At 46.0% G+C, this 288,358-nt stretch overlaps 1 protein-coding gene and 1 non-coding gene across 2 annotated transcripts; one reads left to right on the top strand and one right to left on the bottom strand.

Annotated features, from left to right (window-relative positions):
• Positions 1 to 11,948: 11,948 nt before the first annotated feature.
• Tspan5 (tetraspanin 5) lies at positions 11,949 to 175,558 on the bottom strand. Its single transcript, XM_041641979.1, has 8 exons — positions 175,081 to 175,558; positions 47,908 to 47,958; positions 26,025 to 26,171; positions 22,502 to 22,672; positions 19,956 to 20,081; positions 17,932 to 17,979; positions 17,709 to 17,825; positions 11,949 to 13,944 (listed from the first exon to the last, which is right to left on the bottom strand). Exons 1-8 carry the CDS (start codon positions 175,159 to 175,161, stop codon positions 13,879 to 13,881), a joined length of 807 nt encoding a protein of 268 aa, XP_041497913.1. The 5' UTR covers positions 175,162 to 175,558; the 3' UTR covers positions 11,949 to 13,878.
• Positions 91,206 to 91,310, top strand: LOC121454553. Its single transcript, XR_005975268.1, has one exon. It is a non-coding gene; the product is annotated as a U6 spliceosomal RNA (small nuclear RNA).
• Positions 175,559 to 288,358: the final 112,800 nt, after the last annotated feature.

Below are 288,358 nucleotides of genomic sequence, written 5' to 3' on the forward strand. Positions count from 1 at the left end.
TTCTGGTTGTTGTTTTATCAATACATACACAGTCACTAAAACCAGCACGAGCCAACAAGGCATGCTGACTGTCCTCACACTGTCTTCTGAACCCAAAGAGCTGAGCATGAAGCTCACATCGAAGTGAAAATTTGAGAATCAATTTAGGAGAAATGCATTCTGAGAGTATAAAGCAGAAGGAACTATAGAAAGATTGGCATTCCGCTCATTCGTCCGTGCCCTCCGCTTTTTTGTTTAGTCCTCCGCTCACCACTCAGCTACATACGCACTGCACTGCTAGACGTTCTCAGCGGGTAAACAAATGGCCCTTATTCTGTCTCTACCAGGAACATTGCCTGTAATTTCAATTTATGTGACATATAGCCGCATATTCTTCAAGTACTTGGATGTACCAGAGTTACCTAACCTTTTCCTTACATTTGGATGTTTAAGTTATGTTGAGTTTTAAAAACCAACCCCCAAATGTTAGGTTTTATTTTGAGATATTACTGGTTTCTCATTTAAAAACCACCTGGCCTGACTAAGGTATGGTGGCACACACCTTTAATCCCACCACTTGGGAGGCAGAGGCACACAGAGCTCTGTGAGTTTGAGGCCAGCCTGGTCTACATAGTAAATTCGAAGATAGCCAGAGCTACACCATGAGACCCTGCCTCAATATAAATAAATAAATTAGTTAATTAAAAATAAATAAATAAATAAAAATCTGACATGTTAAGGTTCTCTACTTTTGGCCACTAATCTTAACAGTCCCGTTGTTCTGAACCCTCCTAGACTCAACAAGTCCCACATTCTCTACTCCATATAAAGCCAGACCTCCAGGAGCCCCACATCAGCGCCTCCTCTAGGTATCTGCTCTCACCTTCTCCCTCCCCATTTATCACCATCCTGCATAGCAGTGTGAGGGCCAAGAGCACAGTTGTCACCACCCATGAGACTGGCACTCAGCTCACTGGCACAGAACTCCCTCTTAGCGCTGTCATCGACTCTCGTGGCGGTACCGTCACCCTCTTCCCATGCCTCTCAACCACCATTCTGATCCTCTCCACCCAATCAGCACTCTGCAGGCACAGCTCACATGGAAAAGGGACAGAGATGGCAAGTCCCTTCCTTTACAAGAATCATCCAGTTAGTACCCTACCTTCCATGATCTGACCAAGACATCCCTTCCCCTTCCCCAAGCCAGAAATGGCATGGAGGCCTTCAGGCTTGCTTGCTTGGTCCACATAGAATTTTCTTAAGAGGAAAACAAATGAATATAGCCATTGAAATTTTGAATGACATAACAGAGATCCAGTTCTCTGGCTTCTTTAAAATTAAATCTAGGGGGTAGGGGGATTGCTCAGTTGGTAACATACTTGCACGTGGGTCTGAGTTCAGATCCCTAGCACCCACATAAAGACAAACTTTATGGCACACGTCTGTGGTCCCAGCACTGGTCAGACAGACAGACAGACAGGCTCCCCAACGCTCATCAGCCATCCAGCCTAGCAGAACTGATGAACTCTGGGTTCTGTGAGGGATCCAATTTCAAAACTAAAGTGGACAGTAACTGAGAAAGGCAACTCGTGTTAGCATGTGACCTCCATGCGCCCACACATACATACAAACACACACATGTGCGCCACATACACAAACGAGGGAGAACTGGAGGCTGAGCATGCACCTCAGTGGTTAAACATACATTCGGTACCTGTACAGCTCTGGGTTCAATCCCCAAACCCAGGGGGACCTGAGGGGAGCTCTGGTAACCAGGAGCCTGCATTTCAAGGGCAGCGTGATGCTCTGGGACTGCTGGGGCCGGGCGTGCCTGTCCCACCCATGAGAGTCCTTGCTCAACTCACATCACCTTAACCCTGAAGGCTCACGTGAGGGTGACCTGTGAAGATCTCACATGTATGCCATTTCCAGAAGGAAGGAAGGAAGTGGGATTTAGGGACAAAAGAGCAGTACAATGGGACGTGTCACACGCACAGGAAGTTGGAGCAACTGACTCAAGGACATTTCTATGGCTGTACAGAGTGTCACTGCTTTCTCTCCTTCAAATAGTCTGAAGGCCAGCGACAGCTGCAAACTGAATGAGAAATGACAGGACCATCTCAAGCTTGGGCCCCACCCATCTCGCTGACAGGAGGGAGCTGATGCTGGCACCAGGGTCCCCCCAGAACACTGGCGGCATCCCGTAGTGGCTGCAGGGATTTACAATGTCCCTTCTGATGAGGTTAAGAATGCAGCCAGTTCTTGCTTGATTTCTCTGTGCCGTGACAGGCATCAGGACTCTAAACACATGGCGGAGAAGGGGCTTATTTCATCTTACATGTCCAAGTCACAGTCCGTCACTGGGGCAAAACAAGGCAGGAACTCAATCAAGAATCTGGAGGCAGAAACTGAAGCGCAGACACAGAGGAATGTTGCCTCCTGGCTTGCTCCTCATGCTTCTTCAGCCTGCTTTCTTACCCAATCAGGGACCACAGCGAGCTGGACCCTCCCACATCAAACATTAATCAAGAAGATACCCCATAGACATGCCTACAGGCCTGACAGACTAAATTCCTTCGTTAAATTTCTATTTTCTCAAGTGGCTTTAGTTTGTGTCGAGTTCAGAAAAACTGACTGACTCACAACCCTTACCTCTGCCAAAAACTGTGACTGAGAGGTCCTGATGGAGGCAGCACCCCGCAAAGCCAACCTCACTGCTCCCCACTTCTAGAGGCTTCCCTTGGGAGACTTCATCCCACAGCCAAAACGCCAGGATGATGACCCAAGCACCTACAATTCCGCTGTATAGGCAGCCCCAGAAAAATAAGCCTGCTTGCATTAAACAGCTAACAAATTAGAAGTTTTGTCTAGCCAAGGCCCCCGTGAAGAGGACACCCTGCTGATGAACTGTGCGGTGGCATCAGGCACATAGGAGGGTGTGCATCTGAGGAAGAAAGGCCTAACGGGCTCCAAAATGACCTCACGTTTTAAGTCTCAAGCTACCAAAGGGTGCACAGGCTGCACCCTGGAAGGTGTGAATCCCACAGGCAGTTGTCAAAGGTGGTTGGTTTCCTCTGGACTTGACCAACCCAGGTCCGGAAAAGTGCCCAAGCTCCTCATCCCACTGCTTTATTTGAGAAGACACTTGGCATCAGTGAGTGGCCTGAAAGTGCTTTGGTAGCGATCATTACCATCATCACCAGCTATGCCCCGGCCATACTGAAGCATGCATGGACAGCCTGTGTGTGGTGGTTCTCCAGTTCTCCTGGGCTCAGTAGTAGTAGTGCAAGTATTTACTCAGCATCCAGCTCTGTCCTCCTTGTCTACAGAATCCCAGCTGTGTTCAGGAGACAATATAACAAGCTTGGAAAACTCCTATCTTCCAAGTTTGCCAATCCATGCTATGGCTCCCAGAAAGGGAAATAGAAAGGACAAACTCCTGCTAGAGACAGCCCAGCCCCTTTTGGCCTCACCTTTCCTTTCTCACCATTTTTAAGGGTGGTGACCTGAGCCCCATAAGTACACTAACCCTTCCTTCTTGCCACATTAAGAACCATGAAGGTGAAGGGGTAAACAGTAAGAACCAGGGAAAGGAAGAACCCAGATGTTAGGAGCATTCATGAACCTGATAGGACCCTGCCCTCGGAGGAGGATGCCGCAAGCCTGGTCATTAGCGCATCAAGATCACTTTAGGTCATCTTGATGATAGTCACAGCCATAGAACCAAGAACTCCCAGATTCCACTCCCAAGGGCAGAAAACCACAAACCCACCTTTCTGATCTGACATTGGAGAGTCATGGAGTGTTTACTATAGGAGGAGAAGGGAACCTTTAAGTCCGACTGTTGGTAGAGGCAGAGACAGTAACATGTTATGACAGAAGATAACCCTGGACTCTTAGCACCTACAAGAGAGGGGGGAAATGGAAGCAAAAGGCTGGACTTGGAAAACATAGACGGGACCTTAGATGTCTTAATGCTTTGTTTAGTAGGAGGGGCAAAGCCAAGGGTTCTGAATAGAAGATTGCTTTGTTTCTTTTGTGTTTTGTTCCAGAACCAGAATTATTCCTAATGGGGAGGCAGGTGGGAGGGATGTGTCTCATCCCGGGAGACGATTCTTTTTGACTGCCTTGTGTTTCTGGATTTCTGTGAAAAGACAGAAATGCTTTTGTTTGAAGTTCTTTTCAAGGCCAATTAGACAGCAAGCAGCCTTGTATAAGAGATCCAGCCTCTCCCTGGGACCAAGAGCCGTTCTTTTTGTTGTTGTTTTGCCTTTTTTTTTTTTTTAAATGTAGAGGCAAATAACAGTCTCCCCTGGGCAAAACTGGGCCTGATTGTTTGTAGACTCTTTCATAGTACTGGGCTTCCTAGGCTCATGGTGCTCAGCTGTGTGTCTATAACACCCACCTGGACCACTGTTCCCAGTGGGCCTCAGGGGAAAGGATTCCAAAAACACCAAACACATCTCCCGTGGCGCCAGGGCATTCTAGCCCAGGAATCGCGTGCTTTCTCTCACCATCTGAGAGTGCGGTCTGCTGACTTCTGACTTGCAGGCTGGCAGCAGGGTAGGATCCCAGCTGCTTCTCAATCCTCAGTGCTTAACACAGACAGGGCCTGGCAGGGGCACACTGCAGAGAAGACTGGTGTGGAATGCCGGGGAAGGAGATGGTAGGGACAATCCCGAGAGAACTAGGGATGTCACGGGCAGCCCACCAGAGCTGCGCAGAGGATCTGTAGGGGTGTAACCCACGGGGCAGGGCGTTGTTTCACCCTTGGATAGGCAAGCTCTGGAAACACCAAGCTCTTGGGTGTCTTCTCACTGAGTCAGTTCACACACGTTCTAGTGCTGTAGACGGAAAGCTGCACCCCCCCCCCGTCCCTACTCCCCCCAATTCATGCATGGAAGTCGTACCATTGATGGGTAATTAGGTCTGGGTCATGAGTGTTGACCCCCACAATGGCCTGAGTGTTCTTATAAAAACCAGAGGAGGCAACAATCTCCTCCCATTCTCCAAGAGTCTGTCTAGGAACGGAGGCCTCAAAAAGAATCCACCTTTGCTGGCGCCCTGACCTGAACTTCCTGGCTTCCAAAGCCATGAGAAATCTGTGTGGTGATCAGGTCACTGAGTCTATGATACTCTGTGAGAGCAGCTGGGTTGACTGAAGAGCAAGACAGAATCAGGGTAATTTGGTTTTGTGTAGCGAGCCTGTGTTCTCCTAAAGCATGGGCTTTTATTCTGAAGCAGGAAACTGTCCCCAGTTGCCTCTAAATGGGTTTTTAGAATGCTAATACAATCCCAGTAACTTTAAGTTGTCCCTAGAGTAACCCAAGCCTGATTTCTTAACACAGACACAATCTAAGCAACCTGGGCAGTGGAACATCTCTGGCTCCCGCCACGCCTCTAGCCCCATTTAAACACCAAATTGGGAGAGGTATCTATGAGTGAAAACTCCATCTTTAAAGGATCACCCGAGACTAGACCTGACCATGTTACACCCTCCCTAAAGGCCTCCATGTTCACAGAATGAGAAACAGCAAAGAGGGGACATAACAGTTTCGGATTAGAAGATAGATTCAAACCCAGGGACTCTTGCACATTAAGAATTGCAAAAAGTCCATTCATGGACCGAATTTTGAGAACACAATCTATTTGAATACCATGCAGCCCAAAATACTATTACTATTTAAACTACTCATTGACAATGAAGGGTGAAATCCCGGTTTAGTGAAAAACACAACATTTAAAGATGTGTTTGCACCTCCTCTCGTTTTGTGACACAGAGTCTCACAGGTAACCTTGAGTTTGCATTGATCTTGCTTTTGAAGTGCTGAAACTACAGGCAGGCACAGCCACACACTGTCTCTTACTGTATCATTTAAGACAGAATTCTTATTACAAACATATAGTATTATAAGCATTTAGCTCTAGATGCTAAACACTTACTATTTTGGTTTTCTGCATCGGGATTGTTTTACTTTTGCAATCCAATTTCAGCATAGTAATTAGAAGACATGGGCAGAAATGACCAACAATAAGGTGCTCTCATCTTCGTTCACTGCTGTAGATCAAGCCAAGCCCTGTGCATGTGAGGGACATGTTCTGCCACTCAACTACTCCCTCAATGCCAGGACCTGCGCCAGTCCATCCCAGCTCCCAGTGAGAACAAACCGGGGTTGTCTATATCCCACAGCAACAGATTCGCTTGGAGCTTGCTAGAACCGTGACTCTCCAGCCCCATTCAAGAACTACAGCCCCTTTGGATGTCAGTGTGGCCATTTCTCAGAAAATTAGGAAACAACCTTCCTTAAGACCCGGTAAAACCACTTATGGGTCTATATCCAAAGGATGCTCAATTGTGTTCACAGCAGCATTGTCATAGCCAGAACCTGGAAACAACCTAAATGCCCTTAGACTGATGAATGAATAAGGAAATTTGGTACATTTACACAATGGAGTACTACACAGTAGAAAAAAATAATGACATTTTGAATTTTGCAGGCAAATGGGTGGAGCTAGAAAACAGACCCCAAAAAACAATTATCATATGTACTCACTCATAAGTGGTTTTTAAACATAAAGCAAAGAAAACCAGCCTACAAATCACAACCCCAGAGAACCTAGACAACAATGAGGACCCTAAGAGAGACATACATGAATCTAATCTTCATGGGAAGTAGAAAAAGACAAGATCTCCGGAGAAAATTGGGAGCATTGGGATCTTGGGAGAGGGTTGAAGGGAAGGGGAGAGACAGGGAGGGGAGCAGAGAAAAATGTAGAGCTCAATAAAAATCAATAATAATAAAAAAAGAACTGCTGAGTCAGAACCTGCGCTCAGAACCTGCAGATCTCTCCGCAGAGCAGGTGGGAAAGCCCTGGTAGCGTTAATGCCTCCACCTGGGAGCTCAGAAAGATGCCTGGGAGGGCGGTCAGGGCTTTAGTGTTCCCAGATGGCTCTACCACACACCCAGAAAATGGCGCCTTAACATCTTGGTTACAACCTTGAAAAAGATAAAATTGAAGCCTCCAATCACCACTGCTTTGAAGCTTGTGTTCCCCAGCCGTCCCCAGCACCCTCAACTTGGTAACTTCCCTGCCAGTTTCTGGGCCCCAGGAATTTTAGCGGGACAGAGAAAGTAGGGGAGAGCGGTGGCTCAGTCCACTGTGGTACTAAAGTAAGTACTGTAGTCCAGGTATTTTATAGACAACAAAAGAGTGGGTGCTGGAGAGATGGCTCAGCGGTTAAGAGCATTGCCTGCTCTTCCAAAGGTCCTGAGTTCAATTCCCGGCAACCACATGGTGACAACAAGAGTATTATTTACCGTTCTGGAGGCAGCTGGAGGCAGCGGAAGTGAAGTTTTGAAGTTCCCGTGTCTGGTAAAGACTCAGTTCTCACAGCATATCCTAGTCCTCTGCACTTGCTGGAAGGCAGGACCAAATACCTCCAGGCTTCCTTTATGTGGGCGCTCAGCCCCGTCAAGACCACGGAGTCCTTGTGCACCAATCACCCGAAGCCCCTCCCCCTACTATTGTTTCTCTAGAGACGCCTTTCTTCTTTACGTTGTTTTCTGAGCCTTCTACCTGCCTGTGCATCGTGCATCTATGTGACTTGGGTACATGTCTGACGTCTGCAGAGGTCAGAACGGGTCAGATTCCCAGGAACTGGAGTTAGAGTTACGGATGGCTGTGACGCACCCGCCATGCTTGGAATCGAACTCCAGTCCTCCGCCAGAGCAGCAAGCGCTCCTCAACACTGAGCCATCGCTCAAACCTGGAATCACTTTTATCCAATCCAGGAAAATTTCAAGGATATAGTCATCCAAGCCGCAGCAGCTGGCTTCCCTCATGCCTTCCAAGACTAGAGAGAGCTTGCCCCGACCCTGCAGAGCCAGGAGCCCACTTGGCTCACAGCTATGTTAAGTAAGCCTGGTGACAACCTGATTAGAATGGGGCTTGAGTCTGATACTATTTTTGCCTTTAACCACACGCTGTGATAGGCAATCCTATCAAATTTTCCCAATTGTTTTTAAAACATTCCCGTAACGTAGTTGGTTCCCTCGCTGCCACGCTGGACCGGAAGCTCGACTTCTCAAGCTATCTTTACTGCAGATGGAATCGCTGCCACCAGCCCATTGGTTCTACAGCTTTCCCTTCCTTCGCTGAGTGCCCACGAGCCCTCCGTGCGCCACACCTGACCTTACTGCCTGGCATCTGCAAACCATAGCCACATAGTGAAGACTCCAGTCTTCCCTGGAAAAATGGCAGTTTAGCTCTGAACAAGTGGAGATCCTCAGTCTGTGGGGATTCCACTGTGGTTTACACCTGAGACACTTACTGAGAGTTTGTGGTGGTGCCTGGAACAGAGTATACTTGCCCTACTGTGCGCTGTTGGTTCAAGGGGCAGATGAGCCGTTCAGCCCCGCAGCTGCTTGCAAGTGACAATTAGTGAACCACCGTGGCGTTTTAGTAACACGAGGGACTACAAAAGGCGCAGATCATTTTATTTCTATTTTATTTATGTGATTTCAAACATTGTAGCAGATGGTATTTAAGAGAATTTGCTTCAAATAAATACAGAATGCACCACCATAATCTTAAATATAATAACCCTTTATTTAAAGTACACGAAAGGCGGCAAGATTAGCCGGGCATAGTGGTGAATACCGGGAATTACAGTGCTTGGGAGGCTGAAGCAGGAAGAATGAGTTTATAACAGTCTAAATTAACACAAGCCTAAGGCTAGCCCCATGTATATACTGAGGCCCTATCTTAACAAAACCAGAAAGCAGCAAGATTTTTACAAGAGCATAGGCCAGAGATCATGCGCATACAGGGTTCAGCTGCCTCCAATCAACAGATGAGAACCTTGTGGGGACGTGGGCCTGCCAGGGAGAACACTTAGCTTGCAGCAGGCCCCTTCAAGGCAAAAAGCAACAGGCACTGAGCTCTGCCTGACCCCATCGGAAAAAAACACACCAACAGGACAGCTTCAACCAACCATGTGTTCCCTCAGAGTTCGAGAGGCTAGAACTGTATGTGCCTCCCAGTTTCTGGTAGCTGCTGTCAAGCTCGGTATTCCTCGGATTAGGGACATACTACCTGAATTTGCCCTTTTTCGTGGAGAATTCTTTACACTCTGCAGGCCAGTGTCTGAGGTTTTGTTAGACTATCAGGGTATGAAATACTGGAAGACACCATTTAGCTTGCGACAAACTCCTAGCACGTGAGCATGGTTTCCACGTTCTCTCAAATCAAGGTTGTAGTCAGGTGGTACAAAGTTTGTCATCACACCTCTTGGAAGACTGATGCAGGGGGATTGCTGCAAGTTTGAAGGGAGACAGATACAGAACGGAAGCACCAGGCTGACTGGGGCTACTTAACAAGATCTTGTTAAAATAAGAAACCAAAACCAAAACAACAAAAAAGTAAGAAATCCTCAAATCAAAGCCAACTCCACCAGGCCCTCAAGTGATGTTTTTAGAGGAAAGTTCAGCAAAGTCTGCTTCTTTGTTCTGGATAGTTTATGTTGAAGAACTGAGGTGCAGCTTGGGACCTGGGATCTCAGCCCCCACAAAACCCTTAAGTGGAGGTTTGTGCCCTGGGAGAGAGGGCGCAGCCTGTGCCACCTTCCACCAGGATAGCACGTGTCTGGAAGACATAGCACCTCCAGAGTGGGAGGTAAATGCGTGGTGACAGCGAGCACTGGCTTCTAGAAGCAGCATCTGCCTGTACAGGTGGCACAGCCAGCTTCCACCAGGCCTGCACAAGCCTGCTGCAGTAAGGTGGTAAGATCAGTGCATAAGTACTGATGGGAACAAAAATACTCCCTTCCCTAGGCTCCCAGGATGAGCCCCAGGTTTCAGGAGCATGAAGGAACGGCCCTGTCTTCCCTAAGCACCTGCCATCAGCCCCACACCGTTTTTTTGTTTCCCAATCCTGGAATGGAGCTTGCATAGGAGCCTCCCTCGCCAACTCCAGGCGGCTGCAGTTCTCCATGGCGGACACTAGAGGGCAGGCCACTAAAACTTTTCTGTTCTAATCAGTGTGCAGGTTCAGGGGGGTGACAACCACGTGGGCAGCTTGTCTTGCTGGGCACTGGTTCTTTCTGGAATCCGTACCCACCGTGTAAAACCAGGCTTTTGCCTGCTCTTCTTGACAATGGCTTTATCTCTCGTTCCTCGAAGTGGGTGGTGTAAGACCAGGAGGTCTAGCTCAGGCTAACCGGGAGGGGACAGGACAACTTTCTGGCAAGTTTACAAGGGAGCGATGAGCCTCCAGAGGAAAGCCATAGTTAATTTCTCAAACCAAAAATGTCCTAAAAACCACAGTACGATAGACTTTATAGCAAGTCTCTCAAACAAATAAACGGGGAGGTGGCTTTGGTAGCTTTAGCGTTTAGTTTCTCTTCCCCACTTCCTGGGCCCCTAGTCAAATGATTCCCCCAAAAGTTATAACTCAACCCTGCTTGTTCTTGCTGTACATTTGGTTTCCACTTGTTGAGTGTGGGCAGTACCTCATTGTCATTGTCCCCGGCCCTGTGGCACTGGCCACAGCGGCCAGCGTTTATGGACAGGCGCCCAGTCCTTCCTTGGAGGTCTGCACAGATTTCCCAAGGGAAGGAGCAAGCACCAATGTGTAAATGGCAAGGCTTTCTGGCGCAGGCCTGCCAGGTCACTGGGCTCTGACCCTCATTGTTCATCCCACCCACTTCCCAGGGCTCTTCTCCAAGAGAGCCGGAAACAAGCGCTTGGGAGAGCCACACACTGCAAAACGATTCCATTCCTGCCCACACAAACACCGGCCCCTAGTGATCAAATGCTGTTCCAAAGAAGCAAAAGCTTGGACCGAGTCCCTTCTAAGAGTCTCCTGGAGGGGAGAAGCCTGGGACCTGGGGCAGCAAGGGAGCCCAAAGACATGCCAAGGGGCTAGACCCTGGCGAAAGAAACGGGAGTTGGAGAACTCGCTGATGCATTCTAGTTTTTACTGTTCTTTTCATGAATCGTACATTTTTTACATCACAGAGGTGATCTTTGTGAGACCCAGTAAACAAGAGAAGTAAAAGAAGCGGTAATAGTCCCCTAAAGTCTAGTGTCTACTTAGATCGAGGAAGACACTTCTGCTAGTTTCGAGCGCTTTTTCCTCTGCTGCCAAAGCATGGAGGGAATGACCAGGCCCCATAACATCAGCTAGTAAGGGACATCAACAGAGCTGTCCATCCTAGGTCACGAACAGATTTTTCAAAATCAAAATGTTTTTGCTTCCTATATCCAGGGAGGCAAGGCACTGTGTTTCTCACATCTGGGGACACACCGTTCTGTCCAGTCTTAGAGCAGTACGTGAAATGGAAGGTTTTGTTTCCATCTGTTCACAAGACTATTTTCCAGTAATAATTCACAATCGAAATACACGCAAGGTGGTGTTTTCCAACGGGGTAAGATGATAGTTTCAAGGGACTACTAGCAAGTTCTTTCTTATTAAAAACTGTAACTTTTACCTAGGCCCACGGTGTATTGAATATACAGCCCAGAATGACAGGGTCAAGGTTTGAGATCTGCGTTTTACAAGGTCCCCAAGGCGTCTGTAACAAGCAGGAGACAACTCCGGGACAGAGAACACCTACTTACAGGGTGCTCTGTCTGTCTACGTTTAGCAACCCAGACAGACTCAGCCCCCACAACCACAACTTTCCCCTCCCACTCAGGACTGATGGGTGTTTCTCAAAATCAACCTGTGATTTCATCAGCATCACAGGAACTCAGCAGTGGGAGTCCTCGATCCCTGTTCCGACCTACCTTCTGAGGGACTCTGGGGGTGGTGGCAGCTGTTGGGACATGGGCTTGAACCCAAAGTTGCAGGCACATGAGGAATGAGCTACACCCCTGGCACAAGCCTTTTGTGTTTTAACCAGTCATTCCAGAATGCTTCACGGTAGCATCTGGGAAGTATTCAGAAAGAAACAACATAATCCCATGTCAGGTAGAACCAAATTTATTAATGACAGCTTTTATTACAATCACTCTCGAGTGTAAAAAATAAAGGCGATTAAAATTTAAAACTCACTTGGGCTTGTGACTTGGCTTTCACTGGTGGGTATGCCACAGGGTGGGGGAAATCTTGCCTGATTCGGAATCAACTGGCCAGATGCAGTTCACTGGAGAATGAGGTAATAAAGGAGACAGAAGTGCCGATCCGAGAAAGACATCACAAATGACGGCATGGACAAGGGCGGAGTCATGTAACCTCACGTCCACGTATGGAATGACTATCTCTACCTACAACGGACACAGATACACACATGCAGGGCCACACACACACCCAAACTGCGGAGATGGGACTGGAAAGGGGTGCCCGTCCTCCCGTGGAGCAGACTGTCCGCCAGCCACGGCGGTGCAGTGCCATGGGAAAACCGTGCTAACCTGCTAACTCAGAAAGGTGGCTAGCGAAAGCGGAGCTGCTCTCACAGGCTGTAGCCTTCCCGGCAACCCACAATCTCAAACCTGCTCCCCACAACAGCAACACCCAGGGAATACCACAAGCTGGGTAAAAATCTGAAGCCTAAATCCACCCTCCCAGCGGGCACGAGGCAGAAGCAGGACCTGAAGGTGGTTTTCTGCCCAGCATCACAGAACCCTGGCTGGGCCTCAGTGTGGCCCCTCAAGTGTTTGTGCTTTGTTACTACCCTGAGGTCACCTCATGGGGACAGAGATCTGGCCATGCACTAGACTAGGTTTGATTTTGTTTCTGTTTTCTTAAATATATGGCAAAACTAAAATTGCAAAAAGACCCTCGTCAGAGGCGTTTTAACTGTGTCAGCCCTGCTTTGGAACGGAGCCTTAGTGAGGAAGACAGGGAGTGTACAAACGCTGAGCTGGAAGCTGGAAGAGACGGGGAGCCCATGAGGCATAGAATGCATGGCTTGGACAACATGCCACAACCACCCAAGGCTGGGGACCTCTGACATAAATGCTGACGAGTGCTCTCAGGTGTCTCCTGGAAAAGGACATGATGGGTTCAGGGTCACAGCACATGCGGGTGAGGATTATACAAAAACTTACTCTTGAAGCTGAATAGGAAAACATTACACAGGACTGTATCATAGCCTTTGCCTTGGGAGACAGAAAGAACCAAAATAATAACCGATTAAAAAAAAAGAAAAGAAAAGAAAAGAAAAAAGAAACAAAACACAAAAAACGAGCCCAGAGTATTCCGGAATATCCGAAGAACCCGAACACTAGTTGGTTAAGGTGGGGGACAGGAGCGCTCAATTAGTGCCTCTCAGTAGCCTCGTTTTCTCCTCGGAGGTCACGGATAAAGCTCAGGCTGGCCGCTCAGAGGAAAGATCAGTCCTGCGGAAACGTGAACAGCAATCTCTGCTACCCTAACTGGCTACTCCAAACACCAGGCTTTCTTAAGGTGCACCCTGGACGGGACCCGTTCCACCCATCTCAAAAATCCCATCACAGAGGACAGTCGCAACAGGTTCTGAGAACATGGAGAGATTTCAAAACACTTAGCCCTGGGGGGTAAGGGCTTAAGTTTTAGCCAAGATGTGGACAGCACTGTATTCTCCACAAATTCAAGTACATGCAGTGCCCGACCTCCCCCCTTTCCCTTCCGGGTAGCATCCATCCATCCATCCATCCATCCATCAGTTCACGGCTACAGTAGAGGTTCACGGCACAGCCCCTCAGCGGCTTTCCCGCTGTTCTGGTTTTCTTTTGAAAAGGCCCGTCTTTGAACGGCATTCCCCAGCTTTACCCCCGACAGGAGGTAAGTTCTTGGCAGCTCCATGAGGTGGGACTGTGGACCTGCAATCAGGTCCCTGCAGTCCGCCATCGGTCAGCGCAGGAGGGTCAGCGAGGGGGTCAGTCCAGTGTCTTGCAGCAGTGGTCACAGGGTTTTTTACCAGCTAGCCCTGACAGCTTCAATGTCACTCACTAAATTCTGTGCCAGGCATATCCCAAAAATCTAGAAGAGGGAAGAAAACTGAGTTAGACGGCAGAATTAAAACACTTTCGGCTTTTCCTTGGCCAATGAGTCTGCCGCCCCCCCCCCCCGTTTGATAATCTGATTCTTAAAAATGATAAACAGGGGATGGAGATGTAGCTCAATCAGTCTATAGAGAGCTTGCCTAGCATACATAAAACCTGGATTCTATCTCCAGCACCACAGAAAAACAGGTTGTATGTATCTATAATCCTGGATCTTGAGAAGGCAGAGGCAGACACATCGGAAGTCATCCTCAGCTATGTAGCAAGTTTGAGGCCAGCCTGGGATGCATGAGACCATCGGCTGAAAAAGAGGGTGGAGAGAGAGACAAGAAAAACTGAGATGCAATTAATGTTCTATAAAATCCATAATTTTAGCATGACTTTAGCTCTTTAATACTAAATGCAGAAGATGTTCATTGCCCTCACGCTGACCCTGTACAGAGAGAAGCCGTTTCTAACCCTCCCCGTGGCCTAGACAGTGCTCATCTCCTTTCTCTCTCTATGGCTTTGCCTGTTCTGGACTTCTCATGAAAATGGCGTCAGATAGTAAGGACATGGTGCCTGTGACCTTTTCCATGGAACAAAATGTTCTCCACGCTCATCCACTGGTACTGTCCGAATGTTAAGTCCGCACAATCTCATGGGTTTGAATACTCAGTTCCCAGCTAGTGGCACTGTTTTGGGAGGTTCTAGGACATAGAGACTGTAGCTTAGCAACCAGAAGTGGGATGCTAAGGACAGTGACGAAGGTGTTCTCTGTCTCTAAGATGCTTTGGCCGCTATGCCTTCCTCACCATGCTAGGCACTAGCCTCTCAACCCTGAGACCAAACAAACCTCTCTTTCTTTCCTCTACAAGGTATTGATTACAGTGCTGTAAAACCTCATGACCCAACTAATTTTCTTTATAGGACACAAGTTAAAGAACTTAAGTGAACGTCTCGATACAACATACAGAAAGTTGAGGTGGCCTCAACATGTACGCCCTGCCTTTGTGACCAGAGAAATCGTACGTGTATATGGGAAAGTCTGAAGCTCGACTGGGTCACGAGGCCTCCCAATCCTTCTATGGATTTCACCTGCCTTTCGGGTAATGAACCTCAATGAAGCCACACACGAAGGCAACAGTTTTGTTGGTGACCAGACTGTCTGATCCATGCACTGCCTGCTGCACCTGCCCAGCTCTCCCTGCTGAGGTCAGGTGTGTGACCTTCTGAAGGAAGGCCCCACCACTTCACTGTGTCTGCGATGTGATAATTGCCTCAGTCTCGTCCTCCCTCTCCTCCTGAGAGGGTCAAACCCCATCAACAAGGCCACAGGGGGAGGCAGGAAACACAGGAGGCAGAACTCCAGGCTGACTGGGTGGGTGATCGTTCTGAAAGTCTGACGCTCGACTGGGTCACGAGGCCTCCCAATCCTCCTATGGATTTCGTTCTGATACAGGGGCACAGGTGGGGATGGTGAGATCCTGGGATGCTCCCAGGGCACTGTGAAGATGTGGTGGGTGGGTGGCTCAGATGGGGAGTGTGGGGTGGGGTGGGGTGGGGGACCAAAAGCCGCTGAAGGACACTGGTGACTCTTGCAAAGACATGTTCAGCCAGTTGTTCTCTTTGGGGTCACACAGTAAGTCTGTATTTATTTTCCAGAGAGCTGAGCCATTTGTTTCCTCCCTCCAGAAGTGTGTGAACGCTCCATCTTCCATCCTCATGAACACCCATTATCTTTCCTATTACGGTCACCCCGGTGGGTGGGCAATGGTTTTCTCACTATTTGCAGTTCTCTCATGACAAATGCTGTTGGCGTCTTTTCTCATGTAATAGGCCAATTCTATCTCTGCTGGAGAAATGTCTACTGAAATACTCCGTTCGCTTTTAAACCAGGTCTTGCAAGGTAGCTCAGGCTGGCCTTTCTTCCAGATGTTTGGCATAAGCCCCTGTTATATATTCTAGGCACCGAGATCCCTTTCAGGTAACCACTCGCAAATATTTTCTGCTTCATTACGTGAGTAATCTTAAATGACATCATTTTCCGTGTACAAGTCTCATATTTTGGTGAAGTCCCATTATCTATTTTACTTGGTGGTTATATTTTTGCCATCATGCCCTTTTAAGGAAACTGTCCAAGACAAAAATCACCAACTTATACCATATTTTCTTCTAGAGTCTCATCACTTTGGCTTTTATATGGAGAGTTTTGTTCATTTGCTTTTCACACCAAGGTCTATGAAGGCTGCGCTGACTGTGCACTCTGAAGTGACCGGCCTGCTTTAATCTTTTTTAATAGCGTGCATTACGGGCATATAGTATATTACTCTTACATTTGAGTCTTTGATCTATTTTAAGTTAATGTTTAAATATGATATGAGACAGGCATCTAACAGTCAGTCTTTTCCAGAGAGAAAAATCAGTATTTCTGCACCATTTGTTGAAAAAGATTTTTTTAAAGTTTTTTTTTTAAAATATTTTTAGGTGTTTTGCTTCCATGAATGCCTGCACACCACATTCTCACAGTTGTGTATGGAGGCCAGAAAAGGCCATCAGATCCCATAGGCCTGTACTGAAAGACAATTGTTAGTTATCATGTGGGAGATGGGAATTGAATCCTGGTCCTCTGGAAGAGCAGCCAGTGCTCTTAACCACTGAGCCGTTTTTCCATCCCTGGAAACCCTTTTTCGGTTCCCCACTGAATAGTTAAGAGTCCCTTATCAAAGCAAAGCTCACAGAAGTTCTGTCTGAAACCCTGCTACTTTGTAGTGAGTTTTAATTAGGAAACATGAATTCTTCATCTTCTGATCTTTTCCAGTTTTATTTAGCTATTCTGGTTCTTATTTTCCCATGTCATTTCAGGCCCAGCTTGGCCATGACAGCGAAAGAGGAGGTGGGACCTGAGGTGGGGACTGCACAGAACCTCTAGGCCGTCGAGTAGTGACGCCATTTGAGTGATACTGAGTCTTATACTCCGTGAACACAGGATGCCTTTCTATTCACTGCAGACTTCTTTCATTCCCTTCCAGTGTGTGCCCGTTTGCTACCCTCTGCAGAAACTATCACATCAGCAGGAAGCTCCTGAGACAGCCCTCTGAAAAGCTGGCCCAGAGAGACAAGAGACACAACACATACTTCTGAAACTCCAGAGCCTTAGCCTTCCTGCTGAGATCCACTCTGAGCCAGCCATGTCTACAGCTGTCACGAGGTAGCCCTCTAAACCGATGGGATGCCAGTGAGTGACCTCATCAACCTCTTACTGGGGAGAAGGAGGCAAGGTTTCTTGACGTTGTTTCCAGATCTAGAACCAGACCTTCACAAACCTAATAGTTCCAGTCTGTTCCCAGGACCACCTGCATGTCACGGAAGTTATGACGCTGAGGAGCTTGAGCAAGCGTCCTGTCCTGAGGAGGTGTCTCTGGGTACCACTGTCGCACTGAGGAGCTTGAGCAAGCGTCCTGTCCTGAGGAGGTGTCTCTGAGTACCACTGTCGCGCTGAGGAGCTTGAGCAAGCGTCCTGTCCTGAGGAGGTGTCTCTGGGGACCACTGTCGCGCTGAGGAGCTTGAGCAAGCGTCCTGTCCTGAGGAGGTGTCTCTGGGTACCACTGTCACGCTGAGGAGCTTGAGCAAGCGTCCTGTCCTGAGGAGGTGTCTCTGGGGACCACTGTTGCGCTGAGGAGCTTGAGCAAGCGTCCTGTCCTGAGGAGGTGTCTCTGGGGGCCACTGTCTGAGTTCTACCACCAAGGACCCACGTCTTACCTGCAGCAATGCGATGCCGATGAAAATACCAGCCACGATGGTTAAATTGTCCTGTAGCCACTTCTCAAACTGCGGCACGCAGCCTTTCGTGTAGATTACAATCTGTTGGTCAACTTCCTTTAACAAGGGAAGAGAGCAGAGTGTCACAGATACAGCCTCGCGCATGTGCAAATGCTCCTCCAGACACGCTGGGCGCTAGGACACAGGGGCAGGTTCCACTTACTGGTTTTTGCCTGGCATCATAGCCACACTGAGTGTTGATGACATCTTCCTGGGGAAGAAAGGAAGAGAAAACTGAAATTCCCTCATCTTCAACAGAAAGCCTATCTACTAATAAACAGGAGCCCTGCAGAGTCAGTGGTGAAACCCATCAAGGGCACACAGACCACAGCACCATGTTCAACGTGCCATGTGCATCAAATGCCACAAGCTTACAAGAGCAACTTCAGAAGTATGGAGTAAGACATTCTCCGCCTTAGAGATGAGGAAAACTGAGACTATAGCAGGCCCATTATGCTGGGGGTAGGGGGAGGATCAAGATTAAAAATACTGCCAAACCTCAGAAAGCTCCAAGGTTTGGGGAAAATGGAGACACAGACCAAAATCAAACTTAAAGGACAAAATGACCATCTTTATGCTCTTTGACGATTTCTACTAAAAAAAAAAAAAATAGTCTCATGCACGCCAAATATGTCCTTGTCCCTTATAATCAATAAAATTCTGTCAAAGATTTTTGATTGTTTGTTTTAATGAAAAAGGATTATGTTACTAATTACAAAGCAAAACACTGTCTGGCCATGTGTCAAACAGGCAGCCTGACATCTCCAGGATCTGGTTGGAAATACTGGGGACTAGCTGCTTCTTCCCCTCTGGGGGTCAGACATGAACCTCATCAGCTCTGAGTTCACTGCACAGGACAGACCTACTGAGGATCTGCGGATGCCCGGTGACTCCTGGAGACGCTTTCGATTTTTCTCACAGACAGCGATAGAAAACCAGAGCACGCTGGCCAGTGTGGGCCTAGGCTGCCTGAATGAATCCACAGACTTCAAGCTGGACATCCTGCTGCCAATTGACCCGCCTCAGGGGAGGAAGACAGGCAGGCAGGAAGGGAACCACAGGCAGGGTGGCAGAGTTCTTAGACTGATGCTCAGCCCTCCAGATGCTCAGCCTGCAAGAAGGCCAACAGCTCAACCCTCTAAAAACGCTGGCCGCTGTGCTCTGTGAAGGAATCCCCCAGCTTCCAAACTTGCACAAGGGGGAGCCTGTGGGATCTGTCTGCACCCACTGCACTCCTGTGGCAAGGGCAGGCTTGTCCAAGAAAGGCAATAGCTACTCCTCAAGTAAGTATCACTAACCCACTGACCCTCAGTTCTGGCTTTTTACTTACAATACAGACGGTCCTTTTGTTTTGTTTTGTTTTCTCTGTAGCTTTGGAGCCTGTCCTGGCACTAGCTCTTGTAGACCAGGCTGGTCTTGAACTCACAGAGATCCACCTGCCTCTGCCTCCCAAGTGCTAGGATTAAAGGCGTGCGTCTGGCTTAGAAGGTTCATTTTTTTAGTTGTTGTTGTTTGTTTGTTTTTATTCTACAAACCATGCACACAGTGTGACATGTAGTAAAATGGAGTGACTTCCGAGTGGGCTCTATGTTTCCTTTTTAAAGTAACAACAGTGGCAACCGCTACTGCCATCTTATGCCACACTCTGGGCCACTGTGACTCCCTAAGCAGCACTCCCAACGTCTCAATCCTGTCAGGTCGCAATCTCTCCTCTTACTCCTAATTCCTTTCCAAGAAGTCATATGAGAAGAAAAGCTTAATAAACTCAAGCTATTGCACACAGCTCACCTGGGAGCCCCATATTCTCATGAAGGGGGGACAACTGACAGAGGCAGCCTGCCTGGGAGGCACCCATCTCTGTCACCTGTCAGCACTGTGATTTGGGAGAAGTCACTTGTACTCCACATGCCGTGTTTTTTTTTTCCACCCAAGAAAGGGACCCCCTTTTTTGACCTCCCATGAGCCGACACCCACCAAGGGCTCAGAATAGGAACAAATGCACACACACTGGCTAAATGAATACCAGCCACCCTGTCTTGACTGGGAGGCCTGGGGCACAGCACCCCCATGGAGGAGCTACAATCAGGCATGAGCCTGTGAGAAGAGATACGGGGATGAAATCCCTTTGCCGTCACACCCGTAGTGAGCGCAGGTGCAGAGCAGCCACCGTGGGCTCGGCGCTCTTACCGCGGGGTCTTTAGTGCAGCAGGAGAAGGGCACACCGCATCGCTCTCGGCTTGCATTGGAATCTGTGCAATTGAAGTAAATATTTAGGTTCCAATCATCAGCTCCAAAAGCCCCACAGCACTGCCACTAGAGCAAACAGGAGAGAGTTAGAAGATCGTCTAGGCTCCGAGGTGACCAGCCACCTGCGCTCCACCCCCTTGACACCCAGCCCCGGGGCCTCAAGATCTATTTGGCTTGGCCACATTCTAGAGGGATACACAAGAACGTTCTAGAAGGAAAAATAAAACACTAGCAACACCGCGACATCTAATGAGGCAACTTGGTTGGGCTTGAGGATCTGATCTTATTTTAATGGTTCTTAAACAGTGCCACCGAGTGTAAGTGACATCAGGTGAGCGTCAGACACTTCGGTTCTGACAGTGCACACACTAGGACTGTCGCCACTTCACGACACAATGAACATCATGGCTGAGGCTCAGTGGCACAGTGAACAAACGTGGCGAGGCCTCGGGTCCAACCCCCACAACGACAAAAACAAAAACAAGCCAAACAAACAAAAAAACAGAGCAAATAAACTCCATCTCTGTACAACCTTGGAGGGTTAATTTTTCATTATCTTGGTCTCTATGCTGAATCTATTTCATTTTTTAATAATTTATTTTTTATTATTTTATATTCATTGGTGTTTTGCCTGCATGCGTGTCTGTGTGAGGGAGTCAGAAGCCCTGGAACTGGAGCTACAGAGAGTTGTGAGCTGCCATATGGATACTGGGAATGGAATCTGAGTCCTCTGGAAGAGCAGTCAGAGATTTAACTGCCGAACCATCTCCCCAGACTCTATTTTTAAAGAATATTTTTTCTTTTTTAAAAAAAATATTTATTTATTATATATACAGTGTTCTGTCTGTATGTATGTATGCTTGCTGGCCAGAAGAGGGCACCAGATCTCATTACAGATGGCTGTGAGCCACCATGTGGTGGCTGGGAATTGAACTCAGGACCTCTGGAAGAACAGTCAGTGCTCTTAACCTCTGAGCCATCTCTCCAGCCCTAAAGAACATATTTTTATATATTCATCTTTACAAAGTCAATCAGCTAATTAAAATATAAAATAACCAAGATGTTCATTCCATTCGGTGACTGATTATGGCTGGCCATAACCCACCGACCACCTCCCTGTTCTGGACTACCCTGGCTTCTTAAACTAAAACAACGCTTGGCCATGTTAGGGCGTTGGTGACCAATAGCTATGTCGAAACATTTAACTCCAGAACAGACGACCAGAGTCACATTTTCATGTGTTGCTGAGCAGAGCAGGCAGGCTGCATGCGCGGAACATGTGTGAACACACGCTCTGCAGGCCCCGCTGCTTCTCTGGGCTTGGGCACCACAGGTTTCCCTGTGAACGAAGCCCTGTCAGCTCTGTCCTGCAAACTTCTCAGGGACACTGGCTGGGAAGCTGTGAGCTTGCATTCTGCAAGACCTAACACCAGCGGTGGTCTGCTGGGGTGAATGGGGGCTGCATCTCATACCCGAGGACAGCCTGCTGTAGACCTCAGCGAGTGCTGAGCACCCTGAGAAGGGTCGCCTTCCTAAACCCCCACTGGATCCTGATGCAAATGGCCTTCTCCAAGGTAAATGCCACCCAGTTCAACCTTTCCAACTCAAAGCAAGACCTTGGTCCACTGCGCCTCTGTGTGGCCCCTGATCTTGCCCTAAATCCTAATGCCACTGACACCACTGAGTTTGCTTGGCTTCTTCCTGTTGCTCCACTGGAGGTGCGGGAGGGCCTGCTGATCTGCGGGACAATGACATCTTGGGGCTACGATGAGACCATGGGCATCAAGTTCAAATAGATGGGGAAGTAGACAATAGCTCACGTTTTCTTCTCTTATTTGACTATCAGGGAACGAATTCAAGCTTTTGCTAGTACAAAGTCATTGAGACTGTGTGTCCCTTGGCTCCTTGTCCGTCACACTCTGCATTCAGAGTGACAAGACATCTGCCTGGTCTGTGGGCAGGAGAGGAGCAGCCAGTCACACGGTCATGTTCAGACACCTGTGTGGCAGGAGAGGGGGGGTCCTCTTATTTCATTTGTTAGAAGCCAGCAGGCTTACAGATGTTAGGACTGCCCACATGGGATAGCTGGATAGGTTCATTTGAGGAGCTTTATGAACAAATATCATGTTAGTTATTGTGAGCTGTAGGGGAAGGAACACGGAAAATTCTTATTTAGCCCAACAGAACTTTGAAAGCTATTTTCTCCCGTGGCTGACAAGGGTACAGCCATGGTGATCACCTTTTCGTTTGGGAGTTATGTCTTTCTTCTGCTACCTTAACCCAAGTTGAGACAAGTGGAATCAGAAGGCTTCTGTGTGGGATACAAACATGAACTGTGGAGCAAGAGGAACAAGCTCGCAAACAACCGGAAGCTAGGCAGCAAAGTCCGCCGGACATCTCCGGCTGGCAAAGACACGCAAGGCGTTATGGGCGTCCCCCTTGCGGGAAGCCGTTTCCACGGGAGGGGAAGGGGCGCTTGCACTTACATACTCCTGGGTGAAGTCTATGAGGTTCTGCAAGTCAATGTCGTCTCGGTAAGCCCTGATGTTGTTGTTAATAAAGAAATACAGCTGGTCTTTGATCCAGTCTTTGAAAACAAACGCCAGCACCCCAGCAGTGAGCTCCAGGAAGAAAATGATCCCCAGGAACACAGAAAACTACGAGGAAAGAAACACAACAGGCAATGGTGACAGGGGTCAGTCCACGCGGAGTTAGGGGCTCCGCTCCAGGAAGGAGTGTACTTGCCCTCAACTGGGGCACATCTCCAAACGGGAGCCTTCTGTTTCTTAAGGTCTGTTAATGAACTATTACACTTCAAGAAACGACTTTCAAAAATTAAAGACCAGCTCCTAATCACATTTTGGTCTCTGGTGTTCCATCTGATAATTAACCAACAAAGCCCAAATCAAACATGAGTCATAGGAATTTCTCATTAGACCCACATTAAGGCCTAATGAACTGCTTGTGATTAATGTACTGCCAGACGTATGAACAACGTTCTGCCTGACCTCTAGGAAGCCCTTTGCCTAACTTGAAAGGTAGATTAGCCCATGTTTTACAGCCGCCTGTCATCCGCTACCGTGGCTGGATTCCACGTGCACTCCATTATCCCGTGCCGGATCCACTGATCTAATTCCTCCTCGTGCCTCCGATACGGTGTGAAACAGGTCTGTTGGTGTGAAAGAGGTCAGGGAGGAAGTGGGAGGGGGTGGGACTGACACGCTAACAATTTCCAGCCGTGAAAATGAAACCGTGGGTTAAGGGCGTTCTCAGGAACACTAGCTGCTCTTGCCTCCTGTCTGGGAAGCAGCGGCCTCAGGAAACACTTTAAATAACGCCACGATGCAATCAAAAGGAGACTTCTGGCTAAGGCTGATAACACGGCATAAGGTTAGGGAGCATGAGGCCCTGGGGAAATTTCCCTTCCACATAGGTATGTATTTCAGCGTCTCATTTTAGTCATCCGACCGTTGCTCCACCCACCAGCCTTTCCACACCTCCCTCCTCCTGCATCTGTACCCTCCTCTGACTGTTCTGTGATCTTGAGGTGAATCACGAGGGCATGCCAGGTGGACGGTGGGGTGTGGCCATTCTCTTCACGCCCACAAGTGTGTCTTTATGGGGGCCGGGACAAAACTAGTATCTGACCAATGCTAGGATGCCAAGGCACAGGCTCCACTGTCAGGCTCCCACTGAGCAGCTCCTTATCTATCTGTCCTCAGCGAGTTCAATGGAAATAAAACCTAAAGGTCTCAATTATCAGTGGTACCAACAATTTCCAATTGTTTTCCTTAGAAAAGAAAAAAATAGCAAGTATGTTCCGGGCCTTCTTCTTCAAATAAAACCCTCTTCCCTGTACATGGTACCACCCCAAACATGGGCACATAAAGGCCCCACACCACAGAAGGAATAAAACCCAAACTGGCATGCGTGTGAAACAGCTGACAGTTGCACAAAGACTTGAGATTTCTGTTCTCACCTCCGCAAAAGTTAGGCGGGCTCACTTCCCAGCTGCCCTGGTAAAGTCTCTCAAGTTATATAATATACACATCAAATATTGAGTCCAAACCCAATTCATTTCAATATTTGGCAGAGACCTTCGTGCCTGGCTCTGTGAGCTCCCCCCACCCCATTTCAAAGATGCAGAAAGAGACCTGAAGCTTCATGTGAGCGCATCAGCCAGCCAAAAAAGACCACTTCTATTTCACAGTCTTACCCCTTGGGTTTCCCCCAGCAATTTTCCTATTCTTAGGACAATATGATCTTTGAGGTTGTTACTTCTCTTATAGCTCCTGCTCCGAATTCTAGGCCAGTTTCTACTGTTAATACTAAATAGAAGCCATTTAAATAGTCTCCAAGAGATACAGTTAAGAACATGACTCTTTCCATATGTACTATGAGACTTTAGGAAGGCACTTGCTATAGTAAATAAGGCCTTGTTCAAGGAAACCATATTTGAGAGCACGGGGGTTTCAATGGTTAAGTCGTGGGAAAGGTCATGGGTTCCAGGAAAGCAGAGTGAAAGCCAGGTTGGCACATAGAGATGCCTCATACCAACAACACCGGCAGGTCATGATTACAGACAAACATTCCTTGGAGGGACTCCATAGGTCCTTGACTCAAAGAAGAAAGTGGCGGAGGAAGGGGGGAGAGGCAGGATCACACAGCCTCTTTGTGTGCCTGTGTAGAAAAGGGTCAATCTGGGAGATAAGGCAGCTAGAACCATGGGGAACTAGCCACTCCCACCAGGCATGGGGTGGTGGTGGGAGTTTGCTCCTTATTAAACTATGTCTGAGACCAAGGACCCCCAGGTCTTCCCTCTTGGAGTGAGCCACATAAAAAGATTCCGGGAAACATCCACCAGGACTCTAAGGGAGCAGGAAGTGCCCCAATTAGAAATGGGCTACCCTAGGATTGGAACGGCAAGTCTCCTCTTAGAGACGCTCAGGAAAAGATGCTGGGGGACAATACAGCTGACGACATGTGGCTGTCCAGACCAGTTCTAGGACGGGCTTTGGACTGAAGTGAAAATGATGCTAGATGTGTCTGCAGGGGTGCGAACGGCTGTAACGGCAGGCAGCATCACACAAAGCTGCTCTCTGGAAACTTCCTTGTCCTCCCTCATCGCAGGAAGGCAGGTCCTTCTGATCTTCCCTCCTCTACCTTTGGAGAGGAGAGTGAGTGTTTTTTCCTACAGAAAACACTAGACTGCCAGTCCCCACACACAACAGGGCCAAATTCAATCCATACCAAATATCTGGCAGAAACAGACATGCTTTGGGCCCTGTAGGCTAACTCCTCATTCTCCAAAGTGCAGAAAGCAGTGTAAAGTTACATTTGAGGGCATCGCTCGACAAGGAAGCTGTATTTCTGTTACACAGAAGTAGCCATATTTACCATTCTTATTTAAGATACAAATATGTTCTATATGTCAATGTTCTGCTTGGAAAGGAGCTCCAAAGGGAAGGCCTACATATTGATTCTCTACTTTGCCCCTCTGGCTACAGTTCCTACTCTACAAATACAGCAGTCACACGCTGTAAAGTAGCCAAAAGGTGCCACTCTGCTCACAGAGGATTTTCACCTTGACCCTATCTCCACATTTATCCAAACTATGCAATCTGGACAGGCTAGAGAAGCTGGGCCAGGGCCTCGTTTTCCTAGACCATTTCCTGCACAGCTTTCTGTGTACAACACTCACCACCTACATGTGTGCGCTCTCACACATACAACACACACCCCTACACACCTCATTCCTTCCTAAGGCTACTTAGGGATTGGAGACAATTCTGCCGCACATACGTACAAAGCATGGCAAGGCTGGCTAGTACCTACACTGCCGAAGAGGCACGCCTAGGGCAGGGGCGGAAGGCAGCCCTCTTGAAATAAAAATGGGCCATATTTTTTGCCTAAGCCTGTGGTACGCTTACCATCTTGCCTGTAGTTAAGAGCGTCCTCTCAGTGTAAGAGCTTGGAACGCAAACCAAGAGCGGAATTGGCAATACTTACGAATTTGAGAAGAAAGGTGTTTTCCCGAAGTGCTCCGATGCACCCTGCAAACCCCAGAATGAACATCACGCCTCCCACCACGAGGAACAGCCAGACGGGGTCAAAGCCGCCGAGGTCAGTGATGGATGAGATGTTGGAGAGGACACCCTGGGAGAGGAAGAGAAGACACCAGGAGTCAGAAGCCTGGGCCGAACTGCCAACAAGTGAGGGTTAGTTCACTTGCCTGTCCCCTCTCAAAGAAAATGTTTGGCAGGCATCTGTATTTGGAATGATCGGTAAGAGACCATGCAGGGGAAGAGAATACAAGGGGAGGAGGGAAGGGACAGGAAAGTAAGAAGGAAAAAACTGAAGGAAAGGGAGGGAGGGAGAGAGAAAAACAGATTTCTCTGCAAGATCAACTGTTTATGTTTTTGGTAAAACAATAAAGAACTGCACAATAATTAAAGTACCGTCGTCAGGCCCCGGATGCCGGAAGTATAGATGATAACCTTGCTTTAGCGCCCTTAAATGCATACGGTTTTGAGTAAAAAGTGGATGTAACAACAAATATACCCCCGGAACAGAAAGAGCAACCATTATAAGCCTCCCAGAGCCAATCGGAGCCCTAGGCATGTCTCCAGAAATACGGGGGCGAGGTGGAGCTAGCAGCTTGAAAATGAACTTTGCAGGCTTGGCCCTAAGTGCCCAAGGTTTCCCGGGGAAAAGAGATCCCCCAGAATCCACCCTTGAGTCTTGTGGGCGGCAGTCCCATCAGGTCAGGTCCCAGAGGTTCAGGTATGTGCTCTGCACTCAGGTGCTCTATGTTAGCTTTGGGAGGTGTTCGCTTCAGAGGTGGAGACTAAAAAAGAAAGACAAGTCGCCCCCTTTCTCTTTTCCTCTTCTACCGTTAGATTACATAATAAAGAATCCAAAGTAATGATGTTTCCTCACAAACAATACCCATCGAAAAGAACTCCATTCTGGAGTCTGAGAACACATCGAAACCGGCCAGAAATTATGACACCATTTCTCTAGCATGTAATGGGCATACTTAGATTGGGTCTTATGGAGACTAGTGATAGCGTTTTTGGAACCAACCCAAAGTCTGAAATACCCAGAACCACCAATATCTTATTTTTCCCATTATATTTTTTTTCAACTCTCAAACCAAAATACCTATAGACAGCTGCAGTATTGTTTGCGATACGACCGAAAACAGGTATTGAATATCTGTCCACACAACACTGCCACCAACCTGGAACAGGCTGATGCATCCGATTCTGGATGAGGAAAATGTAAGTCGGAGCAGTTTGGTGACGGGCTGAAGGTCACGGGTTATTTTAGAACAGGAGCAGATGTCTGTCTCAGCACTTTCCGGCAGAACGGGCCAGGCGTTTGCCTGCAAGTGCTTCCCAGGCTGTGCCGTTCAAACCTGAGTGCAGGAGTTTTAACTTTCAATCCACCTGAAAATCATTCAAACACTCTAGGAACAGCATTTTAGGGGTTTTGGGTTGTTTCTTTTTAGGAGTATCAAAGTGAGGACAACAGAGTGTGTTTGAAGAGAAATTACGACACTCAACTATGAAGCTTGACCTTAGCAGAAATGTCGAGGGCTTTAAATAAAGTCACTAAGGAAAGGTGGGCCGTTTCAGAGCAGGGGCGATGAGGGTGTGTGCACAAGGATGTGGTGTAGCAGCTGCATCCTTCTGGTGACTGCGCAGATCCGTGGATACATCTAGTCATGTGTTTAAGCTGAGAATTTGGACATTCACCCTAGGAGGGAAAACCCAGACAAAAAACACAGAAACACCACAACAAATCTGTACTTACACAAATGATATTGAAAAACAAACTGTCACTAGAGACGTCAAACAGAAAGCAGACAATGGAGTTAAGGCCCCAGTGTTGGGAGTTAATGCCTCTGGACCGGCCATGGCAGTTAGAGTCTTCACATTTGGCCTCATTCATCAGTGGCCAAGCACGCTTGGAGTGCACACGATACACTTTGAAAAGTTCATTATGGGAGAAGTAGACCTGATATCAAGACCTGATATCAAGTAATGATATCAAAGACAAAGCAGCAGAAGTGCAAGGGAAAGAGGAACATGTTTCCTTTTCCTTACAGTTTTTAATTTTTTTTTAAATTGATACAAAGTAATTGTACGCGTTACTTTGGAGGACAATGTAACATTGCCATAGGTGGTTACAGTGCCTGAGAATCAGAGGGAAGTAACTAGCATATCCCCTTGGGTATTTATCATTCCTTTTCAGAAACTTTACATTTATTAAGCATTTTCAGTGGGTGTGCACATGTGCATATGTGCAGTGTGTGTGTGCATGCATGTGTGCAGTGTGTGTGTGTGTACACCAGAGGGCAACCTTGGGTGTCATTCTTCAGGAGCCATTCTGTGGTTTATTTTTTTAATTTTATTTCTCTTTTTGAGTCAGAATTTCTCACTGGAGTTTGAGGCTCTCTAGTTATCCTAGCTTGCCTGGGTAAAAGTCTGTCTGCCTCTCCAGTCATGGATGACATGCGCGAGCCATCACAATCAGCTTTTTACACAGATGCTGAGGATGGAAATCAGGTCTTTGTGCTTGTACACCAAGTGTCCTACAAACTAAGGCATCTTCCCAGCCTCATTAGTTTTGCTGTTTTGTTTTTTAATTTAGTTATATAAGGCAAGTATGGACTTGTAACTATACAGTGTACTTTGAACAGAATACCGCCACACTCCCAATCTTGCTAACCTCCCCTTCCTGGCTCTCCCCACTTCCTTTAGCCCTCTGAATTCCCCTAGACATCTACACACATTATTTTATGTATCTCTATCGCCTAGTGCCCATAAGTGAGAGAGAAACAGGATCTGTCATCCTGAGAACAACTTCATTTGCGTAACACGATGGTCTCCACCACTCATTTCCCTCAAACGACAACTTCATTCTTCTTCATGCCTGAACACAATTCCTGGTGTGTACACATTGCATTTCCTTTATCCACTCCCACACTGATGGACACTTAGGTACCACAGCTTAGCTATGGAGAACAGAACTGTAACAAACACTGATGTGTCAGTGTCTCTGTCCTATATAGACTGAAGTCTTCTGAGTAAATATCCAGGAGCGGTATATAATCAGGCCATACGGTGGGCCTATCTTGTGTCTTTTGAGGAAACTCCACACTGCTTTCCATATAGTGACCTGACTAGCTCCCATCCCCCCAACAGAACCTATGGGTTCTCTTTCGTTCACATCTAAACTACTGTTCAATGTTGTTGTTTTAATAACTGTTATTCCAACTGGGGTGAGATGGGATCTGAATGGTGTTTTTATCTGCATTTCTCTGATAGCTAACTGAACAATTTTTCATGTTTATTGGCCATTTGTATTTCCTCTTCTGGTAACTGTCTGTTCAAAAGCCCATTTACTGTTTGGTTCCTTTGGTATTTTTTATTTCTTTGTATATTAGATATCAATTCTCTGTCAGATAGCAAAGATTTTCCTCCATTTTGTTGTCTCACTGGGCTGTTTCCTTTGCTGGGCAGAAGCTTTTCATTTCCTGAAATCACATTTATCAACTGCCTTATGAGTCCTAGTCACGAAGTTCCTGCCAATGCCAGCAGAGTTTTAAGATTTTTTATTTATGTGTATTCTCACACCTGTGCACAGGTACCGGAGGAAGCCAGAGGAGGTGTCAGAGCCCTTGGAGGGGGAGCCACACAGGCAGCTATGAGCAGCCAAACGGGGGTACTGGGAACCAAACTTCAGTCCTCTGGGAGAGGACGGCAAGCACTCTTCACCACCAAGCACCTCTCCAGCCCCCATGCTAATACCTGGAAACATCCTCCCTACTGGCTTCAGAGTTTTCGCAGCTTATGCTAAGGTCATGGGTCCATCTGGAGTTGAGCTTGGTGTACAGCAAGAGATAAGGCTCTCGTTTCATTCCTCTACCTGTGGATATTGTTTTCTACCACTGTGTGTTAAAAAGACTCTTTTCTCCATTGTACATTCTTTTTTTAAAAGATTTATTTATATATTTATTATGTATACAACATTCTGCCTCCATGTATGCCTGCAGGCCAGAAGAGGGCACCAGATCTCATTACAGATGGCTGTGAGCCACCATGTGGTCGCTGGGAATTGAACTCAGGACCTGCGGAAGAGCAGCCAGTGCTCTGAACCACTGAGCCATCTCTCCAGCCCCTGCAATGTATATTCTTCAGGCAGCTGTAACTGTACGTGTTGACATCTAGATCCTCCACCCCGTGCGACTGATCTCGATGGCTGCTTCTGGACCAGTCCCATGCTGCTTTGTTACTTCAGCTCTGCCGTCCCCGAGACACACTATCAATCAACTTGCCATTGTCCTTTTGTCTCAGGATGGCTTTGTCTACCAGGGGGCCTTTGTACTTTCCTATGAATTGAAGATTTTTCTATTTCCGTGAAAAATGACATTGCAATTTTGATGGGGAATGAACGGAATTTGTAGTTTGCTTCTGGGAACGTAGTCATTTTCACAGTCTGAAAGTTCCCAGTCCCTGAGCGTGGGACGTTTTCCTGTCCTCCTTCACTGTTTTCCAGTTTTCATTGTAGAGGTCTTTCACTTCCTTGGTTAGGTGTGTTCCAAGGTCTTTCTTCAGGCAAGTGTGATCGGGGCTGTTTACTTCCTGAGTACATTTGTCACTGGTATATAGGAAGGCTACCTTTTGTATGTGAATTCTGCACCCTGTTATTCTGATGGAGGTGTTGAACTGCTTTGAGTTTTCTGGTGGAGTTCTCTGGTCTTAGAGTATCTATGTATCAATGATAACAGCTGCAAATAAGAGAACTGATTGCTCTTCCCATCTGTACCTCTTTTATTTTTCTATCTTAACTTACTGCTCTGGCTAAGACTTCAAGTGCCATATTTCATCAGAGTGAGAAAAGCGTTGGGGGCGGAGTCTGAGGAGATGGCTCGGGGAGAAGGGGTTGCCAGGCAAGCACAAGGACTGGAGCTCTCTACCATGCACACAAAAGCCAGGCGTGGTGATATATGACTCTGATTCCAAGATGAGGGTGGGCATGAGAGCAACTGGTTCCTGGGGCTCACTAACCAGACTAGCTGCAAGGATAAGCTGCAGGTTTAGTGGGGCACCCTAGCTTGTGGACTAAGGTGGAAAACAGAGAGGCAACTTCAACCTCTGGTATCTGCATATGTACACTACACACAGTATGCGCATACCCACCAAACCCCAGAGTGCAAAAGGTAGATGCCCCTATCTTGTTCCTGATGTCACGGGAACTGCACTGAGCTTTTCTCCATTTAGTATAACACTGGGTAAATGTTTACTACATATAGTCTTCATTATGTCGAGCTATGTTCAATTTATTGAGCTCCTTAAGGACTTGATTTGAATTTATTTTTATTAAATTATGTATAGTGCCTGTGCAAGTGAGTGCAGGTGCCCAGTGGCCAGTCCAGGCATTTCAGATTCCCCTGAAACTGGAGTTAGGGCAGCAAGCCTGATGTGGGTGCTGGGAACTGAACTGTCTTCTGAAAGCAGTATTTGCTCTAACCTGATGAGAACCATCTTTCCAGTCCCCTCAAGTGCACATTTTTTTAAATCATGAAGAGATAGTGGGTTCTGTCCATTTGAATCTATTGTGATGACAGTGTGATTTCTGTCCTTGAGGTCATATATGTGATGATTACATTTATTGATTTGTTCATGGTGAACCACCCTTGCATCTCTGAAATGAAGCCAACTTGATCATGGGGAGAAGCCAATTTGATCACGGTGGATGATCTTTTTGATGTGTTCTTAAATCTGGTTGGCAAGTACATCATTGAGAATGTTCATTGTTCATCAGGGAAATTAGTCTACAATTTCCCTTTCTGTTGGCACTGTGTCTTTATCAGGTTTCGGTACACAGTAATGTGACCTCATAGGATGACAGTGTTTCCTCCTCCTCTGTGTTATGGGATAGTTTGGGAAGCACTAGTGTTCTTATCTAAAGGTCTGATGGAGTCAGTATGAACCCATCTGGCCTTGGTCTTTATTTTAGTTCATATTTATTGTTATTATTATTGCTTGAATATTTTTTAAAATATATCTAAGCTATTACCTAATCTTGGTTTAACTCTGGTAGGCCGCGTAAGTCTAGAAATTCATTCATTTCTAACAGTTTTGGTGATGAGTCCTAATGATGTTTCACTGGTGTCTGTTACAGAGCCTCCCTTTTACATCTGTAATTTCATTAATTTATTAATTAATTATAACCAGCTTTCTTTTTGTTAGTTTGGCTAAGAGTCTGCCGATCTTGTTTATTTTTCTAAAGAGCTGCTTCATTCATTCTTTGTATTTTAGGGTTTTGTTAACTCATTTTGCCCTGACCTGATTACTTTCCATCTGCTGGTTTTTGTTTGGCTTAGTCTTGTTTTTTCAAGGCCCTAACAGTCATCATTAAGTTACTTATTTGAGATCTGATTTCTTCTGCTTTTTAATTCTTTTTAATTAATGTGTATGGGTGTCTTGCTTGAATGTATGTTTGTGCTCCATATTCATGCCTGGTGCCTATGGAGGACCAGAAGAGGGTATCAGGTTCCCTGGAAATGGAATCACAGCTGTGAGCTGCCATGAGGGTCCTGGGAATTGAACCCAGGTCCTCTGGAAGAGCAGCCAGTGTTCTTAACCACGGAGCCACCTCTCCAGCCCCTATGATCTAATTTCCAAAGGTGCATACTTGTAGCTATAACCTCATCTCTCTGGACCGTTTTCATTGTAACATGTAAGTTTATATGGACTGTGTTTTCATTTTCATTCAATTTTAGGAACGTTAAAGTTTCCTCTTAATTTTTCAGGGACCTATTCATCATCCAAGAGTGTGTTGTTCTGTCTCCGTGTCCTTGTGCACATTCTGGAGGTTTTCTTGCTGTTGGTTTCCAGCTTTATTCCATTGTGCTCAGACAGTATGTAAGAGATGACCCAATCTTCTTATAATTGTTAAGACTCACTTAATAGTTGGTATAACACTGATCTATTTTAGAGAAAGTTCCTTGAGATTCTGAGAAGAATTTGTATTCTACAATATTTATATGAAACTTCTACAGATGTCTCTTAGATCCCTTTGATCTGTGTCATTTAACTTAACTTTAGCTGTTTCAGGCTTTTTTTTTTTGACTGTCTATTGGTAAGAGTAGGGTCTTGACATCATTCACTATCATCATGTTGGGGGCAACTTGTGTCTGCATAAAACAGTGTTAATTTTATGAAATTGGGCGCACATATGTCTAGTCCATACATGTTTCAAGTCGTGATTTCCTTTTAACCAGCATTAAGTGACTTTATCTCTTCTGGCTAATTGGTTTAAAGTTTATTTTGTCAGATACTGGAATGACATTTCCTGATTGCTTTCTAGTTCCACAGACTAGAAAAATATTTTAACATTAGGTTTTGTCTTTGATGGTAAGGCATGTTTCTTGGGGCAAGAAATGTGTGTGGGGGGCATATGTGTGTACTTACATACATACATGTGTGTGTTCATGTATTTGTCCTGGTCTGTCTGTGGATGAGTGTGCACCTGTGTTTGCAGACCAAAGAGTTGAGTTCAACCATGCTTCACCTTAGTTTTGAGAACTGCCTCTGTTATTGTGTTCTAGGAGGATTCCCAAATGGGTGGGCAGTTAGTACTTAATGAGCTACTTAGGATTCTTTTAGGATCTCATCAATATTTTTAAACAGTCTTTTTATTTGTGACTCATGTTCGAGTGTGGGCAAAGCTCAGACTGTTCCCAAACACTTCCGCGATCCATGGTTGAACGTAAAAGAGTTAGTAAATAACAGGACAATTATCAAGGTGGCTCTGCCAAAGCCAACAAACTTAGAGTAACTGAAATATCAAGATAAAATTCTTCCCTGGATGGCAAAAAAAAAAAAGAGAGAGAGAGAAATCCCAACTAGTAGACAGAGGATCCCTCACTACACTGTAGACAGCGGATCCCACACCCGTCTGTGGACAGAGGATCCCACACCCATCTGTAGACAGAGGATCCCGCACTCATTTGTAGACAGCGGATGGTACACCCATCTGTAGACAGCGGATCCCGCACTCATCTGTAGACAGAGGATCCCGCACTCATTTGTAGACAGCGGATGGTGCACCCATCTGTAGACAGCGGATCCCGCACTCATCTGTCCTCTCTGGCTTTACTGTGAGAATAACTTGGTTTCTCAGAGAAACTCTCTTTAATACTCTCTTTAGCCTGCAGGGACACTTTTAATTGAGAGGCTTTCGACTGTTTCCATGGAAACAACGATAATTTGGGGGCCCAGATTCCTTATCTAGTTCTAAATTCCAGCAAAAGACAGCGCTGGAAACAGGTACAGCTGAGTGCTGGGGGCTGGAGCTCTGCTCAGCACAGGTAGGACCCCTGAGGACTTTACTTTTGATGGCTTCAGAACATACCCAGGCTGTTACCAGTTGTAAATTAATTCACGTTTCTTTTTCCCAGAGTAGAAAGAAAAAAACTTAAAACATAATTAACAGAATTAACAGATGACCTTACATATACTTCCACTGTGGTAGTAGATACCTATAATCCTAGCACTCAGAGCAACAGCAGGGAGTCTCGAGTTGGAGTCCAGCCTGGGTTAGAGACTCTGAAAGCTAGCATGGGCTACATTTACATACATACATACATACACACACACACACACACACGTGTGCACATACTCATGGGGAGGGGGTTGTAACAACCCAGTGCTCCCAAAACAGCAAGTATGTATTTACACTGTACTATTATATATTACCTAATAAGCTGAATGTGTTTGAACTAAGTGTGTGTGCATGCATGTGTGCATGAGTGTTGGAGTGACTAAATTCAGATAGTATTATTACCTCACATGGTTATAATTTTTTGTGGTAGTAATACAGTACATCTACCCGCAGTACTCTTCAAGAACGCAGCATATCAAGTATGCTCACTTAGCCACCTGGAATGAGGTGAGCTTCCTAGATGTGGAGGGAAAGCAGGCTGAGGCTGCCATGTGTGCCGTGTGCAACACTCACGTCAGAGAACCAGTCTATCTCTCATGACACAGAACTTCAAAACAGACTGCACGTATTCTTGGGAACAATAGCTTTGGGTAACAAAAATGACGTGGAGCCAAGGCATCATTTTCCTCGTGTCACAACCATGAGGTCTCTCCCTGAACTTTTAATTCCTTGAAGCTCAACATGACAAATTAGGAAGAAGGGCTCGTACGCGCCTGCTGAGAGGTAATTATAATTCATGCTGGAAGAACACAACTCTAAGGTCACAGTTAAGTCAGCCAAGTATAAAGTCGGTGCTTAGGTTTGTAGCAAATCCTTAGGAACCTGTGAGAAGAACACGGCAGACACCTGGTTACCAGAAACCTGTGGCATCACCCTCTTCTGTGAGGACTTCTCTTCTTCATCCTCTTCATGTGCCTCAGGGATCCTCAGCTCCACAAGAGCCCCTGCCCAGAGCACAGAGAAGCCTCAAGTCCCCTGCATTTAGGACGGGTACCTCTCTCTACTGCGCATCCCAGAGTCATGAAGCCATGCACAACCATATGTCAGGCTTTCTAGCATGTGGAAAACTGTAAGGTGGTGCTGAAGACGCACAAGAGCAGGGAGGGGAATCCTGTTGGCATCCCAGATGCCTTGGTCCAGAGAGTCCCGAATCCTCCTGTCATTCAAGATCTTTGATGACAGGCTGTTGGAGGCATAGCCAGCTCCATTTAGTGGGCATGATTGTGCAAGCCTGCAATCCCAGCATTTTGGGGATGGAGGAACAGGGGTAAAAGTTCAAGATCATCCTTAGCTACATAGTGAGTTCAAGGCCAGGCTATTCAAGACCCTTATCTCAAAACACAAAACAAAACATTAAGAAGAAACAAACCCAAGGATTAAAGAAGGAAGTTCTATTTTGGTTTTCATTTGGACCCCAGGAGCCCTGCTTTGGTGATCCTTAAAACTTTGGGGGAACATATGCATGTCTAACTAATATTAAAGCTCACACATATTCTGGGAGGAGGGAAATATTGTTTAGGGGGCTCAGAGAAGGGATAGAGGAAAGTGCTAGATTTTAACTGCTCACTTTAGCTGGGTAGCTGATATTTTACGTTAAAATCAATTAATGCTGGTCCAGCCTCATTCAGGAGACCCCGTTTTCAACTTAGCATTATCAATGAGGTGAGCAGCTCTGGATGGAAGCTGGAGGCTTTTATCTATATTGCTGACCAATGATACCTAATTAATTAGGTCCTAATTCTGTATGTCAAGTTGAATGTTTAGCTCTTGAGTTTAAACACTAACAACTTAGTTTTGAAAATGAGCCCAAATCATCTTCAGGCAGCCGTCCTCCGTGACCAGAGCTGATATTACAAGCACACACACAGCCTAGCGTTGGACTGTCACAAGTTCTTATACCTCTGCCTGCACTGTGCAGGCAAAGCCCTCGGGGTGAGTGATGCCAAAAGTGTTGCTCCTGGCAGACTATCAGAAAGCCCACCCAGAGTCGCTGAGTCTAAGTGGAGTGAGAAGGGGGCCAACGGGCCACATGGGCTGATTTCTACTAAGTATTTCCACTTACATGGAAGGGAAAGAGTCTGAACACTGGGAGCAGAGACAGGCGGTATTCCTAAACATATATTTTAGTAAGCATTAAGATTATATTAATAAGAGCTGATAAAAATAAGCACACATGCATGAGCATGTCTCATATTCATGACGCAGTCTGGCCTTGACTGCTTTTAGCATGGCTGCTAGAGCAGGCAGGAGAGAAAACAAATCACTCATAACATAAAGTAATACTATAAACACGAGGCACACACCAGTCAATTACAAAACTGGCTCCTCTTCCAGAGGACTCAGGTTTCATTCCCAGCATCTGCATGGCAGCTCACAACTGTCTGTAACTCTAGTTCCAGGGAATCTGACACCCTCACACAGACATATACATGCAGGCAAAACACTAATGCACATAAAAATCAGTCAATTTTTTTAAAACAAAATCAGCAAATCAACATCTCACAAACTGGACAACTCGCTTCTGGTGTATCAATTTGAAGCTGCAAAGAAGGAATCCTCCTGTACAACAGACTTCCATTATCCACAAAGTACTGGACCCGAGCTCAGCAGAAAGCAATGTGTGTTGAAAGGAAGACATGCTAACGGAAAGTGCCAGTATCTATAGTAACAGAGGCAGCTGACAAACAGGCATCCTTCTGTGTCCATCGTGGTACTAAACAGAATGGTACAGCAGCAGCTCAAAGTTTACGCCACAGTGTGGCAGAGAGCATTCCAGAGCCACCTTCCCACATATGGCATCCTATCTGCAATTTCCCTGTGCTCCTCAACACATGTAGGCTAGCCCAGACAATGGCTGGATTACGGACTTTCTTTTCAGAACTGGAATAAAGCTCAGCTGATAGCGGCCTTGCCCAGCACGTGTGAAGTTCTGGGTTCATCTGCAGCCCTTAAAAACTGGGCACGGTGGTACGCACTTAGGAGATGGAGCCAGGAGGTTCAGAAGTTCAAAGTCATCCTCAAGGCATAGTGAATTCAAGGCCATCCTGGGCTAAGCTAAGACACTGAAAACATAAAATTTGTGTGCACTTCTGGGATACCCATGGAATGTGTCAACAAATTCACACACTATAGAGCTTAATGCAAAGCAAACCCCTAATCTCAAGCATTTCCTCATCATGGTGGAACGAGCTGAATGTTTCACATAGCTCTCTGGATTATACAGTGCTTTATCCTGACTGTGCTGACGCACCAGAACTTTTTACAGACACCTAGAACTCACGGCCAGTTTTTCCTCATCACAGCCTTCCCTACTCCTCCAGTTAGCAACCGCCATTCCCCTCTCGGCTTCTACAAATCCACTTTCTATGTCTCAAATATGACTGAAGTCAGACAGTTTGGATTTCTGTGTCTGGTTATTTCTCTTACAAAGTAATCCCCCAGTTCCATTGACGCTATCACAAATCATAGGACTCGGTTCTGTTTATGGCTGCACAGTATTGAACTTTGCATATATACATATTCTTTACCCACGCGCTGGCTGATGGACACATAGGCCATTCACGTTCTTGCCTATTCTGGGTGTGCTGAAATATATGTGGGAGTGTGGGCTTCTCTTCAACATGTAAATTTCACTTCTTTGGGATTTATATCCAGGACTAACTGTGATTGCTGGATAAATAGGTGTGTGTGTGAGAGAGAGAGAGAGAGAGAGAGAGAGAGAGAGAGAGAGAGAGAGAGATACATGTATGTGTGTGATGTATATATGCATGAATGCCATGCCTGCCTGGTATGTGGGAGTGTGTAGAAGTCAGACATACACTAAAATTTTTTCTTCTACTGTTTCTCCATCATTTTATTTTATTTTTGAGACAGAATCCTTCACTGAACCTCAAGTTTGGCTATACTGTCCAGCAAGACCATGGAATCTTAGTATATATGTACCCCCACCTTCACTACGCCCTCCCCAGTGCTTGAGTCACAAATACGTACCACCTTGTCCTGATTTTACACAGATGCGGGGGGTCTGAGTTCAGGTCCCTGTGCACGAGCCACCTCCGAGCCATGATAGTTCTATTGTTAATTTTTCATTTGAAACAGTCTCAGTATGTGGCTCTGGTTGGTCTCAAATACTCTGTGAAACTGAGGCTGGCCTTGATCCTCTTGCCTGAGCCTCCCACCTCACCTGGCTCCTACCTTTAATGTTTTGCGGAACCCCTACGGCTCTCTCCATAACGGCTGCTCTAATTTACATTCCCACCAACACGGTGCAAGGGTTCCCTTTGCTACATCCTTGTTAGCACCTGTTATTATCTTCCATCTGACAAAATTGTTTTGCATCTCAGTTTCTCTACTTCCTACCTATGTGATCATAGGTAAGGTACCTCACCTGTGCCTAAGCCTCAATTTACACATCTGTGAAATTATACCTTACGACATAAGGTTATTATGAAAATGAAATGAATCAAGCAGATGCAAACACTGTGCTAAGTACCTGGCAAAAGAAGAAAATGCAGTGGAAGCTTACCTCTGTCATGGACATCACTATGATGTTAGAACAGGAGGGAGCCACTGCGTCCATAGGGGCACCAGAGATGCTAACCCTGCCACACTGGAGAAAACTCTCCTGATTCAAGTACTTGTCCTACTTGATGCCCATCTAAGGAAATCTGGGGCCACATCTGCTCATGACACCTAGTGGGGCGGCAGTATATGGAGCATGCTGATTGGATCTTAAGGTGTGTGTGAAAATAATCTAAGATGTGCACAGAAAGGCCGAGTGGGAAGCCATGAGGGAACAGAAGCCTCTGCAGGTGCACAGAGGTCCAGCAGGATGGAGTGCACAGAGCGGTCATGTGACACTGCACGCCCAGCAGCTGCACATGGCTACAGCCAGGGAGATGACCAGACGTATCGGCTGCTGGGACTCTGCAATGACCTTCTTAGCCGCTCAACCGCACTCTGCCCCTGTGAGCGCTGGCCATTCCACGGTTTGATGAACATAGAATGTCTCAGGAAGAATGTGGAGGCATCTGCCGACCTTCCTGCCCGCCTTCCCCGCCTCATCAGCACCTCGTCCTGCCTGCTGTCTATGTGATTCAAGCAGCTTCTCCCTCGTGGTTCTGCAATAAAGGAGTCTGTTCTAGGTGCCGAGCCCTTCTCCAGAGAAGTTGCTATGCAAGCGCCAGAAACAAAAAAGGCAAACAAAGCATCGGAGTGTTGCGAGCCAATGCACTTCAGGAGTGTCTGTGGTTTCCTTCAGAGCCGGCAGAGCAGCCTCTGTGTGCCACCTGGCAGCCTGCAGCCTCTTCTCTGTCAACCCACACAGAGAAGCGGTGCAAAAATAGCACACACGCACCCCAGGGCCTGGGGCTCTCCTGCCTTTGCATACACAAGCACATTCCTTTCCCGCTGCTGGACGAGAAACAGAGGGACAGGCACAGGAAATGTGTACGCAAACCCAGACCAGATGGACCTCTCTGTGGTATTTACGACACTGGATCCCGATTCACCTACCTCTCCGCACACCAGGCCCGACTGCGGTGGGCCTGAAAACTTCCCCAGAACATGAGCGAAGGAAACATTTCCACGCCGACCGATAGTGACAGGTGCAACATTTCAAAGAAAACGCAGCTACTCAGAGAGTGGGTGGTCTTGGATAATCGGAAATGTGGTTTTGAACAATGCCCACAGAAGGACCAGGCAGGGGCCTATAGTATCAAAGACCCTCCGAGAATGTTCCATTGGCAAAGCCACTTTGTAGAAACCCAAGTTTCCATCTACCCGATGAACTGCTGCAGAGGCTGGAGAGGGGGAGGGGATGAGGGGCAGCAGGAGAGCTTGCCAGACCTGAGGAGTCTCAGGAAGCGTGGGGGGGTGAGAGCAGATTAGACCATGCCTAGTAGAAAAAGCTCACCGGCAAGAAAGCGAGCTGTTTCAAAGGCATATGATCCTCTCTATGTCCCTTGTCAAGAAAGGCCATCAGAGGGACTCAAGTAATCCCCTCCTGCACATTAAAAAAAGAAATGTTCATGGGGTATCTTTGAGAAGATGAGGAGGATCATCTTTTAGGCCTATACAAAATCTTGTAGCCATGCAGCTGTTGGGAGAGTGGCTAGGCCAACTTCTAAGGTAGAGAACACAGAGTACCCACCCCACCCCTCCGCCACATACACACACTAGTGAGCAGCTGCCCTGCAGATACAGAAATAGCCCTACACAGAAGTGTCCCACGTTCCAAGGCCTCCATGTTGCATGTTCCATGTTCTGCCACTTGACAGATACTTTCACGTACCTACTCAGAATACAGAATACACTTAGGGACATTCTAGTCTTAAGCGGCATATTTGAACTGAAATCATAATAGCGGTTCAGTTTACGACTGAATGCCTCTCTCCCGCATTAATATGCTGAAATACAATCACCACCAGCGTGAGAGCAGTTGAAGGAAATTAGGCTCAGAGACGTTCATGAGGCTGGACGCCCGTGACCTGACGGGTGTCACTGTGAGAAGAGGAAGACAGCAGGTCCTGTCCTTTCTCACCCTGCCACAGGTAGATGCAGTGAAGGGGGTCACCCTCTGCAAACCAGAATGGCAGCCTTCTCCTGGAACTGAATAGCTGGCTGGCACCTTGATCTACACTTCCAGCCTTCAGACTAGAGGAAATGAAGGAGCATCATTCAAGTCATTTAACTCAACGGTATTTATTTTGTCTTAGTGTGAAGCTCAAAGGTGAGATGCCAAGTACTTTGTCAGCCATGGGCATTTAGAGTAAGATTCAGTGATGCTCCATAGCATGTCTACAGGGCAAGCCCATGGGGCAGAGATCCACAGTGGTGCCATGTGCACAGAGAGGAGACACAGGAGGTCTTGTTGGCATGAGTGGAGAGAAAGAAACAGAACTTGGTCAACAGTGTGTGTGTGTGTGTGTGTGTGTGTGTGTGTGTCTGTGTATGTGTGTATGTGTGTGTGTATGTGTGTGTGTCTGTGTATGTGTGTATGTGTGTGTGTGTATGTGTGTGTGTCTCTGTGTGTGTGTATGTATGTGTTTGTGTATATGTATGTGTGTGTGTGTGTCTCTGTGTATGTGTGTATGTATGTGTGTGTGTCTCTGTGTGTGTATGTATGTGTGTGTATGTGTGTGTGTCTCTGTGTATGTGTGTATGTGTGTGTGTCTCTGTGTGTGTGTATGTATGTGTGTGTGTCTCTGTGTGTGTATGTGTGTGTATGTGTGTGTGTATGTGTGTGTGTGTGTGTGTATGTGTGTGTGTGTGTGTGTGTGTGTAGCGATGAAAGCAGACGAGGGTGTCATAGAGAGACTGGATCTGTCCTTCAGGCACTCAGGTGGGGCAAGCCCATGCCTCTCTGTGCTGGGAAGCCCTGTGCAAGTGGTGGCTGGGCACTATGGAAGCCTCCGGTGGAGCCTCTGTGGAGAGCTCAACAAATCCCTATCTGGAGAGTTGCCTTGCTAAGCACCGACTATGGTAGGCCCTGGGATGCCTCATTTCTTCATCCTCATGCCAAACCAACTAGCTGGGTGCTCCGGTGGGGAGACACCACAAAGTGAGAGAGAGCAAGGCCCAAATCACTGAAGGAAGGAAGGGGCCAAGTAGGTGTTGGCAGCTAGGTCACCTGCCCACTGAGCTGTCGTACTATCCTCTTGGAATGCCCTGCTGAATGGCACCTGCGGACAGCAGTGGCAGAGGGGCTTCTCATCTCTAATGCAGCACAGCGAAATCAAGAAACATACAATAGGTTCGAACATTCTTGTCTCGGATTTCACCAGAACAGAAAACCCAAGGGAGGCAGAGCCTAACCAGAGGCTGCCGCTGGCACCACTCCAGCTGAGCCAGGCAGGCATATGGTGGTGAAAGAGAGCCTGGTGAGGGGACTTCAACTGCCCTAGAGGTGACTGCCGGGGGCACTGGGGAGATGGCGCGGTCAGTGGGGTTTCAGCTGTATGTGCTGATCTGAGGTCAGATCCCCAGAACCCAGATCCAAAATAAGTGATTCACGAATGACACGGCTCCCGGGGACGTGTGTGGGAGGTGAGACTTCTCTTTTCACTCACCACTTATGTAAAGTGTCAAGGGGACAACCAGGGAGCCTGCGGGTGGTGGTCTGTGGTAGAGACACAGGAGCCTGCTCACTAGGCAAAGGGGAGGACTCTGGGGACTCACTCCTGCCTTGGGAACCTGGAGACGGGTGGGGGAGGGCTGCTGACTACCCTGGTGTCGGAGGCAGGCAAGGGCTTTCCTGGTTGGACTGGCCTCGTCTTCATTTGGCTGTGACCAAGAGAAACCACGAGGACAGCATGAAAGAGGTAGCTTGGGCCACGGTGCTCCCCACCAAACAGAGCTGCCTACCGTGGTGAGCTGGGCAGCGGCAGAATTTGGAGGGACAGGCATAAGACAGAGGAGCTGGCAGGGGATAAGGTGGCCACTAAGATATAGCCCAGCTCAAAGCAACCAAGAGGCAGAGGGACTAAGCAGGGAAACCCCAGTAAGACCTGAAACCATTCCCCTCAGCAGCCACCAGGTCCCGGAGCAAAGCCTCATCCCTACTCTGAGGGAAGCAGTAGTCTGACAGAAAGGAGACTAGGATCTGTGTCCTCTCCTCAGATCCCAAAGCAGTACGGCATGGGTAAAAGATACTATCTTAGTGCCAGGCAGGCAACTGTCTCAGAAGAGGCCAGGAATGGAGATCTGACCGTTAGTAACCAAGCCACTGACCCTTGAACTGGTCTGAATTTTTCTGCCTAAGAAACTTGTGTGAATAACATTTCAAGGGTTATGCACAAAAACAGAGATTTTGATTTTTTTTTTTTATCACGTCCTGTACTTGCTTCAGGGCTGAGAGATCACAGGGCCATCGTCCAGGCCCTGACCAAAAGCAGCCTTGTGTGCAGCACCTCAGATGTAACAGAAAACTTCAGGGTGTGACAAGGACAGCTGAGGAGGGAGGCAGACAAACCTGCTACACTTCAGTCAGTAGAGGGAAATCTCTGAAGGACCTTGCAGCATCTTACAGCTATCCCTTCAAAGGGGCCCCACAGCTGGGGCAGCCAAGTCCCCCCACCCATTGCCTTCTTCAGGGATGGGAACTGGTCCTCTGCAATGATCTGCCTGGCTGTCCAGGTCCCGGCGTTCCCAATGCTCCTTCCTGGGAACACAGGGGACGTTATTCCAAGATGAGTCTACTACGAGATGGTGATGAAGAGATTTCTAGATACAGACACCAAAGGGGAAAGAAGGTTCTGAAGAGACAGAATTGTCCCTAAATATGGGAAAGGTGGGGAAAACACAATACAGGATTCACTTCCCACCGTCCCTCCTGGGATCAGGGCTGTGTAGCTGCTCTTTTCTCGCCACCTAGGGAACTGGTGGAGAATGTGAGGGAGAATGACGGAGGACCAGAAGGGACAGGAAGAGAGAGAGAGAGAGAGAGAGAGAGAGAGAGAGAGAGAGAGCAGGAATTCTGGCCTCACGTCTCAGGGCCTTGGTTTCTCTATTTCTGAAACAGAACGCCACCTTCCTCTTAAAGTTTAACCCAAGGTAACGCACAGATCACAGGGCTGAAAACGAAACCTCCTTAGGAGGAGCTTTTCATCCTAATCAGCACTGTGCAAGCACAGACTTCTTTGTGCACCTCATTTGTGTGGTTGTGAACGTCTGGATGTCCGCTACACAGGAGGGGACTGTGAGGCGGAGGCCATGAACTACTGCCCTCAAGGAGTTCAGCTTGCCAAGTGGAAGGGCTGCTAGATAGAGAAGGCAGTGGGGGACACCGGAAACCCCAAAGTCACACGTAAGATTGAGGAAAAGCTTTTCCTATTCTGGGAAGCAAAGCCCCTCCTCCCCTGGCAACAACTGTAAAACTCTCCCTTGCAGTCATCAGTGATGCAACCCCTCCTCTCTGGAACTAAGTAATGAGCAGGGAAGCTGGGCAGCGCAGGAGAGGGAAACCACCTTCATCCTCCCACGAAACAAGACGATCATAGAGATTCCCATTCTGAACAATAGAAAGGAAAGGCCATTTCTCAGAAGCCACAGATGTGCTATTCTGAAGGCCGTGCCACTCAGAGCAGACACCGGAAACAAACCGGATGTAATCTTACCTCCTTTCATGCAGTAAGAGGTGTGAATATATAGTCAGTTCCCTAGGGATCTTGGACAATGATGGCTTCTGGAGCTCAATGACAGAGGTCACGGAACGGCCAGGATTTAACAGAAGGAAGCCCCTGTTCATTATTCATCCACTCTTTCATTGTTTCAAAGATCATATTTCTTACCACTGTTTTCAATACACGGTCTTATCAAGTAACCCAAGCTGACCTCAAGTTTGTAGCCATCCTGCCTACAGTGTCCCCAAGCACTGGAACTAGAGACCTGGCTTGGTGAAGGCTCAAAGGTCTTGCTTGGACAAGGGGCTTCTGCAGTTACCAAGGTGGAGTCAGCAAGGCCATTGTCAGCTCTTCCTGGAATGTCCTCAGCCTGTTCCTATGTAGATCTCTCTTACTTCATAAAGATCCCAATGCCACCTCCTCTCAGGAAGCTCTAAAAGGAACATCTCAGGACTGGGGTAAGGGCTTGGTAGCAGAGTATTGCCTAGCATACCCAAAGCCCTGGGTCCAATCCTCACTACTGTCACAATCAAATTGTAGAATGGTAGACACCAGGCTCCTGTCACTCTATGTAGCCTACACTTAGTGTTTCTTGCCAGCATTTGGATACGGTTCCTGGTCGGTGACCTCCTTCCAGTCGGTGTCTCTCTTAGAATGTAAGCGCGCGAGGCAGGGACTCCGCGTCAACCTTGCTACAGCTTTGTGTCTGAGGCCCAGACGCGTGAGCAGTGCCACAGCCCTGACAAAGGACCGCGATGTCACCCTCTTCTGAACACAGTGGTGCCCCACCTATTTGGGAGACACTGCCAATTTTGGAAGCTTTTTTATTTCACCAGAAAAAAGATACATGAGGCCACCAACAAAATAAAAACATAATTATATTTCATAAAGAGAAAAAAGAAAACCCTTCAAAATGACTCACTGCCTGTTTACTGCTAGGATAGACAACTGGTTCATTTCACGCTGTCCAGTGTCTTTTTCAAAGCAGCCAGAAATGGGCTCTTATTAAAGGGGCTGTAGGAAGCTGGGTTATCTGGCATTTAACCAAACAGAGGGTTCTAAAGGGAGAATTTCTCGGATTCCACACGGACAAATCCCGAGGCTTAACTGGGATGAAGAAGCAGCTAACCACAAGCCAGGAGAAGATTGGTATTCTACAGAGAAGGTGACAGATGAACTTATCTGTTCAGGGCACTTAATTTGTCTTACTTTGTATAAGGATGGCTTTGACTCAAAAGGTTACTGTTTGCTGGGCAGTAGGGTATTTTCAGAATGTCTTTTATATATTATAGACACACTCTGTAAATATAAAGGGGTGGTACCTTTTTCTCCTTAGCCTTTCCTTACAATTTATTACATTTATGGATTTATTGTGTGTCTCCGCATGGATGTGTCTGTGTATGTGAGAGCCTGTGTGTGCACGTGTGTGTGTGTGTGTGTGTGTGCGTGAGACACACATGCCACAGAGGCCAGATAACAACCCTCAGTAGTCAGTTCCCCCCATCCACTAGAAGAGACCTGCGGATGGAACTCAGGTTATCAGGCATGGCAATAAATGCCTTTACCCTCCGGGCCAGTGGTTCTCAACCTGTGGGTCGTGACCCCCTTGGGAGCTGCATATCAGATATTTACAATACTATTCATAACAGTAGCAAAATTACAGTTAGGCAGTAGCAAGGAAGAGATTTTAGTGTTGGGGGTCAGCACAGCATGAGGAACTGCGTTGAAGAGCTGCAGCAGGAAGGTTGAGAACCACTGCTCTAGGCCGTTTCACGAGGTCTATTTTCGTTCTTTGTTTTTTTTTTTTAAAAAAAGTGTGTGTATACATTCACATATGCATAGTGCATGTGTGTTTAAGTGTGCATTCACACATGTGCACACACATGTGGAGGTCAGAGGTTAACCTCTGGCAGCATCCGTCTCATGTTTTTGAGGCTGGGTCTCTCACTGGGACCTGATTCAGTCTGGCTCCAGGGATCCTACTGTCTCTACCACCCCAGGACAGACTTAGAAATAATCTGTGACAACACCTGTTTTTTTTTGTTTGTTTGTTTGTTTGTTTTTTGGTTTTGGTTTTTTTTTTTTTTTTGCATCAGCGTATGGATGAACTGAGGTCCTCTCGTTTGTGTGGCAAGCATTTTGCCAACAGAGCTTATGCCTCCTCTCCTTTTGCGCAGTGTGGGGGACTGACTGCAGACAATGCCCTATCACTGAGGACCACCCCACAATTAGCAGTTAAACTCAGGTCTCCCTCTGACTTGACCGCATGTGGTCCGTCTGCAAGAGGCTCTACTTGTAGAAATCTCACGGGCATCTCAGTCTTTGTTTGACAGGAGCTTTGATCTAGGTCTTCTTTCTATTTACCCATAATGCTTCTTAAGGCATCTAACTCTTCAGAAGAACCCTGGACTTGAGCACAGCCAGACTCAAGAGGACAAACAGCCAGGAGAGAAGAGGAGAATAAGCCAAGCCCCAAGTTTGCCAGAGCGCTGACCAATCCCAACGCTGCTCACTCTCACAAGGTGGAGGACGTGGCAGGGGAGCCAAATCACGCTGTGGCTACTGTGGCCTTGCAAGAGGGGGTGGGGCTCATTTCTGCATTTCCGTGGTGCCCAGGGAGGATCAGAGAAAACCAAAAAGACTCATTGAGAAACTCAGTGGAAACAAGAATGCACTCATCAATTAGGACAGAAACTGCCTAGAACTCCCATCTTCACTGCAGTTTGGCGTCTATCCTTTGGTATTTCTAGAGTTTCCTTTTTCTCTACTATAGGAGACCATCGACTTCGAGCATCTCTCAATATTTATGACCAGCTGCCGCCTGTTCACATTCTTGAGCGGCAGTGACGAGTCCATCTGATATTCAAACAGAAACTTATATTTGGTTTCCATCCTGCCACACGGCACACTGAAAACCCATTTTTTAACATTTAAGTCATCTTCCAAATGGGTTCAAAAGACAAGCAAGGCGGGGTGAAAGGTTACAAGTCACAGAGTGACATTTAGAAGCACAATGAGGTTATCGTAGCTGGATGAGGCTACGCCTTGGTCAAATCCCAGTCGCTCCCCCTCTGCCCACACTGCGACTGTAGCGATTGCTTTGATGTAGTGATCACTGCCGACACCCGAATGGTCTTGAAGATGCTTCCCCTCAGCAGACAACTGCGTTTTCACCCCACGGTGGTCAAAGACAAAACATTCAAGATACGGCCTCGGACCAAACCTGTTTGTCTTCGTGATGGTCAACTTACTTTTTCATTCCATGCCCACAGTCCAATTCCAAGAAACGTTATTCCCAAAAACTGCAAGAGAAAAGGAGGAGATCAGGGTAAGTGTTAGGGAAAACACCACGGTTTTACTCACGAAAATAAGGTTTCTTTTCTTTTTTTGTTTTTCGTGACAGGGTTTCTTTGTGTGGCTTTGGCTGTCCTGGAACTAGCTCTGTAGACCAGACTGGCCTCAACTCACAAAGATCTATCTGCCTTTTGCCTTCTGATTGCTAGGATTAAAGGCATGTGACATCACTGTCTGGCAAAAATTAAGTTTTTAATTAATTGCTTTACTACATTGTTTGATCAGGGGGAAAAAAAGCTTTCTTTTAAAAGCTGAGTTAACTAGGAAAAGAAATACCATTGACTCTTTGCTTAAAATTATTATAACAGTGAAAAGGGGTAGGGACCCACAGGTGCCTAAAGGTCATTCACATCATGAATTATAATCTTCAGGTAGCATTTTGAAAGAAATGAACATTTGTGTGGGTCTGTTCAAGCATCTGAGCCACCTGTCAGACACAGACATAAAGGGCACATATTTAGACAGGCCGAGATCTCTGTCCCACTGGGGACACAGCACAGGAGCCCCCCCCCCCATGTACTCCAACAAATTCTTTTACTGCTCCTTCAAAGGTAATAAAAATCCTATCAAGTTCAATGTGATCCAGAGAAATCCCCAGATCTTGGGGGTTTTGTTTGTTTTGTTTTTCAGAAACTAAAACTGTAGTTCCAAGGGCTCCAATCCTCTTCCTGGTCTAAGCTGATCCCGGACCTCCATGGATAACTTGGCACACACACACCATGCACAGTGAACTGAGGCCGGCTACCCTGCCGCTCTGTCAGTTGGCCACACTGGGGGATGCGAGGGCCATGGCGTACAAGCGCTGACGGCGGAAAGGGCTGACCACGTTAATTGACTCTCACTATATCCTGCCTGCTCAGAGATACACGTCTTCCCCTTTACAGTTTAACATCCCTGAAACTGAAATGTGGTTTAAAACTCACAGTATCACCCCCCCCACACACACACACACACATACACCAGAGAGTATTTAAAATAACAGCCTGTCTTATGATCGGGGCACCAAAGATTGCGTGTAGGACTGCCCACCTGCTAGGAAGCCATAGCCAGGACCGAACGTGACTGGCTACCTCCCCCAACTCCTTGTCTTCAGTCTCAACAGAGACTAGCACTTTCCAAACACTGAAGTAAGTGGTGGGGGCGGGGTGGCGACCGGTTTTGGTCCGGCGGCGGTGTAAGAACACTGTTTATTTTACTAACATCTTGATTAAGTTAAATGTCAGAAACGCTGTCTACTGAGAGCGTGGGCAAAGAGCACAACAGTAGGGGGGATGGTTATTCTTCAGTTTCAGGGAAGCCTGAGAACTGTCCACCCAAGAAGACCTTGCCGTTCACAGCAGGGAGTTTGGACTGACATTGAGGCGGGAGACAGTAAAGCCAAGTGGAGGAAGAGCGTGGGAAAAAAGGGCAATCAGTCACTCGGACACGTAGAGCTTCCCAGAGCTCAGAAAACAATGCTACATTTAAATAAGCTAGGGTGCAATATATCCTAAACGCCCACAGAAGAACTTTAGCGTGTCTTCGGCAATAAACAAATAAATAAATAAATAAAAATGAAAATAATTAGGTCTCCACTCCTCCTCCCCTTGCTCCAAGGGAGCTACTTTAATAAGTGCTGTCACGGTTAGCTTTCTATTCCTATAATAAAACACCATGACCAAAAACAACTTGGGGAGCGAAGGATTTATTTAGCTTATACTTCCACATCACAGCCCACCACTGAAGATAGGGCGGGAACTCAAGGCAGGAGCTTGGAGGCCATGGAGCAACACTGCTTACTAGATTGTTTCTTAAGGCCTGCATACATACACATATACATACAAACACACACACACACACACACACAATCTAGGACCACCTGCCCAGGACTGGCACCACCCACAATGATCTGGGCCCTCCCACATTAATCATTGAGAAAACGCCTCCACAGACTAGCCTGCAGACCAAACATACGGAGGGAGGTTTTCTCCACTGAGAGTCCCCATTCCCAAAGGACTCTAGCTTGTGTCAAGCTGACATAAAACGAGCCAGCACAGGTGCTTGTCGTCAACACCCTAGGAGAGAACTATGGTCAGCCTTCCACTACCCTGGCCAATGGTGCTATTTCATTTTATGTTTCCGACCTAAGACCTGAAAAAGGTACAGGAACAAAATGACTTGGCATGTTAGTGCCGTATTTATAGGGGCCAGAGAAAAGATAGTCACAACTGACAAGGGGATAGGAGGACACAGGATTCTGTGGGACCAGGAACACTCCAGGGGGCAGGGTTCGGGTTTTGTTTTATGCAAACAAAATCCAATGCACCCTAGTGGGAAAGTCTGAGTTTCGAAGGTTAGAGTTCTCTGTGACAGCAGTCATGGCCCAGATGCAGTAACAGCAACAATATCACACCAGCAGTGGGTGTTATAGGAGCAGTAGGTATCATGGCCAACTGCCTGTCTCCCTGCCCGGCAAGGTGGGTGCACACCACCTGTGCCAGCCACTCATTCTTTCCACGCTCACTGTGATGGAGGCAGTTTTGGTTTTGGTTTTGAGCGTCAGGACAGTTTTACTCTGAAATTGGCACTATATATACTGGCCCCTTTTAAGGAAAAGAGAAAACAAGTTTCGGTAAGGTTTGTAGATCACAGAGCTCCTAAGTGGAGAAACAGAGATCTGGCCAAGGGCACGTGTTCTCACCAGTCCTGATGAATTCCCATTCTCACCGGGGACAGAAGCGGATCACATTCAGGCCAGAATTTTATGAGACATGATCAGGATGTCACCTATCATGACGCCAGCAAAGCAGAGGAGGTGCTGAAGTAAGAGACAGGCGCCCACCTACAATCTCAACACGTGGAGGTGGAGCCAGGAGTACCAAGCGTTCCAGCCCAGCCTTAGCTCCAAGAGACACCATCTCAAGCAAGAAGAGACCAACTTCACAGAAGGACCAACTGTTTTTTTTTTTGTTTTTTTTTTTTTGGTTTTTCAAAACAGGGTTTCTCTGTGGTTTTGGAGCCTGTCCTGGAACTAGCTCTTGTAGACCAGGCTGGTCTTGAACTCACAGAGATACGCCTGCCTCTGCCTCCCAAGTGCTGGGATTAAAGGCATGCGCCACCACCGCCCAGCTTAAATAGTATTTTGTTTGTTTGATTGATTGGTTTTTGGTTTTTTGTTTGTTTGTTTGTTTGTTTTCAGAAGGACCAACTGTCAAAGGGGCGATCTCCATGCTGGTGTTGAACATGGAGAAAAGGGGAAGTTCAGCTGGGGGTGGGGTACGGACTTTCTACTCTTTACAGGTCTCCTTTCTCCTTTGGCACTTGTGGGAAATTTTTTTCTTTTCTTTCAAGAATCAGAATAAAAAACTTGGAAAGAGATGGTTTTCCACAGAGGAGAAAGAGAGAGACTCATAATTTCCTTTACAATTTTGCATCAGTGTTTCCTGTTTGACTTGTGTCTTTCCAAAGAAAGGGTTCAGGAATTTGGAAAGGGGGCAAGGTTTGAAATTAATGGGAAGTGTTCCATACCTAAATGAGCAAACGGCATGGGGCGGGGCCTCGGCTTGCTGCATACCTCCAGGTCTACATCAGCACCCAATGGCCTCCCAACTGCTCTCAGCCCATATGTTTTGTTTTAAAATCAAGTTGTTCCAGCTCCAAATAATTAAGAGAGCAGAGCCAAACCCCAGAGACAGGCACGCAGCACTTGGAGCGCTTTTCCCCTTCCCGCTTCCCAAAGGAAAGACGCCCAGAAACCCGATGCTGACCTTTCTCTGCAGCCCAGAGAGACCGCTGCAGAGGAGCGCTGGGAACTAATGGTAACCTGCTACTCCTCTGAGATGCAATCAAACCAAAGCCGGCACGCGTCCTGCCCGGCAGTGTCTGCAAGTGCGTGGCATAAACGCCTGTCCATCACACTCTCGGACTTGTAAAATGAGTAGTGACACTTTTGTCTAAATTTGATGAATGCAAAATATGAGCGAAGATACTGTTTTCCTTTCTGTTTGCCGTGCTGGGGCCAACTCTGGCCTTTTACATAGCCATGCTGGTGTCCGTTACTAAGCTATACTCTCAGCCCCGTGATTCTAGATTTTTTTTAAAATTTTCATACACACATACAATGAATCTGTATCGTAGTCATCTCCAACTCCCCCCTTTACTCTCCCAAGGCACCCCCATGTGTCTCTCCCATCTCCATGTTCTCTTTCATTGATAACTCATGGAGTTATCTAAATGTCTAAATGAATGCGGGTCACACTCCCAAATTAAAAATGACTCCTCTGGCCCCAGCAGGCTTCAGTTGCCAACTGCTCCTCAGGGAGGAGTGGAGCTTCATGAGCCCCTCCCTCAGCCGTGCAGCAATGATTGGATTTGCACGTTCTTGTGCAAGTCTTATGCACGTGGCCACAGCTGCTGGGAGTTCTTAGCTGCAATGGTGGTGTCCAGGGGGCAGCATTTCACAGCACCCCGCCCATCTTCCAGCTCTTGCACCCTTCCTATTCCTTCTTCCGTGATGCTCCCTGAGCCTCAGGGTGATTGACAGGGATGTCCTACTTAAAGCTGAGCGCTTATTCTCAGCAGCCACTTATTCTTAGCATCTGATGAGTTTTATAAGACTCCGCACTACTGCCTACTACAGAAAGAAGCTTCCCTGACCAAGGCTGAGAGTAACACTAACAGAGGAGGCCTCAAATCTAATTAGAGAGCACTTGGTGATGGCCATGCCACTACTGTACCTGCGGACATATTGTCCCAGTAAGCTTTGTATTGTAGCATGCAGGATTTGCCACTGGGAAGTCCACTGATGACGTTTCTCCCCCAACAGCCTGCCTAGAACCTTTTGTTGTATGAAAGCCATGCAGTAGGAAAGAAGATTCCAAGTCATTTCCAGCCTGATGTCTCTGTCCTGCAACCAAAGGCATCTTGTATCTTCGGCAAGAGGGTCTTGCCACTAAGAAAATGTTTTGCCTTGTTTTATCAAGTTTACTTTTGTTTTCGTTTTTTGGAGACAGATCTCACCGTGGAATTGGGCTGGCCTAGAATGTCCTTTGTAGACCAGGCTGGCTTTGTACTCACCAAGATCTGACTGCCTCTGCCTCCCAAATACTGAGATTCAGGGCATGTGCTACCGTGTCTGGCCCTTGCAAAAGCAGTGCTACTAGCAATGGTCGGTACTCACCAGTGATCATCTGAATAGCAACTAGTTTGAAGTGAGGGACGGAGGCAAGTGTTAAATGCACACCAGGTAGGTTCAAAGATGGGGTACAAATAAAAAGAATATAAAATCCCACTAATGGCTGTTTTGTTATTTACTCTATGTTGAAACAGTAATATTTTAGATCTATTTGGCAAATATAAACTTACAATTAATTTTATCTTTTCTTTTGTCAGTATGACTCCTAGAAAATGTGTTTTATTTGTAGCTTGCGTTAAATTACATTTGTGCGGAATAATGTTGGCCTAAAGTATCCCGCACCAATTCAATGCAGCAGATACCTGAGATTACTCATACTTAACTAATAACTAAATAAGGTTAGAAACATCAAGTGTTTTCCCCAGCATTGCACAGGTAGGTGCTTGAGCTGGATCACTCAGGGAATAGGTATCACTGAATATTCCTTTAACTTTTAAAAATATATCATCTATTTTTGTGTGTATGGGTGTTTTGCTTGCAGTGCCCACAGAAGGCAGAAGCCAGCATCAGATCCTCCGGAACAGGAGTTGTTACAGATAATTACAAACTGCCATGTGGGTGCTGGGAACCGAACCCAAGCTTCCAGATTAGGGCTGTCCACCCTGTGCTTTCTGGCTACGTCTAACACACTGTCTGCAGCCCCAGCTCTAACACACTGTCTGCAGCCCCAGCTCTAACACACTGTCTGCAGCCCAGCTCTAACACACTGGCTACAGCCCCAGCTCTAACACACGATCTGCAGACCCAGCTCTAACACACTGTCTGCAGACCCAGCTCTAACACACTGTCTGCAGACCCAGCTCTAACACACTGTCTGCAGACCCAGCTCAGGGACGGGGGTCTTGGGAAATGCTCACACTGATCCTCTCAGTCGCTCCTCCGATGTCTAGGCATCAAAGGCACATTCTTTCAACAGAACTGGGAATGGCCTCCCCGTGGAAACAGCGAGCGGAACAGTGATGGAAGCCTGCTAGACTTGGCTTCCAGGACCAGCGCAACTGATCCCTTGGCAAAGCCGGAGAGGAAAATAAGTCTAATGGGGTGATTCCAGAAGGATGCATCTGCCGCCTTGTCAAGTGGAAAAACCTCTTCCATATCCAGTTATTTTCATCCTGGCAGACTCTCCATTATCTCGGGACGGAACAGTGTCTTGGCCTAACTGGCACTAAATGGATACTTCAAAAAGCCACTAATCCACCCCTTTATAGTCTTCACGTGTCTCTGCGCTGCAACTTTGTACTTGACCTTACACATCTCAAGATACACAGAGGTAAGCAAGCAGACACGGCGCTTGTTTGCAACCGGGTACGGTTTGGTTAGAGGCAATAATCAAATAATGAAAGAATAAAATTGCCCCGTGGTAGGAAGAGTGTTACAAGTCGCCCGCCGCGTCTGCCGGGAGGTTGGTGTGGCAGGAACACAGCGAGTGGGAGGGACATGGCAGGCAATCAGCAGAGCAAGTGGGGCACAGCACATTTGCTCCTTGTAAGGCGCCCATTCATCACCCTAGTGACAGGAAGTTTCTCGGGGACCATCTGTGTGGTGGGTGGCCGTGGGTGGGGCAGGCTGGTACTGATGAAAAGAACCACCATGTGGGTTGCAGATGCCTGGAGTGGATCCACAGGGACCCAGAGGAGGAGGCTTGGACATGCAGACAGGAACTGGTCGTGTCCAGCATATGGAGGAGAAGCGGGGACAACCAAGAGTGACTGGGAAGCTAAGGTGACATTTTCAGTAACCACGGGACAGAGGTGTGAAGGCAACTGACCTTATACCTAGAGACTGTGGCCATTCAACATTCAGTGGGGGCCCCATCTTCAGCTTCTAGGACAGGGGAAATACAACACACTGCTCTGTAGACAGAACCACTTTCCGGGTCCTGTTTTCAGGGCTGGCGGGACCTAGTTGCAATTTTGAAGGATGTTGATCTTGAAGAATACTTGGCTGCTATCAGAATTCTCTGTGAAGAAAATCTCACGTTTTGTATTTCTGAAAACTAAATTATTTTAAAATCACCAAATATTTCTATCACTTCTGCTAGTTTTAGTCAAAAAGAAAGGGGGGCGGGGGCAACTACATGAGAGGAAGCAGCTCACTGACGTTCTCAGGCAGCTTCTAAACGGATACTCTTTACTCCTGTCTGCTTAAAGAGCAGCAGATTCATCCCTGGCATCTGCCCAGACGGAACTATGTTTAAGCGCAGCACCAGGAAGGCAAAAGGTTGCAGAGACCCAGTACCTGCCTAAGAAACAATGGTAGGAAGAATTACCATTCTGCTGAATGTCTAAAGGAATCACCAACATCTCTGAATAAACAGGACAGGTGCACCTAAGGCTGCCTCTGGAGGGTGCAGTAGGAGCCAGCAGAGAAGGTGTTGTCTGAAGCTGTGGCACACGCTTTTTGTCGTTCTTCGTCCTGAGCCAACGCTACAGTTCCAGCACACGGGTAGCCAGCTTACACAGGTGTGCTACACGCATACACCAAGACAATGCCTGTCTTCATAGAGTAGAAGCTTATTTCAAGAGTAAGGGGGTTCCCGGGGACAATTCCTGCCATGGCAAAGAAGGACGTCTGGGCTGGTGGAAAATTCAATACACAAGAAGTCAATCCAACTCTTGCCGCTGGGTTCTGGTGTCCCAGTTTACACAAACTGTCCAGGACTGCCTTGATAAGACGGCATGGCGGATAAAACTCAAATCTGTAAACAGGACATTCCCCACCAAGGCCAGGGTCAGTGTCTCTCACTTGACGTGGTCACAGGGCCGTCCTTGGCGTGCTCTGAGTATGTCCTGCCTTCAGAGCTCGGGCCCCAGCACTGAACAGTTGCATCATGGGAAAGGCAGGATCTGCTGGGCAAAGATGTCACTGGAGGGCTTCAGACAAGTCAGGGAAGGCAAGGGACAACTGGTTACTTTGTAACACCAACATGCTAGCTGGGGTGTGCAGGGAGAGACTAGCAATGAAAGTCACGATTGAGTGGGATGCACGGGGTGGCAGAGGGTGGGGGCAGTGTGAGCAGATGGAAGTGTCATGGGAGGCAGTATGAATGCAGACAGACAAGGGGTCTCCGCCAAGGAGCCCATGTGAGGGGCAGGAATTAATACATGATGACTCAGACATGGGGTCTGCTGCTGTTGCAGAAGATTGGCGTGGTCCCAGCACCCAGGCTGGGTAGCTCACGACCACCAGTAACTTCAGCTGCAGGGATTAAATATCCTCTTCTGGCCCTTGTGGGCGCGCACACACAGACACATAAATAAAAACAAAATAAATCTCAAAGAAAAACCACCCATGAGTATTGTGGCACCATGAAGGGATGAAGGAGCTGACTGGCGGGTGTCGGAACAGCAGCCTAGCTGAAGCCAGACATCTGGGCTGTGGCCCTGAACAGAGGGGAACAATGTGTGACACAAAGTGCCAGGGCCCGGGAAACACAGCACAGTAGCCAGGCTATGTCAGGCTTCCTGGGCCACAGTGAAGGCTGTAGTGTGTCCCTTGGGGTAACAAGAATCCCTGAAGAGTCTCTGGTGTCCCAGAGCTCTGCAGTCCTTGTCTGAGGAATAGAAATCTAACGTGTAATATACCAAACTGCTAAAGACTATGGGGGTCCACGAGACCAAGGGAGAGTCAATAGGCGGATCTCGCTGTTCAGGGAAGCAAGTATTCCATACAGATTACTCCCTGGCCCGACCTCTTTTCAGACGTCCGATGTGAGCAGTAGCTCCTGCCATCCACAGTGGTCAACCTAACTCCTGGCTCACCTCAGCATCAGCAAACACCTGGTGCAAGACATACACAGGCTCTGGCTCCTTAGTGCTCCCCTGCCACCAACAGATGGCCTTGCCATGTCTGCAGGTGCACACAGGACTGGAAACAAATGACAGTACCTTCCGTCAGATAATAGGCGATGGGGACCTGTTCTAATCATAGAGCACATGGACAAACAAAGAGCCTGGGTTCTGTTCAGTTCTTTCTTCTGTCACCAGCTGAGAATCCTTCCAGGACAGCTCATCAAGTGTCTGCACATTTAAGAGACACAAACAAACTAGAGTTTGGAATGTTTTCTATTTCTTTTCATGGCACTCTGGCTGAATGGCTCCAAAATACTTAACCCCACAAAATTTGGGGATCCACACTGAAAGACATTTTTCAGAGTGGCGATGCTAGCTCAGAAGGCTTAGCTCTCATACACAGGCCCTAGGTTTGATCCCCGAAAGTACAAAATAAGTATGGATGTGGACAGGTACATGAATGAATAAATGAAAGAAGAAATTTCTCCCAGATCTCCCATCTCCCTCTCTCTGTGTGTGTGTGTGTGGGGGGGGGGGCGTTCATGTATTCATGCATGTTTTCAAATATGTAGGCAGTTGTGTGCGCACACAAGGGCAGAAGCCAGAGGCGGCCATCGGATGTCTTCCATGATTCCTCTCCACCTTACACAGTGGGACAAAGAGTCTTACTTGAACCCAGAGCTGGCCACCCAGCTTGCTCGGGGAACCCTTTCCTCATCCCTGCCTCCTGAATGCTGGCATTATGGGCAGGCTGCCACAGCCACCATGCATCTATGTGGTGCTTGGGCTGAGCACACTCCCACCCTCCAGCTCACACGCCTCATCTATTAGGGGTTTTCTCACACCTTCTGGTCTTGCCCACCACTCCTTGTTTTGGTCTGATGTCCTACATGCATGGGCTGAACTTCACTTCCTTCCTCTGGACATGTGAGTCCCCCAAGGATGGTCACATGTCTGACGAAACCATTCTCCATGTTCTGGATAGGGTTTTTGTTTTTGTTTTTCTCAACTTGACGTAAGCTAGAGTTATCTGAGAAGAAGAAACCTAAATTGAGAAAATGCTTCTACCAAATTGGCCCATGGGGGCATTTTCTTAATCAGTGATTGATGATGGGAGGGCCCAGAAGATTACAGAAGATTACGGGTGGTGCCATCCCTAGGCAGGTGGACCTGGATGGTAGAAGAAAGCTGGCTGAGCGAGCCATGAGGAGCAAGCCAGTAAGCAAACAACAGCCTCTGCATCAGCTCAGACCTCAGGTTTCTGCCCTGAATTCCGGAGTTGAAAGATGAAACAAACCCTTTCCTCCCCAAGCTGATGGTCATTGGTGCTCTACCACAGTAAGAGAAACCGAAGACACACAGCCCTTGGCAAAGCCACACCGTGGCCTTTCCCAGGAGTCTGGGGCTATATGCAGTGACTTTTGGTGGCATCAGTCTCCCTACACAAGGAAGAACTTAGAGAGGTGGTCTGGGCTGAGGAGAATGGAGACCAGACATGACTGCTTCACGTGGGGAACCTGGGTGTCCATTCTGAGGCTGGCTTCCATGTGACAACCCTGGGTTTCTAGTACAATGAGCTCCCCAGCTCTAGCTGCTTTAGGGGACTTGTTACATGCATTCAGCCACAGAGTCCTAAGGCACAGATAATTCTCACGCTATGAGCGAAACATTTAGAGTAGCCTAGAACCGTGCTTCTCAGGGGCTCCCCTTGTCCTGTAGGAGGGTGCTAGGCTTTCCCCGGTGTTCTAAGCTGCTGGGCCCGCTGTCGGGACCTGGCACGAGAGGGAATATATAACGTAGTCCACACATCCACCTGAAGGCTACCCTTGGACACGGACGGCCAGGGCTTGGATCCAAGGACTGGATCTGGAAGCAGGAAGCAGTACATCACACAGAGCCTGGGAAAGGAATAAGTTGCCAGGAAGGGGGCCTCTTTGGAACTGCCCAGCACGATGGGCCGGCAGTATCGTCCCAGGGTGGATGAAAGGGCTTTTGCCTTTGAACATGCACTGTTCCCGGGGAAGATGGCCTTAAGGAAATGCCTACAGTCTGGGCCAGCCCAGCTTAGAAAGCTCTTGGTGAGAGTCTGGACCTTGGCATTTTAGCAAGAGCTAGTGATATGAGATGCGGAGAGGAGGGCTATGTAAGCAATAAAAGCCATATTCTTGGAAACGACCCAGGCAATGCAAGCACGTAAAAAGGAACGTGAGGGATTAGTTATCCACTCTTGGATATAAAACGTGGAAGGTTCGGGCTTACAGCTCACCAGTCTCCGCTTACCCTGACAGAGCTGTTCCATTTGTTACCCTTCCCCCAGCCATTAGATAAAGCCAAGGCTGAGAACACAGCAGAGGGATGGTCTGGAGGCTGAGATGGACCGGGAGTATGGCAGACTCCAGGCACGAGAAGGGGGTCTGCAGCCGAGCATGAACCCCAGTGACCAAGCTCCCACACTGTCTGAGTCAAACAGCCAGAGGTCCGGAACGCATGGACTCTGTCGGGAAGCTCCGTGTTCTTAGGTACACGGCCTCTGTGTGGAAATCCTTGTGAACTTAAAAGCAAATCATAATAGACATGTTTTAAGAGAACCCAAAAATATTTAAAGACAGGATTCCTCATTTTAAGGGTGCAAGATATTACTCAAGATTTCATATATTCAGTGCTGAGCTGGCATCACACTAGGTGCCAGAGGTAGAAAGGTGAATGACAAAGTCAGGCTGTGGTGGCACACACCTTTAATCCCAGTATTGGGAGACAGAGATGGGGCAATATCTGAGTTCGAGACCAGCCTGGTCTATAGAGCGAGTTCCAGGGCAGCTAGGACTACACAGAGAATCCTGTCTTGAAAAAAAAAAAGGAAAAAAGGAAGGAGAGGAAAGAAGGAGGGAGGGAGGGAAGGAAGGAAGAACGAGATAATAGATGTTGCCTTTTATTAAATAACAAATGGGGGCACATAAATAAAACCACAACTTAGGCTCAGGGAATGGAGCCTTCCCAGAGGCATAGACAAGTTGCCATGGAAACAGAGGCATTGGGGTTGGGGGGTGCTGTCAGAGGAAGCTTCCTAGGAAGGAACACTTGCTCTGTGTTTGAAAGGAAAGGCAAGGGAGCCCTCCCCTGCAGAGTCAAAGGTTTATGCAGAAGATCAAAGTCTGACACAGTGAGCCCCTTCAGGAGTCTGCAAGTGGACCCCAGGGCTCCCGACTGACAGTGGTCCTCGCGGGATGGCTCTGCACCAGTAACAGCACTGGGACACTTATTAGAAATGTAAGGTCTCAGGAATCTCCTGTCCTACTCCATGGACACGGGCAAAAGCCAGCGAGCTCTTGCAAGGTCGCTATGACGCATGGCTTTTTAAAAAGGTTTTATTTTATGTGCATGAGTGTTTTGCCTGCATATATAGATGTGTACCATGTGTGTGCTTAGTGCCCTCAGAGGCCAGAATGAGGTGCTGGGAGCCCTGGGGCTGAGTGGCAGAGAGCTGTAAGGTACCATATAGGTACTAGAAAGCAAACCCGAGTCCTCTGCAAGATCAAGGGGTGCTGGGAAGAGCTGAGCCATCTCTCTGATTGCTGGTGGATGGTTTTGTAAATTGGAGAACCTTGAGGCCAGAGGGCTAATCTAGAGCATGATGAGCACATGTGGTCTGAACACTCAGGGGCCACCAAGCCATGGGAAATCAAGTGAACACTCCAAGCAGAATAGGGGCAGGGACCCGGTTTGCATCTTGTAAGCTTATTCTCTACTGCACAGAGAATGCAGAGAAGGGGGCCAGGCTGCTAGCAATAAGACAAACTGGGGGACCACTGTAGCCTTCCTGGAGAGAAAGATGCCAGCTGAAGGAAGCCAAGACTACAAGGAGCCTCAGAGCACTTAATGCCAAGAGTCCCTTTTTGGTGACTCTCAAGTTACATCCAAAAGATTGCTAAGATATCTTTTTCCCGTCATTCTTTTTTATGTGTGAGATTATGAGGTGACTCCAGAGACGCCTTGGGTGGATTATATGTCATAAACCAGAAGCCACTGGGGTTATACGAGGGTAGTAGAGTAGTCTGTGTCCTTCCCCTGCAAATGGGGTTTCTGGGGGAAATTCCTGGAAAATTGTGGATTTATAGCTGGGAAGGGAGACAAGACCTTAAGCAGTTATTAATAGCGTAGACATTCTCATTTTGATGCAACCGAGTAGCTGGTGTCAACTAAATTCCTGGTTGAGGGGCTCCCTTTCCCTTCTCTTTGCCTCCAAACATTTTCCTGCCTTTCCATCTTATGTTTGGGTCTGAATCCCAAATATGTGAGCCTGGCCAAGCCATCCAAACTCCCGCTCTTCAGTTTCCAAATACACAAAATGGGGGTATTTATAGAAACACAAGCTCCAGAGAAGTAGAGATTTTTGTCTGTTTAGCTCAGTCCATGACACACAAATATAAGGTCACATATGTGTCTCGAACACATACACAATCACACAGACACACATCCACATTCAGCCAAGAAGCCATGTTGAACACAGTCTAATTTCTCAATGGAGTTAGGGTACGTCAGAAGTAAGCACACATAGATAGCATTAGTAACAAAGGTGCCACCTTGGGTCCCTCTTCAGACAGGAAGTGAGTTACCCCACAGTGGGTCTTCTGAGACAGTAAGTCCTAAGAGGAACGCGTCCCTTCCTAGAAACACTAAGGGGCCTTATTAACAGATTACAAGTTATAATTCTGATCAAACTGTTCACAAGGAATGTGGTGGCAGGTGCCTTTACTCCCAGCTCTTCCTGACATTTCCAGGCCTGAGTTATAAATCCCCTTAATGCTTTCACTGGGTTGACGTCATCTCTCTGATTCTTTACATTCAATCAAAACCTAGAGAGGAAAAAAACCTAACTTGCCGAGATGAATGTAAGATACAGAGAACACCCCGAGGAGATCCAAATTCATTGATTATCATGTGAAAGGCGGCCCAGGAGCAATTAGTCCTTTGTTGTGGGTGACAAATAGCCTCCATATAAAAAAGCTCTATACACTGATGAATCTTTGATCAGCCTCACTGGCTCAGGGACTCACAAAGGAGGCGGGAGGGGGACGCCTGAAAACAGGAGGGCAGCCTGCCGGCAGCGTTTAGTTATTTATTCTGTATGTTCAACTCAGTTTTCCCTCTTTCCAACTTTTCATGACACTATAAAAAGAAACGGGGATGGATCCCTTTCAGCCAAGAACACCCGCTCTGCATACTAAGGAGTAGGCTCCTCACAGGAAACCCATGGACGCCACCAAGTATCAATCAACCTGCTCTCTGCAGCTAGGGTCGGGGAATGGGTTTTGACACGTGAACCATATATATGTCCTTTTATGTAAGAGTTTATTTCCCAGACTCTTGGGGATGCATTTGCATATGAGACAAGCTGTAGCCATACCATGCGCAGCTTGAAGGCTGAGCTCGCAACAGACGCCACGTTGGAACGTATCCATGTGAATGCGTGCTGGAATTTTCTATTAGGATTTTGTTTTGAAGAGTGATGAAGAACAGCATGGGGGGATATGAATAAGCTATATTTATTTCCCCTGGCTCTCTGAATAAAGCACCATGATGGCGAAGTGAACTAAAGGGATGAAAAAATGTACTCGAAGTCAACCTGCTTCTAAAACGGCTGTTTACGACGAATGCAAAGAGTCTATGAAAACAGAAACTTTATTACTTAAAGATTAAGGCCACTGACGCTTTCCAAGGTAAAAGAAAAGTCTAGAAGAACTGATGGATTAGAAACAGTAATATGCCCCAATAAACAAGGCCTTGAATGACAAAGTCTGGCTTAAAACAGGCCCCAGCATTTACCAAATGTGACCCTGGCCAAGCAGACAGACTTGGCTTCACAAGGACATGTACAGGCCGTAACTCTGTTCACAGAGGCAGACGGAAGATCTGGTGGTTAAGACGTTTTGTGTGCAGTAGGCACTTAATAAACACACTGCTGGTGCAATTAAAACGTAATGGAGAAAGTTCCCTAAGCTTAATAGAAGGTCACTTCTCAGATAACGGAAAGAAACAGACATGGCCATCTGTGCCTTATACAATTAATCTAGCAGATTCCTATCAGAATGGAAAGAGTATATTCTGTGGGGGGAGAGGGGAGATTACAGAGAGGGTGTTTTAATCCCCTCTTCCTCATTTGAAAAAAGTTCTTTTCATACTTAATATAAAATTTCATTTAAAGCTGTTTAACCGGAGAAGATCGCCATGGGAGAAGGAACCACCGACAGAATATATTAGGCTTGCATTAATTCATTGCAGCGGCATAAATGCCTATGAAAATAAGCTGGCGGGAAGCCCACGGTTTGCCCTTGAGCCTCAGCCAGCAGGGAAGTTTCCTGCAATATGATTAGTGAATGGGGAGACCCTGGGTGATTAATTAGTGCCCCATGTCAATCCTATCAGGCCAGCTTTCCGCCAGTCATGTAAATAAGCCGCCGGCTTTAACTTCCTGGTCTCAGCACCGGCGTCCACATGAACACGACTTTGTCGCGCACTTTAAATATTGAAGGGAGATTTCCTCCAAATCTCCTTGAAGACGAACCCAGATTCCTCTGACATACATTTTAGCTGGGGTAAGTGGCAGGCGGGATGGGAAGGAATCCAAATAAGGCAACTTGTCTGCAAATTCACTGAGTGCGGAATTCAACGAAACCCATCTCAAAGTCTCCCTAAGTGTTGGTGCCCAAAAGAGAAATTTGCCTATGGATGAAGAGACTTGCTAAATATGCCGAGAAGTCCATTAAGCCTCGAAAAGCAAGTCATTATAGGAAGAGTGTACCAGTTTATTCCTAGTTAATGGCTGCCAGGGGAGGGAGAGACATCAAAGTTCCTGGGGGCCCAGTTGGGAAGAATAAGGGGAAATAGCTGGGGCAGGAGGCACAAGAGAACGTAACTGGGTGCACATGGTAAAAACACATTATGTTCATGTATGAAAATGTCATAATAAAATACATTGTATTCATGTATGAAAATGTCAAAACAAAATCCACCGTGAATAATTTAAATAAAAAGGCTGCCCAAAAGGGTGCAGCAGTGACCAACCCTTCCCAGATTTGACAGTGCACTCATTGGGGGTTCCCATTTTCATCCTTTAACTGTTGGCTTAGCTCGCTGTTTATCTTCTTAAGCTATGAGTTCCTGGATGCTTCTGGCAGGTGGCATTAAAGAAATTTATAAACGGCATACATTTATTTCTCAAATTATAAAGTCTGGGAAGTACAAGAATGGCGTGTATTCTAATCAAGGTACTGCCCCAAGACTGATAGGACCAACGCGACATCTGTTAGCGGAGAAGGCACAGGGCAGGTCCTATTACATCAGAGTCAAGCTTCTGAAATTAGATCAAATGCGGACTGAAACAACCTCCCGAAATTGAATCACTTACTTTAAATAAGGTCAGCCTTTGGGTAGATAATTTGTGTAAACATCAAATGGGCCCTGCTCTTTCTGAATGCCATCATTAGAAGCGCAAAACGGAGCTCCGAACGCGAGAGCTGGTGTGCAATTAAGGTATCCGTCTTCTTCCTCCTCCCCGTGATGTTTTCACACGGTAGGTAAAAGGCTCCACTTTACAGATCAACACAGAAACACACGGAGAGTTGAAGTAATTACCTGTTCCACGCTACAAACTTTCAAGGTTTAAAAATCTGCAACGCCAACTTAATGCCATTCCTTTGCAGATATGCATGAAATCAAGTCAGTCCAGTAGATATGCAAGGCACTGGAGCAATAGCAATGGCGGTCTAATTTGGTGGCTTTCAAATGTCAGCACAAAGGTAGGGGAGCATCCGGGGCACTGTGCAGCTTCCAGGGGCTTCAGCGGTCAGGACGCTCTGCAGCACGCGTGGCGTGATGGATGAGGTTTGCACAGGGCCCGTGCCCTGACCGCCTTGATGCACCCACCATCAAGTCACAGAGATAAGCTGTAAATCAGTAATTAGCATAAGAGCCAATTTGCAGTAAATGCCGTAAATGAGATGGAGAAAAGTGATAAGGTCATAGAAGGCACCAGATGCCAAGATGAGGAAGGATTTCATGAGGGGCGCGGGACTCCAGGGAGGGCCAAGGATGCTATGAAATGAGGACGGAGAGCCTTCCAGACCACTGTTTTTCAAATGGCGGGTCGCAGCCTCCCCGTTGCCAGTTTGAGAGGTCGGGGCCAGCATTTCCTTCCTTAATGAAACAGAGTACAATGTTATTGAGTCTGGCAAGAGGAAGGACTACTTCAAGAAGCTTCTGATTCACCATTAAAATGAAACACAGAGGGTCCTGGTTTAAAAGGCACGCCCTGCCTTATGGAAAAGGAAGAGCGGGATTGTCTACCTGGCTAGGAGAGAGGCCGTTAGGAGGTCATTCCAGGCCATTATCTACAAACTGGCACCAGAACATTCAGACTGGATAATGGGCAGACAGCGAGGTTCTCGGAGCTTTTAGCATTTTGCCTCTTCTGCCTTATGTTTTATTGACACCTGAAGCTCACACTGCTTCACCCACCGGCGTCTGCTTAATTGCAAGAGCCATCCTTTGAGGTTGGGCCGACTATGGCCATTACAGGGAGACTTGACAACCAGCCCACAAAATGAGGCCACGGCTCCAAATCCAAAGCTCAGAATAGCCCAGAGAGATAGAGAACTATGGAGCAATCAGAACGGGGGGGGGGGGGGGGAAGGCTTGAGGAACTTTAATCTTGCGCCTTCAAAGGACTAATATGCATAGGCATCATGTGACCATATGGCTTGAGGAGTTTCTTTTGATCGCTCAATTCCAGAATATGAGATCAATTTAATACTCTCCAAATCTCAGGCCAAAAAAAAAAAAAAAAAGACATAAAAACTCGGGAGTTCAACTGTTCTTTCTGAACAACTCCGCCAAAAAAGGTCTGAGCGGAGGTTCTCATTTCTTACCAGCCGTGTTAAATCCCTCTTACTTCATTTGGCAACAAAGAAGTTAATGACCGTCATCACTTGAGAAAATGCTTTGAAGAAAATATAAAAATAGGCATGAATGCAAAAGGCAGCCTGCAGCAGAAATCCTCACATGAAAGGGGGAGCCCACCGCCTTCCCCAGAATCACTCCGTGCAGCCTCTGCTCTCCCCCGCAGGTATCCTCTCTGATCCTGCCCACCCCAGGAACACCGAGGATTCAGAGTGTGAGTCATGCAAACCTGGAAGAGCCAGGGCTACAGACAACACAGATGCCAGCCCTCAGGCTGGCTGAGAACATGCCAGCAGTTCCAACGGGGAAAAAATGTAAAAGAAATATTGATAGACAGAACAACGGAGAAAAGAAAGGAACTGGAAGCCATTAGTTCCAATGACTAGGAAACAGAAGGAGAGGGCACTGAGCAACGAAAAGGAATCAGTTTTCCCCTTTCTACTAAAACCATCACTTGAAAGAATCCAAGCCGTATTCCACATGCCCAGAATGGCCCACCTCCCCAGCGGGCGGAGGAACCGGGATATGAGCTGGTGGCACTTCTGCCACCAATCATAGAAGCAGCTGTTTCTGCTCTTCTCCCGCACTCTCGGTGATCTGGTTCAGGGTACCTCTTTATGTAGAAGAAAGAGACCCATGATGTGGACACTTCAATAACATAACCCTTAAACGTTCGGATGCAGAGGGTGGTACAAAATCCAAGATGAGCTGATCAATCAGCTGCAGGAACACTATCAAGCCAACAGAACTCACACTAGCCCCAAGAACGAAAAGTAACAGACGATGTTTTCTCGCTGTCGCGAAAACACTGATGTAGCATCCAGTCTGCTTCTATATTTAATCTGTTTTGGTAATTTTGACTTCCACAAATGTTTACATAGAGAACACCTGTTTACATAAGTATATTGAACAAAACAGCCAAACCCAGAGGCCAGAGCGGAGTGATTAGCCCTCGTACTTAACCCAGGCCAGGCAATTACGACAAGGAGTCACAGGGTAAGTCTCAGATTCATTGGAGGACTTAACATGGCGCATTAGTGAAATCCGGGCTGATGTGGATGCAAGCCAATCTCTGCTAAATGAGAGAGAGGCTTCCCCCTCATCTCTTTACCAGACACATAACGAGTTTTGTGAGGCGCCCACCACTCTGCCGGAAATGGAAACACGCTACCAACTGAGAATGAGCACACACTGCAAATCAATTTTCATTTCTGCCATTCAGTCTTCACGGTCATCCCGGGGCAGAGGCACTGTGAGTACCACATTTAACAGATCATGGGACAGGCTAAGGAACTCACGTGGGTCGCACAGCGGTAAAACCTAGTGCAGGACCCAGGAGCTTGACTCCGTAACCTAAGCTCCAAATCACAGAAGCCTCTGGACCACTTGAACAGAATTGAAGTGGTCCAGCTAGCTAGTGAGCAGGGAAACTAGACTAAAGCCAGGCCCGAACCATAGAATTCTTCAGTCTTGTGCCCTCTACAGAAGGCCTGGAGAAGACTCGGGACACGGAGCTGAAGGGATGGCTCAGCAGTTAAAAGCACTTGTTGGTCTTTCAGAGGACCAGAGTCCATTTCCAAGTCCCTACTATAGGCGGCTCACAACTAGCTTGAAGTCTGGCTCAAGGAACTCCAGCATCCTCTTCTGGCCTTGATGGGCATCCACACGCACGGGTGCGCGCGCGCACACACACACACACACACACACACACACACACACACACACTCCTGTGCCCTGCGCTGGCTGGGTTGTTTGGATTCCTGCTAACTATGAGTCAGAGGAGCTTGGGTGGCCCTTCTGTGGGCACTGTCTGGTGCTCTGAGCTATGGGGACCAGCACCCCAGATGCTAGCTTTTGTCACAACCTGGCACCCTCTTGTGCATCCCTAGTAAGAGGATTCTTCAATTCTTCATGCACATGCAGAGAAGCATCTAGATCCAGCATTGGAAACAAGCTGTGGGGACAGTGGGGAACCTCAGGGACCCAGTCCTCAAAGGCAAGTGTTTAACGGATGGCTAGGAAGTGATTGCACTCTGAAAACAAGTCACTTGGAACACTGTGCCAGGGGCAAGGACCAGTCTCTCTGTGGTCACCCTGCCTGCTCTTCACCCTTGGCCCTCAGTGGATCTTTTCAGAGCTGGAGAAATCTTTGGGTCTCTCTGCCTGAGAGAGGCAGGGCCAGAAACTAGTGGCCACCAGTCTGTCACACTGCCTCCTTAGTGTGAAAGAGAGTTCATGGTCCAGGCAGGAGGGGAAGGCAGGGTTGGAGGGTCTAGGGTTCATGTCCTTGTAGTGACTATGGCCGTGGTTCAACAGCAGAGACAAGATCATCAATATTAGGGTGGAGTCATCTGGTAAAAACTGTTTTTTAATTCCCCCTATTGCCTGATATGTGTGTGCTATTGGGGGAAATATTAGGTATTTGGTGAAATATCAAATGCAAAGCATAGAAATTCCTCCAAAGTTAATATTTTATGACATACTTTGTATCAGTTTAGGTTGAAATATTTATCACCGTGTTCTATGACTGCCTGTTCAGTAATTTATTCAAATTTATTCCGTTTTGCTATTTGTTTCATACTGATTGTTACGGGTAAATTTCCTGAGTGTATTACTAAGAAAGCAGTCATTCAAATTTATTTCATATTACAATTTGCTTTTTATTACCATTATTCACCAAAGTATATGTTGATTTTTAAAATCTGAGTGTGTATGACAAGACACCCTCTACCTGTAAATTACATCAGCCACTGTTTACCTGTAAGTTCCCTCTACTGTCTGTGACTTAAGAGCTGAGGGAGGGGCCCGGAGAATAGTTACCTACCCAGATGCTGTGACATCCTACCGTCTCAGGATAGTGCATCTACAAGAGCAAATGCTTCTCTCTCCACAAAGCGGGAGGGAGGGATCTCGCTTTCAAAACTTTCACGTTTAAAGTACTTAAAATTTCCCCCTTGGGGGTCTTGGAGAGAGCCACAAGAATGCTTGCTGCTCTTACAGAGAACCAGAATTTGGTACCCAGCACCCACACCAGGTGACTCACAGCCACCTGTGACTACAGCTCCAGGGGATCAGATGCCCTTTTCTGGCCTATACAAGCACTGCGCATATATGTGACGATATAAAAATACTAAAATCTGGAATGTACTTCATAAATCTACATCGTGTGTGTGGTGTGTGTGTGTGTGTGTGTATGTGTGTGTGTGTGTAGGTAGGTAGGTGTTTAATCAGGTCACATTCATGCTAAGCCAACACTACAAAGTGATTCAAACTTCTAACTTACTCTCTTTTTTAAAATTTGAAATTTTGAAATATGAGTAAATAATGTGTTTCAATCAAATCTACCTTCACTCTCTCACCTATAATTTTTCCCCTATCCCTCTACTTCTCCTTCCAAATGTCACATACACTTTGCTTTCCATTCACCCAGTCCTGTGCCCCTTTGTGCCCATGTGTCGGACCATCTACTGGAGCACAGGGCCAGATCCCTGAAGAGACCTGACTCTCCTCCCCACCTGCAGCCCCCGACTGCCAATAGCGCTCAGCTAGGGATGGGGTTTCATGAGCCCATCTCTGATCTCTGCTGGGATGTGGGCTGGCTTCCTCTTGTGCAAGTCTTGTGCATGCAATCATAACTGCTGTGTGGTCATGTGTGCAGAGACACTGTCCTGTCTAGCAAACATCATCATACTGTAGTGACCCACTACTTGGTACTCTTTCAAGATGACGTATGATGTAAATTTCCCACTGGAAGGTAATACTCCATAGTGTGTTTTCCCCTGCACACGGACTAATTACAGGTCTCTGTATTAATCCCTATACAGTGTAAAGAGACGCGTCTGTGATAAAGGCTGAGAGAGGCACTAAAGATAAGAACTTGGGTGAAAGTTTAAGATTCTGTCCATTTAGCAATCCCCCAACCTTAGACTGTGACCTGGCGAGCCACAGGGTTTGGCCAAATTAATGGTACAAGGCATGGGCTCCATCTTGTGTAGCCGGCCTTAAATCAAATCAGAAAGTGGTTGATTACAACCACAACAATGGTATCACTAGTGTACTAGTGAGATGATCCGCCCGCCCACATACACAATTTTGGACATTCTGGCTGGAATAAGATGAAATCTAAAAACAGTTTTAATGGGCATTTCTTTAAAGCCTAAGGACGTTGAAAGCTTTAAAAATATTTTTCAGCCATTTGTATTTCTTCTTTTGAAAACTCTCAGTTTAGTTTCATGCCCCAATTTGTAACTGGGTTCTTTTCATGGCCAAAAAAATATAATTTGGAAGAAACACAGCGTCTTCACCAAATGGTGCTGATCCAACTGGATAGTTACATGTAGAAGAATGAGGCTAGTTCCTAATATGCACAAAATTCAGCTTTGAATGGATCAAGGACCTCAAAGTAGGACTGAGTATTCTCAGTCTGTTAGACGAGAAAGGAGAGAATATACTTTGGCTTAGAGGCAACCTTCTGAACAGGAGCATCGGCATGAAGATCAACAAGTGACAAATGGGACGCCACAAAACTAAAAAGTTTCTAGATAGCAAAGGACACCATCATTAGAGCGAAGAGGCAGCCTGCTAAAAGGGGAAAATAAGTATCTACCAGCTCTGTCTCTAGCAGAGAGCTGGTGTGCACGACACAGAAAGAACTCACCAAACACTAAGAGAGGCCTCCGTATCTTGAACTGCATCCAAGAAATGGAGAGGTGGAGTCATGAGCCTTTTACAAGTTTCAACAGGACTGAATCCTAAATACGTCATCCCATCTCAGAGACAGCAGAGCTTCGGGTCCCCAGAGGACAGACGAGGGTAACACCAAGGTGCATCCAGATCCATTCATTCACTCTGCTGCCATTACCCTCCTTTCCCCAAGCCCCATACTTGGTGCACTACTGACCCGGAAGGCAATCAGAAGGCTACTCAGGCACAGGAGAGCAGTCAGCAGCTTGCTGGGGGCACCTGCCACTTATCCTTGCATTCCCATCACACCGGCATACTGGTGATCTTTTCTAGCTTGCAATACTTCGGGAGGAAGAGGGGAAGCATAGGTCTGAACCTAAGTTACAATAACAGAACAGTAACTTTTGTGGTTGACAACCATCACAAGAGGCACTGATGGTCCCCGATCTGTGGTACTAACACCCCTCCTAAGTTATCATACTAAGAGCAGGTGTGGGCAACAAAACACCACATGTGTGATGGACCATCAATTTGAAATGAGCTTGGGAAGGATGCTGGCTTTGGTTTGGTCACTCTCTGGCACAGAGCACTAATGGAAGTCATGTGAGCAGCCCTTGGGAGAGGTCTACACATAAGAACAAAGTGTACAGCCAGTGTCTCTCGGAGCAAGCCTATGACTCCACGCCCTATGACTAGAGAGCCTCAGCCCACACCCTGGATGCAGCTTCATGAGATCAGCAGCGAGGCCGTTCCCAGACTTCTTATCCTCAGAGCCATGTGAGAATTTAAGCTTGCTGTATGCTACAAGGTTTTGGGTAACCTGGAAGATAGTGATAGGTAACTGATAAGCATCAATCTTCACATTCTCCTCAGAGCTTTCCTCAGTAACGACAACAAGAGTTACTTTTACAAACAAGAAGATAAATCGGGTGGTTTTATGAGCTTCATTCTGTGCAGGCTCTGTTTGTGACTTCCCAGTTGTTCTGCAGTTTTCAACACCGTAGCAAACACCTAAAAGGACCAGCATGAGGGTGAGGGACTTATCCTGGCTCCTTGTTTGAGGGAATGCTCTCCACCGCAGAAGGGAGGACACTGTTGGCAGCGGAGGCAGCTCATATCCAGGCAGACAAAGAGGCAGAGGAGTCCGTTTTAAAGACAGGCACAACACTCAACAGTGTCCTTCCTCCCGCAAGGCCCCACAGCCTCCAAACCAGCACTACCAGCTGAGGACCAAGGTTCGAACACAATCAAACCATAATGCAGGGCAAGAAAGGGCTGGACCGTGAAGAGCGGTAACTTCCCCTTACGGCTGCACAATTCCTGGGCTGAAAACCATGTCGCTTAGTCCTGAGATGCTATACAGTAGATGTGGACATAGATAATGGCAAGGTGAACGCCATTCTTTCACAGGAAGTCTTGATCATTACTGAAGCCCAACCCAGCTATCCCATGCCTACTTTTCCCACTCAAATAAGTAAGCTTGATCCACTGCTGCTTTTGCTTGACCGTAAAATATCTCACGAAAACACTCAGCTACTGAGTCAGGTGGGAGAGGCAACCATAAAAACCTAGAGGAAAGTCTTCAACTGAGGACGAATGTCACTACGGTCTAGCTCCACTTCGTAGACATGTAAATGGAAACTGTGCTTGGTACGTTATAGCTAAAGTGTATGCAAGAAGCATCAGCTGACTCAGAAGTCACACTCTCAAGGGAAAGGTCTCAGACCTACCTCTAAACAACCCTGGTGCTTATAATTTTAGAGCAAGAGACAGGACACTGGGGAGAAGGGACACCCAGGTCTCCATTTACAGAGCAGTAATGGAGAAAACAGAATGTTAAGCAAAGTGGTACTTTTAAGATAAGCATTTATCATACGGTTTGGTTTTAAACGTGGCCTCTTCGCTTTAGCTCACCAATACTGAACCGTAGTGCAACAACCGCGCTTCAACTCTCGCAGTAGAAAATAACTACTGTTAGGGTCTCAAGCTCCCATAAGAAAACAAAACATGATTGACACATATATCTCACCTGGCCCTTTCTTTCTTTTCTTTGGGTGGGGGAGGCGTTTTGAGACAGGGTTTCTCTGTATAGACATGGTTGTCCTAGAACTTACTCTGTAGAACAGGCTGGCCTTGAACTCAGAGATCCTCCCACCTCTGCCACCCAAGTGCTGGGATTAAAGGTGTGTGCCACCACTGCCCAACTCTCCTGGCATATCTTATGTGACATATGTATATGCACATATGGACATGAACACATAATAGGATTTTAATGTCTTCAGAGAAGTTCCAATTTCTCCCCAAAATATCATAACCTTTAAAATGATCTGAATTCACAGCCTTATTTATGTGTGACTTTGCAATATTTAACTTATCAATTTTATACAGATTTAAATGATGCAACATAATATTGTCTTAGGAATAAAGGTATGCTTGCCTTGTTCCTAGTTCCTACTTAATTAGATATTTAACACACAGCAGGTAAAAGGCTCTAGGGTGTGTCAGGACTTTTCTGGCTCTAGACCCATAATTTTCTTAAATTCCCTAGAAACCACAAGGCACCATCTGGAGTCCACACTAAACCCAAAGCACTCACCATCATGTGAGTGTGTGTGTGTGTGTGTGTGTGTGTGTGTGTGTGTGAGAGAGAGAGAGAGAGAGAGAGAGAGAGAGAGAGAGAGAGAGAGAACACAAGGGAAAGTAAGGGGTATCTAACAACTGAGCTACCAGACTCATGCTCAGCTAGGGGAATGAAAGGAAGCAGCAAAATGCAGGGCTGACCCTGGAGCTGGCTGGACCACAGGATGAAAAGGCACGACCACTGAGGAGGTGGGGCATCCCACATCTGAGTTTTGTGGTTCATAATGAAAGCAACAAAGTATGGAGAGCTTGGGGAAGCAGAGGAGAGGGAGAGACAGGTGTATAGTGGGATCAGAGGAAGGATAACTTCTAAGTCACACCACACAGATGAGCTCGCTGTTAAGGAACCTTATCTGGACTGATCCTGAAAGAGGGGGTGGCACCTCCTTGGACACTGTCGGGGTGTGCATTAAGAATTGAAATGAGCATGGCTTGCAAGAAGTCTTAGATGGCTATTGCCCCTTTGGAGTTATTCGAAGCAGACATCTTAGGTAGAAAGTCCAGAATAAAGGAAAGTGATGTCTGTGTGCAGTGGGTATCTGCCGGGACGTCCCCGGAGAGTAGTCTGAGTAGGGAGGAGCCCACACGGTGGGTATGTGCTACGTGGCATCCAACAACTACTGCCTCTCTTAGCCAAGGGTCTAAAGTGGTCAACAGCGGTGCCCTGCACTAGCGGATGCCTCTGGTTCCATCAGACAAACAACTGAGCTAAAACTACTAATGGGGGGGGGGGGGTGTTCAGTTTTCTGCTTAGATGACGTAAAACTAGAGCAGCTGGTAGCTGTTTCTAACACTGCCTGGGGACAAGCTTGCCTGGAAATGAAGCCAACACAGAAAGGCAGAGGAAGAGATGAGGAGAAAGAGATGTCTAACATCACTGGGGCAGGTGGATAGAGCCAATTCCAAGTGAAATGCTCACCGACTCTTCCATTATGGGACCCAACAAATTCCTGTTTGGGCATAAGCCAGTTGGTCTGCGGAATGTAACAGAGAGAGTTTCAACAAATCCAGACCACAAATATCTTGCTGCAGAGTATTGTTTTCCCTTAATCCCATTCATTGGAGTTGACACTTTGGGACACAGGACTCACCCCTAGTCTTAAACCACCTTCTCTTAATAGGCTTCAGATGTCACTCAACTGGAGATGTGTATAAACTTAAGACACTGTATCAATAATTCTAACGGCAAATGTCTGCTAACCTAGAATACTTATATGTGATGTGAGATAAAAGTTTGCTGTTAGTACTCTAAATGTTGTTAATATTTGTGTGTTAATATAGGCTTTATATAGCCACCCTCACAACATTTTATGATAAAAAGTTTTATTGCCTTCGTTGTAAATGAGGGAAAAGTGACTCAGGAGGTTAAGGAACTTCCCCAGTACGACAGCAGCAGACGGTGGGGTCAGAGTGTAGATGGAGCAGAACACAGTAACCAGAACATTTGCTCTTAGACACTGTATTCCACTCCTCTAGAACATTCTGCTGCTACTCAAAGGCCACCAGCTTGGCTCTGCTATGCCCAGCCACTTAGGATGTTCTAAGCCACCCCTCCCCACAGTGACCTAAAAGATCACAGTGCAGGGCTGGAGAGATGGCTCAGAGGTTAAGAGCACTGGCTGCTCTTCCAGAGGTCCTGAGTTCAATTCCCAGCAACCACATGGTGGCTCACACCCATCTGTACTGAGATCTGGCGCCCTCCTCTGGCGTGCGGGCATACATGGAGGCAGAAAGTTGTATACATAATAAATAAATAAATCTTAAAAAAAAAAAAAAAGATCACAGTGCACGCGTCTGGGGAGGGGGAGCAGTTTTCCCACTGTAGGCTGCAAACCATGCGCCAGTCACAGCACCGATTTAATGAGGAGAAACCAGAAGAGCACTCCCCAAACAGGAAAGATAATCCCAGAATATATTATGTTTATTTCCTACAAGAGAGCTTTGTGAGATATACATCTATCTATGTTTAAACGCGGTGTCGTGCTGTAAGACGTATTTCGTTATGTATCGTGGTCAGAAGCCATTTGGAGGCTACAAAGGCAGGAGGGGAAGCTGTGTGAGTGCTGGCTGTAAAATTGCCTAAACCAAGATTCACAGGCTCAGGCAGCAGAGGCGAATGTCAAAGCCAAACAGGCTCCCGGGTGAGAGGAACAGAGCTGACCCACACTGCCATCCATTTGCCAGAAGAGATTCCTAAACTCACGCACCTGAGAATTCCCTGGGGACCCCCTTTTCCTTAACTAAGCACGAGGGCCCAAGAGTCCTTTCAGGTCCTCCGTGTCCAGTGCTCAGGCATGACACCGCATGATCCTGCTCCACTCAAAACCTAGGAGGACCATGATGGTGACAGCGAGACCGAATGGGTTAAACACTAGCTAAGGAGGGTTGCACGTCAGGGGGCACAAAAGTGGGGCTCTCAGTAGCCCCCCCACGTACCCCCATGAGGCTGAAGTCAAATCTCAGCAGCGAAGGTTGAGTTCAGAGGTGGGGGTTCAAAATGGAGACGCATAGCAGGAGCCTTGACTGAGTTGGAAGAATAGGGCCCACGGCCCATGTTCCTTCTTTCTTGGGATGGAGAGGCTAGGAGACACAGAGGACCTTCGCACCTGACCTTAAACTCGGGTTCCCCCCACGCTCCCCGACTTTCCTCGGAGAGAAAGGACGCTCCTGAAATTTTTATTAAGCGGCAGGTCATAAATTGCTTATGAGAGTAAAGCCACATTTTATCACTTTCCTTTTCCCTTCCAAATGGCAAGAGGTGGCCCTGAGCCTGCTTCAGAGCTCCGAGCCAAGATCAGCTGGCAGCGAATCTCCAGCCATTAACTGTGAAACTGGAAGGGCCGAGGGAGCCCATTTTATTACAGGTTCATCCATAATACATTGTGTTCTGATCCTGTATGGACCAAATTCATTAACACAGCCAACAGCATATCCTCTGGCTCACATTCTTCTGTGCGCTTCCTGACTGGCATCACACCGCTTGACCCACCCGAAGAGTTACTTAACTTCCGGAAGCCAGAAACCACTTCCTCTCTGTCCACAATAGGCACTTTTCCATCGGCGGTTGGACACTGTCTGTGGGTCGAGGATCCCTCTTTGTCTTTGACCCATAATAGTTAAGGGTCCTCGTTCAAGAAAAGTACTCACAGGTGTGGACGTGAGGTAGATTCTTGCTAGGATTTCTATGGGACACATGGCCAGAAATGATTGCTAGAGCCTGAGAACAGCACATGAACCTTGGCTCTAATCCACATCACATTTCAGCTTTAGTTGTGTATCGTTAGACGGTGTGGAGGATGGAGTCCAGGCCCCCAGGCGTAGCAGGCAGATGCTTTCTTACTGAGTTGTATCCTCTCATCCCTGTCATGTGAGAAAACATACTCAGGGCAGAAGAAATCTGTCTACTTATGGAGCCATTGCCTCCCAATGATACTAAGATAAAACAAGAAAAAATAAAAGCAACTACTAGCTAACAAAAAAAAAATGTTCGAATTACCTATTTAGGATGGTGGTGGCACACGCCCTTAATCTCAGCACTTGAGAGGCATAAGCAGGCAGATCTCTGTGACCCAGAGGTCAGCCTGGTCTACAGAGCAAGTTCCAGGACAGCTAGAGCTACCCAGAGAAACCCTGTCTTGAAAAAAGCCCAAACACAAGCCAAACAAAACAACAACCATAAAACAACAACAAAGAATTGCCTATTTAAAGCATTTCCCTTCAGAAAGGACCAGGTAAACATTTCGGGTTCAACTATTTAGACATTTGCATAGGATGATGCCAAGAGAAAGCCCTAGTTCCTCACAGTATAGCTAACATGGTTCCCTCACACAATCGCATGCTAAATTAAATAGTCCAGCTAACAGTTTAATAAATCAAACTTCATTCCTCACTCATCCTTTCACTGAACACTGGGGCCTGCTGGATGCTGGGAGTCTGTTCCCCTTCTTCTTGTCTCTTGTTAGATACCATGATGCTGGCAGCTGTAGCATGAGATGGCCGACCTATGATCCAGTTCTGATGATCAACGCATTTTCCCTACCTTGCCACGGGAATCAGCTTGGGAATACCAAGTCAATGAAATGAAACCTAAGAATCTGTGTGTGCACTACTTAAGTATGTGTGCATGCATGAATGCTTGTGCGTGGGGTGCACGTGGGTGTGGGGGGGGGTCAGGGGTCAGAAGATAACCTCTGGAATTCCCAGGAAGCATCTTCCACGGTGTTTATTTGAGATGGTATCTCACCAATTAAGCTACACTAAATGCCAAGGCTGCCTGACTCCACCTCCTCAATGCTGGGATTAGAAGCAGGCAGCACCATGCCTGGCTTTTTTTCATGTGAGTTCTAGGAATCAAATGCCTACACCCATGCCAACTGACCTATCCCCAAACTGCATAAACCAGAGATTCTTTCTCAAGTATTAGACCTGCTTATTAGAGCTCTTGAACTATCAGGATGCCAGGGGATGCTAGGAAGAAAGCCCATCAGAAGACAGCAAACCCAGGGGATGCTAAGAAGAAAGCCCACGGTGAGGAGAGAGCAAAGTCAAGAGATGGACAGAGCGTTAGGACACAGGCAGACGGCTGCATATGGCATTTCGAGCATATGAGCCTGGAACCTCTGCCTCTCAGATGGCGTCATCTCTGTCCTCCAACTCCTTCACTCTCCAAGAATATCTGGGACACGCGAAGTGCTCATAAACGTAGAAGATTTAAAATAATGACTGACCCACCTACTGCTACCTTGATACATCCAGGCTAACAAACAATGGTGTCCATTTAATTAACAGTACCCATTTCCAGCCTCTTATGTAATAGGCATTTAAGTTAAAGGCTGTATTTTATGCACTAACATCCTAAAATGGAACCGTAAGTAAAATATACCGCTAGATAACACTGTGGGGATTAAATTACCTAATTTTCTATCTAAACGTACTAGAGTATATTAAATAAAAGCTGAAACGATAAAATAGCATTTTAGCACCAACCTTAATCTCCAAGAAGCAGGAAAATTAAAGTCGAGGCCAAAACACTAAAATGCATCTTAATGCTAGACAGCTTAAAAACTGTTATTCCTGGGTGGCAGTATTTCAAAAAATTAGGAAAAAAAGAGAGAGAAAGAGAAAGGGGGATGGGGGAAGCATTTTCAAAGGGTCCATCTAAATCACACTATCTAGATAATAGGGAAAATGAGCATTCAGAGATAAAAGACGAGGTAATGATGAAGATTGAAAATAATGATATGATACACTACTCCTTTTAGAATGTCCTAAGAATGGAGTCACTCTCCACAAAAAGTTGTCCCATGCCTTTACGGGAAGAATCTCCCAACAGCACAGACCCATCTTCACATCTGCACGCTTCCATGTTGCTTCTGAGGGTGACCCCATCAAAGCGTCAAAGTGAGCAACACGGCTTGGGCAAGGCCACATCAAACCAGGTATGGCAAAGAAAATGCCCAAAGTGTTCTTGGTGAGACATTAAATTCTATCAGGGGCTTGGAATCAACAGGTTTCCCCAAAACAGACCGCCGGTTATTGTAGTAATAAGAGCGGCGGGGCTGCGTCCCCAGCACCCCGGCTGCCTGCTCGGCTAGCTTATGCCCCGAAATAATTACACGGACACTGTATTCTTTTACACACTGCTTGGCCCTTTAGCTCTAGCACTTACAGGCTAATTCTCACATCCCGATCAACCCATCTCTAATAATCTGTGAGAACCGGTCTTACCGGGAAGATTCTAGCCTAGTCCATCCTAGGTCGGAGCTTCATGGCGTCTCACTCAGGCGTCTGCTCCCGAGAGGAGAGCTGTCGAGTCTGACCTCACTTCCTCTTCCTCCCAGCGTTCTGTTCTGTTTACTCCACCCACCTAAGGGTGGGCCTATCAAATGGGCCTAGCAGTTTCTTTATTGCTTAACCAATGAAATCAACAGATTGATATATGACACTCCCACATCAGGTTATATCTGATTCTTGATATTTTCTAATATGAAAATTCCCTTATTATAAAAGGAAGTGTCTTGCCTCAACTCCCTAAAAAGATTTAAGGTATCTGGTTCCAAGACCAGCTGTTAGCTTTTTAGCACATTTTTTTAAAACTTGAAACTCATTTGATTTGAAATGTGAGCCTACTGCTTCCAAAGTCCCACCATGATTTAGTGAAGCTCCAGGCTGCACTCTCCACACAGTATGAAATATCAAGGCACAAGCTGATTGGAGGGTTCGCATGGCACCCCACACCCCATACTCTGGCACACCAGTTATACCTTCACTCATTGCTCACGCCACACACGCAAGCAACATCATCAAGGTTCACTGGAAGGCCGGGGAGCTGGCTCAGCTGGTAGAATGCATAAAACCAGCTCCTAGCATCCTTAAAACCCTGGGTTTTCTCCCCAGCACTGCAAATCAAACGTGGTGGTGCACACTTCTCATCCCCAGCCTCAAGACGTAAAGGAAGGGATCTGAGGTTCAAGGTCAGACTGTCAAGATGGTTTGGTGCCGAGCCTGATGAACTGAGTTTTTTTTTTTTTTTTTGGACTAGTGTGGGATTATTTTATTATAAACTGCAACTTTTTTAATGTGTTTTTTTGTTTGTTTTTTGTTTTTTTCCGTTTATTTATTTATTAAAGATTTCTGTCTCTTCCCCGCCACTGCCTCCCATTTCCCTCCCCCTCCCCCAATCAAGTTCCCCTCCCTTGTCAGCCCATAGAGCTATCAGGGTTCCCTGCCCTCTCTGGGAAGAAGAGAACAGACTCCCACAAGTGATCCTCTGTCCATCACACATACACTGTGCAGGCAGATACACACACACACACACACACAAACACTATACATATATAGTGTATATATATGTATATATAGCGTGTATATATGTTATATATGTGTAGCTATATGTGTATATGCATATATAGTGTGTATATGTTATATACATATATATTATATACACACTATATATGTATGTATGTATGTATGTATAGTTTTTTTAAAGGCTTGTGGTCAACTTCGGCTATAGTGCGTTTGAGGACAGCCTACATTACATGAGAGTCTGTCTAGGAAAAGGATGAAAGAAAAGAACCATTATAGACTCACCCAGTGGCTCTCTACCTTCTTAATGCTGCGACCTTTTAATACTCATGTCATGGTGACCCCCAACCATAAAATTATTTTGTTGCTACTTCATAACTATAATTTTGCTACTGTTATGAATCATAACATAAATATCAATCTGCAGGATTTCTGATTATGCAACCACTGTGGGGGTCATGACCCACAGATTGAGAGCCGCTGCACTAACTTAAAATGCCTCATCTTGAATACAATGAGATCTGAAACTACTGTGTTATATCTAGCTTATTTACAGTTTAAATTCGGTTGGGTGCCTATAGGCTTCTTACATAAAATTCTGGATTTAATGGACAATACACCCTGAAGTATTCTGTTATCAAAGAATAAATATAAACGGTGCCAAAATAAGCATTAACTATGCATAAAAATGTAATGAAACAAAACTTTCGGTTTAGACCTGAAGGATGATAAAGCGATTTGAGAAAGAGCCTCCTCTGGGGGAAAGTCTTGCTTTCTAAGGAAAAGATATGATAAATACATTAAAGACCAAATAAGCATTTAACAGGCACTTCCAGGCATTTGAGGAAAAGACCAAGGGAAACAGCGTGCATGCTGCCCTCGGTTTTAGATTCCTGAGACTGTAAGAAACAGACGGCAAACGCCGGAACTTCCCGTGAGGCTAGGGCTGGAACAGGAAGTGAGCCTCACCTGTGAGGGACTAAAAACGGGAGTGATCCCAGCACAAGGGAGGCAGAGGTGGGTGGATCTCTGTGAGTTCAAGGCCAGCCTGGTCTACAAGAGCTAGTTCCAGGACAGGCTCCAATACTACAGAGAAGCCATGCCTCAAAACAAAACAAAACAGGAGTGACCACAGCATCCAACAAGGTCCCCATAGAACTAGAGATGATGCCTCCTGACCTAGGGTGTTTTCAGTCTGTGCAAACATGTCCACGTGTGCCCTTTTCTAAGCATGCACGGGTACCATTTGCCCCACCTACTCCCTGTACAGTTTTGCACCCTACTCTCTCTGTAGTCACATGGGTCTGCTCTTCATTCTTTGACCATTCCAAGCAATTGCTCCCCCTTCTCACCCAGTGAAGCCACCCTTCTCTTAGAAGAATGGGCTATTCTTACTTATCAGGGGTCACTTCGGATGGTTCATTTCAAGTAAGTCTTCACTGACTCCCAGCATTCTGTTTTGTTTACTCCTCCCACCTATGTTTTAACCTATGAGGGCCAAGCAGTTTCTTTATTGCTTAACCAATGAAATCAACAGATTGATATATGACCTTGCCCGCCTCTATCACAGTTGCCACCTTATAAAATAATCCATTTAAATTACATTTGCAATTGCTCACTAGAATGGGGACTCAAGAGAATGGAGTCCATCTCCATCTGGTCCATTTGTGGTTCCCCAAACAGGGGCCTGCGCCCAGAAGGTATTTTTTAAAAGGCTAAATAAATGAATACAGGAAATTGGTTCCCACTACCACCAAGTCAGGTATTTTGCTTAAAGGCAAATGCAGAAACAAATAAGTAAACAGAGTTTTTTTTTTAAAAAAAGAAAATCCTGAACTGATACAAAATGCCAATCTTCAGATGGCTATCTCCAACGTAGTCCATTACCCACTGCCAAAAGCATGATCACTCCCAGTGCTGAGAGCAGAAGAATAAATTAAGCTGTGCTCAGTGGCACACACATCTTGTCCTAGCTATTTGGGAACCGAGGTTGGAAAGCAGCGGAGTGAGACCCTTGTCAAAACAAACACAAGACAAAAACCTAACAAAACACTTGGAAATCTGATCCTGCATTTTAAATAGGAAAGACCTACCACAGTGCTGGGGAGGAGTTATTACTTATTCTGATTAATTCTATCATAAGCAGAAATACTATGAATTCATTCTTTCCATACATTAAGATTAGTACGTTACTCTGGATACATGCACTTGCATCTACAGCCACATGCATGTCCTGTACACGGGATGCATGCACACTAACCCTGCTGGGAACGCTCCAGGACCTGTAAGTCTTGCACGGTGTTGGCCTGAGATGCAGAGGGATTGCATGCCAGGGCCACGGGTGGGAGAGCGAATTCCATCCTTCCTGCAGGAGGATGTGCAGATGACAACTCCGTAACCGGGGGACGGCTGCCTTCCTGTCTCGGGAAGCAGCTCAGGAGGCCCTGGTTAGCTCCCAAACAGTCACAGTGGCTTTCAACCTGGCTCAGAGTGTGAGTCACCTGGGTGTGAAGCCAACAGGAGCAAGAGGAAAGGGCACTGCAGTATTTGTGTGTCTTCTTATCAAACAGCGTTCTTTCCTGGCATAAATGACAGTGTGTGAAAAGCTGTACAGAGGGAAAAACAAAAACCCCAGTTTAAACTTGTGCTCTCAGGAAAACAAGAGTTACTGAATTGTCTGCTGCCTCTGAATGTTTCTGTTAAGGCTTTTTTGTTACTTATTCGCCCACTTTAGTAATAGTCACCAAAAGGCATGTGGGATCTGATGCCAAGGGTCCCAGGAAAACCTACGAGAGAAAAATCATAACCCTGGGAATTTCACTTCTACTGACCCCTTTTTCTTCTGTAGGCTCAGAGCAGCCACTATTCACTTTTAGCAGTGGACTGTGGGGAGGTGATGGGGGATTCCCCTCTGCATGCTGTGAATATGTTTTATTACTATTGGTTAATAAAGAATGTGTTTTGGGCCTATGGCAGAGCAGAACAAACCCAGGTGGGAAATTTGAACAGAGATATAGAGAAAAAGTAGGTGGAGTCAAAGAGATACCATGTAGCTGCTGAAGGAGACAGATGCTGGAATTTTACCCAGTAAGCCACAGCCTTGTGGCGACACACAGAATAAATAAAAATGTGTTAATTTAAGGTGAAAGAGTTAGTTAATAAGAAGCCTGAACTAATAGGCCAAGCAGTGTTGTGATTAATATAGTTTCTGTGTGGTTATTTTGGGTCTGGGCGGCCGGGAAATGAACAAGCAGCCTCCTACTGCAGGGAGGGAGGCATATCCATGAAACACTGAGGATGGATGAACCCCTGACCTCACCACTAACTCTCTGCTGAAGCCCAGGGGCAAAAATACACAGGCTTCTACACTTGGAAAAAAATGTCTAATTTTCACTGACTATATACTCAACAAAAAGTAAGCAAAATGTATTTTTAATTAATAAATTTGTTAAAGGTGATATAGAATATTTTCAAAGAACCAAGAAGAAAAACTCTGCAGAACCACCACACAATCGTGTGATGTGCAGTGTTATATATGAAGTCATTCAAATTCGACTACATGGGAAATCTTTAATGATGTCTTCTTATTAGGAGTCAGTTAAAGTCAAATGGCCATGAAAAGACATCATTGTCCGTTGTGTCCTTACAACACCTAAAGATATTAAAAGGATAAGTGTTTTGCTACTAACATTTTTCTGAACAGGGTCGGTAGCCACAGAAATAGCATATAGGACAACCAGGGCTGAGGCCTCCAAAAATGCCAGGGAACTAACTGAAGCGGAAGAAAACACACCAACAGCACTGGGTCTTGACCCAGAGCAGGAGTGGGCAGCATTTGGCATGCCTGGCACCCGAAGACAAACCCTGGCAGACGCTCTGCGTCCACAGGCGCTGGCCGAGGCCGGACGGCTGCAGCGAGGCCGGACGGCTGCAGCGAGGCCGGACGGCTGCAGCGAGGCTGGACGGCTGCAGCTGGGGAGTGAAAACGGCCCCCGCAGTGAGACTGTAACTATGACGAACGGAACAGCATTCTACCGTCAAAGCTATTTTTAAAGCCCCATGCTCAGAGGGCAACAGAACTCCAAGTAATTTATTTAGACCCTCTCCCCAAAGCCGGCTCGGGGACAGGCAGGTCCCCGTTCATTACGCAAATGTGTGCAGTGACTTCCCTCTGAGAACACAGGGCGGAAAGGAGGGGAGACAGCAGAGTGGCTACGGGCAGAGAGACATGGCAGGTTCTACTGGACAGCTGGTCACACGGTGGTAAGTCATGCCACCTGGGTGTCCTAGAAAGGGCAGAAATAGGCATTTTATCTGGGATCTTCTCTCCCACCCAACGTGTGTGTGCGTGTGTGTGTGTGTGTGTGTGTGTGTGAGAGAGAGAGAGAGAGAGAGAGAGAGAGAGAGAGAGAGAGAGAGAGATGCATGTTTGTGTATGTAAGCGTGAATGTAAGTGTGCCTGGAACCTGTGGGTCAGACGAAAACCTTGAGTGCTGGGCTTCACCTTGTGCTCTGAGGTGGGTCTCTTGCTGTACGTGCCAAGGTCTTCCAGAGCTTCTCACCTCTTGACCTCCATCTGGTGAGGGCTGGGGTTACAGACACTCACTGCTGCATCCAGATTTGCATGGGTGTTAGGGATCCAAACTCGGGTCTCATGACAGCATTGCAAACATTTTACCCATTGAGCTATCTTCCCAGCCCTTTATCTGGGACCCTCCTCTAGTATGCTCATGAGAAATACATGCAGCAAATCTGAATTGGGGGCATTCTACAAATACTGAATAGCATTCCTCGGGCCTGTCAAATACAAGCTGAGGAAATGCAAAAAAAAAAAAAAAAAAAAAAAAAAAAAGAGGAGCCTAGGAAGTGACAGGGGCCCTTGGTACACTCTGGCTAGCAAGACTATCTACACTGGTGAGCTTTGGGTTCAACTGAGGGAGCCTACCTCAGTAAGTAAGATGGAAAGCAACTGAAGCAGACACCAATGTCAATCATGCATGAGAAAAAAGTTTGTTTATTGCTTAAATTCCATCATTAAGCACGCAAGCTTCTTTATTTAAACCTTCCAGTAAGCACACTCACAAGAGGAACATATCCATGGTGGACCAGAATTTTAACTAGATTTTATATAAATAATAGTGACCGAGACCTCCCTGTGCTACCCATTCTAGACAGTTACATCTGTTATAGTATAATATGTCAACCATCTAATGTAGCCCAAGAGGTGAGGATTTTATTTAATCAAAACTCAGTTGGCTGAGCTGACTCAGTTGTACATAAAAGGGCACTGAACCTTCCCTTAGAATCTTTTGGGCTTGGACTACTTTGTCCATCACTCAGATGCTCCTTTAAACCACAGCAGTTGAAAGCAAGCTGACAAAAATAAAAGGTCTATGTGCCTCAAGAACTGCCCATTCCAAATGTAGAAGGACAGATGGCCTGGCCTGTGGCTCACTGGAAGAGCACTTGCCTATGATACACAAGGCCCTAGGATCAAGTCTAGAGCTGTAAAAAAATAAAATAAAATAGCTCTCTATCTTCTGTCAATATAAAGCTTAAAAACACTTCAAATATTACTGGAGTGTAACGCTAAACAATAATAAAGCTTTTTTAAAAAAAGAATTTCCTATACCTGGGAAGGGAATGTTTAAAGAAATTAGCAATTAGAAACTAAGTCTCGCCGGGCGGTGGTGGCGCACGCCTTTAATCCCAGCACAAGGGAGGCAGAGGCGGGTGGATCTCTGTGAGTTCGAGGCCAGCCTGGTCTACAAGAGCTAGTTCCAGGACAGGAACCAAAAGCTACAGAGAAACCCAAAATCTTGAAAATCCAAAAAAAAAAAAAAAAAAAAAAAGAAAAAGAAACTAAGTCTCACGTTTTCCCTGGCCCCCAATCCGCTGGCTAGCAAGACATCAGAACTGAGATTCGCAGCAGGAAGCAGACAAAGGCTCTGAGCGGCAGGTGGAATGGCTGCCTGCTGACACCCACCACCCTTTAGAGGTGACCCTGCTTGACGTGTGCAGAGCATAGAAAGGCCTTGAGAACTTCCTTCTACCAACTCCACACTCCAGCTGGCGCTCCCTCTGGGCTCCAACCATCCTGCCTGCTCTTCTAGAGTATCCATTAGTCTCCCAGAGACACCTGTAAATGCCAGAGAATTGCAGCCAAGCTCAGAGTTGCTTCTAATAGTGTGGCAAGTCCATCTGTCTGTACAGGGGCCACGGTCCAACAGAGAGGCAGCAAGGCTTCTCTGACATCTCGACGACAAACTCAAAATGCTAATCTCTTCCCTGTGGCATTGGGTACAGGAAGGTGAACAGGTTGCTTAGGATCTTGACAATGTAGGCCCTGAAAATACTCACACTTTAGTAAAAAAGACACAGAATAGAATAAGCCAAGAAAAGGAACCCACCTCCCCACTAGAATGGAACAGCAGAATCCTAACCTAAGGCTCTGCCCTCTTTCTGGTTTATATGATCCATTCCCAGAATATATCTATGTATCACGTGTGCACACACAGCACAGATGGAACATCTCAGTAGAATCTCAGACGACAGGGGGACAATGTCTCCTTGTTAGTGTCTGCAGGAAAATGGTGGAGAAGAGGCAAAGCCACCAGCCTGAGCTCTCCCTTTCCAACCTTCCAAACCTGGACATCTCAAAGAGTAACTTTAAATATACAAGCAGCTAAACAGTACTATGTACTCAAGAGGGATGCTTCAGCTAATCGTTCCGGGCTCTTTCCAGAGGTAGTGTTGTCCAGTATGTAGTGGGCCTGGGCTTCAAACCACAACACCAGAAAAAGAAAACAAACAAACAAAAAAGCCCACACACTATAGTCTAATGAGGCAATTTCATTACGAGGGGGGAACGCGGGTGTTCAGCTTTATCCATCTGTCTTTCTGCAAGAAGGGAAATTTATCAACGAGTAAGCACGGGATAATAAGTTAGCGACTAGGGGGCCCCAGAGGGTTTATAATCCTTTAAATATGCAAAATTATTAAGCATGCACTCTATTTTCTTGAACGCTGTTGTAGGGCGGCTTTTTTTCAAGCCTCTTACTGACATCAGGCTCTGGGTTTTGCCTGAAACATGTTCATAAGCAGTAGCTGCAAAGACTTCACAACACGGGGAGATTCCTGATGCTCTTCGCATCTGCAAACATGGCAAACACCAAGCCAACATCTTCAGGCCTGTGTCCCCAGGGTCGGGACAGTCAGACTGTCTTCACGTTGTCTCTACACTTGGTAGAAAGCAGAAATTTGAGTCAATCAACCATCCCGGCCCACAGACAACCAACAAGCACTTCATCTTCCTTCAGTGTAGCAGGACCTCTCTGAATCTGAGTTGCCTGTTTCCCCCTTTGGAGAGGTTACTTTCCTGTGGAATCTCCAACAACACACACCTGAGTTTTTTCCCACAGAACAAGATTTTATCTCAAGCTAAGTTTTTGCCATTTCTATCCACAGCACCCTAACACAGAAAGGCAGTTTTACTAAGGGGAAGTATTTCTCCCTTTTCTCCCAAGCGGACTTCCAGATTGAGTCCTACTGTCCCTCAATGACTAGCATTCCACCCAAACAAGGCAAGCCGTTAGCTTGGCATCTAATGACAAGCGTCTCTTTCTTCCAGTTCCCCCAGTGGCGTTATTATTAGCAATGAAGAGGCTGCTTTGCCCATAAGCAGAGTTTTTCAAAGGTTACAGCAAAGCAGAGATTTTGTTTTCTTGACATTTACCTCCATGATCTGCAAAATATTCCACTTTCATTATTGCAATTTCCTCTAACCGAGTAATAGATCTACTTACAAGACGACCTCGAAGTGTGCTATTAACTTTTCCTCTAACCGAGTAATGCATCTACTTACAAGACGACCTCGAAGTGTGCTATTGACTTGTTCTTTCATGCCACAAACAAGCAGGGCAGAGAAATATCATTGGACGAGGTAGTGAACGGATGTGCATTTGAGGATGGCAAGGGTCCACCCACCAAAAGCAGCAGGTGTCCGTGACCTACCTACAACAAGGGCTGGGCAGCAAGGACTTCCTGGCACACAGGTGACAAATGCTACCACCGAAAAGTTCAAGAACCCTTGAAGACAAGGGTCAGATATGATTCTAGGCTCGGCATCAAACAAACTAATCTTGTCTGCTTGCGTCGAGCTCTGGCCAGGTAGATAACAGAATGTACGCCACAGCGGCACTTAGGAAAAGGCAGTGTGATGGGGTAGGGGGTTCGGAAAACTCTCCGATGAGACAGGGTTTAGAACACATGACAGTGCAAACCCTGCAAATGCTTTCGCGTGATGACGGGAATGTTCTGCACACACAGGTTGGAACTGGTTCAGTGGGATGTGTGGCTGAGCTGGCTACCAAACTGTTTCCTCCTTTGGAGTTATCCAGCGAGCCATGGCTCAGCTCCTCTGGGAGTCTGAATGGCCTTGTGACTGTCGTTGTCAACAGACAGCAAGGGGACAGGGTGAGAAGTCAACGGATCAACTCCATCGCCTCTCCTTCCCCTTCTACAGAAAACAGAGCACAATACCACTAACAGAAACACAAGAGAAGGGCCTAGGTCCCCCAGGCACTGCATGGAAGACAGCCCTTCTACTGATGAAGTGGGCAGCAGGGCGGGAGCAGAATGGGCTCCCTTGAGACAGCGGTCGGGTCTTTTCAACAGTCACAGCTCCAGAATCTGGCTAAATGTGGTTACAATCGGCATTTGCTCGGTAATGCTACTGGAGCAGTGACAAGCAGACAGACCTGTCAATAGGAAACGGGGGAAGGGCAGGGAACGGCAAGAGCATACGAAAAGGACTCTTTTTTAAGTCAGCAGTCTTACCGAAGACAAATGGACTAGCATTTAGAACTTGAATGAACATAAGCTTTGTTGACAGCCTGCTGAAGTCCACAGACAGAGCCTGGCTGAGGTCATGGCTCAGTGGATTATAAAAACGGAGTCCAAGACGTCCCCCTGGTAAAGGTTTCTTATTAAAAGTCACATGATGGTTTTACTGTCACACAGCACAAATGACATTAATCAACATACATGGGCAAGCTGTCAGGGTGTGCCGCTGCCACCCCAGTCAGGGGACACAGAAGTACGCCATCCTTCAGCAGAACTAGTCCCAACTACTGACCGTCTGTTTCTATCTGCACATTATCCTCAGGGAACCGGTGGTAAAGGCTTGTTTCCAGTAAACCAGCAATCAGAGTTCACATGACCAAATTACACTAGAACCCACCTGAACAGGGGTTTCGTTACATTTTTCCCTTTTCCTGCAAATTCCTGCCTGAGCACAATTGTCAAAGTGTATGCATGAAAAGCTTGGCTAGATGACAAGGCTCTTTTTAAGAATGGAGTAAGCCACTTAGAAGCAACAAGTACTGGGGGACCTATCCCTAGCAGGAGAGGAAGAAAACAAGACACCTTTGAGGAATGGTAACCCCAAGACTCTCACACTGCCTTGAAGCATTTATGCATGACCGTTTATTAAACACCACTGGGACTACTCTGGGTACTGGGGGATTAAAAGGCAGCCCAAGGGACAGACTCACAATGAGTCAGATTTAAATGACAAACTGCAAAGACACAAATATGGAGCATTAATTCTACAGGGTCAGGACACCATCTCCCCAGGCCTGATCTGAAATTCCAGCAGACACTGCATGGGCAGGTCCCCAGGCAAAATGGATTAGAGCATGTGAATTCAGGGGCCTAAAACAGTTCAGCCCCCGAAGGTGGCTCCATTAAGGACAACGACTCATTTTGTCCCCTGCCAACTCTTTCAGCCTAGACCAGGCCCTGAGCTCAGCAGACAGAGAATGAATGTTCAGAGACTGGGGGAGAATGGATGAAATCAGATCGGAGAGACACAGAGACCGCAGGGCAACAGAGGACACCACATCCTCCAACAGGGAACAATGAGGGTAGATGTGTCCTTTTCTTCCTATTAAAATATTTTTATGGGGTGTGTGTTTGTGTGTGTGCACGCACCTGCAGGTGCCAGCAAAGGCAAGGAGAGGGTATCAACCTTGGGGAGACAGAGACGGAGCAGTTATGAGTCATCTGACACAGTGCTGAGACCTGAACATGGATCCCTGAGAAGAGCAGCAAACCACAGTTTCTGTCGCTAGCTCCTCCTTTCCTTTTCTTCTCCTCCTCCTCGTCCCCATCCTCCTCTTCCTTTTTGGATTTTCCAAATAGGGTTTCTCTGTGTAGCCTTGGCTGTCCTGAAATTCTCTCTGTAGACCAGGCTGGCCTCGAACTCAGAGATCTCCCCGTCTCTGCCTCCCAAGTGCTGGGATTAAAGGTGTGCAACCTCCACTGGCCAGCCAGGTCTCTTCTTTTCAAGAACTGCGTTGAAGGAGCTCGGTGCCCAGAGAGGCGATGCATTTAGGGGATGATGCCTACGCCCCCATAAAAAACAGGACCAAAGTGAAACAGGACAAACGAACAGTGGAATGGCAATCATAGGGTTTAAGAACCGTGTGGGGAGAACTCAATGTGTGTGTGTGTGTGTGTGTGTGTGTGTGTGTGTGTGTGTGTGTGTGTGTCGGCCCAAGCACACATGTATGTGGGTAGGTTTCATATTTGTAAATATGTAACAGGAGCTTCTGAGATGATTCCTAATTTTAAGGAAAGTCAGGTTTAGAGTAAACAATACACTTCAATTGTGTTACAGCTGAGATACTTACAAGGAAATTCTCAAGAGGTAGTTAGAGCCACGAAGCCCCAGAGAAGGTCTTGGGTGTAAAGGAAACTGTCCACAGACACTACTCATGGCTGTCAAAGCTGTGCACTGCACAGCTCCCAGGGCTCCAGCTTACTGGGGTCATTGGAATTGTGTTTGGCTATAGCATATTTCTGGTCAACAAACATACTATATCTTGAGGAGTGAATGAATGAATGAAGGTTTATGCCCTGGCAATGCTGAAACACACATAGGCAGCCCGTATATGGCAGTTCTGTTGAACTTGCCCATATTGGGTTTCACAGCCTAAGTTGATGAGGGCAACCGACCAGGTCTCTTCCTCAAGACGGTGCCATATCTCATTGCACATGGCTGTGAGCCACCATGTGGTTGCTGGGAATTGAACTCAGAACCTTTGGAAGAGTAGCCAGTGCTCTTAGCCGCTGAGCCATCTCTCCAGCTCACTTCGGCAGCACATATACTAAAATTGGAACCATACAGAGAAGATTAGCATGGCCCCTGTGCAAGCATGACATGTAAATTTGTGAAGTGGTCCATATTTTTTGTGGTGGTGGCACATGGCTTTAGCCCAAGCACTGAGAGGCAGAGAAAGGTGGATCTCTGTGTTCCAGGCCGGCCAGAGCTACATAGCAAGAGCTGTCTGAATCAGTCAGTCAGTTAATTAAAAGCATTAATCTTGAGGGGTACCTCTTGCTACTTCACCATAATAATTTCCAGGCGACAGGTTTTCCAAAAGAGATGCCAGAAGAGCAGAGAGGAGACTTGGGAAGGACAAGGGGAGAAGGTGGGTGACAAAGCAGAGGGATACACAGCAAGTCTACTTTTGTGTAGGTCTCATTTAAAAAAATTTAGGACCATTTAAGGTTCCCACAACTTTAATAAGCTCTTAAATGGTCTTAACAGCGTCTCTGAGGTCAGCGATAGGTGGTGTTTCTGCCTTCTCTACAGGAGCCTAGTGTTCCTCTGGCTGGGAGAATGCAGAGTTCCACTTCTCATCTGTGGGTATCCAACCCCCTTTTCACATTGTCGTCTCATGGCTACTGGAGCATAGGTATTTTACCATTGGCTAGACCACTGGAGAAAGTCTCCCTCCCTCGTCAACCATGAACTACCTCTAAATCCTCAGGGACGGGTGGGGCATCATGAGAACTCCTCCACCTCACCCCCATTCCGTGGCAGAGTGCCAGCACAGCTTCAGCAGGTAGTCAGAGCCACTCTGAGCTCAAGAGTAATGTAAGTGATTTTCTAGGAAGCACATTCTGTCATTTCTATCCAATGTTTGCCCCAAAGACAGTCTTTAGGAAGAAACCTATTATTTCCAAGATCATACAAATAATAGCAATGTCCATCAACGACCGCCAACTATAAACAGAGCCGCTTTGATCATTGTTCTTCAGCATGTTAATATGTGCATATTAATATTCTGCCAGCTAAGACTAATGAAGAGCTCCAACAGAACGAAGGGAGATCAGAAGCTAACAGAGGTGAGTCGACCTCGCTGGGTCCTCATGGCTTAGAATGTATTCTTGCCTCCCATTCCTGACCCTGGCTGCCGTTCATGCCCACTCTCAAAATCTTAATGAGGGCAGATGACTTTCACACGATTATTAATGAAGCGTCTAGTTTAACTTTGTCATTTGCTCACATCCTGACATGACATTAACGGTGTTTTTAAAATCGTACGGCTCTTTAATTTATTATTATCACCCCGCTAAATACAACAACGACGTTTCTCTCAAAAGCCTCAGGCCGGCATGCTCTCGCCTTCCCTGGAAAAAGAGATGGGCTATGTCTGCCCCAGCCCATCACCCCCAATCCTGCAGCCTTTCTGTCCTCACGCCGAATGGGGAGAGACTGGGCTCTATCTGCCCTATGTGTCAGCAGCCCTGGAAGCATGACAATGGCTGAATGAATCTTCATGGGACATAAATCACTCGTTCACGACATGCCACCTTCCAGAGCTGCTTCTCATGAACCCCGGAGCTGGCACAATATGGCTCTTCACATCCTCTGTGACAGTTGTGAGCAAGGGGACCGTTTGCGTGAGGAGATAAATGGTGTTTTCCTTTTTGAGACACGCTTTTCCTGCTCCCCGCATGACGAAATTTATTTTATTAAAATCACAGTCACATCCAATTCCCACACGTCGGTTAAAATTTCAAATATGCTCTCATGCTTCATGGACCCGTGGAGTATTTCAGCAAGACTCTTAAGATCATACTTAGCTGATCACTGCTTAAAGAGACTCCGAGTGTTTCAGCTCGCCTGCTGTCGGGATTTACACACAAACTTCTGAGCAACTTTTGAGCCTCTCTAGGGAAAGAATGCCTATGAAGATTTGAGGTCAGACATGGTAACAAAGGCCTATAATCCCAGTGCTCAGGGGGCTGAGGCAGGAGGATCATGAGTTCAAGGCTAGCCTGGACTATCTAGTGAGACCCTGTGAACACACATTTGCTGACTGGGAAATTCTATATATAGATCTCTTACATTGATTCAATACCCTTGAAAGTAATTCACTGAGAGAATCATGATCAAGACACTTGATGCCGAGACACCATCCACTCTGATTCTGCTGCTCCCTCCATAGCCGGCTGTACTTTCAAGTAGGAATTCGCCGTGCTTCTTCTCCAAAGCTAATATATTGTATCTTCTACCACACGCAGCCGAGTTCCCGGGCGGCTATGTGAAAAATGGCGCATGCAGCGGTCCCAGCCAAGAAAGCCTGAGGCGGGTTAGGCTGGGCTTCGTGCTCATCTCTCAGCGGCCCAGGACAAACGCTCACCTGTGTGTCCTGTGAAGACAGGAGTAAGGCTGCCACAGAGTTACCCTGTCCCGGGATACTCAGCTACCTGAGAGCTCCATGCCCTGGGCTCCCTGGGAACTCCCAAAATTTAGCGAGCCTCGGGCGGCCAAAAGGAAACAGGGAACACGGGGCAGGGGCGGGGTTGGGGGTGAGGGGAGCACTCTGGTTTTAGTGAGAAGAGAAAGACATGGGGAGAGTAAGGGGCTGGCTTTGCACTGGGGAAATGGTGAGAAAGCCTACAGGTCCAGGGGGCTGGCTCAGCGAGTAAGAGCACTCACTGCCAAGTCTGGCAAACTGAGTTCAATCCCCAGTACACACAACACGGTAAAAAGGGAGAAAACCAGCTCCTGCACGCTGACCTCTGACCTCCACAGCCTTGCTGCCATCCTGCAGATAAACGTAAGAGAAGCATCAGCCTCACTCTGGCTCCTGAAATCCATGCTTGGAATTCTAAACTCTTTCTAGGGTCAGGAGGAACTCGAGGAACCACTGGAGCCGAGCTGGGGTGCTAACCGGGCTCCATGCAGAGCGGGTCCTGCATTTTCCCAAAGTGGCTGGCCATGGTAGCGAAGTAGGAGTGGGTGTCGGCCAAAACAAGCCTCGTGGGAGAATAGCATGCTTCAAGAACAGACCTTGGCGGAGAAAGGAAGCAGCGGTAGGGACAGGAACGCATGCCACAACCCCAAGGACAGACCACGGCAGAGGCCAGAGCACGTGGTTTCGATGTCAAGCTGGAGCCCAGCTGCGGCAGCCCCGTGAAAGAAAGATGCCATAGAGGAGGAGGTGAAGGCCAGAGCCAGTGGAGAGGGTGACAAATTGGAGCTCTGGTGCCACAAGCAGCAGCTTGTTTCCTCCTGGGAGCTGAGGATGCTAGAGGCTTTTTACAGGGGGAGCCCAGCTGCTGGGAGGCAGGCGGGTGGCATTGGGCACTGCACCTTACTATCAAAGGCTGGAATTCTGCTGCCACCAGTCCACCAGGGATACGGTGACTCACACCGAGACGCTGGTCTCAGGGACGGGCAGGAGGCCTGGCCTTCGACAGGGGCAGAGCATGCTGGATGGGAGAGTCAAGCCCAAGGAATGCATTCCCTGCAGACCAATAATGTTGGCTTGGCTTCCAGCAGAGGCAGCGAACGCTGCAGAGAATTGCTGTGCAAACAGCTGCCTGCAGCCTGCACCAAGTGCAGGGGACCTGTGGGCTGGGGCAGAAGCAAAGTTGCCCCAGGGGCTCCCCAACAGACCCTTGTAAAGGAGTGACTGGCAAATGATTTGTGTTTAGCATAAATCTGTCCCCCATAGGTCTCTCCGCTCTCAGCCCAAAAATTCAACAGCAAGGATCAGATGAGCCTCTGTTCATTCATCAGGCTCATAAAGGGACAGGGGAATGAATGATAGTCCCACTGCCTGGATGTCCACCAACCAATGAATGGAAAATGAAAATATGGTACATATAAACAATGGAATTTTATGGAGTTGCAAAGATAAGAAAATGATAAATATGAAATAAAATGAATGGAACTGGAATTATAATACTAAATGCTGCAATCCAGGCTCAGAAAGACAAAAACATGTTCTCGTGCAAATCCTAGCTTCCCGTGCATGCATGTGTGTCCGTGACTGCGTGTTTGTGTGTGTGTAGATAGAAGCCAGGAAACTAGAAAGGGGCCCAGAAGGGTGGAAACGCAGCTTTAAAGGAAGGGGTGGAGGAGGGTAATAGAACACGTGCTATTTAGGGGGGCAGGGAGATTTAGAAAAGGGGGCAACCAAAACTAATTATATACGGAAATTCCATAAGTAATCGTGTTACTTTGTATGCTCTGTTTAATGGTGAAGGGTATTCCTGGTCTTCAAGGGGCTTAGCACCACTCAGGCCACTGAGGAGGCCTGTGACGGTGGATAGTCAGCCATCAATTAAACAGCAGAAACCAGCATTGTTTATAGCAAATACACATGGAGAACAGAAGAAAACATTCTGAAGAAATTGGGCATGCCCATTGCTACCAAGGTGCAATATTAAAGAAGAGTCGTGTATTACACAATAATGTTTCTGTCCGCTGGACAAATATACAAGAGTGGTCCCCGAGTCCACTGTCTGTGATTAAAAAAAAAAAAAATGCAGCCATCTTGGTTTAGGTAAGTGCACCATGTTCAAACAACAGTGAAATCACCTAACCATTTCTCAGAGCATACCCATACTGGTAGAGACACCTGACTATATATCTTGTTACTGTTAGACCTAGCAAGAAGTTTGAATGGTAGCCCATGTGTTAGGAAAGGTGGGGGAAGGGGGATCTGTTTACAAAGATACTGTCTATAGACTCATCTAGAAACCTCATGACGTGGGGGAGATCTGTTTACAAAGAAACTGTCTATAGACTTATCTAGAAACCTCACGACGCCCGTTTTGCAATGAGCCAGAGTTTATCCAACTTAAGCCAAGCAACACAGCATGGCTGTTGGACCATACAGACAGGTCTTGCTTCTAGTACCTCCTTGAGAACCTTGGGAGTTCAGAGCTGACAGGCAGGAGAAGGGGAAAGGAAAAGGCACAGTCTGCAAGAAGCTTGGAAAAGCAGGTAGGGTGTGTCTGAGAGACAAGAGATGAAGAAACAAGCTGGGCTCATCCCAGGGAGATAGAGGGGCTGATGGAGACTCCAGAAGGTGCACCAGAGGGCACTGGACATTCAGAGCAGAGGAAAAGGAGGCCGGGGTGTTCTGTCCAGCCCTGGGCTTCACTGTTCACCTGAAATGCAGGTATAACCATACAGCATTGTATCTGAAGGGTTTGAGACCAAATGTGGTTTGGACTTGGGGAGCTCTTTTGGACTCTGGAATATTTGCATAGACTTTATAGATTTAACTTCTCTAACCTGAAAATCCAAAGCACCTCAGATTTCAATGTGATGACGAGAAATGTCCTTGTTTAAGGGGACTACATGAAAAGTGTATGCAAACTTCTTGGGCTGCAAGATGAAGCCGGGACGTAGGGAGCATCCCACACAGATATGGAAAGGGCAATCCAGGTGGGACTGTAGAGCTCCAGACACTTCAGCGGAAACACACTGGCAGATTAAGATAGGAGCGTGACCCTAGCCTCTTAGTTACAGAGAGAAGAGCAGAAAAGCAGGCTGGCTGGTTCAGAACAGCTGACCAAGGGTCTTGAAAACAGGCAAAGAAAAGTTGAGTACTGTCTCTGGGAGTCCGGCCTTAAAAAGCTTTTAAAGGAAAGAAGATGGGGGCAGGGGCACAGTGGGGCTTTGAAATGAGGAAAACAATCCTGCTTTCAGAGTTGAACTTTAAGAACCAGATGTTTAACAACCCCCCTCAACACACACACACACACACACACACACACACACACTCACATCCCCCTCCCCCAAGGCCCATAAACTCAAAAGTTCGAAGTCTAGGACTGAAAACATCACTCAGAAGAGGCTAGGCCTGACTTAAAACTGGATATGCAAAGCAAATATTCAAAGAGAACAGCAATGGCCTTGAGCTCAGACCAGCATGCACAGCGAAAGGGTGGTGAGCAATGTTAGGGCCCACAGTGGACAAAGACACAGCAGCTTTAGGTGTGTCTGTACTCAGCTTACTGTAGTCCCTCAGTGCCCATGATCATGATGGAGACTCCAGGAACTTAACCCGATGCCATCTGACGCTGGACTTCCCTGTTTTTATTCCATGTGGGTCAACCAAGCATCTGACTACGATTTGAGTCCCCGTGGGGCCTGGCTAACAGGAGGAGAATGGGTACTGGCTGTTCCCACACCAAGAATCGTGGGCCACCGAAGGGAACTAGAAACAGCTTGAGCCTGGCTTAAGTCATAGGCTCTGATCTGGTTGTACGCAGCCACTTCCTGGGTGGGTTGTTGAGATGGAGAAGTCAGCCTTTTTTATTTCAGGGTGGAGCTGGGCAGAGAGAGGAGCAAGAGGCACCAAGGACATTTGCTGAAGCACTGCCTGCGGGGATGCCTTAACGGCAGAGATGACAGAAGTACTAGCGACAGCCAGGGAGCTCTACAGTCACAGACGACGGGTGACCGGAAGTGTACACCAGGGCAGTGGCCGTGGGAATAGGAGAAAACACAAGAGGAGGAGCCTTAAGGGACTGTGTTGGTTAATTTCTTTTAGCTGTGACCAAAATCCCTGGCAAAGCAACTTAAGGGAAGGGAGAGGACAGGACAGCAGCCGTGGGAGTGAGGCAGTCAGTCATGGTACATACACCCCAGGAAGCAGAGCAAGAGGACCAGGACCGCCAGTCAGTTGGGTTTCTTCTTTTCATTCAGTTCAAGGCCCCAGCCCATAAAATAGTTTTGTCCACACTGACGGCAATTCTTCCCACTTCAATTCTCAGATAGAAAATCCTCATAGACGAGCCATGAGACCCTAACAAGCTGGCGAGCAGTATCAGGCATTGTGCGGGGGAAGGACATGCAAAGACGACTTTAGGGCTTTCTACTCCAGGGACTCAGAACAAGTCACCATCTACGTGACAAGGAAGGTCTGACGAACTTGGATTTGGTTTGCATGGCTTGTGTGAGAGGCCAGCACGTTGCTGCCGAATCCAGCGGCTTGTGGAAGCCAGACAGGCATTCTTAAAGCTGCTCATCACTCCTTTCACTCCACGGTTTCTACTGCAGGTCTCACTGGGATCCTATGTTCAGGAACTTACAGCATAGCGGGGTCCACAGTACAACTCACCGCTTCAGTAAGCAAGGCTAGCGCTATGGCAGGAGCACACACAACGCCCAGCAAATGATGAACGCTGTGGGGGACAGAACCAAGCAGCTCAACCAAAAGATTTAGTTTAACATTAGGGAGAAAAATCGATGCCATTTCTTTCATCTTTTTGAGGTGTGTGTATGCGTGTGTGAGATAGGTGTAATGTATATATGTGTAACCATTGTTTGTATGCAAGCGTATGGGTGTGCACATGCCACAGGGCATGCGGGGAAGTCAGAGGACAACGCCGAGTGTCAGTCCGCACCTGTCGTCTCATTTGAGACAGGGTCTCTTGTCTACCACTGTGTATGCAAGGTTGGCTGGCCTGAATGCTTCTGGGGACCCTGTTTCTGCCTCCCAGCTCCCTGTGGGGATGGGGGAGTTAATTTCATGCTTGACCTGGGTTCTTGAGAAATCCACCTCAGGTCCTCCTGTTTGAACAGTGAGTACTGAGCCGATTTTATTTACTTATTATTTATTATTTAGCAGGTGTGCGTGTACATATGAGTATGTGTGTATGTGTAGTGTGTGTGGGTATACTGTAGTGTGTGTGTGTGTGTGTGTGTGTGTACCACATGTACGCACGAGCCTTCAGATGTGAGAAGAGGGTGCTAGATTCTCTGGAACTGGGGTTAAAGGTGAGCACCATGGTGTGCTGGGAATCAAACCCCAGTCCTCTGCAAGAACAGAAAGGACTCCTAACCTCTGAGCTACCTCGCTGGCCCATCTGTTTGAAGTTTTACATCCACAGAAATAGCTATTTTTCTATTAGGTATCAATAGTACCATAACTTTGTGTCCCTTTGTCATAAGGGTGGTGACAAAGAAGTGTCAAGAGGTCTAGAAAATCTGGTCTAGTCGGCTCGATTGCAGGCACACATGGGGAAACAGAAGCACATGCCAGACCAGAGGTAACACAAGGAAAGGCAAATGGCGAGTGTTTGAGGGCCAAAACGCAAATCCTGGGCACTGTGCATGCAAAGACCACACATCCATTCAGTTCATCAGCTGACACGCTAAATGCCCAAGCCGCAATTCATGCGAATTCCCATTCATTGAAATTTTAAGACAATTCCAGGGCATGGTTATCTAATGTCCAAATGACCTTTCCGAGGGTAAGGTCAAGTGTTCAGATGACAGAGGGCACAGTAGGATTGCCAAAAAAATTATGAATTCTAGATAGAGAGGAATCTCCCTCAATGGCTGGACAGGACCAACAGGAGGGGAGAATATAGCTGAGAATACTGCTTGGTGGGTATTTTAAAATGCAGACAAACAACAAGAGGCAGAAATACAGTCTTGATTGGAAAGCTATGTCTAGCCTACATCTTTTCCCGCTCACCCTCATTTTCCGCTTGTCTCTGTATGATTTCCCTGCTGTCTTTGCAGAGGACTTGAAGATCAGAGGGCAAATATCTCAGCCACGTGCCCTGTACTCTTGGTCTCTGGTAGACCATACTTGTGAGCCCACACTGAAGGCTAACACAGGTCTGCCATAAACACTGTCTTACTGTATTTACTATGGGGACTTTGCTAAAGATGGCTCTCGCTTTGCCATATTACATATCATATTGCACATATACTGCAAAGTATCTACTTTACAAGGCCTCTGGCTCCTCTTAGTAGGGTCATTTATTTTGTAATAAGAAGCTGACTGTGTCCCCTTTAAACTGAACAAGAAATCGTCTTACAATCTTACCTTCCCTTTCTGAATTTACCTAAGTTACTAAATACTAAGAAACACCAACAAAAGACCCTTAATAACAAGCACTTAATTGTTTTCACTGGGCAATGTACTCTATCTATACTTGCATCTCTGTATGATAGGAGTATTTATCTATACCTATATCTATACCAATACTCCAGCTATCCTCATACCCCCTATAAATTTCTGTGTTCGAGAAATGTTTTCCATAGAGAGATCATCTCCAGCTTTATGTATTCCTTTTTGTTTTGTTGTGTGGTTTTGGTTTTTTTTTTTTTTTTTTTTTTGAGACAGCGTTTTTTTGTTTAGCCTTACACCAGGCTGGCCTTGAACTCACAGAGATCTGCCTGCCTCTGCCTCCTGAGTGCTGGCAACCATCGCCCAGCTATGTGTTTTTAACCATATAAATCCATACAAACAATCACATATTTATCTGTGAATCAAGGATATATGACATACACATTTATATCCTTCATTATCCACTAGAAATTAGGAATCCTATTGCTATCAAAGCGTACAGATGCTAAGTCCCTCATGTAAACAGCAGAGTATCTGCAGAGAGCCTACACACAGCCTCCTGGACACGGTCAGTCATCTCAACTACTCGCAGTACGAATCACAGTGTATGTATCACACACAAGTGATAACCGCACTGTGCTGTTTAGGGAAAATGGCAAGGGGCAAGTCTGCTGACATTCTGTATAGGGGCTTTTTTTCCCCTAGTATTTCTGATCTATGATTATCTCAGTCTGCAGACAGGGAACCTTTAGGTCCAGGCTAATCTGCTACACAAATTTTGAAATCTGAAACACAGGCAGATGAATGGGCAGACTGCGGGACAGGAGGAGAAATACTTCATTTCCTCTGGTGGCTTTTCCACCCAATCACAGGAAAGGACACTAGACATGGCGAATGGATGAAGATACACTAGCAAGGGCCTTGGTCCACCCTCGGGTGTGGACGTGGGCTATAGATTCCTGCATTAGCAGCATTTTAAAGGCTGGGATCTGTGTGGAAAACCAGCATGATCATAAAACAAAACTAAACAATATAAAACAACAGAACCCCAGAAAGCCTGACCATTTCACCTCCCCGTCAGAGAGAAACTGCAGTCTCCACACCATGAGCCTGCCCTGCTCATGGGACACATCCAAATGCTGACTGCAAACCTCAGCTGTTAGCAGAGGGAAGACGACAGGGAGCTGCAGGCATGAAAGTGCATAATGCAGCGTCCATGCCATCTGGACACCAGCATGCCTTAGGCAGAGAGGGGGCAGGGACCCAATCAGAGATGAGGACTCAAGGAAACATCAAGAAGCTAACCTTTCCATGAGCTCTTGGTGCTATATACCTGTGCCCTCGATCAGACCTAAGCTCTCTCACCGAGCGGCTCTGTTCTTGTAGACACTCCCAACTTGTCACAGCCCTACCCATCTAAGAAGGGAGCCCAGCCTCCCTGTGATGAGTGCGTGCTATCCCTCACCTGATCCAAGTCCTTGGAAAGCCCCAAGGACCTGGATTCCAAGATCTAAAACCAACCAGACAAGCCTGTATAGAATAAATTCCCACAGATCAGTCCAAATGCATCTGGCCACGTCCCTCCTAATGGGTTCCCACAGGGCAGGCCTATTGATTACTTTCAACCCAGAGGCTTCTTACCAAGTAATAAATTTGAAGTAGAGGAAGAGGTGGTCAGGAATAATCCCAACAAAAGCAAAGTTAGCCAGCTAGCCAGGGAAGACATGAAACATCACACATAGTGTGAAGACAGACGCTACTCAGAGTGTGGGGTGCATGGTGTACGGAGGTGGCTGCCAGGGGGACCGGACTCCTCAGAGGGCTGGCAAACACTACTCCAGAGAAGAAGGTCTCCCACCCGCTGTCCTAGGTTATTTCTCAAATTTATGGTATTAGTACAACTAAGAAAAACTAATTAAAAAGCACTATTAAGCTAACTACTGTTACATAAAGTTTCTCAATCAGGTAAGTCGGAAATACATGTCATGTGGTTTTGTGAGGTTTAAGAAACAACACTGAAACAGGACTCGTGTGTGGGAAGCCATCAGCCGCTCCAGGGGGAGCCAAAGGAGAGGCTGGATGCCAAACAACCTGGTTTCCAACCATGGTTACTTCCCTTGATTAAATCTATGTAACAGGATAAACGGGGAACACCCACCATTGAGGCTGCACACCTGGCTAGGGACCCCTCCTCGGCTGACTCCGTTGGCTCACACGGTCTAAAAACAAGCGCACATCAGAGAGCTGGACTGGACATCACAAACACTGCAGTGAGCCCCTTTATCTGTTCTCCAGGACGGCGTGGGCCCAACAATCAGAGCCCACGAGCAACGCGCACACCTGGCCTGTGTGGCCTGACTAGGGAGGACGAAGGTGGTGGCGTGGAGTTTTCATGGATCGCTCCCCTACTTCTGCAAACATGTGTAGCTCTATCTCCGCAGAGAACAGACTGAGTCACCTGCCCTCGTGAAGCCTTCCTTGTGGAAGGAAACACTCGCTAGTAAAACTTTAAAAAAAAAATTAAAATAAAAATAAATAAATGAAACAAAACACCCACAATACTTCGGTTTAAAAGTGTGATGAAAAACACTGAAGCGAGGAACAAGAGATGCCAAGGAAGAGGAGGGAGAGTGACAGCCACCTCCTTAAGGACACAGGCACAGGCATGGGCGGGGAGGAGCCATGGCAGAACTCTACGAGGTGACCCTGTCCACCCGGCTCACCCAAGGCCTGCTGCTGCTCGGAACAGCCTGTTTTCAGATGACGGGAACATTAGAAACGTCCCGTTCCCGGTGACTAAAAGGACTGTTGACAGAAGTAAAAACCCCCCAAGGAAACAGTCCTGCGTGGTGGAAGGGCTTGGCTGTGGATTTGTTCCCTGGGAGGGAGCTAAATCCCGGGCTGTACACACTAGATTTCCAGTGCGCCCCGGAGCTACCTCTGCCTTTAGCTGATGGTTTCCTGTATTCTCTTTAGTTTCTTGACTTCCTTTGTTCATTTGGCCGGGAAGATCAATATGCAAATGGCAGACGCTGTAAATATGCTCCCTCAGGTGGCACCTTTCCCCCCGTCACCTGGCACCTTTACGTGGTATGACAATAAACACTCCAGATTGTCTACCTCATGAGTAAGAGCCCTGTCACAATTGCAGTGATTTGTTTAAAGACTGTTGCCCGGGGCATAATTAGCCTATAGGCTGCCATCTGTCTCCAAGTCCTCATAAAACTAACCATATGTTGTTTGCACCAGCGTTGATCCAGTCACTCACACACCCTTCTCCAAAGAGAACGGCACACGCATTTTTCCTGGGAGCTACGGGGTCTTGGGGGATGCACACCGTTCTACCCTGTTGTCTTTCAGTTTAGAGACACCTGCCTCCCTTTCTTCCGCCCACGCTTTGGCCATGGCTACCAATTCAAGCCACGTTAAAAACTTCTACAAAGTTCCGTAGGGGCCTTGGAGACACTGAGGGCGCGGGCACTAAATCCAGAATCGCATTTGTCCTCTGTGGTTTGACCTGGAGAGACGAGGAGAAACAGATTTAAGCGAACACATCCCAGGCACACTTTTCCTCACGACCATGGGCTGGATCCTAAAACACTGTGTGGAGAAATAGCAGGTTTCCAAGCAAAGAATGCCCACCCTAACATAAAGACAACTAGCGACGAATTCAAATCACCACTTGAAACGGTGCGGAATGGCCATGTGTCACCGCTCTGACTGGCATGAGGGAGCATTCCCAAATTGTTAAATACTGATCTCCTATCACCCACCAACACACAGCATCAGTACCAAGTGTTCTGGCTCTGGGGCTGCTTTGTCTTCCTTTGTAAGCCAAGTGTGAATAATGATTACCTCGAAAGCATGCCTGCGATTTGGAACAAAACGGCAGGGAACACACACGCACGCTGGCATCTTAAGAGCATGGGCTCTTGGCTCTCAGGGCAGCAGTGGCCCCATTAACACCGCTGCTTGGATGTGGAGACACCAGTTCTTCAACAACTGGGTCCCTGAGGGCAGCACTGGATTCATCTGACCCACACGCAACAGACTCCAGCATAAATCACAGCTACAAAATTGGCCACGATGTCACCATTTTAAAAGGCCAAGGGTTTCCGCCAAGGCAAATGGTTCACTTGGCCTGGGAAAATGTGTGTTGAACTGAACTGAACGGTGCAGAAAGGAGGTTTTAGCCTTCCAGCTCTCTTAATTCATTAATCCCTAAGGTAATCCTTATCACTAAAAGCAGGCAACCTCAAGCCTTTAAAGGTTTACCACGTATTTCACCTACGCGTTGAAGTTGAACTACATTTCCACCAGCCCACCCTAAACATATCAACAGCTCACAGTGGATCTGAGCCCTGCTAAGGGACACTCCCCCTGCCCCTGCACAAGTGGCAATCACCTCTCCATGTAATGAATGGATTAGGGACATCCCTGGCCAGCTCTGACCCGTGACCCCTCATAGATCTTGAACACTCTCCCAGGGCCTGTCTAACTCCCCGCATTCCGCATTGCAGATCAGATCCCACTGGGAACACTCCTGTCTGGCACAGGCTCAGTGGCCATCCAAATGGACCATCAACACCCCCCTGCCCCCATGCATGGTCCCAACATGTCACAACTAAAGGAAACAATGAAGACCGACTTCCTGTTGCAGCTGACACCATACTAGTTTCATCGTTTCTAGAAGTGAAATGACCTCTCCTTACTCCTCGTCTAGGTGACTGGGGCTATAAACACCAGCATAAAGACTCCTCCGAGAGACCCGAGCCCCGGCACGCAGCGGATGGCACCACCCCTGAGGACTCTGAAGACTTTTCTGTACAGTTAGGCCTAAATTTTAAAAGCTAGTTGATAGAGCATTTTATGTATCTGAATGGGGAAATGGTACCATGAATATGGAAAACTCGGGACCAGTGGAGAGAGGGCTTGCCATTCAAGTGGGAGGACTGGGGGGTGGGGGAACTCAACGCCAACCTCTGGCTTCTTTCACTGGTGTGTGTGTGTGTGTGTGTGTGTGTGTGTGTGTGTGTGAGAGAGAGAGAGAGAGAGAGAGAGAGAGAGAGAGAGAGAGAAAGAGAGACGTTCCCCTCACTATGTGTTGTTGCGGTAGTGATCTTCCCACAGCAGGAGGAAACAAAATGACTTTTAGATGTTTTCTTCTTAAAAACTCGTATCGAACATGTTAGCCCAAGGGAAGTACAGAAACTTTGAAAACAGACTTTTGCAGAAGCAGTCATTTCTTTTTAAATTGTTTTTATTGAGCTATATATTTTTCTCCGCTCCCCTCCCTTCATTCTGCCCTCCCCTTCTGCCTTCTCCCATGGTCCCCATGCTCCCAATTTACTCAGGAGACCTTGTCTTTTTCTACTTCCCATACAGATTAGATCCATGTATGTCTCTTTTAGGGTGCTCTTCATTGTCTGGGATTGTGAATTGTAGGCTGGTTTTCTTTGGAAAACAGTAAGTTTTAAACACAGTACTGTATTCCAGTTGTGGCTTTGAGGCAGAAGGCATCATGTCGAAGTAGCTACTACGTAGAATGTCTTTCAGAATAGTTTTGTGTATTCATTCTGCCTTGGCAAATGTGTTTTCTGACCTGGCTCAAGCATAGGCAGTGTATTTATGTGGTGCCATGGCATTTGCTCAGCTGACCTTAAGTGCTGTGCACTATGAGTGCTCAGAAAGCTGAATCTTGCAACCTCTGGCTTTAGTAATACGTGAGTGTACATGCTGATTTGGTTACAGGACCTCTTCAGGTAAAAAGAGGTGTGTGTGTGTATGTGGGGCGGGATATAGATGTAGGTGCAGTTGCTAGTGCCCATGTGTGTGAAGGTTCTTCCACTGTCATTCGCCACCTTATTTTTCCAGTGTGTGTGTATCATGAAAGCTGGAGCTTCCTCTTGGTTAGACTCACCAGCCAGCCAGTGAGCCTCCAGAATCCTCTTTTCTGCCCCCAGAGCCCTGGGCTTACAGCAGCACCGGACTGCCACAGCTCAGCTTTTTACTGAGTGCTTGGAACCTGAGCAGGGGTCCTCAGCACGTACACACTGCCCACTGCACCGTCCCCCAGCCTTTGAGAGGAACATTTTAATTGCTTGCATGTAATGGGGATGATTGAATTCGTTGCCATACTGTTCTTATAGCAAGAATAATTCACGGTGTCTCTCTGCTGTGTCTGAAGGTACAGTAGGGCTTTGGCCTGGGACCATTTGAGACTGGACAGGGGCAAGGGGAGCTGGGATAAGAAGAGTAGAGTCATGGAGTGAGTGTGTGAAGAAACGCCTCAGATGCTGGCGCCGGCTACAGAGTGGAGAGCGGATGCAGGGAGAAGCATAGGAGCTACAGCAGGTGCATGACCCAGGCTTCCCTAGGAGGCATCTGACACAGCTTCACCTTCATTCCCCAGGGTACCATGTGAGGGTGATCTAGTTGTGGGTTCTCAAATCCCGAATAATGAATCTCTCACAGAGGCAAATTACTGGGCCCACAGATTACTTAGAATATTTCTTTTTTTTTTTTCAAGGAAGAAGATTGAACTGAAGACAAAGGAACAGTCTAACATATAACAAAATATGTTTTAGCAGATGTAGTTAATAAAATATCAAGATGTTTTAACACAATTAATGAAAAGTTAATCCACTTTGAACTTTATTGTGTTGTCCTTGTTTGTGGAGTAATGCAATTGTGGCAGAGTAATTAATACCCTACAGAGGGATTAGCAGTCAAACACGAGATAAAAGATGCAAGGGGAGTGGCCTAAAAGACAAGGGAGTTGATGAGGTGCTGAGGCAAGCAGCTCCCTGAGGAGCTTTCCTGGCTGTTCACTTCCCATCCATGACGGCTAAGCACCTGGGCTATACAGGTGACCCAAATCGGAAGTGATCCTGATCTGAGATGACTCTGAATTTGCTGTGTAAGCAGCGCGGTTGCTGGCAGCGCCCCCAGCCCTGGACTGCTTCACAGTGTGTTCTGAAAGGCTCTCTTGTTTCTCCACCTTAGTAGGTGTTCTTTTCCTGAAAGACCTTCTGGTGATCGCTTATGCTAATACACGTCCTAGAAGATGAAAGCCAGGTGAGCCGGAACCCTCTGCCATGGAGTTCCTGCTTGTGTATCGCAGCTTGGTGGGTCTCAGAGAACCAACAAATTGTTCTGGTTAAGTTTTCTTGCCCTTTTTCTTGGCCCTGGGGTTTCAGATGCTCAGCTTGTGCTTACAGCTTGAAGTCATTAACTCCGACCAAAACAGGAGGGATCTGAGGAGTTAGAGGACAGAGGACAAAACCCAGAGCTAGCCAGAATCTTTTGTTGTCCAGAAAATGAGAAAGAGAGAAGGCTTCAAGCACGAGTAGGTTAGCTCTGCCCTTCCCAGACCCTACCTAATAAAGGGACTTCTTCCTATACCATTGACTATGTGCTGGCATTGGGAATACTCTTAGGTGTCACGTTTCATTTTGGAAAACACAGATTTTTTAAAATATAGATAGATAGATAGATAGATAGATAGATAGACAGAGAAATGTTTATAAAATCTATCAATCAATCTATATCTAAGTATATATATATATATACATATATATATAAAATTTGTATTTGGGATTTAAGGGCAATAACTGTAAATAAATCAGATGTACTTTTGGTTATTGTTTCTTGATGCCAAAGACACTCCACCTTGGCACTGGCCTTCAGTTGGTGGCCACCCTTGACTCATCACAAATCAACCAACAACATTGGGTTGTTCTGCCCCCTAGTTCTACTGAAAGTTTGATTCAAACAACAACTGTGGGTGGGGTCTCCAGCCCACCTGGCAAGTTTGAGCTTGGGGCAACTTGACCCTGGAACCTCTCTCTGGCTTTCGAGAGAATAATGGAGATCAACTAGACTTGGCAGTCTGGCTGAGTTGATGTTTCTGTGCACTTTTTGGCAGGGCCAGATTGATTATGCCACTTGCACCACCGAGCCCATCCGCACTAGCTTGGTAATAGCGGATGATCACAATCTAAAATAGCTTTTCAGAGACTCGACTACATAGAATGTGTTTGTTTATAATTATGATGAATAAGAGCTTATTTTTCTTAAAGAAGGTAGTTAAGATTACCTTCAACTAACATGTCTAATTTCTTATTTAAATAGATAGGATTTTATTTTGAGAAAAGGTCCTATATAGTCCAGGGTGTCCTGAACTCAGTAGGTAATCCAGAGACGACCATGAACTCTTAACTGCTGTGAGATAACCCTTCTAGACACTGTGAATATATGTTGCTGTCATTGGTTGATAACAAAAGCTGCTTTGGCCAATTGCAAGGCAGAATGTAGCTAGGCCGAAAAGCCAAACTGAATACAGGGAGAAAGAAGGACAGAGTCAAGAGAGACACGACCAACCACCTGAGAAACAAGATGCCAGCAGACTGGTAAAGCCACAGCCACGTGACAATACTTAGATGAATAGAAATGGGCTAATTTAAATGTAAGAACTGATTAGTTAGTAATAAGCCTGAACTCTAGGCCAAACATTCTGTAACTAATATTAAGCCTCTGAATGATTCTTTAGAAGCAGCTGCAGTACAGGGAGGGACAGAGAAACCTCAGTTTATACTTAACTCTGTTTATCCTACCTTCTGAGTGATGCGGTTACAGATGTGCAGTACATATGCATATATGCAGTATATACAAGTCCACCAAGTTCATATGGTACCACCCACCTACGGGGCAAGCACTCTACCAATTGAGTTTTATCTCTGTCCCTTAAAAAAATATTACGTCTGGTTTTTGTCACATGACTCAGGCTGGCCTAGAATGAACCATGCTGCCTCTCTTGCCAAACGCTGAGGTTCCAGATACGTTTGCAACCATGGCTGGAAATGGGAAAGGTATATTCTGTAGACAAATTGCTAACGAAAGAACAATGTGTGTTGATAAAGTCTCGAAGCAGACACTAGCCAACCACTCCACGCTACGGATATGCCAGTTCTCTTACAGGTCGATGGAAACGTTCATTCCGCTTGATTAGTTTGGCAGGTAACACAAACCTACAGAGAATGTCATAATCATTTTCCAGTTTTTAAACGTCTGCCCTTTACACTCTTGTTGAAACCCTGAGTTGACTGCACACACCTCTGCAGCCTTTGTCTTCCGGATAGGCCTGAACTCACAACATAGCTAGGAGTCCTTGAAGAGCCTAACAGGGAGAGACCACTGCATGGGAAAGCCTTAACGCTGAAGTACCCCGTGTAATCCAGTTTTCTTGTCTGCCTTGCTATCTTAATGGTTTTAGTGGGGAAACAATAACAGAGTTATTTTTTAAAGTGGTTAAGAAATCATCAAACTTAGCTGGCAATGGAGCCCTGGCCTTTGTTAAGCATCCATCAATTGGGCTTACTTCCTGCCAGTTCTCTGAAAACAGAACCATGAGTCCTTTCTGTTCGGCTGATCCAGCTGTGCTAACCCGGTACATCTGATCGCTCAAGGCCAGGGACGGAGGTCTGTGTGGGAAAACGCTGTGCACACACCAGCTTTGCCTTGGAGGCCGGGAACTCTTTTTCTCTTGTAGTGGTATTTGTGTTGGTTCTGGAGCAGGGGTTCAGGAGGGTGAGGAGAGGTGCAAGGGAGGAGAGAGGGGTTGAGAGGATGCTGGTGGAGACCAGGGTCAAGTAAGGGCAAAGCACAGCCAATTTGGGGCCTCGGGAAAGGAGGAGTGTGGATGCCCAGCTGCTGCTGACCGGGAGTGGTGGGTGGCAGCAGGTTTACTTCGGTGGCCAGTGAGGAAGAGAGCCTCCCCTCACCACCCCAACCTCACCTGTCCTTACATCCCTGACATGGCTGCGGAGGTGTTAAAGGACACAGGATACGTTCAGTGTTTGGGGGGGGCACCCATAAATGAGGAGCAGCATTGCCTTACCCTTGAAACTTTCTACTGGACCATGGATGCACAGGGTGCTTCAGAAAACATTACCCTTGGCTCAGCAGAAAGGATTCCTGAGCTGGGGGCTGGGTGGGAGGCGAACACATGGGCCTGGCAGGAAGACAGGGTGGCACTGCCTACCCAATGGAGAAGTGCTAGAGTCCATTTGTTCTTTCTTCCGTGGTCAGGTGGCTCCAAGTTCAAGGGCAAAGACTGGGAAGAGCATTCAGCCGTGGGGTGGGAGGACATTCTGTTCTTCCTTTGGTGGAATAAACACAGACCGCTCACCTCAACTCCTGTAGCTCCTCAGTCTTCTTTGCTTCATAGTACACTCAGAGAACTTTCCAATGCAGGAATCATTCTCAGGATCCAAGACTGGAAAGGGCTTGTAGCTGCCTCTCTTTTCTTTCTTTCTTTCTTTCTTTCTTTCTTTCTTTCTTTTTCTTTCTTTCTCTTTCTTTCCTTCCTTCCCTCCCTCCCTCCCTCCTTCCCTCCCTTCCCTCCTCCCTCCCCATCTTATTCCCAAAGCCTAGCTGGCAAACGTGTGTGTGTGTGTGTGTGTGTGTGTGTGTGTGTGTGTGTGTGTAATAGTTATCCAGGCGTGGTTTCCTGGAACAGAGCTGAGAGGAGACTTTGTCTTGGAATAGATGAGCTGGGAGTCTCTTTAGGATTATTTCCTCTTATCGAAGTGTAAGTATTTGGGGGGCGGATCCGCGAGTGAGCTCCTTCACAGCTGTCAGTGATAAAGGTGACAGGGTTTCTGCCCATGTTACAAGTTCCTGTCTCGGGAGGAGGCTTTGTGAGGCTTGGTCTGCCTCCTGACCATACAGCTTTACATAATTGATTACCCTGGCATCACTGTTTGCATTCCTTTCCTTTCCTAAAATAAATTCCACTTTTTAATTAACTCCCCAGAATTAATAAGTGCCAAAGAGCCAGGATGTGTGTTGAATCTTGTGATACCATGTGGTGCCGGCAGCTCCCAGGGGCAAAAGGTGTGACTAATGATTTTGCTTCGGTGAAGGTGTCCTTTGTCCCAAATCAGTAAACTGGTCTCCAAAAGGAGTTGGGGCGACTGGTTTCTCACGTGCCAAGCACCGTGCTGAGGGCATCTCTGCCACTCCCTCTGGTTATTTCTTTATATAATCCCAGTACCTACCTGAGTAGCTCAGGTGGTAGAGGATTTGCTACAGTTGCAAGGGACCCAGGGTTCAGTCCCCAGAAACACATGAACTGGGTGTGGTGGCACCCACCTCTGAGCTGGGGGTAGAAGCAGGATGATTAGGAGTGGAAGTTCAAGGTCATCCTCAGCCAGTCCGGACTGTGCAAATCTAAGAATTAGTGTTGTGATAATCCCCATTTCCAAGCTGTCCCAAGACGGCACTGCCAGGGCAGAGCAGCTCAAATCAGACTCAGACCAGTGTTCCTCCTAACCAGGCCACCCCTCCCTTGCTTGTCTTCCGGTCTTTACTGCACCGTCCTTTCTCAGGTCCATTGTGATGACGGGGTCAATGTGCTGAAGATCATGAGTTGCTGTGGGAAAGGTCCCAAATAAATGCCCCTAATATAGAACACAACTAAGAAATTGGGGGGAAGGGTGCATATAACGTCACCTGCATAATGGTGGATCGTCGTAGGTGTGGGAGTCAATGCTGGAGAGACTCAAGGAGGGAAAGAAGCATGGATTTCATAGTAACAGGAACCCAGAGTGCAAAAGCCCCACAGTGAGGGTCCTGGAGCTCCATGGCTACAAAACACAACAACCAAGGATTCTGGTGGGCAGATGCTGGGGAACCTGGAGGAGCAGAAGACACTTCCAGTCAGCAGCGCCTCGCTCAGCCGCTTCCGAAGAAGTGAGTCTTCATGGACCTTGAGGAAGGCAAGAGCTTCCTAAATCAAAACACTGACCCTGCTCCTGCCCTCTGAGCTAACAAATATGAAAAGGCAGATGTATGGGGAAGAGCTTTTATTTTTAAACAGAATTTAAAGCAGTTAATTCCTACAGTCATGAATACTGAATGGGGGAGACTCAATAAAATGTATTAAGTAAATGACATGTTTGAAAGTCCCTAGATGAGACAATTTTTGGAGCAAAGAGTCTACGATGTGTGCTCATCATAGATGCCTACTGGGATTAATTAATGTATACCTAGGTTATTTTAATTTCATCTTAAAGCAAAATTGGTAGATATTTGGACTTTAAGTGCCATAGTATTCCTGATTAACTTTTTCACTAAACAGCAAAAATTGTGGGTATTTGGGCTTAAATCTCATAATATCGCTGATTAATTTGGACTTAACTCAAGTATTTGAAGCTTTTTCCTAACATGAAGGAAAGTCTAACTATAAGGGGAGTGAAGAGGGGCTGCATGCAGGTGAATGACGTGAGCTGTGAGAGAGGATATAAAGTTAATTGCTTTTCCAGTTCTAATTCTGCCGCGAAGTTTGTTCTTTTTGGTGGTAAGGATGTGTATAAAATAGATTCAAAACCAAAGTCTTAATAACATTGGAAAAGCAGACTGTACACATAAATTGTAAGACAGAGAAAATTTTATAATACTGTTTGATCTTTTCTATCTTTTTGTAAATTATGTGAGCATCCAGAAATGATAAAAATACTCGAGCCCTTGAAAGACAGAGAAAGGAAATACAATAAGCAGATGACATGAAACAGCTCTGAGTGTGATATCAGGATATTTTAGTTTCTGATGAAACAGAAAAGGTTTTGAGAATATTATATAGGTGCGGAATGTGTTGCTTATTTAGGGGATAGGGTTTCAAGGAGTTTTTTTTTTAAAGGGAGATTGTTATTGTTTTGAATTAAGATAGAAAATTGCTGAGACGTTATTCCTTGTCGCTCCGTCCCATCCATCCCCGCCCGTCCAAGCTCTGATCCCCCTGTGTAAGGAAGGGAGGGCTGACAGCGACGGAATATCTCCTCTCTAAAAACAAACTCCCCACCCCACTATGGATACAGTACATACTCAAATCTTTACTAAAATTTTAGAAAACTTGCACACACACACACAAAAAGGGGGGGGGAATTTTTAGGAAATGCTGAGAGATTTTTATTATCCTGATGATTTATATAGTATTTTTTCCTGTGATTTTTGTTATCTGAATATTCGTATCTGCGCCTGCATGCTTCCATACCTAATCTTCACACTGTCCCTACACCCGAGAAGCTGCTGGCTAAGACTGGCCGTCAGTCTGTGAGCTGTGCGTGTCCACTGCTCTGTGCCCCTTCCTCTTCGCTGTTTGTGCCCACCCGGCTCTTGTGCATCCTGTCCTTTTCTCAGATGGGGAACATCCTGGCTCCCACCTGTTTATATGGCTGGGTTTGAAGAATTACTATTGGTGAAATTTATTCATTTGTTTTACATCCCAATCTCAGTTTCCCCTCCCTCCTCTTCTTCCACCCCCCTCCGCCCCCATGCCACCACCCTACATGGCTAGCGATCTTTTTGTTTTCCTTCACGTGACCATGTGTGTGCACACGCGTGTGCTTGAAAGGCTCAGAGTTTCGAAAGTTCCATACTCAATCTAATTCCTTCTATTACCTAAAACAAGGGACGTAAATCTGAGGCTACATCACCTTCTCCTTCCGGTTTGCGAAGCAAGCCCACTGATGTTTAGCTTCAAGTGGATAGCTTCTCTCTTTCTCAAACCCTTCACCCCCGCCTCACCTCCCCAGGGCACTCTGAGCAAGTGATTGAGTCAGGATGGACATAGAGAAAACAAAACAAACCAACAACAAAAAAAAAAAAAAAAAAAAAAACTACTACACTTTGAGACAAGAAGCCAGACTTCTGGAGCAGATTGTACCCTGAAGCCAACATGAGCGCTGGGTGATTTACCTCAACTCTGGGGGCCAGGTTCCTCCCCTGTGGAGCACAGAACTTTTACAACTCTCAAGGCTTCCTCAGTTCACCCTGTCATGGAGGCAAAGTCCTCCGCTGAGAAGGTGGGCCTCTGTCACTCACTGGCAGCCAACCAAATCTAATTCTTAATTAATTTCAACGGAGTATTCTGAAAAATGTTACCAGAAGAACGCGTCTCTCTCCTTTTCATTCCCAACCCTGTTCTCCTGACCCCTGAAGATATTTTAGAAAAAAAAAAAATGTAACCTTTCCCCATTTCCCTGCTTTCCCAGTTTAAAAAAAAAAATAGACAGCAGGCCTCATACAATTTCTAAGCTGGGGCACTGTTTCCAAGGTAACAAGTTTTTCAAAACAGCACAGACAGGTCTAGGGCATGGAATATGTAGATGAACAGGGTCACCCACTAGTTGTTTCATAAACCGGCAAGGAGGCAGACCAACTCCTTTCTTCTCCATTTACGCCAGGAAGAATGTGCTTGATGCTTTTACATCGACAGCAATTCTCTTTGGGCAACGTGGTTTCTAGAATGCGAAACTCCTGAGAGGAGACTGCACACGGGTTAATCAGGAGGAAAGCAGCTTCTTGGGAAAGTCTGCGCGGAGTGGGGTCCTGGAGCATGGGGTGTGAGTGCAGACACTGTTTCTGCAGCTCCCCCACAACCACGACAACAGCAGGTACACACCCCGTTGCCAGCTCACCACACAATGGGCAGGAAGAATACCCTTTCTGATCTTCCCACTCAGCCGCTTACATGCCCCATCCGAGCCGAGGAGCGACTTTGGCTTCCAAACGGGGATGGGGAGCCAAGGAGGTGGTGCCCCCTCCTGCCCCATAGACAAAGGCATGGAACTGAATCCCTTGGCAGCTGGAAGGCTGTGAGGCCACCAGCCAAGGGTGAGGGGGCAAAGGGACAGTAGCTCTTCCTGTAGCGGATGTCCTGCCGTGACCGGCACCCAGAGCACGCCACTGTGTGCTGAGGGCTGTTCCCAAGCCTTCCTCCACGAAATGTGAAGAAGCCAAGGAAGGGAAATGGTGGTGCATTCGTGGCATCCAAAAACAAAACCAAATAGATGCCAGGATGCTGGGAGCAAAGAGGTGGCACTGCTGTGGGCACCAGGAATCCAGTTATAGGGCTTGTTTGGCAGAGCCAGGTCAAACTTCCTGCAGCTACAGAAGAACCTGGGGGCACCCAGCCTCCATGATTTCTAGATTTCTGGGGTGAAAAGAAAGACCCGTTTGTGTTCTCTTGAACATCCACACTGCCAATTTGTCTCTCATCTTCTAAGCAAGTCTAATTATCAGTCTCCTCCTAGGCTGTCTGCCCTTTCCTTGGCTCCACGAAAAGTAAGGGATTGAGTCCTGACCAGGAACTCTGCGCCAGGCAGGCCGGGTATGACGCCAGCCCCCTAAAACCTCAGAGCTCCGACCTAGTCCATAACCACGCGCACTTCCAAAGTTTCCAACACTGGTCCTCTCCAGTGTTCTGAAGGTGTTCCTGTTCCCACTGTGCAGGGGCCCAATGCAGAGCCTCAGGCGACATCCCCAGCCCTCACAGGCAGTTCCCACATGGGGCCTTTTGCCAGCCATCCCGTCCCGAGGAGCAGGCTGGGCCCTGTCTACTCTTTTGCGAGTCCTTTCATTTTCCTGTTTTGTAAGACCAGTGTGTCTCGGAAAGATAAAAAGGAACTAACTTCCTTGTGGCCTGCAGGATGAAAAAGGAAAAATCATTCCATGTCTAAGACTTTGCGGAGTCTTTTAAAAACGAGCCAAATGTGCCAATGTCACACGACTGCAGAGGATCACAGAAATCTGTTCCTGCTGCGTGTCTCACTGAGTAAAAGAAAGGGCAGCGTGGGGTGCTAACTTCAATTTTCCAAAAATGTTACAGCCCCATCTTTCATTCTCCGAGCCTGCCATTTCTGAAGACAAAACTTAGAATTGCCGTTGTCAACTTTTAAAGACTTTCTCCTCCCGGCTCCTTGACTAAGTTTAATGTAATTTCTTCTCTTTTCCCACGGGCCTTCCATTTATTTCTTTTACTGTTATCAAAATATTCAGGTTTCCCATCTTTCCCAGGATTCGAGCGCACAGGACAGCAAGTACTAAACAGCGGCAGAGCAAATAAGACCCAGTTATGTCACTCAGACGGGGTCACTTCCCTGAGGCTTCCTGATGTGGCCTTCGAAGGCTTCAGAAAGGGAGCATGTGGGCTCCTGGAAGATGCAAATACCATTTCTCTAAGGTAAAGGCTCAGATAATGTCACCAAGTGCATAACTAACCACAGCTCATAGTGCAGCAAGCTTGTCTTCACGAGTGCCGTATGTCAATTAATTCTTCGGTTGAGAGGACAGATTACAAACTGTAGACATGACCTAGAGAGCTCCATGACATAGTTCAGGTGAGAGAGCAGATCCTGGACAGGTGACACGGTGTTCGGACTGGAAATCACTCCCCCCCCCCCACCTCTAACACTTCCCTCCCAATACTCCCCAGGACTGACGAAGGCTGCAACCCAGACCAAAGTCATCTCGAACACCAGACAGCTGTACGCCAGAACGCTGAGTTCCCACACGGCAAGCACAGTCAGGAAACTGGGCAAACACACGCTTACTCTATAGCATTTTAGGGACAACTAATCTCTGAGAACTAAGATCAATCCTGGTCCCAAAACACAACTGAGCCCCCAAAGGTGGGTGCTTACCAGCTGGATCCCCGCCTCGGCTTGGAGGCCAGAAACACGCCCAGGCCTTCACTTATGACCTCTGACAATGGAAGAGAAAGCAGATTCCCAGGAAACTTAATTCCCTATAAACACCAATTTTCCGTAATTGACGAGGGGGTGAGGGATGTCCTTCTTGCTCCTTGGCAGGATTTCTTTGCATTAGCTGGATAATTGCTTCCTTCCCCGTACTGCCTAAATCTACAACCAGGGACCAGACTGCCAGCCACATATAGAATTCCAGAAGGGAGTCCAAAACAGGAAAACCAATAATGTACTTAAGCTTTTTAAAAATACTTATCGCGACTCCCAAAATTTCATCCCCTTGTGCTAAGTATGGGGTTTTTGTTTGTTTGCTTGTTTGTTTCGCTTTCTGACAAAACTGTAAAGCAGAACAAAGGACGGTGAATCTTCCACATGGTGTTGCAATCCTGCTAGCAGGGTGTGGAGGGGATGTCACTGTGGAAGGCACCCCCTCGCCCCGCCCTTTTACATCAACCTGCCGAGTTATTTCTATAGCTCATCAAGCTCCCTTCCCGCCGTCGGGTTTCCTCCCTGGGTCTGCAATCACAGGTAATGAGCCTCCAGTGAGCGGACGGACTCTCAGCCTGGCAGCCACGGTCTGCGATTCCAGTCACGCTGCGGTGTATTAAGGAACTGATAACAGTGCACAGCAAACCAGGAAATGAAGGGGCGCTGTCCCTGCCTCAAAAACACCACATTGTCAACAAAACAGCACCTGGGGTCGCAAACTCCTCTGGCCTCGCTCTCTGCTCATTCCCTGGGTTTGCGAAATGAAAAGGGCGTTACCAGATGCTCTGAGGCATCGCTGGGCATTGGGCTCTCTTGAAGCTGGTCCAGAGCCAGCTTCCCAACCAAGAAGGGTTTACAAAGACCTACCGCGCTCGCTCAGTTCATCTCATCTAATTTTCTAGAAAGCCCTGGGTATTCATCACTTGCCTTCAGGCAGTGATAAAACAGTCGGACAAAAGCAAGCTAAGGAAGGGAGGCCTTATTTTGGCTCACAGATCCAGGATGCAGTCCTTTCTATCAGGGAGGTGCAGGGGCAGGAGTGGGAGCCTGGGGAGCAGCAGGAGCAGGAGCGGGCAGGAGTGGGAGGCAGCCAGCCCTGGAGCACTCAGGAAGCAGGAAGCTAGAACTGCTAGTTCTCAGCTCACGCTCTCCTTTTGATGCACTGTTTTGGTGGGCCTCCCCACCTTAGTTACATAACCTGGAAAACTTCTCACAGACACACGCGGAAATTGGTCTCCCAGGTGACCATAAACCCCATCGATGGTGGCAGGGCTATTACAACCTATGAAATGGCATAGCTGAGATCACCAAGCTCACAAAATGAGCTACCTGCCTGAAGTCGCGGAGTTAATCAGGGTGATGATGAGTGGCACCCCAAGCCTCCTGATCCACACGATGCCCCCCAAGAGTGCCGTGTCTGGGAGAGGCTAAAGTTGATCTCCAAAAAGCCAAGATAGAACACATAGTGTCTGTGTTCTGGTCTGTCTTTTCCAAGAAAGAACAAGTATAGGCCACCAATGGATGGCCACATAACTGAACCAGGACCTAGACTCCAACACACTATCAGACATTAGACCCTTCCCCTCAAAAACTCAATCACCCACTTTAATGCACTTTGTCCTAAACATTCAAGAGACTGGCATCTTCAGAAACCCAACTGCCTTTCATTTGGGTTTGATCACATTTGGTTGGCCATGACAAGATATCACTGTGAAATTCTAAGGTTTTTAGACCACAGGTTCCTCAAGTTGCCTACTCTCCAAATAAGCATTCCACAGGATCCCAGGAGAAGGTGATGGTACCACGTTGGATGCAGTTGGGTGATGTCACTGATTTCCAACCCCCATGCACATATCAAGTAGCAATATGCTTCCCTATTTTCCTGCCCTTGCTCAGGGCTCTCAGAAGCCAGCATCTGTGCTACCCAGCTTCCACCGGGAACTGTATACTTTCTCTTCATCAGGGACAGGTCAAAGGACCTCGTGTTCTAAGTTCAAAGGCAGAAGGGACAGGAACTGCAGGCTGATTTAACATAAAAGAGGCAGGACAACAGGAAAGGACACAGAGTCTGCCAAAAGAACTCTCTTCTGCTGTTATTTATACTCTTGAAACAATATAAGTATGAAGCTTGCCAAAGAGGTACAGGAAAATCCTGGGAAAACATGCACTTTAAATGGTCTCCAAAGCCTTACAAAACTAATAGAATCCAGAGGCTGTTTAGAAAGAATTAAAATGGAATAATAGTCTGAGCGTATGAACAATTCCCATTTTACACAGGTTATAATATAAAATGCCACTTTTACATTTTTTGGAAACTTGAACTTGTTCCTACCTATAGAAAAAAAAGCCATAATTGATAACAAAATTTATAAGGAATGACACAGACGTCTTACATTTAAACGCGACTCTTAAAAAACAGTGTAAAACTGACTTAAAATCCACTCATGTCGCATGTACAGCTGAAGGGTTTTGACAAGTGTGTACACCCGTTCAACCATCTCTACAATCAAGACCAGACCACGGTCACAGCTTGGAGTTCCGCTGTCGTGCTGAACCCCAGACGTTTCTCTGCATAACTACAGACTAGTTTTGTCTGCACTGGAATATCTTCTAAATGGGTTTGTACAATGCTGCATCTCCATGCATGTTGCTGTATACATTTATAATTCTACTCCATCCTGCTGCTGTGTGGTACTCCACTATACGGCTAGTCCACCCTTTGTTAGCTATTCACACGTGACGACTATTTGGACTACGTCCAGGCCTTTTGCTGTAAAGGATAATGTTTTTAATTATATTCACAAATGTGTTCTTGGGGACACGTGTTTTAAATGATTTGGGGTAACTCCTAAGTGTAAAGCAAATGTACTATTGTATATTGTGGTTGGTGGTACAGACTTAAGGCTGTCCGACAAGTGCCTCTTAACCTACAGCACAGCTGATGCTGTCACACTAGCAGGAGAAGGGACAGGAGATACTGAGATAAGCTCTTCCCTATTGGGGGAAAACCTGAAACATTCTGCCATGTCCAAGTCTCTTTTCACCAAGTCCTATTCACGTAAGTCTCCTCTCCCTGGCCTCCACAGGCACCCGTTACACAGAAGGCTGTCACCAGCACAATCCTGCCCAGACGAAGCCCCAGCGTATGGGCACCTGAGTGCCCTATTCTCAAAGTCACATTCTTCCTTTTTTTTCCATTTCTCCCCGCTAAAATCAAAATGCCTCCCCCTGCTAATCTACTTGAACAGATTAAAAAGGCCATCTCCACAAACACGGTCCTGTGCAGAGAACTGGCGGGCCTTTAAATGGCAGTGGTCCTGGGGCTAAGAGGCAGGTACTGCTAGCGTTCCGCCTGGCGGCTCTGGGTCAAAATGAACCAACGGGCCACCCACAACAATGTACCAGGAGACTCGAAATCACAGACCGTGGGGAAGTTTGCTGGAGAGTAATTGACATGGTCTTTTCAGGGTCGGACATTCACCATGTCCACTGACCGGACCTGCCTCGTCATGGTCTCCCCCAACACGCATATCCTCTCTCCTGCGGTTTCTTTCCTCCTGCACCCCAGAGCTCACTGGCTCTCACGCAGTCTCGTGGTCTCATCTGCATCATGTAAAGACAACAGGATACCATGCATAAACTACTGGTTGTCATCTACACCAGAACAAGAGCGCGAGTCACGCTACCTTCCAGTTCCTCCGGCCTGCCCGCTACCGGCCACTCCGCGGCACAGCATCCGCAATCCCAGGAACAAATGTGTATGGCTCACTGAAGACAGGCCTTCTCAGTGCCAGGCCATCAATGGCGCAGGCCACATTCCAGAAGCTCAAATAAAGGAGCGATTCTGAGGGGCTGGAAAGATGGCTCGGTGGTTAAGAGCACCCCAGGCTTGGTTGCCCACATGGCACCTCACAACAGTCTCTAACTGTGGGAATCTGGTATGTCTGTCAGCACAGACATAGAGACAGGCAAAACACCCGTACATATAAAATAAAGAGACGTTTTAAAAGCTATTTCAAAAGGAAGTAATTCTGCTAGTATGTTGTCAATAGATCGGAAACCCAAAACTATGGTTGGTTAGCCACCTTACAGCAGAGGAAAGAATAGAAACAAAAGGCCAAGCTCCGAACCACCCCACTGTCTTTTCATCTCCTGCTGGCTTAACCCCAAGAATAACTCTTCAGGATCGTGCAACTTGAAAGTGTCTTTGCAGCAATGAACAGATGTGAAGTTCACAAACCACGCGGGGCAGTGTAATTAGGTGGGCTGCCGGGCAGCATGGATCTTCTTGCCAAGGGTGCCTCCCTGCCTGCTCCTCACTTCCTACCTCATCCTGACTCACGCACCTCCCCTTCAACCCTCTAACTGCTCTGCAGAAGCCACCGAGCATGGTAAAGCCACACAACCCCTCTCACTTCCTAACCATACACACTCCGAGGAGGCCCAAGCCCAACTGGCACTTGAGAAACAGTTACTTTCCTGGCTATCCAGAACACCTGAGGTCATTTTGAACAACCACTCTATTCACCTGTGACCTCCTGTCCCTGCCTGATGCTACCTGGAGAGGTTCAAAACCGGGATGAGTCAGGATAAAAAAGGATATACATTAGTGTTTCAGCATCCAGTCTTGGGAAAAGCTATGATGGAATGTCACTCTGAGAGGCTGAGAGTCGGCTACTGAGAATTTTCCCGGCCCCGCCCCCGCCCTCCCCCCCCACCTCCCAGGCTATGTCTCATCCTGGTACCACACAACAGCACAGGGCAATTTCCACGAGTTCTTGGGCTTCCTGAAGCCTATGGTCTAGAAACACAAATGTTTCGTAATGCTGAGCAGACTCACACCGAATGCCGTCCTAACCATTTCTATCAGGATGACAGAGCTACCTACTGCATCTCTGCCACCATGCTGAGATGAGTCAGTGCCAGGCTCTTCGGAGACTGCCACCCCCGCGTGGACACGCTCGTGAGAAGGAGCCCAAGGTGCTCGCAGCACAATCAAAGTAGAACTTTAATACTATATGCAGTCTTCAGGTCCATCTATGAAAATACCAACTGGAATGAGCAGGGGCAGTGCTTAAGAGATTTAGAGCATAATATAGTTTAATAAAAAGGGCAAAGGAAAGAGACCATGTACTGAACACATATTTCCTGCCTGTTTGGGTGCTAGTGTTCTCACTGTTGTTGTCAAGACAGTATCTATGTCATGTAGGCAAGGCTGGCTTTGAACTCTTGATCCTCCTGCCATCATCTCCCAACTACCAGGGCCACCGGTGTGCATGGCCACACTGTCTTGATATTGCTATGCTGCAGACAGAACTCGTGACTTCTGCATACGAGGCAAGAACACTACCAACTGGGCTACATTCCCAGCCCCAGAGTCTTTTTAATTCCTCCAATTCTGTGAGTATTTTTAAAGGAAGAAGAAAGAGAACTCTTCAGCTTGGTAAAGCAATCCAATTTGAAGCTCAAAAGCTTTACTGTGCTCTCATTCCAGTGTTAAAAATACATTTTCATCTTTCCAAGCATTTCTGAATGCTTGTCAGCCGACTGGGATTCAGAAGATAGAGGACATAAGACTGTGTGGAGAGGCGAGGCAGGCTGCCGGAGCAAAGGCCTTCCACCTTTCGGCTCCCCAAGGTAGGAAGGATGGACCGCGACCTCACCACAAGACCCACCTCATGCTTCTAAGTGGCCATTTCCTGAGCAGAACCAACCACCACTCACCTGCCACACTGGTGTGAGCAGCTCCCAGTGTCACCTCCATGGAGACCCTCTATCTCCTAGCAACCCTGCAACTGAGTTTGCAAACTAAGAGAAGAAAACTAAGCTCATTGAGGGGCCCGAGCCAAGGTCCAGCTTAGGGATCCCTCAAGAAAAACCATGAAAAACCAACCTTGCAGGTGGGAAGCTGTCACAGAATATGAACTTCCAATTGTTTGGTAAAGGTAGCCAGGATGGGGACGCATACAATGACAGTCTACAAAATCTCAGACAGGAACAACAGATGCTCACCTAATGACGTAATTTGTCTTTTCTCCTTCTTTTTTTTTTTTAAAAAAAAAGATTTCTAGTCAGGCTTAGTGGTACAGACCTCTAATCTCAGATAATTGGAAGGGATGGATGGATGGATGGATGGATGGATGGATGGACAGATGGACAGACAGACGGATGGATGAACAGATGAAGGAAAGTTCAAAGCCAGCCTGGGCTACAGAATAAATCCAAGGCCAGCTTGAGGAATATAGCAAGGTTCTGTGTCATTTTACTCTTTTTTCCCCAAGTACAAACAAGGCTGATGCTAGATTACTTGCCCAGCATGAGTGAGGACCGAGGATCAATTCCTAGTTCCAAGACTTCAAAAAAAAAGGAAGAGGAGGACAAGAAAAGGGGATGGAGGAATAGGAAGGGATGGAGGAAGGGGAGGAGGAAGGGGAAGAAATCTATCCCCTACCATGCTTCTCTTTTTGCCTTGGTTTCTGGGAGACTTCATATTCATCTGAAGTAGGTTTTAGTGTAATGTGGTTGGAGTAAGTGCTTCCCCTTTCCTGTATGCAGTTTATATCATTTATTTGCAATTGGTGTGTGTGTGTGCATGCGCATGTGTGTGTTTAGTCCAACTTTTCTTAGATACTTTCCGTCCGCAATTAAAGTACGTGGTTTTAAAAAAAGGAACCTATTTGTGAAGCTCTACATGAAATCTATATACACCACACCTATCCATAAATTGACACTTTTTCCCACAGGATTTCACGAAAAACACTTTTAACTTTGGAACCAGATTCATTACAGTGCAACATGCGAGACACGCTGCTGGGGTGTGAACGAACCAAAAGTCTGTTTGGATTCACAGCATTCTAGACTGGTGCAGACGAACACACACCCTCGCAGAGCACCTGTGACATGAATCTGTGCACTCCCCAAGGATACCCGTGACAGGAACCCACGTACCCCACCAAGGTTACCTGTGACAGGAACCTACATGCCCCCACAACCATGGAATGCCTGTGGCAGGGACTCTTCTTTTTCCTTTAACTCTTTGGAGCTAACTTTTGAAAACCCGCTGAACTTCTCCCCTCAAAACTGGTGTTCTTGCCCCAGCTGCTAAGGTGGGGCTGGGCCATTCAGGGATCCCGGTTTCTATCTAGATCGCCCCCTCTCGCCACAGCGACTGAAGTCAGAGTAAGTTGACATGAAGATGCGTCATGTGGCGTCTTCTTATGCCCCACAGTTCCAACAGGCCTGCCCTGTCAAACTCTTCCCCGCTCCCCAGGACTCACCAAAGGTCCGTCTTTGAGAGCCCAACACTGGCTGGTGACAACAGTCATATGAGACCCAGGTGTCCTGGCCCCGGTGGGGTCTCGAGCCACTTTTTTAGCCCCATTTAAAGTGTCTCTCACCAAAAGAAGAGCATGCAACCCTCCAAGACTGTCACAGTAGAGACTGGCCATTCGGTCCGGTGACTTTGAGCCACAAGTCCACATTCAGGATGCGCCCTCATCCAACCTCCCCAAGGCAGCGTTTTCTGGTTTGATTGTTGGAGGACTCTCCCACTGAGACCAAAACTTTCACGCCATCAAAACCAAGTTCATTTCTTTCCTTTCTCCCACTCCTGCATGGACATTGTTTTCTTTCCTCCTCCAGGGAGGAAAACCCAGGCATCAGCAAACTCTGTGCGTTTCTGTCTAGGAGAAAGCTTTTCTACTACTCGGAATGGTAGAGGGTTTAGACCGCAAGTCGGGTGCATGCAAGCTGGCCTAGAGGGCGGCAGCAGAACGGGAAGGGCAAGAAAGTAAACAGCAACAATTAACATGAGAGAAGTTCAAACCCAGGTGCCGCGTTAAATCATTTACTAAGAAACACTACTGCCCAAGCCCTACGGGTAACAACTAAGCCAAGTGGGAGGTACCGGGGAAGGTGTATACATTATACATGTATACAGTATTCAGTCTGCAGGCCAGAAGAGGGCACCAGGCCTCATCACAGATGGTTGTGAGCCACCATGTGGTTGCTGGGAATTGAGCTCAGGACCTTCGGAAGAGCAGGCAATGCTCTTAACTGCTGAGCCATCTCTCCAGCCCAGGGACAGGACTTTTTAAAGTGTCTCTGCTACTCCACTTGCAGCCACAGTGGAGAAGATCAACCAAGACTGAAGTTGAGAGAGAGGTGGGGCAGGGGCCAGGTCCGCAGGCAGGGCCTCTGTTCGGCAGCAGAGGCAAACTAAGACGCATCTCAGTGTGAGCCTTTCCGCCGGTCCTTCTGGGTAGACACAGCCAACCAGCACAGTTGTTTGTAGAAATCCATTTCTAAGAAACAGCAGTAGCCGGTGGTGTCTTGGGCCCAGAGACAAGAGTGGCGACCAAGAAAAGAAGATACTGGTACGTGCTCTTTTGTGACCATGGGGCCTGGGTCCAGTCTGCTCTACAGATGACTGAGCTTGGTCATGGGGCTGTTAAAAGGATGCTTCTAACAACGTCTTCACCATTATCACCATAACTTCTCAGGGTAGGGGACTAATGTCCTCAACCTCTCTTCCATAGATGATGCTTTACAGCAGAATGTATTTATCCCTTGCCCTCAGAAAACAAAAGAACCACCACCTCCCCAAACTCAGGCATGGGGGACAGAGAAAGCCGGTGATGAGCTCGGGAGGGATGGGCCAGAGTGGCTGAGGCCTGAGGAGACAAAGGAAGCTCGAGCGAGCCAGGCGGCACTGCTACCTCTTCTGGTGGCTTCTGGTGCACAGAGCGGAGGACACTCCTTCAGTGTAGCAGGCTAACACGATCTGCAGTCCTCAGCCTGGCTGCAGGAAGGAAGGGCCTCGGGCTCAGACAACACCGTCCCCAGCTGAGTCCACTGCAGGCCTCCCGGTAGAAGAAACATTAAGATTTGACAATAGCCGAACCAGCTACCCTCTTATTGGGGTTCAAATTTAGTTTATAAAAGTCGGGCTTTCATCATGAGCCAGGTGGGCAGAGGCCATGGTACAGACACCATCAATTACTGGGCCACTCAGTGCTTAGCACATATCGGCGAGGGGAATGAACCAAGCCCAAGAAGCACACGGGAGCCGGGGTACAGAGAGCAGTCTGGTTAATCTGAGATAACTGTTGACAAGCCGTACACTGTCAGCGGCAGCCCTTCACTGTGGGTCTTCATTATCTACTGGCTCACCTGGGGTTCCTCACCACCCTCAAAAACCAATGAGACAAGTGGACCCCAAAGCCCCTCTGCTCCTTTTACTACTGTCTTCCCCAATGCTGCCCAGATGGTGACACAGATATGGCTTCCCAGGCAGAGGCAGGGGACTGCTTTAGGCAAGGAGTTCAAGGACAGCACACAAAGTTATTAGTTCTTAAAATACCCATTGGTGAATGGTGAACAAGCCTGGTGTGTGTCCCCAGGGCCCATTTGCCAAGCTCCCTGGATACTGTGGTCATTGGTAGGACAGAATTTGACGTGAGGAATCTGTCTTTGAACTCACCTTCTCTTTCTGTTTTGGGGGGGAGGAGCAGTACCAGGTATCAAGTCCATGGCCCTACACATATTGAAGTTACTGAGTATGTCTAGGGCCCTATACCTTGAAGTCATTCTCATGGAGAAACAGTCATTTCTATTACTGCCTAAGAGATGGTGACAAATGTAGTCAGCAGGGCAGCCTGTACGAAGGCACAGCTACCCCTCCAGTCCTGGCTACTCGCTGGGAGTCTCCACTATCCTCAGCTACCCCTCCAGTCCTGGCTACTCGCTGGGAGTCTCCACTATCCTCAGCTACCCCTCCAGTCCTGGCTATTTGCTCGGAGTCCCCACTATCCTCAGCTACCCCTCCAGTCCTGGCTACTCACGCTGAGTCTCCACCATCCTCAGGGACGTCCTTGTCACAGGAGACAAGCTGCTTTCCAGCCCTTTAGGCAGAGGCTACCCATTTGTTTCCTGGCCTCCCAGACCCGAATAATAACACAGAAACTATATTAATTACAACACCGCTTGGCCTATTGCTTAGGCTTCTTATTAACTAACTTTCACATCTTCAATTAGCCCATTCCTATTATTTTACATTTTACCACGAGGCTCATAGTTTACCAGTAAGATTCCGGGGCATCTGTCTCCTTTGGTAGCTACATGGCATCTCCTGACTCCGCCTTCTTTTCTCCTCTATCTCTGCTTGGAATTCCCACCCGGATCTATTCTGCTGTCACAGGCCCAAGCAGCTTCTTTATTCATTAACCAATAAAAGCAACAAATAGACAGAAGGACCTCCCACACCACAGCCCCAACCCCACTGTGTACAAAAAGGGCCTTCTTAGGCAAAGGGGGCCACAGAGCTTACTGAGTGGAATTGTCTCCCACGCAGGGTTATCCCACTCCAGGCTGGGTGGCTGGGATATTATTCTAAAAAATAGAAGACACTCCCTTCCTCTGAGCTGACCTAGACCCGTGCTCTGTCTTGGGCCTCTACAGCATGGCAAGCAGCTACATTGCAGTGAATTCTGCCTTTGCTTGGCCTCAGCCAAGAGCATGGGGGCAAAGAACCTTCTCACTGGGTCACACAGGCACCTGTCCCAGACAGGATATGGTTAGGCCTAATGATGCCCTAGAATCCTGATTCCAGACTGGGGAGTAACCACCACCCACTAGTCAATGTCCCAGAATCCCTTCCCCAGAAAACAGGTCCAGTTCATTTTGAAGAATTAACTGGGTGAGCTTTCTTTCCTGTCCCAGGAGGAAGAGATGGAGGAGGAAGCCAGTGCCAGCTTCACGGAGACAAGCTGGAGGTGAGGTCTTTACCAGCCCAGTAGCTGCCAGTGAGCAGAATGAAAAGGCTCCAAGACAATGGCGAAACATCAAAGGATTTACGAGAACAAGATGCAGCCTTCAGTCAAATTCTTCTGCATAAGCAAAGCTCTCAGCACTTGTCATGTTTTCAGGTGAACTCCTCGAACAAAGCCAACAGCCAGAAGTCTCCTCAGCAGGCCTAAGCGGGGAGAGGGCTAAAACCAACAAGCTGTTCTGTACGCACAGGAAAACAGGAAGTGGAAGACCTGGCATGGGATGACCACCGCAACCACTCCCAGACAAGCAACCCGGCCTCCACTGTCTTATGTAAAGCTTTCCCCAATGCTGTTCCACATGGAAGTACTCCTCCCCCACCCCAACCCCACCTCACCCCCATCCCCACCCCGTACCCCTCATCTCCTAGCTCCTCTCCACGGCAGCAGCATCGGGCATCGTCTCTTCTATCTCAACTCCCTTCCTCTCCCTCTCACCTTGCCCCTCTCCCATATTCTATTTTCCCTCATAGCAATAACTCCAACTTATAACTACGAAGTATTTTTACATATTTATTATCAGGCGCTAGACAGATATGAAGAAGACATGAATTTGCTTTGTTTTGTTGTTTTCCGCCATTTTAGACTTGGCACTGTGACAATCACCAAGCTCAAAATGCATTCGTTTAAAGAGTATGGGAAGGTAGAAGAGACACAAGAATTAAATGCTCAGTACCTGGGGCTCAGGAGATGGTTTGGTCACTCATGAGGACCTGAGGTTGAATGCCAGGCATCCAGGTGGAAGCTGGTCATGTTGGCACATACATGTCACCCTAGTACTGGGGACATAGAGCCAAGGGGACCTCTGAACAGCTAGTCCTGCCAAATCGAGAGCTTTAGGTTCAGTCAGAGACCCTGTCTCCAAACTGGGGGCGGGGGGGGCAGGAACAGAGGATTGCACTCTGGCATCCACAAGCACACATACACTGCAGGGCTGTGCTCAGGCCCAGCGCTGTGGGTCCAACACACATGAACACATACACGGCGGTGCGGTGCCCAGGCAGGCCCAGCACTGTGGGTCCAATCACAACTAATCAGGAGTACTCCAAAACCTGCTTTGAGGTGCGCAGGTGGTTCAAGGCCCTTTGCAGAGGCATGTGAACTTGACATTTTCCTCACAAACTAATATACTGAAATATAGCAAGGTCCAGTAAATAGCTCAATATTACTGGGTCTGAAGAAAAAGTCACAGTAATGTTACAATTTCTGATAAGCACCCTTTCCCCACAGAGAAGCAGGCTCTCACACAGTGTCCGTGCTCCGCTCTCCCAAGGATCTCAAGGTATATTAACTGTGCCGTAAGTGACGGGAGTAAAACCCACTCGCTCGTATTATGGTCTCAATGAGCAAAAGGAAAGAGACCTCGGGAATGAGCAAGAATCCACATCAGTGGGCTACAGTGGTGGCTGCCAACATTCTATCCATAATTCTGCATTCTCTAATCGTGCAAATGTAGCCGTTGTAGAACACTGAGGTCCAAACTCCCTCCCTTCATAACACAACAGGGTCCCAGACTGCTTACTTCATTGGCTGCTCACATGCCAATCTTTCCCCATAAAAGCTTGTGGTGGCTTCTGTAGACTTTGAAGTTTTGGCCAAACAACAAAAAACGGTGACGGATGCAGCCCCGCCCAGCCTAAGATATCTTCTGAGGGTGGTTGTGTATGAACCACACAAGCTGTAAACAGAAACGGGGGGGGGGGGAGGGGGAGTGCTGAGGGCGGCATGTACATTTAAAATTGTGCGTCGGTAACTACCAAATAGGAAGTGTTTACTTTGCTCCCGCATCCCCCCAAGTGGCTTAAACTGTGTTTTCACAATTGCTTTCCAATTTTAACCCTCCCTAAACACAGGCAATTATCACTTTCAGCCTTCATCTAGCTGACTAAATGGCCCCTTGCATCTCTTTATCCATTCCTGATTTCTGGAAATGTTTTTCTCATAGAGCTCTTTATTCTGCAGCTTTTCGGAGACAACGGCCAAAGGCCCGAACAATCACTTCCCTCTAAGGAAGCAGCTTAGCAGGGGCTTGATCTCCCAGAAATGAGATCGACAGCGTCCCCAGATTCGTAAGTAAGGACGCTGAAAAGGAAGAGAGCTTCAACCTTCCGGGCCTCGGGGCTGTGTCAGAATTCTGCCTCCATCTTCAGTCTTCTTAGTCAGTCTCCCAGGTTCCTCATCTTCAACTCGGCCACAGCCCTGTCACCCCACGCACACACCACAGCATTTCCTGAGGGCAGAAGCTGATTCACATCTCAGGGGCAAAGGTTTCTGTGCAACAATGCCTCCATCCCGGCTGATAGGACCAGAAATGAGCATGTGACCCGGGTCAGCCAATGCAGAGGCAGTTCAGCAGGGCTCCCAGGGGTCAAGAGAGGTCAGGGCCACTCTCGTCCCGTTAGAGCTTTCGGTGCTGTTAAAAATATCGGAATGACACAACATTTCAATGCCTACACTGAACAAATTAACATTTCTAACACCCAAACACTTATGACTAATTATGCCCTCCATAAGACAGTGAGAAGAGTTATAAAACATTAATTCATGGTGCACTACAGGCAGAATGTCTGTTAATGAGAAACAAATTTAAATCCGGAAGATGAATGCCATCTATCGCCTTTCAATCCTGCCAGCTTGCCTCTCACTAAATGTGTAAGTTCAGGAGGCTAATGGAAAAGCATGTGGGAATGAGGCCTGCGCTCTGGCTTCTCCGCAGCCTACCTCCACCCATCCTCTCTGACCACGTGCAGATGACACCTTAACGCCCAGCAGCCTGTGGCCGCGTCCCCAGAGTTCTACTGAAACAGAGATACTGGTTACTGGCGCATCACAGTCACCCTGGCAGAAACTCTGATAAATTATCAGTGCTAAACCATTGCTTAGCGCTGCTGTGGATCTAGAAACATCTGTCTGTCTAGACCCAGCCAAGGACCACCCCTCCCATCCTTAGCTACTCTTGAAACTCCCGCCTTTTCCCCTGTGTCATCTGCTGGAATAGCATTCCTGCTGGACACTTTCTGTACCTCGAACCTTGAAACCAGGCTAATGCCACAACTTTCTGGCCAATTTTTGAAAACCTCAGGTCAGAGAGAAGACAAAAAGCCCTTGATAGTCATGAAGGCCTGGCCCCAGTTCCCACCAGCAGCAAACTCCAAGGACATTCAAGTCTTTTGTATCAAATGCCATGGTTGGCATCTAAGCAATGTATATCCTCTGGTATCATTTAAGCCATCTCTAGGTAACTTACGGCACTCGATGGTGTGTGCATGCTCCTGTGATAGCTGTTATTCCATGGACTCAGGGAACCGGGACCGGGAAAGAAGCCTGCATATGCTCAGAAAAGATGCAAATTAAAGATAAATATTAAACTAAAATCTGCAGTTACTGGAATGCCTGGAGGTGGAACACAGCAACACAGTAAGTTTCTCCCTCACTTCCCCCTTAAAGAATTGTCCCTCCTTTGTGGCCGGCATTGGCCTCTCTCTCCATTCCTCAGCTCCTTTCTCCTTACAAAAATCTCAGTGTCAACTTCCTGTTATTTCTGGATTCTTGGGAGACTTCCAAACAGAGATTTTAGGGTAAAGAAAATGACTACATTAAATATATGTGTTGATTCTTAACCCTTCTAGTGTCCTATCTGTTGCTCTAATAGAATACTCAGACCAAAAGCAAGGAAGAAGGGGTTTATTTCATCTTACACTTCCAGGTTTCAAGTTCATCATGATGGACACCAGGGCCCATAGTTCCCTAGCTTTCTCCTGCAGACCAGGAACACCTGCCTAGGGATGGCTCCGCCCATAGTGGGCGGGGCCCACCAAACAAACTGCTGAAGCCGGTTCATTATTCAAGTGAGACTCTAGAGTGAGTCAAGTTGACAATCAAGGTCAGCCAGGGCAATTAGATTAGCTGGAATTTCAGACATAGTTAACAGATTAATGTTTTAATGTAAAGAACGTGTCCAGCTAGGGAGAAGAGACTGAAGGAGAAACACCGGAAGGGGACTGGTAGCAGAGCCATGGGTACTGTGACAGGGTGTTAGGTGGCCACGGTGAGCTTAAAAAGTGGAAGGGAAATGAATGCAAGCAGAACTCTGTTCCCAGGACGCACATCAACCTCTTTGAAGCTTTCCAACTCCACAGAACTTGGCCCGAAAGCCATCTCCTGACACTGGGTGGATGAGTAAGGCCTGGCTGGTGCAGACGCTACTACAGATCCACTCCAGCCTCTGAGCTCCACGTGAACACAAACCCCTCGGCTTCCTCACACTCCACAGAATCCTCCTCTCTCCCCATCCCATCCCCTCTGCTTCCCTCCCACAAATTAAAACCCAGGTAGAAGGAAGTGGAGGTGAGGACGCAAGAGGTTACTGCTTCTAAAAATATACACGAGCCCTAAGCCCTGTTCCTAAAGAGGCTGCCATGCTCAAGAGGAAACCTGGAGCTCCTAAATTAGTTCTGCCTTAAAATGATGCTGCTGGACCTGGGTGAGGACCAGACAGCATCCCACCCTGATGCTGCTGGACCTGGGTGAGGACCAGACAGCATCCCACCCTGATGCTGCTGGACCTGGGTGAGGACCAGACAGCATCCCACCCTGATGCTGCTGGACCTGGGTAGGGACCAGACAGCATCCCACCCTGATGCTGCTGGACTTGGGTGAGGGCCATACAGCATTCCTATCAGGGGAGAGTCAGTATGAGAGACCTCTGTCAGGTGACTCTGCCAAATGTCACTAAACAACAAATGAGAAAAGCACACTGCAGGAGCTCTGAAGGGGCTGAGGGGTCAAGTGCTCGAAGCCCACCTTCTGCTCTTGAAGCCCACGCTGCATGGCCTCACTCCCCAGAAAACATTCTGAGGCCTCAGTCTCCTCCTCTGCTCAGTATCATGGCTGACCAGGGGGCCTCTAAGGACCAAGTGGCTTCAAAGTGCCCGTGAAAAGCACCCGTGGCTCTACGGCATGCTTTCTGGGCCTTAGCTCTCCTCACCTAGGGCTGTCCTGACAACAAAAGGAACAAGACTGTATATAAATACCAATTGAGAAAACATAGGTCCTTAACATGATAGTAAACTCTAATTCCCAAATGCCCCAACACTAGTTATTGAAAACTTTTTTCTAAATCTTCACAAAAAAAGAAATATAAATGTCTTAAGTAAAATTTATGAAGCTCACATTTAAAAGAAAATACTAAAATACATTTTTAAAAAAAACATCAAAATTATTCAGTCAGATCTGGACATAAAACATCATGTAGTCCGAGTTTTCATTTTGTAGACAAAATTACCCAGGCACAGAGAGATTAAGTAATTTGTCCAAGGACATGCAGCTAATGAGAGGCAGGATAAGTAGGAGAATCCAGCCAAGAACGATTTAACCATTCCAGAAGGGTATTGGAGGGTGTTAGCAACGTCTGGTAGCAGCTCCCAGTCCTCGGAGGCTGATGTTGAGAGGACAGCCATGCCCTCCCACGAAGCATCCCTCCGTGTTCCACACAGGCCACAACCCCAAGCTGATGAGCATGGGATGCATGTATCTTTGGTTCCTACACTCACCCCTTCCCATTCATGTCAACGGTGGTCCCATCCAAGTCCTGCATGGCTCAGCAGTTGACACCCCTTCTATGTCGGCCGACAACTCCCACATGGTCCCAACCCTCTCAGATTCCAAGCCCAGTCTCCCATCTCATTGTTGTTATTGTACGTACATACGTACGTACACACACACACACACACACACACACACACACCCCAGAAAGCCAAGGCAAACTGTGCCAGCCCACCAGCTGAGCGGCGGCAGCTGCCCCAAAGACATCACTCTAGGCCCTCACTTCCTGTTCTGGCAACCCTGCCTGTGTCTGTGCCAGTTCGAGGTCTGGCCCATCAGTTTCAAAGCTTAGAACTGGACAGGTCCCAGATATCCAAGAAACCATCTGTTCTAAAACCCTCCCTCCTCCAACCTCACTTCTCCGCAAGCCTCAGCATCTGCCGCCATCCCAGCTCTTCTGAACGGAGGACATGGGGCTCTCTCATCTGCCACCTGGGAGATGACCATGCTCATTCAGTGCTGGCTCTGAAGAGCCACCAACTCTAAATCCAATGATACAAAACAAACAAGCCCACATTCGACCTGGCAGCATGAACTACCACAGACGTTAGAAAAATGTAGCAAAGTACATTCAGTTTCCAAAAGTCCTCATTTCACCTTACTGTAGCACGGTTAATTAAAAACTCAGAGACAGATATCGGGGTTCAGCCTGAAGACCAGAAGAGCAGAGCAGCCAGCAGCTGGCTCTGACCTCTTACCTGCCTCCAGGAACCCTCAGAATGAGACTGAGAGCTGTCTCCTCCCATTTCACAATCCTCTCTAGGGCCGGGATTAAAGGCATGCACCACTACTGCCTGGTTAGGCAAACAGTGTGGCTACTGGGATTAAAGATGCGAGCCTTTGTTATCTAGTCTGAAAGGTTGGCCAGTGTGATTGTTTTAGCTTCCCGATCCCCAGACAAGCTTTATTTATTAAAATACAAATGAAATGCCACCACAGCTTCTATTCTTTTTCTGCATGTGTATGTGAGTGGTGTGCATATGTTTACACGTGTGTGTGTGTGTGCGCACACACATGCATGCAAATGTAGGCCCAAAGTCGAAATGGGCTGTCCTCTTCAATTGCTCTCTACCTTATTTATCGAGGCAGGGTATCTCAATTGAATTCAGAGCTCACTGATTGGCCTGCTTCTGACTCCTGAGTGCTGGGATTACAGGCATTTGGCCATGCCTACAGCTTTTCACATGGGCACTAAGGATTTGAATGCTAGTCCTTACGTTTGAGCAGTAAGTGCTTTATCCATTGAGTCATGATCTCCCTGGCCCATGTTTACTCTTTACTAGAAGCTTTTCAAAGCAAAATCCTCAAGGATTAGACAAAGGCAAGCTGAGAATGGTTTCACTAATACTATACTAACAGTCCAAACCTAAACCATAGTAAGCTTTCTTGCCAATGAGAAACACAGCCAGAAAAAGATCAGTCTTTATAAACCATCCAAGTACTCCTCATATAAATTCCAAGTAGACCCCAAGCAGTTGTGTCTATATAACTAATAACCAATATTGATTAAATGTTCTCCACCTGACAAACCACACTAGATCATTACAGGCATAACCGAACTGACTCCCGACAGACACCTCTCTCAGCCCCTTTCCTTTTGTGAAGGGGTGAGGGGAGACATACGGAAGGTGACTAACATGTCTAAGGTTATATCGATACAAGGTGACAGGGTCAAAGTTCACACTCGGGTCCACGCAATCCGCAGTCAGTGTTTCTTGACACTATACTGCACTGCCTTGGGGGTCTTTGTGGTAGAGGGGGAAAAACCAAAAACTGCACTGTTAATCACAGAACCATCTCACCCTGCGTTTTAAAAGGTCCTGTGCAAAGCTGCCTGGGAATTTTACAGGCAGAGAAAGGAAACTGGCACTCATCTAACAAGCCCGACACAGCTGTCAGGCAGCTGGGCAGACGCAGGGAGGTAAGTGAACGGTGTCTGGCACGGTCACATGTGCCTCTCCTCCACCTAGAATTTTTACAAGAGACGAGGAGCCAGGCAGATGAGAGGATGTCAAGCTAAACTCCACAGGGAGTGTTAAATAAACACCGTCAGCCCCCACAAAGCTCTGAGAAAGGCAGTCTGTTAAAAATAAAAGCGTTCCACATCCCACCTTGCCGCCACCCAATAAACACAGAGATCCATGAGCACACACGGCCCTATTAGCGATGGCCTATTTAAACCTTAAATTTTTAATTCTGTTTATTTGCTTTTGGAGAGGCATTCGGCAAACATTCAGTGTCACTTTTACTTATGTGGCCGTGTCTAATTGCAGGTGTCAACAAAGCGGCCTCGCTGCCTGCAGGATGAGGACCAGGGAGATGGTACAACCAAGCCACGGGTCACAGCTGCCTGTAGGATGAGGACCAGGGAGATGGTACAACCAAGCACGGGTCACAGCTGCCTGCAGGATGAGGACCAGGGAGATGGTACAACCAAGCACGGGTCACAGCTGCCTGCAGGATGAGGACCAGGGAGATGGTACAACCAAGCACGGGTCACAGCTGCCTGCAGGATGAGGACCAGGGAGATGGTACAACCAAGCACGGGTCACAGCTGCCTGTAGGATGAGGACCAGGGAGATGGTACAACCAAGCACGGGTCACAGCTGCCTGTAGGATGAGGACCAGGGAGATGGTACAACCAAGCACGGGTCACAGCTGCCTGCAGGATGAGGACCAGGGAGATGGTACAACCAAGCACGGGTCACAGCTGCCTGCAGGATGAGGACCAGGGAGATGGTACAACCAAGCCACGGGTCCCATGTACTGTTAATCCTGGCTCAGACTGCTGTACAGGCCTGCGATGCTTATGGTTTTTTGGGGGTTCTTCTTTTCTTCAGTTTCTATCAATTTACCAAGCTCCTACTCTGTTCCAGCCACTGAGAGGCTCGGAATCCAACAGCTGGGAAAATAAGCCTACCAGCCTTGCTGGAAAAGCAGAAGTCAATTAAATCATGATGTAAGGGAGCGCATGGTTTACCAAGGGGCACTGTGAAGGAACACAGATTGATTAGCGCCTGTCTATGCAGGCAACCGCTAAACGAATTTACCAGGGAGGAGTAACTACAAAACAACAGCCATTTCTTCTCGCAGGATTGCGGCACCCGAAGACGGAAGTCTAGTGGAGGTTGCTTGCTGCTCTTAGATAGCACAAAGAGGCTGCCTTGGGCCTCCTTTATAGGAGCACACGTCCCGCGTCATCTAGGGCCAATTCACTTCAGAAAAGCCCCCGGGGCTTAATATTATAGGGCTGAGGAATAGACTTCAACATATGAATTGGGGGAGGGGGGAACCTCAAACATTCTGACAATACAGAACTGCGGTTATAAAACGCAGCCTCGAATTCCAGTTTGTTGTTCACTGGGAAGTGATACCTAAGGCCACTGTGCATCCGGGTGGGCATACGGAGGAAATGATGCAACGTGACTCCAAGGTTAGGATAGAGGAGGCCATGCACAGCGTCTTGCTTATTTTTATGTCTGGAATTCCGGTCCCTGGAACTCTAAGTGCCCTGGGGGAGATGTGAAGACCCTGAGGTCACCTGCTAGGAGGACGTCTCAGCCGTGAAGGAGCCGGGTCAGGAGCGCTGAGCCTCGTCTCAAGTCATGGCAGTCTGGACACACACATGGAATCTCTCCCCAGCGCTCACCTCTCCCAGGAGGCTCCACGCGACAGGAGAGAACTGCCACCTGACTGCGTCCTGTCTGAATTCCTGGCCAGCAAAAATCCCGACGAGGAGGAAAATGGTGGCTATTTAACCAAAGGCATTTGCTGTGCTTTGTCACACAGCGGTCGGTCACTGGAACACAGGGCTATGTGTGACAATGAGGCTGCCCTATGCTGGGAGGTCACACAGGGGTTCTCCCGCAATCTGACACTGGGGCCGCAATGCCAAGGTGAAGCAGCTGCCAGGCAGAGGGACGGGGCAAGCAGACGCCATGGAGTCGGACGGTGATAAGGGGTTGAGACTCTCTGATGTTGGAAGTCCGGGAGGGTTTGTTTGCACTGTTACCTGTGTGTGTCTTTATGTTCTCCTTATTTTTGTTCTTTGTCTTTAAATTTGCTGTTGTGGTGGTTGTTGCTATTTATTTGTATGTGTATGGGTGCTTTGCCTGCATGTATGACTATGAGCCACTTGCATGCCTGGTAACCAGGAAGTCAGAAGAGATCACTGGATCCCCTGGAACTGGGGTTACCCATGCTGGGAATCAAACTCAAATCCTCTGCAAGAGCAACAAGTGCTCTTAACTGCTGAGCCATCTCCCCAGCCTCCCCTCCTCTTCCTCTTCTTTCTTAACTGAAGTGAATCACACAACATAATAGTCACTGCTCTAGACTAAATGGTACACCCCCTAAATCATACATTAAAGCCATAGCCAGAATCTCAGTGTTTGGAAACAGAGTTATTGCAGGTATATTTAGCTAAAAGGAGGCCACCACAGGTGGATACAACTCCAGTATAACTATGGCCTAATAACAAGGGGAATCTGGACAGGTCCACACAGGGAGAATGTCACACAAAAATGAAGGCAAAAATAAGGCGAAGGGTCTCCAAGCCACTGACTGCCAGATAATTCTCACACGGGTGCAGGGGAGGAGCCTGGAGCAGACTGGCCATTGGGCCCCTAGAGCAGCTCCACCCGCTCACACCTCCATCTAGGTCCTCCTGCCTATCAAACTGTCAGACAAGCTTTCTGGTGCTCCTGCCACACAGCTGGCGGAACTTGGTTACAGCAGCCCGAGGGGACGGGCATAATCACCACCTACACTATTTTTAAATCTTAGTAGCTTCATAATATAGCACATCTTTCCATACTGTCCCCAACCAGAAAACATTTTCAAATCCCTCCAAAGAACCCTCATCCCTCTCTCCCTGCGGCCTAATATGCCCCCTGTCACTGTGGCTTTGCCTGACGTGGACACAGAAATGAACCACACATGTGGTCCTTTGCAGATGGCTGCCACAGTTTAGCATGACTTTCCCCAAGTCCAGTCATGTTGCAGCATGCACTGCTACTCTCGCTTTACTGCACCACACGAAAATAGCACAGTTTGTTTACCCACACGCGCCGCCGCTGGAGAGCTAGAGTTTTGTGTCCTCCATTTTCCACTCTTCCAAACAACGCTGACACCGAGCACAGATGTGTGCATTCCATCCGAAGACTTGCTTCGCAGTTCTCTTGGGAACGCACACGTGGAGTGCTGGTTCTTACGGTAATCCTATGCCTAACTTTTCAAGAGCCCATTTAAACTGGCCCATAGTGACTGCGCCTTTTACATCCTCACCAGTAGGGCCATGCACGTGTGAGGCCCTTTGGAGGGCTTCACGCAAATCGGGGGAACCTGGGGGAACAAAAGCTACGGGAGCACGCTTTCATGAAGGAGCAAGCAGTGGGTTATCTGGCTGGGTCTGAAAAGCCTTTAAAACAGTCAATGGGCCCGCTGGGTAACAGAGCTGCTCTGGCTTAGGAATGAGGTCGATTAGGACTCAGTAGCAAGGAAGGATTCCTCAAAAGAAAATACCAAGGGGTGGGAGGTGGGGGGCTTAGCCTAAGCTTTGAGGAGTTCCAAAACTGTCTGGCAGGGTAGAAAGAAGCAGCTCTGTGAAGAGGAGTGTGACTAACGGAACTTTACAAAATTACAAATCAGTGATGAAGAAATAAGAGACCGAGTAGATAAGATTCACCGAACTGCTAAAACCCGGCAGATCTGAAGAGGCTCTAAATTCTGATACCTCGAAGATAAGCACCATCCCGGTTCTCTATTTTTCCCTTTCCCTTTTCGGAAGGAGGTCGGTGGGGATAGAATGGGAAGAAGCTGTTAGCTTCTTAGTCTGCTGTGTAAGAAGTTAAACTACTTTGACCCGCTATCAGAACTGGTGAATAAACGCATCTCAGTCCGGATACCAATCCTATCTAACTTCAAATTGTCCTTTCCTTGGGGGATCTGTGTACAGTCTGATCACGTCCTTAACAAATGCTATCGTCTCTGCAAAGCAGTGACACCTGGTGGGAACAGCTGGACACGGGGAGGGGACAGCCGGACACGGGGAGGGGACAGCGGGACACCGGGAGGAGACAGCCGGACACACCGGGAGGGGGGCAGCCGGACACGGGGAGGGGACAGCGGGACACCGGGAGGGGGCAGCCGGACACCGGGAGGGGGCAGCCGGACACCGGGAGGGGACAGCCTGACACCTGGAGGGGGCAGCCGGACACTGGGAGGGGACAGCCTGACACCTGGAGGGGGCAGCCGGACACCGGGAGGGGGCAGCTGGACACCGGGAGGGGGCAGCCGGACACCGGGAGGGGACAGCCTGACACCTGGAGGGGGCAGCTGGACACCGGGAGGGGACAGCCGGACACGGGGAGGGGACAGCCTGACACCACTGCAAAGGTCACTAGGAAATCAGCAGAGATTAGTACAGGTGAGTATTAGCATTCCTCGACATGCCCTCCCTCTGGCAAGCCAATCATTTAATTACAGAGTCCAATCAAACCTGTAATAATCTCCTCTGTCCTATCACAAAATTACAGTTGAGAGCTGTTCTTCCTTCCTCAAAAGACAGGGTTCCAGAGACTATAAAACTCTCTTTATGTATCAATCAAGAGTGTAAACTAATCTTCAGGTTTACAACACAAGGGGTTGAATTGTAATTTAGTAATCATGGGAACAAAGGGTTTGGGGATTAAACAAATACTGCTTTGTGAAGTCCAGGCAGGAGGCCTCACTGGGTCCAGGCCCGAATCCTCTCAGGAACCAGACCCATCCAGACCCACCCAGTACTCCTCCAGTGGTGTGTACCAAACCAGGGTGAAAAACAGCATGTTAGGAAAGCACCCTATTTGAATATCATACACACATTCACATTCTCTAACATTTCATCCATGGACAGAAAGATGGCCACTGAGAATTAGTTATTTAAGATAACTCTACCTTGGGCAAAAGTCCATTACAATACTAAGACTCAAAGAAATACCTTCTTTTGCTGCATATGAAAATGTATTATATTACCAAATAGAGTTACACTAAAAAATAATAAAGTCATTTTATTGCCTATATTTAATAGTATCTATCCCCAAATAGTAGGCATTAACACCTCTACAGTGCTTAATATAAGAACACACACACACTGCTTAGACTGTCTCTACCATCCAAGGTATCCATTAATCTGCAATGAGAAATTTCAAAAGGTTGCTGCCTGCTTCAGACCCAAGTGCTACAAGATGACAAAGTATCAAAAATGAATGATGCTGGGGCCCCCAAATCTAATTCATTACTACGAGGTAGCATTTTCTTAGAGAGCACTCTGAGAAGTTGCTCCGTTAGAGTTCTTTCTTCTCCAGCCGAGGGAGGGATAAAATTTTAGATCTGGGGAATGACGGCCACATAAAGTAACAGGACACGTTTTAAGAGACAATTTCCCCACACTACATAAAGAAAAGCCCTTTTAATCAACGCCCCTGCTTCGGAGAGCAGTTTGACGCTAGCACTCGGAGAGACCATCAGAGCAGTAACTGATGCCCATTAGTACTTAATGGACTAGAGCCACAAACATTAAGTTATTCATTAATTTTCATCACACGTCCCTGAAGCAAGTTGGTGCCCACCTCTTTGACAGGGAGAGAAGGGTGCTGTTGTGCACGGACGGCAAGTGGCTTCCAGCCGCTGCTGACCATAAGCCCAGGCTGAACAACACCAAATGCATTGTCCTTGTGGGCAGAGGACACAGGTGAACATTTCCAGGCAACCCAATGCTACCCTTCCCCCAAAAGAGCAGTACCTAAGATAAGAGTCTTCTGTATTTCAGAAGGCAGACGAAGACTTGAAGTCTCTGAAATGTGATCATGGTGATAGCAATGATCGTTAGGAAGGAGAGGAGAAAGGCTAATTGTTGAGTGTTTATGTCAGGCTCAGTGGTGCCTCATGAGCATAAATTCCGAGCCCTTGGTGAACTGAGGAAGCAGGTACTAATTGTTCCTTCCTTGGAGGAAACCCAAGGTAACACGACTTGCCCATCAGAACGGGATTCCGACGCAGTTTGGTTCCAAAGGCTGTGTGCACTTGACTTCAGCATCAGCCAGTGAAATCATGACTCATTTTTCTTAATTGACCCAATTCTATCCAGGCAAAATAGAAGTTAATTCACAAAACAACCAAAACTTCCTCAAAGCTTTGTCCTTCAACAGCATTTGGTCCAAAGGCCAAACTCTCTCCTTCCTTGAAGCTCTGGTATAATGCAAGGGCCAGCCAGATCTGGTCCACTGGGCCCAAGATTACGTACTGGCTATTATCCATCTTTAATGGCTTCATCCAACCTACTCCCCGAGTCCAGCTTCCTACTGAAACATTTAATGGCTTCTTTGTGAATGAATCCTGTGAGTAGCATTCATTCATTCATCCTGCAAACCATGCATTTAGGGGGCAGAAAAAGAGATTGTCAGAGCTTTGTGTTTAGTCCATAAAATATGTACCTTCTCTCAAATTAAAAAAAAAAATAATGCTGAGCTTAGTGATATCTTTTGTGCCAGATAAATATTGAGAGAAAATTCATGCTACATTTTTAAACTGAGTAATGTGTTTGTAGAAAATAAGGCCGTGAGTCTGAAAACACTTCACAGCTAAGTATCTCTAAAGGATTTTCCATAACCAGTTATTCACTCATCCCCAAATCACTCCTGTATTCATCAGCATCTGCTTCAAGGACCACTCTCACGCCAGTACAGGTGAGGCCTGGAGAGTTCCAGACTCCTAGTGAAGTCACTGACAAACAGCCCAGGTGAGCCTCATGTGTTCTGATGTTGGAGGTGAGCAGGAAAAGCTCTAAGCAGCATGCTTGCCTGACATGCATGAGGTTCTAGGACCAATCCTCGGTCAGGCATCATGGTGCACACCTTTAGTTCCAACACTCCAGAGGCAGAAGCAGTTGGATTTCTGTGAGTTCAAAGCCAACCTGGTCTACGAAGCAAATTACAGGCCAGTCAAGGCTACTTAGTGAGACTCTGTCTCAAAAAGAATAACAGTAATGACATGGTGGTGATGATGAATCTGATAACCACTGAGTCCCTCTGATAAGCCAAGAGGGACTTTACCCTGGCCTGCTTTGATTCTTCTCTCTGTTATCTTTAACCTTGGCCCTCACCTGTTCTGCTCTGCAAAACAAAAGGAGGAGTTCTTTGTGACACAAATCAGAACACCTAATGTCTAGACTCTCCAACCATTTCTCCTCTCCCTTACAGCCAGTACTGGAACAACACCTTTCTGTTTGCACCCATCTCTGACTACCAGGATGCCTCTCAACAAGCCTTCGCTCCAACAGCTTCCGCTGGGCAAGACTGCTCTCCTGCCCTGGCCTTTGTCACTTTGGCTCCCACTGGGCAAGACTGCTTTCCTGCACTGGCCTTTGTCACTTTCCTGAGATCCTTGCTCTATAATCAAACTCATGGGAGACTTTCCCTGACCTCTTATCAAGAACTCTCTCTGTCTCCCTCCCTCTCTGTCTCTGTCTGCCTGTCTGTCTCTCCCTCTCTCCTCCCCTTCCTGACTTGATTCTTTCAGCATTTTTTACTATCTAACATGTTTTCTATCTTATTCATTTGTTACTCCCACACTAAAATGTGAGCTGCATGAGATCAAGATGGCATAACTTACCAGCTTTCCTCATAAATGTAGGCCAGAGTCCCAAAGCATAGCTATCCTTCAGTATCTTTGCAGGATTGCTTCCAGGGCTCCCAAGAACACCAAAGTCCTTGGATGCTTAAGTCTCCTCCATAAAATGATACCTTGTTTCTACATGACCTATACATATCCCCTTATGTACTTTAGAACATCTCTAGATAATGTGTTATTCCTAGGAAATGTAAACTGTATGGAAATACCCATCATGTTACGTTGTTTAGAGAACAATGTAACACAAGGTCTGTACCCAGTGTATACAAAGGTACGTGTGCGCGTACATGCATATGCATGTGTGTTCTGAGACAGGGCCTCACTATGTAGTCCTGGATGGCCAGGCTGGCCTCAAACCAATAGAGACCCACCTATCTCTGGCTCCCCAAAGCTGGGATTAAAGGTGTTTACCATATGCCCTATGACTTGTGTTTTGTGTGTGTGTTTACTCGGTTAAAAAATAAACATCATATAAATACCCACATAAAGAATATTTGACTAAGGAATCATTGTAGGAATCTAGAGAGAATCTCCAGGTCTTAGTGAGGGCACCCTGCCTCTCTCCCAGAACAGGACACACTACTCAGCCAGTATTGAAGGAAGGTAGAGAACAGAAAGCATCCTCTGAGAAAAGAAAGGACATTCTGTGCATCAGCTGACTCTATAATCCCCCCAAAATGTCACAGCCATGGCCAGGTGTAGTGACTCATGTTCTGCACCCGGCACTCGAGAGGCCGAGGAGGAGACTGAGTGGGTTGCAGGCCAGTCTGGGCTGAAGACAAAGACTGTGTCTCGGAGACCTGTAAGGCAAGGGCTGAGAGAGAGAAAGGAGGAAGAACTCACACAGACCAAGGGGAGGCAGAAGGCGGGAGTGGAAGGAGTGATCCTGCCCCACCTTCTGCAGCTACCCGGACAAACGTGAAGAACAGAGTTCTACGGAAGAGCTCAGTGTTCTTTTTCTCTTTGAACCCCTCTCGGTTTGAAATTGTTTCCAGAAGAAGGGCTAGAAAACACTGGGGAAGCTAGACTAATAGGAGCAAACGTCACGCATCAGATAATCTAAATGAGATGCAAAGAAAACAGGGGGAACGATTTCTTCCAAATGTTTCTCCTCACCTTGCTCCCCACCCCCTGCCTCCAAGAACGATGTGGGGCCTATATCTATGTGGCTTAGAGTCAGTCCAAATATGGTCACTGTCCTTTCCATGTAAATGCAAACAAGCCCTCTGGATTACAGTGGGAACACGGCACACAGCAGAACGTTCATCCGTATGAACTCTGTTGTAAGTGACATCTCCCTTCTCCCTACAGAGTCCGAGCTTGATCTCCCTCAACTGCTATAACTCAAAACACACTTTTTACATAAAAATAATGATGGGGTTGGAAATAGAAAACGTAAATCTCTGGACTGGACCAGTGTTGTAAGCCACAGAGAATGATTAAATATAAAACAAAGGGGGAGGCAAAAGCACTAGGTTATAGAGGAACAGATTGACATAGATTTTTTTTCGAGACTGGAAGTTGCAGGCAACATGCCTAGAATTTAGATGCCAATATTAAGGCCTGAACACTCGCCCAAGCATCTACGGCTCCCCGGGCAGGTCAAATCTCATTACAACAAACACCAGAGCTATAAGAATCTCTGCGTAATCTAGAGCAGGCAGAGATAATGACCTCTTAACTCAAGCTGTAGACGATCCCTAACAGCAGTCCCCATTCCGAGCACGAAAGCACAAACGCACCGCAGAAATATACCGAGTGATTACTCGCTTGTACAGAGACCCATCAAAAGCCCCAACCTCCCATGTGGGGGAAGAGACTACTTAGAAATTTCGGGAGAAAAAGAAATTAACTTGCAAACAGCCTTGGGAAGGCAGAGATGCACACAGGATAGCCAATCCTTCAAAGGACAACTGAAAGCAGCCACGTGACCGCTGTGCCAACAGGACAGTCCTCGGATGTGATACAGTTCCAAAGGCTCCTGCTTCTCCCCAAATGTGCCCCCCACCGATACCATCAAATGCTGTTTTCATTTACATTTCCTCTCTTCTTGAGTATGGAAGTTGATAAATTCTCAACTGAAAAATACACGGGGTCCCAGCTACTCCTGGAAAATGGTTAGATCTGGCAACCCACGCGCACACTCCCAGGTCAACTATCAACTGGAGGAGAGTAACGCCCCCTCTACAAGGCATCAGATTGCCAACCTGGTTACCCTGCTCTCCAGAATCCCACAGTTCATCCCCAGCACTCCACACTGCACCCCAGGACTGCCCACCTCCAGTGGCCTGCAACCCTAACAAGACGTTAGAGAGCATGTGCTGGCTACTACGACCTAGAAGTTACTCTAACATTCTTCTATGTGGCCCAGCAGCAAAGGCAAAGTTCATCCTTCTTAACTGGCTTCACTTTGCTCTGGATATGACAATGTCCTGAAGGTCTCTTAGCAATGGACATGTGACAGCACCGTTTTCAAATGGGTTCAAAACTAACCATCATGGCTATGTACCTGTTAGCACCGTGAAGTAAAAAGAAACGGTGCTACATAAAATAAACATATATACCTCTTAAAAGAAACATTGAACATAAACTGGCAAAAGGATATTATAGTCTGTTTATGAACAATTTCAAAATCTTCCAGTTGCAGAGCCGGGCGGTGGTGGCACACGCCTTTAATCCCAGCACTTGGGAGGCAGAGGCAGGCGGATCTCTGTGAGTTCGAGACCAGCCTGGTCTACAAGAGCTAGTTCCAGGACAGGCTCCAAAAAAGCCACAGAGAAACCCTGTCTCGAAAAAAAAAAAAAAATCTTCCAGTTGCAATCTACGTTGTATAACAAGACACCTTCCGTTTCAGAGGGGTTATTTGTGGGCACAAAACCATGGCCACGAACAACTTTTCCATGTCCCAAGCCCTCACCACACCACATGAAGAACAGTGCAGGCACCTCATAGCTCACGGGGGTATCTGGAGAGTTAATCCAAGCTGGCAATATGCAAGTCTGTGCCGACCACATCGTAAGTGCTACATGAGAAAAGTAAACAGAAACTGCTGCCAGTCTCCTGTTATCTCGACACACGGGCCGAAATCAGCAATAAGTTATGTACATCTGGACACATCTTCATCTCCACCTCGGTGAGTCCGCCTCAAGAGTTTCTATCCGAAGCACACTCCATTATCATCAATGTCAGCTGTTGCTAAGTCTCACAAGTCATTAATGAAATGTGCTGATTTCTCAAAAGGTTTATACCCTAAAAGGTACTTAATAGAAAAGAATTAACTCTAAGCCACTATCTAAGTGATAAAGATTTATCAAAATAATTATCAAGCTGGAAGAAAATCCCCAGAGCAGTAAAAAAAAAATATATCCAAGGTTCAAAAAAAAAAAATCACAGAAGAAAAAGTCTGGTATAAGAAAGGAATAATGAGACCTGGATAGAGGTGGGCGGTCCTTGGGCTTCCCACAGGTCAGGGAACCCTGATTGCTCTTCGAGCAGATGAGGGAGGGGGACTTGATCGGGGGAGGGGGAGGGAAATGGGAAGCGGTTGCGGGGAGGAGGTAGAAATCCTTAATAAATAAATAAATTTAAAAAAAAAGAAAGGAATAGCTTATGAGTGAGTGAATGAATGAATGAGGATGGGCTGCCAACCACAAGTCTGCGCCTTTCTAAAACAAAACTAATAGTATGTGTGTCCGTGAGATATGGTGTGGTGTGGTGTTGTGTGTGTGTGTGTGTGTGTGTGCGCGCTCGTGCACACAAGTGTGCATGTAGAGACCAGAGTTGACCACAGTCATCTGTCTTACTCTTTTGCTCTCCACTTACTTTCCGAAACAAGATCTCTCACTGAGCCTGAAGCTCATGATTTGGCTAAAATAGCTGGCCGCTGTCCAAGGATCCCCACGTCCCCATCCTTAGTGCAGGGACATGCTCCATGCTGGGCCTCTGACGCAAGCAGTAAGAGCTCATATATCCTCAGACTTGCACAGCAAGTACCTGCTGACGGGGCCACCTCCCCAACCCTACAAAAAGCACCGTTTTCAAAATCATACAGACTGAAATACTGGAGTGGTGTTGAACAGTTTGTCACAATGACCTGCATAAACACACTCTACCTATCTGCCCTAAAGTCGGCCTGAAACCTGCCGTTTGTATGTGGCTGAAGCAGTTCCTGCCTTCAGTGAGTTACAATCAAGGTGAGCAAGAAAAATAACAGAAAATGACCACTTCAGTATCTATGGGACTGAGTAAGAGCTTCAAGTAGGAAGCCGGGCGGTGGTGGCGCATGTCTTTAATCCCAGCACTGGGGAGGCAGAGGCTGGCGGATCTCTGTGAGTTCAAGGCCAGCCTGGCATACAGAGCGTGTTCCAGGACAGGCTCCAAAGTGACACGGAGAAACCCTCTCTGGAAAAACCAAAAGAGTTTCAAGTAGGGCACACCCAGGGTAGGCTGCAAAGGTTTTCTAAGGCTGAAAGAGAAGAAGAGATGAGACCCTCAAAAGAAGCCCTGTTGCTATTATAGGTCACTGGGCCACATGGAGAAATATGCCCATGTTCTGCTCAGCAAACCCCTAATGGTCCTTCACCCACACAACATAGCCTTGAGCAAACCCACCTGCCCCACCCTCAGGCTTACACACTGCTTTGTGTGTGTGTGTGTGTGTGTGTGTGTGTGTGTGTGTGTGTGTTTATATGTCTTCCCTCCCCTCACCATGGACTCCCAAAAGAAAGACACGATCTAACTCTCTCTAGCCCCAGACAAACTCATTCTATAAACCTTGCTGATGCGATGGCCCCTCAGTCAGGGAAGAGTGTCTTACTGCCAGGTACTGAACAGGCTGGACCACACCTAGAGAACGGGTTCATGTATCACCCACCGTTCTGTGTACTATGCTTCCCACAGGAAGGCGTGCCTTTATCCATAACCTTGTTAGGTCCACTTAGCTGACAGCTCTCTGAGAAAACATTTGAAGGGCTCTATTCACAGAGTCATTTACTATTGGGAAAAATGACCCGCTCCCCCCTTAAGATTGGAGGCCTGGTGGCTTTTTTGCTTTTCTCACCTCCCCTCCCCCGTGGGCACAAATATCTCAATATGTTAACCTAGGCTGGCCTCAAACTGAGAACTTCTGCCTCAGCTTCCAAACTGCTCGAATAACAGGTGTACCCCCACCACACCGGGCCTTGTGCAAGGCCTTTTAAAACACACCAGCCCCGCTCTGGCACCCAGGATAGACAGGGACCAATAGTTCACTAGGTCACACCGAGGAGAGGGACTAAGACATGCCTGGGTTTCCAAAGCTCTCCTCTGCTCACTGGCTGAGAAGCTGCCATCTGGAAGGCTCCATTGAGGAGAGGCATTGCCATGGTTCTGTCAGAATTATTTCTGGTTGGCAGAGAATACAAGATGCCAGAACTTGGAAAAAAAATCATGTAATTATGATTACCTCAGTTCACCTTGCTCTTCAGCCAATCCAAATGCAGCCTGCTTTCAATATTTAACCATTAGCGAGGCCTTGCAAAGACTCCGCTGAATCATCGTGAGGCCTGTGAATCCCCCACATTCTCATGCCGGGGTGGCTCTGTTCACCACAGCAAGCACAGCGCACCCCAGCACACAACCTTGATACCCAGAAAAACAAGGCAGGCCACAATTCACGGAGCCCCTCATCCCAGCCTCATGTGCATGCTGGCAGGTCAAAGCACCTGGCATGGCATGTGCAGATTCCAGCCTGACCCCACGGAGGTACCTGAACGTGAGAACGGTACACACCTGCCCTCAGCGCACACCGCCCACCAGCCAGGGCTTTAGCGGTTCATTTCATTTCCTGGCACCTCCTCCTGACTGCGCAGGCCTCTCGGGGGAACATTCCTCCCGGTACCCGAACCTGCTGCCCGGCCAGCATCTGTCACTGAGTCTCGGGGGACGTGCAGAGAGCAGACCTTAGAAACAGGGCCTCATGCCACCGTTAGGTTACTGTTCTTCCAAATTCACCAAGCCCGGCCCAGCACCGTCCACACTATCTTCTTTGGGTATGTAAACAGGCACAGAAAGGGGAAGGCTATGCACCCAACACTGCACCACCAATCAGCTGCCTCACACCGATCACATGACCCACACTCGCCAATGGCCCCCGCTAATCACACCACCACAACAGTTTGTCCACTCACCACATGGCCTTCACTAATTATAGCGTCTCCAACCATGTGATCAAACTAGCAACATGCCCCCACTTATCACATAGCCCCCATTAATCATGATTCCTCGCTAATAATGTAATCCCACTAATCACACAGCCCCCCATCAAATAGTCTCATTAATCACACAGTCCTTACCAATGGCCACCTGGAGACCAGATTCCTTTGGAATGAGAACATCTCCCCAAAGAGTAGGAGGCAGCAGCCTCCACCCATGCTGACCAAGTCCGTCTGACCGGTAGAAGGGCCTTCCTTACTACCTTCTATTTTCCAATTCTGGAACAGACCAATGCCCCTCACCATCACATTCCAAGATCCCAGGTGCATACAGAGTGTTCTTCCTTCCTCAAAACGTTAAAAACCTGGGCATCTACATATGGTGCCAGAGGTTAGAGCAGAATGTGTCTTCAATCAGGAGTGAAATCAAACCACAGCATCTGCAACCCGGCCCTCTTTCTCTAGAACCTGAAGATGAAATCCTTTATTTCAATGGCTTTGGGGCTTTAAAAAGGATCACCATACATATTGTCACCTCAAATTAGTAACTGTCAAAGTCAAAAGGGGACACTATTAATAATTTTGTGGGGATTACAGGTATAAAGCACACTGTCACTGAAAACCAAGTCTTTGGGGGCCTTTTAAGACCCTGCATGGATGTAGAGTACACCATCAATGGCTCCACCACCTTACACTGGATGCCGAGTTCCAAAATAATACCAGAATATGCAATAGTGATCTGATCTACCTATGATAGACGTGTGGGAGGAAAAGTCCTGGAAGTATGACAGAGTAGTTCAAGGGTTAACCTAACGGGGAAGCAGGGGAACTGGAGCGACAGAAGAAAGGCATAAGGTCTCAAGGTGACCCTGAGGAATGAAAAGGATCACTTATAGGGCACAGACATTCTCACCATAGGAGGGAATCAGGAGGCAGGTGGTAGAACCCTTAGCACAATGAAGAGGATGGAGGCTGGACCAGGGTGATGTCAATGTAGGACGGAGGCTGGACCAGGGTGATGACAATGTAGAACGGAGGCTGGACCAGGGTGATGACAATGTAGGATGGAGGCTAGACCAGGGTGATGTCAATGCAGGATAGAGGCTGGACCAGGGTGATGTCAATGTAGGATAGAGGCTGGACCAGGGTGATGTCAATGTAGGATAGAGGCTGGACCAGGGTGATGTCAATGTAGGATGGAGGCTCGACCAGGGTGATGTCAATGCAGGATAGAGGCTGGACCAGGATGACGTCAGTGTAGGATGGAGGATGTACCAGGGTGATGTCAACGTAGGATGGAGGCTGGACCAGGATGATGTCAGTGTAGGATGGAGGCTGGACCAGGATGAGGTCAATGTAGGACGGAGGCTGGACCAGGGTGATGTCAATGTAGGATGGAGGCTGGGCCAGGGTGATGTCAATTTAGGTGGAATACAAGAAGCACTCCAAATCTGGAGATGGGTGAGGGGATTACCAAGATTCTGAGTCAGCTAGAAAAACTGGGTCTAGATGTTAAGAGAGCCAAGAAGGTTCCTTATATAACCCTGAATTACCTGAGGGTGGCCTCATAATCTTATTCACACAGCCTCAAAACTCCCTGGCGACTGTGGTAAAACTGAGATGGAAATGTTAAAACGCACCCTGCCACAGTTTTCCATGTCCATAAATCAACGTACTGTTCAGCAATCTCAACAAGACACATTCGCCTGAACAACTCAGTGATTCTCAGTGTATGTGGTGACCTGCTCAGAACGTCACCCGACGGCACTGCCAAAGATGAGGTTGTTAGCGTTCCGAAGGGCGCTGACGTCAGCCTTCTGCTTCAGACGAAGCGTTGCAACCCTGGGTGCTTTCCCGAACCGAAAATCTTAAAATCACATCTGGTCCCTGCTTATTTTCATCACTCTGAGGAACAATTGTGTTTCTCAAACAATTCACAATGATTGACAGCCACCCTTCTGCAGAAATCCAATAAACAAAGGAACCACAATGGTTACAATGGTGGCACCACCCTAAAATAATGACTTCAAAGTCTACATTTTCTGAAATACATCATACATAGGGAAAGAAACAGTATCTAGACTTTCCTGCATACAAAACCAAGGATCCCAGGCACTTATAACATGAGCAGGGCTGGTGACGGGGCGGGCACTTGCTGCAGAAGCTTGGCACCCTGGCTTCAATCCCTGGGACCCACAGTGGAAGGAATGAACTGACTTTTGGAAGCTACACTCTGATTCTCTTGCCTGAGCGCTAACACATACATGCACACACACATTCATAACTCTTACCTGAGCGCTAACATGTACATGCACACACAAACACACTCATAACTCCTGCCTGAGCTCTAACACATATCTGCAAACACAAACACATTCATAACTCCCGCTTGAGTGCTAACATGTACATGCACACACGAACACATTCATAATTCCTGCCTGAGCGCTAACACATATCTGCACACACAAACACACTCATAACAGTTTGTTACTTACAACAAAATGATAAGCCACAGTAAAAGCTAATGACTACTCCCATTTCAAATACTATCAAATTACACGCACAAAAATCTACCTTCCCTTTTTGTTCTTTATAATAAATTCCATTCATTAAATGGATACTTTAACGTCTGCTATTTTTATAGTTTGCTATAAAAATAAGTCCACACATGGAAGGGGTTCTTTGGTAGCTGCTCTGTCCCAAAGTGAGACTCTTAAAAAAACATAGTGACCTCACCCTTATCTTATCAGATATATCCCCCAGTTCACTCAATAAAGGGGTCCAGAAAAATCCATAGAGAAGGGTCTACAGATCTGGAAGAAAAGATATTTTGGACACATGAAAATGGTGGCCGATAAAATCCCTGCACATGAAGACAGGAAAGTGTTGGAGAGAATTAGGCAGAAATGGTTCTAAGTCCATGAGATGAGGCGGGTAGAGAAGACAAAAGCTAGCCACCCTTGGAAGGAGCTCTGGGTTTGTTATAGACGGAGACAAGAGCTGGGACCACCCGCTCCTTAGAGGTTGCGCCACATCCCAGCCTGGACAAGGATGTGCTCCAGGGCAAGGGAGCACAGAACGACTAGAGGAGAGAAAGGCCAGTGTGGTGGGCATCTCCATCAGCCCTCCTCTCTGCTGCACCTGAGTTTGATCTACTTTGCAGATGGGGAATGGGGATGACTGGGACGGGCGGGGGGGGGGGGGGGAGGACCAGGACTGGGGGGGGGGGGGAGTGGAAGTAACTCACACGTGACTAACACTTTACAGTTAACTAAGCACTTTCATGTTTTCTTAGGCACTCAGGCATGCAAAACAATTTATGGAATGCCTTCTGGGAGCCAAGCCTTGCCAAAACCTAGGGTGGAACTCCTCATCCAGGTCTTCTTCTCCCACGCGGACCTGACAGATCACTGGGACATGGGCTCTAAGCAACTCACCACCCCCGCATTATGAAAAGGAACTGTGATGTGCCATCCACCACTGGACCCTACATGAGACAGTGGGATGCTGACTGATGGATGCATCTGTGTCCTGTTGTCTAAAGCCATTGCCACGGTGGACCCAGTCAGACAGACCCGAGCCCATCTGATCTGGAAACCTGTAAAATTCAGTTTAATAACAGGCTTGTAAATTAACCATTTAAAAAAGGTGACTTTGATAAAGCCCTTAAAAAAAACAAACATCTGCTGCAACTCGAAAACCATCAGGTAAGAAAGTGAGGTGCAGGGAGGGAAAGGACAGGCTATAAAATAGAACAAAGATGACTGCCCAGAGCCAGCCAAACCGAAAAGGAAACAGGGCCTTAAGTGGCACTTTTGGCTGAGGAAATCCATATCCACACCCCATGTGCCAAACTGACCGAACATTATATGTGTGTGTGTGTGTGTGTGTGTGTGTGTGTGTGTGTGTATACACTCACCTTTTTCATTTTACAAAAAAAAAATACAATGTTGTCTTGTTTTGTGATGATACAGATGGCTAAGCACACACTCCACACTAACCCACATTCCTAGCATTAGGTGTGTTGTAGTGCGTGCATGTGTGTGCGTGTGTATACATATGTCTGCCATGTCAAGCATACGAAGGTCAGAGGATAATGATCAGGGCTCAGTTCTCTCCTTCCACCTTGCAAGATCCAGAGATCAAACTCACATCAGACAGATGTCCCTAACCGGCGGAACCATCTCGCCAATCCCATAGCTATGTTTTTGATGACTTTTAAATCTTCCTGGGAAGAGTTGTCATGAGTGTACGCTGATGGACCCAACTGCTCAATGAGGTCTCCCTAAGTGACAGACCAGCATGAGGGGCAGAGGCTCAGGAGAAAGCAAGCATGGCTTGGAACTCTGGAACCAGCCCTTACAACAACAACTGTCACAGAAATGGCAGCAGCTAACCTGGCTTCTGAGGTCAATGATTTGCACTCTTGACTTTTTTACCTTTACAGTTTTGTTTTGGTCCACCCCACACATGCAATCAAAGACAGGGACGGTGAAATGTCAATGAAAGCGGAGATTAGCACAAAGCTATGGGACTGGAAAACACCAATTCCTCAAGCTTCATGCCCCAGCGGCACCCAAACAGGCCAGGTGACACCTGCCTACACTATGGACCGCAGCATGGCTAAGGCTGGGGCACAGAAGGAGGAAGTAAAAATAGGAATAAAACCACGGCAAAGTCCTTGTTATGTGCTTGGTATTAATCCTGTTCAGAGATCAGCCCTACCACCAGAGAGGGGGAGAGGTGCAGTGTCAGGAAAAAGAAGGAGGGAGGGATGTAGGAAGGGAGGGAGGGAGGGAGGGAGGGAGGAAGGAAGGAGACATCACGATAGGTGAGAGAGAATGGCCGGAGCCGGAGGATGAGGACCAGTGAGAAGACACAGAGCAGCCCACACTGAGAAAGTGAACACCACAGCTGATGCTCACGGTACAGTGCAAGTATCAGCCTAGGCAGACACTAGCTAGCTACCAAAGCAATGCTTGACACCCTAGGATCAGAATGAACAGTTGACTCCTGCAAAGAGGATGCCTCAGTGACCGTCCCTCCAGGCCCAGGTTTTCAGTAGTGGAAAGATGGCATGCCACAGTTCCTTGCTGTAATGACCCCCAATGGTGTTGATTCAGTTAGAGGTCCGTTCCCCAATGGTTGTCCGGATACTTGTGGGAGAAGACCTAGATGATGGGGTTTCAACCCAGGTTCTGGCAGGGCTCAGCTCCCGGAAGGCATGAGCTCGCTGCCCAAGCCCAGATTCCCACAGGACACTGCAGAGAGCTCATAGTGACTGAAAACACCTGAGCATAAAGAACCAGAACATTGTGTAATGGTCATCAACTTTACAGAGCTTACTATTATACAGACATCCTTGAGCTCAAAAGCAACCAATAGCCTAATGCTGGTGACCATGTCAGAGGAGCAGCAGGTGGCGATTGAAGTTCAGGTGTCAACCAAATCACTGATGGGTGAATCTCAAATAGACAAGCCACCCCCCACCCCCCCGACCCCAGACTCCGGAATGTCTTTTGCTTCTGCTGTTCCTTTACATGCTTGCGGCTGCCATCTTTCTCTGGTATCTGGCACGGTGTGAGCGGGTGTGTGGAGATCCCCCACTGCCTGTAATGTAGTGTGTTTATCTCATGGATATGTCCCGTTCTACTGGGCATTTTTACCTGTGGATTATTGTGAAAATGATTTCTTCTTAAGCTGTTCTGTCTAATTGATAATAAAAATGTTAGTTTAATAGAATTTTGATGATAAAAAAATAAAACAAGGAAGTGTCACCCAGCTGGAACACATGAGTTTCTATTGAGGACTCATACAGGCTGCGGCTTGGGTTAGTTAATGATTAAGGAAGACAACTGACTCCCGGTAGTTCAGTTAGTTTAAATTCCTCTCATTGTAATGTTGGAAGACATGTTCACAGGTTTCAGAGTGCATCATAGCTAAAACAAAGCTTTGAAAATAACTTAAGGTTAGACTAAGATGGTTTTGCCAAAGACCTTTGAGGTGAAAAACTTGAGAAGATAATCTAAAGTTTCAGAAAAGCATATAGAAACTCATTAAGGTCAGGGAATTAGAACAAAGCAGCTCAGTTATTATTAACCGGCGTGCCTGTCTTGCTAGGACCAGATGATGACCAAAGGTAGTGATTAATTCCTTATACCCATTTCTGCCCACAATCTCCTGACCTAAAAAAAAAATATTAATAAGTGGGTATGTACCCTAAAATTTTAAAGTAGAGCTGACTGATTCTTTTTCATATATGAAAGATTAGATTTGTGATTCCTTTAAGATTCCTTATTACTTTCAAGATAAGTAATAAAGTGATTGGTCCCTTCTTTGTAACCACAAAACACAGCCAGACAGTAAAAACAACTGCTTGCTTGCCGACACTGTTAATCTATAACAAGGTGCTGGGGTTCTCGGAATACTTTGTTTTTCACCTGCATGTAAAATGTTTAATCATGTTAAGGGATAGGAAAACATGCTGAATTTCCCTTGTGTTCATGTAATCATTCACTTGAAAAACAGAATGTAACCGCATTGCTATTTCTACATTGCTGGAAAGAGTTGCTGGGGTATACAAGCTATAAGGGAAAGAATAAAGACAGAGTTAAAATGAGTTAGAAGGAAAACATCAAGAATGAGAGAAGGAAAGAGAAGGAAATCAGGAAAATAAAGAATAGAGAATATAAAAGAAGAATAAAGAAAAAGTCTGAAGGAAACCATCAAGAGAGTGTGTGTCTTTTTCCCTTAACCCCCTCAGATAAAAAAAAAGTCATAGTACCCACCGACTCTGTGGATTCCTCTTGCGCCCTGTGCTGCTGGAGGCTAGTCTCTCAGGCAGCGATGCCTTAACTAGCCCCCACCAAAAAACACAAGTGACCCACAGAGAACTATCTCCCAACACACTCACCTCATCTACAAGGAAACCAAGGCTCAAAGTGTTTAAGGCGAGGCAAAATAACTCCTGGAAAGTAAGAGAAGGAAGTGCTGGGAAAGTATTGCAGAGACAGAGAACTTGTCCTGTATTTATGAAGCCTTGGACCCAATCCCCAGTACTGCCATCACCAAGAGAAAAATGAGGGGAGGGGAATAGAGAGATACAAACTCAGACTTTCCGACAGCAAGCGCTGCGGTCCTATTACACAAGCTTCTTGTAGAGAGATGGAGAGAAAGGGCATGACACTCAGGACAAGATCTCTATGTTATTATGAAGGTGCCTGACCCAGCCTCCTCTGAGCAGGAACCAAGACAGGGGCCAAGGGACCAGGAGAAGTTAGCATGAGTTGCTTCAAAAGTCAAACTGTCACACAGAATAGGTTCTTACAGCAGGTAACTGTGGTCCCTGGACGTGAGGTGGGAAGAGTTCCATATCCAAATGTGGTCTGCATCCTCTCCGGTCCCCTGAAAAGTCTTCATCTTTTTAGGAGAATTTATGTCCAATGGTAATGAAAAACGTTAATATTCAAATCTCTCTCCTGAAATCATTTGCCATAAAATAACTGTATATTAAAAATTATCTTTCACTGGGCATGGAGGCACATGCCTTTGTTCCCAGCACTCAGGAGGCAGAGGCAGGTGGCTCTCTGTGAGTTCGAGGCCAGCCTGGTCTACACAATAAGTTCTAGGACAGTCGGGACTATAGGAAGAGACCGTGTCTCAGAAAACAACAAAAATTATCCTTCTGTTAACCTCTTCATTTAAACGTCTCATATGTATAATTGAGAGGGAAATTGCTTTTTTAAAAAATGGTCCACAGCCCCTTCGTTTTGATAACAAACACACTGTGCCCAGGAGCTGATGTCATCTGACGTCATCACAGACTACCACTCTCTACAAAGAGCCCCACAGACGTGCAAAACTGCACTGTAGAATTTTTCAAAAGAATAGAATCATTAACTAAAGATAAAAATCACAGCCAAGGGACAACAGTTTTGTCCCTGAATGACCACTGACTCTCACTGGCAAACAACGAACGCTTCCTTGACTTTGAGGGCAGCTTTAGCAACCACTGTGTTTGGTGTCCCCGTGGGGACAAGCAGAGAAGTACACACAGTGGGAGGTTTCTCGGACCATTCCTCAAAGTTCCCCTGCCTCGGAGCCATCTTCGCCACTTGGAGGACTTCCTCCCCCTGGGGAGGAAGCCCCACCGTGAGAAGTCCCTCAAACCTACCACCAAGCTTCTCTTCAAAATGGGAGAGACAAGATGTAACTCACTCCACCGGAAATGCCCGAAGACATTCAACTTTAAAAGAACCGTCCACTTTCTATGCTTTCATAGAGCATCTTAAAGCTTTCAGCGGCAGCCACTACCCCAGTTTCCAATGCACACAGCACAGCACCAAGGAAAACCATCCCATCTAGAAGAGCTGTGCGGTCCACAGCCTATCTGTGGCAGCCCTCAGACACAGGGGTCCCCCTCCCATAGATATCATCTCATTAAAACCCACTTCCTGACCCATGCTTAATTTACGCTGTTTCTGAATTCATGGTTTCCAGCTTGATTCCTGCTGGATCTCAATTAGCAGACGCAGCCAGGTAATAATTTTCTCATGTCATTAAGTGAACAAAAGAAAAATGTTATTTCTGTTTAGGGTCTGACAGATACCGGGTAAGATTCACCCTGGAAACAACAGGAGGAAAGTTCAACATATTTCCTACCTGGGAATCCCTTGCCATTTAGTGCCTTAACTTTAGGCCCACTTAAAGATATTATTCTTTTTCATGGGGGTTCGAGGGGCGCACTGCAGATTAGCAAGTGCATGTGCTTACAGGGAAACCACAAAGAAATCGTACACAAAATTGTTCTGAGCCGATGTCTGCACTTGGCTCTGACCAGCTACATGACTGGTTAATGTTAATCATACCTTCTTCCCTAACTCCCCTCGGCCAGCTGGGAGGTGAGCTTGGAAGCATTCTCCAGCACCGTGGCCAAGGGCCTGAAAACAACTTACAAATACCAGAGAGCCGATTTCAGGGTCTTTCTGGCCCCATGTCATCAGAGGCCAGCTGCTGCCAAGACATACCCTTGCTGCCTCGTCTCAGAATCACCTCGCGAGGACTCTCCCATCTCCAGCTGTTCTTAAGGGCCACACATCTGGGAAAATTCTGCATTTTTGCCTCAACTGAGCTGCAGTTTGTGCAGCCCCCCAAGGGGGCTGACTACACCCCCGGTTTCAGGCTCCTCTTCCATAGCCAACAATCACACATGGACTTAACACGCTCGGTTTCAATATCGCCCAACACGGGACACAATTCTTGAAGGTCCCTTGAAGCACAGTGACTTAGGAAGAAGTGTCTAAAGGCCCTCCTTGGGTCTAAGAAACCTGACAAGCTGTGAGGGTACCAACCCCCACTTCCTAACCATGCTCTTTGGGAGGATGCCCACCTGAGGATTTCCCATGCAAGGCGCATCTAACTGGATATATAGAAAATCTGTACACAGAGACCCAGTCCGGTCTAGATTTGACTTCATCCCATAGACAAGCTTATAAATTAATCATTGTCTGCTTTTTGAACCCTGGAAGAAGACAGATTCCTGGAACGGGCACACAGAGTACAGCAGGCGGCAGGAACAGCACTCTGGCCTTGCTTCTCTTTGCTCTAAAGGTCGAAGAGGGAATCTGTAGCTGCAGCGGGTAGGCATCAGAGCTGAGGACCAATGTTTGGGATGCTGGTGCCTCACTGTCCACAGAGGCTGCTCTTTGTCTGGAGAAAGACATTACATCACCTCTGAAGGCTGCTCCCTGCAACCACAACCCAGAGCAATGACCCAGGTAGACTCACTTGCAGTAAAACTATCAGGTAAGGTGTACGACAGATCTCCCAATGCCTGTGGTGACTTCCAAGGACAGATGGCTATGTCTCTGAAGCTCACAGTCCCAGCCATTCCTTCCCAAGAGCCTCAATGCTCTCTTCACATCACAGGCCATAAAGGCAGCGAGCAGGCAAGCCATCCCTGGAAGGGGCTTTGACACTGCCTGAGTTAACATGAAGCCAATGGCTCAATCTGCTGTTCAATGGCTGTTCTGCAATGCTCAATGCTCAGGCATGCAATTCCCTCAATGGTGGCCCACCCAGCTTTGGCTTCGCGTCCCCCTTTCCAGCCCACTTTTTCATCTTTAGACACTTGTCTGTGTTTAGAGACGTGTCATAAAACAAGAAAGTGAACCACAACACCATGAAGAGGCAGGAGCTGCTCGCAGTCTCCGTAAAAGTTGAGTTCCAGGAATCTCCTATGTCAACGAAGGAAGAGAAATCACCAGTGATAGCTCAGAAGGTGAAAATCAATCCAAACTCTGCTTGGAGACGCTCCCATCAGAGAGCTGCCATCTTTTACTATAGCGTCAACCATTTTTCTTTTAGACGTAGAATGTTACTTCCCAGACAACAACAACAACAATAAAAAAAAAACAACTCAAAATGCCAGAGTCCTTAAGTTCAGCAGCTCATAGACACCATTTGTTTAAAAATATTTTCAAAATTGTAAGCGTACAGGGGCAAATTCAATTAAGAGAATGCAATATTCGGGATAAATTATATGTTAATAAACTAAGCAATTTCATAAACATACCTATTTGTGTGTAACAAATTTTTTGTAGTGGGGGCCAAATGGATGCTTATTTTGTTCCTAAATTAAAATTACTTCAAATTTAATTAAATTATTTCAATGGGTAATTATTACTTAGCATATTTAAGGTGTTTTAGGCATACTTATGTATATTTAATTGTAATTATGATGCATATATAAATGGCCTCAAAAGACCCCTAGCTAGGAAGATAATTCAGTTGGTAAAGTACTTGCTAGGCAAGTATGGGAACCTAAGTTTGATTCCCTAGAACCTTTTTTTTTTAAAGCCAAGTCCAGTGGTACACATTTGAAATCCCAATACTGAGAAGGCAGGGATAGGAGACACCAAGTAAGCCAGTGTGGTCTACTTGGTGAGTCCTAAGCCAATGAAAGAACCAGTCTCAGAAAGCAAGATAGACGGCACCTGAGGAATGGCATCCTAAGTTGACTTCCGGCCTCTGCATACCCACCCACACACGTGCACCTTCACACACAATGCACACGTGCAAGGACCCCCATGGATGAACAGGAAAGCTTCGAGACAGCACAGGAGCGGACCACAGCAACTCACGGCTGCAGTGGGCAGCTGTAGTTAAACATGAGAAGAGGTGAGCAATGTGAGCGTGTGGCAGCTGTCCCCACTGGAAAACCTTAGGAGCCACCGGCAAAGAAAAGAGATGGACTCCCAAGTTCCTTCCACGGGAGGACGGTGGAAAGCAAGCCTCAAGAGTGGCCAGTTCTACCCTTCAAGGGACACATCCCTAACATGAGCTCTGGAGATTCCTGGACATGGACAACACCCTCCTTAGGTGACAGTGACTCAGAGCACACAGTGACAGTGGGGTGCTTTCTTGCTGTCAGTGTTCTTGGGCGACCCTCAGCAGACCGGTCCCTGCAATGACCCTAAAGGTGTTGCCTAGATACAATCACGCAGGTAGGAGGTGTCAGACCAACATCTGAGCCCAGGCTGTCTCCTACCCACTGAAACATTCCCTGCCTAGCTTGAGAGGGTGGAGGAATAACAAAAATAAAGAGGAGACATCTGTTTTTCTCCGGCTATGTCATTCCATACTCTGGAGCTCATCAGAGCAAAACAAACAACAAAGATTCCACGGATATTTGCATTCGATAATAAAAATACAAAATGGGACATATGTGAACTCATAGATTGTTTATCACCCCCACATCTTCAGCACCTAACAGCTTTCTTAAATATCAGAGACAACAATCTCAAACAATGCCTATGCTATCTAGCTTAATCTATTCAGTATGCAGCCTATGTGCCAATTAATTGCGTTTCTGCTAACTTAACAGCTGCATATGGAGTCCATATGAGGCAGAAGTTTTTGGCCCCTCATTCCAAAGCGTAAGAGTAATACATAATAAATAATCCGAATAGTTACTTAACATAAGCAAGGTTGATGTTAATCAAAATGACTGTGCCAAAGCTGCCAAGCCGAGCCAAATGGAGTCAAAGTGCTGGAACTTGGCAGCCTGGGCGACTCGGTGTGCAGGCTTCCTACCAACAGCACCCAGGTTCAGTGTGTAAATGGTGTGCAGACACTCTCACAATTGGCCTCAGCTGAAGCCTGACCTGTGGGCAGAGCCACAGGGACCCCCGCTGGTCCTCCCTGCACACTGTCGCTGCAAGTGAGGCCCAGGGCATCTCAGACCCATGAACTGCCGAGCAGCCAGGAGAAAGGTCTGTCCCCTGGCTTGTAACTTGTGCTTGGAGAATAAGAATCCATCATTAAGAGGGATCGGGTGAGGAAAGAGAACTTTGATAAGAAGAAGAGACTAGAGAACATACGAGTCCTAAGGTTACGTAATCAAGTCTGCAAAGGGCCAATTAAAACATGGTTCCTTCCAGTACTCTGCCCTAAATAGACCAAGCAAGGAACAATGAATTAAATATTTGCACAGCCATTCCTGTTCAAAAGGATTCCAACCTTTTTTCTTCCTGCAGTAGGCTAACCTTTTTTAAAGACTAAGAAAGATTTGGCTTCCCTGAAGAAAACTCTCTGTCTATCGATTCTTGAATTAAAGTCACAGAAAGAAGGGAGCAGCGAGGGGAAGTTCCATAGGAAGGACCTTTAAAATTAAAACTGTGTTTTGAAAGGTGCTTAACAATAATGAATGAGCTGTTGGCTGTCCCCAGCTGAGATGCAATAATCTCACAGTTCAGGGTTTACTTTCTGCTCCCATCTACAAATCAAAAACGCAATGGTGCTCTTTCTGCATGTACTGTAAATATTGAAGCTGTCTCTAGACTTTATTTTGGACTTCATAAGGTCTGGTCGCTCGTGCCTATAATTCCGACACTGGAGAGGCAGAGGCAGAAAGATTGCCATGGGGTTGAGACTAGCCCTGGCTAGTGTGTTTCAAACAAATTAACGAAAGGTCCCATAGAGTTTCAAATCTTATATATGCTATGATAGACATTTTATTCTCTTAGCATGTCTAGAGGTCAGACCACAGTAATTCGGGTCATCCCCCCAACACACACACACAAAGACAGTACACACCTATGTTTAAGAGAATCCAAGGATTTAAATTGGTACTTAGTATCCAGTAACGATACATATCCACATTTAAATTCAATAATCACATATTTCACAAAATACAAGAATTTCCATGTTGTTGTTTTGGGGCCTTCCATTCATTTCTAAAATACTGATCCTTTTCTTAAAGAAAAATAAGTAAAACACTATTTCAAACTTACATACAGTTATTTCAAACCCTCACAGAATAGCAATTTAAAACTCTAAGCATACAGCGAGAATACCAAGAACTATTAAATATTACAGACTCAGGGAAGAAATGAAAATGCCACATACAGTTAGATCATCTAGACAGCACTTCATTCAAGTCATTGTCTAAAAAGCCAACAGGCGAAGTGAAAGGAACTGGGACCACACACACACACACACACACACACACATGCTTTTTCTTAGTATTCCTGCTATGACACTCAAACACTAGAGAGCTCCAGAGCTGTTCTCCTTGAGTGGCCTGGGGTGGTGGCTGCCCTTCCTTGGCTGCACGGGGCGCCAACAACGAAGCAGGTGATCAGGCTATCCCAGCTACAGTACGCTGCCCACAGAAAGTTGCAGTCAACAAACACAGAAAAGAAGACTGGAGCTCTCATCCTGAAGCTCCTCGTCACTGGCAATCCCTTCTTCTAAAAGTACACGGTTTTTCAAATGCCCGCAGGAGGTTTATTGATTTTGCCTCCTTCCCCCCCTCTTTCGGGTTGAGTGAAACCAGTGTTTATGCACAAGGTATTGCTCTATATACTGAAAACACTTATTCTAAATGTTACCCTGAGGGGGAAGACACTGGGAAAGTCAAAGAACAAGCTTAAAGGGCAGTGATGTAACAGTTTCCACGTCAAAGCTGAGGGACCTTGGTTTGCTAAACGCACAGCCTCACGGACGACTGGTGTGAAACTCTGAGGTGTTTGCCTGGTTGGCTGGCTAGCTGCTCAGTTTGGTGCATTTGTCCACTGCTCTCGGCAGTTGGGCAGGAGTTCCCAGTCTAACACAGCTGAATAGAAAGAATGGGATTGGAAACATCCTTCCTTCAAAGTTCTGCCAATGTTTTCGTATTGCTTTCACGATAGAAAAGCATACAGAAAGTGCCCTGCTTTAAAATGCATCAAACAACAACAGTTATTCCAAGCTGAACCTAACAGTAAGGTGGGACGGGACGGGGGGGGGGGGGGGGATGAAACTCCTAAGCCAGACTTCCAAAGCATTTAAGGTTTACCTCTTGTTAGTCTCAGACACAGCCTCAAATTATGTTCCCTTCTGGGCCTGAACTACAGCTCCTCAGTGATCATGACTATGGGGTTCACAACTTTTCAGAAGTGGAGACTTTTGCTTCCCATGCCCAGTTCTCGACAAGAAATAGAACACAGAGAACACAAGCATGCAGACGCATTCTGCAACCACAGCACCTCGGAGACTGTGACCTAAAGCCCGTTTGCCTTCTCAAACTGTTTAAACATGGGGTTTCCCACAGTAAGATTCCTAGAGATTCAGGGTTCCAGGAGACAACTTCAACCGACAGCAGTAAATAACCCTGAATAAGGAGGTTGTTTCCTTTCTGCCCCCTTTTAATCCTTTGCTCTAGGTGAGAAGAAATTCTTCATTTGGTACCACACTCGTACACCCGCTAACGTCCACTGCAACACAGGAAACAAACTGGTAACCTAGCCGGCCAGCAGGTTCCACCAGCTACCTAGAAGTCAATAAGCCATATTACTGTCGTTGTGTGCCTGTGAGTAGATATGTTTAATTTTTTTCCCTTTTAAATAGCATATTTCAGGTTTACGCACAGAACTTATTTAAAAGAATAAGCTTGAAATGGATGGTCCTTGTGACTCAAATGCCATCAGCAGACTGGAAGCATCGAGAGGGAGACTGCTCAAGGCACATGCCACATCACTGGCCCTCTTCTCGACTACCGAATCCAAGCACAGGTACCAAAAGTGAGAAATTAACAATAAATAAATAATAGCTATGGATTCATGGCCTGGTCTTCATGATAGGAATTCTGTGTTATCCCAAGACAGCAAAAAGAGCACTGTGAAATAGATGGATCTATTTCTCTTTAATTATCCTGAATTTATGTAGACAGAACAGTACAGAGAACAAAAAATATGTGTTACACTGTAAAATGACCTTAGTGGTTCCAAAGAAGGGAGGGGAAGCCATCAAAGGCATGATGGTACTGAAAGACCAGTGGTAATTGCTGTTACAGATAGAAGACACCAGGCGGTTTGCACACGTCTTTCCTCTCATCCTCATGATGAGATAGATTCTAGGTCTTAATAAACCTGTTAAGAATATTAATTAGCCAGTGGTGTATGCTCCTTTAATCCCAGCACTCAGGAGGCAGAAGCAGGCAGATCTCTGTGAGTTGAAACTCAGTATGGCCTAAATAGTAAATTCCAGATCAGCCAGTGATACACAAGTCTCAAAAAAAGGAATAGTAATTAAGATGGGGTTTACTTTGATGGTCAGACTCTTGCTTGCTTGCCTGGAAAGAGTGAGGTCCTGCATTCAAACACAGGACCCAGTACTAAAATTATATGAAAACTACTACTGAAGATGCCATTTGGCAAAGGAAGAAAAGACTTAACTAGCAAGTAGGTCATCTGTCTCAGGTCCTAAGGCTGGGTGGAGCAGAGTGAAAACTGCCACATTCTTGAAGCCCAAACTCTTAACAGCAGACTCCGCATAACACGAGAGCACCAGGTGCCTTGGTCAAAGTGCGCTACGGATTACTATGTACTACTATGTACTGCGATCTCATATGAACAGTTGTCCTAAGCTGGATGTGGTGGCACGTACCAGTGATCTTAGCACTTGGGATCCGAGGCACAAAGATCGCGAGTTCAAGGCCAGTCTGAACATAGAAGAACATCTCGGGAAACAAAACCAGGACTTTTCCTAGAAAGTGAATTAATGGCCCAAAGTCCTCGCCAGTTAAAGGTATGGGCCACAGAAGTGCAGACTTCAGGACTGAACGTCAGCATGGCTGGGGAAAAGACCTACTGGGCACAGTCAAGTTTTAAGGCTGCTTGGGAGAAATAGTACCACTGGGAGAAAATTTTTGTTAGAAGCAAAACATTGTACTTTGAGAAATGCTTAGGGCTAGTGCTCCTCTTTTATTAGGACAACTTAATTGAGTACACAGCATTAAAATAGCTGGCCTGAATATTTATTAGAGCACCAGCTGTTCCCTCCAGATTTTTAGAAATGCAAGCTTTGGTGCCAAGTGTAATTTGGAAAGAACGCTGGACAAGTCAAAGAGCCTATGCTGTGTGTGATCTCCATCTAAACAGTAAACAGCCGCGGGAAGCCGACAGCATCACCAAGCCCGTGGCGAGGGTGGCAAACTGTCCCGCCACCCATCCTTGAATCTACTCTGTTAATAAGATTGGTGATTATATATTTTTAATTATACCATACAATTCTTAATTAGCAATCATTTACACACATGCGGATAGTATCACAAGGATAACCATAGGGTTTGTATGCCACGCTGATTTTACGGTTTTTTTTTAATTTGTTTTTATTTTGTTTTTTATTCTAGGAGTGGGGCTAGCCCCAGTGAAATGTCTCAATGGAGATTTTTAATCGCAATTTCGACTCTTTCAAAGTATCTCCACTTTAGGTACCTGGGTATAATCAAAATATACCATTTTTAAGGGGGTAGGGGAAGGAAGAGAGAAACTGGGGATAGAGAAGGAGGGAAAGGAGAGAAGAAGGAAAGAGAAGGGAGAGAAGGAGGGTGGGAGGGAGGGAGGGAGGGAGGGAGGGAGGGAGGGAGGGAGAGAATACTCTGGATATTAGAGGGAACCTTCACTGTAAGGAAAACAGAGACATCGTAGTTTGGCAGCACTGCTGAAATAGAACTGGGAGAAGAAATGTCCCTTCCATGTCCTATAGCAGAGTCACCTGTGAAACCATCACAGCGGCTGCGCTGCTGGCTGGCCTCCCTCTCATGAGAGCCTACCAAGGTCAGAGGTTCCAGCACCCCAAGACATGGAGGCCAGCGAGAAGAGCTGCTGTGGCCGGAAGGGTGGTACGTCGGAGGGGCAACGGTGCGTGGCAAGCACCTCGCCATCTCTGGCTACGCAGGCAGACCCCACCCAAGGGTGCAGTTTTCCAGCCTGCTTCCTCTAACTGCTTCTAGCCCTCGATGGCCCTGACGGCTGACACAGTCACCGTGGTACATGTTCTTTTTAAAGACATGCTCTCGTTTTGTTTTCAGGGCCCTCGGGTTTAAAAATAAGACTGGCACTTTTGGATTAGTAAGAAATTCCTTGCGGGATTAAATGGGCTGCATCGCAGCTTCCTGTGCTCGAGTCAAGCACCCTTTGCTCATGTGTGTACCTCCTATCTCTCCCTCAGAAATGGAGGGCCGGTCAAGACATGTCTCTCCCACCCCCAAAAGTAAAGCGCAGCCTGGTTATGGGAGTTATCTGTAAGACTTTGGTTTTTTTAAGTACAACACTAATGCCACCAATTATACCCTATCTGGACCTACTGAATCAGATTCCCCAATGAAAACATGGAGGTTTTCTAGCTTGCTAGTATGTCCAAGGGGGGGGGGGGGGGGGGTAAACTGCAATTCGTCATATCCTACAGAAGTCATATCACCTACGATGAACACCCAAAGAGAAGATGCCATATCAGCGCTACTGTTTAATCTGTTTACGTAGTTGCTTGCCTTCCTGCCTTCTACCCACCTACTACCTACCTACCATTTTCGTTCTTGACACTGAAGAAGCCAGGGCCCTGCACACATTGAGCTAGAATTCCACCAATGAGCTACTTCCTCGGCTCCAACACCAAGGTTCTTAAACATACTTTAGCCATTTAGGCTTCCTTGGCAAAAACAATGAATCCCATGGACTTCTAAAGGCTGCAATGATTTCTGTTCTTCATCCTCTTCATCCTCCTATCTTCTAATTTAAGCGGGAACCTTCTGCTATGATGTATACCACATAAAGCATGAAATCTTAGGTGCCAGCTTCCTTCTCCAGAAGGCAGGTCATTGGAGGCAATGCTTTGAAAGGAATCCTAGGACCATGACCCTTTCCCTGCCCTCTTTCTCCAGCTCCATCACCATAGCCTGAGTAGCTTCTACACACTCCTACTATGTGCTTTCATAGGCTCAAAACAACAGGACCACTGAACCAGGAACCTCTGAGACTGTGAACGAGAACACACCTCTCCATCCTAAGTCAGTTCCCTCAAGCTCTGTCAGAGTGATGGAAGGCTGACTAATGCATTTCTCTCTCCTTTTTTTTTCCATGCAAAACACTTGATGCAATTCCAAGATAATGAAAGTAACAGCCAAGCTTTTCTGGAGAAGAGAGACACACTGGCTCAGACTCCCCTGTGCGCAACGCCCCTACAGCTCTTGAGGACGCTTAGGGATACTGCTGAGTTGGGAAAGCAATGGGCCAGGATAAACATTTAAGCAGATCTATGCAATACCAGACCCAAATTGAAACCGTTACTATGAAGGGTATGGCTCCAGAGATTAGTGCCCACCCTGGGTGCATAGGCTTAGCAGGTCACTTGGAAAGAAGACGGAGGGTATAATAACTTCATTAGAAATTCAGCCTGAGCCAACTATGTTCCCTGGCTGTCGGGAGGCGACTGCAGTTTAGCCTGAGTTAATAACTAATGTTTGCACTGAGAGATCTGCCTCTTACCAAGTGCTTTCGCATGTATAATCTCATTTAATGCAGGATAACGACTCTGGAAACGTCGTTTCCCAGGCTTCCCGATGAGTAACTAAACACTGCTCTCTAACGTGAGAGTTACCTCCTCCAAGCCAAGTCAGCACAGGAGAGGCTTCTGGCTCAGGACCCAGCTCTGTTAGAAGTGGGGAGCTCAAGGGTAACGGCGCTCTGGAGGCTTGGAAGAACTTGGGGGAAACGTGTTCCATTCTGGTTCCTGCATTCGGGACAGTGCATACAGATGAGACCTTGGGCGGAGCATCATGACCAGAGTCTATGACCAGGCCAAAGCACAGCCTGTCCGTGAGATACAACGAGGACCTGGGATCCTCGAAGGATGAAAAGTGGGCTTAGAAACAGTATCGTGGCTATTTTAAAATAAGGAAGGACCACAGGGGAGGGATAATAAGCCTTTGGAAAGGACCATGCAAGACAGGTTTCTCATAAAGGTTCAAGTAACAGAAGAATGTGGTAGATCCTAGAGCTTGTACCATAGGAAGAAAGATGTCCCCGTGAGGGTGAGGGGCTGTGTGGTCCAGGGTGCCTGAGCAGTGAGTGTGCCTAAATACCTTACAGAAGCAACTCAAGAGAAGAGGGACTCATTTGGGTTCACTGTTGAAACCATACGAGGATGGAAAGGGGGAAGCCATAAAACATTACTGATACTACATTAGTTAGCTGGAAAGCCAAGAAGAAATGTGCTAGTCTATAGCTTCAAAGTGACTTGGCAAAAAAACAGTTCTAAGTCACGATGCTCCTCCCAAGGTCTCAAAGCAACCAAAGTAGCTACATGAGCAGAGAAGTTTGGTGGACAACACTGTAAGTAGAAGTCACTGCTACCTGATGAGATGCACAGAGTTACAGCATCCCCTCTGGATTCTGCCTCCCAAAACACAGCCGGAACCTAAGCATCAGTACTGCAGGAGCCCACACCGAAAGCAGTCGGTCTGCCATCCGCTCACAATCTTCCGAAGTGGCAAGGTCCTAAAAGTGAGGGGCTGAAAGAGACTTAAAAGACACGAGCAGACATGATGCATCACTCTGGCCTGCATTTCTTTGCCCTAAAGATAGCATTATTGAGACTGGGAGAGTGAAGGAGACCCAAGGACTGGAAGGTAGAAATGTGTAACTTCCCGGCTTCAATGGTGGTACTGCGGCTATCAAGGAGAACACCCCTGAAGACAAACTTCACACTGGAAGTGTTTGGGAGAGCCATGAGGGAGACAACTTTGTCACGAACCATGACAAAGACAAGTGGAAAACTTAAACACGAATTACTTTGTTAAATATAAAACTTTATCAGTTGTTATTTTCCTATAGGTTTGAGATTTAAAATTAAACTGAAAAATCAACACTAGGGAGCTGGAGAGATGGCTCTGTGGCTCAGAGCACTGGCACCCACAATGGTGACTCATAACCATCTGCTCTAGTTCCAGGGGATCCAACACCCTCTTCTGGCTTCTGCAGGAACCAGGCACACATGTGGTACACAGACACACATGTAGGCAAAATAACCACACAGAAATTTTTTAACATTTTTATTTTTTTTTTAAAAAAAAAGGAAGATCAACAGTAAGTTGGGAGGCTGAAGATTTCAGAGAGACATTACATTGGGTTTGAAGACAGATGCAACTCTCGAACCAAATGTTCCAAAGACAGAGTCCCCTTAGACGCTGGCTGCTGTTATAGAAGCAAAGGGTTCCTTGACTGGAAAGCCAAATCCCATGGACTTTCTCAACTTTCTGAACTTCATTCATTCAACAAGCATCTATTAAATATTTCTGTGTTTCAGACAACATGTGACGCACTGGGCATAAGGAAATGATGGGGAGAGGGTCCCCACTCAGGAGGCCCTTACCATCCCCTACTGAAAGATAAAGTCAGAATCCTGAAGATGGTCCTATTATGTGTAGATATAAACATATATAACTCAAAAATACCCTCCTTCATACTCCAATTGTCACTTATGAATTTTTCAACAGCCATAATAATTTACTATTCTCGCATACTCTTTAAGAACATTTCATCCTAAACTTTTCGGTGTGTGCTTGTGGGTGGTGTTAATTGTGGCATATGCAAAAACTTTATCACTTTTCAATTATGAACAGATGTAAATGACTTACTTGATGTTTAATTTTAGAATAACAAGCATCTTCTAAAATAAGTTTCAGACTGAGAAACTGGGGCTCTGGCTCCAGAACAGACTTGACACTCCCAAAGCGAACCCTCTAACTGCTCCAACACCGCAAAAGCCGTTTCCCATCTCGGTGCTCCAATTTCTTTATTGGTCACAAAACTAGCATCGTGTGTTTTTTGTAAGAAATCTTTTGCAGGATTTTTAATTGCAGAGCGGTGGCCTTTGAAAACGCACACAGTTCTAGGCGCACACGGCAGTTTGTACCTACAGCCCCAGCCACTCATGAGACTGAGGAAGGAATAGCAGATGAGCCACGGTTGGAAACCAGGCTAGGTTAGACGGCAAGACCCCACGTGAAATCCAAAGAGCGCCTCGCTTCCACTTTTGTAAGGAACGACGTGCCAATCTGAAAGCCAGGACAGAGCGACCCAACTAAATGAGCTCCCAGCTGCAACTCTACGCGGGGCAGAATGTTACCTGCTTTTCCAACTTTTGCCTTTGGCGCCATCTCGACCTCTAAGCACACCATCCAGCGAGGACGCGCACCCCAGAGTGAGCGGCTGGAAGGAGGAAGACGGTGCGTCTGACTCTTCCCTCTGAGGTCTGCGCACCTTCCCTACCTTCTCACGTGACACTGCCGTAGCCACATTTAGCTTTCTTCCTACCATCTCCCTGTAATTCAAAAGGCAATTTAGACTCCCATATGGTTGCCATCGAAACTAACAGATGTCTAGCAAATTAAAACAAAAATTATGACTTATAAAGTGCTGATGTACCATCATTCCAGAACATCTCGCCATTTATACTGAATCATAAGATAAGACCTCCTCCTTGGGGCCCCGCCCCCAGCCCAAGGCTCCCCGAATGTCCCTTCTCTTGGAATTTAAGCCCTGTGGAAATAAATCATATGCAAGTGCCTGTCATCTATTCTGGATAAACCTCCGCTGGACACAAAGTCGCATCCGAAAGCACAGCAGAGAGACCTTTGGTTTCAAACAGACAATAGCCGCTCTGGTCCTCGGACAGCACAGAGAACAAAATAACAAGTGGTCCCACCGACTAGCTCAGGGCTTCTGCTGACCAATGGGGTCAGATTTTCTAATAAGCCATTTTCTAAAGATGGCTGAAATCATGTCTTAGATTATTACTGCTGTGATGAAACACCATGGCCAACAGCAACTTGGGGAGGAGTTTATTTCACTGATAGTCCCATGTAAGAGTTCGTCATCAAAAGCAGCGAGGGCAGGAACTCAAGCAGAACAGGAACCTGGAGGCAGGAACTGATGCAGAGGCCATGGAGGGTGCTGCTTACTGGCTTGCTCCCCATGGTTTGCTCAGCCTGCTTTCTTATAGCACCCAGGACCACCAGCCTAGGGAGGTCACTACACACAATGGACTGGGCCCTCCCCCATGAATCGCTAATTAAGAAACTATCCTACAGCTGGATCTTCTAGAGATGTTTCCTCAGTTGAGGTACTCTCCTTTTTAGATAACTCTAGCTTGTCTCAGGCTGACGTAAACCTCACCAGACCACCACGTAACCTTTGACAAAGGGACCTTAAACTCACAACTGAGAAGACTCCGTGGGGGCTTGGATTAATGTGCCAAATGGTGGTGCTGCTTCAAGCCTGAGAGACAGCAGAATCCATGCGCCATGCTACAGCCAACAACAATAGCTGAGCCGTCAGGAAGCTTCACCTGCCACCACAGGAGAGCACCAGCCTGGGCTCCCCACCCAAAGGAGACCTCAGAAAAGGATAGACACAGCTCGCAGCAACTGTGCAGAGACCCCAGAGTAGAGCCATCCCCAGGAGTGGTCCCATCACCAAATTGTGAACTGTAATAATGAGGTTTTGTTTTAAACTGCTAACCCTTAAGGCACTGCTCTGTGCAGCCATAAGTAACCGGGATGGGTGCTGACGTTCCGTTGCTTGCTGAGAAACAGCTTAAGTAGACGTGTCAAGGTTCAGAACAAAACATCCACCAATGGTCAGTGATGGGACTCAGGGATTCACTCCCCAAAGGACTGACCTTAAAACAAAACACCTCTCCTCCCCTCTCCTACGCCCCAGAGACAACTCAGTGTTTCTGAGAAATGTCTTCCTATGAACACCCTCAATAAAATCAACTCCTGCTGGCTCGATTTCTTCCAACATAGAACAAGAAAAACAAGGTTTTTCCCCACCACCCTGTGATAACTAACAAGAAAGGAATATGTACAAGATGCTGGCTTTGTTGCTCAGCATATCGCAACTGTTATATAAAAGAACTGGGACTTTACACATGAAACTGTAATTCTGATAATAAAAATATAGCTAATGACTCAGAGGACTACACCGGAGATTCACGGTGCCGACAGGGAAACAGGCCTGCCATGCCAATAACTCAACGAGCAAGGAGAATTCAGGGAGAGGTATTTTTTTTTTCTCAAGTGCAAGGCTCATTGAGGAAGAAATGAAAAACAAATTTGTCTGTGAGTCTCGGAGAAGCACAGCCCATAACTAGGCAAGTCTCCGCATCGGTGCCTTTCCCATCACAGACTACTGCTCATCTCTTCTAGTTCACCTTGCCCGGCAGAGTAGAACTCAACCAAGTCTTTGTCGAACCCAGAAAGAACCTCACAATCCAACCAAATCCTTCACCGTAAGAGCTCGGTAACAAAGGCCCGGGGCAGTTAAGTGACTAACACTCAAAGTGCTGATTAGCAAGAGATCCCAACTGTCACAGCTGCCACTGTGTGTTCGCGTTTATTTTTACAAGAACTATTACTTTCAAATGTCTTCAATGAATTTCTAATTCAGTCTGCATGTCATTGTGAAAGTGAGAGATTAGGAACCCGCGGTCTCTGTTGGCAATTTCCCCTTCATAACTGTACAGCCGAAGCACCGGCTCTGCCATTTCTGGCAACCACTGGCAGACTGGAGGCTCAGGAGGGCCAAGGTGTGCAAGTTTTTACAGCTGCTGCCGGATCTCCAGTCACCAACATTTTAGTGTGGATTGCTCTAATTATAACACGGGCGCTTTCTTGCTGCTGTCTCCTCAGAGCCCCGGGTCCTGATAAAATGGGACATTTAAATGTAAGGTAATTTGGAGACGGTGAGCGGTATCGAGAAAGGGCTAAGGGTGGGCCTTGGTACTGAAAGGGACAGGGAGTGTAAGGGACTCTCCGAAGTAGGCGCCTACTCAGCAGGGCTGCCCAGGAGCGCCTATTTAGTTCACAGCCTCAGTCTGTTCTCTGGCTTCCCACGAAACTACCTACCGCCCACAGGAACACCTTCAAAATCAGACAAGATGTGGGCCCTATTCTGGAACGCTCCACGCCATCAGCAATCTGTAATTTTGTCGATGCTCTCCGCTCAGGGGCTTTGCGGCAGCCTAATCCAGAGACGGGGCTAAATTTGCCTTTGTGCTCTCTACAAAATTACGCCAAACTGCCAGGGAAACAGTCCCCCAATCCTTTTTTATTTCCTTCTCACTCCCTGCTATGAAACTGCAGAGAAAGCCCGTGGGTGCTTTTTGTTGCCTGGTAGCCGAAATGTGCAACTTTTGGAAGTGCTCAAGCAGAACGAGGAGGCCTGCACACACCACCCCTGCAGTCCCATTCCATGGCCCTTGCGTCTCATAGTTCAATGCTATCAGAATACCTCCCCGGGAAGCGTGCCTACCTACCACTTTCAAACATTTCCAGAAAGGGTCCAGGAGAGAAGAAAAAAAGAAAAAGAAAACCATTTCCTCTTGCTCTATTTACAGTAGTTGGGGGGGGGGGGTGCTCCCAGGAACCTTGTACTATCACTGACTGACCCAAAACTGATTGTGAATGGTTGGATATGGTTATCTATTCCCATGCCCCCTCATCAATCTGGTCCAGTCCTGAGAACAGATGACATGCTGCCAAAGTCCATGTCCTTTCACAAAACGCACGTGGTCACTCTGATAAAAAAAATAATAATAATAATAAAATAAGCGGGTAAGTGAGGGGGGCCCGGAACCTAAAGAGAATCTATAACTATTCTCACAGATGTCTATATATACAGCAAACAGCCACAATTAAGGGAAGTCCAAATTAAAACGTTCTGTATTCAGACCGTAGGATCATTGTTTATTTACCTCACAGAAACTTGGGGATACCCCCCACGGATGGCCACCATCTTTACCTCCCAAGGAGAGAGGGTGCCAGGGAGGAAGACGATCCAGCAGGAAGAGGTGGGCTGAAAAATAATACAATCTTCCAACCAACCATTGTCCCCTCATCCTAGAGAACTCTTTGTCTGGTTGTTCAACACGTTTGTGAGGTCGCAGAAAAGAATCAAAACAAAAGAGTTGGGTCCCAGCCTGATTACAATAGACGCCCCGCACACGGCAGTGCCAAGCAGAGCACGGTTTGAAGCCGGTGTGCAAGCAGCTGCTCGCCTGCTTAGCCAGTAAAACAGGTCTCACACACCTTCTTCTTTGCTTTTCTGAGGGTTACTAAAACCCGGCCCGCTGTGTGTCACCCCTTTAAAAAAGGGAGGACGTGAGGCACGCGCACACTGAAACATATGTTGACTGGTGACTAGTTATTCCACAAGGATACACAGAGAAATAAATCCCTCCACCCCACACGCCCACTTGACCAGTCCATTATGCAAAGGGAGTGCTTTACAGCCGGAGAGGAGCATGCAGGACGTGTTATTTACGTGCACATTACAGAACCACACACCACGGCATCTGCATCCTACACAAAGCCCGAGATGGTGCAAGGAGATACACGCTGAGCACGGCACAGACCAGCCGCGGCAACATCGAGCCAAGCCCTCGGCCAATCAGAACGGTGCTGGAAGGTGGATCTCGGGGTCGGCTCTGCCCGATTAGCCTGCCCCATTATGACACCACGCTCTGCCCAACATCCAGATCCCCCGGGAAGCAAATCTAATCTGTGTGCTCGCTCGTTCCTCAAACTGCCGAGCCGTCCTCCCATCCGTACTCAAGCCATTCAATCCCCTTTTTAAAAAAAAAAGAAAAAAGAAAGAAAGAAAGAAAGCCACCCTGAGGCCTGGCTGCCCCCTGCCCGGCTCGGTTCCTCTTTTCACCCCCTCCGGGTCCTGGAAAGGATGAAGTGTTTCTCTCCCCCGCGCTCGAGCCGGGAAGGCGGAAGGTAGACGCCACTCGCCCCGACTAGGGCAGACGCCCCAGGGACGGCGAAAAGTAAAGGCAGAGACCCCGGTGGGGGATCGTCGCCCACCCAACCGCCACAGCACTTGGAAGCCCAGGAGCGCTCCAACTTACCCAAAATATGACATTGAAGCCAAAAATGAAGTATTTGATGCAACAACTGACTTCAGGACCCTTGTAGTGCTTCCCGGACATCCTCTGGGTTCATGAAGACACTTTCCCCGCCAGCCCGAGTTTGGAGCCCCGGAGCACCGCTGCTCGGAGCAGCCCGGGGAGCAGCGGGGCACGCGGGGCTCAGCCGCGCGGACCGAGCGGCTCCGGCACCTCCAGTCGCGGGCCTCCGAGGCCGCCAGGACGCGGTGGCCGCAACCGCAACCGCCGGGCAGACTCGCCGAATCGGCACGGAGCACAAAGCAGGAACCTCGCGTCCGTGCGCCAGGCGGCGGGTCCGGCGCTCGGTCCCCGGGCTCTGGGCAGAGGCGGCCGCGCAGATGCCGGCGGAGACGCTGCCCGCCGCCCGCCCGCTTGCCCGCTCGCTCGCGCGCCTCCCACCGCTCGCTCCGCCCGCCGTTCGCTCCGCCCGCCCCGGCCCGCAGCTCCGCCCGGCGCCCGGGTCGGCAAGGCGCGCGCGCGCTCGACTCGTGCTCTGGAGCTCCCGAGAGGCGGCCGCACCACGCAGTCGCGCCACCTTTGTCGCGGTCCGCCCGTCCCTCGGCTTCGACTCCTTGCTCCCCGCCCCTTATTCCCGAGCCCCAAGCTGCCCGGGGATCCGAGGGAACAGCCCGCAGCGCGTTGGTCCAGAGCTGCCTGGACAAGGGAACGACCGCGATGGATGAGCTGTTGGTCCTTCTCTCGGCCACCGGCTACTCTGGAGGGACCCCAGAAAAGAGAGTGACTTCGGGGCACGAGGGTGGGTTGGGTGACCCCCTACACACACATACACACACACAAACACCTAGACAGGGTCCCCTTGCTGCCTAACCTCTGTGTCCTCCTCCTGCACCGCTATGCAGACCCTTGCTACACAACAGCAGAGCAGAGTGTGACCACAGGCTTTGCTGAGGGGTGCGCAAGGGGAGTTAGGGTGGGGGTATGGGGGTCGCAAAGGATACTCTGAATCTCTCTGTGACTAACCCGACCTTCCCGTTGGCCAGAGAGACGAATTTCATCCTGCAAATGGGAGTAAGAAAGGGGAGCCTCCCCGAGGAGTCTTGACCCAGGTCCACTTCCACAGCACGACCGTCTTCCCATCTTTGACGGAATAACTAACGCCAAGGAACACAACTGCTTCCTAACTGGAAGTGATCCAGGAGTTACAGAACCGTCTTCCTTGGGGAGTTGGGAGGGGTGTCGGGGGGTATCCCATATCCCATTTGGCTTTAGAGACGCAGACCACTGTCCTCTGGGAAAGGACAGAACTAGAGAGTGGAAACTGTTTGAGAAGTACCCGTGAGCAGGTACCCAGCAATTGTGTATCCACACTCTTCACGAGTGCCGGGAAACAGGTGCAAGTGTTTCGTGGGGAGAAAAGGAAGAACAGCTAAGAAATGTGTGGCAACATCTATGGAAATTTGCTTACGTCTTCAAACGTCTATGATAGAAATAAAATAAATAAATAAATCCAGAACCACCCAGTGAGATTGCCATACCGGGCCCAGAAATTTGCATGTTTAAAAAGCTCCGCAGGGGATAACTTCCCAATCTGGGGAGGCTTGAGGGTCAGAGCATTCTGAGAAGGGTTTTACTAAGTAACTCCCTCTGCTTTTGCTCAAAAACTGGCTTCAAACTGGCAACCTGCAGTCAAGTTTTGGTAAGGCAAATTTATTTTTACCTGCAGTAAAATTTCTAGGTGGGCCCGCCTGGCCTGCAGAAGGATCGGGGCTATGTTAGAGACACAGTTATGAGTCAGGGTACCCAGAAGGCCAGAATCCTACCCCGTACATGACACTGGCTAACAGCGGATGAAAGAGACTTCTTTCCCTCCATCCAGCCCATCCAGAAAAAGGTCCTCTTCCAGCAATGGATTTCCTTTATTAAATAGAACACTGATGAGCTTACCTAAGCCTAACCATGCTGCTGTAATTCTTTCCGTATATAAATAGATCTACCGTTGCAGAATTCTGGGGAAGTCAGAGGAAAGGTCTCTCCTAAGCTGTGTGGCACACATTTCAACAGAGGACTAGAATTAAATCCAAGTGATGGCTGAGATTTATCCTTAAATGATACCTCAAGTGCCTTTGCCCTCACACACGCATAGTTTCTGGCTTTACCACCATTCCGCACCAAAGGGATCTGTTTGTGGGAAGTGATGAACCTTTGCTGACATATAATTATCACTCAAATTCCATAGCTTGATGAGGGTCCGCCTCTGGTGCTGCACACCTGTGGCTTAGATGAATGTCTAATGAAACATATCTCTCATTGGAGCGTCACGCCACGTATTTTCTCTGTCCTAAAAACCCCCAGTGCTCTGCCTAGACTCCGCCCTTCCCTTTGCCCCAAGCCTCTGAGGTTTTATACCTCCATAGTTTTGCCTTTTTTTTTTTCTTTTTGGAATTTCGTATAAATTTCATACCCCATAGGTAGTTTTCCTCCTCCTTCGCCATGAACCTAAAACACCTCTGAAAGTAAAGCCTTAAACATGGATGAACTGTGGTGGTGTGTGTCTGTATTGTCAACACTCGGGCAGTAGGAAGAAGAATGTTAGGGGTTCAGGGTCATCCTTAGCTACATATTAAATTCTAACCATTCTGGCCTGCCTGAGGTGCTATCTCCAAAAAGAAAAGACAAAAGGTCAATGGAGAGGGTGCAGTTCTATTACTCGTTTCCAATTTGGAGGACCGTTAATAAAACAAACAAACAAACGCTAGCTGAAGAGTCCTGTGTCATATATATCCGAAGTTCTGTGGAGATTAATGAGCTAACCCAGAAAATAGAATATTTGTTAAACTTCATGATAGAAATATTCCTTGCCTTAGAAACAATGGAAGGAAATGATCACTGGCTGTGACTACGTGCGCCCTCACAACAACGTATCTGTCAGACAAACCAGAAAGGGCTATGGGCAGCAAACATAAACAGGAAGTCTGAATACCTGCGTCGTAAGAAGGGCTCATCAGAGCTAAAGTATGGAATCCCTTTGTCTAGACCAAAAAAACAAGCCGGGCATTGCGGCACACACCTTTAATCCCAGCATTCAGGAGGCAGGGTGGATCTCTCTGAGTTTGAGGCCAGCCTGATCTATATAGCAAGTTCCAGGACATCAAGGGCTACACACACACACACACACACACACACACACACACACACACACAAGTCTCAAAATAATACATACATACCAAAAGATATAAGAAGAAATCTAAATTAACATATATGGGGAAATTTAACTTTCTGGTTATCAAAGAGTATACATTAACTTAATGATAAAGGTTCAAAGATAAGGAGCACTGGTTTACACATTCATCCTTGCAATGTATCACCAGGCCTAGGCAGCTGCAACATGTGAGAGCTAGGGTCCATTTGGAAAGCAGTTTACCCATATGTCTCAGGTCAAAGTATTACATTTTGACTCAGCAGCCTCACGTCTGGGAAGGTAGCCAAAGAAATACTCGGAGATATGAAAAGAGCTATATACTGCAAGTTGTATGTGGTAGCGTTATTTATATTGAACACTTGACCACAAGTTGGTAGATCAAGTAGTTGGGGCTGTCCCCGACTCTTACAGTCGCCTGACTGCAACAATCTTCCCCACGTCTGTGCCTCTGCACCCTCCGCATGCTCCTGGTCTCTGGCTAGGGTCCTCTTGCCTCATGTCTATGAACTAACTTGCCTTACTGATCCTTCGGTGCCTTTGTTTTCGGTGCCTTTGTTTAACATCTTGGAGGCTTCACCCTTCATTCCTACAGCACCCACACGGGCACTTAGCAACAGTTTGTAACTACTTGTTTACTGGGCTGTCTTTTCCAGGCTGAAACTCCTTTTAGGGTGTGGCTTGTCACGTCTTATCTGAGATGCACCAGTGCTCCGCAGGTGTGTGGTAAATATTAGAGGATGGAATGAATCATTTGCTCAGTTTTTATAGCTATTAAGGGTGAGGATTGTAAAGAACGTGCCGATGTATTGACATATTAGAAAGTTTAAAAGCACAGTATACAGGATGATCTCTAAGTGATATTGCTTAATGACAAAATAGAAGGTGCATAGCAACATACACAGTAGGTTACCATGTTGTAGAACAACTACGTTGGCAAGAGAGTATGTGTACACATAATTCCTTGATGAGTAAGCGAGCCTTCTTAGTTTACTTTCTATTGCTGTGATAAAACACCATGACCAAGTCAACCATGGGAGGAAACAGTTTATTTGGCTTACAGGTTGCAGTCCATCACTGAGGGAAGCCAGTGCAGGGACCCAGAGACAAAAACTGAAACAGAGGTCCCAGAGGAATGCTCCTTACTGGATTGCCTGTCTGCTTAGCCAGCTTTCTTGTATTCCTGAGGACTACCTGCCCAGGTGTAGGACCACCACAGTGACCTGGACCCTCCCACATCCATCATTACTCTAGAGAAGGTTCCACAGACTTGTCTGCAGGCCAGTCTGGGACAGGCAACTCCTCAGTTGAGAGTCCTGCTTCTCAAGTTGACAAAAAATCAAGCAGCACACTATCTATGCTAGAAAATAAAAAATAAAATAAAATAAAAAACCATAGAGGTGGGAGCAAACTAGGAGACTCGAAAATATTGGTAAGAACGGGATCTTCTGTATATTTATAGATGCATTTGCTTTCTGGATCTTATCACATATATGACACATTTGTTTGCCCTATTCGTGTACCATGTATATGACATAGTCTGCGGCATTGTTCACAATCACATAGAAAATGGTAAGCGTCATCTCCTGGCAAATAATAGCAGTTGTGTATGTGACGCAATAGTAGGCCTGATGGCTGTGCTAAGCTATCCTACCCTCAGGATAAGGGTATACATTTGCTTCCAAGCAGGTCAACTCAGACCAAGGCCATGACGGCCTCTGAGCAGAAACTCAGAATGAGTGAACCATTACAAGCCCCAGCTGCAGTCTGGCTGAGGGAATCATGGCATGGGGGCAGAGAATTCCACACTTGAATGAGCAGGCCCAGAGCATCCAGTCTGAAACCTAGTGGTTCGTGACACCTTCCACTGACACCTAGTCCCAAGAAGAAACAAACTCACAATGTAAAATACATTCCTCAGTAAAATAATGAGACTTCTGTCTAGTCGTCCAGATATCTTCCCCAGACCACAAGACATAACCACCTCCTTTTTGACTACTACAAAGCGAGGCACCTCCTCTCGCTCCCAGCCACAGCCCTGCCTCTAGAAGCCTCTAGACACAGCGATGCCCACCACAGCTGTGGAATTGTAGGTGATCTTGTTTTCATGTTTCTGGTCTTCAGTTTTCAAGGAAATAAAACTATATCGCCTTTATAGTTAGAAAGCAAAACATAAAGACAGAAATAAGTAAGCGATCACGCTTCATATAAATCCATCACAATCCAATAAATTCCAGCTTGCTTTGAGGAGAGAAGAGATCTGCAGGGACTTTGCTACAACCGTCTCATTTAAGATTCTGAGGTTGGAAAAACGGTTAATAAGTTTAATTACAGAAAAGCTAATGGGTTTTTTAAATGGCAGTGCAAACAGGTAAAGCGTGTTCTCATAGTTGCCTTGATGAACAGCAAGATACGACAACCGCATTTCCACTGCCAAGGCTGCATTTAGCAAGCTTGCCAGCCCGCCTCCATCTTGTTTCTCTCTCCCTGCCTCCCTCCACTCTGACTCTTTTGTCAAGGTCTCTTTGCTTCCCTCGGCTCTGAATGTCCTATCGTCTACTTTCTAGCCCATACTTCTGGTTGCCTGCCATTGCCTTCTTTTGCCCAGAACCCTAGGGGTTTGCCAGTGTGGAGGTCTCGCTTTCTTTTCTCTCTGCCACGTGTGATAAGGAGAATTTTCTGAGTCTTCTTGTATCTAAGAAATGGCCTCACCTTGCCCTTGAACTCCATCCACTATGCTACCTGAGACACCTGGTAATAAAGGCCACACCAAGGGCAGCAGAGCACAAAGATGGAAGAACCTGGGCCGTCAAACTACGTTGCGTGACCGATGTATCCAGTCTTGAAGGAATTCTTTCTCGGGACTTCCTGCCTGTGAGACCATTTTCTTAGTTACGACGCTTTGAGAGAAGGAGCCATTCCTATACATCTGAAAGAAAGCTCCTTGACTTGATTGCCTTCCTTCCGAGGTCCTGCACTGGTTCGGCTTTGTCACCTTGCCGCAAACTGGGATCATCTCAGGAGAGGAAGCCTCGGTTGAGGAACTGCCTGCGTCAGATTGGCCCGGGGGAACATTTGTGGGACTATATCTCGATTCATGATTGATGTGGGAAGCCTCACCGACTGTGGGTGGTGTAAACCCTGGACAGGTGGTTCTGGGTTTTATGAGAACACAGGCTGAGCAAGCAAGCCATGGGGAGCAACCCAGTGAGCAGCACCCCTCCATGGCCTCTGCTTTAGTTCCTGCCCTCTGGTTCTTACCTTTCACACCTGTCTGACTTCGTTCAGTGACCTTAGAGTTATAAAATGAAACAAACCCTTGCCTTCCCTAAGTTGGCTTTGGTCTGTTTATTATCACAGCAGCAGAGAAGTCTAACTAGGATAGTTTCTCCTCTATCCCCCATCTTCCAGAATCACCACCAACGCCTCCCACATTCCTGCTACACCACCATCTGTGGGCTTTGCTCTTTCTTCCCCCAGGTTCTGCCTCTGTTCAGCATCCACAGGGAACTTCACAGGCGGCCTAACAGCTCACACTCACTCCTTTCTCTCAGACTTTCACAACCCCCAAGCCTGCATGTGGACCCCACAACAACCAGAGGGAATGAATACAAACTAGGTCGACCCCAGACTCCTCTCTCCCCAGCTGGGATCCAAAAGCAAGGGCGCCCCTGACTGCAGATGGAGACAATGTTTCCAGGCTTTTCCAGGAGAGCGCCAGAGCCTCCTCTGCAGAAAGAAGGGAGCCTAAATGAGGAGAAAAAAGCATCACCAGCTCAGACAGCAGAGCAGCCGCCTAGGCTCACACATTCTGCACTCTGAAAGCCTGCGCTCCCTAAGACTTCCCAACAGGGCTCCGAGCCCGAGGTTTACAAATTCTTCACACAGAATTATTCTACCACATCTTCTCACCCTGGCTTTACATACTTTGGAGTGAGTGTCTCAAATTTGCAAAGCAAAGAACCCTAATAAAAACCATGGTCACCCCAACACAAATACTTTGCAAATAGAATCAACCTAACACATTTCTCTTAGCAAACCATGATATAAAATCAAACAATACTTTTGTTATGTTCAATGAATATTGTGCCCTCTTTTCCATTGCAAAGTAAGGAAACTACATGCTATGTTTCTCTAAACCATAGGTAACTAACTACTCACCCAGGATTATTCTACCACTATGGCCTCTGGTCCCGTGCCCTGTGCATATTCACTAAAGAAGACAAGTTCTGGGCTCAGGCAGGTCTGGGCAAGCCTGGGTCCTCAAAGCCTGGGCTGGTGAGAAGACATCCACAGCCTACCTGGAGCCCTGTCGTGCCAGACAGGTGAGTGCCATTATGGTGAGCCAATGTGTGGTAGAAAAATGAGAGAGAAGGAGAAGCAGAACTGTTCCTGTGCTGTGAAAAGAGCTGGAATGGAAGAAGAGAAAGCGGTGATTTGGGTAGTCTATCTGACACCCAGGACTGATATCAGGTCCCAGGCTGCTGCCAAGGGCCATGTCTGGGTTTATGGCCTTACAGCAGCCAGGAACTGAGTTGATGTCAGTGGCTTCTGTTGCCATCAAGGGCCGTGTGGATGCTCGGGTCTGCTCAGTCACCTGAGACCATGTTGGTGTCTGAGGACCATGATGCAGCCAGGACCATGTCAATCTCAGTGTCCTGTGGGCAATAGTGACATCCAAACTCAATTGCTGTTGAGGACCATGTCTGGGTCCATGGTCTTACCGCAGCCGGGGTCTGTGTTGAAGTCTGTGATCCATGTGGCCATAGGGGGCCATAGGAACCATGTGTGATGAAACCAGAGGACCGTGCTGAGCCAGTCCCACCCCTTGCTGGCCCTGGGAATGCTGACCCTGCCTCGCACTGGACACAGCAGCAAGCAAGTTGGCCCTGCCCTTCAGGAGAGACCCTGCTCTCTCCCCTGCACTCGAGAGAGTTGGCCCCACCCCTCACCCTGACAGCATGGATGTAGAAGAGCTGACTCTGCCCCTCGTCTGAGGGGAGCATCCCTGTTGCCCAGACTGACCAGCTCAGCTACCACCCAGGCCCATATCCTGGACCCTGGATTGTCCCGCCCTAACATCTACCCCATCTATGGCCTGCTGGAGCTCGCAAAGGGACTGGTCCTGTGGAATGATACCTGCAGGATCTCCATGACTCAGGGCAGCAATGAGATATCCAAGAGGGGTTTCAGTGAGGGTCCGGTGATGATGGAATGCTAGAAACCAGAGGCCTTGAACCAGACCAATGACTCAATGTGATGAACATTTTTAAATAAAGCTGACTGGACAAAAGGGTCTAGCATGTGGCACACACAACTCCCAATGTCACAAGACAAATAAAGAGATTCTGGAGAGCCAAAAAAGATGGAGGAGTGAAGAGGGTTTTTTGTTTGTTTGTTTGTTTGGGTTTTTGTTTTTGTTTGGTTTGGTTTTAATTTTTTAAATTTTCTTTTGGAGAGGATACTGCAAGGGTGACGGCAGACATGGGGACCTTGGAAATGAGTGGAATTAAGGTGCATGATTCCCGAAGAATCAATAAAGAAGTTATGTTTAAAAAAAATAAATGAGTTTTCAGAGCCCCAAGCAAAAGATAACAATGTAAGACAGAGTTGCTACACTTTAAAATTATTACAGCTTGGGCTGATGAGATGGTTCAGCAGTCGGGGTACTTGATGAAAAGCCTTGACTACCTGAGTTTGATCCCTAGCTGGACCCACGTGATAGAAGGAAAGCACCCACTCCCACTCTGGAGCTATGACATAGACATGCCTACATGGACATATATGAAAAGGAAATGGATAATAAATTCAAATTAGGACAAAGAAGTTACACACACACACACACACACACACACACACACATATATATATATATATATTTCTGCCATCCCATTTCCTTTAAGTAAGAGTCCCTTGATTTCTTCTGGTTTTGGGAACAGCTGGACCTATGAGAATCTGGGACCTAGGCCCTGCCCTCTCCATATGAGAAGTAGAGCACAGGTCACCAGAAGCTCCCTTCCTGACACTTAGGAGAGTGAGAGGAAAACCATGCACCCCCTGGGCTGCCCTCCTTGATGCTCTGGACGAGCAGTGACTGTCCTCTGGAAGAGCCAGTGGCTGTCCTCTGGACGAGCAGTGACTGTCCTCTGGACGAGCCGTGGCTGTCCTCTGGACGAGCAGTGACTGTCCTCTGGACGAGCAGTGGCTGTCCTCTGGACGAGCCGTGGCTGTCCTCTGGACGAGCAGTGACTGTCGTCTGCCACCTTCCAAACCTTCCTGGTTCCCCTGCCCTCCCGCTGCTGCCATAAGCGAGCCTGTGTCTTCCCAGTGCATTTTCCTTCTGACTGATTGAGTTAAAGGCTCTCTCTGCTGTTTAGACCAAAACATCCTAATCAATACAACATGAACCTTCAAAGTTTCACCTTACAGAGACAAATAAGATATCCTCATTATTTAATATTTAGAAGACAACTTTAAAGAATCCTTCATGGAAACCAAACAAAGAAAACTATTATGGATGTTTTGGCATATGTTTTCCATTAATACACAATATTCTGGATTTTATTGTACAGAGAAAAATCTTGTTCATTAAACCTTACATTTGTCAGCATCCAAAAACAGAGCAGAGAAATCCTTCACCAGAATGGGAGCTTTTTCCAGTTCTTTTCTCAGACTGTGATTGTCAATCAAGAGCCTGGCCTCAGTGCCCAGGGCATTCTGGAGTGGTTTTCCTTCTCAATCTGCTTCATTCATAGAAGGCAAACATGTGCCCTTTATTTCCAACCTCATTCCAAGTTTCAGATAGCTCTGAAATGCCATTTCCCACACCACAGACCCCTCCCTCCTATCTTTCACAAATATTTTCCCAGGTTCACTATAATCCAACTCTTTCTGTAGCCTGCTCCATTTAACTCTAGGCATGCTAACTGTATTCAGGAATTTCCTCTATGAACATTGATTTTTCTTTACCTCCAAAACCTTTGCTTCTGGTGCTGGAGAGATAACTAGCTCAGTGATTAAGAGCTCTTGCTGCTCTTGCAAAGGACCCAAGTTCAGTTTCGAGCATCCACATAACAACTGACAAGGGTCTGTGTGGTGGTTTGAAAGAAAATGGCCCCCCAAAAGAATGGCACTATTAGTTAGGAGATGTGGCCTTGTTGGAGTGGGTGTGGCCTTGCTAGAGGAAGTATATCACTGTGGGGATGGGCTTTGAGGTCTCCTTTGCTCAAGCTTCATGCAGTGTGAAACTGAGACTACTTCCTGTTGCCTGCAAGATACAGGACTCTCAGCTACTTCTCCAACACCATGTCTGCCTGCATGCCACCATGCTCCCCATCATGATGATAATAGACTGAACCTCTGAACTGTAAGCAAGTCACCACAGTTAAATGTTTCCCATTATAAGAGTTGCCATGGTCATGGTAACTCTTCACAGTAATAGAAATCCTAACTAAAACAGTCTATAACTCAAGTTACAGATTTGATGGCCCTTTCTGGCCTCCCTGGGCACTGCATGCTTGTGGTGCACTTACACACATGCAAACGAAACACACACATAAAGTAAGAAAAAACAAAATCTTTGAAAACAGAACTCTGCTTCTGTGACACTTGACTTTCCAATGCAACTGTTTTGTGGAATATTTGTTTCTTGCAAAGATGTGTTGCATTTGTTTAACTACACAAAGATGTGTTGCTTTTGTTTATGTTGCAAAATATCTGTTTAACTACGTAAAGATTTGCTGCATTTGTTTAATTATGTAAAGATGTGTTGCTGTTTTACTTTTCCTGCTTAAAGCACCTTATGAGTCTAATAAAAAAGTGAAGGACCAGTAGTGAGGGGAAAGGTTTAGTAGGACTCCTGGGCAGGGAGAGTAAGTAGGATCTGAGGAGAAAGAAAAGGAGACAACAGGGAGATGCCAGGGCTCAGTCAGCCAGGAAAGTCGGGCATATAGAACGAAAGAAAGGTAAAAAGCCCCAAGACAAAATGTAGATGAACAGACATAGGTTACATTAAGTTAAAAAGAGCTCGTGGGACAAGCCTAAGCTAAGGTTATAACTAATAATAGGTCTCTGTGTCTTTAGTTGGGAGCTGGTTGGCAGTCCAAAGAGAACTACAACTACACAACTGTAATTACTGACCATTGAACTCGGTGTCTAGAAACAGGAATGAGTATTAGCAAACATATCGTGTCTGTTCGGGTTTTATTATTCACAATCAATGGACTCAACAGTCACTATTTACTGAGCACACAGCCCATGGGGGCATGTGTGCCCAGCCTGTTCTAGTGATGCAGCCTGTAACCCTCATACACAATGGAGGCAGGAGGGTTGTGAATTGGAGGCAAGCCTGAGTCATATAGTTGGATTGTCTCTTCAACCACCACCATCCCCACACAGATAAAACATATCCAGGATTCCTGATTTAGCCGGTAACTGGAAGAAATAAAAGTAAACGCATGGGTCAGAATGGATTAATTGCAGCCTACAAGACATATGTGGTTAATGACCAGGATAGAGTTATACTAGAAACACCTCTTCCACTCTGTTTTTCTTCCCCCTCCTTCCACTCCTTTTCTTTTCTTCTGTAATAGAAATTACTGAATACAGCTTCCAGGAACAAAAATCGCATCAATCAAGACCGTCTTACACTGAGTTGTTGATTTGAATGATGTCAAGCCCTGAAAGAGTGAATTTTAATTTTTACACTAACCCACTAGGTTCTAACTGCTGTGGAAAACCCTCCAGTGGTTCATCAGATTGTTATAGAAAATGTCCATAATCCCCAGAAATTCTAGTCCTCAGCTCATCTCAAAGAACTGAGGATAAGAAACCAAACAAAGACAACATCAGCACTGACCACTGGCCATCCATCAAAGGGTAGAAATAACTAACTGGACATCAACAGCTAAATGAAATGTATATATCATTATATAACTAAATTATACATCATAATCATTTATGTGCAACTGTGATGTTGGTTTTAATGTGAACTTACCACAACTTGTCACCTGAGAAAAGGGACCATCAGATGACAGATTGGCCATCAGATTGGCCTATGGGCATATCGATGGGGCATTTTCTTGATTGCCAATTAATGTAGGAGGGCCCAGCCATCATGGGCATTACCATCCTTGGATAGGTAGGTCTGTGCTATGAAGAATGGTAGATGGGCATGAGCCTGGAAGGAAGCAGGAGGCAGCATTCGTAGTCTCTGATTCAGAAGCCTTGGCTTCTATTGATGATGTAAGCCAGGAAGCAGCATTCGTGGTCTCTGATTCAGTTCTTGCCTCGGCTTCTATTGATGATGGGCTGAAACTTTTAAACTAAAATAAACCCTTTCTGACCCTGAGTTACTTTTACAGCAATGGTTAGCGTAGCAATGAAAAGCAAACTGGGATAGCAACTACATTTTATATTAAGTATATAATATTTCTACCTTAAAAGGAATGAAATTCTGACAGCTTTAAAAAAAAGAATACTTAGTGTGTATGTATATATGTGTACATGAATTTTCTCTCTCCGTGTGTGTGCATGTGTGTGCATGTGTGTTGCGTGTGTGCACGTGTGTGTATGTGTGCGTGTGTGTGTGCATGTGTGTGCATGTGTGTGCATGTGTGTGTTGCGTTGTGCACGCGTGCATGTGTGCATACAAGCAGGTGCACATGCACTGTGGTACAAAAGTGAGGGTCAGAGAACAAACCTTGGGGAATTGGTTCTCTCCTTTGTTGAGGTTTTCCTGGTGTCTCTGCTACTCCTCATTCTCTAGGCCAGCAAGCTTCCAGAAGCATCTTCTCTGCCCCCACCTTGCCTGAGAAGCGCTGACTGAGACCACAGCTATCAGCCACCTCCTCTAGACTTTTGTGAGTTCCAAGCACTGAACACAGGGCGTCAGTCTTCCATGGCAAGCCCTTCTAGCCATTTCATTCCCATTTGGGGCCATCTCACTGACGTGAAATTCTGATAGCTGTCACAACATGGATGAACTATGAAGGTATTAATACTCTGCTGAAACAATTCAGACATGAAACAATACATGCTGTGTGATTCACTGTAAGAGATGCTGAGTATAGTATTAAACTATAGAATACATAGAATTGAGGGGTTAACAGAGACCGAGGAAAAGAAAAGGGGCCATTGATGTCTAATGAGCAGAGTTTCTGTTTGTAATCATGAAGAAGTTCTGGAAATGGTTAGAGGCGACCCTTGCAAGGCTCTGCCACTGTGGAACTGTCCTTTTAAATTGGTTGAAATCATAACTATGATATCATACATAATTTACTATAGAAGCAAAATCCACTAACAAGTGACAAACAGGTACAGTTCAAGACAGAAATAAGCTGCTCTTGGAGTTGAAATGTGATAAAAATTTGATGCACACCATACACATTCTACAGTTGAGTTTTGCGTGTCCTCACGTTTGGAAATCAAGCAGAATTGAAAATTAAGAGTATAAAACATTTATTCCAGCATTCTTTTATACAGGTAGCTGTGCCTCTACTAAACTATCAACTGCTAATAGCTCATTAGACCCCCAAGGAAGGCTGGTGAGAACAGTCTTTGGAAGAAGAAGCTAGGAGGCCCCTGAATAGGAGCCCCAGAAACTGAGTCCTTTAGGAAGTGTCATTCAGACAGCCCCTTTCTGGCCCCTCTGCTCTATCAGAGGGCACTGAGGACCCCACAGGTGATCCAGAACGGGATGGTAAGACCACCTTGCTTATGCTGTTCTCCTTGCAGGGATTCAGGTCTACTCCAGCAGACTGCAAGAACCAGGCTGTGTCTGTGTGGGGCTGCCTTACCAGTATCCTGCATATGCTCATGTACAATATTATTTACATTATATAATATATTATATTAGAATAAAGAAACATAAACGACCAAATAAATTAAAAGCTTTCATAGAAATGTCAGTGGAGGGTCCTGTGGAATAGGTCACTATGATTGGTTTAATAAGAAAGCTGACTGTCCAACAGCTGAACAGGATAAGCTTAGGCAGGAATGTCAAACTGAGAATGCTGGGAAGAAGAAGATAGAATCAGAGGCATCACCAAGAGACACAGAGGGAGCAGATATGCTGGAAAACAGGTAAAGCCACAATGTGGCAATATATAAATTAATAGAAATAGGTTGATTTAAGTTGTAGGAGCTAGTTAGTAATAAGCCTGAGCTAGAGACCAAGCATTTATAATTTATATTAAGTCTCTTATGGCTATTTGGGAGTAACTGCTAGAACACAGAAAAACTCCACTGATAACAGGAAGTAGTCTAAAAAATAACATCCAAATTCCCAAAATATTGTTTATAAATGTTTGTTTTCATTTAAAGGGGGTTGGTTACAAATTGTTACTGGTCATAGGCAATCTCTTTCTAAAAAGAAAATGAGCTGATATAGAAATGAGAAAAAAGTTATACTAATGAATCTAAATCCTTAATCTATAAAACAACTGTTAATCTCAAAATATTTTATAGACAAATCTTTATCCAAACTAACCAAAAGGCAGAGAGAAAATATCCAAATTAACAAAACCGGAAATGAAAAGGGGGACATAACAAGAGACATGGAGGAAATCCATAGGATCATCAGGTCGTATTTTGAAAACCTGTACTCCACAAAATTGGAAAACTTAAAGGGAATGAACAATTTTCTGGATAAATATCACTTAACAAAATTAAATCAAGACCAGATAAGTACATTAAATTGATCTATAATTTCCAAAAATATAGAAACATTATCAAAAGTCTCCTAACCAAAAATAAAAAAACCCATGGCCAGATAGTTTCAGTGCAGAATTCTACAAGATTTTCAAAGAACTAGTACCAATACTCCTCAAATTATTCCACACAATAGAAACAGAAACATTGCCAAACTCTTTTTATGAGACTACAATTACCCTGATACCTAAACTACACAAACACTTTACTAAGAAAGAGAATTACAGACCAATCTCACTCATAAACGTTGATGCAAAAATATTCAATAAAATACTGGCAAACCAGATACAAGAACACAGCAAAAAAAAATTATCCACCATGATCAAGCTTCATCCCAGAGATGCAGGGATGGTTCAACATATGAAAATCTGTCAATGTAATCCACCATATAAACTGAAAAAAAAACACATGATTATCTCATTAGATGCTAAAAAGACTTTGATAAAATACAATATCCCTTCATGATAAAGGTCTTAGAGAGAGAAGGGATACAAGAAACACACCTAAACATAATAAAGGCAATATACAGCAAGCCAAAAGCCAATATCAAACTAAATGGAGAGAAACTCAAAGCGATCCCACTGAAATCAGGAACAAGACAAGGTTGTCCACTCTCTCCATATCTATTCAATATAGTACTTGAGGTTCTAGCTAGAGCAATGAGACAACAAAGGGAGATCAAGGGGATACAAATGGAAAAGAAGAAGTTAAACTCTCCCTATTTGCTGATGATATGATAGTTTACATAGGCAACCCCAAAAATTCCACCAAGGAACTTCTACAACTCATAAATACCTTCAACAATGTAGGAGGATACAAGATTAACTCAAAAAATCAGTATCCCTCCTTTAGACAGATAATAAATGGGCTGAGAAAGAAATCAGAGAAACATCACCCTTCACAATAGCCACAAGTAACATAAAATATCTCAGAGTAACTTTAGCCAAACAAGTGGAAGACCTGTATGACTAGAACTTTAAATCTCCGAAGAAAGAAATTGAAGAAGATACCAAAAAATGGAAAGATCTCCCATGTTCTTGGGTAGGTAGAATTAACATAGTAAAAATGGCAGTCTTACCAAAAACCATCTACCGATTCAATGCAATGCCCATCAGAATTCCAGCAAAATTCTTCAAACACCTCAAAAAAACAATACTCATCTTCATATAGAAAAACAAAAAACACAGAATAGCCAAAACAGTCCTGTGTGCTAAAGGAACTTCTGGAGGCATCACAATCACTGACTTCAAACTCTACTAAAAAGCAATAGTACTGAAAACAGCCTGGTATTGGCATAAAAACAGACAGGAGGACCAATGGAACCGTATTGAAGACCCAGAAATCAATCCACACACCTACAAACACCTGATTTTTGACAAATAAGCAAAAAATATTAAGTGGAATAAAGAAAGCATATTCAACATATGGTGCTGGCATAGCTGGTTATAAACATGTAGAAGAATGAAAATAGATCCATCTCTAACACCATGCACAAAACTCAAGTCCAAATGGATCAAAAACCTCAACATAAAGCCAGCCACACTGAACCTCATAGAAGAGAAAGTGAGAAGTACACTTGAACACATTGGCACTTCCTAAATATAATCCTAGTGCCACAGACACTGAGAGAAAAAATTAATAAATGGGACCTCCTGAAACTTAAAATCTTCTTTAAAGCAAATGACACAGTCAACAAGACAAAATGGCAACCTAGAGAATAAGGTCTTCACTTACCCCACATCAAACAGAAGACTGATCTACAAAATATACGAAAAAAACTCAAGAAAATGGTTATCAAAAGAAAAAATAATCAATTTTTTAAAAATGGGATATAGACCTAAACAGAAAACATTCAACAGAGGAATCTAAAATGACGGAAAGACATCTAAAGAAATGCTCAACATCCTTAGTCATCAGAGAAATGCAAATCAAAACAACTCTGAGATTCCATCTTACACCTGTAAGAATGGCCCAGATCAAAAACACTGCTGACAACGTATTCTAGAAAAGATGTGGGGTAAAGGGAACACTCCCCTATTGCTGGTGGGAGTGCAAGCTGGTACAGCCTCTTTGGATGTCAGTGTGGTGATTTCTCAGAGAATTAGGGAACTACTTCAACGACCCAGCAATACCACTTTTGGGTATATACCCAAAGGATGCTCAACTGTGCCACATGTGCTCAGCTATGTTCACAGCAGCTTTGTTTGTCACAGCCAGAACCTGGAAACAGCCTCAATGCCCCTCGACCGAAGAATGGATAAGGAAAATGAGGTACGTTAACACAATGGAGAAAAAAAAAAACAGCAGAAAAAAACAACATCTTGAAATTTGCAGGCAAATGGATGGATCTAGAAAACATCATATTGAGTGAAGTAACCCAGACCCAGAAAGACAAATATCATATGTATTCACTCATAAGTGGGTTTTAGACATAAAGCAAAGAAAACCCGCCTACAATTCACAGCCCCAGAGAACCTGACAACAAAGAGGACCTGAGAGAGAGATACATGGATCTAATCTACATGGGAAATAGAAAAAGACAAGATCTTCGGAGTAAATTGGGAGCATGGGGACCATAGGAGAGGGTAGGAGGGGAGGGGAAAGGAAAGAAAGGGAGCAGAGAAAAATATATAGCTCAATAAAAACAATTAGAAAAGACAAACAATTCAAATAAGGGAGGTGATGGTGGTGGTACACACCTTTAATCTCAGCACTTGGGAGGCAGAGGCAAGCAGATCTGTGAGTTTGAGGCCAGCCTGGTCTACAAAGTCAGTTCCAGCACAGCCAGGTCTACCCAGAGAAACCCTGTCTCAAAAAGAAAAATCAAGTGATACACATAATTTTATACATATTTACTTGTTTAATTTTTAGATGCAGAGTCTCATGTGACTGGCCTTATTAACCAGGGGTGGTCTTGAACTCCTGACCCTCCTGCCTTTACCTTTCAAGGAAAGGGATCACAGGGGCATACCACCACACCCATCTGACACACAACTTTGGAAGAAAATTACTTCTCAGAGCATGGAGTAGAACTAAGCCTACATTTGCTCTTTCCTTACCTCCAGGAGGGACATATTTTCTACTGAATCTGTGACTTTGTCCTGAACCCCAGATGTACCATATTTGCTGGATCCCCAGTAAGCACAGCTGTCAGCATGAATGGCAAGGCAAAAAATAGCTTGCGGTACTTTTCATTTTTTACAAGTGTGGAGAGCATATTAAACCAGCTGCTGATTAAGAATGTGCATGTTTTGACTTGCATATGAGTTAAATTATCATACATAAATCCAACATCTTCACACCACTAGCATAACAGCACTAAGTAATATTCAGCATTTCTTTCAAATCCATCAATTCCAGAGTGACGTGCTTAAGTTACTGGGTATAAAATACAAAGTAATTTATAATCAAAAACCTACTTTTGTTTTCATTTCAATTCAATTACCATTTAACTTCTATAAAAAAGTTTAAAGGCATAAAATTGTTAAAAAAAAACTCGAATTTTACATTCAGTTTTACTCCATAAATATTTAATATTACCTAGGGAAACTAAAACTTGAGGTATAGACTAAGAATTATGGTCCTGATGGGGGAGAGTCTTCTGTTTTGTGTTAATTTCATTGGTTAAATAAAGAGACTGCCTTAGCCTTTTAATAGGACATAAAATTAGGTAGGCGGAATAGACAGAACAGAATGCTGGGAGAAAGAAGCTGAGTCAGGCAGTAGCCATGATTCTCCCACTCCAGACAGATGCAGGTTAAGATCTTCCCTGATAAGCCACCTCATGGGCTACACAGATTATTAGAAATCTGTGCTGGAGAGATGGTTCAGAGGTTAAGAGCATTGCCTGCTCTTCCAAAGGTCCCGAGTTCAATTCCCAGCAACCACATGGTGGCTCACAACCATCTGTAACGAGGTCTGGTGCCCTCTTCTGGCCTGCAGTCATACACACCGACAGAATATTTTATACAAAATAAATAAATATTAAAAAAAAAAAGAAATGGGTTAGATCAATATGTAAGAGCTGGCCAATAAGAGGCTAGAACTAAGGGGCCAGGCAGTGTTTAAAAGAATACAGTTTCCGTGTAATTATTTTGGGTAAAGCTAGCCGGGTGGAGGGAAGCAGCCCGCTGCTCCTATTACAACATGGTCCCTTAGCTTGTTGAATTAATCTGAAGGCAAACAGTGTGTGTTGAACCCAGTGCCTTCCTCTGTTATGCCACCCCAGGAATGATCGTGCTCCTGACTTCCAGCTTCTGTGATGCTACCTTCTTGCCTGCATCTCAGCTCTAATTTGTCCATCACCACCTCCTTCTCTCTACAGCATCTGGGCGGAGCAGAGGCTCTGTGAACTGGAGAAACACTCTGTAGAATGTGACTCTAATGGACCATGCCACCATTTGGGGAGGAGGAACACATCCAAAGTGCATACCTGGAACAGGATCTAACCAGGTTGGAGCCAAGACAATTAAAAAGGAGTCAATTTCTCCTACTGAAAGACATCGTGTCCCTTCCCTTACCTCCTCAGAACTCAGCAGGCCCCAGAATACCTCCCTGGGGTCAAGAATGTAGCCCACGGGGACCAGCATCTCCTTGCACCCTGCTACCAATATAACTCTGACAGTTTAAATCTGGTAGAATATAAACATCAAGAACTTTGGTTCCTGGGTCTTCACAGAACTGCTGGCGTTGAGCCTCGGAAATCTTTATAGCGTCTTTCCAACTTTGTGTGGTAGCAAGAATTTTCTAGGACAATTGATATAAACAGATTTGCAGGCCCTTTCTCTGGGTACTTCTATTTATGTATCTGCTTGGGATCCAGGAATCTGAATCTTTAACAAGTACCAATATGCTGCTCTTCAATGGAGAACTCTGGGAAATCTTAAGCCTATATGATCTTCAGAGTGTCCCCCAAGTCTCCTGTGGGAGGGGGTAGCCCTTCATGTATCCAAGTATGATGGATTACTGAGATAAGGAAGGCTTTGTCTATAGTAATGAGAAAGCACTTTCCAGAGCAGCCTATGTACATCCAGGGACTGTGGTCGTTGCCAGGGTCATATACCTTTATCCACAAGCACCAGATAATATGTGCACCCAGGGTGGGCCGCTTCTTAGTCCACAAGACTCTGAGCAGCCAGAATGCCTGAGATCCATGAATGTGGAGGGGGAGGGGGAGTGACCGAAAGTGGAGGCAAGAGGTAGGAAGAAGGGCCAAGCCGGAGTCTAGAAAACCAATGCATATGTATTTCAATCCGCAGCTGCTTTGGCTATTGATATAAATCAGACAGAGAAGGTGGGAAAGGTAGGGAGAAAATGTAAACAGCTGGGAAAATTCAATCCTGTGTTAAATAAGAACTTTCAGATATTCCAGACTGAATATGCTAGTTGAATTATTCATTTTTCTCGACTTCCAATTTTATTTTTAGTCGTACTATGTGAGCAAATTCGAGTTTGGGAGACACAGCTAGATGCTGAGATGAGCGTCCGTGTGATGAGTTGCCGCGCGAAGTCGGGGTGCCCGTGTGCTCGCTCATTTATATGAGGACAGAAGTGGGAAGCTTTTCTAGCCTGCCAGGTTTCCTGTTGAGTTCCTGTTCATTAAAGATGGATGACTGTCTTAGAGTTTCGATTGCTGGGACGAAACACCGTGGCCAAAGCAACTTGTGGAGGAAATAGTTTAGGTACCTTACTCCTCCACGTCGCTGTTCATCAATGAAGGACATCAAGACAGAACTCAAGCAGAGAAGGAACCTGGAGGCAGAAGCTGATGCAGAGACCACGGAGGGGAGCTGCTTACTGGTTTGTTCCCCATGGCTTGCTCAGCCTGCTTCTTAGAACCCAGGACCATCAGCCCTGGGGTGACCTCACCCACAATGGGCTGACCCTTCTCACGTCAATCACTATAAAGAAGATGCCCTATAGGATACCCTACAGCTTGATCTTAGGGAGGCATCTTCTCAATTGAGGCGTCCTCCTCGCCAATGGCTCTAAGGTGTGTCAAGTTGACACAAAACTTATCAGCGCAGTGTCGGAACATAGTTTTCCCACAAATCAAAGGTCCGGCCCCTTCCCTAAATATTGATAAAGAAAATGTGCAATGATATCAGAAATGAAAGCACTGAGTATTGCTGCAGTGTGCTGGAAGACAGAGATGGCAAGTATTCTCTGTGTAGGAGAGAAACCCTTGACCCAGGTCTCCTTACAAAGAAGATGGAGGAGTGGGAGGGATGGCTCAGTGGTTAAGAGCATAGCCTGCTCACCACCCATGTCAGGTGGCTGACAGCCACATGTAACCGAGCTCCAAGGAGATCCAAAACCCTCTTTTGCCCTCTGAGGGCACCTGTGCACAGCACATGTATGTACACACACACTGACACAGACGCGTAACGAAAAAGAAATCTGTTTTTAAAGATGGATTCACTCTCTGGAGCTTGGTCTGACAGTTAGGCTGACGTTACCATCTCATTTCGGCATGCAATAATGCAGATACCAATAGCCCAATCCAGCAAAGGTACATCGTACAAGAAACTCACGTGCGTGAGGAAGGCGGGGAGAGCCGCCTAAGTACAGCTGTGTGGAAAGACTCCTTCAAGTGTCTGCATCAATTCAAGGGGGAGAGAAATGTCATCTTAACTTCACATTGCAGGGGTTCATCTTAGCCTCTAGGAGCATGGTTCCCCCTCTTCTGGCAGACGTTCCCAAGGATACAAGTTGTAGCCAGGCAATGACTTTGGGATCATTAAAAAGTATGTATGCAGTGCATAAAGTTTATTAGACGGCAAATGAGCCTACAGTGGCCTCCTTGTCAGTCACCTAAGACAAGCAAAAGGTACTTAACAGTCCTCATTTTCAATGGTAAGCTCATAGTCTCAGTGCTATTTCCTAAGGCAGACACACACACACACACACACACACACACACTATAATTAATTTCCAGAATATAATTTCCATGGCCATCCTGACGATAAAATTTCAATCACTGAAACGTTCCCTTTAAAACTAACAAGAACTAACAAGGTTTTGCTTTTTTCATCTCCCCACACGGGCCAGATAACGATCGCACAGGCCATTGGAATTACCAGAGAGACTGAAAGTGGAGCAGCCTAGACAAATGAGATCACTGTGGAGTAGCCAGCAGAATCCAGGGCAGCCCAGCCTTGCAGCTCTTCTGCTCACTTCACCTTGGAGCAAAGCTGCTGGGGAGAATCGGGTTCCCTGTGCTTCCTGTGGGGACAGACAGCGAACGACCGAGATGGACCCAGAGAGGAAGTCGCCATACTATGTGAAGGAAGAGAAACTGCGCGACGATTTAGGAGTTTAACCATGTAGCCTGCCTTCATTAGTGAGTTCCCACTCAAAAACCTCCGCGTTTGAAAGGAAAAAGCTGGACAGAACCTGTTTGGGAGAGATTTCGGAGACTCTTCCAAAGTACCTGCGTGAAGCACGTGGGAAAGGACGTGGGTTCCGGGTGGTGGGCCCTTAGAATGGTTCATACACTGTTCATGCACAGAGGTTTTGGTCTCTGAAATGCTAAGGAAAATTTGCAAACCCCTGACCTTAGATTCTTTAGTTTCCAACTACAGCACCCTCCAGCTAAAGCAAGCAGAAGATCTGAGCGCAACAGAGCTGGGCAATGAAGAGATGTTCCGAAGACACCAGATGCCCACGCAGGTGGGCCTCCAGCACGGGCAGAGCCCACTCACCCTTTCTGGCCTCACCTTGCCAGTGGTTCCTGCTCTGGCTACCCAGCAGGTCCACCAGGGCAACCCTTTGTTCAGAATGAGCTTGATTTAGTTTTTAGGTTATTGCACAAAGATTCAGGACTTGTATGTTAAATGTTAAATAGCATGTAGCCCTGGCTGTCCTGGTACTTGCTTTGTAGAGCAGGTTGGTTTCAAACTCACTGAGGTCCTCCTGCCTCTGCCTCCCAAGTGCTGGGATTAAAGGCGTGCGACACCGCTGCCTCGAAAGAATAGTGTTTCTCGCGAAGGGGAACAGCAAAATACAAAGATGCTGGCATAGGGCAAGGCTCAGGGCCACCCAGAGCACTAGTGCTATATTGCTATTGGTGCAGAGTGAGGGAATTAGGGAATGGAGAGGCAGAGGGAGTATGCCAGAACTTGAGGGAGCCTATAGACAATAAAAGGACGTGGAGTTTGTCTTCAGTTTGACAACTGCACTTGTCCAGCTTGGAGTAAGCACTTATTTAATTTGTAAAACGATCTACCTGAAGCCAGGTGCGTAGGCTCAGACCTTGGAGGTAAAGATGGGAGGATCTGGAGTTCAAGGTCATCTTGGCTACTTGGGAAAGGCCAGCCTAGGCTACGTGAAACACTGCCTCAAAAGAGGCTGGAGATTGGGGAGATGGTTCTGGGTCGACTGAGCAAAGGTGAAGACCTAAGTTTAAATCCTCAGAGCCCTACTGTGGAATAACCCTTCTCTACACTCTGAAGATGTATTGCTCTCATCGGTCTAATACAGAGCCAACTGGCCAATAGCTAGGCAGAGAGTCTGGTGGGAGAGGCAGACTGAGAGAATGCTGGGAAGAAGACGGGTGGAGTCACCAGCCGGATGGAGAGGGAGCAAAACAAACAAGATGACAAGTAAATGCCAGGAGTTATTTGGCAACATGCGGACTGATAACAGTGGGTTAATGTAGGTTGTAAGAACTAGTTAGCAGCAAGCGTAAGCTATCGACTGAGCATTGGTAATTCATATTACGTCTCTATGTGGTTATTTAGGGAGCAGCTGGTGAGTCAGAAAGTCCGCCTACCTAACACCCACAAACAGCTGAGCACACTTGTAACCCCATGGCTAGATGGCAAGCAGTGTGAGCTCTCCAGCTTCAGGCTCCATGAGAGACTGCCTCAAAGGAAGACAATGGTAGAGGAGATACCTGGTGATCTACCTGTGAGGCATGGATGTGTTCAAGTGCGTGTGCGCACACACACACATCTGTCTGGTCTCCATACTGAGGACAGAGAGGCTGAGAAAACAGTGAAAGCAGAAGGCTACATTCAATAATTTAGGCTGAAGAAATTGTTCTCATAGTAGCATGGGGGTGGGGAAAATCAGACTGCAAATGTATTTGGAGGTAAATATAAACGACTTGCCAAAGCTGGGCGTGGTAACATGTTCTGTGACCCCAATACTCAGGAGGCCAAGACAGGGAAATCTGAGTGAGTGCAAGGCCAGCCTCTGGTCTACATTGTGAGACCCTGTTTCAAACACAGCCCAACACAGGACAAAATAAAAGTCTTCCTCCTGGGCTGCGTATGAAGTATAAAGAAGAAAAGGGAATCAAAACTGTCTCCTGGGTCTTTGCTCTGAAGCCACTGGTGGCTAATCCCAGTGAGGAAGACTCAGGAAGGATCTAGAACAGGTGTTTGGGTCCTTCTCAGTGTGGAGTGTGATTAGACTTCAGGCGGTTGCTCCAGTCTGACTGTCAGAGGAAGCATCTTTGACCGTCGCCAGAGAGATGGGGGCAGAGCCAGAGCCTAGACGAGATCATCCATAGAGAGATGCTCATGGAACCTCCAGGAGTACCACCATGAATCCGAGATAAGAGAAAAGATCCAGCAGAGGAGACTGAGGGAGGAAGCCTGATGAAACAGCAGACAACCCACGAGAGTTTGACATCCCGGAAGACAAGGAAGTGGTTTAATATAAATCCCATTAAAGGATCCATGGTTTATCTTTATTAACTGACAAAATGATGCTAAGCCACGCCAGAGAAGTGTAATGTATGCCTGGGATAATGGACCATTCTACCGCATCCTTTCCTTTCTAGCAACTGATATGGATATGGTGCTTTTATGATCTTGAAAGGGGAAAACTAAATTATCCTTACTTTAAAAAAGAAAAGCTCCTTGCGTACGTAAGCATTCTGTCTCCTACTACATAGCACCTCCATTTTATCCTGGCATGCTTCTCTCAGTCACCTTGTTGGCACTCTTTGAGAGAGAGAGAGAGAGAGAGAGAGAGAGAAAGAGAGAGAGAGAGAGAGAGAGAGAGAGAGAGAGAACACAGCATGTTCTTGAGCTAAATTTTGTCAAAAAAAAATTGGATGCATGGACTGAATCCATCTTTGTTTTTGTTTTTGAGACAGGGTATACTCTATAACCTGGAGAATGGTCTACAGTAGCCATAGTTTTCATTTTGAAGGAATGAATGTATTGAGTGTCCAGCCAGCTCAAGTAAAATATAAGTAACAACTACTAGAGAGACAGCCAAGCATCGCACATACAAAATATTCAGCCTCTTTCATGGTCCAGAAGGTGCCATGCAGAACACTGGAAGAGAAAAGATATCAATGGTCTTACCCAGAGCTGGACCCGGTGTGCTAGAATACCAACCTGCCATGGACGTACCCAGTGGAGCTGTGGGGGCATGACTTCTACAGGGTAAGTAATTAGATTTGAGGCCTGCCCACCAGACAGAGTTACATGCCTAGGACTGTAATCCTTATCAAAACTCATAGCAGAGGAAGCCATAGGCTCTAGGGTAGAACATGCTATTGTTAATTTTGCTAAATGGCCATGCTGTCAAATTACTTTCTAAATATTTATGTTTACACCAGTAGAACTGGGTTACGCTCAACCTTGGTCCGGGAATTTTCTTTTTGCAACGGGCAATAAATAGTCAGTGCAGAGACTCAACCGGTGAAAGTACCGAAAAAAATATATTGAGTGCTCAACCCCAAATGCAACACCTATATCAACCCCTCCCACCAAGGCTCCGGGAGCATCACAGGAAAGTGGGTAAGAGCCAGGGAAAGGAGGGGTGCCCCTTCTCTTCTAGACTCGACAAGGCTATTGCACTCAAGAACTCAGAACAGCTACAGGCAGAAGATCAAACCAGACAAAACTCCATCATAGCTGGGATAGATGATCTCCAGCCCCACCCGTTACTATGGCACTGTTGGTAGTTGCTAGTTGCTAGTGAAGGGAGAACCATTGCTTTTGGAGGATATGATCACTGATAGGAACCCCATGCTTCAGTGGATGGCCTGACACTCATACGCACATGGAGGCTCTAACTGGAATTAGTAAGATATCAGAAAAAAAGAAAAAAGAAAAAAAAAAGGACAGAAAGACATGAAGTTGAGATGGGGGTTGTTGAGAGAGGCGTGTAGGAGAGCTGGAGGGGGAAATGTGAATTAAATGGGATCTTATTTCATTATTTATATCTATGCAATTCTCAAGAATAAAGAAAAAAATTAACTCAGCAGAAGTCTAACAGGGACACCCCTTTAAGGCAAGTAGTAGATGATTCCCAATAGAGTTCCATCCCCTCATGGGAAGCTTCCAAGCAAAAGAACAAATAGCAACAAAAGGTAACACCGTCCAAAACTGGGGGCTTACAACCATCCAGCAGAAAACAACTGAGATAGCGTCCTTAAGGCGGCCAGATGGGTAGCCCCAACAAGAATCGGGAGCAGACCTCACATGTCCTCCCTAACTAGAAGCAGGTAGAGAAGACAACGGCAGGTCAACACCCAGCCCAGCAGAGACCAACAGCTGGAGCTGGGCTCCTTTTCCCATGGCTGAGATCCTGGCTTTCTTTCCCACAGAAATCCTTCATATCATGAGATAAACAATAGCGAAGTTGGTTGGAAACAGTTCACCTTCTAGCTGCTCTCAAGGACACAGAGTTTTGTTTTGCCTTTCCTTGGGTTGTTCTGTTCTTTTCCCTTCCTGCCACAGAGTCAGGGGAGTCAGCTCAGTCCCCAGATAAGGGGCCTTAGAGGACACTTGGAGACAAACAGGCTTGCGTGTGAAATGGGCAAGTGGACAGCCGTATTCCCAGGGCTAGCTCCTGAGCAGGTTCAAGTGGCATTTGGCAACTTGCCAACTCAGTGAACATTACCACAGGGGCTCTCCTTGGCTGGCCTCAAAATCGTGACCACTCTACCACAGGGAAGTTCCATCCCACCAAGTTGACTATAAAAATGAAAGTGTCTGTGTAAAGCAATTACAAGCTAAATATTAAAACATGAAGAGGTTTCCAATAAAATATTAAAGTCAATGCACGTTCTATACAAACAGTTCATGCAAATAGATATGAGTATCAGTAATGCCCCAACTAATAACTGGTTGATGGAACATCTGTGGAAACATCGTTCACCAGAAGGGAACCTTCAGCCTCTTAACTCACATTCATAAGAAAATTGAATATTATAGTAATCAAAGAAGTAGCACAAAAATGTGTGACCATCCAAGGCTGCTGGCACACTCAGCCTTGTGGTTGTGATTGTATTTTATTAACACTGTTACTAAAGACTAGTTTTTAAGAGGCTCAGTAAAGAGGATCCCTTTTGTCCCAACAATGCAAATTCAGAAAAGAACTTAGATCTGTACTAAACCCTTTCCTGCAGAAAAGCCTCCACTCAACTGGCGACCCAGCCTCGAACACTTACAGACTATCTTAAAGGAATACAAACCATCCCACAGAATAAACAACCCACAGGGATAAACCAACACAGCATTACATAGCAGCATCTTTATGTGGAAGTAGTATAAACACTTTTGCAGAAACACTGGACATGTAATGGTTAAATTCGAAAAGTATTTTGGCACAGTCAGAAATAATTTTTAATAATGTTTCAAAGGCAGTTGGTGTTGTTTTCATATTCCTACAGAGTGGGCTCTCTCTGTAACCCTGACCTTGGTCAGAATATTACTTAGTCCAACAAAGGACAATTTAGCTTTCTAATCATACCATGTGGGCAGGACCTAGAGACTGCTGACCAGGGAACATGAAGAACCCAGATTAAAGGGCCAGAGCATGAACTGCCGGGCTGTGAGAAAAGACAGCGAGCCCCTCTTCAGACAGATAAACAGGACGGAAGGTTGGAGGAGCTCATTGAAGGCGAAGAAAACCTCCTTTGAAATAAAATAGATAACGATTGTTATTTTAGACAAATGCAAAAACGAAGGCTTTCTGCAGAAAAAAATGAGGGTTTTTTTGAAAAATGGTATTTCTGCAAATCCTAGCACAGAATGAGTGAGACCACTCATGAGAAAAGTCAGTAAAACGCAGGTGAGGAAAACCAGGGGACTGTGGTCCGGACTAGACTGCCAGGCTTTCTGCGTGAGTTCAGTCCTTTACCATAGTTGTCATTCCTTTCTTTAATCCAGTGGTTCAGCCAGTATATGCCACACACTAAGCAAGTGGGGAGGGAATCCCTTAGCAAAGTATGCTGTCAGAGAGCATATCATAGTGCAAACTCCACAGCAAAGTGACAATAGTATACATTATCGTTTAAATCCAAAAGGACTAAATAGTAAAGGTTAGTTTTGAGACCAGTGAGAGTCTCAGAGACAGAAAAACTGACATTCTTTTGCTTTTCTTTTCTTTCTCTTTTCTTTTGCTTTTCTCTCTCTCTCTCTCTCTCTCTCTCTCTCTTTTGAGACAGGGTTTCTCTGTGTAACATTCCTGGCTGGCCTTGAACTCACTGAGATTCACCTGCCTCTGCCTCCCAAGTCCTGGGATTTAGGGCCTGCACTACCACTGTCCAGCAAAACTGATATTCTTAATGAAAATTTAAAGGTAAAGAAATTATAGCGCTGCGATGGTCATTGTTACCAGTTTCTTAGTTCAGAAGGAACTGGGAACTGAATTATTTGACCTTTTTCATTAGTGGCTCACTGAATATATAATAGGTATTTGTTCTATATGGTTAACTTATGTATAAATATAGTTTTGTTCCATTGTGTGAATTTCATCATGTATATAATTAACACATTCTGTTAGTTTTATAAAGATATATTTATTATTTTTATAAAGACCTAAGTTATGGTGGATATTCGGGCTGGGAAAACTTTTCACCTACTTAGTCTAGACTCCAGGGCTTAACAAGATTTACCCCTGTTTGTGTATTCATTGCTAGGACATTGGTGTAGGCATTTCTACATCACGCAATCTCTATTTAGTCCATCCATACTGCACGCTAATTTCTGTCTTTGAAGCTGAGGAAAGAAAGCCAGACAAAGTTTCTGATTTTATGGCATTTTTTTTTAACGTGGTGTGAACTTAAATTCTGTTTCAGTTGTTCTAATTGACAGTCTCCATAGCAACATAGAGGAATGATTACTTCAAAAGATTTTTTTTTTGTTTTTTGTTTGTTTTTTTTTGTTTTTTGAGACAGGATTTCTCTGTGTAGCCCTGACTATCCTGGAACTCACTCTATAGACCAGGCTGGCCTCGAGCTCAGAGATTCCCTGCCGCTATCTCCCCAGTGCTGGAATTAAAGGCATGCATAGCCACCGCCAGGCATTATTTTTTTTTTATCATTTTTAATTGTGTGTGTGTGTGTGTGTGTGTGTGTGTGTGTGTAATACAGGTGCCCACAGAAGCCAGAGGTGTCAGATGCCCTGGAATCAAAGTTATAGCCGTCATAGCCGTCATGAGCCTCCAGGTGTTGTTTCTGGAAACCAAACTGCAAAAGCAGTGTGTGCTCTTACCTCCTGAACCACCCTTCCAGCCGCAGAAATGATCACTTTACTGCATTGCATGCTCGTTAACATTTGGTGTTATCTTTGCTTGCTTTTATAAAGAGGGGAAAATGTTAATAGGCCATTGGACAATTCTAGGTTGAACTGTGTCTCCACAAAAAGATAGATTGAAGTCTTAATCACGCTACTGTAGAATGGGAGCTGCTCTGGAAATGGGCTTATGTGGACGTAGATAAGACAAGAGGTCATTAGAGTGGGCCTTACCCACCATGACTGTTATCCTTACAAAAACAGAAAGCCAGTTTAAACATGGAGGTATGTATCTGTAATCTCAACTCCGGGGAGGGTGAAGCAGGAGCATGGAAGATTTGATGCCAGCCTAGACCACAAAGTGAGGCCCTGTCTCAAAAATAAAGAACAAAACAAAATAAAAACTGGGAAATTTGGAACTCAGCGGCCAAGCTTGTTTAGAACGTACACCGCCACTGTAGATTTGATCCCCAACACTGAGCTGGAGAGGAAGGGAGAGAAAAGGGGAAGGAGGGAGGGAGGGCGAATGGGTCTGGGCACAGAGCCGCACACACAAGGAAAACATCTAGGGAGGGTGGAGGCAGGGGGCAGAGGTGCAGCTGGAAGCCAAGCAACACTGATTCCAATGAGTACCAGAGGATAAGGGAGAGACCAGAAAAGATTCTCCACAGCCAGCCCTCTGGATGCCTTCAGCTTACACTTCTGGCTTCCAGTCACACAGTTGGTGGCACCGTGTATTATTAACCTTAACAAGGTAACTCTCGGGCTCCCTTGGAAACAGAGGCAGAGTAAAGAAAGGATGTGGGTGCTAACTGATCTCTGTTCGACCCTTGTGCTCAGAGCATCAATCTAGCTCCCAGAAGTATCACACTGTGGTTTTGGGTTACTTCTCTGTATTGCCTTAGACACAACATGACCAAGTGAAACAAAGACTTTCAATGAGCAATGAACCATATATTGCCAGATTTGGGTAATGAACTGTTTTTCCAGAAGCATATAGACTAGGGATGTGCCTTAGTCCTACATAAGCAGAACTTTGGGTTCAATACCCATCCAGCACCACCAAAAAGGGCACCAAATAAAATATGATTGTAAATTTTTGTTTAAAATAAAAATACATGAAACCTTGAAGTAACAATTAGTGACATTATCAGAAGAGGGATTCCTACTGCCCCCTTCCCCTTCTCTCTCTAGTGCAGTGGTTCTCAACCTTCCTAAAGCCGAGACCCTTTAATACAGTACCTCATATTGTGGGGACCCCCAAACATACAATTATTTTTGTTGCTACTTCATAATTGTAATCTTACTGCTGTTATGAGAGATAACGTAGATATCTGATATGTAGGATATCTGATATGCAACCCCTGTGAAAATGTCATTTGACCCCCCCCCCCAAAGGGGTCATGACCCACAGGTTGAGAACGGCTACTCTGGTGTGGTCTCTTGCCTGTCTGATTTCCACCACAAGATGAGGCTGTGAGAAAACCCTCATCAGATGATGCTTCAGCCTTGAAGCGTCCAGACTTGTAAGCAATCAATCTGTTCCTTACAAATCACTCAGCCTCTGAGATTCTGTCATAAAATGGATTCAGAGTTCCCCTGAATCTAGAAATATAGATTACTCTTTTTAATTCTCTGGTTCTCTTTTATAATACAACATCTACATATTTTAATGCATATTATTTTATCATCTCTTTATATCAATTTTGCAAGAAAACTTTCTATATAATGACAAAAAAGTGAATTCTCAACAGATAGCTTTGTATTCAGTTCAAAAAATGAATTCTCATCTCTTCTAGAATTGCTGGCCAAAATTTGTGTCTTATTGATGGACTGCATAAAGCACATAACCTCACATAGATGCACTGTAAGAGAATTGTGTCTACGCAAAGATCCATTCTCTGTGATATGCATAAAATACATTTGCATTTATAATTATATATAATGTATCATCAAACGCGTTCCTGACAGGAAAGAATGTCTGTCTAGATGAGAACCTTGTCCTTCACTTAGAGAGCTTTCCCACAGAAAAACTTCTGGCTCTGTTAAGTTTTATGTTGATTGTGTCCCTCCATGCTAGGGTGTGAAGGACATAGTCTTATCTTCTTCCTTCAGCATGATACTAGTAGTAGACTCCAGGAGCAGGAAGCATCCAGAAGCCATCTAGACTGGCTCCACCAGAAACCATCTAAGTGTATAAGGAGTGACCACGTCTCCTATAACTATGTCCCATTAAACCAAATGCTAATGTCCCAGTAGACTGCATCATGGCAGATGGTCAAAGTGGAAAGGCGCAATGACCAGTTACTATCCAGGAAGTTTACTTCTGGGAACTCTATAAAACTCTGGAACTGACTATGGGCTACATGGGGCCTCGGCAGGAGGGCGTATAAGGGGACCAGCAAGGAGAAAGACATGAAGCCCAGATCTCATTAGCTTCCTATTAAACATGCCCCTCACAAAGTTCAGGGAATGGTCTCGGTGACTTTGCCACTAGTAAACTCTACATATGCTAATTAAATTAACACATTAATTTTTGACCATTTAGTCACTGGCAGCAGGGAATAAAGTCTAGTTGTGTCCTGTAGGGCAAGCAGGGTGTGGTGTATAAGCCAGAGAAGGAGTAGTGAGAGGAGACTGCAGAGGATAGGAAAGAGGAAGCGTGCGTGGCATTGACGGGGTATGGGTGCGGAAGAGCAATCCCTTTCAAATAAAGGCTAGCTTATTAGACAGAGGCCATAAGCTGCTATCAGCAAACCTGACGAGACTTAGAGACATTACCTTGCACCTTATTATCACATGTGCCTGAGATTAAATGCTTGTTCTTTATGTCTTTATACGTGGAGAATGGTTTTAGTTCGTGGGCCTGCAGGATTCTGCTTGGTTTGTCTTGTTTAGTCCAAGCAAAGCCACCAGTGTTAAGGGAAGGCAAATGCATAGCCATAGGATAGTCTTCTCTGTAATAAAGGGGCACTCCTAATTAGTAATTAAAGCTGACAATGTAGCATCTATCTGACTCTTTCTTCATTGTATGGTTTTCTAGAGCCAGTTGGGGAAGGGGTGGTTAGTCTGGGCCCTCCTGGATAACCCAAGACATTCTCTGCATACCACAGCTCTTAATCATTTCTTAAATTCCCCCTTGGCCACAGAAGGGAAAATCTTCACAGGTTGGGGGGCATTAAAATACGAACATTAATCTTTGTGATTCCAACTATATTCCATGCTATAGGACATTCTCAGTCTAAGCCACCTGTACCCAGCCCCTTCTTCCTCTACTAAACAGGGTATTTTACAGAATGTCCCCATCCCTAACTCCCTAATGCATGAAGTATTTCCAACGTGATAGTTTAAGTGTGAGGGGCATGGAAAAGGCTTTTCTCGTGATAATAATGCTGATAAACAAATGGTGAGCATTGGTGTGACCTCTCCTAAAAGGATCTCTTGTTGATATTGTGTCTGAGTGAGTCGCCTGAGCATACAGCCAAGAGATGAATAACCGTGCTGTGATTGTGTTTGTCTTGGCCTGAATTCACTGCTGATTGTACAATGAAGCCAAGGGGCGTCAAAGCCCACTTCCAGACTTCTAGGCGGTCCGTTTCCTTTCATTGCTCCTTTGCCGTGTTGGTGATTTCCTGATTTTATCCAAATATTTGTGATTTGGGTGGAGGCCACAGTTTACCAATGAGCCCAAAATTCTTTTCACCTGCATGCTATTATTCAACTCTTAGACTAACACAGCCACTTTGAACTTTACATATCAAAGAAAAATCATTCTTTTTTAGATTCACTTCAAAAGCAGCCCAGCATACATGGAGGAAGATGTCACAGCTGTAAATGAAATAGAGACCCAGGGGAACTCTTTTGGCAGCTAGCCCTACTGACTAGGGAGGCCGATTTTAGAAAATTATTGTTTTTCATATAGGTGTTGGCTTCTACTAACAGCCTTTCATCGTTTGCCATCGGAATTATTTAGATTCACAACACTAATCTCAAACGTGTTTCTCGTTTTCCTCATTGTTCCAGACCCACCGTCAGGGCAGTGTGCTGTTTATTACAGGGATAATTCAAAAGATGAGTGAGCGAACAGAGGACACGATGCTGTCTTGGCTGGTTTGTCAACATGGAGCAGGGTGGTGCATGTCTGGGTTCTAGCACTTGGGAGGCTGAAGCAGAAGGAAACCGAGTTCGACGCCGGCCTGCGTTGCACACCGAGACCTTTTCACACGCCCTTCTTTCCTGTACTGGGCATGGTCCTTTCTGTAACATCTCCACACCCTTGACACATCCCTTCGTGTTTCTATCCTTCGGTTCTCTCACCTAGAAAACGTGACAATGCCTCTCTTGGAAGTTTATTGCCAGAATTTGAGATAATGTCTGTAAAGCCCATGAAAAACTGAAGCAGGCAGTAAGTCTCTCTCAGCAGGAACTGGTGTTTTGCTCTTTGGGGATTTCACGACTAACAGTCCATAAACCACATGTGGCTTTTCTCCCTGCAAATCAGCTCCAGGACCAGTTTTGAAAGTAAGAAGATTTTCCCATGAACTCTTTGCTTACTCCTGGCTGACTTCCCACCCCCAGTCTCGTGTGTGTTTATAAAAATGCAAACAGCTTAATATGAAGCTGTGTATTAAGTTAGTAGGGAGGTAGAGGGGCAGCCACAAGTTAGATACATCAAAAAGCTAAACATAGGAGACATTGGATCCTCCAGCTTGCAGTTACCTGCCAAGTTGCTGAACTTGAAAGATGTAAGCATTTTAATTTACTGCCCTGAATGGAGAAACAGAACAACCTGTTGTGTGGTTTTATAATTTTTAAATTTTTGGCATAACTCTTAAATCATGCCTGTGTGTGATTTAACACCAATATTAATTTTCCCACAACAGCCTTTTCTGACATCTCAAATATTTGCTGTCACTGATTCAGCTGGGATTATCTGATCAGTCATGTCTCCCCTCAGCTCCTTGCCTCGGCCCCAAGAGGGAAGCGCTAATGGAATTGTGGCGGGCTGATGGGGTATCAGCTACTCCACGACTCTGAATCCTGGAGATTAATGGAGAAGAGACAAGGTTAGAGGCACCAAAGAAGGTTGGGATGTAAATATGAGGGGGTGCTGGAAGGGCAGCGGTGGAAATCTGAAGGGGGACCTTGGGTTATCACTGAGAAAAGTATGGCATCATAAATCCAGACCAAATTAAAGAAACAGGATTTTTAAATTAAAGATAATGCATGTTATGAACAGCCAGTGCATACAAAATTTTAAAGAAAGATAAGGGTATTAAGTATTCCTGAGGTTTATTGGTGAGAAAATGAAATATAAGGAGAGGAAAGGAAGAGTCTCACTCACAGGGCAGGGCTGTGTCAGCTGCTCCCCACCATATTAGGAAGGATGGATGAGGGCTGGTCCCATGGATGTCTTCTTTGCTAACGGGACCATCGCTGGGACAAGGTTCCGATACCACGAAAGCTGCCATTGAAAATGTGTAAATCAATGCTTTGTGTTATATTTCGTGGGCTAGTCTGCTCCTTGTTGTGATAATAAAACACCTGAGGCAATTAACTTGTAAAGAGAAATGTGAATTTGGGTTCGTGGTTCTAATTGATGAGTCGCCACTCTCCTGGATTCTGAAGATCACATCATGGTGGGACCGTGTGTTGGAGAGAGTGACTTACCCTGTAAGCCAGAAAGCAAAGAGAAAGACAAGCTGGGTCGCCCTGATCCCGCCCAGGGGCGTTCCCCCAGTGACTTAGCATCTCCACAAACTTCCACTTAATACAGTTCCCAAACCTCCCCCAGCTGCTTCACCCTCAGCACCAAGCTTTTAGAACTCTGGGTGGAAAGGCTGATCCACACCATGAGGTTCCGGTGGGTAGCCATCACAATTTTAAGGCATTTTCATCAGCTTCAAGAGAAAATCTATACCTTTGAACAATGACCTCCCCGCCCCCGATATCTCCCTATTCGTCCCACATGCCTATTCTACTTCTTGATTATAGACGTCCTATTGTAGACATTTCATTAAAATGGATTCACGCAACCTGTCATCTTCTGAGCTGGCCTGCTTTACTTACCGTAATGTTTTCACACTTCACCCACAAAAAGCGCGTCAGTACGTCACCTTGTGCTGATAGGTACAAATATGCAAGATACGTATTTTAATGCTGCAAGTTTTAAAGTGGCACAGAGATAGACATTAAAATGCGAACAATCTTAATTTGAGATACTTAAAGGGTGCTCCCTTGGACATGATTACATATCCTCTGCGTTAAGAGCAGTTCTAATAAAACCGCCTATGACTGTGTGGAGAAGAGAAGCTTGCCCACAAGCAATATCTTGGTTTTCAGATCACATAAAATTAAAGAGTAAAAGAATGCGCCTCCAGTCTGTGTGCCTGTGGCCATTACACTAAGCATATGTGACAAGAGATGAGGGGCTAGGGCAGCTGTCTTGTTGGCTACGAGCAATGAACAAGTAGAAGCCAGCAAAACAGCCAGCAGGTGGATTAGGAGCCCTCACGGTGATGCTGAGAATCTGCCAATCAACCTGAGCCTGCCCATCGCTAATGACAAGGTGGTAGCTATAATCCTTTCACTGAAAATGAGCGTTTGTAACTAATAATAATAACCTTATATGTGAGTGTCTAAATGTCAGATCCTAACGTATGGAAGAAATTCTATCATCCAGAAATAACTACAAAGTGAAAATAGAAAACAGAAATGCAAAATGAACTCAAAGCATTGTTTATCAACACCAAAGGGAAAACTAAGACTAAAAGGAACGGAGAAAACGAGGCTGACGCAGGATGCAAGCCGGCTTGTCTGTGTTGGTAGAGCTCACCTGAACTTGCTTTTGCATATCATCAAAGTAATTGACACCATGCCATTATGATTGGTCTATTTCTCATTTTGTAATCCTGCTTTTAATCACTAAAATGCTGTTTCCTGCCTCTTTAACATAGGCTGTCATTTTCCCTCGTATGTAGTTTTTTTTCCCCAAAACATATTCATGAAATTAGATTTTTATTTCTCTGCATACATCGTTCACACCACACACACTGAGTGAGCGGTTCCTCTTTTTGTTTTAAAGGTTTTGTTTCAGTCTGATGTCGCTGTCACATGAATTCAAAATTCATCCTCATACCTAAAAAGTGTGCTCAGAATCGCTCGATGTCTGTTGCATGGGTTGGTTTCACCACGCCAGTCACATCATTATCTGTCCAAAATGAACACAAGTGACGACAGCGGGGTTCTGAGCATCATGACTTGAGCATCATGACTTGAGCATCATGGGTTGGTTTCGTCACGCCAGTCACGTCATTATCTGTCCACAATGAACACAAGTGACGACAGCGGCGTTCTGAGCATCATGACTCGGCCACACTGGCCAGGTTTCAAGGTCTTTGTCCACTGGGGCACGTCACACCATCCTGTATGACAATGCTTCCATGCCAAAATACCGTTAGAGGTGCTTATAAAACTGAGTTTCCTTCTCAGTGGATTTTCTTCTCTTCATACTCGCACATACATCTTAAATCTAGGTTCCATACATCAGGGAAAACATGAAGTATTTATTCGCCTTTCTTCGTCTTATTTCCCTTAATTTAATAACTTCTAGGTGCATCCATTTTCCTGGAAATGTCACGGTTTCATTTTCTCTCCGTGGATATATAAAACTACATTTTATGTTGTTTGATATTTTCTTTATCGGGTCATCTGTTGATATACATCCAGGCTGGTCTCTTTCCCTGACTATTATGAATAATGCAGCAATAAGCAAGGATATATGCAAGCATCACTGTGGTATACTAAATTACCATCCTGTGGGTGTATACCCAGGAATGTTATATAAGTTCTATTTCCAGATTTTTTTTTTAAGGAACCACCATACTGGTTGCCATTGTTTTATATGGACAAATAATATTCCACTACACTTCTATATCCCATTGTGTTTATACATTCATCAACATATAGACATTTAACATCAATATATAGGCAATTAAGTTTCCACTTTGTTACTATGATAGGGTGCCCTTCTGTATGCTGTGAATGTATTTTAGTGACAATGGTTAATAAAGAAGCTGCTTTGGCCTACAGCAGAATAGAGTATAGCAATTTGGGAAAGCCAAACTGGATACAAGGAGAAAGAAGGCAGAGTCAGGGAGACACCAGCAGCCACCAGAGAAGCAAGATGTGAGGTAGCAAGCCACATGACTCTTGGTAAGATATAAACTAATAGAAATGGGTTAACTTAAGTTGTAAGAGCTAGTTAACAATAAGCCTGAGCTAATAGTCCAAACAGTATATAATTAATATATTAAGACTCTGAGTGTCTATTTTAAAAGCAGCTGTGGGACCAAGTAGGACGAGATTTCCAGTTACAAATGACACCCAATATATGGAATGGATCCGCATAAGATCTAAAAACGCTTTAGAAGGGTTCTAAATGCACAAAAATGGAGTCATACTGGATTCCCAGTCTCTCAAGCCAGCCACAGTACAGAGAGTCTCCCAACAGCCTCCTGCAAGATGGAGCCAGCCACCAGCCACCATGAGCTAAGTGACATGGTAGGTTTCCTCGGTACAGACAGACTCATCAGCTACACATTGTGCGGTGAATTTAGCTTTTACTCATACAGACAAAAAATAAGTTTGTGGGCTGGCTGCATGCTACCTGATGACAACATTGGTGGGGGGTGGTAAACAAGACACTCATTGCTACCTACACCATTGCTGAAAAGTAAAGTGGGGAAGAACCATCAGCCAATGCCGCCACTCTGGTCCTAGCCACACCCACTTATGCAGATAGGCAATAAAGACACATTCAGACAAAAATAATGGGACATGCTGTGTTTAATATATGTTCATAGGCGGGCTGGAGAGATGGCTCAGAGGTTAAGAGCATTGCCTGCTCTTCCAAAGGTCCTGAGTTCAATTCCCAGCAACCACATGGTGGCTCACAACCATCTGTAATGGGGTCTGGTCTTCGAGCATAGACACAGACAGAATATTGTATACATAATAAATAAATAAATAAATAAAATATATATATGTTCATAGGCTTAAAAATGGGTATAGACAGTTATAGAAAGAAAAATAGTTTTTAAAAATTAAACAAAGTTTTTAAAGAGATAGTAAAAATAATAAAAAGCTACAGAAAGATAAAAAATTCACAGAGATTCTGGATTATATATACTATCATGTTTTCTTTTAATTTTTTGACTATTAATGAGTTAACTAGAGAGAGACAGTTCATTGTGGGGGCTGCTAAGCTAAACCAATATACAGGTATCTTGACTTCAAAATTTGGGTCTAAGGATATGTTGCTTTGGAAAAGAAGTTCTGCTTTTGTTTCCATAGAAGATGGAGAAGCTGTGGATTCCTTCTGGGGTAATATGGTTTGATCAAGTAAGACCCCTTGTGAGGTCTCCATTGGAGCAGTGGCCCAGGTGATCCAAGATCCAGAGCTTCAAGGCACCTGGCTGAGATGATATAGCCTCATAGACTACTACAGCCACATTTTAATCATAATTCTAAATTTTCTCAGGATCCCCATAAGATTACCAGTGCCCCCAACTAGTGGAAAGTAGTTCAGAAAACTATGCCCAAATTCCCAAAATATTGTTTATGTTTTCATTTAAGGGGGGGTTGGTCATAAATGCTTAATGGTCATAGTCAATCTCTTTCTAAAAGAAGGGTGATATAATACAGAAATGAGGGGAAAGGGTAGATTATTGGATCTAAATTCTTAAAACAAAAAAACTATTAATCTCAAAATATTCTGTGTTGGTATGGATTTTGGATAATTGATACAAATTTAAAGTCAATTTTATTATACTCTATGTATACTTTTAGGTTTGTTTTTGTTTTTTGTTTTGTTTTTGTTTTTGTTTTTTTGGCTTTTCAAGACAGGATTTCTCTGTGTGTCAGCCCTAGCTGTCCTGGAACTAGCTCTTGTAGACCAAGTACCTCAAACTCACAGAGATCTGCCTGCCTCTCCCTCCAGAGTGCTGGGATTAAAGGTGAACCACTGCCTGGCAGGTATTACTACTCTTGTTTAAGGTATTATGTTTATGCAGCTCATTTAAAAATGTAGTGTATAGTTAAGAAATACAAATTAATAGTCATCTATAATCATCAAACTTATGGTCATGTTAGGTTTTCTTGATATGCAGAAATATAGTTCAAATAGATAGGTACTTTTCAAACACTTCAAAGACCTACAGAATATGGCATTTTAAGAACTTCGACTTTTCTTGACAATGAGACACATCTGCTCCTAGCAGTACCAATTACTTCAAGGGAATGATGAGCATCAAAGATGCTCCTTATTGAGTTTGCTTTCAATGTGGTGACAATAGCCATTTGAGCAAGAAACTGCTCTTGACTGGACCGCTTGACAATATGCTGTATAAACTAGATATACAGGACCCATAGGAAAATGACTGCTAAACTTGCCATCACACGGTGGGACAGTCCTTTAGGGTTCCTGCTTCATGAAAGAGTCTGCCAGACATTTTGCAAAATGTATACAAAAAAAAGTGACTGACAATTTTTGCCAAAATAAGCAGGAAAGACTTTCTATTGCTTCATTGAAAAGTCTGCCAGATATTATGGGCCTGTAGGCTGAAAATGGATGCTCCAGTGTTACAGAAGAACTTTGGGTGACTGTCCAGGCAGCCAGATGTCTCTATCATTTCTAGAGTTTTGAAAGTTGCTTAACACTTCCCAGTTATTTAGGTAATGTATCCTTCTGGAGTCTTTGATGGAGTTAAAAACTAGATAGTTAAAATTATAGATTTCCTTAGTTATTATGAAAGATAAATTAATATGAAAATTTAGACTCACAAAGATAGGATAGATACTACAGTAGTGTCATTAATTTTGCTAAGTACAAATAGACTAAATATTATAACTATAATTCTTGCTTGATAACTGTTTTATTATATGCAATTTTACAATGTTAAAGTTAAAACCTTCCTTTTTAATTAGACAGAAAAGAGGAGATGATGTGGGATACCCTTCTTATGCTGTGGATGTTTTATTACTATTGGTTAATAAAGAATCTGCTTTGGCCTATGGCAGGGCAGAATATAGCTAGATGGAAAAGCCAAACTAAAAGCAGGGCGAAAGAAGATGGAGTTGAGGGAGATCCAAGCAACTGCCAAAGAAGTAAGATGTGTGGTGACAAGCCACAGGTCTCTTGGTAAAATATAAACTAATAGAAATGGGTTAATTTAAGTTGTAAGAGCTAATTAATAATAAGCCTGAGCTAATAGGCCAAACAGTATATAATTAATATTAAGCCTCTGAGTGGCTATTTTAAAAGCGGTTGTGGGACCAGGTGGGTGAGAAGCTTCCAGTTATATCATTATTGCAAATATTATGAATAAATGCCCACACAGATGTTTTGTGTGGGCGCAGGTTCCCATTTTTCTTGTCTACATACCCAGCACAGGAACTTCTGAGCCATGGTAACTCTGTGCTTAACTGCTAAACTGCCAGGCTCTCCCCAGCACAATGCTTCTCCTGCAGCATGGGAGGTTCTCCACATCCTTGCCTGTCATGTGCCCTCCTCTTCTGGACTTACATAGCTACCTCTGCATGACAACATAAGGGAGAAAAAACACTTTAGGGGCAAAGGGACTCATTGTTCTAACAAACATTCAACTCCTACTTTATGATTCTGCTATAAATGCAAGATGATTTTCTTTCCAAGGATATACTAGAACAATTTGAAAGAGAAACCGAATACTGAGTGTGAAGTGTGTGTGTGTTACATATATACATACACACATATACACATAGTTTCTGCATTGTCACTTACATAATCCGAAGTGAACCTGTACCTCATGGTTCTCTGCATGCATTCTCAAGTCACTTGCTTGTGATAAGCCACTTGGAGTAACGTTCCCATAGCATCTCTGTTTTCTCCCACTAAATATACATCCAAGTTTTTGTATTCTTATTGGATGACTACCTGTCTTGCCTGGTAGTCTCAGGCACTTGGGCCAAGGGACCATGACGGTCTCCCACTGTGACTCCTGCAGTTAACACGTGCATGTACCAGGTGGATTTGCTGAATGAAGCAGCAAGAAGGATTTTCGCGACGTTTTCTTGCTTACGAAGCCTTTCAACAAATGCATATAAATTAGGCTTCACTGAGATGTGTGTGCTTGGGATGAAAGCCCATGCTGTGCAGCCCAGCTCTCTGACACACTTGAGAGCTGACTTGTCTTCCCAGCACATTCCTCTGAGTCGGCTAAAGCTCAAGTCTTTGTCTGGAAACAGTCCCTAATCGTCCCTAACATGGGCCAGAGAGCAGCTCAGGGAGCTCTTCTGAGGTACGGGGAGCTCTGATCCTGCCACTCTCTCTCTCTTCTAAGCAAAGCCCAGTTTTCCTGTTGGGTGTAGCCTGCCCTCCCACCTAATAAGGCTCAATTGTCTTTCCGTTCCTCTAGTGAGCAGGGAGCCACCTGTCCAATTGAGATCAGAGCTGTGGATGTCAAAGTGTCTCATTTTTATAGAGATGTGCAGCTGTCAGCGCAGGCTCAAAGGCTTGGCTTTAATGAAAATAAGCCATTCTCATCGATACGACTGCAGAATTTATATGAAGACAGATACCTGGATCAAATGATTGGCATTTCTATTCTCCAGCTCCTGCTGTCTTAGCAGTGATCTGCCCTGCCATCCACACATCTTTCCCCACATCAAGAGCTCGGCTCGGCTCTCCAGTCCTGCCCCTTCCGCTACAGCTCCTGTGCCAAGCAACCTCACGGCAGGTTCTCGTGATCCAACCTCGGGATGTTTTAAATCCATATAACATTTTTAAACCAAGGACCGGTATTTACAAATCAAAAGATTTCACATAACAATGCGGATGAGGCTTGGGGGTTTAGCTCAGTTGGTAGAGTACTTGCCTAGCGTTCACTAAGCTCTGGTTTGGATCCTCAGCCTTGCATAACCTGGGCATGTGGTCTATAGCTATACTCCAAGCACTTGGAAAGTAGAAGCAAGAGGAGCAGAAATTCAAAGTCATTCTTGGTTACATAATGAATTCAGGGCCAGCCTGGGCTACATGAAACTCTGTCTCAATACATAAAACAAAAAGAACAATTCCTAATTTTCTTTCATTACCTGTAGCGCCTGCACTAGGGGATGGTACGTGAGCCAGGAAGTAGTCTGGAGATTTAAAAACACCCACACAGACAGAGACACGGGGACACAGGTCATCCTTGAAACAAGAAGGCCAACTTTATTGTGCTCCAGGGAAGCCTATATAGAGATCCTTAATTGATAGCCATGCCCCCGCTCCTGGGACTTCCAGCTGGAAAACCCACCAGAATTCACTCCCCTGCCATCAGGAGCCCATGAGGGTCTCGTGCTCAGAGCAGCTGAAGGCACAGGAAAACAAGTTGTTTACTCCAGCAGGGGTCTGAGGCCGGCAGAAAAAGTCAAGGGGTCAGGGGTCTGTAGCCACCAACCATTAGCCACACTGAATAGAGTCCCTAAAGGCAATCATCACATAGCCACAGGAATGGTCCCCACTGACCCTTATTGTCTAGTGTGCACATCCTTGTCGAATGTCCTCCCCTTGTATTGGACTTCGTTGGCTCACCTTTGCCGTCCCCCACCACACACACACACACAGGGTTTCTCTGTGTACCCTGGTTGTTCTGGAACTCACTCTGTACACTAGGCTGGCCTCAAACTCAGAGATCCTCCTGCCTCTGCCTCCTGAGTGCTGGGATAAAAGGTGTGCACCACCACCTTCTGGCTATCGTGGATCACTTCTTTTTTTAAACTTTGTATTTATTCTTTGTGTCTTTCACACCATGCATCAATCCCATTCATCTCCCCATCCCTTCATATCCGGCTTCTGCCCTTGCAACCTCCCCCACAAAATAAAATAAAATTTAAAAGAGAAGAAAAAAGAGAGAGAAGGGGAAGAAGAATCTGGTCATGGAAGCTGTAATGTGACACAGTGAGTCACATAGTCTACCCTTTAGTCCATGTATCTTAACTTGCAAGTGTCCGTCTCAAAGAGTCATTGGTTTGGTTTGAGGCCTCTGGTTTCTGCTACAGTATCAATACTGGGCCATCAGTAAGACCCCTCTTGGATATTCTGATGTTGCCCTGTATCACAGAGGTCCTGCAGCTTTGGATCTAGCGGACCAGCCCCTTCATGTGCTTTAGCAGATCATAGATGGAGTGGGTGTTGAAGTAGGCGAAGTCATAATCCTGCTTCTGGGCCTGGGTGGTTGCAGAGTTGGTCAGTCTGCCAGCTTTCCCCAGTCCTCACCACCAGGGTGAGCTGGTTCACCCCACCTAGTTCACCCTGTGCGGCAATGAGCAAGGGCAGGGACTGGTTGTTTTCATGCCCCTGGTGTCGGCACCTACATCACCAGGGCCAGCTCTACTATGCTGCCCAGGAGAGGCACAGGTGCTTCAGCTGGTGATGGACAGGGACGGCTCTCACGCTCTCGTGACCTCAGGGCCAGCTCTTCCAGCTGTCACAGGTGAGGTGGGGTGTGTCTCTCCCTCGCCCACACCACCATGAGACAGGTGACGGGTGGAGTCAGATCTCCCATACTCACATGCACAGGGCTGGCTAACCCACGCCCCCACCCCTCACCCAGTCAACAGGGTCAGCTCTACCATGCTGCCCTGGTGGGGTACAGGTTTGGCTTCCCGGGTGCTGCAACTGGTAAGAGGGAAGGTTAGCTCCCTTGCCCACCACAGGGCATCTTTCCCTCACCCAAGCCACCACATGGCAGATGGGGGGGCGCTGAACCAGCTCTCCCACTCCCACACCCTCAGGGCCAGTTCACCCATAACCCCCCATACACCCACCACCACCACCACCACCACCACCAACGGGGTCAGCTCTATTGTGCTGCCCAGGAGAGGCGGCTGGTAAGGGGCAGGATCAGTTCTCCCCAATGTTAGAGCCAGGGAGGGCGGGGCCAACTCTGTTCAGCTTTATCCTCTCAGCCTTTGGTGGTACTAGGAATGAAAGACATCAACAAAGACCATGGCTGCATTGGCCACAGACTCAGAACTAGACAGCAAGCATGTGGTCCTCAGGAAGAAGAAAGCATGCCATCTAGTTCTGGTTTGAATGGTAACTGTTCCCCCAAACAGGGTGATATGTTTGAACACTTGGTCCCTGCCAGTGATGCTGTTTTGAAAGGTGAAACCTTCTTTAGGAGGCAGAGTCTCACAACAGGAACCACTGAGGTGACTCCCTTTGGCTGCCACAAAGACCTGTGATTGAATTTGCAAATGGCCGTAACCGCAGACACCTGGATTGGGGCCTTTTCACAGACTCAGAATAGAGGACCCAATGCCAGGATTGCTGACCCACAGAAACCGTAAAAATAATACATGTTTGCCGTTTAATCCAGTAAGTTGGAGGCAATTTTTTACACAGCAGTAGATAATCAATACAGTAACCATTTGTCACCCTTGCTCTACACTGTGAAATGTTTTCCCATCCATTCAATATCCCCACCAGGACCCAGCATCATCCCTCAACCCACCTCTGGGCTGCAGGGATTGCCTCTGGATTCCTCTCTCCTCCTTCACTCAATGTTCTTACTGCTCGATCCCTCATGATGTCACAACCGGACACAGCAACAGACTGCTAATTCCTCTGCCTTCCATCAACTCACCTCCAATTCATCTCTTCCCACCAGACACACTTCCTCAGCACCGTCCAATATAACATCCCCAATTTTGGCCTGGCTTCTAAAACCCTCTGGGACCCAGTTAGCCTCACTTTCCAGCTGTACCTCTCGGCCTGCTCGGGGAATCTTAATCTCATCACTAAGGTTACATGCGCCGAACTATCATTTCCTGTGCATCCTACACCTCACCTCCAATAAAATGTCCTTCTCTCCCTACACTGCTACCAAGTACCTTATCTTTCTGAAACCACCTGTCCTGTGACTCCATTAACAAGTCTGTCCTAGGTCATTGACCATTGCTTCCTGGTGGCTGGCAGGTGGCTCGTCCGCTTGCTCACTTTGGCTGCCATTCCGCTCTCATCCAGTACGATCCTTCTGGAGGAAAAGCCACCACTGTCAGGCTTCTATGGCTAACTAGTGGTTTAACTCTGCACTCTGATCTCCAGGCAAGATTACACACAAAATATCACTACAGAGCCACGTTCGGGCTTCCTTGATCTCCATGTCTACCCCGATAGTTAACACTGTCAGTTTGACAGGATCTAGAATCACTAAGGATACAGGTCTCTGGGCATGCTTGTAAGGAATTTTCCAGATTACATTAAGAAGGTGGAAAGACCCGTTCTAATTGTGGGGGACATTATTCAATGGACTGGGATCCTGGAGTCTAGAAAAAGGAGAAAGCTGGCCAAGCGCTCCTATCTATCTCTCCAGTCTTCTTAGCCGCGGATGAGATGTGAACAGCTGGCTGCCTTGTATTTTTGCCCCCATGCCTTCCCCACAGTGATGGATTGTACCTCCAAACTGTGAGCCGAAACCCACCCTTTCTTCCTCCCTCCTTCCCTCCCTCCTTCCCTCCTTCCCTCCTTCCCTTCCTTCCCTTCCTTCCCTTCCTTCTGCCAGTTGTTTTTGCCAGGGATTTCACCACAAAACCAAGAAAAGTAACCAACAAATCTACACACTTTCTTAGTTCTAAAACCTTCTCAGAATTGAAAGACTTTGGGGGATCCGGCTTGATACTTTGTTACCCAGAGCTGGGAGTGTAGCTCTTGAAAGCTAGACTTAACCAGGTTTGGGTTGCTACCTGTCAGAGAACTCAGAAACTCTTTAATCCTAAAGCAGATGGTAGCTATGTAGACCATGTGACTCTCCTTCCACCACAATCCCCAAGCGCCTTTCCCTTCCATGTCATTGTCTTTGGGGGAGGAATAACAAAGCCAGACTGGCTTTCGTTGCATGCTCTTTTTTCCTGAACACGCCTGTCAGCACACTGCCGTCTTTTCCCGAACATTCCCGAACCTCTGATGGCCCCTGTCAGAGCTAACTCTCAGAGCTGGATTAAAAAACACAGCCCTGAGCCAGTGTTGGCCTGTGGCCATGCGCTGCATTTTTAAGGACCCGGAGCGCCGCTGAGGTATGAAATGGCATATCTTTAAAAACGAATTACCTCCTTTCCACTCTGCAAAAACGCTGGCCTCGTTATTTATGTGGATTACCTGTCCTCTCTTTACAAATCTTGAGAAAGTTTCATCTCTGTTGTCTAATGTTACGGGTTTCAGGGGTTCAGTTTCCACTCTTTGCACAGACATTTGCTTCCAAAAGCGTAAGTTAACCCTGCAAACAGATGAGTCAGCATTGACAGAGTCGGGGCCTCCTGACGCAGCTTGGTGACCCCTGCTTGCTGTGCTCTTCCTTGTTTGGTACGTGTCCTTAGGAATCATGACACAGTGTGGAAGGGGAGCACAGAGTGGCCATGGAAGGAAGGTCTGTTGACATCTGTGGTCAGTTGTCAGACATCTGCTAACAGCCCACTCAAAGACTACAAGGTGGGTGCATGCAGGAAAGCTGCGCTAATGAAGATTATATAACTGGCCTTATATGTGAGCAGCGAGGCCACTGCCCTCTAAATAGTTAATATGAGGCTTGTAGGGAAAATAACTGTTGGTGTTTTTAGTAGAGTTCAGGCTAGATTCGCGGGTACCATTCATTCAACAGTTCAGAGGCTGAGGAAAGTCATATGTAAAGCGGATCAGGACCAAGGGTAGCATGCTGAAGTCCAGGTGGGGGCTTTAGTTCCGCTCTAGCAAATAATTTCCTCTCTCCGAGCCTCATTTCCTCCATCTCTAAAATAAATGCAACTCTGTGAAGTTACAAGAGTCGCCTTTGGGAATATCGGTGAAGACTCTGATGAGTTGCTTCTAGAATGTTAAACTGCAGGCTATCCCTTCACCTCAGCATTCCCGAGGCTAGCCCATTGCTAGCTTTCTGCCATCTTTCTCAGTGGGCAGCATTATCTCGTTCTCACTCCTCTTGAGTTCTCTTGTGTTTGTTCATCAGCGCACAGGGAGAAAACCCATAAGCACAGCTGAACACTGCAAGCATTGGTTGGACGTAGGAAATGCTGGTACAGGCAGCTTCTTCAGTCATCCAGGGGCAGATGCTCATTATCATCTTAATGCAGCTGCTGGCTGCTGTACAGCTTGGTGAGAAATGATACTGTATCCCCAGCACACTGTGACATGTTCACCGTGGAGAGCTTGAAACCCCTTCCCCTTTCTAGAACCTGCAGGATCTCGAAATGAAGAGTGGAACAGTGGTCAGGGAAAGGCTTGTGGTCTGGACAGAGACTGACCACTTAAAATAGCCATGGGACCATGGACCAGCAAAGCATCCTGTCCTTAGCTGCCTCCAATATGACATGGAGAGATGAATAATGCATCCTTGGTGTATCAGTGTTGGTTAATATCAGCATTTGCATCATTTCAGCTTTTTGGTCATGGGATGTGAGTTAAGATGAGATTCCACGGGTGGCAAAGAGTTGAGAGCCCCTTCAACAAGAAGAGAAAAGAGGGGAGCATCTCTGAAAATGTGGAATGGGAGCACAGGGCTGCAGCATCTCCTGTCTTTCTCCCTGTGCACACACATGTACAAACACATACACACATAGGTGCACACTGAATTTTTCATTCCTTTCCTTTACCATTCTCCACTTGATACAGCAATCGTGATTCTGTTCCCCCGCACAACTTTACTTTATATGTCATGTCATCCCACCACGAACAAAGCCTAGACAAGGCACTGCTGGTCTTTAAACATAAGACTTTCACAGGCATGTGTCTGGCCATGAGCACCAGCCTGTGTTCAGCGAGGTTCTAGAGAGATGCTAAGTTTGGGCAAGACGATGGATTTCCTCTTCTGGGCTCAAATATGCTGACCACTAGCTGAGCTGATGATTGATGTGTAGGTCACATGATATTAGGTTCGGACCATGGAAGGCAAGCAGGGCCAAGTAAACAATGCCAAGCAGAAGATCCAATAGAAACAAAACCTACAGAATTCAAATCTTACTTTTACTTTGAAAAACCTTTATTTTCATTGTCTTTTTCATGATAACAGATACTTTATTCAGGTCATTGCAGTTGGCAAGTGAGCTAATTGCACAGACACAAGCATGGTATTCCTGATTGTAAGTGAACCTGTGGAGGCCAACAGAGGGCACAGAGGTCTCAGCGTCAGACCTGACCAGGAATCCAGCACCGAGGGCTGGGGGAGGTGCTGAGGCCACACCGGCTGCTGCCTTTCTATATCTGGTGTCTTAGTTAAGGTTTCTATCACTGTGAAAAGACACCTTGACAAGGAAACATTCTGTTGAGGTGGCAGTTTACAGTTCAGAGGTTCAGTCCATTCTCATCATGGTGGGGAGCAGGGCAGTGTGTAGTAGACATGGCGCTGGAGAAGTAGCTGAGAGTCTGCATCTTGCAGGCCACAGGAAGTCAACTGAAACACTAGCAGTATCCTGAGCATAGGAAACCTCAAAGCCTGTCCTCAGAGTGACATACTTCCTCCAACAAGGCCATACCCACTCCATCAAAGCCACACCTCCCAATAGAGTGCCACACCCTGTGAGATGACGGGGACCAATGACATAAAAACTACCACTGTGGGTATACTGCACAATGTGTCTCCCGCATCAAATGATTGCCTAAGTGTGAGGGGACCTGTGTCCTGAGGCACCGTGGCGGCGGCAGCTTTGTTGGGAAGCAGTGACCTGTGACACCGTGACACTGTGCCACTGGGAAAGGAAAAGCACAGCTCCTCAGTATCTCCTGGTCTGGGTCCATTCATCTACGCTCCCGCATACCTGACCTGAATGCCTCATACCACAAGTCCCTTAACGGCCAGAGCTGCTTCCGAAGCACAGCCTGTGAAGACAGCTTGAGGCACTGAAGAGAGAAAAGTACCTCTGGAGAGCGATCCTCTGAGAAAAGACCCCTCACTCCTCCTGTGCCTCCCTCTGAGTGTAGTTTGGAAGACCGATGTAGGAAGAGGAACATGGACAAAGATAGGAGACAAACTCCAGAAGGCTGTGATGTGGGAGGGGTGGCCCAGGTGCTGATGAGGTTCACAGATAATCTTACTTGAGGGCCACAGCATTGTTGGACATGTCACTTGGGGAAACAACACACTCAAGTCCATAGCTGATGGTCCACAAACTGCCGGAGAATTCTGCATACAGGTATGAGATGGTGAGAGTCTCGCTTACCTAGTCTAACTCCTGGGGAAAATGCCAAATCAGGAATGGACAATGTAATTACAGCATTTTACAGGTAGGAGAAAGCTGTCTAGAGGAGAAAGGTTTGCATGGTGCTAGCCTTTGCTTTTAAAGATCATCTTGGCCTCCATTTAGCTTTACTTGAGATTTTTAAAACATAGATTTCCTTTTACTTTATATCTATGAGTGTTTGCCTGCAGGCATGTACTGCACCACAAGTGTGCCCACTGCTAGTTGAGGCCAGAAGAGGGCGCTAGACTTCTTGGAATTAGAGTTACAGAAGTTGTACGCTGCTGTGTGGGTGCTGGGAATGGACCCAGGTCTTATGCACTGAGACATCTTTCCAGTCCTGAGCACTTATCTGTTGGGGATAGATTTAAGGGCATTTTATTTATATTCATCTCTTCTGGTAAAATAGAAACGTTGGCCATGGTCATAATTCCATGAATGCTTTTCAAAGAGGTTATTGTTGCTTTTAAATAGCATTTTAACAAATAATACATAGCAGAAAGAAGGGATCTTCAAGGAAGGCAAGAGCAGAAATCTTTTTTTTTTTTTTTTTTTTTTTTTTTTTTTAAATATTTATTTATTTATTATGTATACAATATTCTGTCTGTATGCCTGAAGGCCAGTTGAGGGCGCCAGACGTCTTTACAGATGGTTGTGAGCCACCATGTGGTTGCTGGGAATTGAACTCAGGACCTTTGGAAGAGCAGGCAATGCTCTTAACCACTGAGCCATCTCTCCAGCCCCCAAGAGCAGAAATCTTTACCAGCATCTTAAACACAGCATGGGTCAGCCATGATTACAGGAATGAGGCGGTCTCGTACAGAGAAGCAGGCATGCAGCCTGCCAGCGTCACGGATTTCTCTTAGGGAGTATGTTCTTTCCGGTGGGCGGGGAGTGCGCGTTAGAAATCTGATTTCCCAAAGGTTTAAAATGCAGTTCCTAGGATAATGCCAGACAGCTGGGATAGCTAACTCAGAACAAATTGCTTTCCCTTGAACCGACGGCATTCACTCCTTGGCTACATCCTGTCTGGATTCCAGTGCTCGGGAGCTTAGGAAGTCCTCGTACTCTTTACCGGTTCACTTGTGGTCTGTAAAAACACGGTCATGCAAAACACAGGCAGGCCTGGCCGCACCGCTCATTTGCGGGGAGGGGCGTGTATTAAAACAAAAGCACATTTCCTACAAATGTGTGTGGACTAATAAGACAATCACTTTAGAAATAATGGCCCGGCATAGGTAGGTGGTGCACACCTTTAACCCAGCACTCATGAGGCAGTGGTAGGCACCTCCCCTTCCAACAATGGGGACCAAGCCTTCCATGCCTGCATTTTGGGGGACTTCTTTTCCATAAATCATAACATGACTAATCTCTCCCAACCTTACACTCCCTGAGCTGCTCATAACCTCTGTTTTTAGGAGATGAGCTTCGTTGGATTCCAGATGAGTGAGACCATGCAGCATTTGCCCTTTGGGGCCTGACTTACCTCACTTAACGTAACGTCTTCCAGGTCCACTCATCTGGCTGAAAATGACGACAATGAAATGAAAACTGTTTGAGGTGACAGATATGTTAATTGCATATGATGTGCTCATGACACAATGTATATGTGTCCAAACATCCCTTTGTGTCCCAGATAACAATACGATTGTTATTCATCAGCTTAAAAAATAAGATGAAAAAGAAATAAATTAAGCATACTTGAATCTTTCCATTGAAATTTGGTCTCAGAAAAGTTGGACCATGAAAAACTATGTTGTGGGCCTGAACACACAGCTCAGCAGTGAGGAGAACTTAGGTGCTCCTACAGAGGATCTGAGTTCAGTTCTCAGCTCCTACATTTGGCCAGGCAGCTTTCAACTGCTTTTACTTCCAGCTCCAGGAGAGTCAAACTCTCTTCTGGCCTCTGTGGGCATTTGCACACGTGTGGCATAGACTCACAGACACATACATACAGATAGCAATAAAAATAAAATAAGTCGAAATGAAAAACTATGTCACCAACTAAGAATTGCATATAACCAAACCATGGAACAAATAAAGCAAAGAAAAATATAAAAAATTCATCTGATCACCATGAGGGTGTTAATGTCATTGATGGATTCATTCATACACTAGTTCATAGCTGAATGGGCTCTTAGGAGGTGAGGCGGATTGAGAAGGTGTTGTCGACTGGGGTATACCTATCTATTCTCTCTGCTTCCTTCCTGCTGGGAAGCGAGCGATTTTGTTCTCACATTCATTTCTGCTTGTCACAGGTCTAAGGACAATGGAGTCAGATAACTATGTACTCATATAAACCAAATAAACCATTCCTCTTAAGTAGATCCTCCCCACCTCAGATACTTTCTCATAGCAGTGAAGTTTGAGTAAAAGTGACTATTTACTCATCCATTCACTCACCCATCAACCCACCCACCCACATATCCATCTATCAATTTATCCATCCACTATCTCCCACCCACCATCCACCCATTCATCCATCCATCTATCCATCCATCTATGCATTCTCTATTCATCCATCCATCATTGATCTATGCACTCTCTATCCACCCACCCACCCATCCATCTATCCATCAGTCTATGCATTTTCTATTCACTCACCCATCCATCTATACATCTATCCATCCATTGCAGTCTTGGAGTCTTAAAAGAGGGCCTTGCATATACTAGATGAATGTTCTACCACAGAAGTATCTTCCTTCATAGTTTCTTTTTAAGTTGATGCCAGAAAACATAGGTAAGATACTGTGAAGACATACAGAGAGAGAGAAATTTCCAGTCACTGTTGCTATGTAAAATTATTTATTGGTGGTATTTATAAAAAAAGAAACCCGGCATATCATATACAACATTTTCTTTAACAGGAGTCCAGGACTTTAGCTTTGAGCTACTGCAGAACTTCAGGCATCTGAAGGCTCTTCGGGGCTATCAGGTGGTTCTGCGGGTCAAACAGGTTGGCACACGAGCTGTGCAGTAGGGACTTCTGTATTGCCAGACTTCTCACCTGATGTGTGAATTCCTCAAGAGAGAGCATTCAACAGAGCAAGCAGAAACTCATACCCTTCTCTGGTGCAGCCTTGAAAGCCACACAAGGTCACTTCTGCCTTAGGGTTTTAGTTAAATCAGTCAGGTCCTTGAAGGAGAGGGGACATAGATGCAACCACCTCATGAGAGGAATGATGAAATATTGATAGTCAAAACTAAATCACAGTAAGTCTACCAACTCTATGTAATTAACCTAATACATGTTATAATCAGAACTGAGCTCTGATGGTGAGGTCGTAGAAACCCGAGTGTGGGAAACATCTCACGATTGCCCCTGGGGAAGTTGAGGAAGGTAAGACGGCTCACTGTCAACTTCCCATGAGCAATTGGTCAGGGTTAGAGAGTTTGGCAGGAGGAGGGCCGAGCATCCAGTCCCCTAGCAGAGGTATCCAGCCGGTTCCTGCCCAGAGGAAAGCCTTGGGCAGAGTATCTGGTGCTCATAGCGGCAGCCTCGCAGGGACAGAGCTGTGTGTGGAAATAAATGCCAATGGATTCTGAGCAGGGCTCTTTTCCTTATCATTATATATTCATTGTGACAGCTTCTAATGGTTACATAGATATTTTACTTTGTTTAATTAACATCTTTTTTCACAAAGCCAAGGAATAGAAAGAAAAAAAACCCAGTTTTGCCACCTAATGCCACTCCACACTCTCTAGTTTTACATTCTCACCAGCAGTGAATAAGGCTTCTGGTGTCTCCACGTTCTCACCAGCATCCCCCCCCCCACTCCTCTTCTCTCCATTTTTGCCTCTCCTATTTATTTTTGATAGCTATCTCCCACTTGTGTAAGGTGATATTCATCTGCAGATTTAATCTGCATCTCGCCAAGAATTCGTGGTGCTAACCACATTCTTATATATGTAGCAGGTGATTTAGATCTTTGGAGAAATTATTTTCTACACTTTGGGCCATTTTAAAATCGATCAATTCGTGATTTGGGAGCTCTTTTCTTATTGTGGATAAGAAACCTCTATGATGACCTGGCTGGTTTTACGTCAGCTTCACACCAAGCTGGAGTCATCTGAGAGGAGGGAACCTCAACTAAGAGAACCTCCAGAGATCGGCTGGTAGGCAAACCTGTTGGACATTTCCTTAATTGGTGATTCACGGGGGAGGGCCCAGCCTGTTGTAGGTGGTGCCATCCCTAGCTGGTGGGTCCTGAGTTCTCTAAGAAGGCAGACTGAGCAAGTCAGAAGAAGCCAGTAAACCCCTCTTCTACCTGGCCTCTGCATCAGCTCCTGCCTCCAGGTTCCTGGCCTGGAGTTCCTGTCCAGACTGCCTCCCATGCTGGACTATGATAAGCAGGTGCAAGTGAAATAAACCCTGCCCTCCCCAAGTTGCTTTTGGTCATGGTGTTTCATCACAGCAATAGAAACCCTAACGAAGATAGATATTTTTTGTAAATATTTTTTTTCATTTTGTGGGAGCCTTGCTGTCCTGTTTTTGTTTGGTTGGTTGGTTGGTTGGTTTGGTTTTTTGAGACAGTTTCTCTGTGTACTAGTTCTGGCTGGCCTGGACCTCGCTATGTAGACCAGCTGGCCTTGAATTCACAGAGATCTGCCTGCCTCTGCCTCCGTGTACTGGGAGTAAAGGTGTGCACCACCACAGCCTCGCTGTTAATAGTGGTTTTTATACATTTCAATGTATCTACTTTTCATTACCTGGTTTTTGTTTTAGCCAAGAAATCATTCCCAGATCTAATAGTGTGTAATTTTTACCTCTATTTACTTCTGGGAGCTTTACAGTTTGAAGTGATTGATCCTGTTTGAACTAACATTTTGTTATTTCATATGGTTATCACCTACAGTATTCGGTAGGAGTCCAATTTCGTTCTTTGCTCATTGATATCTGGTTTTGGACACTTTCCTCCTTCAGAGGACATTCTCGGCACACATACCAAGACCATTTCCTTACACATGCCAGGATCTCTGCTCTGTTCTGTTGGCCAACATGCATGTATGTCCTTATACCAGTATTACTCTGTTTGCGTTACTGTGGTTTTGTAGCAAATTTTAAAGTCAAAATGTGTGACCCTCACTCCCCGCTACAGATTTATTCTTCTTAATAACCATGGTGACTGTTCAGAGTGCCATGAGATGTCACAGAAATGTTAGGGAGGGTTTTCTTCTACAGGACAACAGGAATTTGGATTGGGATTGCATTGGACCTATAGATTGCTTTGGGTCGTACTGTGGTTTGAGTGTGAAAAGTCCTCCATAGGTTCATGTGTCTGAACACTCAGTCCCCTGCTAGTGGTGCTGTTTGGAGGGGTGGGGACCTTTAGGAGATGGCATCTCACTGGAGGAAGTGAGTTCTAGGGTGGGCTTTGAGGTGGTATAGCCCCACTCAATTTCCGATTCTTCCTGTGCTTCCTGAATACTACCACTGTGTTGTGGCCAGCCAGCCTCCCACTCCAGCCGCTATACTTTCTCTGTCATGATGGTATGTCTCCCTTCAAACTGGGAGCTGAACAAACCCATCCTTCCTGAAATTGCCTCTTGACAGGTATTTAGATGAGGAAAGCAACTAATACAAAGTATTGACATCTTAGCAAAGTAAAATCTTCTACTCTGCTAACAAGAGATGAGTTTCCACTTATTTATGATTTTGCGATTTCTTCCATCCATGTTTTATGTTTTTAGTTATATAAATCTCACCTCAGTTAATCCCTAAGTATTTTGTTATTCTTGATGCTCTAGCAAATTAGATTATTTTTGAAATTTCCTTTCCAGACTGCTCATTGTTTGTGTCTAGAAACGCAACTAACTTTTGTGTGTCTAGCAGATGTGTGTGGTGCAGGTGTGTGTGGTGCAGGTGTGCGTCGTGCAGGTGTGCATGGTGCAAGTGTGCGTGGTGCAGGTGTGCGTCGTGCAGGTGTGCGTGGTGCAGGTGTGCGTGGTGCAGATGTGCGCAGTGCAGATGTGCGCGGTGCAGGTGTGTGGTGCAGGTGTGCGTCGTGCAGGTGTGCGTGGTGCAAGTGTGCGTGGTGCAGGTGTGTGCAGTGCAGGTGTGTGTGGTGCAGGTGTGCGTCGTGCAGGTGTGCGTCGTGCAGGTGTGCGTCGTGCAGATGTGCGCGGTGCAGGTGTGTGTGGTGCAGGTGTGTGTGGTGCAGGTGTGTGTCGTGCAGGTGTGCATGGTGCAGGTGTGCATGGTGCACGTGTGTGCGGTGCAGGTGTGTGCGGTGCAGGTGTGTGTATGCATGTGTGTGTGTGTGTGATCATTAGGATTTTCTATGTATAGCATCTCTCATCTGTGAGGAGAGGTAATTTTAATCCCTTTCTGATTTGTATTAAAAATATTTATTACTTCATTTCCCCTTTATTTTTTTACTGCTTTTCTCTTTTCTTATCTTTCTTTCCTTTTCTTTTCCTTTTTTCTTTTCTCTTGGCTATTATACCTAGAGCCTCCAGTATTGTGTTAATAAAAAGTTTTGAACAAAGGCAGAATCTAATTGTTCATGATTTTACAGGTAAAGATTTTTAGTCTTTCAGCATAATTTATTAAGTTAACTGTTAACTTCCCTATATGCCTATTACACTACAGTACCTTCTATTTCTAGTTTGTTGAGTATTATCATGAAATACATTAAACTGTGTTAAGTGTTTTTTTCTGAACCCATTGATATAATTATTCTTTTTATTATGCTATGTATTCATTGACCAATTTTAATGGGTTACACTATTCTTGTATATGATGAGAAGTTCTTGTGGTGGTTTGAATGAGAATGCTCACACACACCCCCTCCCCACAACACACAAAGTAGGCTCATATTTTTGCATGCTTAGTCCCCACTTAAACTGTTTGGAAGGATGGGGACAGTGGATCTCAACCTTCCTAATGCTGTGACCCTTTCACATAGTTCCTCATGTCATGCTGACGCCCAACCATAAAATTATTTTCCTTTCTATTTCATAACTGTAATTTTGCTACTGTGATGAACCAAATGTACATATCTGATATGTGACCCCTGTGAATGGGTTGTTTGACCCCAGGTTGAGAACTGTAAGCGAGCCACTCAGTTAAATGCTTTCTATTAAAAGAGGTGCCTTGGTCTCCTCGCAACCACAGAACAGTAACTGAGGCAGCTCTCCCTTGGTTATATGTAGAGTCCTCCAAATATGCTGTTGAATTCAATTTCCTGGTATTTTGTGGAGAAATTTTACAACTTAGAGCCTACAGGGTACCCTTTCTTGTAGTGATTCATCAGGGTTTCGATCAGGGTAATGCTAGCTTCATAGAGTAATCTAGTAAATGTGTCGTCCCCTTCAAGTTTTTTGGAAGTTTGTTTAGAAGAACTGGCATTAGTTCCTCATTAAGTAATTGGCAGAACTCAGTAGTGAGAGCACTTGACCCAGAACTTGTGTAGAAAGGTTTTTGATTACTGATTATGCAACTAATAACAGATTATCAAAATATATTGAAGCAAAACCTCACACCACTGAAAGGAGTAGCATTATCAGCTCACATTCCCAATAATGGCTATAACAATCAGGCCCAATATAAGTAAGTTTGGAATTTTTAATAATATACCTGCCTTAGGTCTCCTTCTATGTCTGTGATCTCTCCTGAGAAGATTTGGTGTTCTAGAACTGGGCCCTTTCATGCTGGCTACCCTGGTACTAACTTTTACAATGCCTTTTATTTCTATAGTGTAGGTAGTAACTTTTATTTCTAATTTTAATAATTTGAATCTTTTCTCTCTTTTAGGCCATCTAGCTAAAAGCTTGTCAATCATTAATCTTGTCAAGGAAGTTTCTTTTGGTCTCACCAATTTGCCCATTGTTTTTCAATCCTCTGCTCCATTTACCTCTGCTCTTATCTTTATTATTTCCTTTCTGTGGATAGTTTTGGAACTGGGTTGCCCATCTTTTTCCCAGTTCCTTAAATTGGAAAGTTGGGTTGTTAATTTGAGTTTTCAGTTTGAGATTTGTTGGTTTCTTTTTTTTAAAAATAAGCATTCAGTGCTGTAAATTCCCCTCAGTCTGTTCTGCTTTTAATGCACGTCATAGACCTCAGGTGTATTGTTTTTTTCATTTGCATCCAAGTGCTTCCAAATTTCTCCTGGGATCCTTCTTTGACTGGTTGTTTAGGGATGTGGTGTTTAGTTTCCCTAAATCCAGGACTTTTCCAGTTTTCCTGCAGCTACGGATCTCTAACTTCATCTTTTGTTGCTATTTAACCCTCTAAAGTCACTGAGACAATCCGAGGAACAGCATATAAAAGTGCTGTGTGAACCAGAGGAGGCGGGTGTGACTATCATCAGGGGGTGTGCCTCTGTAGGGGGCTCGGTATAATCCCTCTTTCTTTCCCTGTGTCTGTTGTTCTGTTCTTTACTCAGAGTGAGGTAGTTAAGAATCCAACTACAATCAGAAGCCTATCTATGTTTCCAGTTTGTTCTTATGGAATAATATTTTTGAACACTGTGAAGAGGTGTCTTTGCCAAGGCACCTTCTGGTTAGTTTAGTGAAAGAGCTGCCTGGCCCACAGCTAGGCAGGAGAGTTAAACTGAGAGGATGCTGGGATGAAGGGCAGAATCACAGAAAGTCTCAGAGATGCAGAGGAAGCAGGAGATGAACATACTCTACTGAGATAAGGTACAGAGCTATGTGGTAGAATATAGATAAAAATATGGGTTAACTTGTGTTGTAAGAGCTAGTTAGTAGCAAGCCTAAGCTATAAGCCAAGTATATATAATTATAAGTCTCTGTGTGGTTATATGGCTGTTGGGATAAAGCTGACAGGTGGTCCCCATGAAAAAACTCTATGTTCTGTTGTGATTTGCTTCATATATTTCTAATGACCTAGTACATAAATACTTATAATTTTATCTCTTAATTTAGTTACCACTTATAAATATGAAATGCCCACCTTTATCTTTTGTTTCCTTTATAAAATCTCCTTTGCCTGCTATTACCATAGCTTACCCCTGCTCCCTTTTCTTTAGTATTAAAGTTCTTCTTCCATTCTTTTATTTTCAATTCAAATGTGTCTGGAGCTTTAAAACCATCTCTTCTAGATAGCATGTTTGCCCCTCGTGTATCCTGTATTCACCCTGCTGATTTGTCTTTTAATTAAAAGATCTTCATACATTTTCGTCTCAATCAATTATTGAAAAGAAAGATCTTTCTATATCATCTTGCCTTTTGTTTTTCTATGTGTTTTATAATTTGATGGCTTTTTTTGTTTTTTGATTTTTTTGATTTTTTTTTTTTTTTAAGACAGGCTTTCTCTGTGTAACCCTGTCTGTCCTGGAACTCACTCTGTAGACCAGGTTGGCTTCTGCCTCTTGAGATGAGAGCTGGGAGCAAAGGCCTGGGTCACCACTGCCCGGATTGCTCATTGTTTTTAATGAGACAGAATCTCAGGTAGCCAAGTTGACCTCAAACTCACCACAAGCCACAGACAGCCAGATGTTACACTTCCTAAAGAAGAATATGTTATATATAATATAATTTATATTTGATATAATTTAACAGAACACAAAGGTGGGGGGGAGGAAACCGTTTGATACATAGGCTCTAGAAGTAGGAATTAAATTGCTCCCTATGTGCCCACCATTATCCACGTCTAAAAGGAACTCTGATCTGGGTGACAAAAATGACTGGGAAACATTTCAATCTCTTATTCATAAAGCCATATGTCTTAGGGTTTTTACTGTTGTGAAGAGACACCAGGACCATGGCACCTGTTATAAGGAAAACGTTTCATTGGAAGGCGGGGGCTCCTTAGAGTCCAAAGGTTCAGTCCATTTTAGAATGGTAGTGTGCATGGCGCTGGAGAAGTAGCTGAAAGTCAGCAACAGGAAGTCAACTGACACACAGGGCAGTATCCCAAGCATAGGAAACCTCAAAGCCTGTTCCCACAGTGACATGCTTCCTCCATCAAGGCTATACCCCACTCCAACAAAGCCACACCTCCGAACAGTGCCACTCCCCAAGATTACGCGGGTCATTTTACATTCAAACCACCACATTCTGTTCCCTAGTTCCCATTAGCTTGTAAGAATATCAGAGTGCAAAATTCATTTAGTCCAACTTCAAAAGTCCCCATAGTCTATCATAGTCTCAACGATGTTTTAAAGTCCAAAGTTCAAAGTCTATTCTGAGATTCAAGCAAACTGTTAACTGAATCCCCTATAAAATCAAAATCAAGAATCAGATCACATACTTCCAACATATAATGGCACACGATATGCACTACCATTCCAAAACCCAGGGGAGGGAGCATAGCAAGGACCAGAGCAAAACAGAAAACCAGTTGAGCAAACTCCAAACTCTGTATCTCCATGTCTGATGCCAAACCGCTCCAGATCCCCGGCTCCTTTCAGCTTTGTTGACTGGAACACACTTCTTTCTCCTGGCTGGCTCCACTCCCTGTTAGCAGCCCTCCTCAGCCAGTATCCCACAACGCTGGCATCTCTAAGATCTTGGGGTCTCCAAGTCAACTCAGGCTTCGACTTCACAGTTTCATACAATGGCCTCTCCACTAGACCTCCATACAGGGATACCCCTGACACAATCCTGGCCTCAGTGGTTTTATTCTGTAAATCCCTCCTCTTCCTGTAACTCCAAAGCCAGAACCATGTGGCAGAAGCTGCCCAGTTCTGCTGCTTTCTGGGGCTAGAACCTGACCACCTGTCTTTTACCGCCTAAGCTTAGCTGTCCTGAAACTTACTCTGTGGATCAGGCTGGCCTCAAACCAGGAGACCTGACAGCCTCTGCCTCCCAGGTGTTGGGATTAAAGGTGCTCTAACCTGTTCCTTAGTTTAAATAGGAAACTCAGCTGGGTGGGATCTTGCCCTGAGGCCACCACTCCCTTTACTCAATTTCTGCTATATTCCATTTCCTGGTATTCATTTTCTCCACAAAATTTACATTTTCCAATTTACCCTGCTTGGCTTGCTCCTTTTCCTTATACCTCTGCATTAGAGTGACCACTAATATCCACAAGACAGGGTTTTTTGTTTTGTTTTGGTTTGGTTTTTGGGGTTTTTTTTTGTTTTGTTTTGTTTTTGTTTTGTTTTTCAACAGAGTTTAAACTAGGCCGTTTTGCAATTTCTTCTGCCAAAGGAATTAAGCCAGAACATTTCACTTTAGCCTCCGGCAGACTCTTCAGACAAGGACAAAAGGCAGCTATCTTCTTTTGCCCTCTTTCTTGCTCCAAGCGGAAGTGTGTTCTTTCCTCATAGGCTGTCAAGTGATTCTTCCACGAGCATGTGGGCTCCTTTATCTAGTGTTAGTTACACAAAAACATTTAGTATTCTTGTGGAGGAAGCCACATTTATAAACGGCCCAAAGCCTAATGTGTTCAAGGACCAATGCTGGAAGCAGAACTCCACAGCGTGCTAGGAATCTGTGGACATCACGGTTGCTACTCCTGTGGGTGCTAGGTCAGAAAAGGGCATCAGATCCCCTAGAACTGGAGTTTCAGATGGTTGTGAGCCACCATATGGACACTGGGAATCAAACCCAGGTCCTCTACAAGAGCAGCGAGTACTCTTAACTCCTGAGCTACCTCTCCAGGCCACCGTTGAATTCATTTTTAATAAAATACTACATGAAATGAGCATCTGGTGTTCGGTTCTGTATGGCTTCCGGTGGTTTCCTAAGGCTGCGCAGGCACTGATGAAACAAAAGGCCAGCGGCTCAGACTGAGTTCATGGCTAATCCTGCAAGTTGTGTGAAAACCCCTGCAGTCACAGTGGTGCAGTGGTGCATCCACCATCCCAGCACTGGAGGTAAGAGGGTTGCAAGTTTGAAGCCAGCTTGGGCTACACAGTGAGACTTCATGTGAGAGCAAACAAAACACATCCTAGAAAAGTCAGAAAGTCAAGTCTCATCATTTTAGTGACTGACTGCAAGGGGGAGGGAACAATAGGAAAGCCTCTTCCCAATAAAGACTTGGTTTCCGTGGGGAGATGATGAGAACATATATTGATTTGACGCTTGCTGTATGACAGGACCCTCCCAACTGTTTTATATGTGCTGCCTTAGATCATATTGTTAAATTGTTATGAGACATTCATCACTATGATCTGTTTATCACAGAGGAAGTGGAGAGGGTAAATAGCTTATCCAACGTCGTGTGGTCAGGAAGTCACTGGGGCTGGGGTGTTAGCCATTGAATTCCTATGTTTATCTTTCTGCCACCCCACCCGTGTGTGTATATGTGTGAAGCTGTTTTTTATACTAGAACTTGCTTTATAATGAATAATAGACAGTTCGATGTCAGCCTCGATTGGCGTTATTACTTTGATGAAATACAGAGTCCATTGTAGCATCCTATGAGAGTGTGCAGAGTGGGAGAGAAGGCACGCACTGTTTGCTCATCCCAAACGAGGTCTGGCCTGTGCGTTCCATGCCATGGGTGGTTCATGAATGAATGGAACTAAATAGTCTATCTGTTTAGAAGACTCCTTGAGCTGAGTGAAAATGAATATTAAAATACGTTTAGTTGTTATTGATGAAAATCCCTGCTGGGAGATGGGGCATGCGTCTTTAATCCCAGCATGTGGGAGGCAGAGGTAGATCTCTGAGTTTGAAGTCGTCAGGTTTACAGAGGTGAGTTCCAGCACAGCCAGTAATACATAGAGAAACCCTGTCTTGAAAAACTAGTCACGTGGCTCTGACAGACTTGCTATAAAGCACGCAGACAGTCCTTTAGGAAGAGAGCCATGTTAAAAGTGAGACTTGGAGATGTCTCAGGCTCCCAAAGAAGGCCAGCAGAAGCAGCCGCGGGACACGAGAAGACCACTGCAAATCTCTGAGCCTGATTCCTTCCTTAGTCAAACAGGAATAACTCTTCGTTAAGACTATAGTTGGAGATACTGGATAGATGGGGGTTTTATTGTTAAAAATGTGATATTTTTTTCTTTCTTTTTTTTTTTTTGGTTTTTTTGAGACAGTATTTTTTTCATAAAAATTTAATGTAATGGTTTAGATAAAATGGGCAGTTCTGGGCCACAAGGGGCAGCTGGTCCCACCAGCAGAGGCCTCTGTGGTCCCAGGCTGGTGGGAGCCCATGGGGCAGCCAGTCCCACACAGAGTCATGGCGGGTGAGAGACGGATACACACGCCATGCAGAGACTGTGGGTATAGTTTATTTAGTGGGTTATGGAAGGGAAGGGGGAGGGACGGGAGAAGGAAAAGAGGCCCCAGCCACCTCTTGGGAAGACAGATGGGAGAGAGAGTGCAGTCTGGAAGGGAGATTTCCACTTGCCTCAGCAGAAGAGGGAATGGGCGGAGCTTGTCTCTTAAAGGGACAGGACAAGTCAGCAGCAGGTCATAAGTCGGCAGAGGTTCTAACCTGTCACAAATGTGTGGGTGAGGCCCAAGCCCTGGGCCACTGAACAGATAAATACCTTCACAGCTGCCAACCTCTGCCCAGTCAGAGTGCACACCTGTGTTGCTCATATTCGTGGACAGATTCCAAATCCAAATGAGTAATCAATCCTGTGTTTGTGCAGGTCACAGTGGGCAACGCGGAAGGTGGCCTGACTCTGAATATCCCCTGAGATAGAATCATCGGGCCTTGACAAGTTACATGTAGAGTATGTCTAAAAGGAGAAAGAATAACGTTGTGGATGGGGCAAATATCTCAGTAGGTAAGGACCCTGCCTACAAAGCCTGGTGGCCTGAGTTTGATCCTTGGGACCCTTGTGGTGGAGGGGACCAACACCCCCAAGTTGTTCTCTGACTTCTAAATGTCTGGTGTGGCATGTGCACCTACCACCACTGTGTGCATGTGTGTGCGTGCATGTATGTGTGCATGTGTATGTGTGTGTGCATGTGTATGTGTGTGCATGTGTATGTGTGTGTGCATGTGTATGCATGTGTGTGCATGTGTATGTGTACGTGTGTGTGCATGTGCATGTGTGCGTGAATGTGTGTGTATGTGTGTGTGCATGTGTGCGTGCATGTGTATGTGTGTGCACGTGTGTGCACGTGTGTGCATGTGTGTACATGTGTGTGTGCATGTGTGCGTGCGTGTGTGCGCATGTGTGTGTGCGTGTGCATGTGTGTGCATGTGTGTGCGCGTGTGTGCATGTGTGTGTACATGTGTGTACGTGTGTGCATGTGTGTGCATGTGCATGTGCGTGTGCATGTGTGTGCATGTGCATGTGTGTGCACATGTGTGCATGTGTGTACATGTGTGTATGTGTGTGCATGTGTGTGCATGTGCATTTGTGTGTGCACGTGTGTGCCTGTGCATGTGTGTGCATGTGCATGTGCGTGTGCATGTGCGTGTGCATGTTTGTGTGCATGTGTGTGCATGTGCATGTGTGTGCACGTGTGTGCATGTGTGTGTACATGTGTGTGTATGTGCATGTGTGTGCGTGTGTGTGTGCATGTGTGTGCGTGCATGTATGTGTGCATGTGTATGTGTGTGCGTGTATGTGTGCATGTGTGTGCGTGCATGTATGTGTGCATGTGTATGTGTGTGTGCATGTGTATGTGTGTGTGCATGTGTGTGTACATGTGTGCATGTGCGTGTGTATGTGTATATGTGTGTGCATGTGCATATGTGTGTATGTGTGTATGTGTGTGCATGTGCATGTGTGTGTATGTGTGTGCATGTGTGTGCATGTGTATGTGTGTGCATGTGTATGTGTGTGGATGTGTATGTGTGTGCATGTGTATGTGTGTGTGCGCATGTGTGTGTACATGTGTGCATGTGTGTGCATGTGCATGTGTGTGCGTGTGTGCATGTGTGTGCATGTGTGTGCGTGTATGTGTGCATGTGTGTGCATGTGTGTGTGCATGTGTGTGCATGTGTGTATGTGTGTGCATGTGTGTGCATGTGTGTGCATGTGCATGTGTGTATGTGTGTGCATGTGTGTGCCTGTGTATGTGTGCATGTGTGTGCGTACATGTATGTGTGCATGTGCATGTGTGTGTGCATGTGTATGTGCATGTGCATGTGTATGTGTTTGTACATGTGTGTATGTGTGTGCGTGTGCATTTGCATGTGTGTGCATGTGTGTGCATTTGCATGTGTGTGTGCATGCGTGTGCATGTGCATGTGTGTGCATGTGTATGTGTGTGTACATGTGTGTGTGCATGTGTATTGTGTGCATGTGTATGTATGTGCATATGTATGTGTGTGCATTGTGTGTGCATGTGTATGTGTGTGTGCATGTGTGTGCATGTGTGCATGTGCATGTGTGCATGTGTATGTGTGTGCATATGTATGTGTGTGCATTGTGTGTGCATGTGTATGTGTGTGCATTGTGTGTGCATGTGTATGTGTGTGTGCATGTGTGTGCATGTGTGTATGTGTGTGCATGTGTGTGTGCATGTGTTTGCATGTGTTTATGTGTGTGCATGTGTGTGCATGTGTATGTGCATATGTACACATGTATACACTAAATGAAGACAATTTCTTTGAGAAAGATAATTTTCAGGGGTTGGGGATTTAGTTCAGTGATAGGGTATTTGCCTAGCGAGTGCCAGGACCTGCTTTCCATCCATGCAGCACTAGAAAGAGAAAGATTGACTTTGCGGATTTCCACTGACTTGCACAGGTATCTGTTTCCCCTCTGGTCTGTTCTAAGGCACCAACATTCTCCTCACTGGCTGCTGCTTTAAGAACATGCATGAGACCTGGTAACAGCCAATCGGATGCGAGAGTTCATAGCTGGGAACTTGTCTCTTGAAAGAAGAGAGCCGCCCTTTCCTGTGGATACAATTGTGCCTGGCAATACTTGGACAATCCGCAACCATCTTGGTACCAATCTGAGGATAAGCAATGTGGAGGTAGGCTGAGCTGGATGCTAGAAAGAGCATGTGCACTGAGTTCCTTCAGTGAGGTCCGTAGCCAGTGAAGTCTAGTTCTGAACCTGTGATTTGGGGGAGTAGATTTCTGTATTATTTAAGACGGCTGAATAGATACAGATAGGATTTCTGTTATATGCAGCTTGAAGTACCTAAAGCCAGAACCTTCTTTCGTAAGGCTTTTATCCTTCTTAGAGTGAAGTAGCAAAGGACTTAGAAATGTTGCCAACCGACCCCAAACAACAGGCCTGACGGGATAATACTCTTGGCCAAAGGAAAAGGCTTTGGTAGGAGGAAAAGGGCTGGATGAGAAATCAATTTCGGTGTGAGAGCAGGCAACAAATCATATGTACATTGATTTATGACACAGAAGGAAACAAACCAGTTGAGGAATTGTGTGTGCAAATCTGCAGTGCCCCGGAGCAGTGGTTTCCAAATGTCGTCTGTGACCTGCTCACGGGTCGCACAAACAATTTATCGGGTTCAGGCCAGCGTTCACAAAGTAGAAAAGAACAAACAGAATATGATAGGCAGCCCAGAACTGTCTGAGGCATAATGCCCCTTGGCCCTGTCCTTAGAATAATGAAGTTGGAGCTGAGAGACACCCTGCTGTGGCCCACATTCTCCAGGGTTCGGTGGGGGGGGGGGGGGCGCTGGGGGAGGGGGACTTGGTATAAGCTGAAGAGGCGGTATCTGTAGCTGGGCCTTGGAAACATGTGACGAGGATTTGTACTCCTGTTTGTCTCTTTTCCTTGCCCCTTCTTCCTGTTCTTTAGGACGACCATCCAACCACAATGCCAGAACCAACACCCCGTACAGGACTTTGTCATCAGGCAAGCTTGGGGTAAACCCAAATTCAACAGAATCAAATTTACTTGAGGAAAAAAGGATGTAACTAAAGGAAGCATCTAATGAACTCAAATAAAACCTTTGCAAAAAAAAAAAAAAAAAAAACCTTTGCGATGGTGTGTATATCTGGATGTTTTTATAAGAACAGGAAGCAGCTTTCAAGTTTTTAAAATTTATTATTATTTGAATAGAGGGTCTCTCAATGTAGTTCTCCACATCTTAGAGCTTGTTATGTAGATAAGACTGGCCTTGAATTCACAGAGATCCTCCTGCTTTGTTATGTAGATAAGACTGGCCTTGAATTCACAGTGATCCTCCTGCCTCTACTCCTGATTGCTGAGATTAAAGGTAGGTGCCACTTTGCCCAGCCTAGCAAGCAATTTTATAAAACAGAAAGAATGAAAAAGAGTGAGTTAGGGGGACAAAGATGACCCTGGGTGGGACCAAAAAAACTGAGGTCAAACCACAAAAATTAGAGGCAAAATTTAGAAATGACACAGAACAGAGGTTCATGGCCTGTGATGACTTGATAAGAATGGCCCCATAGGCCCAAAATCTTGAATTACGTGGTTCCCAGTAGGTGGACTGTTTAGAAAGAATTAGGAGGTGTGGCCTTATTGGAGGAGGTATGTTAAAGGAGATGGGCTTCGAGGTTTCAAAAGCCCATACCAGGCTAGGCCCATAGTCTCTGTCTCTGTCTCTCTCTCTCCTTCTCTTTCTCTCTCTCCATGTCCTTTGCCTTGATGGTTATAGACAAACTCTCTGAAACTGCAAGCAAGTCCCCAATTGAGCATTTCCTTTTATAAGTTGCCTTTGTCATGGTGTTTCATCATAGCAAAAAAAATAAAAAAAATAAAAAAATAATCACACCAAGGAGTACAATGGTCCACAGGGGAGAGCCAGCAACTAAACATATGGAAAACCTGCTGGAAGGGCTTGCCCTGCCTTTATGCCAGCAAGAATTCCCAGGAAAACTGGATAACTGAAAATACACTTACTTTTTTGTCCTAGAGAATAGTCTTTCATAAATATCCAAAAGAGAAAATAAGTCAACTGGAAAAAAAAAAAACAGTGACTTCCCAAATATGGTATATCGTGCTTAAGAGGTTGAAAAGTTTTCCCTAATTTTGAGAGAACTGGAAGGCAACTGGATTATTAAGGCACTAATGAACACAATTTATTTGAGTATCAAATACAGCATCATCTTCAGACGCTCCAAGACAGTCTGCTTGGCTCAACTGGTGCCTAGAGAGTTCTTTGGGTAGGCTGATCTAATAAAAAGTCATAATTTATAATGTGTGATAGTTCCCACCTAATGTTTGACATGGGTGTATCATAAGCATGTTAAATACTTTGCTGTGTTTTCTTTTCTATCTATTGTCTATGAAGAGGATACCTTTAACCCACGTGTGGTGTGCGTGAACTCACACAGACACACATCTGTACATTAGAATAAGAAATCTTTTGGAAACAACACAAAGGTATTTTTAGCAAGGTGAGTCCTCATCCAGCCTTGCTCTAGGACATCACAAATGGCGCATCAGCCGACATTAATGGCACACATTTTCCTTGACGTGCGCTGACAGAGTCTGACACGCGCAGTCTGAGAACCCCTAATTTTTTCTATATTTAACCTTGGTCAGGCCCTCATTAGCGTTGAGTCAAGCGTTGGCTTCTGAGTTTCTAGAGAGCTGAAGAGGAATTGGAAAAGATCCAAAGGGAAGTGACAGAAACCATTAAGAGGATGGAGGCTAAAACCAGGGAAGAGGTGAGCAGAGTTCACCTAGGAAACTGTGGACTGAGGGCTAAGATTGACTTAATAACTTTCATCAAGAATAGGGTGGTTTGTTTGAAGAAAGATGCTAGTTGGCTTCCCTCCATCTCTACAGAGAGGAAGAAATTGAATTAGGATGCAACAAGAGAGTTTTCTTTGACCCAAGGCAGAACTCAGCCACAAAGGTGATTAAATTCTGTCATTACCATCACTGGGGAGCTTTGAAAATATGCTCAACAACCAACAGTCTGGAATGGTTTGGGCAATTCACTGGAGGAGGAAATCCCCTTCAATGCTACGTCTCCATGAATTCTCAAAAGCCGCCTTAAAAGGGAGGTCGGTTGGAGAGGGGTGGCTCACCACTTAGGAGTGCACTCTGTTCTTACAGAGGACCCCGAGTTCGGTTCCCAGTATGCACATCACGCAGCTGACAGCTGTGTTTGAAAGTCCAGCTACTGAAGTCTGTTACATGTCTACTAAGGTTCTGCTATGCTTCAAGGAGTATGTTAGTCCTAGGGCTCCCATGTTAGATAGAACATCTTCACCTCCAGCTAGGCAGGTAAGCGTGGGGAATAGCTCATCAATCTGGGACTCTGCTTGGCTTGGGCTATGTGCATACAGCGCCCTGGTAACTCTCGTATGTGTGGTGCATGTACCTGCCTCTTCTAATAACATACTTAGTGACCTAGAACCCCATCGCCTTGCATGTACACCCTGCTCTGAACAACGGAGTAAGTTTATCCTCCCCTAAGAACTAACAAGGATTTTCTTTTTTGGATAGTTTGTATTCTAGAGCACACATTGGGTATGGAAGATAAGGCTCCAATCCAGCCTAGACTGGTTTATGATGCACGCGCAGAAGACAAACGTGTCCTTGATAGAACACCTAGGAAAACCCCTATTTACCATCTTATACTTATCCTTAATGGCTGTGTATATGATTAAAATCAGATGCAATATAGGAAGGCACATGTAATAGAAAATAGATTATATTACTTAAATATATCAATCAATGTAGAAGACCACTCAAATAGAAGTAATCCCTTTTTCCCTTTGACATCATAAAAAGAAACCCCAAACAATAATCCAGGCCCTCCCTGACACCAGTACTCTCTCACTCAGGTGACCCACTGACTGTCCTGGTCATGTGATTCACTTAGTTCCTAATAAAACTTTCTGCTACTTTCCTTCTCGGGAGTGTGTCCTTTTTAATTTCTTGGATAAGACACTGAGATCCTGGAAACACCTGGTCCAGACAGCAACCACTAGTAGCACCAAGAGTTGACAAGCTGGTCAGGCTCTAGAGCTGTGTTACCAGATGACACTGTCACGGATGATTAAGGTTAGTAAAGGACAGCACCATGAGGCCACTAGTACAGAATGGGCATTCAGGGAACATCTGCTCAAACAGAACTCTGGAAAGGAACTGTGGAGACGGATCAGGTGTAAATCTATACAGGCGCTGTCTCTTGGAGAGAATAATGTGGCTGTTAAAGTAATCACACAAAGAAGCCAGGCATGGTGGCGCATGCCTTTAATCCTAGCCCTTGGGAAGCAGGGGCAGGCAGATCTCTGAGTTCGAGACCGACCTGGTCTACAGAGTGAGTTCCAGGACAGCCAGCGCTAAAGAAAGAAACCGTCTTGAGAAAAAGAAGGAAGGAAGGGAGGAAGGAAGGGAGGGAGGAAGGAAGGAAGGAGAGAAAGAAAGAAAGAAAGAAAGAAAGAAAGAAAGAACAGAAAGGCTGGCTTAGCAGTGCTGACTGTATCCCAGGTGACGTACTGTATCAAATACCTAGTTAGCGTGAACTCTTTCAATCAACACGGCCCATATCCCTGACACATATGTGATCTGTGTTCCAGAAACTATACACTCCACAGTGAGTCAAACATGGAGTCTCTCTCAGATCCCCATGCAGCACAGAAAACTAGACAATAACTATGGAATCACTCTCCATAGTATTTTACCAGGGTTTTAAATGACTTGCTGAAATTGTGACATATTTATATAAAACATAAGGTAACCCCAAACTATATATCTCAAATTAGATGTGCAAAAGTTAATGCACTTAAGAAAACACTTGGTATTTAGTTTTTAAATTTATAATACACAAAACCAGCAACCCTATTAAATCTTAGAGATGGGACGGCAGTGCCCAGTGAACCGTGTTCTGTGGAAATTTTTTTGCTGTGCCCAATCTAATCCAGCACTATATGACCTCTTCTTCTTTGCCTTGTCAAAGATCTCCAGCATGGCCGTTACTTAGCTTAACTCTATAGTTGCTGGAGGTATCTGCTTGCTTGTTTTTTTAAAAATCGTGTATTCCAGAATGGCCTCAATTTGCTACATAGCCAAGTATAACCTTGAAGTCCTGATTCTCCTGCCTCTGCCTCCCATCTGCTTAGCTTATAGGCATTCACCAGTATGCTGGTTTTATACAGTGCTGGGGATCAAACCCAGGGTCTCCTAGATACTCTACTCTCTGAGCTACTCCCTCAGCCCTCATTTATTTTGAAGGAAAGCCTCATCTTTCCAAAGCCCTTCTTTTATTAGTATAGCTTCATGTGGTCCAGAGAACACACAGGAGAATTCCCAAAAAGTCTGTTATGCCTGATTGTAATAAGCATGTTTTTACATGCTGACAGGGTAATTTTTAAACAGTCACATCAACATATCCTGCTTCAGTGATATTGCATGAAATATATACAGAAATTTAATTCCATGTTTACAGCCTCCACCTGAGCAGTCTTATTTGTCAGGTCTGGATAGAAACAGGCATTTTGGAAGAGAATCAACTTTACTGTTAAATGGAGCCTTCCTTGTGTCTATGTTATCAGGGCAAAGCAGCGACCCAAGGAAGAGGAGAGAGGACTTTACAAGGCAAACAGAACTCCAAACACCACACTCTCAGATGGCTTTATGGACACACACAACTAAATATGCATATTGAAATATATATACTTATTTAAAATAACTCCTTAATTTATCATTTATTATACATTTATTTATTATATTCATTATTATTATACATTTATTATACATTAGCCTGGAATAAAACTGCTGAATTATGCTTGGAAATATTATGCCTGTAATGACAGCAGAATGACCCTGTCATTTTTAACATATGCACATGCAATTGTACATATATGTGCATACGTATCAACTAAACTTAAATGCAAATATTAAAAATATAAGGAACCTAATATAGCAATGCTTAGTTGGATTCATCACGGAAAGGAGATCTGAGAGCAGGACTGACAGAGCTGGTTTCCCAGGCATCTCATGGTTCTCCCTGTGAGTAACTGAGCTTTCCACTTCTGTTCTTACACAGATAATGGTCACATTCAGCTAGGGTCCAGCCATGGGACCTTTGTTAATTATCTGATTAAAGGTCCTATTTATAAGTAATGCCTAACATTTACTGAGCAACTATAGGCAGGAAGTACTTTGATGTGGCATTTATTTGACTGGAGAGATAGCTCAGTGGTTAAGAACACTGGCTGCGCTTTCGGAAGTCGTGAGTTCGATTCCCAGCCCCCACATGGCAGCTCACAAACTTCTGTAACTGTAGTCCCATGGGATCCAAAGCTCTCTTCTGGTGTGCAGTTGTACATGCAGACAAAACACCCATATATATACAAAATACATAATTAAATCTTTAAGAAAAGAAATGCGTACATTTATTAGCTTGTCCTCTACCAATCACAGAGACAGGCTGTGTCCTCATCTCCAGCATCCTGTACCTTAGATCCTATCACTGTCTGTCCACCACAAATCTCCCTCAGAGTCCTGCCTTCCTCAGTCCCACACTGATGTCCAGACTGGTCCTGTAGCATCTGAGTGAGGATCTGCATCCTCCTCCTGTAGGATTACAGGTTTGTACCACCTTGCCCAGCCTTTACCTCCTCTAGTGATGCGACCTCAACACTTCCTCATTCTTCTCTTTCCCTGTCTTGGGAATAACTCGAATGACAGTACAGGCTATACAGCATACATGGTAGAAAAGTAAGCCCACGTCAACAATCTTCTAAGAGATGGAGGGAAAATGTCTTGATTACAGGGCGTATGAGTACGTTGCCCTTCTCCACTGAATATCCCAAGCCCTCCTGGCCTCCACCCTTCCCGTTCAGCCTCTCAGCACAGCAGTCAGTCTCACTTCATACTGCCAGTCCCCATCAAGCCAGTGCTCTGAACCCTCCAGCTAGTTTTCAGAGGGAAAAGCCAGTCCCCACCACAGCCTCTGGGTTCTTTCCCTGGTGCTGCTCTGGCCAAACTCCCTTCCTAGAGCGCAAGGCAGAGCTTGGCTCGGGCCCCTCCTCTCTCTTTTGTTCCACCCGCTTACTGTCTGCTTTTAGGGCCTCACTCAGAGGCTATCTGCCGGGTGTGGCCCTTCCTGGGAACTCCACTGAAAGATCACAGCTCTGACCTATCATTTCCTTTGTGAGTTCTCCGCCGCAGCATAAACCACTACTGAATTGTGTGAGTAGAGTGTGTGAGAGCGTGTGTGTCCCTGGGGTGTGCAGGGGTACATGTGTGTGCATGGGAGCCGGAGGTTGCTCTCAGCTGGTGATTCTTGGGATCCTCCACATTTTTTTAGAAAGGTTTTCTTGTAACAAGCCTTTCTCTGTCCCGCTAGCCAGCTTCCAAATAATGACACAGAGAGACTTCTTATTAATTACGAAAGTTAGGCCTTCACTTAGGTTTGTTTCTAACTAGCTCTTATAACTTAAATTAACCCATTTATACTAATCTACGTTTTATCTCTCCTCCTGCATGTCCTGCTTCCTCTCCATCTCCTCTAACATTTCTCACACTTAGATTCATCTCTTCTTGTCTCTCTGCCCAGAAGTCCGGCCTAACCTCCACCTGCCTACCTACTGGCTCTCTATTAAACCCATCAGAAGGCGGCGTGGCAAAGACACACCTTTACAGTGTATGAGAAGATTACCCCATAACCGTTTCTCACTGGGACCTGGGGCTCACTGAATAGAATGAGCTGCTGGTCAACACGCTGGTGATCTGCCTGTCTCTGCGTCCCCAGCAGTGGGATTATGGGTATTCGCCACCATGCCTGGCCTTGCACATGGAAACTGCGCTCTGACTCGGGACTTCATACTTGTGTGGGAGCAGCTTGCCTGCTGAGCCTTCTGAGCCACAGTGAAGCTGAATGTCACGTGATGGCTCCAGACCCCAGGAGGACAGTGTTTCATCTATGTGGTTTAATGTGGGACTATGGCATTAGATCAGTCGATGGGGAAACACCTAATACATGCTTGTGAACCTCCATTGGAAAATGGAGAACACGAATGGTTTTTGGCTTTTTGTTTTTGTTGTCACTGTTATTGTTTTGAGACAGGGTTTCTCTGTGTCACTCTGGCTGTCCTGAAACTTGCCCTGTAGACCAGACTGGTCTCAAACTCAAAGATCCTCCTGCTTTTGCCTCCCAAGGGCTGGGATCAAAGATGTGCACCGCCACTGCACAACTACAAATCTCACTAGAAGTTCCTTCTTCCCAAATGACCCTGACTTGTGTCAAGTTGACGAGAAACTCGGGGTAGCAGAAAGCTAAAGCAACCAGACATGGCACACGAGCGAACTGAGAAGTGCGAATCTTTGAAAAAGAAACCAAGCATCACTGCCCCGATGTGTCTGAGCTCTTCCACCCAATTTATTATTGTCCATCTGTTTACACATGCATTCACTCTTTCATTTGACATCTACTGGATGATTGCCCCGTGATGACCTACACTAAGTTTAATGGCTCTAAAGATAAGCAACATGGGACCCTGCGGTGCAGAGAGGGAGAGAGAGAGAGAGAGAGAGAGAGAGAGAGAGAGAGAGAGAGAGAGAGAGAATAACTTCTCTCTGTGAGTGTGAGCGTAAAGGATCAGACAGCTGCCTTTCAGAACAGGAAATCCCTAATCAGTTCCTTCTTGGTACACAAAAGTCATTCCAGGAGGAAAATGCTCAAGGGGAGGGGGGCTTCCGAGCAGAGGAAGGGGTTTTCAAAGGCAGGCAGGCAGGCAGGCAGGCAGACAGGCAGGCAGGCAGGCATGTCTCATGGGCCACGGGAGAACTGTCACCCTGGTATGAGTGGAGTTGGGAGACTGGGAGGGGAGGAGCCGGAAGGACTTCAGGTCCTTAGATCCAGCCTGCATCTCAGAGCACTTCCAGGAGACCAGATGGAGACATAAGGGGAAGAAGCCAAAAGGAATGAGACCGCGGAAGCCTGGCACGCGCAAGCTGCTTCTTAGATGCAGGTGTTTTTGACGGGGGTGTTTCAAGTTGGCCTAAAGGTGATTAAATTTTCAGCTTTCCCAAATTACCAGGTAATTATGCAAAACAGCTGTCTCACCTCAACCCGGATTCTCAGTCCCTGCCATCTCCGGCATCCAGGATGCACCTCAGGGGAGGGCTGGATGTTGGGGCTAAGGTTGGGGTCACGAGGAAGGTGAGAATTCGGCATCTTACCAACAGAAGCACACATGCCCCAAAGACTCTTCGCTGCAGGCTCCATCCTCATTAGCACGCAACAAGCACACCGTTCTACCACGTCTCAAATCTCTGGCTCCACCCTGACTGTTACCACAGAGGTGCTGTTCTAGAAGAAAGCAGGCTGAGCAAGCCAGAAGGGAGAAGCCAGTAAGCAGCACTCCTCCCATGGCCTCTGCATCGGCTCCTGCCTCCACGTTTCTGCCGTTTGAGCTCCTGTCCTGACTTCCTTCGATGATCAACAGTGATATGGAATTGTAAGCCAAATAAACCTTGCCTCCCCAGCTTGCTTTTGATCATGATGTTTCATCACAGCAATAAAACCCTAGCCAAGACACCTGGTAAAATATACCACTTTTAAAATTTTTAAATTAAGGGCCTGGAGAGTTGGCTCAGCGGTTAAGAGCACTGGCTGTTCTTCCAGAGGACCTGGTTCAGTTCCCAGCATCCACATGGCAGCTTATACCAATAGGTAACTCCAGTTCCAGGGGATCTCAAATGATGCATTCCTACCAATACACATAAAATAAATTAAATAAATCATTTATGAAAACAGTGAAAATCTTTAAATCAAGATGATAGTTCTGGAAACAGTTTATCATTCCCTACCCACCTAGTTTACTCTGAGCCAAGAATCTGATGATGGTGAAGCCCCCTTTTCTTGTCTTCCTGCCTAACAATGATGACAACATTTTATTTCCACAACATGTCTTGCCAAGAGGTTGTATTTTAAATGACTCCAATGGGCCTTTTCCAGTGTAGAAATATTGAGACAAAAATTTGACGCAGGCTTGCTTGTAACTTGAGAACTGGACAAAAGGGCGTGGGTGAGAATTCCTGGAAAGAAGCTGTGTGACTGATCAACTAACAGAACTTAGTGATGTGGAGAGGTTGGAATGTTGCAAATCCAGAGGCTAATGACATTGTCCTGAGCTAGCATTAGCCCCCTAAACAGCCATCCCTTGCCCATCTCTGTGTCAGAATTAACATCCTGTGGCTCATAGGTAAACCCTTTCGGAAGCTATTAACTTAAGCAGACCACGGCTTCCACCAACCAGAAAGCTAAGACGGTCATTAGACAGCATCTTAGGCCTATAGAAAACTCCCCACCTCCTGTCCCTGCCTCTCTGATGCGCCCACCAATGGATTTTTTTTTTTTTTTTAGTTTTTCGAGACAGGGTTTCTCTGTGGTTTTGGAGCCTGTCCTGGCACTAGCTCTTGTCCAGGCTGGCCTCGAACTCACAGAGATCCGCCTGCCTCTGCCTCCCGAGTGCTGGGATTAAAGGCGTGCGCCACCACCGCCCGGCCCCACCAATGGATTTTAAACTCACTTTGATTTGGGCCTTTCCTTGTTTTATAAACTATGAAATTTCATGAAACTGCTTTCAGGTTGGAACATGGAATTTGAAGCAACATAAATCTGTGTTCCCGAGCCATAGGCACTTAAGATGGCTCCAGAATAAACTATGTTTCATTCCCTTTAAAATGAGGGCTGTGGTTTTGTGTCAACAGGGCAAGTATGCTTCATTTATAGACACTTTAAGTTCTAGTTCTACAGAAACAAAGAGTCTAAAATAACTCTTAAACATGTTCACAGCAAGTGTGAAAAGAATCCATAAAAGAATAGGCAGAGGCTTTCTATTTGTACCTTTGGGAGCTGAGGGGAAAGCAGCACCCGGAGTAAAGGTGCGGCAAGGCCAGGCAAATGGTCGCACCTTCCCGTCTGCACAGAGCCGGAATGCTGTCCATCAGAGCCAAATTAGCTTGGCCTATCCTTAGTCCCTTGAGACCCCTATCTGATTGGAGTGTATCAACAGAAGCCCAGCTTCCACCAACCTAAGAGCTCTGAACATCATCAGGTACTCTCAACCCATAGCCGAGTTTCCTTCCCTCCTGTCTATAACCAACCGGCCTGGTGTGTCCAGGAATGTATCTGGGGAAGTCCTTGACGTGTGGCCTTGTGTCTGTGACTAGAAAATCTCCTGTCCCGCCTTCCATACTGTAACATGGGCTGTGATCAGGTACAGCCATAGTCCCAGGCTATGGTCATACGTCTGGCTCAGCATAAAGTTTCTCTTATTCCCTTTGAAGTGAGAGCTGTATGTTACATGATCCCCATCTTTAGGCATTACATCCCCCCCCACACACACACACAGGTTGTATGTATTTTCTGTGTGTTAACACGGAGCTCTTGACCAATTTTCTGTAGATGGTTGCTTTTTCTAAGTTCCATGGTTAAAACAAATTATAATGTAAAGCTTTTAAGCTCCAATAAGCTGATTTTTTTTTTCTAGTTAGGGAGCTTGTTTTGTGGCTTCAAGCTGGGATCTTCTGTAGCTCCTCCACCGCCTCCTGCAAAGGCTGCCCAAGGCTAATTGTTTCTGCTAGTGGCACAGTGAGGGGCAGGCGCTGCCTGTTCCATATCACAGGAGCTCACTCCTTCTGTAGGAAGGAGTCTCAAGCACACATTGCTAACGGTTTGTTTATTCTGCGTTAACCATCAATCTGGACGTCGTCCAGACAATTGGCTTAGTGGGAATGGGAAACTCAGTGACCTTGGTGTTTGTGACCCCTCCCCCTGCTACAGACAGGGGACAGAGGAGGAGAAAAGCCAAGACTGGTCACCTGGCCACAGGACAATACTGAAGTCGGGGATGATTGATTGACTGCCTTTGTTTCCCCCACTTTATAATCGGTTAGATAAGGTGAGAAGCAGACAGACCTGCGGGCCGCTGAGGCGTTATCATCTCAGATTGCTGGATCTCTGAACAGAACGGCTTAGAGAGTCAGGCCCTGGGTTTTGCCTACGTGCCCTACGTCAGCACTGGTCCTGTGGCACCCAGAGAGAAGCCAGGCCTGCGGTCTGCTGTGATTCCCAGGGACAGCAGTGTGACCCGCCCGTGGGGAAGAGTTACTTGGTGGACCATCACATCAGAAAGACATTTGGATGATTTCTGGGGGTCACTGGGTTCACTGAACACATGATCATTAAAGTCTTAATGAATACAAATATTACCCCCCCCTTCCCAGATGAGAAAACTGAGCCTGTGAAGACAGGTTAAAGAGCTCCCCCCAGGACCCCACAGTCAGAGCTAATTCCCAACCCAGTGTGTCTTATTCCAAAGCCCAAGCTTTCATCCCAGCCCTCCAGAACATTCCATCCTGAAAGGGAATTTGAGCGTTCAAGCACAGATACTTAACCTTCTCAAGTGTTCAGTCTTACTGTGTTGTACCAAACTGTATCTCTCAGTGTGTTCCTGAAGCATTTCATGGAAATGAGGGCACTATGTTTTAGAACTGGAGACACCCCAGGTCCCAAATCTCGCCTCCATCGTAGGATCCGGCAGAGCTTTCAGGAAACTGACCCGGTGGAGAGTAAAAAGACACTACAGGTGATGAAATGAGTTAACGATGCAGTCCAACTGACGTCGTAATGCTGCCCCGGGGAACACAAAATCGAAGCCCGCTTCAAGGAATCCAGGCTGTCTCTGCCAAGCCTCCACAGCATCTCCCATTAAGACCTCGGTCTTCGGTTACATCCAGTGCTTGGTTCATGTGAGCTAACTGAGAACATTTCTGAGTTCGCGCCATTTTCTGACTGCTGGTGTGTAAAATCCCCTTCCAGTAGGTAGATCAGAGGTCCCCAATGGATTCGGGCCAATTTAGATTGGATTCATTTCACATCTGCAAGCAAAGGGTGACCTTCAAAAGCCATGGGGGAAGCAGGTGTCCTCTGCAGCATGCCGCCTCCCTTCCCTGCTTACCCCAGGCCTGCTGCTGAGAGAGATGTCTGCGCAGGGGGCTGCCCACTGCTTTGCTATGGGATGTTTGTGGGTCTGGCTCCCCTCATAGAATATGGCAAAGGACAGGCCAGATCAGATCTTCAAATTTTGTCCAAAGTAGAAGCTCGGGCCCCTGGCAAGCAGTTTCACCACAGAGATCTCTTTGAATTTTTCTATCGCTGACTGGTTAAGAAGAGCCCATGTGGTCTTGTAGCAGGAGCATGGTGCTATGAATCAGACCTTAGTGTCTTATCCTGTGTTGTTCAGGACAAGACACTCCCAGGTCTGAGCCCCAGTTTCCTCTCTTATAGGCCTCTGCCCTCTGGGACCAAACAAAGGAGCTGATGCCTAATCTGGAAACACGTCGCTTAACTATCAACATAGTAGCTATTTAGTCGCAACTATTTTACAGGCTCAAAACTCATACAGATTGAAGCCACTTGTCCCTTAAGACACAAAACAAGGGGACTAGAGCAAAATCTCAGGGATTATGGTTTCCAGCACCCCGTGGGGTAGCTCCAACAGCCTGCAACTCTAGCTCCAGGGGACCTGACACCATCTAACCTCAGGAGCACATGCGCATCTGCAGGCGTGTTCATTTCCCACATACAGACATACACGCATATACACAGTTAAAAAGAAATCTTGTGTGTGTGTGTGTGCTTATTTGAGCTGGAACTAACTCCAGAACTTTCTTTTCACATATCTCCTTCAGGTTTACTGTTACTATAATTTTATTTTCACCATGTGTACTAGAAATTTAAACCCGCAATGTATCCCAAATGACTGCAGCCCAGCTTGTCTTAGTGCCGCCCAAGGAAGAGCCAGCACTCGGGTCTCAGAACCAGGTACAAGAATGTTTACATGCCTGTTGCTATGGTATCAACTGCTATTATTCAGTGGCTATTTTTACACTGAGTAACTCAGAGTGCAGACAACATCCTGTGCGTATTCTTTGTCCGTTAAACCCCTGTGAATCGTGGTCAGGTAACATTATATTATTGCAAGTGACTTCCCACGGGGCGTTACCAATACGACACACGAAAAAGTGGCAGTCTGCTGCCCCTAAGCAAGGACGGGATGCTGGCAGATGGACAAAGTTAGTAATTAAAATAATACTTGCACACAAAAAGGTCAGAGGATGCCAAAAGGAAGAAGATAGTGGGCTAGTTTCCTGCTTTCGTGGCTGGGGAATCTGGTCTGAAAGGTAAAATGCATCTTCAATTTGGGTAACCAGTGTGTCTCCAAGCAGCAAACATTGCTTTGCCGATTTAGTTTCTTATTCAGTATTTTTCTAGCAACTGACTGTAGAAAGCCTATTCATTAGGCAACTCTAAGCATTCTTTAGCTGCTGTAATACGGAAGGTTCTATTTGACTATCAGTAGTTATTACAGCAGGCATCCAGGTTGACAGACTTCCATCAGTGCCGGGTCTGCTGTGTGAACGTCCACAGTAGTGCAGATTGTCACTCCTGAGCAGGCATCTAGAGGTGGGTCCTGTAACCCTGGACAAAGGAGAGTCACCCACATCTCCTGCAAAGGGGTTGAGAGATTAACAAACACAACCCCAAGGGGAGAGTGAGAGGCTGGGGACAGGAATCCCTATCATATGACCTCACTTATGAAAGCCAGCTCATAGAAGTAAAAGGCAGTTACCAGGGCTGAAGGGGAAAGAAAAAAGTGGGGATTTGTGGACCAGAGGGACATAGTTTCAGTCAGGCAAGAGCAAGTTGTAGAGGTACGCCATGCTGCATGCCTGGAGAAACACCCTATGATTGACAGGACTGTAGAAATACCACATGATTGACAGTTGCTAAAGCAGACCTTAAACATTTCTACCACACAGAAACGCACACAGGTGAGGTGGCGATGCAGCACCTGGATTGAAGATTTGCACAGTGCACACACAGACAAGGATAATAACACACGTAACACATAAGCACATGCAAATGTGTCAGTTAGAACTTGATAAATGTTAGGCAGAGGCAGGTGGATCGTTGGATGGAGTTCAAGGCCAGCCTGGTCTACAGAGTGAGTTCCAGCACAGTCAGGGCTACGCAGAGAAACCCTGCCTCAAAAATTACAACAACAAAAACTTGATAAATGTGAGATAACTTGTTCTGTAATTTTATGAGCCACTTAGGTATATAAATATATATTTCAACCTCTCCTTTGCCATTCTTTCTCTGACCACTGCTTGTATATGCTTTTGTTCATTTTCTGGTGGTGAGTCCCTTCCTCTCAAGATTAGGAAACCATTTTTATACTTTAACACACATTTTCCACACATGATGCAAAGATTTTTTCATAGTATATAATTTTTCTTTTATTTTGTATATTTATATGTTGAATCTACATACAAAAAAATTGACTCAGGATCTTGTGCATGCTAGACATACACCCCACCACTGGGCTGTACCAGCCGGGGATTTCACCATTTACCCTCTTAGGTTCATCTTTCTTCACTTTCTCCATCACTAGCATTATGTGTGCAATGATCTTTCCCTCTCTCATAGTTACCAATCTGTTCTTTTGTTTTATATATTAAAGTAAGGATCTAACTTTATTTTTTTTTCAAAATAACCAGTTTTCCCCAGGATTCTATATTGAACAATCTACTATAAAGATTTAAAAATGCTCTAAGTCCTTAGGAATCGGTGACTATCTTTTCTGCTGAGTCTTTTTTTTTTTTTTTCAATGCAGGAAGGACCAGGCCTCAGAGACACGGTGAGATCTGAAGTCATTGTCACCCCGACCTTACAGAACATGGCGATGACCTAGAAATGAAGGGATAGAACCTAAAAAACATAAACCATCTTCAAGTGTGTACAAGACTCTAAGGGATGTTTTCCTCTCAGTTTTTCTTTGATGGGGCTGGCTTTAAAATCAGAGCTCAAGCAATGATTATACATAAATTATACATACACTTAAACACTCCTTTTCTATACACTCCTTTTCTATACACACGAGTTTTCCTCATAAATAATGTATTAGGAAGAAAAATTTTTCTAGTGCAATCCTTAATCCTTAGTTACAAAGGCATGGCAGAATCTTTCAATTTAGACCAAAAGAACCAACACTGGAAATTTTTTTCCTTGAGATAAAAATAGAGGGGAAATGGCCCCTTCTCCTTCAGTTAGGACCAGCCAGGATAGTTGGCTACATCCACAAAAACACAGACAATAGATGATCTCACAGCAGCAAATCCTCAAGAAGGGAAAAACACACAAAATAACAGCACCAACAACAAAAAATAAATAACCAGAACTAGCAGTCACTGGTCATTAATATCCATTAAATCAATCAAAAAAATGCTCAGTCGTACCTCAAGGACATGTGCTCAACTATGTTCATAGCAGCATTGTTTTTCATAGCCAGATTTTGGAAACGACCTAAATGCCCCTCGACTGAAGAATGGATAAGGGAAATGTGGTACATTTACACAATGGAGAACTACACAGCAGAAAAAAATAATGACATCTTGAATTTTGCAGGCAAAAGGATGGAGCTAGAAAACATCACACTGAGTGAGGTAACCCAGACCCAGAAAGACAATTAACATATATACTCACTCATAAGTGGCTTTTAGGCAAAGCAAACCAGCCTATAATTCATAATCCCAGAGAACCTAGACAGCAATGAGAACCCTAAGAGAGACATACATAGATCTAATCTACATGGGAAGTAGAAAAAGACAAGATCTCCTGAGTAAACTGGGAGCATGGGGACCTTGGGAGAGGGTTGGAAGCGAAGGGAGAGGAAAGGAGGGGAGCAGAGAAAAATGTATAGCTCAATAAAATCAATAAAAAATATAGTTTTTCAGCTGAATTCTGCGTCAGTGGTTCTCAACCAAATAACTGGTCCTAGCCTATTCAGACCACTGTATCAAAACTATCTTAGACTATTTGTCTTACTCAGTGTTTTGTGATGCGACAAGACCTCATGGCCACAGCAACTCTTATAAAGAAAAGGATTTAATTGGGGCTGTCTTACAGTTTCAGAGGATTAGTCCATATCAGCATGGTCGGGGCATGGTGACAGGCAGGCTGACATGGTCCTAGAGAGGTAGCTGAGTTCTACATCCAGATCCTCCCTCAGGCAGCAGGAAGTCAGAGACACTGGGAAATGTCAAAGCCCACCCCAGTGACACACTCCAACAAGACCACACCTCCTAATCCTTTCAAGTAGTGTCATTCCCTGGTGACGGAGCATTCAAATCTACGAGCCTGTGGGGGGCCATGCTTTTCCAAACCACCATTATAATTAGTTATTTATTTATAACTAAAATTTACTGCTTACAGTTCTGATGTCTGGAATGTCTAGGATCAAGGTGCCCCTAGATTCTGTGACCAAGTTCATTCACAAGGTGAGGGAGACAGAAAAGTCACCATCAAATTCTGCCTTTGTGATCTAATCAGTTCCAAAAGTATTATGCCTAATACTGTTGCCTTGGCAACTAAATTTAAACATAGGAATTGTGGGGGATAAATGTATGGCTTACAGGAACTGGATACAGGGAGGCCAAAGAAATTTTGACTTCCTGTCTAGTGTTTCACTCCTGGTCCAGATGCCACTTCTCTTCCACACACCCCTTTTCCCTGCCACTCTCTCAGCAGGTGGCTGTGGATCCAGGTCCCAGACAAGTCACCTAGACTGAGCACTCCAGGGTGAAGAGTGGAGATGGTGCCACATGAGTAAAATCCTAATCCCTGCAGTTAGGGGGCAGAGGCAGAAGGACCACAATGAGTTCAAGACAAGTCTGGGCCGTAAATAATAAGGTCTCATTTCAAAACAAAACAACAAAACCCCTGTTAGAAATATTTCCTAATGCAAGCTCCCTGCAGACACAAAATTCCCAATCAAACCAAATCAAAACCAGCCAAATTAAGACATAGCCATCCAGGTTTAATGGGAGTTCTGTGCTCGGGGGGGGGGGGGGGGGGGGGGGGGGGGGGACGCGACGACAAAGACCTGGAAGTCACATGAACTCAGGGAGGAAGGAAAAGAGACCAAGCGTTCCTCTTTTGAGGGCTCATTTAAATACCCTGGGGAGTGGTCCTGATCCCACCCCCAGGAAGGGGTCAGGCCTGGCCTGCTGGGATTTGGAGTCCAGGTCTTGGGGCTGGGATAGATGCCTATGCTCCGCAACTTGACACCCTCCTTTAAATGAAGAGCGCCCTTTCTACAGTTTGAACCAGTCAAATCACAGTGGCAAACTCTGGGTGATCAGGGTTTGGGCCAGGTGTGGGAACTCCACAGCAAACTAGCATATTGGTACCTTCAAATTTATACTGAAAAAAGAAAAAAGAAATCTCTCAAATTCAGCTCAGAGTGTGAAGGATACATCAGATACTCTGATAGATGGGAAGTTGGAGGATGCGGGCTGGTGGGAAGCCTGGGGAAGCTGGAGAATAGGGGAATGTGGAGGAGGGGGGAAGGGAAAGGATAAGGAGGAGTAGGGAGTGGGGAGGATGAGAAAAGGGGAGGATGAGGGAAGCTGGAGCATGGGGGAAAGTGGAGGATGGGGAAGGTAGAACATGTGGAGGGCAGGACTTGGTGTCTTCTCTGTTAAGTCATCGATTCTGCTCTGTGGCCTCCAAAGCAAACAAAGGTTTAGTGACTGCACTCTCTGGCACTTATCTGCTTCAGCCTCTCACAGGCTCTCAGCCCCAGCCCAAGCAGCAGTACTCACTCCCTGACCCCTGCACCTTGTCCCATGACCCTTATACATGCCCTGGAGAAAAGTTTAGTGAGTGAATCTTCACCTTCCCATGATATTTTAGAGGTTTCCTAACACATGTGCTCGTGTGCAGCTACACACGCACGCGCGCGCATTGGCCTGGGATCGGAACCCTCGCACACCGTGTCTGGGTCTAACTGTTGTTTGCTGACTGCCCCATCCTTTCTGCATAGTTAGCTCAGTGCAAACAATTCAAAACTGAAAGCGCTCAGAGCGGTTTACAGAACACACCACAACAGGTTCTGTTCTCAGGCAGGAAGTGGTTCCCAGCAGGTGGCAGAACCTCCGTGGGATTGTTTTGTTTAGGAAACAACCTCTCCCAGCAGCAAGCTGCAGGCACCAGAACGCGGTTATTGTTTTAACTTGGGCACTTGGTGTTTGGCCAGCTGCTGTGACATTTCATGGTGTGAGTGACTCAGTGGGGAAGCAAAAGGCAGCAAGTCCTTGAAGCCGAGCCTGGAGAACTTTCTGGAAAAGATGTGCACCCTCAGAAGAGAACTAAATACACAGGCAGCAGGCATTTCCGTCTCCCTAAGGACTGAGTCCCCGGAGACTAGTTAAAGAGTACCCAGTCAGTGGGTGTCCGCACACCCACAGCGAAATGGGCAGCATTTTTTTTAACTCAACATTTTTTTTTCATGCGGGGCGTGGTCAGTTTGTTTTTAATCCCAGCGTTTGGAAGGCAGAGGCAGGCGGATCTCTGAGTTTGAGGCCAGCCTGGTCTACAGAGTGAGTTCCAGGACAGCCAGGGCTACACAGAGAAACCCTGTCTAGGGAAAAGAGAGAAAAAAAATTCATTTCCTGCTGAAAGTAACGGCACTCGGTAATGTTTTAGATCTAGGTTGGAGCCCATGAACGGTCTTCCTTGAGCAGGCTCTTTGAGAGGCTGTAACTTCGTGCCCGGTCCTGCTGTGCTCAGTAACTTTGAAATAAAGCACACAGGCAGGAAAAGGTCCCACCTCCTGAGCAGGGGAGCCTCTCCCCTCCGGACTGCGGATGCCTCTCGGCTCAAAGCAAGATTAGGAGAATCCAGTGTTGGCAACAGATAAAGGGATCAGTGGAAGTAGGGGCAGCCAAGGCCCCAGGAAATTTACATAAACCTGGAGAAGCCGTGGCTCCGAGTGGCAGAAAGGGTCCCCGACAGAAAGCAAAGCAGAAGAAAACATCTGTAATGAGCCGTGAGGGCTGGCGAGCGGCAGAAGGTTCGAGCAGCCACCTCTCCACCTACACAGCAATCAGACAGCTGCCAAAGCAAGCCCTTTGCAGCTGGCATTTCTTGTATTGTCCTTCCCTCCCAAGGCTGCTGAGCCTTTGAAGTAAGCCTCGGTGTGAAGAGCAAAGCGGGAGGTTGTGCGCCGAAGATGCTCTTTGAAAAAGGTTTCGGGGGAGCGGCTGGGCTCCCGAGAAAGCAATTGCAAGGTGGCCAGCGGGGAGGGCTGCCAGAGGCCAGACAGGCTGGCTTCACACTAGCTATAGCGAGCGCGCTTTCTCACAGTGGCAAGGCGCGGCCGACAGCTCAGCTTCATGGGCCTCATCCGGCGCCGGAAACATGCATCCCATTTCCTTCCTGCAGAACAGGGAGGGCAGAAAACACAGTGGTCCCAAGAACGGCGCTCTAAGCCACAGTGAATTCCCTAGGAAAATAACTTTTGGGCTGTCAGCATGGCTCAGTGAATAAAGGTTCTTGCCACCATGCCAGACGTGAGGGGATAAAACAGCTTTTACAGGTTACCCTCTGACCTCTACACGCGTGCCATGGCATGGGCACCACGTACATGTACAAATAAGTATAGTTTAAAAACGTAAAGAAAAACAGCTTTTAGCAGGATGACAAATGCCCACAATTCCAGGACTTGGGAGGTGGACGGAGAAGGATCAGGAGTTCAAGGCTAGCCTCAACTACATAGTTGAGGTAAGCCTGGGCTACAAAAGACCCTGCCCCCTCCCAACAAAAAAGCAAAAATAGGGTGCTTTGTTTTGCTGATCTATGCTCATGAAAAAGCAATGATCTAAATGTTTGACGTAATACGTTTACCAAAAAAGAAGACAAGGAAAATGGAAAGGAAAGCAAAATCTAGTGACTAAATTGTGAGTGGCCGCAGACTATCCGAGCCGTGGATCCGGATCCGGCACCTGCTCCGAGGGAGGCGTGCCAGGACCAGAGCACAGCTGCGGAGAGGAATGGCACCCAGAGCAGGCACTGAGGGCCCAGAAAGAACTGAACGAGAGGGCCAGAAAGTTTCTGGCTTTCTAATGACTTCCAGGTGGCCTAGATGGGGATCCAGGGTATTTTACATGGGGGGGGGGGGGGGTGAGGGGAGAGAGAGAGAGAGAGAGAGAGAGAGAGAGAGAGAGAGAGAACTGCTGGGCCAGAGTGGGAGTCTCTGAAGGAACAGGGCTGAAGTGAGGGAGGAAGCCCATGGTCTTCCCCTCGTGAGTCCACCAAGGATTCCCATAGGCGCCAGAAAAGGGAAGGTTACTTCAGGAGCCCCCAAAGCAGGTGGAAGACATCGCACTTAAGTAGGAGAAACCGACAAATTAACTAGTCAGGGTCATCCAATTAGACAGGACTAATGACATAGGTTCGATCTTGCATAAGGAAGAGCATTAAGAGGCCGTGGTCGTTTCTGTGATTTTCTTCAGATTCCTGTTCAAGGTGCAAAGGTGTTCGCAGACAAGCACAATATATATAGTCCATGGCGTCAAGGATCAGGTGGAAAAGTCAATACAGTAGTATGCTAAATGTGTAGTACGCTGTTCTAAACCAGTGGTTCCGGGGCACAAGCCTCTTCCAGGGCCTTTTTCTTAATATTATTAAATATGTTTTACCTTTTTAATTCTCCTGCTTTCACATTGGAGTTCTCCAAAAGACTGACAAGACACTTAGTGCCGTCGTTGCTCAGGGAGCTAGGGGAAGCTATACTTACATAATTTTTTTGCTTTGAAAACATTCCAGTGGGGACTGGAGAGATAGCTCAGCAGTTAGAGTGCATACAGCTCTTAGAACTCAAGTTCAACATCCAGCGCCCACTTCAGGCTGCTCACAGCAGGCTCTAACTCTAATTCCAAGGAATCTGTCTCCCTCTGCTGGCCTCTGTAGGCACTGCACTCACATGCACACACCTGAGCTCAGGCACCCACCCAAGTGCACATAAGTAATAAAAAAAAATTAAAATTGGTTACAACATGCAAGTATTGGGAAACTTCCTCCCTATGAGCAAGGCCATAATTTCACAGCTTAAAGGAGTCTTAAAAAACATTTGTGAGAACTCAGGCCCAGGCAAAACAGTCAAAGTGTGGTCTTCCTCATTCTCTGCATTAGCAACTCAGTAATAAACTTAGCATTGGGGCTGCAAAGGATTTTATTTCGGTAAAAAACATTTAGTGCAATTGGATAAGTTTACTTTAAAATTCAAAATTCAGTCATATTTAAATCTGATTTGAAAGTTATCATGTAATATATTTGTAAGTATCTAAGAAGAAAACATCTTTTTAAATATAAAATAACCAAATTTTTAGATATTTAGTAGAGTGCTATTAAAATTAAAATATGTGGAGTCTGTGTGCATTTTGAATAAAATATTCAAATTTTAATCCACAAGTATTTACTATCAGTCAACCATAAATTGGGTAAAAAAAAAATATTCCTTGTAACAAGATGAGGAATCATGACCTACAGAAATAAGCATGAAATAACAAAAAATTATGAAATATATAATTACTAATTTTATATTTTTTACTTCATTATGCTTTTTCTTGTTTTTATTTTATGTGTATGAATGTTTTGCCTGCACATATGTATATATAATATATGCATTCCTAGTGCCCAGGGGGTCCAAAAGAGGGCATTGGATACCCTAGACCTGGAACCTCAGACTGCTGTGAGCCACTGTGTATGTGCTGGGAAATGAACCCAGATCCTCTGCAAGAGCAGCAAGTGCTCTTAACCACTGAGTCTTATAAAAACGACCGACCCACCACCAGAAAAACTTTAAATGTGTTCTTGAAGTTATTCTTGAAGCTCTGTATACACATAGAAACACAAGTTTTCAGTCGCCAGCATCAAGGTGGACTTTACATGTGATGTGCCTGTGAAGAGGAGACGCACATCCCATCCAGGGCATGATCATGAGGAGAGTTTCGTGGCGTGTGCTTCCCCAGAAGTGAGGGGCGCTCACACACACCATCCCACCCAATAACATTTTGAAAAAACAATGTTCATATTTTCACGCTGCAGGAAGTTCATTGAACCACAGGGAGGATCGGCTTTCCCAAGCTCATCCTTCCATCCCCTTATGCTGGGCTTGGGTTGAGCTGAACCAAAGCCTGCACAAACTCTAACAGACATGAAGTAAACAGTGGTGGGATCTGAAATACCCCCAAAGGGACGAGAGCTTGGAAGACTGGAGTTCATTTAGCATTGGGTTTTCTGTGTGTAGACTAAATATATGTTAGTATATGGAACTTTTAATTTTAATTTATAAGTATTTTGTCTTCACATACATCTGCACGAAGTGCAAGCCCGGTGTCCATAGAGGCTAGAAGGGATGTTAGATCCCCTGGAACTGGAATCATAGACAGTTATTAAGTCACAGTGTGGCTTCTGGGAATTGAACCTGGACCATATGGGAGAGCAGCCAGTGCTCTTTACTGCTGAGCCATCTCTCCAGCCCTTATATTGAACCCTCATAAATCATTTTTTAAGAAACCAAATAGGAACGTACAAAGAAATAAAACTCCTTTAAATCTATAGCCCATTATCCAGAATAAGCAAAATATATATGCAAGGGGACATTTCTTCCCAGTTAGCTTTGTGTGCAAATGCACACATGCCCACACACAATCAATCACACACACTTTGTGTGCAAATGCTCAATGCCCATGCACAATTAATCACACACACTTTGTGTGCAAATGCACAATGCCCATGCACAATCAATCACACACAATTTGTGTGCAAATGCACAATGCCCATGCACAATCAATCACACACAATTTGTGTGCAAATGCTCAATGCCCATGCACAATCAATCACACACACTTTGTGTGCAAATGCACACATGCCCATGCACAATCAATCACACACACTTTGTGTGCAAATGCACAATGCCCACACACAATCAATCACACACACTTTGTGTGCAAATGCTCAATGCCCACAATCAATCACACACACTTCTAAAAATGCAGTGGCAACATAGATGCTGTTGCAGGCTGTCTTTCCACCATCCTGTGACCACTTTTCCACTTGAAGTAAACTGGAGATAATTGTCTGAAAATTAAACAGCATCCCAGTTCCCTGGATGTCACTTATTGGTGAACGTTAGACAGTTGCTGATTTTCAGAATTTTGGTGTGCTTGTTCGGTTATTTTCCTAGGGGAAAAATGATGATACCAAGTTTTGGTGTCATTTAAGGCTTCTGGTGTCTTTGCCAAACTCCCCTAACAGTGGTTGTCTAACTTCAAATGGTCCTGATGAGACCCATGTCCCAAGACCTCTGCCTGTGCGGCATGCTCTTTCCCTTTCGCCATTGCCAGTTTCCCTGGCCACTGTGATAGATAACTCATAATTATTTAATTTGTATTTCTCTGATTACAGTGAAATAAAATATATTTTATTATGCCTTCTGGCCACTTTTACTTTTTTAATGAACTGCTTTTTTTTTTTATAGCCAGCCCCTTTGCCTGCTTTCAAATCGAGATGAGTGTTATATTTTTAAAGATGCTTTTCAAGAGTCTCTTTAGTCTGCTTTAAAGCCTTTGAGTTACTTTCAAAAGTACACATTTTCTTCCATATTAAAAAGCATGTTGTATGAGGTGTGTGTGTGTGTGTGATATGGTGTGGGTGGTGTGTGGGTGTGAGATGTGCGGTGTGAGTGCTGTATTGTGTTTATATGTGTGTGTCATGTTTGATGTGGGTGGTGTGTTTGTGCCTGCATGTGTGCCTGGAGGCCAGAAGAGGGTGCTGTGTGTCCCCCTCTCTTACTGTCCACCTTATTCCTTTGAGGCAGGGTCTCTACCTGATCCTGGAAGGCTCATGTTTTTTTCTAGGCTGGCAGTCAGCAAGCCCCTGAGATTCTCTTGTCTCCCCAACAGAGCTGGGGATACAGGCGTGTGTGAGACGAAGCCCGGCTAGTTTTGAGGGTGCTTGGCTCTGACTCAAGCCTTCATCATGGCACAGCAATACTGTTAACCATTGTGCCATGTCAATGTGCATGTATTGATGAGTAATCAAATGTGAAGAACACTGTAGAGAAAAGGGAAAAACTGTCCACAATCTCTTTCTTCTTAAATTGTAAAAAGTAAACTCAAATATATTCCCTTCTTATCTCTACATTGTAGCATTTTTAGTTGGTCAATATGCATCCTTTCAGGGAAAGACTTTTCCATAGCAAAGAGCAACATCAGGAACCATGAAGAAACTATGTAAAATTCTTAAATTTTTTCCATTAAAGTTTCCATTTTTTCTTAGAAGATAATTGTTCAATTTTATATTCTTCTGATAATTATATGATTTCACTTTTGACTATTAGCCTCTTGATTCATCTGGAATCTCTACTGGCATTTAACTCAGTACTGGCTGAGGGATAATCCATAGCATTTGTTGAATTAACCAACTCTTTAAAATTGTCTTTAGGAGCTGGAGAGAAAGCTTTGTGGCTAAGAGGGCAAACTGCTCTTTAGAGGACCTGAGTTCATTTCCGGACACCCACATCAGGTGGTTCATGACTTGCCTGTAACTCTAGCTCCAGGGGATGCCATGTCCTCTTCTGGCCTCTGCAGGCACCCGTACTCACAGGCACACATATGTACAAATATACACATAAATAAAAATAATAAAAAATAAAGCTTCAACACTGGCTCAGAAGTTTTATCTTTTGTCGTTTTGCTGCATGCTTTTTTAAGAAAAATTTATTTGTTTGTTTGTTTGTTTATCATGTATACAGTGTTCTATCTGCATGTATGCCTGCAGGCCAGAAGAGGGCATCAGATCTCATTACAGATGGCTGGAAGCCACCATGTGGTTTTTGGGAATTGAATTCAGAACCTCTGGAAAAAGGTCCAGGCTCTTAACCTCTGAGCCACCTCTCCAGTCCCATTTGCTGCAAGCTTTGGAAGTCTGGTTTCACACTAGCTCTTCCGGGACAGTTACAGTGTAGTAGAGTCTTTGATTTAGACGTTTTCTAGCTATTCAGCTTACTCTTCTGATGAACATTTGAATTACTTTGCCAAGCTGTTTTAGGAGTTTGGATAATTATGCCACACATATATTTTTGGAGAACATTTGCTGTTTTCTTTATATTCTTGTTTGTATTTCCAGGCAGAGTCTCTCAGTAGCCCAGGATGATCCAGAATTTGCTATACAGTCCAGGTTAGCCTCAAACTCAAGATCCTCCTGCCTCTGTTTCCCTAGTGTGGGATAACAGACATGTACTACTGTGCCTAAGTGAGACCAGTACTTTGAGCATCTAGGACCACCATATATTTCCTCTCTAATCATTAAAGTCTTCCATCTTCCTCAATAGAGCCCATCTGGATTTTTTTTGTACTTTTATTATTGGAATATTTTATTTTTTATCCATCAGGATGTCTGACTTTATTTTTTATTCATCAGGAAAAGATGAAGCTTTTTCAAAGAGTGCACTCAGGCCTGTCTGTCAAAGTCAGTCAGGCAGAGCGGAGCACCTTGGGGAGAGGATGGAACGCCCAGCCCTGCTACTCAGGAAAGGCACACAGACATTCACTGGGAAGTGGGGTTTCTGTCTCCTCCATGTGGCCCATTAGTTTCCAAAGAAACACTATTTTTTTTTAATGTTCCCCAGGCTCTAATAGAGCTCACAAAAGTGTCAATTTTTCTTCAGTACCTGGTATTATATTTTTTGGCAGTTCCCTTTTCTTACTGGTGACAAGCACTTGAGATCTCCATTGCTTTAGTGCCAGAGATTTCTGACCCTGGGCTGCTGTGTATACAATGTTCCGGAAGGCCTCCTGCCTTAATGGGTCTTCTAAAATTTCATCGTCATCATCAGGTGTGATGAAATGAACAAAATTAATAAAAGTGGGGAACGTGCATCGTTCGGTGACCTTACACCAACCATCAGCTTGGTGACCTTTAAAAACTCCAAGACAGCAATGGCGTCACCAACACTTTCCCAAGCAGGTCACAGACAGAACGTATTCAAAACTCATGCAGCCCCAAACGGATTACCAGAGGAACACGGGTGACCTCACGCACAAATGGACAAGCATAAAAATATTAGATATTTGCTCAGGTATTTCACAGAAGGAAGACCGTACCTGACAGCCAAGAAACGTTTGAAAAGACAAACCCCTTCAAGAGCTGTGGGGCTGACACAAGGCTTCCACCCCAGACATCGCTTCTCCTTTAAAAAGGGTTCTGGTACCAAGTGTCAAAGCCGCTAGTCTGTGGGTGTCCGTGCAAAGTAGTTCAAGCAGTGCAATTAGACATTACGAAATGAGACTATTCGTCCTTCAAAATTCAGCAGTTCTATTCTGATTATATTCCCTAGAAAACTGTTTGTGCGCCCCTCAGGGACTCACGTGTTAGGATGTCCTGCAGTGTTGTTTACAGGAATGAAGAATAGGGACAACTTTTAAGTCATTAACTGGAGATCCAGAATGTACCTATTACATTGTAGTGTTGTGTTGTATTGCATTGCCTTGTGCTGTATTACTGTGTTTCCCGTCGCTGAGACAATCTGCTTTTCAAGAGGGGGAGCGGAGGCTGCAGAAGCGGTGCAGTGGTTAAGAGCACTAACTGGTCTTCCAGCACCCGCAATCACTTGCTCTCACTGCTTCTGGTCTACGATGAAGCGTTAACATGGCGGGGGGAAGGGAATGTCAAGCGGGAGAAACTGTCCTCGTGGCGCTGCGAGGCAAAGAGAAAGAAGGAAATGGGCACGAGCTCCAAGATCCCCTTCCAGGGCACTAGGAAGGTCTGACTTCCTCTCCCTGGGCCCCGTCTGTTATAGGTCCCGCGATCTCCCAGTGATGTCACAGGCTGGCAGCCAGGCTCTCAATACATGAGCCTTTGGGAGGATGCTTCCAATGTGAGCTCCAGATGGAGGTTCAGAAAGCATTTTTCTACTGAGTCAGAGAAATTGTCAGACCTGGAGGATGGGGAACGGCTATTGACAGTGACTCACAGACATGGCTCAGTGGAGGTTGACTTTTCACCACCTAAAAACTGGACATTAGCAGAGAGTACACGTTATTCTTCCACTGAGCTCCAGGAAGAAAAAGCCAGTTCTGCCCAAAGATATTAGAATTTTTATGAGGTAATAAGAATTGCATGATTCATATTCCCTTTGTGTCTGTATTTTCAGAGGGCTGAGGGAATGTGCAATTAGCTCGATTCTGTATCTTATTTCGGATCCTAATCCTAGCTAGTCACCTGCTGATGTATCCTATATGCTGTTAAGTTTTCATGTATTATTTATCTGCTCCATTTGTATGTGTTCACAGTCTTCTTAGGTCCGTGTGGAATGAAGTATGTGTTAATGTAATAAGCATTTCGTTGTTGGGTAGGTCGGTGGGTAGGTAGATGGATTTATGAAGCACCAGATTATATTATTAATTTCTCCTGAGAAATATAGCCACCAAGTAGACTGAGAACATTTTTCATCTGCTCGGTACATTTGCTTAACACATGAAGTCATATGTAGGAAGAAAAGCATTCCAGGGCCAAAGTGTCCCAGGGCCTAAAGAGATGGGTTGATGGTTTAGAACTAGGGCACACTAGCGGATGACCCAGGGGCGACTCCCAGCTCCCATGTGGGCAGCTCCCACCACCTTGCCATTCCAGCCCAGGGCATCCGATGTCCTTTCTGGGCCTGTAGAAGTACCCACACACACGTGGTACACAGACACACTCATATACATATAAAAATAATAAAAATTAAAAATAATATGTTATCATGGCCCCCGAACCTTTGGGAACCCACATTTCTCTTTGAGGTTACGTGGAATTCTTTAGCTGAGCATCTACAAGCTTCCAATTAAATATTCTAGTTTGCACGTCTTTTGTGCCCAATGTTAGCTCTTTGCCTCAGTTCTCTGAGCACACTCCACTTCCCAAATTCATCATTTAAAAATACTATTCTTGTGTGCTTTCCCCTCCATAGAAAGCTATTTGCGCTCGCCCATCCATCCCAGCAGGAATTTAGTGCTAACAGCAGATAGTCCTACTAACTAACTTAACCCTACACAACTCTATATAGATTAGTGCTAACAGCAGATAGTCCTACTAACTAACTTAACCCTATACAACTCTACATAGATAAGTGCGGGTGACCCCATCTTACAGATGAGAAAAACAAGCACAAACAGGTAAATAACCTTTCCAAACATAAACCGCTCATGGGAGATGAGGCTGAGATAAAACCCAGCCAGCTTGGCCCTAACATCCTGCTCTAGCCAGCAACTGGAAAGACTGGCCTGCCCCTCAGCTTTGATGACGGAATGTAAGCCTCCCAGTCTCCGAATCCTCTGGCCCTTATCCTGATGCATAGGAGGTAATATGTCTCTGTCTGCTTTTGTAGTAGGTAAGATCTCCGGCACCAAAGCCAGAGACTGAACGCCAGCTTGGTCGTTTATCACTTATGTGGCTTTAGACGAATTACTTAACCTCTGAGAGAGAGCCCCTGGAGTTCTTTTTGGACATTCTAGCAAATATCCAAGCCGTTCTTGGGCTCAGTAGGGGCAACTGAACTTTCTTGACTATGGTCTGTACCAGAAATTCTTTTACCACTGCCAGACTTGATCCCCCGAAACTTCCCACAATATAGTCTACATGTAATAAAGTTTAAAAGCTTTATTACATTTGTATTTATTTACTATGGTGAGTGAGGGTCGAAGGTGTGCATGTCACAGGTCATGTGTGCTGGTCAGAGCATAACTGATGAGAGTTGGTTCTCTCCTTCCACCATCTTGGCCCTGCGATCAAATTCATGCCTTAACCCACTGAGTCATCTTGCTCACACAATGTTCTGCTTTTTTCTCAGCTCATGAATCTGCTGGTTATAATGAGTCCTTCAGACCTTCAGTCTATTAGCTGGTCAGTTGTGTCTGGCTTCCCACAGTCAGCCAGTGTGGGGACACACCCAGGTGCAGCATGTGTTAGTGTGCCACACAGGAGTATATGTGTTGCTTTTATTGGTTAATGAGTAAAAGAAGCTGCTTTGGCCTGTGATAGGGTAGAGTAGAGCCAGGCAAGAAAACTAAACTGAATGCTGGGAGAAAGAAGGTGGAGTCAGTGGGACACCATGTAGCCACCAGAACAGACAAATGCTGGAAGTTTGCCTGGTAAGCCACAGCCATGTGGCAATACACAGATTAATAGAAATGGGTTAAGATGTAAGAGTTAGCCAGTAAGAAGCCAGAGCTAATAGGCCAAGTAGTGTCGGGTCTGGGCAGGTGGAAAATGAACCAGCAACCTCTGCCAACAAGTAAGCCCATGTTTAACTTTTTGAGCTCCTGTCAGCCCCTGTCTTCTGCAGCTGCACTGAGTTTAGTCTCACTTGCAATAAACAATTCCTCTCCTTTTTTTTCTTTTTTTACAATAATCCTAGTGGGTAAGGAACTGTATCTTATTGTGATTTTAACGTATATTTCTCCAAAGGTCAAACGTTGTCCAGGATGTTTCCATGTAGGATTTGCTTATTTGTTTATCGAGATAGGGCCTTGTGTAACCCACACTAACCTCAAACTTGCTCTGGAGCTGAAGCTAACCTTGAACTGTGATCCTCCTGCCTCTACCTCCCAAATACTTGGGTTACAGGCAGTGACACTATAAACTACTGCCACCCCCAGCTCTTTGTAGGCATTTGCATTTAATCTTCCAAAATTCCTTGCCCATTTTTAAAAAATATCTATTTATTTATTTATTATGCATACAATATTCTGTCCAGACCTCATTACAGATGGCTGTGAGCCACCATGTGGTTGCTGGGAATTGAACTCAGAACCTTTGGAAGAGCAGGCCATGCTCTTAACCTCTGAGCCATCTCTCCAGCCCTTCTTTGCCCATTTTTAAATCAGGTTGCATTTTTATAATTATTTTAAAAATTCTTGATAAGTAATGAATACATAACCCAATATCCTTTAGTCCCTTAAACCGTTTTTTTGTGTGAAGCACAGAGTCAAGGTAGGTTTTTCAAACATACCTTTTAGCTCAGTACTTTTCTCTTCAGCTGTATCTTCATATGCTATTCAAGACATCTAAAGATGGGACCTTGTATTAAATGATTTAAATGATGCCATTTCATACTAAAGATATAGTAATTATAACTTAAAATTTGTATTAATGTCTTATATACACATTTCTCAAAACTACTTGAATAGTACGTCTAAAATATGTACCTATGCTTGTCTAAGCGATACCAGCCCTTGTACAAAAAGATTGAAATCTAAGCCTTACCAGCCAGCACGGTCACCTATGCCTACAACTGATATCAGAGGATGGAGGCAACAGGATCGTGAGATTAAGATCAGCTTGAGCTGTGTAGTGAGACTCTGTATCAAAATCCAAACAAACAAAAAAACCTAAAAAATTATTTTAAGTCTTTGATTTTTTTTGTCCTACTCATATTCAGCTCCAAAGAGTTAATTGGTAAATAAGATGGAGGATAAAGCGGAAGCTGCAATAAGTTCAAGCCGAGGTAAAATAATAATTCAATAAATGTTCACTTAAGGATCATTACCTGAATGAAAAAACCCAATAGGCTAATTTAGTAAGATTGATCTTCACAAGTCCCTTTGTGAAACCAACGTCATTGTTTCCGCAGAGCAACTTTGTGGCTCCCGGTTTCTCTGCTTCCCCCGGGGCGTTGTTGGTGACTGCTGACCTACAAGGCTGTTGGTCGGGCTGTCTTTGTTTCCTCCTGGCACCAAGGTCTGCGAAGTATCAGTGTTGTTACCAAGGAAACTTAGATGATCCTTTTAGGAACACGTTTGAGAGCTGGGTTTTCTCGTGGCACAAAGCCCACGAGAATGACTTTGGTTCTAGAGTTTTATGAAGAAGAAAGTGATTAGAGAGAAGCAAGCTATCAATGTGTCTGCCTTTGCCTGAGCACGACCCTGCAAAGATAGCCTGAGTGCTCGCTTGGTGCGCACACTGTCTTCGCAGCCCCTGGTAGCTTCCCAGGGAGAGCTAAGAGACTTTGGCGCAATGAACATGTTTTACACGTTTGAAACGTAATTGTGATTTTCGCAGAAATGGTATTACAGTCTTAAAGCCAAATCCTTGGGAGAGCTTCAGCCTGCTTTCTGGGTGGGTGAGGCAGCCGCCAGCTAATGTCATTTCTTGTTTATATATGCCTCCAGTGGATAAAAACTGACCGGAGGCTCAAAATCATTTTCTTAAAGGAAAGTAATTATAAAATATATCATAAATATGACAATTCAGAAAATGTTTCTGGGCAGCGATCAAAGACAGAGCAAACAGAAAACATGAATCTGTATGTGCTGGCTAAGATGATGTGCAAATGAGATCATTTCGCACACATGACCCAGATGGAAATGCAAAAAGGAAGCATACAGGATGAAAACATTTAATCCAATTTCCCTGGAGCAATAAACTGTTTATAGAACTATTTATTCCTTCATAGAGAGTTTTAAATCTTTTGCCCCAATTTTCAAATAAGAGTGACGTTTCTAGTAAACTAGTGAGGTTTTTCTAGTACAAGTTCTAATGGTGACTTTTTGGAGGAAATAATGTATGTATCTTGTCATGAAAGACAGATACCAGTGTTCCTAGGACATAATAGTTTTATTCCTTATTGCAAAATTAATATAGGAAATACTATTGCCAATTTTTAATACTTTTTAGATACTAAAATACAATGCTGGAAAGAAAACACTGAATTATTAAATATTCTTTTATCAAATGGATCTGCTGCATTTTTCTAAATTCATTTTTATGTTCATTGGTGTTTGGCCTGCATGTATGTATGAAGACTGTCAGATCCCCTGGAACTAGAATGACAAACAGGTGGGAGTTATCATATGTTTGCTGGGAAACATCATTTGTTTTCCTCTGGAAAAGCAGCCAGCGCTCTTAACCCCTGAGCCATCTCTCCAGGCCTGAGCCACTGGGTATTATGTGACACAGAAATATTGTCATGCATTCATGGTCGATGTTCCTTCAGGTGGATGGAACCTCTGGTCCAATGAGTACGAGGCCCTTGTGGACATGCATGCTGTGCACTCATAAAGGAGAAATGCTTGATCATTCTCATCCAAATCCTATGACACCAAAAGGAGACATTTGCATCGCTTATATGCTCTTCTGGAAGGGTGCACGGCCCAGGAGTCATGGGGTCATGCTCACAGATATGGACATCCAGAACGGGGGTGCCATCATGACTCCAGCATTCCTTCATTCATAGATCATTACCACTCATTGACGCCGTTGGTCTTAATTTAGGGTTAAATAGGTATAATGCAAACTATAAATGTGATCAGATTATATGGGTTAATGATGACTCCGTGTTGCCTGTATATTAATCAGTAGTCTGTCACTTTAACAAATACATGGGGGGGAATCACCTTAAGAGAAAGATGTAGTCTTGCTCAATTTCAGAAGCTATGCTCCATGGTCACTGTGCACAGATGTCTGTGGGACTGTGATGAGGCAGAACTCCATGCGAGGGTGGAGAAAAGGGGCTTTGGCAGAGGAAGCTGCTCACGGTGGGAGGAAAGTAAAGAATAAAGGGGAAGAGGTGTCACGGTCACAGCATCTCCTTCAAGGGCACATTCCAAAAGTTATGTTGCATAACTTCCCATCATCTCCCAAGATGCCTTCAGCATCAACACCCGGACCTTGGGGTACATTAAGAACCAAACCATAGCAGCATGATACAGAGTGGGGGAGTGAGAAGCGGCTAATATATTCATAGGAAAAATACCCATATGAAACCACATATAGAAATGTAATTTTATTCAAACATATTCACATGAGCTATATAAGGAAGCATTTCTGCTTTATATAACACTACATATGTGGGTGCCAGGAAGAATTGGGAGGACCCATGAGTGACAAGGACACTTTTAAGAGTGAGAAGAGGCACTTGTGATTTTAGCAGCAGGACAGATGAACTGGGAATGTGTGTCCTGCTAAAGGACATAGCTATGGTTTCAAATGAGTTGTTGAAATACCCTACGTATTAGCAAGAGATCGTGTAGCATTAGACTATCGTTCCTGGGCTGAAATTCAAGGATTCTAGAGATTGAGGATTCGCTAGTAATGGTTCTTAGAAATAAATGCCAGCACGGGAACTTGTGGATATTGCAGGGTGGGTGGGGCAGGGCTGAGGACTGAACCCAGAATTTTGCACTTGCTGGGCGAACACCCTGAGCTACATCCTTAGCTCAAGACTTCAAAGAGAATAAGTCATGATACACATAGCTTGATTGCCGAGCACTTCAATCTTTTTCTAACCCTCATTCACCCTAAGGAGCTGTAGTTATCAGTCCCAAGGCAGCTGGCTGTGCGCTACGTGAGATAAACTTGAGATATCCTGTATTCCCCTTGTGTGACATTGCTTGATTAGCTTCCTGCTGACTTGGACCCAATGCATGATAGATTTCTGCTGACTCCAACCACTTCCCCCTGCAAACTGTATATAAGATGTACTTATTTTTAATAAGCTTGCTTAGCATAAGACAAGGCTTGTGTCAGACCTCCGGCCCGAGCTTTCCTAGTTTCTTTCTCTTCTCTCCCCCTAGTCCACTTTCTCAGGAACCTGTCACCAAAGAACAACCTGCTGGCCCGGGTCAGTACCTCACTGGCTCTAGTCTTTATAAGCAGACATTGCAGTTTGGTAACCAAACAGTCCCTCCCCCTGCTCATTTCGTCAGGTCCTGGGTTTTGTTTTCCAGGGAGTCAGATCAAGCCTGTGTGAATGAAGCCAATCAATACTCTTGTGTCTTACCAAAGTGACAGTTTTATAAAGACACATGACCCAATTTTAGCAAATGAGATGACACGGAATGTTCTAGAATGGTAGGATTTCAGGGTAATTTCCTCAGCTCATTTAAAGAGAAGAGAAAAATGGTTCCTTCTTTAGTTTCTATCAGGATAGAATGCCTTTTGGTCCTAAGATTAAGAAAGCGGCTTACTTTTTTCTCTATTTTAAAAAATATTCATATTTTAATTAGTAAACCAAACAATGGGTTTCATTCTTGCATGTTCATGTGCATATATCAGTTACACTTTGCTTAACCGGACCCTATGGCAGCACTTCCTCCTCTTCCTCTCTGTGCTGCGTCCCTTCTGCCCCACAAACAGTTCCCCCTTTCCTTCCATGCCGTGTGTGTGTGTGCACATGTATATCTGTGTGCATAGATGTGTACATATGCATGCATTTAAATATAGATCCAGAGGAAGTTCATGCTGTCTTTGAAATTTTCGGTGATGTGCTTTCTGAAGTGCCGAGGACGGCTGAGGACAAAGTGGAGAAGAACGCTGTACTTGCTCACCCTGGGACTTGCTTTGGCAGCTCTTGTTATGTCTCCTGGTTTTCCTTGTGGTTTTAACCATTGTGAGTTGTTCGTCCCTTGGTCACACCAATTAAACTCCTGCTGCAGACGAGATGGCGTAGGAACAGAAAGGAACCCGCCTGTCAACACTGGCTCTCTGGGAACTGTTCTTCCACCTTTCCAGACTAGTAAAGAATCAGCCACCAGCCCGGAGGCTGCCCCATAGGGATAAATGGAATGAAGAAACTAACAGATATTAGCTTCCTGTTTGCCTGCCTTTGAGTATGCCATTGACCAACTGCAAGGATGGCAGACGCCCCAGCTGGTGAAAGGAATCACTGTGAACATCTATTCTTTCGGCAAGATGTAGAAAAAAATCATGTTCATGCTGAACCAGTTTCATCCCAGGACTGGGATGAAAATATCAAAATGGCCCAGGCATGATGGCACATGCTCTTAATCCCAGCACTCAGGAGGCAGAGGCAGGTAGAGCTCTGAGTTCAAGGCCAGTCTGGTCTACAGAGTGAGTTCCAGGACATTCAGGGCTACACAAAGAAACCCTATCTTTAAAAGAAAGAAAGGAAGAAAGAGGAAGGAAGGAAGGAAGGAAGGGAGGGAGGGAGGAAGGAAAGAAGAAAGAAAGAAAGAAAAAAAGAAAGAAAGAAAGAAAGAAAGAAAACTAAAATATCAAAATGGGTCACTGAGAGCCATGTTCCCCTTAATTGGGTGCCATAGCTCATTTGCAGCCTCCCATCTGGAAGCGAACCCTACAGACACAAAAGCTTCCTCCAAACTGGGGGCACTTTTTAACAGCAGGACTTAAAAAACTGTGGGTTTTGCATCACGTTGGAGAACTGGAAGGAAAGCACTTGGAATCTTCCACAAACCACCTGTCACCAGCAAAGGTAGACTTGGCGAAGACAACTTCCAATTAGATGCTGTGCTCTGGTCCTCCAGACAGAGCTGGCCGAGTCCTAAATGCTGGCATGCTGACACGCCAACTCCACTTGGTAAAAACAGCAGTCCTTCGGATAACAAAACCATCACCGGAGCCAACTGTGTTCTCTGTTCAGCAGCTCAGTTTCTCTTGTTCTCAGCCCATTTCTCTATTCGTTCCCTGCCTTCCAACTGGGGCAGGACTCTCTTGCCGTGTAGACAAAAAGCCCAAGGCTGCCATAAGCCATATCCACCGTCGTGAGGATAGGTAAGGTTATTATGAGAACCTACTGCTGAGAGAAAAGGTGTAAATATTTCCTCTGTTTCTAACTGGAAAAGGTGTCATGCAAACAAACCAGAGGATGCTAAGCAGGCCTGACCAAGCGTTTCAGTGTTGGACAGTGTTAGAAAGATCGTGAAAATAGGAAAGTGTTAAAAAGCATGCATGTTGAGTTTGTGAGTAAAATATGACAAGGCTTGGTTGGGCTGGGTGGTGGAGAAGAGTGTGAGGGTGGTGTAGGCAGGAAATGGCCTCAGGGATCGTGTTGTTTTGCTTCCAACTGCACTTTAAAAAAAAAAGGAAACAGAGGGATGACTCACTGAGTAAAGGCACTTGTGACCAAGCCTGGCGACCTGAGTTCAGTCCCTGGGGATCACACAATAGAAGGAAAAAAATTAATCCTATGAGTTGTCCTCTGACCTCTGTGTTTTGATCGGTAGGTACAGCACACCCCCACACAATAAATAATAATATAATAATAATAACAACATTTTAATTGTAAGCAGGATCAGGTGTGATATATGTCTTTAATGTTAGAACCTGGGAGGCTGAGGTGGAAGGATTATGAATTTGAGGTCACTCTGGGCTACACAGCAAGATGCTGCCTGAGATCTTTTCTGTTTAATCTAGCCAGGGTTATAGAAAGAAAGAACAAAACCCGAGACTGCCCTGAGAACGTAACCGGTGGCCATCTCTGTTTCCCATCCACTATGCACACGCTCACAGATCTGCCGTGGGTTTTGTGTTCTGGTCAGTGTCCTTTTCTCCCCAAGTGCACCAAGGCTGCCCTCTCCGTATTACTATAGAGTGTATAAGCTCTAGCCTACGTGTGGGATCTGGCTGCTCTTTTTTGTTTTTGTTTTCCTGACATTTTCTTGGGTTGTTCTTTATTCTTTAAGTTATACAGACTATAGTTAGCCTCTCAGTAAAAGGGGATGGTGGAGCGACGCTGGGTTTTTGACTGGGTTAGTTTGATCTAGGCCAATAATTTAGGGACATTCAACAGCTTTAAGTCAATGAACATTGCCAGGCAGTGGTGGTACACACCTTTAATCCCAGCACGTGGGAGACAGAGGCAGGTGAATCCCTGAGTTTAAGGCCAGCCTGGTCTACCCAGCAAGTTCCAGGACAGCCAGAGAAACCGTATTTTGGAAAAAAAAAAAAAAGACAATGAACATTTCCATCCCAAAGTCTAGGTAGGTTCCAATATTTTACAATGGCATTTTTGTTGATACTCAAAATCATCAGTTTTCTTATGTTTTTAAAGCATCTGTTGCTAGTGTATAGGAAAGTAACTCTCACAGAGTAGAGATTATTTTAGACTTTCTTTGTAGAGTTCCACAGAGTAAGTCTTATGAATCATAAGCGTATCCTGTTGTAGACAATGGCAGCTTTACTTCTTGGTAAGCCACGTGCTTCTCACTTGTTTCTTTCCTGGCCATTGTTTTCTGTTGCTGGAGATTACATTGAACCAGGGCCTCATGCATCTGGGCAAGCACCCTATTTCTAAGCTACATCCCTGGTCCTTATCTGGTACTTTTAATTTCATGTATTTTGAAGACTTACTCATATCCTTTCATGTGTATGAATGTTTCGCCTGCATGTATGTATACATGTGCACCTTGTTTGTGTCTATGGTTGGCTCTGAGCCGTTTTGTGGGTGCTGGGAACTGAACCCTGATGTTTTGTGAAAGCAGCGAGCACTCTTAGCTGCTGAGCCATCTTTCCAGCCCCCTGACTTAAGACTTTAAAATCACTATTCTGAAAGCAACTCTTCATTATTAAACAGAAACAGTGAGAGTGGATGATTGTCCTATGTAATGGAATGTTTTCATTTCTCATGCTCATATATGATGTTTTGGATTAATTTTAATAGAATCTATGAGGTTAAAGAAAGTTTCTTCTATTCGTAGATCAGAGATTTTTATCATGGTGTATTGAATTTATGAAATAATTTTAAAATCAGGCATTCAGATGATCATGTGTTTCTTCTCGTAAAATAATATGGAAATTAAATGTTGCAGGAGAATTGTTTGCACTGCCACACTGTGGTGCCAATAAAGCCACCTTGGATCAAGGACAGAGTCAGCTATTGGCTGACAGGATTAGCCACAGAGACATTGGAGGACTGAGGAAGTCAGGTAGAGGGGGACAGGAAGAGAGAAGGAGGGGTTGAGGGGGGTTTTTGGCTCTGGAAAATGTGGAGATTAGGGTCAGTCGATCATCCCTCCATTGTTCCTTGGAGTTATCAGGTCTTGATCTCAATTTCTGGGGCAGCTCGAACAATTCTCCTGAAACAATTAAGTAATCGATTCTTATCAGAACTATGCATGAGTATGCTCGGGAAAAACAGTGAATTACACAGCATTCTGCACGGTGTGTAAGAGGGGTCCTATTACCTTGTCATCCACAGTTGGCATTTTCAACCATGTGTTTCATTTTAGTCTTTATTGAGTATGAGGTGGCATTTCATCTTTCATAAAATTATGAACTTTGTAGTTCCTGCTGGGACTAACAAAATTTGACCAACATAGGGTGAGTTTCATCACAATTTCTGGAAGCTGGATCAACTTGCATGACAATAGTTCAGTCCAAAGATGGACTGCCAGATTTCCAAATCTTCTGGGGCTGTTCCAAGGACTTTGAGAAACCATTACTCACAAACTACATCAGTAATAATTTTATTTTGTCTGTAATTAATAAAACAGTAACTATGTGGTTCTGGGCTTTCTTTTTAGCCTTCCAATGGTTTTCTTGTGATAAGAAAGAAAACGGGCCACAGCCTGGGTTTGAGGCTTGCTTCTGGCAACGGCTAAGTGTATGACTTAAGATAAACTCTGAAACTTGACATTTTCATGTTGTAGAATTGGAACTGTGAAAGGACCACAAAACGGAATCACACTGATAATAAAATTAGACAACCCATCCAGAGTTAAGCCAATGTCCACATGGAAATGTGTGCTCATTAAAAGTCTGGCTGTTAGTCTGGGCATGGTGGTTACGTGACTTTAATTCTAGCAGTGGGAAGCAGGGGCAGGCGGAGCTCTGTGAGTTCAAGGCTAGCCTGGTCTATATAGAAAGTTCCAGGCCAATTAGGGCAAGAGAAGTAGAATAACAGTTTTGTTGTTATTATTTGTCAGAAACCTTTGACACTGGTGGCTTTGATTAGCAGAGGAGAAATAAAGCAATCATCAAATCCAAGTAGGACTGGATCAAATATAGAACGGTCATGTGGCTATCTCTTGGGCAGTCAGAGAATAGTATTGCCAGTTTTGAAGACAGCAGGCAGCTGCAGATTGGTGGGAGATTTGGAAGCCAGAACAGCCTGGGAGCTAATGTGAGGCTCAGGTATGTGTGACTAGGGAGCTAACCGCCAGAGGAAGGGAGAGAGGGGAAACAACTCTTCCAGACAATGGAGACCCTTTTCACAGGCCCCTGAGGAATGCTGAGTGTACGCTTTTATCTTGCCCCCGAAATCCTTCTGTTTATCCTGTCAGAGCCCAGCCTGAGCTGAGCCCAGACTGTATTTTGACATTGGGCAATGGCCTTTTGGGAGGCTGGGGGTTGATGCGATGGCCCAGATTCCTTCCCAGATCTAAGGAACTGGGATCCCTGAAGGCATGACCGAGAGGTGACCTACTTACCATGCTGTCTAGAGATGCAGGAACTGGCTTGTTTTCTCTGCCAATTAAAGTCAAGAAAAGGTGTTACCAGAAATCCTGAGAAAACCCAGCACAGCCATTATATGATACCCAAGAAATCGTAAACCCTATTGGGTTTTTTTTCTTTATTTATAAAATAATTTTTTGTTTGTCTTTCTTTTTCAAGACAGGGTTTCTCTGTGCTTCTCTTGTTGTCCTGGAACTTGCTTTGTAGACCAGGCCAACCTTGAACTCAACCTTGACCCCCCCCCCCCGTGTCATTCATAAAATAACTTAAGAACAACACAAACAGAAACTAGGAAGGGAGGAGGAGGAAGGTGAAGAATTTGAACAAATCTGTGCTTCCCGGATAAGGGGGCAGGGAGGTCCGTTGCCCGGCTCCAGGTAGCTACAGGCAGTTGGGACTGAGAAAGGACTGTCCTCAAGGCCAAACCTAGTGGTGACTTGGCTTGTAGGGACAACACTAGGAGGAGAGAATTCTGAGAAGGAAAAGGTACAAAACCAATCACACCAGGTCTGAAGGTGAATTCACCTCCCTGAGAGTGGCCCTCCACCAGGTCCCTGCCCTGCCCCGTTGGGTGAGCCTTTAGGAGAGGAGACAGTACTTGTCTCCACCTAGAGGAAGATTCTATTCTTTACAGTTGATGGAAACCCGAGAGGGCTGCTGAGTGGCCACTGCAGGAACCACACTGTGGAAGGAGTGTTGACTGTCACTAGACAGGATGGACAGGAGGCAGTGGAAGGCCTTTGGTAAACTTCTACAGCCAACCACACTTCGCCAGGGCCCAGCACCCACAAGGCAGTGCTATGCATTGACTAAGTCTCCTTGACATCACATACTGAAATCCTAACCTCCAGCACCTCAGAATAAGACTGTTTTTAGAAGACAGGGTCTTCAAAGCATTGCCTGGGGTAGACATGGGCTTATGGTGTATGTTAGGGCCTGTGTGCCCTTGAAAGAAGCAATCAGGAAAAGAAACATAGAAAGAACAAACACTGAGTGGGCACAAGGAAAAGATGGCTGTCTAGAGTGAAGGAAAGAGCGGAGAAGACATCGATCCTGACTGCACCTGAGCTTGAACATGTAGCCACTAGACCAGCCCTTCTCAACCTGTGGGTCTCGAGCATCAGAAATACGCCTTTTTCAGATGGTCTTAGGAACTCCCCCAACCATAAACTTATTTTCCTTGCTACTTCATAACTAATTTTTCTACTGAGCGGCATTGAGAGCCTCTGTCCTAGCAGTGAGAGGAGTCAGTCCTATGATGTAAGCCCCCAATACGTGGTACTTTGTCATGACCGCTGCAACAAATTAATGTGGGATGCTTACACGCAGGGCTGACAATTTGGTTGTCAGAATGTCTCTTATTACTGTTGTTATTAAAACATGTTTCCACAGTAGATACTAGTAGGGCCAGCTTTGAACGGTGCCGTTGCCTAGACAAACCAATGCACAAGCTCCTGGTACAGAGAACTGTTGTTCTTAGCCCTAAAGAAAAGGGGTAGGGCAGGAATCTGAGACATCCTCTAGAAAATGACATTTTGAAAACTGGGTCCTGCCGGGTGGTGGTGGTGCACGCCTTTAATCCCAGCACTCGGGAGGCAGAGACAGGCGGATCTCTGTGAGTTCGAGGCCAGCCTGGTCTACAAGAGCTAGTTCCAAGACAGGCACCAAAAAAGCTACGGAGAAACCCTGTCTCGAAAAATCAAAAAAAAAAAAAGAAAAGAAAAGAAAAATAAGAAAACTGGGTCCCAGCTTGTGGCACTGTTTTGGGAGGTTTGGGAAATGTTGGGAAGTAGGGCCAACGTGGAGGAAGTAGGTCACTAGGGACAAACCCTTGGGAGTATATCATTCTTGCTTGCCTCCTGTCACCCTGCTTCCTGGTGGCAGATGATAGATAGATAGATAGATAGATAGATAGATAGATAGATAGATGATAGATGATAGATAGATAGATAGATAGATAGATGATAGATAGATGATAGATAGATAGATAGATAGATAGATAGATGATAGATAGATGATAGATAGATAGATAGATAGATAGATAGATAGATAGATAGATGATAGATAGATGATAGATAGATAGATAGATAGATAGATAGATAGATAGATAGATAGATGATAGATAGATGATAGATAGATAGATAGATAGATGATAGATAGATAGATAGATAGATAGATAGATAGATAGATAGATGAAAGGTAGATAGGTAAATAGAGAGATAAGATAGACTGATTGACTGATTGGATAGATGATAGATAGATAGATAGATAGATAGATAGATAGATAGATAGCTGATGGATGGATGGATGGATGGATGGATGGATGGAATAGATAGATGATAGGTAGATAGGTAAATAGGTAGATAAAATAGACTGACTGATTGGTTAGATAGATAGATAGATAGATAGATAGATAGATAGATAGATAGATGGCAATAGAACCTCACTGCAAAATCCACCGTGTTGGGAGGGGCTGGAACAGAGGGCAACCTGCTGCTTGTCCTTCAGGACTATGAGAAAAGGCAGGGCAGGGCACAGTGCCAGGCTGAGTTCAGGCTGTCTTCTGTGTCCTGCAGAGTTTGGATCTAGGGAGGGATGTACTTAGAGTTGATTTGCAGACATAGATCCCTCTGGTTCTATTCATTGAAGCAGACAGATCTGCCATGGGGAAAAACACGCTAGTGATAGAACCTGACTCTCCTCGGCCTCCCTTTCCCGTCTCCAGAGTTTAGGGCCTTTCTTTAGTCCGTTCACTTCCTGTGGTTGCTCTTTCCACTCCAATCACTGTGACCAAAGCAAGCACGCCTGCGGGTCACAGTGCCCCTGAGGAACGCCCAGCACAGACCACTCACCACCACAAGACACTTATGCCTCCAAGATCCTGCTCAGCTGCAGCCTGGCTCCTGGCCGTGAGCCCTGTCAGCGTCTGCAGAGGGGAGCTGGTGTGTCCCTGTGTCTGATGACTCCACACACCCAGCACCAAAGCTGTGCCCACCCACTACAGCCTCCGGCGTGCCCTTCTTCACGTGGGATAGGGGCTCCTCTTTCTGGAAGGATCTGGAATGCTGTTTCTCTTAGCACTCCCAGCAGTACAGAAAACTCCAGAGTTATCTCCGGCCAAGGATCCGACAGCTGTGTCCCCACTGTCTGAACAGAACAAAAACACTTTGACCAAAGCCGCGCAGACACAGTCATCCAAAGATAAGCGTGGGAATCTGAGCTGAGGGAGGCACTGTTATCTGGAATGATTTGCCTTCCCCAGGAGAGAAAACCTTATCTGAGAGGCACTGTAACCATGTTTTATACCTTCAGATAACAAATTTCCTAGGGACTCCTCCATAACAGCTATGGCTCTCCATCCCTTGGACTAGGGGGAAAAAGGCAGTGTGTATTTCTTTGCTTTCTGTGGCTGAGAGGACCATTTGAGTGGTGGTGGGAGTAGAATTTGAGAAACCCCAGTCCTGCCCTTGGCAGAGAGAGCTGTAGTGAGCCCTAAGTGGGGACAGTCTCCCAGGATGAGGGGGCATAGATGAAGGTCTTGAAAGCCCTGGAAAGCTCCTGCCGGCTCTGCTCCCCAGAGGAATTCCCTTCTCTGATACACCGTGTCAATTCTTTCAGCAGTTTTCAGTATGGGCTGTGTCTCCAGGGAAAAGAGAGTGGAGACAGGATTCTACCCCTCTCGTAAACAGGAAATGCCAGTAGGCACTAAGTTTGGCCAGAGGCTTTGATGACAAGCACTAGACCCGGGTGGTCGCAACATATCTCCACCAAGACTGCTCCCTAGTTCAAGGTGGTAAAAACATTCAGAGATCAGTTTCAGAAACCAGGGATGACAGAAGACGGGTACCGTGTGCCTCCCAATGTGGCTCCCAGTGACAGAGGCAGCATCACCTCTGTGGCTTCATGGACAAGAACAAGAAAACAAAGAAACAGAGGCAAAAATGAAGACTCGTGCTCTCTACAGGAATGATGTGCATGAGGGAATCCAGTCTTCAAAAAATGTCAAGGTCACTCTGGTGGAGGCTGGAGGATATTCACCACCAGAAAAATTGCTGGAGGAGGAGTATGGGGCATATTTCTGAGTCTTCTTAATCTCCTGTCAATTAGAAGTCCTCTACAAAATCTAGGTCTTCATTAAAACAAGCCAGTGTCATAACAGACAGCAAAAGTTGGTGTCTCAGATTGGAAGATATTAAAGGAGCATGGGAACAGATGTTGCCCAGACCCCGGTCTAGACCCTGTGCTGAAGGAGGATGGACTAGAGAAAACACCACTGAAGAAGGACAGAAAATTGGGTAGAGACTGTCAGGGTACCTGAGAGCTTTACGTCAGTGTAAATTGGTGGAGCTGATATCTGTGCTGTGGCTACAGGCCGCAGACGCTGATGTAGCTAAGGGCGAAGCTCCATGGTGGAACTTACATTCATCTGATTCATAAAGAACTGAGGGGGGCGGGGCCTGGGGGTAAAGGTTTCCTGGAGAAGGGAAGAAGGCACGAGCCCCCTGTGCCTGCGGAACATCTTTCTCCCAGAGAGATCCATGTACAAGGCTGGACCTACCTAGTGCCCCACCATAAAGAAATGGCCTGACGTATGAGGTAAAGCCTGGGGCTCAGAATCTGCTCTCCTGAGAGTCCCCGTGAGATCCACAAGCTGACACAGCCCCCTGCAGTCCGCCCCCAGCAGGACAGGACTGTTGGCTGACATAGAGGGTAGAGCCGTGGTTCTCAACCTGTGGGTCGAGACCCCCTTGAGTTGTATAGCAGGTATTTTTACATTACGATTCTTAACAGTAGCCAAATTATAGTTATGGAAGTAGCAACAAAATAATTCTATGGTTGTGGGTCACCACAACATGAGAAACTGTATTAAAGGGTCACAGCATTAAGAAGGTTGAGAATCCTGATGGGGAACTGCAGGGAACCAGAGCCATCAGGAAAGGAGGTGTAGAGAGATCTGAGCCAGAATCCAAGGCAGAGAGTAGTGTGAGACCCACGCTCAGCCTCCTGATGGAGACTGTGGGCTCTGGGAAAGGGGGCAGCCCTCTATAAACAACCCTTAGCAAGCCTCAGTAAGTGGACGTGGGGACGATCCCTCCTGCTGCCTGCACTCCTGGTTCCCTTCCAAGGTCTCTCAGGTTGAAGAAGTTTACAGCCGTTTACAGCTTGCTCCCAGGGTGCAGACAGGGGCAGAAGGATGAGAAGCTGGAAGGGCAGATGGATTTAGCAACCAGAGATACGTTACTGCGGTGAACACTTAAACTTCATGGTAACAACAGGAGCTGGCATTCGGCATAACTGGACAGATGTGTTCTAGGAGCAGACGGAAGAGTTTTGAAGTTATAGGGACGTTGAAACATGGAGCACAGCCTTCTTTCTGGAAAGCTGAGTGGCATTCTATTGAAAATAATTGGTTTCTATATAATACATTCTGTGATCATGCTTTCCAGTCCCCTACTCCTCCTAGATTTCCCCCACCTCTCTATCCAACCAATCCACACTCCTCACTTTCTCTCTTTAAAACTATAATCAGGAAGCAAACAAAATACCCAAGAAACACACACACACGAATCCCCGCAAAAATGCAAACAGAAACCAAAATATGCAAGCAAAAAACCAATAAGACAAAAGCGTACCCAAACAATATGAGACAAAAGGTCAGGAAGAATACCAGAGTTCATTTTGTTTTGGCCACCTACTGCTGGGCATGGGGCCTGCACTGGAGTGTGGCTCATAGACCCAGTGAGACACTAGAGAAAACTAATCTTTCCTTTATTGTTGCAGGAGGTCCTCCCACTCCTCCAGCCTATCACCGCTGAGATACCAGCCCATTGGGGCGTGGTCTCTTTCCCTTTAAAAAAGCGGCCACTTCCCTCTCCTCGCTCTCTTCACTTCCTGCTCCGCCGGCCACTAGACTCCGGCGACTAGACTCCTTTCCTGGTTGCGTAGAGGGCTGTTGCCTGGGACAGTGATCTCTAAGTTTTTTTCCCCTTTAAATAAATACCACCCTAATAATCATAACCCCAAATTGGTGTGGCATTGTTTGTGACTTACGCCTTCACTTTATAAGCGGGAACCAGTTGAAAATAGCTACGTGGTTAGGGGTGGGGACCTGTGACAACTCTTCCCTCAGCACTAGAAACCCACCTGGCTCAAACCTGTGCGGCCCTGTGCATGCTGCCACCGAGTCTGAGTTCATATGTGCATCGGTCCTGCTGTGTCTGGAAGACACTTTTCTTGGAGTCCTCTATCACCTCTGATTCTTATCATTTTTCCAGCTCCTTTTCTGCATAGGTCCCTGAGCCCTGAAGGGAAGGGTTGATTAAGATGTCCCATTTGGGAGCGAGAAGCATAGCTTGCTTAACCATTGAAATGGGATTTATCTATTTGTTTGTTTGTTGAGGCAGGGTTTCACTGCATTACTCTGGCTGCCCTGAAACTCACTGCGTAGACCAGACTGGCCTTGAATTCACAAGGGTCTGCCCTACCTCTGCCTTCCTACTGCCAAGATTAAAGCATGCTGTACCAGCCTGACTCCTGAAAAAAGATTTTTTTTCTGACTGCTTAATTTTTAAAAGTAATTTGCTTTTCAGAAAATGAAAAGTGAAGTCTAGAGGTGCTGGGGTGGTACACTTAGTGGTTGAAGGTTTGTTCAGTATTTGTGAGGCCGCAGGCTCAGTCCCCATTAATGCAAAAGGAAATAGAAATGAAGAAAGAACAGAAGAAAAATGAGGCACAGGAGCATCAGAGAATAATACAGCAGAGACGCTGATTGTCGCGGGAGAAATTCTATTTTTCTGGAAATAGAACAGTTGTTAGATTTAGCCAAAAGGCTGCACACTTCTGAATGCCCCGGCAAACTGCAGTGCACGTTGTGTGAGGACCCAGTGGTAGCCCCCATACACACACATGCACGCACGCACACACACATACACAATCTGAGGTGGTACAAAGGTCAGTGGGCAATAACTGAGGGCTTCTGGGACAGAAAGAATCTAGAACAAACCAAGGCTATGGCCTAAAACACACACACACACACACACGCACGCACATAGAGGCACATGCACACAATGAAGAACAGGGGTACAGCCTATGACAATGCCTGGTGGCTTATTCAAAACCAAGGCTGTTAGAGGCCAGTGCACAAGCACCGTCAGCTGTTTGCTCTGGTCTGGGGTCAGATCTCATTTCAGGCGTTTTATGACTGGGGCTCTCTACATAGCTCATGCTGCCACTATAGCCCAAACACAAGATCAGTCCTGGATTTAGAAAGCTCATTGCTGCCTTCCGGCTGTGTAGTGCCTTTCCCACCACACCCAGCCCGTTCCTCCATGTTCTCCTCACAAGGACTTCCCCAGCAAACAGTGCTCTTTCGCATCCTGAATTTCGCATCCTTTGAGCCCATGCAAACTCCAGGTCAAGTGCCATGACAAAGGGACAGCAAGATGCCTTCATTGTGACTTCTCTTTTTCTGCCAGAGCAGTCCAGGATCAAGGGGATGCTGTACCACTCAGCCATCTGGGGACCCAAGCTCCCAGCATCCTGTTTCTTCCCCCATCTCCTGGGGTTCTGAAGCCTTGTCTGGCAGACAGAAATGCCAAGGTCAGTGTCTTTGCCCATCAGGAGACTCATAAGTTACACATACAGCTGCCACTTACTCTCCCATGACTAGACCTGTTCATGTTAAGGCGCCTCCCTGCCAGGGGACTCTAAAGGAAGGATTCTGGGTGAGGGCTATGTAATCCACCCGGACACATGTTCTTCAGGACATGGGGGATAGTTAGAAGCTTCTGCCCCTGTCTGT

The sequence above is a fragment of the Microtus oregoni genome, unplaced genomic scaffold (assembly GCF_018167655.1).
Source record: "Microtus oregoni isolate MIOR12 unplaced genomic scaffold, Mior012 000000F_ref0000247, whole genome shotgun sequence".
Lineage (NCBI taxonomy): Eukaryota > Metazoa > Chordata > Mammalia > Rodentia > Cricetidae > Microtus > Microtus oregoni.

Bases quoted from the DNA above. Each gene is read 5' to 3' on its own strand.
- Tspan5 (XM_041641979.1), bottom strand. From the start codon at position 175,161: ATGTCCGGGAAGCACTACAAGGGTCCTGAAGTCAGTTGTTGCATCAAA. The intron at 20,082-22,501 runs GTAAGTGCAAGC...TGTTTGCTCTAG, and splicing joins TAGACTTCACCCAGGAGTAT to TGGCAGTGCTGTGGGGCTTT. The intron at 17,826-17,931 runs GTAAGTGGAACC...CCCTTGTTAAAG, and splicing joins ATGATGCCAGGCAAAAACCA to GAAGTTGACCAACAGATTGT.